Genomic DNA, 288,358 nt, shown 5'->3' on the forward strand with positions numbered 1-288,358 from the left:
TCCACAGGGGCTGTACTATGTTATTATATTCCTATCAGTACTGTATGAGGTTTCTGCTTTCTCATCATCTTCTCCAGCACTTTGTGTTGTCTTTCTCTTTGATTATAGCAATTCTCTGGGATGTGAAGTGGTATCTCATAGTGGTTAAACCAATGTGGGTTTTTTGGTGGTGTTTTTTTTTTTTTTTTTAATAGCATTTTCTCCCTAAAGGAAATGGCTGCTCTCTAGTGGTGCGTTCCTCACATTACACTTGGGAAAAGGGCATTTATAACAAGCCTAAAGCATGTTAAAATTTACATTCATTCATGTTGTGCCTATATTGTTTAGCACGCTGAGTGCAATTTGAGGACCAGGTTCAAAATGTTTTCCTGGGCTTCCCTGGTGGTGCAGTGGTTGAGAGTCTGCCTGCCTATGCAGGGGACACGGGTTCGTGCCCCGGTCCGGGAAGATCCTACATGCCGCGGAGCAGCTGGGCCTGTGAGCCATGGCCGCTGAGCCTGCGCGTCTGGAGCCTGTGCTCCGCAACGGGAGAGGCCACAACAGTGAGAAGCCCACGTACCACCAAAAAAAAAAAAAAAAAAAGTCTTCCTAATTACCCCTATTAATAACCCTCAGGACCTGGTTGGTCTGCTGTGGCTTTTACTTAATCCTGGAGGTGCAAAAACACCAAGTTTTTGTGCTTCAGATCTCATCCACTTTATATACTCACATCTTTTGGCATAAAGGTTGACACCTGTGGAGTGGCTAATGCCTATGAAGATAGGGAGAAAAAGGCCAGAAACAGTTTTTTTGACTCAAACTTACCACATCCTTTCAAACCAGAGCCAGAGGAGTAAATAATTCTTACTAGTGGAATGAATGTAAATTCCTTTTAATGAATTGCACACAAATGGACTGTCTGGTGGCTCCTTCGTATTTTAAGGTAACACTTTGTAAATATGCCTGTAGAGAGTTGTAAAATTTTAGAAGAATGGGTCTCAGGTGCCCCTAGGCTCCTGGGGCTCTGCTGAAATGAGAGCACCATGCACATTAAAAGCAGTGAAGAAATTGAGCTTAAGGAAGGAAACTAGCCAGGGACTAACTTAAGGGATGGTAAGTAAACAAAGATGTGGCTTCAGGAAATTAGGGTAGTAGAACTAAACATTTAATGGTTTAAAGTAAGAACTTACAAGTTTTGCTTTAATGCAACAGGATATCATTCTTTTAAAAGTGGAGAGAATGTACGTATGTGAAATTTCCCTAACCTCTTATGCCTTAGCACAATGCATTTACCTAACAATGCATTTTGCTCTCCTGACATGGCTGTAAAATGATCATACATATGTGTATACATACATAGCACACACACAGATGCCTGAATACAAAACAGTAGCATGATGGATGGGCCTGCTCATGGTTGATTTACTGCTTCAGTCAAATGGAGACAAGAGGAGAGGCCAGACTATGCATCTGTGAGTGACATTTTGGTACACAGTAATTGTACTCTATAGTAAATGGAATTATATTATCAATTGGGGTGGCTAAAGGGGTGTAAGATATAGGATAGGAGATACATAGTTTATTCAATTTCATGATAAACACTGGATAGGAGGGAAATTGATATATTGGGGGATTAAAATTTAAACATGCATCAGAACTTTTAAAATGTTGCTATATGTTGCTATAACAAATATTGTTTTTCAAAGGATTACTATGTGGAGATTTTGATTAATCTGATGTTATCATTGTCAAAACAAAATGACTTACAGAGATACTGTTATTTAACAAATTTTTATCCTCAGCCTTTGTGTTTTGGAACCAAGTCTGGTGATGTATATGAACTGAATTGTTTAACTCTTCCCAGAAAAACTATCGTAAAGTAAGTAGGGTGTGTGTATGCTTGCCCATCCAGTTCTGCAAAGCATGATAATGACTAATTTGAAAGGTGATTTTAAAAATACAAACTATGGAAAGTACACAGCACATGTAGCTTAACACACATTCCTCTCCACTTCATATTTTCACTTTCTAGGTCTGTTGTGCTAAAGGGATGGGAATGTATCATGAAACAAGAGGAGTGTTGTCCTCTAACATAAGCTGGCTTATGCCATGCTGTCAAGCTTGAAATAACTCAGTCTGAACAGTATAGCCACAATGATGGCTTTAGAATAGCATCTAGGTTAGAGAGGGCCACTGAAGGCAGGGACAGTGGCTGTTTGAATGGGAAAATACCAGAACTGAAGTCACCTGTCACTTGCATGGAGAAGAGACATGCAGTTCAGAAGCTGGGCACCCTGACTTATGCTTTATGCAAACATACATTCTGAAGCATGTCACTTTGCACAGAGCAGTCAAACTATTGAACGGATGGAGTGACTCTCACAAGGATGAAAAGTCAGCCTTCCCTTGCTTTTTTATTTTTAATTATTTGTGGCTGCGTTGGGTCTTTGTTGCTGCGCGTGGGCTTTCTCTAGTTGCGGCGAGTGGGGTCTAAGTTGCAATGTGCGGGCTTCTCATCGCGGTGCCTTCTCTTGTTGCGGAGCACAGGCTCTAGGCGCACAGGCTTCAGTAGTTGTGGCTCACGGGCTCTAGAGCGCAGGCTAAGTAGTTGTGGCGCACGGGCTTAGTTGCTCCGTGGGATGTGGGCTCTTCCCGGACCAGGGCTCGAACCCGTGTCCCTTGCATTGGCAGGCGGATTCTTAACCACTTAACCACCCGTGCCTTGTCTTCCCTTGCTTTTTACCATCATTTAAAATAAGCAGGAGAGGAGGGGAAGATGGCGGAAGAGTAAGACGTGGAGATCACCTTCCTCTCCACAGATACGTCAGAAATACATCTACACGTGGAACAACTCCTACAGAACACCTAATGAACACGGGCAGAAGACCTCAGACCTCCAAAAGGCAAGGAAGTCCCCACGTACCTGGGTAGGGCAAAAGAAAAAAGAATAAACAGAGAGAAAAGGATAGGGATGGGACCTGCACCAGGGGGAGGGAGCTGTGGAGGAAAGGTTTCCACACACCAGGAAGCCCCTTTGCAGGCGGAGACTGCGGGTGGCAGAGGGGGAAGCTTCGGAGCCACGGAGGAGAGCACAGCAACAGGGGTGAGGAGGGCAAAGTGGAGAGATTCCCACACAGAGTATCGGTGCCGACCGGCACTCACCAGCCCGAGAGGCTTGTCTGCTCAAACGCCGGGGTGGGCGGGGCTGGGAGCTGAGGCTCGGACTTCGGTCGGAGGGCAGAGAGAGGACTGGGGTTGGTGGCATGAACACAGACTGCAGGGGGTTAGCCGTGCGCCATGGCTAGCCTGGAGGGAGTCCGGGGAAAAGTCTGGATCTGCTGAAGAGGCAAGAGACTTTTTCTTCCCTCTTTTTTCCTGGTACATGAGGAGAGGGGATTAAGACCGCTGCTTAAAGGAGCTCCAGAGACGGGCGCGAGCCGCGGCTATCAGCGCGGACCACAGAGACAGGCATGAGACGCTAAGGCTGCTGCTGCCGCCAACAAGAAGCCTGTGTACGAGCACAGGTCACTATCCACACAACCCCTTCCTGAGAGCCTGTGCAGCCCGCCACTGCCAGGGTCCCAGGATCCAGGGACAACTTCCCCGGGAGAGCACACGGCGCGCCTCAGGCTGGAGCAATGTCACGCTGGCCGCACGCTCGCCCCGCATTCCGTGCCCCTCCCTTCCCCGCGGCCTGAGTGAGCCAAAGCCCCCGAATCAGCGGCTCCTTTAACCCCGTCCTGTCTGAGGAAGAACAGATGCCCTCTGGTGACCTACACACAGAGGCAGGGCAAAATCCAAAGCTGAGCCCCAGGAGCTGTGAGAACAAGGAAGAGAAAAGGAAATCTCTCCCTGCAGCCTCAGAAGCAGCGGATTAAAGCTCCACAATCAACTTGATGTACCCTGCATCTGTGGAATACCTGAATAGACAACGAATCATCCCAAATTGAGGAGGTGGACTTTGAGAGCAAGATTTATGATTTTTTTCCCCTTTTCTTCTTTTTGTGAGTGTGTAGGTGTATGCTTCTGTGTGAGATTTTGTCTGTATAGCTTTGCTTCCACCATTTGTCCTAGGGTTCTATCTGTCCGTTTTTTTGTTTTCATTTTTTTTCTTAAAAAACTTTTTTTGCTTAATTTTATTTTAATAACTTTATTTTATCTTTTCTTTCTTTCTTTCCTCCCTCCCTCCTTTCTTTCTTTCTTTCTTTCTTTTCTTTCCTTCCTTCCTTCCTTCCTTCCTTCCTTCCTTCCTCCCTCCCTCTCTCTCTCTCTCTCTCTCTCTCTCCCCTTCTCTCTCTCTCTCTCACTCTCTCTTTCTTTCTACTTTTTCTCCCTTTTATCCTGAGCCGTGTGGATGAAACGCTCTTGGTGCTTCAGCCAAGAGTCAGTGCTGTGCCTCTGAGGTAGGAGAGCCAACTTCAGGACACTGGTCCACAAGACACCTCCCAGCTCCACATAATATCAAACAGCAAAAATCTCCCAGAGACCTCCATCTTAACACCAGCACCCAGCTTCACTCAACGACCAGCAAGCTACAGTGCTGGACACCCTATGCCAAACAACTAGCAAGACAGGAACACAACCCCACCCATTACCAGAGAGGCTGCCTAAAATCATAATAAGTCCACAGACACCCCAAAACACACCACCAGATGTGCACCTGCCCACCAGAAAGAAAAGGTCCAGCCTCATCCACCACAACACAGGCACTAGTCCCCTCCACCAGGAAGCCTACACACAACCCACTGAACCAACTTTAGCCACTGCGGACAGACACCAAAAACAATGGGAACTACGAACCTGCAGCCTGCAAAAAGGAGACCCCAAACACAGTAAGATAAGCAAAATGAGAAGACAGAAAAACACACAGCAGATGAAGAAGCAAGATAAAAACCCACCAGACCTAACAAATGAAGAGGAAATAGGCAGTATACCTGAAAAAGAATTCAGAATAATGATAGTAAAGATGATCCAAAATCTTGGAAATAGAATAGACAAAATGCAAGGAACATTTAACAAGGACCTAGAAGAACTAAAGATGAAACAAGCAACAATGAACAACACGATAAATGAAATTAAAACTACTCTAGAAGGGATCGATAGCAGAATAACTGAGGCAGAAGAACAGATAAGTGACCTGGAAGATAAAATAGTGAAAATCACTACTGAAGAGCAGAATAAAGAAAAAAGAATGAAAAGAACTGAGGACAGTCTCAGAGACCTCTGGGACAACATTAAACCCACCAACATTTGAATTATAGGGGTTCCAGAAGAAGAAGAGAAAAAGAAAGGGACTGAGAAAATATTTGAAGAGATTATAGTTGAAAACTTCCCTAATATGGGAAAGGAAATAGTTAATCAAGTCCAGGAAGCACAGAGAGTCCCATACAGGATAGATCCAAGGAGAAATACGCCGACACATATTAATCAAACTGTCAAAAATTAAATACAAAGAAAACATATTAAAAGCAGCAAGGGAAAAACAATAACACACAAGAGAATCCCCGTAAGGTTAACAGCTGATCTTTCAGCAGAAACTCTGCAAGCCAGAAGGGACTGGCAGGACATATTCAAAGTGATGAAGGAGAAAAACCTGCAACCAAGATTACTCTACCCAGCAAGGATCTCATTTAGATTCGATGAAGAAATTAAAACCTTTACAGACAAGCAAAGACTGAGAGACTTCAGCAGCACCAAACCAGCTTTACAACAAATGCTAAAGGAACTTCTCTAGGGAAGAAACACAAGAGAAGGAAAAGACCTACAATAATGAACCCACAACTATTAAGAAAATGGGAATAGGAACATACATATCAATTACCTTAAATGTAAATGGACTACATGCTCCCACCAAAAGACACAGATTGGCTGAATGGATACAAAAACAAGACCCATATATATGCTGTCTACAAGAGACCCACTTCAGACCTAGAGACACATACAGACTGAAAGTAAGGGGATGGAAAAAGATAATCCATGCAAGTGGAAACCAAAAGAAAGCTGGAGAAGCAATTCTCATGTCAGACAAAATAGACTTTAAAATAAAGACTGTTAGAAGAGACAAAGAAGGACACTACATAATGATCAAGGATCATTAGATCAATGATCCAAGAAGAAGATATAACAATTGTAAATATTTATGCACCCAACATAGGAGCACCTCAATACATGAGGCAAATACTAACAGCCATAAAAGGGGAAATCGACAGTAACACATTCATAGTAGGGGACTTTAACACCCCACTTTCACCAATGGACAGACCATCCAAAATGAAAATAAATAAGGAAACACAAACTTTAAATGATACATTAAACAAGATGGACTTAATTGATATTTATAGGACATTCCATCCAAAAACAACAGAATACACATTTTTCGCAAGTGTTCATGGAACATTCTCCAGGATCATATCCTGGGTCACAAATCAAGCCTTGGTAAATTGAAGAAAATTGAAATTGTATCAAGTATCTTTTCCGACCACAACGCTATGAGACTAGATATCAATTACAGGAAAAGATCTGTAAAAAATACAAACACATGGAGGCTAAACAAAACACTACTTAATAACGAAGTGATCACTGAAGAAATCAAAGAGGAAATCAAAAAATACCTAGAAACATGAAAATGGAGACTCGACGACCTAAAACCTATGGGATGCAGCAAAAACAATTCTAAGAGGGAAGTTTATAGCAATACAATTCTACCTTAAGAAACAGGAAACATCTCGAATAAACAACCTAACCTTGCACCTAAAACAATTAGAGAAAGAAGAACAAAAAACCCCCAACGTTAGCAGAAGGAAAGAAATCATAAAAATCAGATCAGAAATAAATGAAAAAGAAATAAGGAAACAATAGCAAAGATCAATAAAACTAAAAGCTGGTTCTTTGAAAAGATAAACAAAATTGATAAACCATTAGCCAGATTCATCGAGAAAAAAAGGGAGAAGACTCAAATCAATAGAATTAGAAATGAAAAAGGAGACGTAATAACTGACACTGCAGAAATAAAAAAGATCATGAGAGATTATTACAAGCAACTCTATGCCAATAAAATGGACAACCTGGAAGAAATGGACAAATTCTTAGAAATGCACAACCTGCCAAGACTGAATCAGGAAGAAATAGAAAATATGAACAGACCAATCACAAGCACTGAAATTGAAACTGTGATTAAAAATCTTCCAACAAACAAAAGCCCAGGACCAGATGGCTTCACAGGCAAATTCTATCAAACATTTAGAGAAGAGCTAACACCTATCCTTCTCAAACTCTTCCAAAATATCGCAGAGAGAGGAACACTCCGAAACTCATTCTAGGAGGCCACCATCACCCTGATACCAAAACCAGACAAGGATGTCACAAAGAAAGAAAACTACAGGCCATTATCACTGATGAACATAGATGCAAAAATCCTCAACAAAATACTAGCAAACAGAATCCAACAGCACATTAAAAGGATCATACACCTTGAGCAAGTGGGGTTTATTCCAGCAAGGAAGGATTCTTCAATATACGCAGATCAATCAATGTGATACACCATATTAACAAATTGAAGGAGAAAAACAATATGGTCATCTCAATAGATGCAGAGAAAGCTTTTGACAAAATTCAACAGCCATTTATGATAAAAACCCTGCAGAAAGTAGGCATAGAGGGAACTTTCCTCAACATAATAAAGGCCATATATGACAAGCCCACAGCCAACATCATCCTCAATGGTGAAAAACTGAAAGCATTTCCACGAAGATCAGGAAGAAGACAAGGTTGCCCACTCTCACCACTCTTATTCAACATAGTTTTGGAAGTTTTAGCCACAGCAATCAGAGAAGAAAAGGAAATAAAAGGAATCCAAATCGGAAAAGAAGAAGTAAAGCTGTCACTGTTTGCAGATGACATGATACTATACATAGAGAATCCTAAAGATGCTACCAGAAAACTACTAGAGCTAATCAATGAATTTGGTAAAGTGGCAGGATACAAAATTAACGCACAGAAATCTCTGGCATTGCTATACACTAATGATGAAAAGTCTGAAAGTGAAATCAAGAAAACACTTCCATTTACCATTGCAATGAAAAGAATAAAATATCTAGGAATAAACCTACCTAAGGAGACAAAAGACCTGTATGCAGAAAATTATAAGACACTGATGAAAGAAATTAAAGATGATACAAACAGATGGAGAGATATACCATGTTCTTGGATTGGAAGAATCAACAGTGTGAAAATGACTCTACTACTCAAAGTAATCTACAGATTCAATGCAATCTCTATCAAACTACCACTAGCATTTTTCACAGAACTAAAACAAAAAATTTCACAATTTGTATGGAAACACAAAAGACCCCGAATAGCCAAAGCAATCTAGAGAATGAAAAAAGGAGCTGGAGGAATCAGGCTCCCTGACTTCAGACTATACTACAAAGCCACAGTAATCAAGACAGTATGGTACTGGCACAAAAACAGAAAGATAGATCAATGGAACAGGATAGAAAGCCCAGAGATAAACCCATGCACATATGGTCACCTTATCTTTGATAAAGGAGGCAAGGATGTACAGTGGAGAAAGGACAGCCTCTTCAATAAGTGGTGCTGGGAAAACTGGACAGGTACATGTAAAAGTATAAGATTAGATCACTCCCTAACACCATACACAAAAATAAGCTCAAAATGGATTAAAGACCTAAATGTAAGGCCAGAAACTATCAAACTCTTAGAGGAAAACATAGGCAGAACACTCTATGACATAAATCACAGCACGATCCTTTTTGACCCACCTCCTAGAGAAATGGAAATAAAAGCAAAAATAAACAAATGAGACCTAATGAAACTTCAATGCTTTTGCACAGCTAAGGAAACCATAAACAAGACCGAAAGACAAACCTCAGAATGGGAGAAAATATTTGCAAATGAAGCAACTGACAAAGGATTAATCTCCAAAATTTATAAGCAGCTCATGCAGCTCAATAACAAAAGAACAACCCAATCCAAAAATGGGCAGAAGACCTAAATAGACATTTCTCCAAAGAGGATATACAGAGTGCCAACAAACACATGAAAGAATGCACAACATCATTAATCATTAGAGAAATGCAAATCAAAACTACAATGAGATATATCTCACACTGGTCAGAATGGCCATCATCAAAAAATCTAGAAACAATAAATGCTGGAGAGGGTGTGGAGAAAAGGGAACACTCTTGCACTGCTGGTGGGAATGTGAATTGGTACAGCCACTATGGAGAACAGTATGGAGGTTCCTTAAAATCTACAAATAGAACTACCATATGACCCAGCAATCCCACTACTGGGCATATACCCTGAGAAAACCATAATTCAAAAAGAGTCATGTACCAAAATGTTCATTGCAGCTCTATTTACAATAGCCAGGAGATGGAAACAACCTAAGTTGTTTTATCCATCATCGGATGAATTGATAAAGAAGATGTGGCTCATATATACAATGGAATATTACTCAGCCATAAAAAGAAACGAAATTGAGGTATTTGTAATGAGGAGGATGCACCTAGAGTCTGCCATACAGAGTCAAGTAAGTCAGAAAGAGAAAGACAAATACCGTATGCTAACACATATATATGGAATCTAAGAAAAAAAAAATGTCATGAAGAACCTAGGGGTAAGACAGTAATAAAGACACAGACCTAGTAGAAAATGGACTTGAGGATATGGGGAGGGGGAAGGGTAAGCTGTGACAAAGTGAGAGAGTGGCATGGACATATATACACTACCAAACGTAAAATAGATAGCTAATGGGAAGCAGCCGCATAGCACAGGGAGATCAGCTCAGTGCTTTGTGACCACCTAGAAGGGGGGGATAGGGAGGGTGGGAGGGAGGGAGACGCAAGAGGGAAGAGATATGGGAACACATGTATGTGTATAACTGATTCACTTTGTTATAAAGCAGAAACACACCATTGTAAAGCAATGATACTCCAATAAAGATGTAAAAACAATAATAATAAGCAAATAGAAAATCAATAGGAGTAGTCAAGTAAGGCTCAGGACTGTACAATCAAATTTTAGAGTAGATCCATGGGCCAGAGAGAAACCTAAGGTGAAATTCATTTTGGACATCCAGTGGGTTTCAAAACTTTCCAATATTTTATAGATTCTACGTTATCCAGGACAAATATCATTTGCTTGGACCAAGCAGTAAGTTTTAAGGATTAATGGAGCTTCAGATCGTGAGGCCCCACGTCAGTGATGTGAATGGAGTTTAACTCAGGGATTGATCATGGCCTGCAACGTTGGAAAAAATGGGAAATGCTGTAAGCAGCTCAAGATGCTTGTTCTCAGCGGAACAAACTTGGGAAGTGTCGTGTGATCATCAACCTAGTCCAAGTTTCTTAATTTACAAATTAGAAGCAAAATATAATCTCACAGAAATGAGCTAAGTATAGGAAAAGGCCTTCTACAGAACCAAATGCCAAGTGGCCAAATAAATCTGGCAAAATGGTTAACTTCAGTTGGCAGAGAAATGCAAATTGAGGTAGTATAAGACTTTTTTCAGGAATTCCCTGGCGGTCCAGTGGTTAGGACTCCACACTTTCACTGCCGAGGGCAAGGGTTCAATCCCTGGTCAGGGAACTAAGATCCCGCAAGCTGCGAGGTGCGGGCAAAAAAAAAAAAAAAAAAAGGACTTTTTCATTTTGCAAGCAAAGCTGGCAAGAATGTTAAGCTCATCCACAGTTGGTATCAGAGCTTTTTTGGGAGAAGTGGTTTGGTGACAAAAAAATTTTTTTAATTGGGTTATTGTTTGACCCAGAAATCCCCCTTCCAGAAATTTTTCCTGTAATGACACTTGTAGGAATGCAAGACAATGTGTGTACCAAGAATCCTCAGTACAGCATTGTTTGCAACAGCAGAATAATTGGGCCAGGGGCAGCTTGCCTGCATAATGGGAGAATGTTTAAATAAATGGTGATACGTCTTTAGTTACACAATATTTTACAGCCAAAATGATTAACATAGAAGACATATAGGGACTTCCCTGGTGACGCAGTGGTTAAGAATCCGCCAACGCAGGGGACACCGGTTCGATCCCTGGTCCGGGAAGATCTTGCATGCCGCAGAGCAACTAAGCCCGTGCGCCACAGCTACTGAGCCTGCACTCTAGAGCCTGCGAGCCCCAACTACTGGGCCCAAGTGCTGTAACTACTGAAACCCACGCACCTAGAGCCCGTGCTCTGCAATAAGAGAAGCCACCACAATGAGAAGCCCACACAACCCAACGAAGAGCAGCCCCAGCTTGCCGCAACTAGAGAAAGCCTGCACACAGCAACGAAGACCCAACGCAGCCAAAAATAATTTTTTTTAAAAAGAAATATAAAGTGGGGAGAAAGTCAGAATATAATACATCCAAATTTATGTTTAAAAATAATGTGTAAGTGAACAAAAGTTATGGAAAGATGCACCAAACTTAATGGTTGTTTACTCTGGGGAGGAAGGGATGAAGTAGACTTGCTCTTACACTTTTTGCTCTATACGCTTTTGTGTCATTTGATTTTTTAAAAACTAGACTATTTGTAAATCAGTTTGAAAAAAAATATTTTAATTCCAAAATGATACTTACATAGATGTAGATGTAGGCTTGGGGACCTCTGTAAAACCACTTTACCAGATCACTTACTCCCTTGAGATGCTTGTAAAGTCCTTGGTTGCAATCTTGTATACCAAGTCCTACCTGCAGGAGGAGGAGTTTCTTCAAAGGCTGCAGAACAAAGATGGGAAAGCAGGGAGTTGAATAGTTAACTGAAGACATTTTCCTAAAGCCCATGCACTTGAGTTCAATTGGTTTTCCAATAATAGTGTGTATATATGTAGAAATGTATGTGTGTGTTGTTTAGATGATAATTTAGCAGGGAAGAGATGCAAACCCGTAATTGTTTCTGACCTCCTACATGTGAAATAAGGTAAATGAGATGTTAGGACTGGGCCCCAGTAATAGAGAAGGGTGATGTAAAGCACTTATCCAGAGCAGGCACATGGTCTTTTCAAGCTAAAATAGAATTGTCTGTTTAGAAAGTATTTCAAGGCCCGCCCTCCAGTCTGCTGGAAGGGCACAGGTCTTTATTACCAGAGCCTTGCTGTCTCACTACAGTCTTGGCTTTCAGCTGAATGTGGTCTGTGGAGAAACCACAAACCCTGAAAGAATCCTGCTCTAAGACAAAACAGGCTAGACGGGTACAGTTATCTAATCACAACCAAGTAACAGCAGATAAACCTCCGATTATATTCTGGTAAAGACCCATTGGACTTCAAAGCTGTTTGGAATGGATTGAAGGGTTTTGAACACCTCCTAGGTGTCCTAATTTAAAGCAGCCTGGATTGTGACAATTTATATTCCCAAGAACCCTGGCAAATAGTAAACAAATATCCCTTTAAATAATTCAGGCGTCAAAAGTGCCTAAATATTTAGAAGACAGACGCACAGAGAAAGGTTTGTATCTTACCTTAGAGGTGCTGCGGTAATCCAGCAGTAGTAAAATTGTCTCCCAGTGTCTGGGAGACAGTTCTTACATACCTTAAGATACCAGAAGCAGAAACTGCAAAGACATTGGTAGAAGTCAGCCTACTTAAAAAACTAAACAAACTTTCTTAAAATGTGTCATAAAAAAACCTGAAAAGCAAAAGATAATTTGGAAATATTTACAACATAATAAGAGGTTAATATCCTGAATATATAAATCAAAAGGGAAAGATGAATAGCCTGGAGGGATAATTTGTTATTTTTTCTTTTACTGCTCAGCATCCTTTTCCTTCATTAACAGAACTCTTCCTAGTGGAGAACTCATTCCATATGATTTAAGTGAAAACTTTCCCCACATCTAGGCTCTTGAATTGGGTCTAGAGTACTGGTCCTGTAACCTATGCACTACAAATGGCAACTTCATATGTAACAAAAAACAGTACCATAAGAATGAAAATGTAAATGAAAACATCAGAAGACAGTCTCCCACCTATCAAATTGGGTGATTTTTTTTCCTTTTTGTGTTTTCCAAACATAATACCCATGATTGGTAAAGGACCGGATTATTAATGCATGCTAAAATCACTAAGTGAAACGTGGTTGCCACAGGGCAAAGCCCATATTTGTAAGAGTTTTGGTGATCATATCCTCACCAAAGACTCAAAGTTAGCATCACTAACAGGATGATTTTAGGTGTCTCCTGATGTGATGTAACATGTAATAATACACAGCACCACCTGTGAAAGTTTCTTGCCAAATACAATCAAGCTTCTACACCTAACCCAGGGACTTCCCTGGCGGTCCAATGGTTAAGACTTAGCCTTCCAATGCAGAGGGTGCAGGTTCGATCCCTGGTTGGGGAGCTAAGATCCCACATGCCTCGCAGCCAAAAACCCAAAACATACAACAGAAGCAATATTGTAACAAATTCAATAAAGACTTTAAAAATCGTCCACATCAAAAAAAATCTTTAAAATAAAATAAACCTAACCCAGTTTATAGGAAATCTATATAGGAGACACAGATATGAATTCACGGACTCTTAGGGAAAAACAGGGCCAACATGTAGGACGTTGTATTACAAAGGTGTGGTTTTTTTTTGTTCTGGATTAACAGAGAGACATGACAACCAAATGTAATGCCTGAAACTTCACTGAGTCCTGGCTCAAAAAAAAAAAAAAAAAAAAAAAAAAAGCTGTAAGACCTCTGGGGGACAATTACAGAAATTCGAATATGAACCGAATATCAGATGTTGAGAAATTTTCTTAGCTGAGATAATGGTATTGTGATCCTGCTGGATAATGTCCTAGGAAATGCTTGCTTAAGTCTTTAGGGGTGAAGCATAAATATACACATGCACACATATACATAAAGAAAATATGGTGAAATACTGTTGAATCTGCCCAACTAGTTTGCTTCAGGGATGGCCATGGGAGCATTCTTTATACTATCCCCAGATTAGAGATAGTCTCATTGTTTAACAAGAGGGTTGGTTAAATAAACTGGTACAACCATGCAGTGGACAACTACTACTGAAAATGTATGAGACAAGATATGACGAAAGTTTTTGTGAAAAAAATGAAAACCCAGGTTTTATTACCCATATTTTAAGGCCTAGTTCAAGTGAGAGCTCTTCCCTCAGTCTTCCCTTTAGTCTTAAGCGGGACTAAAACTTTCCCTTTCCCGCACCTGCCATTGCATGCTCACCAGTTATTGCTGGCTTGTCAACTCTGTGAGCTTGCCAAGGGTGGGTCCCTGTTTGTTCATTAGGACCGATATAAGTAGAGGTCAGCGTAATATAAGGAAGAACAAAAAGAATCAAAGAGGAAGAGGTGGGTAGCAAGATCTTTATCAGTATTCAAAGACTGAAGGGTCACCTGTTGGGATATTGTGGTGCAGTGAGGGGAGGGAGGAAGTCTAAAAAGGCCACCAGTCTTGAGTGTTTATGGCAGAGGCACCATACTAAGCACACCATCTAATGTGATCCTCAGCACCTTACTAGGTAGACACCAAAGCTGTAACTGTTTGTAAGAAACCCAGAGAGGCTAAGTAACTTGCCCATGGTCACATAGCAAACCAGAGAGCCAGGATTCAAAATTAGGAAGTCATCTGTCAGCACCTAGAGTATCATTTCTTTTGGAATGGCAAAGGGAAGAGAAACCAGATGGACTTTAGATTTCTTCCCATACCAACATTCTACAAATATGTCTCCCCATACCCAGCAAACAAATTGAAAACAGGCAAATTTGGTCAGTGTTGCACCTGGCAGTTGATGTTGAGATAAGCAACACTGGTGCTATTAGGCTAATTTGTGATTGAGATCTTTTCTTTTTTTAATTATTTATTTATGGCTGCATTGGGTCTTCGTTGCTACGTGCCAGCTTTCTCTGGTTGCAGAGAGCGGGGGCTACTCTCCGTTGCAGTGCATGGGCTTCTCATTGCAGTGGCTTCTCTCATTGCGGAGCACAGGCTCTAGGCACATGGGCTTCAACAGTTGTGGCTCCGGGCTCTAGAGCACAGGCTCAGCAGTTGTGCCGCACCGGCTTAGTTGCTCGGTGGCATGTGAGATCTCCCTGGACCAGGGCTCGAACCCATGTCCCATTGGCAGGCGGATTCTTAACCACTGCACCACGAGTGCAGTGACTGAGATCTTGAAAATAAACTGAACAGAAAGATGAGCTACCCTCTGCCCGCTCCTTTCCCATTTCAACAATAAATACATACTGTGAATAAGGGCAAATTATTCCATGTGAGACTCTCCTTGGCTCTAAGCGGTAATTACATATAGCAATTTTAGGAATTATTTATTCAAGCAAAGTGAAAGCATGGATTCCACGCCAATGATTTCTCTAAATTTTTATTAATTTTTTTTTTTTTACAGCTCCATCCTCTTGTGAAAAGTAAAGAATTTGAAGACGAACAAGTCAATTACATGGTTTTTTAAACAGCAATTAATCCTTATTACAGAGAACAATAAACAAAAGATCTGTGGCACGGTATCTTTGGAAAGATCTTTTGCAAATTTTTCTTCTAAAAAAAGAAAACTATAATTCTCACAGATCACGTATGTCTCTTTCAAAGGACTGTACAAGGCAGCTAAATTTTATTCACAAAAGCCCCTAGTTTCAGTTCCATTGCTGAAGTAGATAAAACACATGGAGTCCCCCTTGTCTGTGTTGCACATCTTTCCACTGAGCACATCACTGTTTCCCTATCCTACATACAAAACCATTGTGTGGACTAGATAGCTGGCATATTATTACACAATAATTAAAGAAAAGTTCATATTATTTTAGAGACAGACCAGTGATCTTCATTTATCAACTGGACAATTTATTCTTTTTTAAACAATTTTAATAATACCAAGATGTGACTTTCCTCCAAAGTTATAAGAAAGCAAAAAATATATAATATAATATAATATATAATGGTAATAAATAAAAAAAGGCAACCCTGCTCAGGTATCATCCAAAATATGATCACATTCAGGAGAAGAAAGACAAAAAAAAACCAACACAAGATTTGGGACACACGTGTATAAACACACACACCAACATGAACAGTGTATACTTGGTATCTGAGGAGGGGATGTGCAGTAATTTTAACAATACATGTTGATGGCCTGAACAAAAGGCGAGTACTGCCTTTTGTTCTTAAACAAAAGTTAATTAACAAAAGTTAATACTGCCTGTATTCAGCATCACTTAAACATCTACTTGTAAGCAAAGCAAGTTATCTTCCTTAGGTTAGCCACTGCCTGGTCTGACCAGTGCAGCTCGGCCAGCCTCGCTGTCAGTGGTCTTATTTCTTTGTCCTTCCAGGTCGATATAGTAATATCTAGGCTCCCAGGGAGCTGTAAGTTTCCTTCCTGCTGTCTTGGGTAGAGAAATACAGGCACTTCTCTACCCAGCACAGTACCTGTTGATATCCAACACACCGCGAACAGAAAGAATAGAGTGGCTTTCCCCGGGACAACAGGAAATTTACAGCTACCTTAAGAGAGGTGGCAGATGGGTGCTTGTCAACACCTCATAAATACGAACTAAAGAGCATGGCCAGTGGTCACAATTTGTTCTCAGATTTTCGGTGACTGACACAACTGGATTGGATATTTGAGGTGTGTATGGTGGAAATACCACTTGCAATGTTTGAAGGAAAATCCCCAACACCATGTTTGTTATTCTGCCACTCCACCTCCCACAAAATGACAAAAATATAGGAAAAAAACCTGCATCCACAAATTCTAAGTAGGACCAAAAACAAAAGAGGCAACCACTAGAGCAAGAAAGAAAGGGACCAAGTACCGCTATAATCCTGACACCCCTCCACAACCACAATGAGGAAATCTCTACATCTGTGTTTCTAAAAGAAGGCCAAATATTCTAGCAAGATTTAAATACTGCTAATCAGTGGTAAAGAGTGTAAGAGATGAGGTGGCAAAGTTTTTCACAGATTTTGTGTAGTGTCTGGGCAAACAAATCCTTAAGAGAAAGTAGAATCTGTGTGGGAGGTAGGGAATCAAGCCTTATTTGATTCATTTACCTAAAGATGCACAAATACACCTCAAACTTCATGAAGCAGAAGAGAAAAAGGTGCAAGACCCACCTAACATCTCTTAAAGCTATGGCAAAATGAATACAGCATTATTCCAAAATTAGGTGTGGTCAACAAAGGCACAATAAATATATCCAATTTAGCCAGCCTCTTAGTCTGTGTGTGTGTGTGTATATGTACACACACATTTCCTTTCATATATCAGAGATAAGAGTTTTATTCATTTTGGAGGGCACAATGGTTTCTTTTTGCTTCTAAAAATTACTGAACAGGAATCATAAAAAAAAAAAGTTAAGCTCCTGATCCTACTAACGTTAATATTTAAGGTACCAATTAAGGCAAGTTTTCAGCCAGAAAGGGGTAGTTTGTTAGCTTCTAAACATCCTGAGATCGGGAATTAAAGGATATAGGACAAGGGAGATAAGTGTGGTCCAATTTGTCTAGGGGAAATAGCTAAACATTTTGGTCAAAACAGATTATAAAATAAAGGTCCTTTTGTTCAAAAAAAAAAAAAATCAAGAGGCTTTTCCCATTCAGTATTGTGATTAAATCATAGCACCAGCTAAGTCATTCTCCTGTTGTAGTTCTGGTCCTGATAATATGCCAGCTGGACCCTCCCACAGCTGGCATATGAAGGACGTTTTCACATTCTTAACCCAGTGTAATTTGGTAAATTTCAGTGAAGTGTTTTATCACTGTTTATCAGGGCCCTTAGTCTAGCTAAAATCTTAAACTCGGTGATTCACATTTTAATTACCTCCAGGAAGGACAGAAACATTCAACGTTTTTTAAAGTAAAACAGTGTTCTTCCATTTCCTAGTAAAGACAGACACACACACACGAAACTGTAGTGCCAAAGGCAAGGTTTTTACACTCCATTTTTACTCAAGATGTTCTGTATTTGTCTCACTGTGAAGTGTGTGCTATTACGGTTGTTATAAGAACTTCACATATTCAAAGGCTTGATTTTATAATCTAGTCCTTTCAATTATCTACCTCAGTACAAATTTTTCCTTTGGGAATTTAAGCATGCAGTGGAAAAGTGCAAATGATTTAAAAATCCTTTAGATTTCTATATACAACTGCAACAGCGAAAAGACCTTATGAACCTTAAGGATTCATCAGCCACTACCCTTTTACATACTCTACTTTAAAAGTAGCCATTAAGAATTCTTTTAGGTAAAATGCATTTTGCAGTAAGAATCAGAAATATTCCATGATCAAAACAGTACAAACTGATCTCTGCAAACTCGTTAGTTTTTTAAGGGACAAATAAAATCTTAATATAAAGGTCAGGGAAACAAACACACACACAAAGAATAAGGCCACTGAAAAAGCAATTACCTCTTTTAGAAATGGCTGAGAAATTGCCTTGGAAATGTCTTCAGTCAAGGGGACACTGTGGCTCCTGACAAGACACACACACTCAGCACGGTCTGCATAGATCAGAACCTGTCCTCAAGAACACACTCTTCCAAACTGACAGGTGGCTTGTACTGGGGAGTGACGGGGTGAAGGGAGCGGGAATGGCCAAGGGAGTAAGGGGGAAAAAAGATGTTAAGTAACCACATAAGCCTGCTTCTGGTGTCCTGTCTCCTACATATAAGAGATGGACACACAATGCCACAAGCAGACAACCTACCAGGCAATTACTGTTCATTTAACAACAGGCTGCTTTTTAAACGAGTAGTTTAAAAAGGACCATGGCTCTGCTTTAGAACATCAGTAAATGAAATCAGTCCATCAAGATCGCACATCAAGTTCTTATGCTCAGATATTACTACTGTTGTAATTCTCTCGCTTTAACCTAAACATGAAGTAACAGACCTCTGTCCTAGCTAGTGATAACCAAAGAACAGGCTGGATACTCTAAGACACTGAAGGAACAGCTTCACACAAACAATTTATATTGTGAAAAATAAGCATCACTCCCATCCGCTACACATCCCTTTTATATAGTTACCAAGAAAGTTCTTACATTCATCATATGGACCTTAGACCTCTTCATTATAAATAAAGATGGTACTCCCTTCTTCACTAATGAACATGACAATGTCAAACATGCTTGGTAGGCAACAGCTCGTAGGGGGCGGAAATGGGATGAAGGCAGAAAAATAAACCAGTTGTAGCGTTAACACTCACTCCTCAACTGTAACAGATGTGCAAATTCTACTTCTAAAAGGGATAAAAAGAATTAGCTTCTAAAAACACTGCACTCAAAATAATGCTTCCAATAACCCTCAAAGTTTCAATGAAAAAAATCTGTGCTTATGGATATGTGGGAATTCTGTTTGTTTGGTTTTTTTCCCCCCACTTTAGGTCATTCAAAATAAACTTGGTTTAATGTATAGAATCTGGCAATAACAACTTATGGGAAGGCCACAGTTCCTCTTCAATCTAATCACATCTAGTTGATTGAGAACACTCTGGACTGAAGGCATGTGGTGACTTTTTTTTTTTTGAAAGTCTAATAAACCACCCCAAATCTCCACAGCCTCTCAGGGAGTTAATTTCCCCTAGACAATCAAGGGCTCTCCAAGTCTAGTTTTGCTATAAATATAAAGTAATTTGTAGCAGAAAAATATAGCCTCTCTAAGAAGTAGATTTCACTTTTCTTTGTTCGCTGACAAAACTCTGAGTTGGTAGACAACGTGAGTTACCACATAACTGGAGACCACAGATCAGCACCTCAAATTCCAGCTCTACTTAAACAAAAATTAAAAAGCACTTCAACCATCTGGTCACGGATAAATGTTGGTTTCCTTCTTCCCCAAAGTAGAAAATGCAGAGTACAGTCGATGTGACTGCCTTTCTCTGGAGCAGGGGGTGGGAACGGCAGCGCCCGGTCCTCCGTGGTACATGGAGATGGGGATGCAGATGGGGGTGGAGACGGCTTCCCTGTGCGCTGAAGCTCCTCTCTCCCCCAGCCCGACGGGGCCACCTTCCAGCACAGTAACGGAGAAATCAGAGCTGGGTTGAACGTGCAGTATCCAGGCAATGGGGGGTCGGGGGGTGGGTTGCCTTCAATTTTATAAATTAGGACAATACCTGGTATTATCAAAGCCACTGTTCAATGGCAGAAAGTGGGGTACAGTGGAGTCCTTCACAACTTATGTTTTATAGATGACCATTAGAATTTATTAAACAAATATTTCCCCCAAAACTTAAAAGAAAAAAAAAATCACCCACAAAACCCTACACCACAATTCACTGTTTTAAAAAAAAAAAATTCCTTCTAGGAATGAACTAATGTGGCTACTGAGATGATGTGAATTTGCTTCCAGAGTTGAAATTGCTCCTCCTCATTTCATTTGCATCCTGCTGGTTAAAAAAAGACGGAAATGTTTCTAGACCATTCATAAGCCCACTCAGGCTACATTGCACTTCTGTCCTTTAGCAAGGAAAGGCAAGATCATCTCTGAGGCCAGCCTCCTCATTTCTGCTTCTACAAAACCATCCTGTCCAACCAATGATTCCATAGTTCTTGAGTTTCAGTGAACAAATATCCTGGCCATCTCATGGTGCTTCTCTTCTCGAGTTTGGTATCCTGATGAGACAAATGTCTGGACTGTTTTGAGGCTTCCAACGTGCAAAAAAGTTCTCAAGGCATCAGATCAACCTGGGCCTCCATTAAGGTGTTTTGGTTACTTGTTTCAGCCGCTGAAAGCCCTGTCTTGTATAGCGCACCAGGTCCATCAGACTGCTGTCAAGGGCCAGGGTGCACACACCTGTGCCGAGCTGAGCAAAGAATTCTGCAAACAAAGCAAGCCCAACATGTAAACACACATGCACACACAAAATAAACGTGAAAACATAAAAAGGCAAGGCTCCAGAAACTACATTCCCACAGTATTCTGTACGTCATCTAGCAGAGCAAAAAAAGAAAAAAAACCTCACCATCTACTGTAATGGTTTGCTAACTCTCCACATCCCTCCACTAGTCTAAAAAGGGAGGAACTAAATTTGTTTCAGAGTTGACTCCCTAATGCCTGGCACAGTGGCTGACAGTGGAAAATACTCCATTTATACTTTTGGATCAATGGACACATGAATGAAAATAAACAAATAAAAATACTCAACATGTTTAAATTAAAAAAAAAAAGCATCATTAGTTTGATAAGAAAGAAAACAAGGTTTGAAGAGGCTGTGAGGAAAATAAGTGGCCACAGCCAGCTGGCCGACTTCTTCCCTATAGCCAGGAAAGAGCACGTCAAGGCTTTAATCTGGTATTTACATATAAGCATTTGCTCAGTGGTCACTAGCACTGACACCAAGCAGTTTCTCTAACAGGTGCTTGACCATCTCCTAAACCTTGGATTTCTCCAAGGGCGTTCTTCACAAACAAGACCCAAGAGTATTTACTAAGCCATATTTCCTATACTGTTGCTAACCATCTTTCTTAACATATACTGAAAACAAGCAATAAACGCAGTATTTTTTTAAGGATTATAAAAGTTATATTTATTCACGATGCTACATTTATTGCATTCCCTTAGAAAAATAGAGACTATTTATGTACCCAATTTGCCCATATAAAACTTTATACAAATTATGTGTAGCACATAAAAGCCTCTGGTACAGCTAAAATCCTGACACTACAATTTGGGTAATCCTGCTTCAGGGTCTCCAGTTTATCAAGTCTGTCCACAGAAAATAAAAACTGAAACTACAGTCAGTCTTGCTGCTCACACTTAGAAATTATTTTAAATATAATAAAATAAAATTTTCAATTACTCTAAAACCCAAAAAAGTAAACTGGAAGGGGATACATTTTGTTACCAATTTCAATTTAACAGTATGACAAATTCACACCTTATTTTGGCTGGGTCTTTTTTTAAAAAAAAAAAAAATCACCTTAGTTTTGACATTATCTTTCTAAGTTGTGGCTGCTTCAGAAGGTAATTTGTCAAAAATATTTACCAAACAATTTTAATAATAATAATATTCCTTTTACAAAATGGTACAATAACACCTTAAGAAACCAGAAAATACTAAATGTCTTTGGCTATATAACTAAAAGGCCATTCTTCCAAACAGAATAGGGCATATTCACCTCAGAACCAACTACAGAAACAGAAAGCATAACAGAAATATGCACAGAATTTAATGAGAATTTGTCTTGCCTCTTCTTCCCATTCTACCCATATAATAAGCAAGGAGAATGCAATTTACATAATCTTCCCAGATGAGACTCAACAGCACTTCAAAGATACCCAAACTTCTGCAAAGGCAAAGTGAATTAAAACAATTACACAACTAAGGGAAGACTAAAGGGACAAACGTTATTTGCAATTTTCTTTTAACTTGTTGGCTTCCTTTTAAGCCTTACAAGTGTAGAAATTATAGCTGATAAACAAAAGTCACAAGCCTCACAAATGGAACTATAATATAAAAATAAATCAAATGAAACATTTATTAATAAATGAAGCCTATTTTATTACTTCAAGTGTTAATGATAAAAAAATTTCCGCACAGCTGTTGCATTTTAAAAAGTGAAACTACATACTATATTTCTAGCTCGGTAAACAGATGAACCTGATGTCTTTGAATGACATAACAATTGACCATTGTACAGTACATCTTTCTGAAGACCCGTAAATTAGAGAACTACTGGCTTAAAGTTAGTGATTATGAAACAAATATGTATTTGTAGTTTCAGCTGCTTTTTTCTTCCTCAGCCATCAGGTGCTCCATCCATTTTACATTTCTGGGTTGAAGAATAAATGCAGTATTTTAGGTTATGCTACTTCCCATCTCAAATGTGTTGTGCCTGGGGACAGCCAATGACTTTCCATCTGCATTTGCTTAGCCCTTTTGCTAGCACTTCAGTTCAGGGTGAAATAACGATACCAAAACTTCCAAAGGGGCAACGTGCTAAAGCCACTTTTGATTTAATTTTGCTAAGATCTAGTCACAGAAATCTATCTCCATGCCACAGAGCTCAAGAAAGAATTGTGACAGCATGGAGAAAATGTGAGAAGAGTAAACAGCTGCACACTTCCTTTTCTTCAAAACACTGAACAGATGGTGGGAATGTGAGTTGGTGCAGCCACTACGGGAAACAGTATGGAGGTTCCTCAGAAAGCTAAAAATAGAACTACCATATGATCCAGCAATCCCACTCCTGGGCACATATCCGGACAAAACTTTAACTCAAAAAGATACATGCACCCCTATGTTCACAGCAGCACTATTCACAACAGCCATGACATGGAAACAACCTAAATGTCCATTGACAGGTGAACGGATAAAGATGTGGAACATATATACAATGGAATACTATTCAGCCACGAAAAAGAATGAAATAATGCCATTTGCAGCAACATGGATGGACTTAGAAATTATCATACTAAGTGAAGTAAGGTCAGACAGAGAAAGACAAACACTATATGATATCACTTATATGTGGAATCTAAAATGTAGAACAAATGGACCTATCTACAAACCAAAACAGACTTGTGGTTGCCAAGGGGTAGGAGGGGAGGCGGGAGAGGGATGGACTGGGAGTTTGGGGTTAGTTGATGCAAACTATTACATATAGAATGGATACACAACAGGGTCCTACTGCATAGCACAGGGAACTATATTCAATATCCTGTGATAAACCATAATGGAAAAGAATATGGAAACGAATGTATTTATGTGTGTAACTGAATCACTTTGCTGTACAGCAGAAATTAACACATTGTAAATCAACTATAATTTTAAAAAAGAAAAAAAAAAGGCCAAAACACTGAACAGAAAATACAATGTTATTCCCCTCCCAATCCCCATGGCCCAGTAATAACCACAACAGAGCCATTTACCTTTATTCTTCCTGGTAAGGACCTCAGCCTGTTCCCAAAGATCAAAGGCGGTAAGGACATGGGAAGTAATGGTGACATAGGAAGATGTCATGTTTTGGATGGTGACTGGGGTGCTGATGGTGGCGGGCATCCCCCCGCTCCCCACACTGCCAGCACTTGACTGGGATCCTATGGAGCTGGCTGGAGAAGGCATTGGAGAGAGGGGGGATGGTGTGCCTGTGCTTCTGGAAGGTGGAAGAAAAGAGAACTGGTTAGTCACCTGAACTCCTAGATCACAGATCTCCTGTTTCTGGAACTGCAGTCCAAGTCACAAGGCTTTAGCGTGTACTTGCCAAAATGACAATCACTTCTAAAATCACTTCTGCAAGGTCAGAGAGGCACCGCACCCTTCACCTTCAGTATTCCAGAAATTTATTTCATAAAACACAGTGGGATGGGGCCCTCCAAATGGAAAAAGTCACTGGAGACACGTAAGGTGTTCTTCACTGGACATAGAATCAGGTGGGCAAATCTGTACTCCAAGTGTATTTCCCAGGCCCTTTACATATTTCACTCCCTTGCCTGGAATCCCTTCTCTCCCCAACCCCTATTCCAACTTCTCCTAGGAAGACAATACTTCCCCTGAGAAATGGTCCTCATCTTCGATATATTCATTCTCTCATCCACTCAATACACATCACTGAGCTCCTACTCTGCACGTAGCTCTCCTCCAGACACTGGGGATACAGCACAGCTTCCTTTCTGTCACCACTTGAACTCGTCTCTTTGCATTTATCACACCTCATTATACTTTTCTGTCTATTCCTTTTCCTGCCTCACAAGCACCTCACAGGCAGGGACCATCTCTTCCTAATCTCTGCATTTCTAGCCCTTAGCACAGGAGGTGCTCTGGATAAACACCTGCTGAGCCCATAACTGACTGAACAGAGGGCAGCCCATGAGGAGACTGGGCATCAGGGGACTCACACTGTGCTGTGTTCTCCCACTGACTGTCTACCTACACCTGCAAGTTCACAAGTGCCTTGATGCGGATCAAACGAGAAACACAAGTGAAGTCACTCAGTCGTTAAAGAAGTGACGGATATGAAATGGAAAGATGGGTCAGCAGCAGTGGCCTCATCACATAGTTACATCTGCCCTTGGGCTTCATGAACTCTAATGGATCCTAAGCAACCCCAGCAGAAAGTTCATTTTGAAAAACTAGAGCAGAAGCTCCCCGAGGGCAGCAATTCCTGTCTGCTTTGTTTACTGCTGCTTCCCCGCGCCTAAAGCAAGGTTTGGTACAAGGAAGGTGCTAGACAAATGGTGAAGGAGTGATCTAAAATCATGTGACTGACAACCTATTAACTTAGAATAATATCTCAGAGGTAGGAGTCATGAAAATTTTCAGAGGTAAAGAAGATGCTCCTCAATCAGGACTTTCTTTTTTTAAGAGAGGCCATATGGGAATCTCTTCTTTTGAATGTGCTGGAAATGGGGCAATCTTCTAGGTGATGTTCTTAAAATAGCAAAACCCGTCAGAACTGGGAGCTTTTCAAGGAATACGACTAAATTAAAAAAAAAAAAAAAATACTAGGCAAGTACCAAAGGGAAGAAAATTCTATCTTCATCTTAAAAACACCCGCACAAGGACTCTGTTTTTCGACAGCTTATGGAACAAATGAGCAAAAAGTGGGGGGAAAAATTTAGCTAGAGATAGCTGTTTTGATTCTTAATATCACTGTTACAGACCCTGGAGAAGGGAGGAGGGAACTGGTTCCGGAAAGTTCTTGTTTACTGAAATGCTAGGACAGCGTGCTGCATAGAAGGAGAAAGGACCTTGGCTCTGGTTCCGCCGGCCCCGCCTGTTTTACATTGTTGGGCATATCCAAATATCCTCAAAGCTCTAAAATCCGGACCCTAGATTCTCTGTAGTTATCTTTTTAATTTATGTTGCCCAAACAGCAAACACCCCGATTTCTAACTATTCCTCAAAAAGGTAGAAATGTGCTAATGATTTCAGCTGAATGTGCAAATCAGCACATAGATGTAAGCCATTTTTGAAACAAAGTCACAGCAAGAGGTAAAGAAAGAAAGAACTTAATTTTGGAAGCTATTTAAATTAGACTGATCATTACCTGGCAATGCACGGAGAAGGTGCCTGGGCAACTTTGGAAGAAGTCTTGAAGAAGTGTTCATTAAGAGTACGGGAATACTTTATTGCTATATCTTTTTTACAACGAAACATAGCCATGTTCAAAATGGACTGGCAACGCATGCTGTGAACATAAACATAAGTTGAAGTGAAGCATTAGCTCCGATTCATGAGTATCACACTACTAGAGAGAGCAAGCCACCTAACCTCTTCCCTAATGTTCACCCTAATGAACATACTGGGCTTTCCTCATCGACGCGAGACAGTATATCGAGAATCTCACTGCACTGTTCACACTAACGTCAGAAGTAAATACTGGTGAAACAACACAAATATACAAGGATATAATTTAAGTCACAAGACCGAAGTCATCAGTAAAATGATGGGGTTGTAAAATGGCAGTAGATGCCATTTCATAATAATTAACCATCAGTGGGATTAACCCCTTGACCACACATCCTACCACTTTCTGGTAGTGATTCGCTTTTCATGATCGTTTTCACTTTAAGCAAACAGATATGCAAAAGCAGGTGTAATTTGCTATTTAGACAAAGAAAAAAATACACACCATAAAACAGCAAATATTTTCTCCTGTGTTGGTGTTGTGGTATCCGAGAAGGATTTTAATGACATTATGAATCTATAGGAAAATACAAATGTACATCAGGTTAAAAAAAGGCAGTCAGAAAATCCCAGACACAAAGATATCTTATTATGTTTGTCTTGGTTTTATATTGATTTTTCCTGAAGATGTGAAGACATGACAGCAACGCAGAAGAAAAATGAGGCTTTGGAGCAACAATTCAGGCCATTCAGAAAATTAGGCGAGGACATGCCTTTTCTCTGACCTGTCCACCTGCTTGAACCCAAGTAGACTTGTATCCTTACTGAGTCCCCTCCTGAAATGCAGGTAATAAACAAAGACGAGAGCTTCAGCTGAGATGAGAGGGCATCTGATAAGAAAGTAAAACTGGAAAAACCAACCCTCTCCCTGAAGGGTTTGGCATTTCACCGTGCGCTTGGCAAAATGATGCAGACCAACCCAGTTGTTCTGCTCTAGCACTTCATCTGGAATACATTTTTAGTTCATGACAAAAAAAAAAAAAAGTTTCTGGATCAGTAACTTTAAGACTCCCCTTTGTTAAGCTGTCTTCAGACCAAAGTTCAAATGGATTAAAGCAATAAAGGTAAGGACAGAGAAGTACTTAAAAGGAAGGCAAAATGAGTCTGCACTTACTTGATGAGGTCTAGGGTTTCTGCATAGATGGAGCAAGCCGACTTGGACGCTGGGCTTTCCAATTCCATGGCAATGCCACACTCAATAAAGGACAAGGCAGCTTCCAGGTACTTAAAAGCCTTCCCAACCTTGTCCGTCTGTGGGCGAAGAACAGGGTCACTGTTAAGCCTAAAACGGACTTTTACTTAGCTTCTCACATACATTCTTTACAGAAACTTCCCTCCACTGTCCTAATTTAACTATGGCTAGAGAGAAGTGTGAGAACAAACAAACTCAATATCATAACCAAAGCCCGTCAGCTCTTACCTACTGAGAATTTTCTTTTACTAAAAGTTCAGTAGGAAAGAAACAACAATCTTGTAATAGGACTATACTCTCAAAACCTTATTAAAGTACATATTCAAACTAAGGCACTCAGTACATGGTCCCCTTGTTACCAGTGTGCAATTACCCATCATATGATTTTCCTGGCAAATAGGTTATTCTACACAACTAGAATAATGCAGACACAGTTTCTTTGTACAAATTGAAGTTTATCTTATAATAAGTAAAAAATGTTATGGTTTACAAGCATCTTAGATTTCATGTCAAACAATAATCTTTTTATGTATTTTAGAGCCCAACAGGTCATCTCCTCTGGGAGTCTGGGTTAAGGGCACAAGGCTACCCCCTGGGCCAACAGGGATAAAATTTCAGAGTCCCTTAACAGGAATGTAGAAATATGAATGCAATCAGATTATTGGTGGTCATCTAACCCCGAATACATATTTTGTCACTTACGCTCGTCTCACTTGGTGGAATTCAGCCAACTTGACTGAGACTGTGCCGAGTCTCACTACATATGAGACGTCATATGCAGCACACATTGTAAGAGCAACTGATCAACACGACATTTGCAAGGTTGTAGTTTCTGCTAATGTCTCTACTTTGATATGTTCAAAAAGAATGAATGAAAACCATAAAGGTGCAAGTGGAGTGTAAGGAGATGGTGACACATCAGCAAAGAAAGAAGGTTTGGCAAAGAAAGATGGCTACTAATTTTAATTTTTAAAAATAACCTGAGGGACTTCCCTGGCAGTCCAGTGGTTAAGACTCCGTGCTCCCAATGCAGGGGGCATAGGTTTGATCCCTGGTCGGGGAACTAAGATCCCATACACCATGCGGCATGGCCAAAACAAAAAAAAACTTGCTTTAAAAATATTTTTTCTAGGGGCTTCCCTGGTGGCGCAGTGGTTGAGAGTCCGCCTGCCGATGCGGGGGACACGGGTTCGTGCCTCGGTCTGGGAAGATTCCACATGCCACGGAGCGGCTGGGCCCATGGGCCATGGCCGCTGAGCCTGTGCGTCTGGAGTCTGTGCTCCGCAACGGGAGAGGACCGCGTACCGCAAAAAAAAAAAAAAAAATTTTCTAGAGAACCCAGGGTCAGAAAATTAGTGACAGAAAGAATAAAAATCAATCAGCATGTCCCAAATAATCAACAGTATAGGGCCTTATTGGTTTGCTTCACTGGTGCGAATTTAACTCTTCAAGTTTACTTATTCAATACCATCTTCTTCATGGGATTTCCAAAATTTATATTGGCCTTAGGGTAGACACAAAAGAAACTATACTAAAGCAATTTGCCAGTATCCACTTCCTTAAGTATTTTGTAAAGTTAATAATGAAAATATTCCTGTGATAACTCCATGTATCTCCTGAGACAGGGTTAAACTAGTAGAGTTCTAATTTCCTTAACAGTAAGTAAAATAAGAATAGAGGTGAAATACACTACTCTATATTCAGTTGTGCACTTCACTATCTGGAATGCAAGACGGTCATCTTTTGAGACATTGTGCAAGTAAAGGAGAATATTGTGAAGAGGCTGGCCATTCAGGCTTCTGTCCAAACTGGCATATTTTGAGAGTGGAATGAGCTAACATTACTTATTAAAATGGGATGCAATAGCCATAGGAAGGGAGAAAGAAGATGTGCATATGCATAGATTAAAAGCAACACAAAAAGTTCCCTGGAGTATTAATCTTGTTTGAATAATGAAGGAATCTAGTGCCCAGTGTCAAGATAAGTTTTTGGTAACTGGCTGACAAAGTACTGAATATTTACTCTTTCTCAAAAATCAAAAGATTCATACAGTTCTAGTAACAGCCTTGGAGAACTGAAAGGAAGAGGTTAGAAAGATACCACTGTTTGGTGCTATCTGAGGCATCTTAATCTGACTCAGGTCATGTTGGTACAGGGTCACTTGAGAGATAGTGTCTAATTTGTGTTTTACTCTCCTACAGCATCCAGCATGGTAAGGACTCAATCAACATTTTACTCCAGTGAATGGGGACCTGATAAAAGGGTCTCAGCCCAGCCCTTCCCAGCCTGACAAGAGATGCCAGGCTACAGACTGGGGTTGAAGAACACTGGGCTAGGATTTTGAGGCCACCATGGACTGATCTGATTCAATCCCCGTGGACCTCCAGAGTTTGTGGTTAGGTTTGCCTGTGGCAGAATCAAGGCAACCTATGCTGTTCTCTTGTGGTACAAAGTTCAACATACAGTATCTGTAGGGGTTTAGGTGTGGGGAATACACCAAGCAAATAAAGGCCCCAGAGTCTTAGATGCTTCAATATGACAAAGGGCAAGTATCATATAACTATACTGCAGCAGAGAAATAAAAGCATTATTTATGTATGCAATTAACAAAACTACCACCTTCCAGAAAGTCCAACAGCCACCAGGTAAAGAGAGTTCATTTCTTTAAGGCATGTTTGCCAACAGTGCAATCATCACCTTCACCTTAAAATTTCATCTGATGGTACTGGTCCACTGTTCACTGTTAGCCTCTAACAGTAAACAGGGCGTTAAGATAATTTTGGAATGCAAACAGGTTACCTCACTTTTTGAAATGTTTTGGGGTGACCACAAATTGACCAGCTTTCAATAAGCCAGAGTTGTTTTTCACATCCAAAGAATTGATTCAGTGGGACAAGGAAGCCCTCATGTATATTAAATAAAACACTACCAGGTAGATCAACTTTCATTCATTTAGATATAAAACGTGAAACTAGTACTTTGTCTCTCTGCCCATGATCAGACGGAATCAGTGAAGTCAAAACAGTGTCACTTCCCTAGGAACTGAACCACTCAGCCCTCGCTCATTCCGACCCTGCTTACACTGCGGCCAATGTCAGGCCCCCCGCAGCCTTACCCCCCCCACCCCGCTCCCAAGTCACAGTTAGTGATTTGGAACCAGATGGCAAGTGTTTGAACGGAAAACATTCCACCAAAGGGAGAAAGAGCCCAGACTGACCACTAATTCTGCTTTGTCCTTCAACCTTCTGGCCTCCTTCATGTGAAAATCTGCTTGTTGTCTGAAAGAGAAGAAAAGACCAGGGGTGGGTCACAGGAACCTAAAAGTATTGGACTGGGGCAAGATGACTTAAGATGACTGGAGGGGGACGACGATGGGAGGAGAGGCAGGGCAAAGAGGAGGCAGGGGGAAGGGGAGGGAGGGGGAGGGGAAGCAGCAGCATCCAGAGCCTTACTTGTCCAACTTCATGTGAGGCTTCCCTGGCTTGGAGTTACCATTTGGCAAAGAAGGCACTGGAAAACGATTTGCAGTATCTCCAGAAGATCCCTTAAAAAAGATCATCATACCGATCACCCTGTAACATTTCAGACCATTGGCCTAACTGTACCGTCTCTCTAAATTAGCCCAAAATAGTTCAAAAGCAAGGAATTCAAATGCTGCACGCTCTAGCTTGGTCAAGCACTTTCTCAGCTAGATTCAACTGAAACTGTAGATTTGGATTGTATCGGGGACACAGAAAAGCCATAAGACAAGAATGCCCAAGAGAACAGATTATTAACAAAGCCAAATTTAACATTTTCTCTTAAGCAATACATACACACACACACTCACCTACCCCAGGTTAACAGGAAGGAAGGAATCTGTATTCAAGAAAGTGGATACTTGTTCCCCCATTATCACTAATAATGAAAGTATTTGAGATCAAACATCCAAACCAAGAACTAACCAGGGTTATCATGTTTTACTGCCAAACACCTGATAGAAAATTAACACAAAAATCTATTCTGGTTTTCTCACCTCTGAACCACTTTAAGAAGAATAAACTGCCGCCTAAATTATCAGGTAATATGAACTATCTTTTACTCTCCCTCTGAAAAGTAGAGCGTTAAGCACAAATAACTCATTACTGCTTTACTAAAAGTGACGAATAGCTCTGAAATACCATCGTAGAAAACTTATCTGATTTGGGCATTTAAAGTAAAGACACACCAACATATTCCCTTTTGTACATTACTGCCTCCCCTCCTTACTTTGTGTTCTGTAGAGCTTCCAGGGCCCTTCCCCTCTACTTTTCTGTGCTTGGAAACAGAAGAGTCTCTGTGGTTGCCCTTGCTACTACTGGCACTTTTGGGAGGGTTCTGGCCACTGGGGTCTGCTTCCTGCCTTGACCTCTTTTGTGCAGGCTTGGCTGGCTTCTGGGAGGACGAGGATGACACAAGTGAAGGGGGAAGCATTTCCTTCTTTGAGGGCTCAGAGGAGGGCCTGGGCGTTCTGGAATGAAACATCATGCAAAACTAAGTTAAGGCAAAACATGAACCGTATAACTTAGTTGTTGAGTTATAAGGACAAAATGGCTGTTGACACAAAAGATAAAGACATCACAGAGCCATGAAATCCATTTTTGTAGAAAGGCCAAATTTCAGAGCCCTTTTTTTCTGATGCCTTTGAAAACTACAGTCCTACCTGTGAGTAATAAATGAAGTTGTATAATTTGTCACTAAGCTTGCGGAGTCTGCCAATGGTCTTACCTTTACCCAAGCAAGTCACTCTGCAGTAGCTGCTGCCCAACCTGCACCTTGTCTCTGACAAACAGGCAGGCCCAGCTGCCACCTCCTCTCTGCCCCCTTCACATCTGACCCCTTCTCTCTCTCTCTTTCAAATCTCTGTTGGTTCCTACATGGTGACACGACTCACTTGTTTTTGCCAAGTCTTTTTGTGCTTTTGATAAATCTAAGTTTGCTGCCAAATGAACCGTTAATTCCTCTAAGGTCCTTGTGAAGGAAAACAAACAGAACTTAGCATATCATGAAAATGAGCCCGACGAGTTCACTATTCTCTCGTTCTACTGCAGAAGAAAAGTGTTTTGCCGTGTTGCCATCCAGGAAGATTCGATCACCTTCGCAGCCTGTTCCTAAACTCTATACTCACTTTGATTTAGAAGATTCTTTGTGGGAGGATAAGGGTGATGACTGCGATTTGACTTCTTTCTCCAGCCTGATTTTCTTGCTATCGTGGTCTCTTTCTGCTTCACCCTATTATTGTAGTATAACAGCAAATTATTACAAACATAATTGTACAGACAAAATAGAAAAAAATATGCAGTAAGGTCAATGAGAGCAATCAGACTTTTGGAAACTTGTAAACACACACAGAAACCTTATAAGTATCTACACTGTGTATGGGAGGGGGTGGTGGTGGTGAGGGCAGCAGACCATCTAGATTTGATGTGATTTGTACTGAGACGGATTTGTACATGAGGAAGGACTAAGGAAAGAACCAGGTTTTTCTCTACTCAAGAAGAAAACAGATTCGTTTTCCCATGACAACATGTATATCAAATTTACAGAAAGTCCAAAATGCAGGCTCCTTCCCCCTGGTCTGTGCTCACGTAATGGCCCTGTGGGAAGGAAGCTTTCTAGCAAGGACAGTGAAGCGATGGGTGGGAGTCCTTCAATCGACTCAGGTGCTTTAGAATTAAACTCCTCAACTGTCAGCTCACGGGGAGAGAAATCTGGGACACCACCAGCCAATCTAGGACAATCCCTAAAAAACCCGAAATCCTCTCTTAGAGCCTTAAAGGGAAAAACAACATTCTTCAAATGATCTCATTGTGGGAGGCCCCGCTTTTCACCACAGTCTCTCCCTCGTTCTCTGAATTTCTCCAAGAAAAATGAACAAATTAAGATGTGTAGGCTCAAGCTCTGCCCAGGCGCTAATCAGCGGCCTGGCCCTGCTCAAAAGGAGGGAAATAGCAAAGACATGCCCTTCCCTCCCCCGGCATTCTGCAAGCAAGCATGCCTGGGTGTGCGCCTCCATCCAGCCTTTCATAACTTCGCAGAAAACATCTCCCTCTTGTTTCAAAATGGACCATTGAAGATGGCTTATAAAGATACTTCCCTTTCATCTCTCGGTGTTTGCACAGGTGAGAACATTAAGAAGAAGGGAAAATATGGGTGGAGAAAAGAAATCCAAGGGAAGGCTGGTACTATGGTACCACTGGAAGCCGATTCCGCTCTGTCCAGCACACTCCATCCCAGAGCTGCACAGCACTTGGACACGGCTAGTCCACAGCGACAAGTGAAGTCAGGGACTTTGTCCAAAAAAGGAGAATGTAATCATTCTTCTACTGATGAAATACTGAAGTGGTAATTTTAGACACATTGGATTAAATTATTTATCACTGTTTTTTTTTCCTTTTTATATTCTTAACGTGGCTACTAGAAAATTTTAAGTTATGTATGTGGGTCACATTATATTTCTACTGGACAGAACTGTTTTACACACTTTTCTAGAGGTGATCTGCAAAATGGACCTTGAACTTCCAATGAGCTGATGCAAAGAAAGAATTATTAAATGTACAGGTTAGGTAAGATAAAAACAAATCAGTTGCTCAGAAACATAACCATTCATTACAGAAGACCGGGGAAAAAGGGTCTTGAGGGACTTAATAAGAAGAGAACACATGATGTGAATAAGCATATCCCACAGGCACGGCTGAAACAGTAAATTTCACACGGCTGTTTCTCACGTGGCAGGCAGTGCAGGCCGGCAGCACAAGCCTGGAGCACAGTTCAGGACAGATGAAAGGTCCTGGCACAGGCCAGGAGAGGCCTGTTGCAGCTCTGCCCAGCATGTAACTCACCCTCCATTCAACAATTCATAATGAACTCAATGTTGGCAGAGAAGAAAGAATAAACCAGAAGTGACTGGTTAAAATAGAACCCTACTACTAAGGGGTATCCCCTCATCACTACACCCACTGTGGCCAAGAGGCTCTGCTACCAATGGCCCCAGTGAATTCTCTCGAGTTTTAGATTAAAAGCCACACAGCTGGCACAGCAAGCATTACAAGAGGGTGGGAAATTTATCTTTTGAAAAAGTCACAGAATTTGCTAAAATACCCAGGCAGATAATTAACTTGCACATGAAGTAGTTAGTAATACATACTTTTTTAAATGGAAGGCATTTCCAGGCAGTTAACGACATGTGGGATAAGTCCCCAAGACAAAGCTAAGCATAAACGGTCCACAAGGTTACTTTCTAAAGAAAATACCAAACCCCAGAGGTGGAATGAGAGTTAATTTTTGTTTGTATATCTTCATGCTGCTTAGGACATGCTAGTTATAACTAGAAACCAAAGTGGCAGGCCTTATAAACCACACATGAAAATAAGATTCATAGTGAGTCAATCCTCATAAACTGGTTTTAACTCGGGCTTGTGCCAATCAGTGACTCAAGAGAACAGCCCAAAACCAACAATCACCAAAGACTAACTTCAATGCTAGCTTTAACAACTATGTTGGCACTTTCTGGAATAATACACTTTATGTTGACATGTAGCAACTTAGAAGCTGGTAATATTCTGTCAGCTGGTAGAATGTAAGCCGTTAAACCAATTAAGCAAAATCCCCTTCTGTTGACTGTGCTTGCTTTGACCCGAATTCACGCCTGTGGGCCGGGGTCAGTATTTTTGTAGTTGGAACCCTCTTGTCTTCTGTAGGAAGAGTCCCGGGGGCATCCCCAGAGCAGGCACTCTGTGAGCATTCGTCAGCTGGCCCAGGAGCAGACCTGCACTACAACCCTAAGTGGGTGGATTTAGCAAAGCGCCATTAGAGAGGGAGTCATCTGATCCTGGGTGGCAGGAAACACACACTTGAATTCCAAGACTGGAAAACAGAAGGCAAGGAGTTCTTGAGATGTTTCTGGGTCAAGAAGCCATTTGAAAGTGAGGTGAGAGTGACGTACTCTCTTCAGAAGGAAAAAGGAGTCTCCTTTGCTCAGTGGCTTATCCACAGATCAACTCCCATTTCAGGGACCCCTGTCTAAGGTCTGGGTCTTGGACACTCCCTTTTTCCAGAAGGACAATGTCTTGACGGTGCCCGCATCTCCAACAGGAGGAGCCTGCTGGCCGATGACTGTTCATGACTGACTTGTTTACTTTTCTTAACCTGCTGGGTCAGGCAGCCTCAGATTATCTGCCAAATGCGGCTCCACCTACAGAGTGGAGCAAAAGGGCAAGAATGAACACCATAAAAGGAAGATCTGGGACTGTGCTAGGCCAAGCCGGTTTCTGAAGAGAAGGCCTCCAGGGCAGCCTGCTGCCTGCCTCAGCACCTGACTCACCAACTAGGTGCCGCGGATAACAGGGGGCAGTGAAAGTGGCTTTTTTAGAACTAACACTTGTTTGGGGCCATAGTTTCTAACAGGCAGAAAGGTAGTCGACTCAGAGCTTAGCCATGATGGGGAGAGATGACGAGCATCTGGAAGGGAAACTGAAGTGTGGCGGGCACTAGGGTGGCAGGAGTGGGGACAATGGAGGGGTTGAGCCAGGGATGATATTGTAACAGCCCGTCAGTACACTGATCTGGAAGTACGACCTCAGGCCTTTCTCCAAGAATGCCACCAACGCCTCCCAACCTGCACCCACCCCCTAACAGGCACTTGCACACACACCCTGCTCCTCCGGCCCCACCCCACTAAAAGCAAGAAAGGTGTGAAAGAGGGACTTCCCTGGTGGTTGAGTGGTAAAGAATCTGCCTTCCAATGCAGGGGATGTGGGTTCAATCCCTGGTCAGGGAACAAAGATTCCACATGCTGCAGAGCAACTAAGCCCGCATGCCACAACTACTGAGCTCGTGGACCTCAAGGACAGAAACTTCGTGCCGCAAACAGCAGAGCCCACGCGCCCTGGAGCTTGCGCACCACAACTAGAGAAGAGAAAACCCGCACGCCACAACTAGAGAGAAGCCCGCACACCACAATGACAGATCCTGCATTCCTCAACGAAGATCCCGCGTGCCACAACTAAGACCCAATGCAGCTAAAAATAAATAAATACATAAATAATAAATATTAAAAAAAAAACAAAAAAGATGCGAAACAGAGCAAAGGAGCCAAGATCCACTAGACTGGGAGGGGTCAGCATACTGAGCTCCAGACCTGCTTTTGCTAAGCAGCCAAGTGATGTGAAGGCCTTTCTGGATCCCATCTAAAGAAGGCAGCAGCTGAACAAGAGACACATGCGGGCTCAGCACTCCAATTCTAAATTCTATCCTCCTCTCCCACAGGGAAGCAAATACGCTTGGTAGCACATGGAGCATAGCAAAAGTGGAGAAGCAGCCTTTGGGGAAGTTCAGGTACTTTTCTGGGATTTGCCTCTGCAGGAGGTTCAATAACACGACGCCACAGCAGGTAAGTCCAAGCTGACCCCATGAATGAGGCAGGTTATATTCACTGGGGAAAGTACCACAGAAAAGCAAAGGGAATCCACTCTTTTCCTTCTTTTTGGTGAGGGAATACACAGGCATTAGACTGGCCCTAAAACAGCTCTTCATATGATGCTTTTAGGGTAACTAACAGGCATGAAGAAATTAGATGTAAGTGGCTTTAGGAAATTATAGGGATGACTTTTCAAACCCTTGATTTTGAAGGATAATAACTGGGAATGTTGATCTGGAGAAACAACCCAAGAGAAAACAGTCAGATCTTGGGAAGGTCTGAACTAACCATCAAGCAATAAAAATGCACATTTTCCCACCAGATCCCATAACTTCCCTCCCCACTCCTCAAAACACACATAAACGATGGCACTGAAATGTTTGTCCAAAAGTGTCCAAGCTTCTTGGTCCATAAAGCAGTTATTTATAAAAAGGGAAAGACCTGAATGAATGTAACCTCCCAGTTCTGTTATTTGTCTAAACGACTGTTGAGACAGTCTAACATTTTATTTGAAAGACATCTATAAGGTGACTGAATGAAATGAGGTTATCTAAGAAAGCACCGAGAGCAATGCTTAGCTCTATGCATGTTTGGTGTGCTTTTAGAATCTTCTCATTTGCACTGCCCTGATTGTATATTATCTTGTGCTTCTCAGCTTCAACTTTTCTTCCAAGTCTGGAAAACATAAAGCTTAAAAATTATATAAAAGAAAATACAAGTTCTATTTTAAATTCTAAACTGTAATCAGGTTGAAGAAATTCTGTAGTTTATGTAAGGAGTACCATGTGAGTTAATGTCTATTTACCCTCACAATTTTCTCTTTTTTCTCATGAATTGTCCCCAACCCACTCCTTTAAAGTAGAAGAAAAAAAAGAAAAAGGGGGAAAAAAAAAATAGGTACATTTCTATAGGTGCCACATTTGATGGCTTCATCACAGCTATCAACAACTATTAACTTTTTTTTTTCAGGCTTAAAAAATATGTTTTTTAATATATAAGGAGAGATTTGGGGGGAATATTTAATCTTCATAATGGAATCCTTTTTTTTTAACATCTTTATTGGAGTATAATTGCTTTACAATGGTGTGTTAGTTTCTGCTTTATAACAAAGTGAATCAGCTATACATATACACATGTCCCCGTATCTCTTCCCTCTTGCATCTCCCTCCCACCCTCCCTATCCCACCCCTCTAGGTGGTCACAAAGCACCAAGCTGATCTCCCTGTGCTATGCGGCTGCTTCCCACTAGCTATCTATTTTACATTTGGTAGTGTATATATGTCCATGCCACTCTGTCACTTCGTCCCAGCTTACCCTTCCCCCTCCCCATGTCCCTGTGTTCTCTAACTCTTTATGATCATTTTCTCACACTTTTGAGTCTAAAATGGCTTTAAGGGTTTGTTAACCCTCTGAAAATATTTGTTAAATTTTGTGCCAAGAGAGGGATGAAACTTTAAATAAATCCCACTAATGCCAAGGAGCAGGAACATTATTCAACGGCTCTCACTATATTCTCGTGGAGATTTTTCTAGTGTTCACACTCAATATGAAGGAAATGAACAAGTCTTCACTATCCAAATTTGGGGGAAAGCACCTAAGCTTAAAGAGAGACCTGGGCTGCCCACAGAGCTGCCCCGCTTGTCCAAGGGTGGTGGCCAAAGGTACCCTGAGCAAGTAGAGTCAGGGTCCTGACAGGAAAGGGGGAGCCTGCCCCTCACAGAGAGAACCTGAGGTTATGATGTTCAGTATTAATATCACCACCTGGAATCCAGCAGGAAGCAAAACCAATGACACACAGTTCTCTGATCATGAAAGAGCTATACTGTTGGCTGATGTTTATATTTATCTGAAAGCTCCTAAGTAATGTTTCTAACCAGTGACATACTTCAGGCCAGGAATTCCTGGTTGTCTAGATCCATGATGTCTAAATGCACCACACTGAAGAGATTTCTTGGTCCAAAACACTAGCTTTATACAATCCTGGCCTGGTAATAAGGTTCTGCTCCAGAGCCTTAGGCATTAGGATCACCCGAGGAGTTAGAAAATAACAATGGGAGTGTGGGGCTGGGGGGTGGCACACATCCTGCCACCAGTACTGAGGGTTCCCCAAGGGACCGGAATGTGCAGCCAGGGTTTGGAACCACTGGTTCAGCCCCTGATGCTGTCAGTCCCACAGCAGGGAGGCAGGCTGTTCCCAGAGCCAGATCTCTCAGCTGCCTGCCAGAGCTTTAAGGCAAGCATGGACTTGCCTAAGATGAGGCAGTCATTATTTCTCCATCCTTTGAACAGAAAGATAAATAAGCTGCCCTAGGAGAGCTCAGCCAAGGGCTGGAAAAATGGCTTTCAGAGGGCACAGTTCATATACTCAACAGGGACAGCTGAATTTCCCTTTCTGGAGTTGCAAGCAGAGCTTCTAGATTTGCATTGGAGGATGGACTGGTCTGACAACTGTCTGGGGAGCCTCCAATTTCCAACATTTACCCCCAGTTAGTAAGTGTTTTAGAAGCTAATACTTCTCCCCTCTCCCCACTCCAGCTGATGCAGAAGGTCAGCAGTGGAGACTAGATAGTATTAGGGTAGCTGGGGGACAGGTGACAAAAGATTTCCCAGGAGGAGGTAAAAGAGTGTATTTTTGCTACTGATTCTACGTATAAAATAGGTAACTAATGAGAACCTACTGTATAGCTCAGGGAACTCTACTCAGTGCTCTGTGGTGACCTAAATGGGAAGGAAATCCAAAACAGAGAGGATATTTGTATACATAGAGCTGATTCACTTTGCTGTACAGTAGAAATTAACACAACATTGTAAAGCAACTAAACTCCAATAAAAATTAATTTTAAAAAGATGATGTGATATACACATATGTACAAAATAAAATAAAATAAAACACACATCATGAAAAAAAAGTATATTTTTGAAGATTTCTCGGGTATATTAGATGCAGGCACCTTTTCCTAGCCTGGCCCATCACAATTTTCTCCATAAAGTTTTACACCTCTTACAGGCACACATTGTTTTAAAAGTTATCAAGGACTTCCCTAGTGGTGCAGTGGTTAAGAATCCGCCTGCCAATGCAGGAGACACGGGTTCAATCCCTGGTCCGGGAAGATCCCACTTGCCGCGGAGCAACTAAGCCCATGCGCCACAACTACTGAAGCCTGCACACTTAGAGCCCATGCTCCACAACAAGAGAAACCACCGCAATGAGAAGCCAGTGCACCGCAACGAAGAGTAGACCCTGCTCGGTGCAACTAGAGAAAACCCACGCGCAGCAATGAAGACCCAATGCAGCCAAAAATAAATAAATAAATAAATAAATAAATAAAACTGGGCTTCCCTGGTGGCGCAGTGGTTGAGAGTCCACCTGCCAATGCAGGGAACACGGGTTCATGCCCCGGTCCGGGAAGATCCCACATGCTGCGGAGCGGCTGTGCCCATGAGCCATGGTCGCTGAGCCTGCGCGTCCAGAGCCTGTGCTCCGCAATGGGAGAGGCCACACAGTGAGAAGCCCGCGTACCGCAAACAAACAAACAAAAAAACTAAACTAAAAGTTATCAGGAACCAGAATACACACTCTTCTAGCTGAAACAGCACTGCCAATTGGCACTTGATCCCACCCCACTGGACTTGCCCACTGCAATTATGGTGGCAATACACACCCTCACGTCTCATTCGACAAGGCGCTCCAGAAACTGTCGCCCTTTACTATTTGGTAGAGTCACATTATATTTTTAACCTAGTGGAGTAATCAGTCAAATCAGACACGACAGCAGTCTTCATGATCTTTTTGTCCTTGTTATTCTTAGCTCAACTTCCACAACTGAGTAAGAGTTTTTTATGTATTTATAAGACTGTTTATATTCCTTCTCAGCAGGCAAGAGTTGGCCCTTCTTGTGCCTTTCACTCTGAATCCTGGGTAGGTTGGCTTGGGAATGCCACTGGGGGGAAAATTCACTAATCTTTCACCATCAAGAAGCAGCAAAAAAATATATATCAAGAGCTCAATAATTCAGAATAAAGATCGAAAGGAGACTGTTCAAAATAGTGTATATGTCCAAGTAACAAGGGTCTTAAATAATGCAGGGATTATTATTATTATTATTATTTTACTATGTTCATTCCTTAAGTGAAGCTTCCAAATACCATAATAAATGACAGATTTTAATACTTCACAATGTACCATAACAGCCTATATCACCCAAAAGGATGCCCTAACCATCTCTATAATAGCTCTAAACCTTTCTTTCATAATGCTCTGCTCATTAGTAAAAGTCATTAACAGGAGTCACAAATTCTAAATCTGGTGGTTTCAAATTAATGAGGTGTTAGGTGGCCATGAGTTAAAACATGGATATAATATCAGTAGCAAAATGATCAAACTACAGGAGTAAAATTTAGTATATAGCACTCCTGTCAGTAATTCAGAATTCACATTTCAGTTCATGTAAGGTTTTAATTTCTAGGGCAAAACCTAATGAGCCAGGTGGTAAATACCAATATTATCACAATAGATAAAAACATACCCTTAATGCTATATTATTCTAAAGCAAGATATCCTTTTCAATGACTGCCTCATCTTTTTTTCAAACTAGCAAGACTTAAAGCAATCTGGCATTTATCAACACTTATCTGCAGTGAAAGACTAACTCTGGTATAGTCGCAAAGGCAACATGGAATCCAAAGATTTCCAGCCTCTTCTAAGACGATTCAGGGTTAAAATCAAGGGCCAAAGACAGCCCCAAGCCCGCAGCAGGTATGTTCCACACCGTACGGGAAGGTCAGCCCCCCACTCACCTTTCTCTTTTTGGCCAACTTGCTTGAGTTTTCTGAGCTTCTCTTCTCAGAATCTGCCTTCTTCGCTGCCAAGGGCTGTTTGTCTTCCGGTTTCTTGGGCCGGCTGCCCTTCCCAGGAGGCTGGGGTATCCGAGAGAGGAGGTCCAGGGTAATCTTCACCATCAAGCTTTGCGGGAGCGGAGTGTCCCTGAGCGGGGAGAGCAGCTTGGTGTCTCTCAAAGGCACCAGGGGTTTGTCCTTGCGGCGGTCCTCCTGGACAACCACTGCCAGTCGGCAGCCACTAGTCCTGGCGCCGCCACTGCGGGCAGGGCCCTGGCTCTGGGTCAGGGGGACGAGGGCAAAGTGCTCGGGGCTCCTGTCCTCCGCCGCGTCCTTCGGAGGTGCCTTCGGGGGGGCCGGGGGGCCGCTCCTGTGCTTCTTCCGTTCGCTGGGGGTGGGCGCCACTGGCTTGGGCTCACGGCTCTCTGCGGCACGGGGCCGCCCTTTCGTCTTCACCTTGGGCTTGTCTTTGGAAGGCTGGTCTTTGGAGGCTTGAGGAAGCAGTCCGGGCTCGCTCTCCACCAGCAGACTGGCGCGCGCATCTGCATGCGCATCCGCATGCCCCGGGGCGGAGGCCTTGACGGGCTTCTTGGGTTGTTTGGATCCCACGGTTTGCCTCTGTGGGGGCTCCTGTTGGGCAGGGGACTTTTGACAGCTCCTCTTGCCCGCATGGGGGCCTTCAGAAGGCACCCGGGGGGCTTTGCTGGAGCTTTTGGGGGGAGGCTCTTTGGACTCCGAGCGCTCGTGACCTCCGGTGGCGCCGTCGCCACCCTTGCCTTTACTGTCCGGGTGCCGGGCCGGGGGCACGGCGCTGCCCGGGGCCTCGGCGGGCGGCGCAGGCTGGCTGACTTTGGTCAGCCAGTTGTCCAGCTGCCATTTGTTTGTTGTCGGAGGTTCGGGCTACAAACAAGGAAAAAGAAGATAGGGTTAACTGACCAATAATGATACTCTTCTGGGTTAGTCACCCAATCCTACAGGACTGGCCGGGAGATGCAATCACTCCAAACCTAAGAATTCAGGTTCTTTTGACCCCCCTCTAATTATAGGTCAAATTCTATAACAATTAACTCTTAAAACAATCTTCCAATTTTTTCATGCTACAGGAATTTTGCTGTGGCTGACACTAATAATAGACCATTACATACTGACCAATGTAGACCATTGGCAACTGCGGAGAAATCTGTGTAATAAATATTTTGTTCCACTGGTAATTACCATATAATTTAAACAGAATTTTCACATTTTGGCTTGTGAACTATTCTGTCAGAAAATGATAGGGAAAAATGAAGACTAAAAAGAATCTTTTCATCAAGGATTTTCAGAAGAAGGTCAATGAATCAGTCTTAGTGATTATGGATGGGTTTCACGCTTTATCCCTTTTTTTGATGTACTTGTCAACTGAAAATGACTTTCTTCAAGACGATTTCATTTCTCTTATTCACTTAAAAATATTAATACATGACACAGCTTTCAGTTTATCATAGATACACTGTCTTCTGATTTTCAAATTTTACAACTGGGTAAAAAGAACCAAGTGAGGTCACATTTGCCAGCCATTAGTCCCACTTGAATTCTTTAAAAATCAAACATGAAGTCTCCTGTTACAGGCAGTCTCTGAAATAGCACCTATTTTTCTAAGAAACACAGGGAGGCTCCAGAGCACACAATTAAGGGCAGTGAGATTATACTGATTATCTGTGAAACTCGCTTGGCAAATAAACAGAAGTCCCTGACTTCTCCTGTTATCTTAAGAGGAGATATCTTGTTAAAATCTTTGTTGCTAACTGACTATTGATGCATTGCACTCTCTCTCTCTCCAAATGGGATATTAGACCTTATTAAAACAATGATGAGGACATCTTTATCTCCAAACTCTACTATTATGTCTTGCACACAGTGGTGTACATGAGATATTTATTTGGGCTTTTTCATGGGTGTATTACTGTACCTATAAATTTTATGCTATTTGGGAAAATATTCATGCCTTAATAAAGTAAGTAATGATTACTTTTTTTTAAAAAAAGGACAGTACGTCACTGGCATGCTTCATGCTTTTAAGATCCTTTCTGACAGGTGGTTTGTATAAATGACTAAATCATTTCCACAGCACAACAGCAAGTTAATCAAAGATATCTCACATGGGATTAACTGATTAGATTATTGAGTAAGGAGCTCGCTCCAGTAAGTGGATGATATAGGGAAGACTGCTAACAATTTTCCCAAGTGGAATATCCCAAACAATTCTATAAAAACACACAAACGTAATACGTTTAAGATATGTGGATATAACGTAAAGGCTTTGGGGCCAGGAAAAGGTTGGGTAATAAAACGATCAGGTAGCTAGACTGGGCTTTGTGTAACTGTAACAAAATAGAACTAAGAGGAACTCTAAGGAACTAGGTAGCATCATACTTTGGCCAGAAAGAGGGCTACAGAATTGTGGGGTTTTTGGGTTTTTTTGTTTTTTCCCTGCTTAAGACAACATACCTTCTTTGTAGCTCCCTCCACTTATAGCAACTCTATCCCCATGCTCTCATTTGAATTTCAGAGGAGGGAGAGAGGGAAGAAGGAAACTACTCTGACAAAGTCCCACATAATCTAAAACTGCATTCAATATTCTAACAAAACAGGATGGTTGTTTAGGGTAGAGAAAAGATTAGCACACCATACCTACCTACTTGTCAGACATTATTTCTTGAAAGACTTGAGGGCGTGGTAGTTCTAATGGTTAAATGATTGGGAACAAGGCATTAAGATATATCATTTATATACTGGGAGACTGGGAGATTGGGATTGACATATAAACACTATTGATACTATGTATAAAATAGATAACTAATGAGAACCTACTATATATATAGCACAGGAAACTCTACTCAATGCTCTGTGGTGACCTAAATGGGAAGGAAATCCAAAAAAAGGGGATATATGTATACATATGGCTGATTCACTTTGCTGTACAGTAGAAACTAACACAAGACTGTAAAGCAATTATACCCCAATAAAAATTAAAAAAAAAAAAAAAGGATGTATCACTTATCAATCACCTCAGGAACCAAATCCTTCAAACCCTTTCTCGGGAAAGGTATAGAGATCTTTCACCAGGGCTACGCTGACAACTGCACTGCAATCAGTGACACTCTTGCTCTATAGAAGAGTACCTACACATTAACCAAAAGGGAAGGTCATTCCTGGTATAAATAACATCCGCTTCTCCCCCCCACACCCCAAAACAGGGCAGTTTAAGATACATTTAGTAGTCCCTAAAGGAATGTCCTGGTTACAGAAATAAAACATATTTTCTTCTACTGCGGTACTGAAAATGTCCAGAAGGGAGGCCTATGGCCCAATTGCAGGGTAAAACTGAGTTGGTGTGCCCAGACGAGAGGAAAGGGTAGGGGTGATCCTTTTTGTATACCTACTACAAAGATGTAAAATGGATAGAATTCCTTTAACGTTAGGTATTATTTAGGTGCTGGGATGGGAGAAAGTTTTACATAAGAGATTGATAAAAAACAGATTTTAAGATGAATTTTAAGAGTGTAAGTGCTGGAGAGGATCAAGGTTTGGACTTTCATTTCTTCCTCAGCCTTTCCCCATGCCCCACCCCCAGCCTCCCAGTGCTGGATCAACCCAGACACTGCACAGAGGAGGTGCAAAAATATATGAGCATCTTAATAAATGTTTGACTGTATGTCTCTTTACTTCTCCTAGCTTCTCGAATTGGCAAAAGTTCGTGTATTCTAGAATGATTTTGAAAAAAAAGTTTTCAGCTATGCACAACATATGTCTTTTGGTGTTTTTGTTTTTGTAAAACATCATAGTTGTTGTGAGGGAGTTCAACTCCAAAACTTGAGAAAAGAAAAAAAAGAAAGAGAGAAGTAGCATGATGTAGTAGGAAAAAAAATGGCTTCTGAGCTAAACGGCTATGGGTTTCAATCTTAGTGCTGCTACTTCCTTACAGGTGAAAAGAAAGCTCCCAACCTTCTAGGGTTGATGGTTACATTATGTAATTTATGAAGAAAGTGCCAAGATCTTAGTAAATAATCGACCACAGTTGTTTACTACCAAAGAATTAGACAATGAATAGATTAGAAAATTAAGCAGATCCCTGAATAACAGAATAGAATCATTTTTCCCTGAACTTTACTTAAGCTGTAAAAGGGCGATACGTCCCATATATTCTGAAAAGCTGAGATTTACATGCTGACTCACTATAAAGAAGAGACTGAAAGTGGTTTTTCCCCAAGTTTACCACCAGCCCATTGGCACACATATAACATTTCAGGTCTCATAAGGTCACTGGACAATTTCGTCAAATGAATTTAAAATGGAGACTTAAGGAGCAAATTCCTCAGCATTAAAAATAGAATAAAGAAAAGGGTGAGAAAGTTAAAGCTAGTAACTATGACCTATTATGGAATTCACGTAACGCTCAACTAACACAGATTTACAATAAAGCAGGTATTTATTTTAAAAGGAAAGAAAGGTTGTTAAATAACTTTGGGAAAAATTAAAGGTTTAAAATCTAGACAAAGACAAAAATATGCCTGAGGAAGTCAAGCCTTGGTACATAACCAACAAAACCATACTCAAGTCTAGATTTGCACATTAACACAAATATACAAATATGAGCCTATTTAGGAAAGTGATTTTAAAAAGTAAAGTACGATGGGAACATCATTTTTCATCTAAGAGTCTCTACATCTATTCTATTCAATAACCTCGTGAGCAACAAGATATAACTGTTTCATTAAAACAAACACCAGGTTAAATTTTTCTTTCAAGTTTTAATTATTCAGCCAAGTCTGTGCCATTTCCATTTTACTTGAATTGAATTTTGATTTAATTGGATTCTCTTGCTTATATCAGTAACCAAACAAGCATGCAGATTTTTCTTAGTGAATAAGGGTGAGACATAAAGCAAAGATCTTATGAACAGTAACATGAACAAGCACACAATTTCTCTGTAGAGCATATTCAGTACCCTTTTCCCTGGGGCATAGAGAAATTACTTCAACAGCAATTAGTATCTCAGGAGAAAACAGAGAGCCCCCAGAAATACACAGAGTAGCTTCTAAAATCTGAAAGGCACTTCAAGTGCAGCTAATGCTGATCTATGTTTATTCACTCCAAAAATAATTACTGAGCACTTACTCTGTGCCAGACATAAACTCATATCTAACAACAACAAAATTATACTCAGGTATTTTCCTCATCCTCCCTTGCCCTCGGACATGGTTCCTCAGTCTCACTACATCATCTCCAGATGGATTTGGTTAATGCTCTAGTGCAGTGGCCTTGCTTTCTCAACAGCAGAGACAAATACTGAAAACTTTAACGCTTTCTTAATCAGAAAATCTCATTTCCTGGGATTCCTAGCTAAATACAGAGAATAGTTTTCTCTATATAAGCTGGTCTAGTTCACTAAAAATGTCTTCCCCAGCAAACATTTTACCCTGCTACTCTAAGTTTTGAAGACATTTGGCAACCTTGTTAGTTGTTACTACATTACTTTTGTTCAACAATCCAGTAAATAGCATAAGTTCTCCAGATACATTTAGTGCTTGACATTTTCAGTCTCATCTGTTTATCTTTACAATATCTCCCAAGGATGGGTGACAGGCAAGCACTATTCCTATTTTACGTGGGACAGTGGAATCAGGAAACACGGCCCTGGCGAAATTACATCGCCATCAATTTAATGCATGGCTTTTAGTGATTCAAAAATAGAACCTCTAACGGCTTATTTCTAGTTCACGTTCCTGCCCTTTGCTAAAGCAGGCTGTCTCCTTTTGATTTAATTCATGCATTCCTAAAATTTCAAAAAGCTTTCTCATTAATATTAAAATGGCAGCCTACTGAAAACGATTTTTGGTTTTTTTTTTTTCTCGAAAGAAGGGAAAAGAAAATGGGGTGTACATATTCTCAGTGCGTTGCTCTTCAAAACAGCTCTGGCAGCAACAGGGAAGAACCTATCATTTTCAACAGGAGAGAAGACATCTCTCCCAAACTTCCACAGCCCAACGCCAAGAAACAAGTAAACACGAATAGCCAGCAGCGTGCATGGCGGCCGGAAAGCGCCGCCCCCAGGACGGAGCCCCTCAGGCAGCCGGGGCCACCGGGGGTCGACGGCGCGCCCGGAGCAGACCAGTACCTCGGGAGCCGGGGCTTCTCGAGGCTCATTCTCCTCGCTGTCACTGGAGCTGCTCTCGCTCTCCGAGTCCGAGGAGCTGTCAGAGTCGCTGGTGCTCTCCGACTCAGCGCTGCTGGAATGTGCTGAGGCCGCGGCTGCCGGCAGCGCCTGCGGAGCGCTGCGGAGCAAGCGAGAGAGTCAAAGACCCACGCGAGGTGGATTCCTTCCCTCCCGACTCCCTTCCTTCTTTGCCCATTTTTCTGCTACTCGAAAGAAGGGGCCTCAAAGATTACCTAGCAGTACTAAATGACCATGGCAGCCAGTTGAGCGCAAGCAAGGCCCATGGTGGCTCAAAACTCAGTGAAAAAGCCTTGCAACAGCTCACCAGGTAACTGCATAAAAGAAGCCTGGGGAATTTTTCTGAAGAACACTGCGAACTATGTAATCAGGCGTGGACAAACCATAGCCTGAGCTGGCTGCCTGCTTTTCCAAATAAAGTTTTGTTGGAACACATTCACACCCAGTATTTTATGCATTGTCTGTGTCTGCTTCTATACTACAAAAGCAGAGTTGAATAGCTGCAACACAGACTTTAGGGCCCACAAAGCCTAAAACCTTGACTTTCTGACCCTTTAACTTTGCTGACACCTGCAATATAAAACCCAAAGGAGTTAATTTATAAAAGAACAGCCAATCCATTAAAGTCTTCCTCTATTCTCCATATGAGAACCAACTGTAGAGAAGTCAGAGACTGCTGAACACAAATGGGGTTCCTTTGGAAAGTGACCCCACAGGCAATCCACTCACACTTCTTGGGCAGAATGATAAAATGGGCCGTTCTTTATGAGTGGCTTAGGATCACGCCCAAATATCAGCTGAAGTAGAGAATAACTACTTCAAGTTTTCAGGATAGGGCAATAACTCTAGGCTTGTGAGAAAACACACAAGTGATCACACTGCTGGACACATAGAGAATTTCAAAGCGTATCTTAAAACCTTGCCCTAGATGGAATTAGCCACAGCAGTAAATCAGTAACTATAATCGTGAAAGCCTCCAAATCTACCCAAAACATTTTCAAGATAATAAATTTATTAAGTAACTATATTAGAATAACAAAAATTTATTAGATAATAAAGTGACTAGTTGAGACAATTTTAAAACAAACACTATACAAAAACAGAACTTTCCCATGTCAAATTTGTGGTAGCTGAAGAGCTTAAACCAAGTGATGGTCAAAAAGAGATATACTTTCAGTATTATTCCTGCCTCTAATTATCACCCCCCCACACCTTTTTTTTTTCCTTTTATTCCCTCCTCCACTTTTCAGTTAGGTTACTTTGTCATATTTTCTAAGTCGTTACAAGCCACCAGGAATTACTGAACAAAATGGGATATAAATAAGCAGAGCTTATGAATCCTTAAGACCTCACATAATTATGTGTGATCTTCCTCCACATTAACTATAACCTCAGCTATATGAGAGCAAGGTTTTTAGTGCTGAGCTTGTCTCAAAATGGATGACCACATCTCAAGGGAGTAAAACAACTACAGGGTAATTTAACTCTTTGTCCACGGAGGACAGGTATTGGTATATTAAATCATTAAATTCAGTACCAGAAGAAATGGTAAATAAAGGTAGTTCACATAGTTTCCATTTCTAAAAACGAAAGCATTACATTTTCTAAAATATGGCTAAGCTGTTTACAAAGTGAAAACAGTGCCATTTTCCATCATACCAAAATGTACTGCAGGTGGTCTTTTTTTTTTTTTTTTTAATATTTATTCATTTGGCTGCTCGGGTCTTAGTTGCGGCATGCAGGATCTTTAGTTGCAGCGTGTGGGGTATTTTAGTTGCAGCATGTGGGATCTAGTTCCCTGACCAGGGATCGAACCCGGGTCCCCTGCATTGGGAGCGTGGAGCCTTAACCACTGGACCACCAGGGAAGTCCCCTGCAGGTCATCTTTTAAAGCAACTGAAACAATTAGAAAATTCATATAACTATGAAGACAGGCACTATGGAAAACAATTACTAGAAATAATTCAGCTTTAATTTTTGAAAACAGAGCAAATCTGTCACTTTCATAAAAACACTGAGCTCTTCAGTGTAACTTTTCAAATACTGGTTACATAATACTGATGAAAGTGATTTAAGCTTATTTTAAATGCTCAAATTTTACACATACAAAACTGACTAAAGATTTAGGTGGACGCAGGGACTCTCTTTCATAGAGTTAACAACCTCTCTAGGGCTGATTTAAGCTTCCAAAATATTAAACAGGTACTTTCTTTTAACTATGATCATCCATCTCCTTCTCCCATGAAGAAGCTATGAAAATACTAAATAAGGCTGTAACTTCCCCATTTGGTAGAAAAAAGCAAACATTTTGTACAGATGGGGAGAAACCCAAACACAGTACCTTGGAGGTGCAGATGCGGACGGAGGCTTCTCTGGGGTCTAGGCATTCACAATAAGGGGAAGAAGGACCAGGAAAAAAACAAAAAAACAGGTTAGGATAAGCGGCTCAGAAATGTTACATGGATTTAAATGAATTCCTGGTACTGTGGGGTGTACAGAACTTACTTGATCGCTGTCACTGTCCTCACTGTCACTGAGCTGAAGGTCATCTTTGAGCATGCTAGAACAGGCAGGGATAGAGACATTGTAGAATTTAAAATAACGTCTAACAACTTCTTTTAGCATGTAAACATAAAAAATATGCTTAATGAAACAAAAGAGGGGTGGGACAGGTATAACTTTTATTTATTCATCAAATGCTTTATTTTCTTGGAAATGTTAAGTTTTACAATTTTAACACAGAAACTAGTTCAGTCCAAACTCCTTATCATTTCAAAACTGAGTCTTTCACACGTTATGAGCATTAAAAGCAGAGCTACAAGTTCTGCAAGTGATTTGTTGCCAGCCCTGAGACTAAGGGTCCCAGGTCCACACAAACAGAAGAAACAACAACAACAAAAATAAATAAAATAGAAAAATATACAATACCCTCAAATTATTTTCTTCTATGGTCTCTAACAACTCGAATAAATGATTAACCATTAAATGAGTTAATACTGGATGAATATCTGTAAAGTACTTAGAACAGTGCCAGGCACTTAAAAAGTGCTATATACGAATTAAATAAATACATAAAAATACAACTGTCACCAAACAGTGCAGTTATGTTACGTTTCTGTCCAAAGACATTATTAATATTGAACTTTTTCACACACACAAATATCTTCTTCTGGGTGCTTGAACACTAATCCGTGAAAAGAGTAGTAATACAAATAATACTGTTGTCTAAAAACTATGTTTAACCTTCCTGCTATCATTCAGGTAAAAATAAAAACTCAGTTCATGTCCACAAAGTTATATTAATACCTCTCTCTAGGCATTCAAGTTTACGATGAACCTAAATATTAAAAGCAAACATTTTCCAATCTGTACTTTGTTTACTCAAATCTTAGCCCCTTCCCTACCCCCTCCCCTTTACTTTTTCATGGAGATATCCAAAATCAAAGGAATGAATCTGTAATTGCTCCCCCCGACATCCCCCAAAATTTACAGGCATGACTCTTTGAGGAAATGTAAGTGAAATTGGAAAAAAAAAAAAAATCTGCTTGAGTATTACTGATGTTCCAAAAACCAAATTATATTAAGAAGTTACAATCCTTCAGTATTTCTAAAAATACCTCTTCAATATTCTGACCAACGATTTTTATTGCAAACCCACTACCTCCCACTAAAGTAAGCAGGCATTATTATTTTGGGAATCCATGGTAAAAATCACTATATTTTCTAATGAAAATAAATGGTAAAACTTGGCTCTTTCAAAAAGACCGCCTACATGCAATGTTGTAATTCTGCCAAGGACTTATTTTCACCAACAAATGCACTAAAAACATCTTGTGATAAGTTTCTTTTAAAAAATAAAAACTGTTAGCTACTTGTAAATGTAGATCTTGCTCAACATGTATCTAGCAGAAGCTAAACTATTTTATCAAGGCTAGAAGACACAGCCTTTGGATGTACAACTTGGCGGCAGCAATCTTAATGGTGTACAAGAAGGAGTCACTCAACAGGTTTACTGCTAAAAATGCCTTGGCTGGGATACACACAAGCAAAAGATATATCTTTGGAATAAATGTTAGGTATAATACAACCAGAAAAAACAAATCTGGCAAAGTATATTCCATGTTAACCACCACCAACAAAACCACAGTAAATGGACCTCTTTATTTCTTAGTAACTGGGTTTGTTTTGTATAAAGCTGATTTGCCTTAATTTCCTGAAACAGCAGTGATCATGTAATTCAAACACACTTCCTGTTGCACGCAGCGGACTACTAAATACCTTGTAAGTTGTTTGCTTAGCTATTGAATGCCCAGTTTCCGTACATATACTCTCCTCAAGTGAGAAAGTATATGAGATATGTTCAGTAAGTCAGAAAGTATATGTTCTGCTTTTAGCTCCACTTGCTCTTAGGGAATAGAAGGGCCCATAAAAATGCTGTCCGAGGGCTTCCCTGGTGGCACAGTGGTTAAGAATCTGCCTGCCAATGCAGGGGACATGGGTTCGAGCCCTGGTCCGGGAAGATCCCACATGCTGCGGAGCACATAAGCCCATGTGCCACAACTACTGAGCCTGCACTCTAAAGCCTGTGAGCCACAACTACTGAACCCATGCACTGCAACTACTGAAGCCCGCACACTCTAGGGCCCGTGTGCCACAACTACTGAGCCCACATGCTGCAACTACTGAAGCCCACACGCCTAGAGCCCGTGCTCCACGAGAAGCCACTGCAACGAGAAGCCCGTGCACTGCAACAAGAAGCCCGTGCCCTGCAACAAAGAGTAACCCCCACTTGCTGCAACTAGAGAAAGGCTGCATGCAGCAATGAAGACCCAATGCAGCCAAAAAAATAAAGAAAAAATAAAGAAAAAGAAACCCCTTATTCTGAACATCAAAAAATGGGGCAATTTATTTTAAAAAAACAACAAAAAAACCTTAACCAAGTTTTGTTAATACAGAAAATTAATCATAATTGCCATCACAATTTTTTTTTTTTAAAAAAGGATCTGTATAGTTGGGAAATTTGTAACCTGATGACAGGTAAAGGTTTTATGTTTAAATGGATCAGTTGCTAAAAACCCCCCTACTGTGCCACAAATAATTATATTTGAAGCCAAGCACATCACTAAATTACTACACTATACTTCATATATTATATTCTATATATAATAGACCGGTCTTTCAATGTCGAGATGACAAATTGCAGCACATCTGGGTGAACCCCTTTGCACCCACTAAAAGAGAAGCAAATCTCTTAGATCTAGTCTCATTTATACCAATAAAACCTAGGTCAAGAAACATAAGACCCAAGGGACATACTCAACTGTAAGCTTTTCTGAAGCAGGATCAAGTCATTTTTGTCTTCATATTTTCTTTATCTAGAACTTGGCAGGTACCCTAAGAAGCTGGCTGAATGAACAGCATCTCTTTTGCTGAATAAGTGACAGTACCACATAGCTGTGCCCTTTATGTAATCTGAACTTAACAGGCATTGCTTTTACTCATAACCCCATGGGCTGACTCTGATCAACCCCTCACATTCTAAGGATGAGGAAACAGCTCAGAACAGCCACCTAACTGGCCTAAGATCATGAAGCTGGTATATGCTAGAGCCTGCATGCAAAAGCCATTCCATCAGATACCATCTCCTTGCTCTGGCCAATATAGGACCAGTGGTTAGAAAACCTAACTGAGGGAATGAAATCTAAGTTCCAGAACCCACTGAGAGAAAGACTCTGGTTTAAAAGAAAACAGGAACTATACTGCTGGAATAAAATGAATACACTATTTTTCTCCTATGAAAGTAAATGAACTTTAAACTTTATATACTGTTTAAACTGGTTAAATAACTAATTTCATTTCCAAACTCCAAGCAAACCAGTTATTTCGAAGCATATGGCACCATATGGCTTAGCTTGGCACTGTTCAAAAGGAGACAAATGCTCAGGTAAAGCAACTCTTTGAACTATCGTGTAGGTTTCACATTTTACATTGTCAGTTAGGTAAACTTCTTACTTAAAGGTTACAAACAATCCTCAAACCCCTTTGTACAAATGCATTCTTCAGACAGCTGTTCTGCAAAGCTGAAAGAGCTGCACACAGGTTCCGGCAGGCACGCTTCAGCAACTCAGAGCCCCGTTGTTACTGTGTGAAGACACACCAGACAAGCCTTTATTGCTCTTCCATTCCTCCTTCGTACTGGGCTTACCCAAAGCTTCAACTGCCAATATTCTGTAACATCTCAATTCAGAACTCCAAAACTATTTCAATACACTGATTTCTTGGCTTAACGTTTCCTATGATCGGGCCATACCTTTTATTTGGAAAAGAGCAAGTGAAGGCAAGCTCACGGTACTTAACTTGCAGTTAATAGTCACAACCCTGGTATTAGATGTGCTCAAAATGGCAAATAAACTGATACCTACTTTTCAGAAACCACTAATGAGCATGTGAGAACATACTTTCCTTTTTTTTTTTTTTTTTTTTTTTTGCGGTACGCGGGCCCCTCACTGCTGTGGCCTCTCCCGTTGTGGAGCACAGGCTCTGGACGTGCAGGCTCAGCGGCCATGGCTCACGGGCCCAGCCGCTCCGCGGCATGCGGGATCTTCCCGGACCGGGGCATGAACCCGTGTCCCCTGCATCGACAGGCGGACTCTCAACCACTGCGCCACCAGGGAAGCCTATACTTTCCTTTTTTGATACAGGGCAGAAATAAGGACTGCAAATGCTTTTTGTAGGAGATGATGGGAGGTGATGAGTTAGAAAGAGGGCTCCGCATACAATAAATTTTTAAAAATGAAAAAGCAGACCTTAATCCCTTATAACACAACATAGAAGGGGGACTCTCCAAATGGCGACAGCAGTTGGCAGAATTCAAATTAATGGAGAGACTGTCTACGGGAGATGGTGGACTAACAGCGCAGAGGGAAAAGTGACTTGGTACGTGATTCACTATAGTAAATGACCTAGCAGTTGATAAGGCAAAAATTGCAGCCAAAGGTATAAAAGATTATTTAAACTCCATGGATGAAGTGAAGATTAGAAAAATCACAAGAGTATAAATGAGGGAAAAGTTAAAGTTAATAAATAAGATTAAATCATTAAGTACAATAAATAAGGTACTAGTATAAGATGACATTCTGGACAACTAGAAAGAAAATCTAGAAAAATTATTGCTGAAAATTATATTTCTATTAAACGTTGTTTATAGGTATTTAACCAAGTTTATGTGCAATGTTTTTCCTTCTACATTTATCCTGAGTACTTACTATATGCCAGGCCCTGCTCTAGACTTTACAGATACAACTCTAAGCAGACAGAAACCCCTGCTGTTGTGCACTCAGAGTCTAGGGAAGGGAGATAAATAACCAAACTATATTCTTTCTCAATGGGTAAGAAGCCTAGGGAGCGGGAAGTAAGCATAAAAGAGAAAGGATGGGTGTGGGTTGTTCTAGTTAGGGTAGTTAGGGAAGACTGTACTGATAAGGGGATGACATACAAGGAGGGACCTGAAAGGAGGAGGGAGCACAATGCAGGAAATGGGGAGGGTGATTAAGGCATAGAAAAGAGCAAAGAGGCCAATGTGGCCAGAGAGTGAGTGAGTGAGTGAGTGAGTGAGTGAGTGAGTGTGTGTGTGTGTGTGTGTGTGTGTGTGTGTGTGTGTGTGTGTGTTGGGGGGGTATAGGAGAGGAGGTGGAGAGGTAGGTTATAGAGGGCCTTGTAGGCCTCTGCAGGGTGGATGAAAGGGGTGGGAATGGACGGGGAGAATATGAATTCTTGTGCAAGTAAACAACACCTTGCTGCTTTAGAAACCCAGCAACCCAGAGTGGGGGGAATGTACCAACTGCTTTTAGGGCTAATAAAAACATCTTGCTCAATTTTTCAATCTATGCTTAAATTAATCTGGGGTCACTTACTGTAGTAAATTAGCAGCATGATTAAAAATGAGACTTAAATAGACTCTTAAGGACACCCTTAAAACCATGTTTTCCAGATGCAAATGAATACTTCAAAGCAGTCACTTCCAATAAGAATTACTCCCTAGCAGTTTTCAAATGTCTTCAGAGCCTGTAGCCCATCAAGGCCCTTTAAAGGTGGCAAGTATTATCTGCCTCCCTCTCGTCATTCAGGCTCCAGATCAAATGTCACCTTCTCCGAGGGACCTTTCCTGAGCCTCCCAGAAGTATCAACACCACCCAAAAAAAAAAACAACCCTGCTTCCTCAAGCCTGTCTCTGTCACATCACCTAGTTTGTATTACATGCCACCCGCATTGAGTTACAAGGCATGGAAGACAAGGACTTTGTCTCACTGGCTACTATTTCCCCAAGTACCTAAACCAGCACTGGGCACACAGCGTGTATTTAATAATTATGTACTGAATGGATGAGTGGAAGCAATTTTTGTAAGTATCTCCAAATAGCCTGGCATCCAGCCCAGAGGCCAATATTTATATAACTGGGGTCAAAGCATGTTAAAGAACGATGAGAATGACTTTTCTTATGTAGAACATAAGCAAACCCATTTACGTAACACTTACCTATTATAAACCAGGCACTTGATAAATTTATTCTTCTTGTCCATTTTATTTGACCTTTGGTCTAAGACCAAGTACGGAAGTATATGTTATCCTAAAGGGGTGCTCCCAGAGTAGTTCAAGCCATCATTTAAGAAATATATATAGCTCCAAGAGGAATACTTTGAAGAAGATGATCTTCCAGCACCTTAGCAGTATTTTTATAATTATTTAAAATATGCTTCATTTCATAGCCTCACCAAAATATCCCTTCAATATTATGCAAGTTTCCGGCATAAATTTGTATACAGTGTTAAGTTAAATATTGTCCTGCAAGGGATCCTAGAATATTGTCTCCTAAAGCCAGAACCTCAAGAATTAAACTGACTATTCCAAAAGACTATAATTCTACCATGAAAGGAGGTGATTCTGCATTTGGGAGTTTCAGCATTTTGTAAATATTGATTTAATGTGTCCTAGTAACTATAATTCTGAAATAAGCAGATTAAACATTGCACATAATGACCATTTGTTTGCTTTTACCTAAGCATGAAAATTTCTTCAATATCCAATATTACAAATTCTCATTTCTCCATAGCATGGCTAATAGTAACTCACTAAAAAAAAAAAAAAAAAAAAGCTATATTCCTTATTCTCTTTCATTTTACACCTCTACTTTTTCTCTTGAAAACAAACAGAACATTTCCTTCTATATTTAGATTAATAAAATAGTTATGAATAACAATAACTTTGGATTCACAATCACTTGTTAAGTTTGGAGTGAAAATAAAGTGTATCTTTTTCCAGCAATGCCAGATATTTGAGAACTGAGAATTATTATTAACAACAAGATCTCCATTTACATTCTGAGAAGCTGAAGGTTTAATGTAGACCTACAAATGTATTACTGACCAGCCCAAATGTTTGTTACTTGTTTTCAGAAGAGCTGAAGAACTGTTAATAAGGGATAGGGGTATAATCTCAAGGACAAATAATTTATAAGTTTTGCCCATTAGGGTGAGCTCTGCTACTTCAACCATACATTTATCAGCAAACAGCACTTTAAGTCAGAGCTGTCAATTGAAATAAAGATCCCAGGTAAGACACCTTCATATAGCACTTTTTAAAAAAAATTATAGTTGATTTATAATTGTTGTGTTAATTTCTGTAGAGCAAAATGATTCAGTTATATATACACACACACACACACACACAGAGTACACATTCTTTTTTATACTCTTTTCCATTATGGTTTATCACAGGATATTGAATATAGTGCCCTGTGCTATACAGTAAGACCTTGTTATTTATCCATTCTATATATACTAGTTCGCATCTCGCACAACTTTTAAAAATAAGACAAAAAGAACTACCTAGAAAAGTAAAAAACTTTTTTCCTTAGGTCAAATATGATTTAAACGAACAAGCAAGGCATTTCTTCAGACTTAATTCTGACACTTGTCCTGATGCGATGATTTTATACTGCAGTAAACTGATAGATTGGGTCTTCCTTAGTTTTTTTAGCAAGATATTTAAAATAATGCTTTGAGCAGAAGTTGAAAACTCAGGCTCATTAGAAAGGTATCAGACTCTTCCCAGCCTTTATTAACTTTGCACCATTCCGTCTCGTCACACTTCCAGGACAATCCCAATCTTCACATCCAAATACTTCCCTCATTTCAAAAGAAACTTCCCAAGTAAGTAATAAAAATTCCAAATTGCTATAACTGCTAATTTCTGTCTCTTAGTCTAAATAGGTAGTGACGATTTCTGAAGCAAAAATAAGAAACATAAAGGAGGGCACCATCTAGTAAGGACTTGGCAGTTTGGGGCTAGGGTAGGGGATGGGAGGGAGAAGGAAGTTAGCCACAATAATGCCCATCAACTGCTCTATAGTTTCTAAAACATTAACACGTTATCCCTTTTGAGAGGTTGGCAAAAGCACTGACATTAGGACACTGTGTTTGACTGTACAGAAAGGGAACTATCCACAATCACGTGAAGGACGTAATAGCTGTACAGAAAAAGGAAATACTTTGGTACTTTGCCCTGAGAACTCAACAGACCCAAGTCGTGGAAAGGAAGAGGATTCCAAAGCTAGGAGCCCTTAAACCAACATTCCCCCCCCACCCACCCACCCCCGCTCAAACTTAGAGGCAAATAGCACTGGATCCCTAGCTTATCACTTCCCTGAGGTACCTGGTAGAAAGAATTCATCATTTGATAATTAACTAGAGCTTCAACTACAGAGATTAAAAGTAACAGATTTAGCACATTTCTTTCACACCTACATCCTCTACGAGCTGGCTAACCGTCCCCTGCCCTCAAGTCTGGACAGATGTGAGAGTTAATACAGACTCTCCACAGTTTATTCTCTAGTGCCAGGCCCCTCTTTTTCCCTTTTATATGTACTGCTCTGCTTCTGTAAGGAGGCCTAAGTACTAGTAACTCTGAAAGAAAAAGCAGTAAGACCTATATGGATTTTTAAAACCGAAGTACAAATGACCCTGTAATTAACATTTTCTTTCCTGACATTCAAAGTGCATTAGACCATCTCCCTGCCACACTATGTGACATTCAAAACAGTTTAACTGCTTGTCAAAGAACCCTAATGCTGACACTAGATCAAATTAACCTTCGAGCACTAAGAGATGTGCCATACTAACTCTGAAACAACGACTGTACTCTACAGATTAATTGGGACACTGCTTTCATCCAAGCTCCATAAAAGTGATTTCTTTTTCCCATAGGTACATTTCATTTTGGCACTTATCAATACCATCAGCCCCACCACACACAACCCTTCGTATCCACCCAGTCTCAGTATTATCTTCTTTTCTCTATCACTCTTGTCCTCTTCACCTGTACTAGGCCCTACTTTCATTCCTTCTCCAAGTTTATTAGGATCAAAACAAATATCCTTTCCTAGGTAATTTTTTTTTTTTAATTTGGTCACACTGCGCAGCCATGCAGGATCTTATTTCCCCAACCAGGGATCGAACCCAGGCCCCAGCAGTGACAGCGCAGAATCCTAACCACTGGACCGCCAGGGAATTCCCTCTAGATAATTTTTTTAAGAGAAATTTTTTTAATTAATTTATTTTATTTTTGGTTGTGTTGATTCTTCGTTGCTACACGCGGGCTTTCTCTAGTTGAGACGAGCGGTGACCACTCTTCGTTGCGGGCTTCTCATTGCGGTGGCGTCTCTTGTTGCGGAGCACGGGCTCTAGGCGCGAGGGCTTCAGTAATTGTGGCTCACTGGCTCTAGAACGCAGGCTCAGTAGTTGTGGTGCACAGGGCTTAGTTGCTCCGTGGCACGTGGGATCTTTCCGGATCAAGGCTCGAACCTGTGTCCCCTGCACTGGCAGGCGGATTCTTAACCACTGCGCCACCAGGGAAGTTCTCCCCTCTAGGTAATTTTATATAGGGTAAACCAATAGTTTTTATCTAGAAAACACTACATATGTCACAATATATGAGCATATAAACTTGCAGGCACCTCTGACTTCAATGGTTTAACTCACTTAAATCAGGAGAACCACCCATTTCTCTGAGTAGCAAAATTGTCACAGAAAATGGTCCGAATCCCTATCAACTACCTCGTAGGAAAGCTGATGAAAGTTGGTGTGGGAGGCTGCAGCTTTGGCCCGCCCGGGCCCAGATCAGACCCAGCTGCCTTTCTTCCTCTACACACACTTCCCAGGGACACAGCCACTTCCTCCCTTTGGTGCCACTGCTTCCACCCGCTCATTCCCCAGGGAGCTCCTCCTTTCTGTTCTTATTGCCAAGTGGGATGCTCTCAGCTCCCCTTTCCTTGCTGCCCCCGCCAAAGACCATCAGCCGGGGCCTCTTATGGTCTAAACAGCTTTACTATCAACCATCACAAACAGCACAAGGTGTAAACCCTTGGGGAAGTCACAGAGAGTCCACACAATTATTGTAAGTGTGGTCCTTGGCACCGTCCTGTCTATTCTCCACCAGGCATCAGATAGATTATATTTAGAGGAGGAGGTCGTTGGTTAAGCTAAGTCGGTGATTCTAGACTTTCAGAACTCAAGGGTAAAAAAATTTTTTTTAACAAAATGAAAGGGGAAAAAAGAAAAGGCCAAAAAAGAAACAGGCAAAGAATAACATAGGGTTAATTTTTTTTTCTAGTAAAGGACAATAAAAATAAGCAAAACCTCACCATCAGCCAGAACCACAAATGAAACAGATTTTTATTACACATACAAAAATCCATCCTTCAAACTATAATAAACTTATCTTTTTAAAAAATTTTTTATTTTTTTGTTTTTGGCCGTGCCGCACAGCTTGCAGGATCTTAGTTCCCTGACCAGCGATCAAACCCGTACCCTCCACAGTGAAAGCGCACTGTCCTAACTAACTACTGGACCTCCAGGGAACTCCCAATAAATTTATCTTGTTAACAACAACAACAAATCGTTATTTTTTCTTACTTTGCTGTGGAGATGTGAAAACAATTGCATCAAGGACTTGGCACTTAGGAATAGTGATTTAACCCCGTTCCGTATTCAGTCATGGTGAGGAGATAAAAGAACCTCTTTGCCTCAACTGTACAGTTTTTAAAATATTCAGTCCACAGCAACACCCCCTCCCAAAATACACGGAACAAATCCTATGCCTCGAAAATAGAAGAAAGCTGGAGCTTGAACCTGAAATCCTCAGAAACTAGCAACTCTGTGTTAGTAACTGATCAAATACTGAGGAGAGAAAGGCCTCCTCACTTAGTCCCTGAACCACTGCTAGTCATGAAAAGAAAGAAATACTAGTTCAATACCACCAAGAAATGACAAATTGGGTCAAAATGCTGGTTTAAAAATCTTTACTATGTAGTTTCAACTGTTCCAAAAACCCAAAATATATCTGGACTTACTTGGCCTTAATAAAGCACAGCTGGGCAGTAAGACTCACTCTTTATTAGTTAAAACTAGGCCAAAAAAGTGGCAGAAAGTCTGAAATTGTGCACATCCCCCGAAATTTGTTTCCACAAGCTAAAACTATTTAAGACTGAAATTTATAAAGCTAAAACCTTCTATTTTCCACAGTTAATATGTAAATAATGGCTCAAATGCCTTTCTTTTTGAGAAAACTCCTTAGCAAAATCTTAAGGTTCCTAAACCTTCAACAGGACAATTTAATCCAAATAGAAATGTTGGTCATTTCCTCCCTTTACACTGCAGCAGTATTTTATGAGTCATTACTTGAAAGCAAGGAGGAAAAAAAATCTAAGCAACAGATTTACATGGGAAATTACAATGTTATATTATAAACTTTTAATAAAAAAAAGAATTTTACTTACGATGTTCCCTGCTGAGAATTACTGTGGGTTTTTGAAGATGTATCATATTGTTCTGTGAGTGAGGGAAAAATGATCAGAGGAGAACAATGACAAATTCATGAGACCGTTAGCTATAAATTCCTTCTTTTTTTGCTGTCCCCCTACTTTAACCTAAACACTCAGTATACTTAAATTATGTCAACCAGAGTGCTATACACTGCTTATAAAATAACATTTATGTTACGTCTAGAGAGAGGGCTTGCGCAGAACTGGAAAGCCCTAAAATGAGCGAACACACTTTGAAAGCGCCAACCGGCATGCCGACCACACTGCCATGGGCAGGAGACTCTCCTTGCTGTCAGCTGGCGGGGCTCCCTTGTGGAAGCACTAGGATGGGGCTGCAGTCACCCTCACCTGGTTTCACGTCACATATCTATCCGTGATTTGCTAGCACTCTCTTTTATAGACTCTGTCCTTGGCCCACTGTGCTCCCACCCATCCCCCCACTATTCAACAGCCCCCATTCGTTTATTCAACTGCTATTTACCAACTGCCTATTAGACACCAACATGTTCAAGGCATCTGACCCCGTCCTCGATGAGTGTACAGCTGACTGAGGGACATCAAACAGGCACGTGTTATCTACAACCCTAGGCAATGCAAAATCAGCACGAAAATCAATCATCTAAATGAACTGTCCCAGGAATCTACAGATTGGTCACTCTGTTGGTCATGACAAAAGGCGGCAAATTAGAAAAGAAACAAAATTAATTGTGTCACAAAGGATAGGTGAGATTTTGACAGAATGACTGCTGGCAAGAGGGAGATGAGGGTGGGGAAGGCCTTCAGGCAGAAGAGACAGTGAGCGAAGGTTGAACATGGGAGGAGTTGAAATGGTACAGATTATGAGAAGGGAAGGCTGGGGTGCAGAATGTGTGGTGGGCAGCACGGGGGGACCAGGGAAGTCAGATTTTAGAGGGCTCTGAGTGCCACAATAGGATGTTAAAACTTCAGTTGTCAGGGAATGAGACATCTCCAAAGCACGATGCAGCTATTCCTCAGAAAGATTAACCTGCGGGTGCTACCTGATGTAACCTAGAAAGGAATGGGAAATGTTAAGTGTGGAGGCTGCAGACCAGCTGGGAGGCTGTGTTTGTCTAGGCCTGAGGTAATACGGACCTGAAGCAGAAGGGGAATGGAAATACGGGTGCCTTTCAGACAGGGGTGAGGAGAGTGACCACTAATGTCATGTGGAGGCCCTTGAATATTTGCAATTAAACGCTTTATCCTCATGGTGGCAGCAGCTCTTATATGATATTTTTAAATTGCTTGCCCTTCTGGCTAGCAAGCTAGGGCTGGCACTACAAATTAGAGGGGCTAAAGTACATTCACATGTACTCCTACACAGTCATCTTGACCCGGTCCTAAGCTCAACGAGGCTCTGGTAATCCTTAGGCAGCCGTGTTTTTTGCACATGCGAACATAAATACTGGGACATACAAGTAAAATCCCTATACTTCATTCTCTACAGACTGTCAGCTGGCGGGGCTCCCTTGTAGAAGCACTAGGATGGGGCTGCAGTCACCCTCACCTGGTTTCACGTCACATATCTATTCGTGATTTGCTAGCACTCTCTTTTATAGACTCTGTCCTTGGCCCACTGTGCTCCCACCCATCCCCCCACTATTCAACAGCCCCCATTCGTTTATTCAAAAAAACCACAATTTTTCGAGAAATTTGAATTATCTTGCTGGGCATACTTTGAGAAATATATGTCACACTCCACTTTTCTGAAAGCTTTATCTGCACACACTCCATTCCTTCTTCATCCAACATACAACAACCAGACCCCTCCAGGATCCAACTAGGCCCCCCAAAGGCCACATTCTCACAGAGGTAAAAAGGGTTTCCAGCAGCAGCATAAAAGACCCCAAGGTAAGCATCTGCTGAGCCAAGACCTACAGGAGACCTGCCAGTGTCTGAAAACTTCTCATCAGGGCAAGGAGGAATCAGCCTACACTATTCCACAGGCCTGGAGGGCCACCACCCCTGGCGAAGAAAGTGCTTACCAGCTCATGTTCAACTACATTTTGCTAAAAGGAGAAATCAGACAGTTTAAAGGATTACAGGGTCTTTCTAAACCAGGAGGTAGCAATCATGCAAGCTGTAAGTAATTCAGTGGAAGGCATATAATCTGCATGACTGGCAGCCCTAGCAAATTTGGGGGTGGGGTGAAGGGCAAGAGGTAAAGGAACGCACAGCAATCCTGCCCACAGCTGAGCTGGTGACCCACCTGCAGACTTATGCCACTTCACCCGTTATCTATCTTTGGATAGGCTGCCAAGATGTTGAGAAAAAAAGATTTCCCAGTCTCCCCAATACTGTGCAAGATGATCAGGCTTATCTCTCTGCATTTGGGGGAAATTTATTTACTTTTATTATTATTATTTATTTTTGGCCACATCACACAGCATACAGGATCTTCATTCCCTGACCAGGGATCGAACATGTGCCTCCTGCAGTGGAAGCACGGAGTCTTAACCATTGGACTGCCAGGGAAGTCTCTGGGGGAAATTAGTTAGGAGTTATTTGCAAAGTCTTATTCAGTACTTCTAGAGCAGGGGGCAGCAAACATTTTCTGTAAAGGTCTGATAGTAAATATTTTAGACTTTGCATGCCATACCTTGTGGCATAATAATAAATGAATGAGCATGGCTGTGTCCTAATAAAACCTTCTTTACAAAAACTAGCTGTACAACAGATTTGACTCTCAGGCTATAGTGTGCCTATCCCTGTTCTAGAGGAAGATTATTTCATTTCTTGTTTTTCTCATCTTTTTTACTCTCCTCATATCCTTGCAATTTAAACAACAGGATAATCAAGGGAAAAACACAAGTGAGGAAAAAGACTAAGGTGGAGATATTTCAAGAAGAGTCACCTCTATGGAATATCTATGAGCAATCTTCTCCCAACACATATATGCACACCACGCACCCTACTTTGGTCTCCCTATCCTTTGAAGACTAACACTTCGTAACTTGGGCACTCACCATATGTTGATGAACTAAATGACTGCAAAGACACGAGTCATTTTTGTAAGGCCTGAAATGCCTTGCATGTAGTTGGAACACAAAGAATTTAATGAACCGAGAGGTTACTGATAAAGAGAAAGGCTGGATCCAGTTAGCTTTCTTCTGTTTCCCACTGAATTCTCAAGTATTTACAATCCATTAAAAGGAACCAAAAAAAGAATTACACGACAAATACATATAGAAGGTCTAGAGAAACTATGTGCTCTCTTCCTTATAAAAATTTCTTGGTTTTGTTTAAAATAAATACAAGAAACACACAAAATACCCCAATCTATTCTTATATACAATTCCTGGGTAACAGTGCATTTAGAGTCACTCTCAAGATATTTATCATATGTGAGGTAATACCAAATTATATTTTATTTGTTAGGTACTTTACTAAAACATCTTCGTTAACTCTTTGCAATAATCTGAAACTCCACCTAAAGAACAGCTTTATGTTTGCCCTTCCTTCCTATTCTTTAACCGTAGGAAGCCTTCATCTCTGCTGGAGCATTTTTCATTAATGTTTTCTACATTAAAACAGTAAAAACATGCTTTGTCCTCCAATGCAATAATCAGTTCCACATATTTACTTACTTTGGTTTAGGGTTGCAGAACTGATATGCTGAGAATCCTAGAAAGAAAAATAAAAATCTCTAGTTAATAAAATATTAAGGTTTATAAATCCAAGGTTGCATCACTGTTAAATCTGATAAATATTGATACATCTAATTTTTAATAAAGTAGGTTGCATTGCTTCTGTTGTTTCCTAAAGTTTATTCTTCCTTTGGTGTCAAGGATTTTCAACACAAAATATAATGTTTTACCTTAAAATCAATAATAATAAATTACATTTTTTGAGAAAAAACTATCATTAGAAAATGTGTAAAGTATCTAACATGGTAAATTCTGGTTTGGGTAGATAAAACCTCAATGACATCATGGAAAAGGAGAGTGATAATATATTAACAATGTGCATGTGTAACAGGCTGGACTGAACACAGATCTGAAGGTGATATTTCTATATTCTGAATGTTATCCAAAAGTAGAAAAGGCGAGGTGACAGTGTTGTTAATATACTGTTCACAAATACTTTAACAGAAATGTGCGAGTAGGCAGTTCACCTTGCTATTAAAACCATCACGAATGCAGCTGATTGCATTAAACTTTAAGAAAATGTAGGAGGTATGACAAGTGTAAATGTGTATCTGTAACGTATCTAAGTCCTGAACTAGGAAGCAGACACCCTACCTCACTTAATTCTCCTGCACCTCCGTGTCCCTCTTCTAAGGTAAAGAACCTCAAAAATGAATTTATTGTAAAGTCCTGAGTACTTTCATAAGCTACAAAACCCTATACAAATGTAAGATGTTCTTACTGACATAATTGGAGAGTGAAGTATTTGAAAGCATTAGGAAGCACTTTAGTAGCTAAATTAATTGCAATATTAACCTAATCTCTACAGAGTTCAACAAATACTACTTGATTAATCTGGCACACAGCGATACTTCACACTTGTCACTGGTGTGGATGCACTGCCTGCTAGACTTGTAAGGAATTACCTTTGCGGGAAAAGGAAATTTGGAGGGCTCAGCTGTACTAGGCGTGTGTATTGCTGTCAAAGGAGGAGGCCATGAATGGGTCATTTCCTGGAAAGAGATTTGCAACGGGAAGAAAAGGTAAATTATAAATAGAACATTTATTGCTATTTAAGTTAACTTTTTAAACTGAATGTAGAGTGGAGTGATGGTAAATGAAAAGTGAAATCTTAAAAGTTATTTCATTTACTTTTTAAAAAAGCTCCTACTTGGTGGGCTATGTTCAAAAGCTGAAGCTCTCCAACAAACAGAACTGAAAAGAAATCAGTTCGAAGAAGAAAAACAAGAGCATAGAACAGGAATGGTCTTAACACTCTGAGCAGCATGAAGCATAAAAACGGTAGTAGGTATTACCAGAGTTTGTGTAACTATGAAAACTCAGTCCTGTCTCAATGCTTTCTTTCTCTCTCAGCTTCTTTATTGCATTTCCTGGAATTATTTAAGTTCAAAGGAAGAAGAACTTTCCTGTTTGACTTAAGCAAACAAGTAATTCAGGTCACTTGTTCCACTTGGGAGAGTTTTAATGGATTTGACCCTTCCCTGATACACATTATTAGTACATAAGAACTTTTGCAGAGAAGGCCTTAAAAAGTGACCGTCCCTTTTCATTAACAGAAGTTTCATTTCTATTCACTGTTTTCGTGGAAGCGAGATTTCTATATCTTCCCAATTAATATATTTATCTTGACATGAGTTCTTTTTTCTAAGCACATTCACTTGCTGGAAAACAAAATGTCATATTAAAGGTGTCTAATCGCAAATATGCACACGCACACACACTTTGTTGAAGAGCTAAAATGGCACTGGGGATTAACGTCAGCCCCTTCCTTTTACAGCTGAGAAAAACAAGGTCTAAAATGACAGGATCAGGTCCCCCAGGAAGCCAATGGCTGAAAGCACAGGGAATGGCCCCTTTGCGCTGGAGTCTGAGAGAAAGAAGTCCATCCCCACGTGTGTCAGACCTGCCAGGCAAACTGGCTTAAGATTGACAAGCAACCCTCCATCAGCACACTGGGGACCCCAGATAACACTATGTTACCTCACCTGTACAACACACTGTGGGTTTTTTTTTTTAACATCTTTATTGGAGTATAATTGCTTTACAATGGTGTGTTAGTTTCTGCTTTATAACAAAGTGAATCAGTTATACATATACATGTATCCCCATATCTCTTCCGTCTTGCATCTCCCTCCCTCCCACCCTCCCTATCCCACCTCTGGAGGTAGTCACAAAGCACCGAGCTGATATCCCTGTGCTATGCAGCTGCTTCCCACTAGCTATCTATTTTACATTACACACTGTGCTTTTTTCCAAGTGCTGACCAACCTCTCCATCACCACAGAAATGCCATCTGATCCTTGCAACAACTGGAGATGGAGCTGGGCAAGCATCCCCATTCCCCACCTCTGCGCACATCTTCCCTGCCCTTCCCCACAGCCGCCCTCCGGGTTGCTAGAACCTCAGAACAGACAGAAATGACCTGGCACAGTGACAAGCAAAGTAACCGATGCTGGCTCGAGTAATTTTTGTTAAAGGTGATATCATGCCCTTGCTCACTTGACTAACCATCTTTTGTTCAGTACAAAAGAGGAATTCTATACTAAAGTATAATGGAAAGAGTAGCAGCTCTGGAGCCAGGGACCCAGATTGGATCTTAACTCTGACCCTGCTGGTCAGGTCCGCCTGAGGAGTTTGAGCTCTCTGAGCCTTAGTTCTCAGGAAGAGGTGGACGAAGACCACTTATTTTTCAGAGCATAAAGTGCTGGAATACACGGTCAGAGAAAGCACTTAAAAAATTAAAAGCCTAGTTTTTAAAGAATTTTAATACTGCACCAAAGAGTTTCCTGTTGTTTTATTTATTTGACTATACTCTAAGGTATGGGACCATGAGAACATTATGATGTAAAAACTTGTAGTAATTGCAAAGGTGTCTGAAAGTATCATCCTTCTGTCTTCCAAGAATTTCTTTATAGAATCCCAATGGTGTCTATGACTTTTAGTCACCAATGATTCCCAGGAAATATCTATTGTACTCTCAATGCCTAACGCTGCCCCGGCTATTAAATTAGGCAGTTGGAAAGTGCATAAACTCTTTCAGGCCTTAAGTGGTTTGCTGATAGTGTGAAAGAATTTATACACTTCCCTAAATGCTCAGCTTACTAGGGGAAGTTAGGCCTTACGAGAATTGGGGCCATAAGGAGAGGAGGGTGCCCAGAATTGCAGGGCCCTGAATTCACTCCCTACTTTAACAATGACTTATCACGTGAATGGGGGTAAATCACTTAGCACCTGCTTCACTCCTGGCCTTCCAGGTGCCACAGCTGCTATCTCCTCCCCACTCTCCACCCTGCTCATTTTGCTCTAGACACTCTGTCTAGTTATCGCTGTTTTTCTAATACACCAACCTGTTCCCACCTCGAGGCTTCTGCACTCTTTCCTCTGCCTTTTCCTCCAATCACTTGCCTGCTATATGACTCATAGTGCTTATCAACAACTGACATTTTATTATATATTTATCTTCCCCACTACCGTCTCCACAAGAGGAAGGACTCTTATTCACACGGCACCCCAGTGCCTAGAAAAGTATATGCATCTTCACGGGTATTTGCTGAATAAATGAACATTCCAGTGACACTGGTACAACGAGTGGTACAATGCTACCACTTGTTGTACCAGTGTCACTGGAATGTTGCACTGAGATAATGTCTACAAGCACTGCATTAACTGCCCCAAAAGGCTGTCCAGGCTGTAGAAAACCTGAGCCGTTTCCATATACCCACTGAGGGCACCATCCCCATCTGGACCCTGTGCATGACCAATTTCCTGGTTGCTGGTAGTGTTGCCTGCTACCTTCTTACCCTGCCAGTCTGCACAAGTCACAGGCCACCAATGCCCCTTCAGTAAAACACTGAGACTCTTAACATTTCCACCAGAGAACCAAACACTATCGTCTATGATTGATTTTCTCCTTTAGGGAACTATTTACTGCTTCTATTGCCCATCAGAAAGATCTGTGTTAGGATTCCTGGCAATCTTCATAAATTACTGGTAGGAGATAAGAACAGGAACCACGAGGCAGAGGGAAGTATCTGGATCTACATCAGAGAGTGAGAGCTGGATTTGACCCTAGAGTCATCTACTATCTACCAGCCCAGGGCCTTCATTTTACCCGTGAGGAAACTGAAGTCCAAGGAGTACATGTGACTTAACTGAGGCCCCAAAAGAGAAGAGAAGGGGACAGATTCTAAGTCTCCACAAAGCAGAGACCCATGCCCCTCTTCAGTCCAGGACATCCTGCGATTTACTCTCTCCCTTTAAGACTTCCAAGTGAAAACACTCACCTGTGGCTCGCATTAACCATCGACTTTCAAGCATTTCCAGGTAAGCAAGAACTCATTAAAGTGATGTTGGCTGAGAGGGGAGGGAGGATGGACGAGTTTATTAAATTAAAAATGCTTGCCTGATGTTCTAATACTATCACCTTACATAAAGGACTCAACAAGTCATATACTAACACATCAAAACGTTAACAGAAGCATTTGACACATGCAGGAGACAACTAATCTACATTGTTGCATTTACTTTTGAAATAACCATGGAACAAATCACACACAATTTCAGAGAAAATGCTAAGGCTATTATTTCATAACTAAGTCGTTTCTTTCTTTTATGACTCATCTTACCAAAGAATTTCAGAAATACCAGAAGGAGAGGATAAAACAAAAGCTTGATCAAGATATCTTGTTATTAATCTTACTTGCTGGTTGGCAAAAATTTCTCATTTTCAGCAATACAAAGTATGTTTCCTTAGAGGTATTTCTTTCTTAGAAAACTCTAACTACAAAAGTAGGATACCGAAGATTGTAAGACAAAAATAATGGAACTGTTTTCCAAACATCTGGCTAGATACCACCTTTGTCAAAAATTGCACAAATGAGAAGGTAACCAATATACTTAATTACTGGTTTCAGCACCACCTCACTTAATACTTTGCAATGAAAACTTAAAGGAAAAAATTGGGTAAGCATATTTTGAGGAAAAAGTATGCAGTGGGGATAAAAATTAATAGGTACATGTGTCATATCTCTCCTACTTCCAAAAAAAAACAGAAAACAAAAATCAGAAACCTTATAGCAAAAGGTAAAGTAAGAGTATCATTAAAAGTGACATGGAAGAAAATTAAGAGCCACAGAGGAGGAATGAGAAATAAACAAAACTCTCAGTCATTACAATTACTGTATTTGAGCATTAAATTTAGCTCTAGATTTCCTGGAAGTTAAAGCCAAAATGGGACACATAACAGTTTACATAATTCTTCTCTGATAAAAAGAAAGCAAGCCGGTTCATCAGGAGAATTTATTTATTTTCCTGGAACTGAATTCTAAAAGGAATCTGTCATCCTCGTGCAAGGAAAACTGAACAAATGGATAATGGATTCAATGATGTATTTGTAGAAGCAGCACAAATGTTCCTGGCATGGTCTCAATCAACAAGAGCAAAAAATAACCCTTTCAAGGTAGGTGTAAAGATGTCCATTTACTTTCTACTATTTTTCTTTTTATCTCTTTAAAAATTCATGGTCTCACTGACGATAAGGCCAAACATATAAAGTGTCACCTATAAAACACCAAGAGGTGAAAACCAAGCACTACTTAACCCCTGGTGCCCCCTGCTGCAGCAACACAGGGCATCTACTCTCTGGGAGGTGAGCAATTCTCCAGGGTCTCTATAGACAGCCAGAAAAGCTTAAGGGAGATGTCGTAAGACTCTGGTCCAAATGCCTCGCAGTTTGTAGACTTCATTTCAATTAAAATCTGTCAGATAGTTCAATAATGTCCTAAGACTCCCTTTGTTATTATTCTGGTTTATTTTGCTTTGGGAGGTATGAGGGGAGAAGCTGTTTAAAGGAGTTCAGAATGGCAACTGTTCATTGAAGTCAAAGAAAATGAATATATGTCTGCCTACTTAAGTATTTCTTTAAGCGAGAAATAATAACAATAAGCTCACCTTCAGAATCTCTTCAACACAATGGACTTCACTGGAGTAGGTCTGCTGAACAGGAAAAGCAAGAAAAAGATTAGCACACAAACAAAAAACAACTAGAATGCTGGTATTAATTAATACAGCAACACTCTTGTAAGTAGAATCACCTCAGGGCCCACCTCTTACGAGCTAAATAGGAGAAACTTCACCTTCTGGATGAAATAAAACCAGAGAGATTAACCTGACCTAATCGTGCAGGAAAGGTTTCTGCTGGAGACAATGACAGACGAATTATGACCCTTAGGTCAAAAGCTTCTGGTAGAAAATATGTATATTAAAGACAATTAGTACATTAGTAAATCTAGGGGAATAACAGATATAACAAAAGTGAAGGTGGTGTTAGTTTGCTGCTTTATAGCAACATCTGTCCAGTGAGCCAAGTTACGTGAACATGAAGGTGGCAATCACTCTGAACATCTTACTGAGCCCACAGGAAGGAGGCCAGCATCCTATCAAGGATAGATTTTATGGTAATATTATGGTAATATTCTAAAATATTAGAAATTTTACCTGCCAAAAATTCATTTTAAATTCTAGCCCTACTTGAAGTCAGCATTTCCATCTTATGCGCGCACGCGCGCGCGCACACACACACACACACACACACACACACACACACACACACACACACACACACACAATAGTTCTCCAGATACAGACCCTAGGGAGAGAGGAGATTACCTAGGGTCTTAAAGGAAAGATCACCTTGCTTATCCCCAGCTAAACAAATGACAGCTGCTGTTGTTGGTATCACAACCATAGTTTCTAGGAAATGTCATTTTACAGTCTTTACATTTTTAAGTACAAAGAAAATGGAAAAGTAAAATCTTTTTTAAAAAAAAATCACTTTTCCTTAACTAGAGATATGGAACAAATCCCCTGACTTCACAATTTTTAATGGAATATCAGCTTTCGCTGTGTGTCAATTCATGAGCCAAGTGCCCTGGGCAACTCCTGTACAACACACCCCTCCCATTACTGCCCCTGCTGTGAAGAAAGCACTGTTCTTCCCAGTCAGTTGGTCCAATACTTGCCTCACAGCCAGAGTGTAGATGGAAAAGGGTTCTTTTCAGGGCTCTCATCTCTAATTTGAGTGTAATTTAATACAGCATTGGTTGTTAATTCCTGATCTAGGGTTTATTAATCCACCATTTCCCTCATTCCAGTTTCTTTAAGGAAAAGGGAAAAGAGCATACAGCATTCACACTCTCCTGGAATTGAATCTAATGGACACGACAAAATTCAGATGCAATTTGACCTGCCTAGGTCTGGTTTTAAAACATGTAAATTTCATGGAGATGATTTTATTGAAATGTTTGCAGTTTGCTATTTTTGAGTTAGGGTCTGGAAGTTAGGAGGTATAACCAAAGAATCAAGGGTATCCCCTTTCTCTGCTGGCCCTACTGGACCTGCCTTTATGCATTATGCATGTCAACAACAGGACCTGCTTACCCAATTTTTGTTTTTCAAGACTATTAAAGAATGCCTAAAAACTGGACCAAATATTATAGCACAAATGTCAGAAACAATGAATGCTGTTTTGACCTGCGGGTAAAATGTAATTATATCCTACGGTTTTAATCTTTCACACGCGTCATTAGGAACAACAACAATTAGGAGTTGAAAGTTAATCAACAGAACAGAGCATATGACTCCTGACTCTGGTTAAATAGTCCCCTCATCCTATCTGCTGCTGGAATGAGAATGAGAATCCAGTTAAAATATCTGGCAGTCATGGGGGGACGGGGTTAGGGGAGGGATGGAGTGGGATGCTGGGATTGGAAGATGTAATAAGCTTTGATATACAGAATGGATAAACAACAAGGTCCTACTGTATAGCACAGAGACCTATATTCAATATCCTATGATAAACCATAAGGGAAAAGAATATTTAAAAAAAGAATGTATATGTATGTACAACTGAATCACTTTGCTGTACAGCAGAATTAACACAACATTGTAAATCAGCTATGCTTCAATTTAAAAAATTTTTGAGGGACTTCCCTGGTGGCGCAGTGGTTAAGAATCCGCCTGCCACTGCAGGGGACATAGGTTCGATCCCTGGTCCAGGAGGATCCCACATGCTGCGGAGCAACTGAGCCTGCAAGCCACAACTACTGAGGCTGCGTGCCACAACTACTGAGGCCTGCGCGCCTAGAGCCTGCGCTCCTCAACGAGAGAGGCCACCGCAATGAGAAGCCCGAGCACCGCAACGAAGAGTAGCCCCCGCTCGCTGCAACTAGAGAAAGCCCGTGCGCAGCAACTAGAGAAAGCCCACGCACAGCAACAAAGACCCAATGCAGCCAAAAACAAAAAAACAATACGGCAATCAACGAAACAGTGAGGCACAGTTGAAATGAGGGCAAAAAACATTTGCCCACTACTTCCAAAAGAATGGAGTCAGGAAGCTACAACTTCAGGACATTCAAAGACTTTTTGATCTTCATTACTACTCAAGCCATCAACCCTTAGCCAAGACGTTTTATGTCACTAAAAGATTCATTTTTTTCCCTAAAATTTTATTACATGAGATGAACCAGGACTGAAGAAATTTTTTCCAAAGATTATTGTTTATTGGTATCAGGGTAAGATAAATATTGCTCAACAGTCACCATTTAACCCGTTTAAATTTCTAACTAAAGTCTAAGGCTCAAGCATTAATTGGTTAATGTACTGTGAATTTTCTTATCAGGTCCATTATGAAAGTGGGAGTATTTCAAAGGGGTGTCAGAATTCCATTCCAAATACATGAGGATATATCATATGTAAAGATCTCCATGCAGCACTGTTTATAATGGCAAATAACTGGAAATGATCATAAAACAACGTAAATGCGTGTACTTGCATGGAAAGATGCTCAAGGTATTTTCAACTTTTTCTTTGGAAAGAACTTCACACTTACAGAAAAATAATAAAAACAGTAAAAGAAATTCCTACAAACCCTTCACTCAGATTCCCCAAATGCTGGCATTCTACCACAGTTTGCTTTCTATTTTTCTCTCCCTGCCCTCCACCCACACATCTACACTGAGCCATTCAAGAGTAAGTTAGAGAGTTAGAGTTAATGCCCTTTTACCTCTAAATACTTCTGTGTGTACCAAGGTATGCCTTACAGCTTTATTTAAAAGGGGGGGGCCCTTCCCTGGTGGCGCAGTGGTTGAGAGTCTGCCTGCCGATGCAGGGGACGAGGGTTCGTGCCCTGGTCTGGGAAGATTCCACGTGCCACGGAGCGGCTGGGCCCGTGAGCCATGGCCGCTGAGCCTGCGCGTCCAGAGCCTGTGCTCCGCAACGGGAGAGGCCACAACCGTGAGAGGCTCGCGTACCAAAAAAAAAAAAAAAAAAAGGGTCGGGGGGGGGGCGTTTACCAGATCGTCTGTATAGTATGAGCCTATTTTATGTTCCATCCACCCAAGATTCATATCCCCACTCTTCCCTGACCCAAATTAGAGACTCAAACTAGAGTACAGTAGGTATCTCAGCTGTTTGCAGAGGAAGATCCATAAGGACCGGCTGCCTCGTTTTAAAAAGTACAACTTGGCACCTCCAAGTCTGCCACTGGAAGGAGACTTTCCAAAAAGGGAGGGGCAGTTCAACAAACCATTATGGCTTAATCCCCTTCCTTAAAACCCACTTTCCTCACAGGGTCCCCAGCTGAGTAATGCCACCCCTACTCAGAGAAGCCAGGCTCTCCCTTCAACACTGTGGCCAAGGAGTAAATAATCAGCCTCTCTGAAGCTCTGCCAAGTTAAGGCTGAAGATCTTTAGGTAAGACTTCTTCAAAGAACAAGGGATGATTAAAAAGCAGCAACAAAAACAATCTGTGCTAACTGCATGAATGCAGAAGCTCTAGTTTGCAGGTCCCTCCCTGTCTAGCGCACCTTCAGGGTCAGAGGCACTGACTTTAGACACTCACAACCACAAATCACACTGTTGTCTCCCATCTTCAACATCTAGGTTCCTAGAGGAGGGCAGCTCGGCTACCTCACACATACGGTATCCTGTATATACACGGAACTCCCAGTGCAGCCCTCACTTCCCCATGGGGTATGGCCTTAACACAGGAACCATAATCCTATTCAATAATAATAAAAAAAATAGTAGCTACTTATTGAATACATATTGTACTTGATACTGCATTAAATTCTCACACATTTCCTCCGTTTGATACCATCTATTGTAAAATGCACCATCATTAACTTGGAAGGGGAAAAGCTATGGCACTAAATGTACGCATCAACTGTAGATACGTCCCTTATTACAGACACTGAAAAATGAAATAAAAATTTGAGGGAATCCTGCGTAATGCTCCATTTCATTCTCACATCAGTCTTTGTGGTATAACCCCCAGTTTTTAAAATGAAGACTGAATTCTAAAGAAATTAAGTTACATGTCCAAGGTCACACAACGCTCTCAAGTGACTGAGCCTGACTTCCGAATGTTGCTACACGACTTTTCCAAAAACCTCAACTTCAGGCAAGAGACAGACAGATTAGTATTTAAGGAGGAGATATGATCCCAGTTGTCGTATGCATGACCAAAACCGTTTTCAAAGAGTACTGTTTTCCCTGTGTTTGTGCAAAGAAGTTGGTATTCAGACTTAACTGCCTCTTATTACTGCGGGTACTTCAGGCCAGAAAGGCAGCGATGCTGGCCTCGGTCTGATTTCTCACTCCTCTTGGAATGATATTGTGTGATCCTAAGGAAATGCACTGATACCAAAATAAAATATGTCAGTAAATGTCTTCTAAGCACGACACAGTTTGTTTTAATAAGCTAAAAAGAGCCGGACGGAAGAAATATACCTCACCGTTAAGACCAGGAGGCTCTGGCAATACTGTGTTTTAAGCCTCTCAAGTTTCAACAGAGCAGCACTTTTTTTAACAATGCTGTTCTCAAAAAGGCTTAGTTATCACTAACCAGAACTGCAGGGAGCACAAAGGCAGACTGCTGACGAGGGAAGTCAAAAGATCTTGGATTCTAGTTCTGGCTCTGCCGAGGACTGGTTCTTGCAATGCTGGCTAAGATTCAACTTCCCTGGGACTATCTCCTCATGGCAATAAAGGGATAATATTACCAATCCTAACCGCTTCACAGGGTTGGTATGAAGGTCAAGTGTGAACCTTTAAAAACTAACAGGAGGGACTTCCCTTGTGGCGCAGTTGTTAAGAATCTGCCTGCCAATTCAGGGGACATGGGTTTGAGCCCTGGTCCGGGAACATTCCCACTGCCAAGGAGCAACTAAGCCCATGCGCCACAACTACTGAGCCCACATGTCACAACTACTGAAGCCCGCACGCCTAAAGCCCGTGCTCAACGAGAAGTCACTGCAGTGAGAGGCCCACGCACCACAATGAAGACTAGCCCCCGCTCGCCACAACTAGAGAAAGCAAGCGCGCAGCAGTGAAGACTCAACGCAGCCATAAATCAATCAATCAATAAATAAACATAAAAACTATCAGGAGGGGCTCCCCTGGTGGCGCAGTGGTTGAGAGTCCGCCTGCCGATGCAGGGGACACGGGTTCGTGCCCCGGTCCGGGAAGATCCCACATGCCGCGGAGCGGCTGGGCCCGTGAGCCGTGGCCGCGGGGCCTGCGCGTCCGGAGCCTGTGCTCCGCAACAGGAGAGGCCACAACAGTGAGAGGCCCGCGTACCGCAAAAAAAAAAACTATCAGGAGGCACTGATATGTGAAATAAATACATGGGGCCAACATTATCAAGGCAGTCTTCACTGGTGTGACAGCTTTTAAAGAAACCCCAATAGGTTCTCCCTCATTTTATGTTTTAAAAGATTAAACAAATTCTCGTGCTATTTTTCTTCTAACATATGTCAACTTTTGGACTATGGTTCAGTCTATAGTATCTACTTGCTGCTCACCTATCCCAAACTAACTAGATAAGGCACACTCTTCTTGCCCCTGCCTGGAGCCCATTTCCCTCTCCCACCTGTGTTGGGAAAACTCCTACTCAGACTCTGAGTGGCAGATTAAAGACCATCTTCTGGAAAATATTCCTTGACTCTCTCACTCCCAAAACTGTGCATGTGCTCCCATGGCTGTCAAACTGCCTCATGTCCCACCATCTCTGCTTCTTCTAGATTACCAGTTCCATGACTGCAGGGGCCAGCTCTGCCTTGCTAAATCACCAATCACATGCTGCCTGCCACACAGAGGCAACCAATCAACATTTGCTGGTACACTTTTCAGCCTCCAAACTCAGAATATGAAAACAAATTCCCAATTTTTAAAGCATTAGAGACTTTCTAAATACAGTAGCTTCTTTGAAATATAAGCCAACATCTTAATTAACAAACTACACAGAAATAAACACACGAGGACAAAAAGGAAATTGTTTTGCATTGTTTTCTCCTTCAAAACATTAAGACTACTCTTAGAAACTATTTTTCACATATCAGATTGGCAAAACAAAAAAAGAAAGACGGACAATTCTGTGTCTATGAGATAGATGTGGGGAAATAGGCACTCAAATACCGTGGTTGGTGGGAGGGTAAAACAGCACAATCGCTGAAGATAGCAATTTGGCAGGAGCCACCAGATTCTATTTTCTCATGCTCTGACCCAGCAATTTTACCTCTAGCACCAGCTCCTACATGTACAAAAAGATATACGCACAAAGTTATTCACTTCAGCCTAGTCTCCAAATAGTAAGGTACTGGAAAAACTCTAAACTCCCATCTAGAGGTAATTGGCTAAGAAAACTGTGTTACATGCCCCTTAGGCAGAAATACTACACAGCCATGACAAAGAATGAGGGCGCTCTTCGTGCAATGATTTGGGTAATCTCCAAGCTATACTGTTAAGGGGGAGGGAAAAAACCAGGTGCAATACATGCCAGGATTTGAAATGAAAAGGTGACATCAGAAGAGAATATATATGTTGAGTTACTTATTATGCATAAAATACCATTGGGAATAACACAAGAAATCTGTAACATTAATTACTCCTAGAAACGAAAACTAAGCGGCTGCAGGGCCAGAGTAATGGAAGATTTTCACTGTATATCTTTTTAAATTCTGCATTATTAAGTATATTATGTAATTATAAAGGAAAATACAAAAATTAGATTGAGATTTTAAAAATTAAGGATAAAAATTTTTACTCAAAGGTCTCTGCCACATTTGTGTTTACTCTCTATTAGCATTCTTCTATGTAACTTTCCTTCTCCCAAACACACGTCTATATGAATCTGTCCACAGCTTCCTCCTCGGAGCTCTGGGCTTGCCTCATGTAACACTCAGCACACTGAATTGTTCCTAGATTTACAGTCAGCCTTCCTGTGAGGTGCTCCTGGGAAAACCTAGGACTTGGTGTCTGGCCCTATTTGCTGGCTAGTTCACTCTTGCTTCCCAAACTAGAATGCTACAAAGCCCTTGGAAGAGATGTATTTGGGGTGGGGGTAGGGGTGGGCTCTCTCTCTTTTTTAATCAGTCATGCTTAAATACTGGGCAAATATCTTTGAAATAGACAAAGCCTCATAGGATTGTTGTGAGGAAGAAATAAGACAATGTACGTTAAAGCTAATGCCTCACAAATAAACTTAAGCACTTATCATGAAGATGCAATAATCAGCACTTCCCAGAGACAGATTAGAGGAGGAAACCAAAAGGCCTGCCTGAGCAAGGTTCTGGCATAAAATCAATTTTATTCTGTGAATACAAAGTAAATTACCTAAATAGCTAGGCCTATTCCAAGAACTCGCTCATACTGCTTGGGTATGCCTACCCGGGCTGAAAAAGGCACAAGGTTCTAACAGTATTACTTCTTCAGAAGTGTCATGCCCTTTGGGCAACTATCTAAACATCTACTTCCACACCCAGTATTTTAGGTAAGAATTTTTTAAATCCCTGGGCAGATTTATGGACACACTTATAGTACAAAAAGAAAAAAAAAAAAGGAAAGCTATAGATTGTTAATATGGAAGGAAGGATAATGGGTCAGAAAACAGAGACTAAGATACTCTTAACAGTTTTCCTAAAGATGAATAGTATTATAATGCAAACCAATTTTAACCGTCAAACTCTCCCTTCAAAAAATTAAACACCTAAACACCCTGAATCTCTACTCAAATATCTTCAAATAATGGCAGGGTTTGGGGTAGTATTATTTTTTTTAAAGGTGATAAGCTTCAATATGTAGCAAGGAATTACGTGTTCCCTGGAAGCCTCTTTTTTAATGCCAAACTGGTCTGCCAGGCATGGAGGCTACCACAATTACTGTTATGCTAACTGCAGAAATCTCTATAGTTCTCCAAGTAAATGTTTCAAGGAGAAGAGGAAAGAGATTGATGAAGGACAAGATTATTTTAAATGATGAGAAATCTACAGGTCACCTACAGCTATCATCCAACAAAAATTTACTGTGGAAAGACCAAGCAATTCTACTCATGTTGGAGGAACTAGAAAAGGGGCAGCAGTCTGGAAACATGGGTGTCACAAACACTGGCTGGGGCTTCCCTGGTGGCGCAGTGGTTAAGAATCCGCCTGCCAATGCAGGGGACACGGGTTCAAGCCCTGGTCTGGGAAGATCCCACATGCTGCGGAGCAGCTAAGCCCATACGCCACAACTACTGAGCCTGTGCTCTAGAGCCTGTGTGCCACAGCTACTGAAGCCCATGTGCCTAGAGCCTGTGCTCCGCAACGAGAAGCCATCGCGATGAGAAGACCGTGCACTGCAACGAAGAGTAGCCCCTGCTCACCACAACTAGAGACAGCCCATGCACAGCAACAAAAGACCCAACACAGCCTAAATAAATAATAAAATAAATAAATTTATTAAAAAAAAAAAACACTGGCTGTCCTTTCCTGCAAGTCTTCCTTCACCTTCACTCTGCACCCATCTTCAACTCCAAATGGTAACCCATGGTGCTCTAATCTGTCTCCCCCGGAACGGTTTCCTGTAGGCAGGGATTGGCTTTATTCATCCCAGTATCTCCCAGGGCCTTAACATAATTCTGGACAAACACAGACATGCAAGTAATATTTGTCAAATGAATGAACCTGATCTTGCCATCTCATGGCATCTCTGACAGAATTCACAAACATGAGCTAGCCAAAAAGTAATTATGGAATATTTATAGTGAATTCTCCATTTTTTCCTGTATATTGGAAGCAATGTGTGTTTGCTCAAATATGCAAAACTCTAGGCAACTTCACAGAACAAGGCTGTTTTGTTTTTGAAGATACAGAAATCCTCAACTGAAAAAAAAAAAAAATGAAATTCTATCACCAACATCAACTCAATGAGATGTTTTTCACCCAAGGAGTAGTTGCCTAAGTACAATTTGAGGATGTGAGTTTCTCAGAGAACGGTTTCTGATGTGACAGTAACGTCAGATCATGATTGTTGGGGGAAGGGTACATTGGGCATGCTTGGGTGGGGTAAAGGAAGGGTGTATCTCCTTGAGACTGAAGATCAAGAAATATTCCAGGATACATGCAGAAGGAGAATGCTGGAAGCTTGGAAGATGTGCTAGCACCCCAATTCACTTATTAAATGAGAGTTAACACACACAAATGCTTATAAAGTTCACCTTTAGGTAAACTCCTCTATAAGCGAACTATGTTATCTCCCTGCCTTTCACCAGCTAGAGCAAAAACAGGCTAAAAAATGAAAAGAAAAAAAAGACCCTAAGTATCATTACTGAAACTTAAACCCTTACAGGAAGAAGTATTTTGAACTATATGTACTTTAAAGATTAATGTGGGTAACTAGAGAGTTTATTGTTGCTTTCCAGTTACTCTGATTTTACCAGTGAAGCAATTTGCTTTAGTGTCATAAAGAATTTATTTTTCTAAAGTATATAAAATGTACAAAAGCTCATAATTTGTATTAACTGAACTACCTAAAATATTCTGGAAATTCTGTTTTGATCTCTATTAAAAGAGGGCATCTTTTAGTCATGAAACCTAGGATCTGGTTCTTAAGATCTGGTTTAAATAAATAAAAATAGAACCATGAGTAGCTGTTCCCCACATATATAACACTTACTTTATATAAATATACAAAGGAATATTAGGGGAGTAATAAAAGTGCTGGTTTCATTTATTGTATTACTATACTTCCTGAGACCACATGAGTATATATAAATTTTAATATATTTGTAAGGCTTCTACAGAGTCACATGAAATAGTTTTTATTTTAAAAAATACTATTTAGGGACTTCCCTGGTGGCACAATGGTTAAGAATCCACCTGCCAATGAAGGGGACACGGGTTCGAGTCCTGGTCCAGGAAGATTCCACATGCTGTGGAGCAACTAAGCCCATGCGCCACAACTACTGAGCCTGTGCTCTAGAGCCGCGAGCCACAACTACTGAAGTCCACGCGCCTGGAGCCCGTGCTCCGCAACAAGCCACCCCAGTGAGAAGACCGTGCACTTTAATGAAGAGTAGCCCCTGCTCGCCGCAACTTAGAGAAAGCCCGTGCGCAGCAACGAAGACCCAACACAAACAAAAAATAAATAAATAAATTTACGGGGTTGGGGGGGAGAAAACTGAAACACTAAAAAAAAAAAAACTATTTATGTTGCTGCATTATATGCAGAAATGTTTTCAGTAAATATTCTTTATGACAATATGTCAAATAGCTTCTTGGTGTAAAAGTGACAAGGGTGGGGTGTACCTGAGATAGGTTTAAACAGACTTAAAAACAAAGTACCTGGATGAAAAACAAATGCAGATAACTTACCACTGTTTGAGAGTAAATATATCTAATCTCAGTTATTCACCAACTTTCTAACGTTTGACTGTGAACTATTACCATTCACAGTGTAATAAAGAATCAGAAATCCCCAGTGTTTTAAGACTTGAAAACACTGTGCCTTTGACAGAAGATCACATGAGACCCCACGAAGCCCATTGTGGGCATAGCAACCATGAATGATTTAGTAAGACTGGCTAAAAAGCACTGCTTTTAAAAAAGAAAAAGACATCACAAAGAACAAGTGTAGACAGTGGTTCCATTCCAGTGATAATAAACTGACAAGTTCTTTCAAATGGTCCAAACTACATGACCTAACTCCCCTTCCGTAACCAATTCTACTCACTAAAACAACTTTTACGGTTTTTTTTTTTAAGAGGAATTAAATTTTGATTTTTGAGTGGGTACATTGATTTGCAAAGCACAAGCAGTCTTTCAATTAAAATATACCACTGCAGGGAGGGTGTTAAACTGAAGTGTTTTGTGACCATGCTTACTCCATTCCCATCCTACTCTGTTCTCTCCCCACCTCACACACACAGATGCACACAAACACACACAACACGCACACACAAGTACTCTCTCACAGATCATATTAAGGGATGATTCTGAGTCTAAAACAACACTACTAAATTACTTTGTCAACCATGACAGAATTTATAGATGCATAAACCTGTATTACTGCTCCTTTTTGAGTGTGTCTATCAAATTTAAGTGGCAAACAATGTTCGGGAACCATGTCTAATTCTGTGTTTCATAGGGTGCCTGGACATTTTTTTTTTTTTTAATAGCTAGGCATAAGTGAAGACTACAGAGGCACCAGGGGGGGAAAAAAAAACTTTCCATCGGTTTCTGGATGAGGTTGAAAGAAACTGAAGTCATATGAATAAGATAAACCATTTAATCCACGCTTTGTCTGAAAGGACATAAAGATTTTTATCCTGGACTTATTCCAGTGGTAATCTCAACAGTTCCTCTGGGCTAGGTGTTGGTTGTCTGTCTCCTGGCATCATGATTTTTAAAAACAAAAAACAGAACCCAGAGGAAAAAAAAGGAAAGAAAATTACTGAAGCAGTAGGCAAGAGGCAATATATACTCTGAGGAAACAATCTGAGCTTCAAACTGCCCTGGGGATTACTGATACTATAATAAACACAGAGGAGAGAAGGCAAATAAAGATGGCCTTGCCCTTTATATCTTAATTCTGAATAAGTAAATTCCTTTTTTTTTTTTTTTTGGTCTTTAATATTGGGTAACAAACAGATTACTTGCCAGGATCTAGAAAAAGGGCCAAAGATCGTTCGAGAAAGTATAATTATTTAATATAACATCATGGTGGTTATAAATCACTTATTTAATCATATCAATGAGCACCTAAATTTAAGAGACTATTTTACTTTTCTATAATTTATTAAAAACCAGATTCTTTACAAAGAAAAGGAAACCTTACTAATGTCACCGAACCTCAAGTAGATTTAATAATCTTTTCTTTTTCCTGCATTATCTTTGTATGTAAGTTTGGTCAAAGTATAAACAAACTGCATAAGACTTCTAGGAAAGCTCATCTCATAAAGTGATTTACTGAACCAGCAAAATGAAAGAAAATATGTTTAATAACAAAGTTTTAAATAAACAGTCACTCAACAAGTGCCAGTATTTTTTAAAAATAAATACAAGGGACAGGCCAGATAAATATACATAAAAGAACTATTCTTGAATTTATTTTAAATAAGTATTTAATCTGTGCCAAGGAGAAAATTCCCTTTGCTTGTAAAATAAATGTGCTCTAATACCTGCTGAATTTAAAAGCATTAAGCATTTCGTAGTACATCTACCACAATTCTATCACATCTTACACAGACCACAATTCTAAAAGTTACAGTAGGAAACAATACGTTTATACTCATTTTGAAAACATGTAGCAGTCAGTGACTCTCCGCCCATCTTTCTCCATCTCAATATACTTCTCTCGAAGTCTTTCTGACTCTCTCTCATCCCCTCACACACACACATGCAATGAAGTTTTAAAAGTACTCTTTTGACTTTAATCCGGAGTCCTTAAACCAAGACTCCAACGTTTTGAGTGTTTTAAGGCACGGTATAACTCAACCACGTTTGTCCTAACTCCCAATATTCTTGCATTTACTGTCGTTCCTATGTTCTCCTTTTCCTTCTACACTTTCTAGAATGCAGAATCTAGGTGCCAGAGAAGAGAGAATACAAAAAATAGGCCATGATTCTGATAGAAACAACAAAAGCAACTCCTCTTGAAAATTGCCTTTAAGGGACAGGAGGGTCAATCCAGCAGAGGTAAATTATATCTCAGTTGTACATCAATCCAACTGTTGCCCTCCTGACTATTCCACACACCTGGCCCATGCCCCGCCAGGGAAAAGGCTCCTGGAACCTACTTTACTTTTTCTCTGACATTATCATAATCACATTGCCAGTTTGGGGAAAGGGGAGGGGCACGGGCCAATTACAAAAATCCTTTGAACAAGTTCTTTAATTGGTATACAGCCAGCCAAATCCTCTTAATAAGTAGTATTATTAATATCGTCACGATAATGCTGTCTACCAAGTAGCATTAAATGAACCTGAAAAGTATTAGATTGGCCTCTGAGCAGGTAAGTCTTAATCTGAATCTGTTTTTCTCTCTTTTAGGCAAAACTTTTAAGAAGCATCTGAATGTCAGAAAATCATCTCCTTAGTAAGATTCTCTCAAAAGCGTTTTGTAGGACAAATAGAAGTTTCTTCTAACTAGAGCACGGTCTTTAAAACCAAAAACAAAAACCTGTGAGGAACATAAATCACTGGAAAACTCTCTTGCTTCCTAAGTCTGAGTGTAACAGATCTCCAACTCATTTTATGACATAGTTCCTACTTTGAAAAGCCAAAAGGCATAACCTAAATTTAAATCAATCAATGAAGAGTTTACGCTATAACAACCTGAGGGTTCTCCCTGCTTTCTCGTTACTTCTGCCCAATTTCTGATCTCTCTTGCTGATGGAAGATACACTACTGCTTAACCTTAAACAAATTCTATTTTTTGAGGGGGGAAAAAAAAATGGAAACACTGTCATGTTCTCTAATTAGCCTTTCATCACATAAATTTACACCCCAGATAGATACGGACTATGTGACCACAAACTATGCTGAATAAATTAGTGAGACCCACAAAGCTACAAGAACATTAAACATTAAAATTTATCTACTACACCTGCTTGCACTTAAGTAAGAACACTTCTAAATATTCCTAGACTGGTAGAAATCAATATGACATGTGCTAAAACTTGGGTAGGCGCTCCACAATCTTTTATATTTGACCTAAATTCTATTTGTCTGCCAAAAAACAAAAACAAAGCAATAAAAGCCAAAAGGGATGGCGGGAGGCGGGGGGGTGGAGAGAGGGAGAGAGAGAGAGAAAAGGGGAGGGGGGAATGCACACCTGTATACAAACATATTTAAGTTTTTATGCTGCCAATATCTTCGATCTGTACCTTTACTTTGGGAAGACAAAAGAAACCATCAATGTTTGCCAGTGATCCAGAAGTTCAAGAAGAGAGTTTGAAAGAGGGACAAAATATCTGACTGGTAAGGAATTGCTTATTTTAAAATGTTTTTAATTTCTTTAAAATGCACTGCCAAAAATGTGCTGTGATTTGCGATAGATAGAAAACTATATTATACTTTCTCTGCTCTTACTCCATTATTTCATTAGAAAGAGACAGAGAGGGAGAGAAAGGAAAATCCATAATCCAAACCAACAACCAGTGCAAATCTCAAGAGATATTCCAAGTCTCTAGGGGCAGCCAAAAGGAAAAAAAAAAAGCCACACCACACCACCTGTCTGTTACCTGTCAAGTGTACACGAAGGGAGGGGACATGGGAGGGCTGAATGCCTGTGGCTAGAAAGCTTATTTACCTTGTTTGTAAGGGCACGCACACAGCAGCACTCAACTAGAGTTTATTCAGATCCTTCCCTTCTTTGATGTTAGCCCCTAACAGAGGAGGCAAAAGAGAAAACAAGGAGGGAAGGAGGGAGAGAGGAAAGAAGGGAAGTGGGGAAGGGAGGAAGCAGAAGGGGGGGAGAGAAAGAGGGGGAGAAAGAGAGGTTTCCCTTTGAGGCCTCGGTCTTCCCCACCTGAACCTCAGGCTTGCACTCACTGGTACTTACTGTGGGGCAGCTGTGCACTGGGGCACTTACCTCCGTGAACATGTCTTACTGCCTTCCTACATGGCAAAAAGGCTTTCCTGCTTCCATACATCCCCTTGCCAGCCCTAATCGGTGCCACTAGGTCACTGTATTTTGTGCTGGCAGCTGCAATGGCGGCCCTGACAGGAAAGAACTTTTAATCTCTTCCCTTGTACTGAACCATAAGCAGCAGCGAGTGCTCCCAGACACAACTCCCCTGGCTCTGCTCCTAAAAACGCTCTCTCAAGTACACCGTTGCTTAGCAATATTTGCCTTCCCCCTGTACATTTGAAATTGGCAACATCTGTCCCTTTGGCAGTTTTGACTTGTGAAAGCACCATGCTCACAGTTTAAAAACACACACGGCTTTATGAAATGGGCAATCCTCCACTCTTCCCATCTCCCCGAAAAGCCAGGGATGTGGAAACCCCCCCAAATGGCTTAATCTTCACTTAGCTTTAAAGGTCGATATAACCATCTACAGGATTCAAAATACTGAAGCCAGCAGGAGATCCTATTAAACCCCACCTAGTAAGTAATGCTATCTGTACAACTACACGTGAGGATGTGTCTGAACTCAAAATCCCATTCAGCTTAACATTTTCTATGTAACATTTTCTATCACAAAGTATTATGTGTAAATATTTGTTAGTAAAATAAGATATAAAGGCAATTTATTCACAGAGTAGGTAGGGTAACTTTCATGCTCACATTATAGCCCAACCTCATAAACAAAAATACAGACACACACACACAGACATGGATCGATGGCAAAGGAACCTAAGAAGTCTAGAGAACAAAAATTCATTTAAGTAATTCCAACATCATGAATTTCAAAACAAATGATCTTAAGTTTCCTAAGTTTTTTATGCATCCCTCAACATAGCCATCTTGGTAATTTACTGAGGTTACTCATTAACACTAAAAGTAGTTCATAATACTGTAATTTTATACATAGGAAAAAACCTAATAAAAATGAAACTTTTATAGGTAGTATATATGTTCTGCGTGTAATTTTACTTTATATATAGCACACTGACAGGAAATAAAAGTCAAAATATTAAAAGGCATAAAAGTCAACTAAGAATTGAACCATGTTCTGTGCATTCAAACTTGGGCATGTAGATATTTTTGTTCCTTTAAACAAATCAGGCTACAATTTTCTTTTTGGCCAAACCAATCTTGACATATTAGAAACACATGTTTTCAAAAACCTTTTATGGGAACCGAGTTCCAGCTACAAAGGGCAAGCTGACCTACTGCTCTCATCAAGTCTCTACCCGGAGCTGACAGAAGCAGAAAAGCCTGGGTGATACCAATGGCCACTAAAAATACATCCAAAAGGTCCTTGACTAGATTTAACAATAGCCCTAAAATTCCATAACATGCTTGGATTCATAATCCTGCTTTAGCTGCAAACATGAACTCAACACCCTGAAACACACTTCTCACCATAGCTCATCACTAGCTACTTGCCCAGTTACATACAATAATTCCTGTGAAGTCAAGCTTTTTATTGCAGCTTATTGGAGAACTCTGTGCAGTCTTTGCAAATTGGGGAATTCTCAAAAACCTCAGATATTCCTCCAAGTCATCCTCAGTGGTTCTGGCCTTGCAGGGTAGTACTTATGAGCAAAGTTCTGAGTTGGACACACCAGCTTCCAGACTTGGCTCTGCCAGGGACCAACTATGAAGCTCACTGCATGAAAACAGCTTAAGCACAGTGCCTGATACACAGTACATTCTCAATAAAATACAAACATCATTTTTATTCAAATATTAATCTTACCATGACACACACGCCTCAGTCTTTTTTTCCTTTCTATCATTCTACTAAACTTCCCCACTTCTCCAACCCATCACACAAACACAACTTTTATTTAATGAACATCTAGGAAAACTTCCACTGGAAAGGGGAAAAGAATGCTAAAGGAATGAATGACAACAAATTTTATATCTTTTGGTAACTATATAGTACAATCCTTGCTTGCACCTCTCTCTGATTTATCTTTTTTGTTGTTTTTTTGATTTACCTTTAAACAGCGGAAGAAGCCATCACCTATTGGACACCTGTATCTGCAATATGTATTTAATAAATTCTGAATTAATGTGGGGAAAACATGATGATTTGTAGAGACTGGACCTTGGGCCCGGGGACTAGGGGATGGTGGGAGCCAGGGCAGGGGCTGTGGTGCTGTCCAACAGGCAAGTGCTGATAAGCCTTGAGGGCTTGAGACTGCGCTCACGTCAAGCCACCTATAGAACATGGAGAAAGTGCAAAAAAGCTTCCCATGAGACGAGTTCCAGGCCCAAGAGGAGAAAGCAAGAACTGGCCATTTAGCACTGCCCTTCTACATGACTGTCCCTTTATGGGGCAATGATGGGCCATTAGAAAGCCAAACCCTGGGGTTTATTTAACCAACTACTAGAGCATTATTGAGAATGTCTCCATTCTGAGGCTTCTGGCATGAGACGCTCTTAAGGATGAATGCCACAATCTATCCCACAGTGCCAATCAATAAATAATTATTAGGTCTGAAAGCAAGGGAAGTAAAACACAGGCTGTAATGCTCTTATAAAAATCAGCTATATCTTCATTACCATGCAGTGATGGTTCTACCCTATTCTGTCTGAAGAAAATCTACGGCCCCTTGTACTGTTTTTACTCCTGAAAATGTTCAGAGCTGAGCCCATTCTCCTTCAAATCCTACATACCTAAGAACTTGCAGGACAATCTGCTGGCATAGTCAGCAACACATGTCACACAGTATTATCATAAAAGCCTTCTAAAATAGATACTCCTCACTCAAAAATGTCTACAATATGGCATTAGCAGCAGGAGTAGCAGTAACAGCTGTCAGTAGTAGAAACATTTATTAAGCACCAGTTGGATGGAGGGGGTGGAGGAAGGGGGCAAGAAAATAATGAACAAAACTCAGTTCTGAACTGAGGAAAGTTTTCCAAGCATGAAAAGCCCCTTCATTGGCAAAGGCAAAGAAAAGTTTTAAGTCACGTCGAGGCATCAGCTTATTTTTCTTCTGTGACATTGCCCCATCTCTAACTGAACTTCCTAATTCTCTCCTCCATGACTCAAAGTCTAGTCTAAAACAGTTTTACCCAAACTTCAGTCAATTCCACACTACCCTGACAGTGATACCATATTGCAATACTACCTGTACTGTTTTCTTTAAATCAAGTTACTCTCAACTCACTTTTTTACTTGGCCTGATCCTAAGTAACAATATTTATGAAATCCTGGGTTTGATATGCTGGTGTATATATGTTTTCTAACTCACATTAAGATACATAAAGATTGGTGCCCATATACTCTCTTGGAAGTTCATGTACTAATCAATGCTATTTAAGCCAAATGCTGAATGGAACGTCTTGGGACATCTTGTTGATGTTTTTTTAGTAAAGCTGTAGTGATTCTCCTACCTTGTAAAATCATCCTACTTTATTGGCTTACACAAGTGTTGCCCATCCTTCACAAATTACATGAGAATACGCCTACTCATGCCTTTCCTTACTGGATCTGTCACCCAGAACACAAAATTAAGATGTGCAATTCAGTACAATAATCTTTTTTCCATATGTTTCATGATGCCCAAATACAACTGAAAGCCCCCTATAGTTCTCACAACAACTAGTACAATTCTGGAATCCTGAAAATGCAGCAGGTACTCAATACATTAATAGTGGCACAAAATATTTATTCAAGTCTCTTATTTTAAAAAGCATCATATTTTTAAACATGAATAAAATTAAACCCATGATACAGAATTTCATTACTTCACCAAAACAGCTTACAGAAACACCATCAAACCAACGCAAACCATTAGGATACTTCTTAAGACCCTGGTGACTACTAAACATAGTTGTAAAGTCAATAAAGATAACCTGAAGATGGGTAATATACACTTTTCCCACAGTGTGAAATTTGCTTTTACTGTCAAGGGAAGGTGGAATATCCCAGTCTACTATATGCTAGGCAAATATATCCCATTTCATTTTCACAACAGCCCTGTGGTTCAGGTAGAAATGTCCCGCTTAATGGTGGAAGAAAATGAGCCCAAGTGTTCTGATTCCAGTTATTCATTAGAAACATTACCTCCCACTTAATATTTCCTTAAAGCCTTAATATTCAAAACTTTTCAGCTACCTAAACTTCAGATTCTAAGCTAAGGCAAAGAAATAAATCCACTACATCTACTCAGACATTCAGTGTTAAAATAACTATAATGATGTGATACAGAATCTGTTTATTAAATATTTACTATATGCCAATCACTGATCTAAGCGTTTCATAAACATTTTCTTATTTAAGCCTGACAACTACTTTAAGATTTTATTATTGTTTCTATTTTAAAGATAACAAACTGAGGCTCAAGCAGTAATTTTTTTTTTTTTTTTTTTTTTTTTGCAGTACGCAGGCCTCTCACTGTTGTGGCCTCTCCCGTTGCGGAGCACAGGCTCCTGACGCGCAGGCTCAGCGGCCATGGCTCATGGGCGCAGCCGCTCTGCGGCATGTGGGATCTTCCCGGACCGGGGCACGAACCCGTGTGCCCTCCATCGGCAGGCAGACTCTCAACCACTGCGCCACCAGGGAAACCCTCAAGCAGTAATTTTTAATAGTTAAATAATTTGCCTGTGGTCTAACAGCTAATTCAAGGTAAAGACAAGATTCAAACCCAAATCTTCCTTAATCCAAAATCCATGCTTTTGGGACTTCCCTGGTGTCCAGTGGCTAACACTCTGTGCTCCCAATGCAGGGGGCCTGGGTTCGATCTCTGGTCAAGGAACTAGATCCCACAAGCCACAGCTAAAAGATCCCACAAGCCTCAACTAAAAGATCCCGCGTAGGGCTTCCCTGGTGGCGCAGTGGTTGAGAGTCCGCCTGCCGATGCAGGGGACACGGGTTCGTGGCCCGGTCCGGGAAGATCCCACATGCCGCGGAGCAGCTAGGCCCGTGAGCCATGGCCGCTGAGCCTGCGCGTCAGGAGCCTGTGCTCCGCAACGGGAGAGGCCCGCGTACCGCCAAAAAAAATAATAATAATAAAGATCCCACGTGCCGCAACGAACATCCAACACAGTCAAATAAATAAATAAATATCAAAACAACAACAACAAAATCCATGCTCTTAACTACTACCTATAATGCCTAAAAGTCCCATCTAATCAGCGCTCCACCCCACCTCCCCAAAATCTTCAAGTATATCTTCCTACCCTCCAACAACATCCAGAGTTTTTAGCATTCTGTGGATTACATGTTCTATTATATACTTATTATTCATCCCTAGTTATAAAATTATTAAGACATCAAAATTCCCAGCAATGATATTGCTAGGAGTAAAAATGACATCTAACAAAAAAAGAACAGTTTGGAAATTCTCCAAAAACAATCACACTCCAGTTCTTAACAGTACCTTATACTAATTAAGTATACTTGTACAAGTATAGAAAATTACACCCTATAGAACCTGTACACTATGGAAACTTAAACATGAGTTGTCTATATAACTACAGGATCCCTATTGCTAAGACCAGTTCCTTGGCAGTGAGGGGGGCGGGGGTTGGGGGGTGAGGGAGTCTCTGGAGTCCCCACAGGAGCCAGAGCCATTGTGTCCACCCTCCCTGTTGCAACCAATAAAAGCCCCTTCACAATATAAAAACAAAAGGATATATATGTTGCTAAGATCAAAGGAAGGAAAGCAGCTCTTGTTTGCTGAATGGGTGTTGAAAACCAACTTCCTATTAGTCACTATAAAAACAAGAAAAGTAATTTAGAATAAAAGGTACTAAAGGATATGCTAATGGACTTGGTATAGGAAACAGCATCACAGTTCAATTGCTAGAATTCAAACTCTTTTTTAAAAAAGAACCATAATATTTTAGAGTAGAAAAGAGCATAGTGACTATCCACTCCCTTGTCACACACAGAAAAAAAAACTAACCGAGCACATTTCTACTTGGTGACAAGGAGGATAAGAATCCATGTTCCACTGTTTCTGGAAGCAGCAAAAACCTTAAAAAAAAAAAAGATGCTAAAAAGGTGGGGCAGTTGTCAAGTAGGCTAATAACCTTGTGGGTTTTTTTCTTTAACTAAAATATGAACAAGTGTCTAAATCACACATTTAAAGGTTTATAGGAAAACATCTTCACATTTGGAAACAAGGGCAAAAAGATAAAGAAACCAAGTAGGACCTACTTTATATAATTTCATTTAAAGTTTGAAAATCAACGCTTTTTAGTTTAATTAGATGCCATTAAACATGCTGCAGTATAAACCTTTCTGAAAAGATATGTCTTTTGCACGTCTGGGTTCTCATCTCTTGGATTTGCCCAGAGCGAGGCATAATCACAAGGACAGAGAATCGATTCTGTACTTCTCACTCACAGGGCCCAGGCAAGTGACAGGAGGGGCGCAGGAGGGCTGGGGCAAGCCAACTGCTGTTCTTCAGGAATACAAGTCCTACGTTGCCAATGCTTCCAGCATTTTAAGAAAAAAAAGAATCAAAATCCAGATTTCAGTGTGAAATCTTACTAATTTTCAGATGTTGCAACTCAATCAACACACCATACAAGACACCTCCACGTGAGCGCCCTCCAGCACTGACTTTAAAGCTTCCTTCTCTCCCAAAGGAGGGAACAAGAGATTGGGAAACACACCCATTTTGAAGAGAAAGGTCTCTTTTTATGTGGAACATAGCCCCACATACAGAATGAACATCTTCAGTTCCCTCCAAGAGATGGTGAAAAGCACGCCTGCCTGAGGGAACAAAGCATGAGGCAGACTCACTGCCGACCTGGGATGGTCTCCTCTTTGCTGCACGGGCTCCTGCCAAAGCCTGGGATTGGCAACAGCGGCCTGACAGATCGCGAGAAACATGAACCAAGGAAGCAAAACAAACCACAGTGTAGTTATTTTATATGACTTGCACGGAATAAATCTGTGAACTATAGGTGAGTCATAACATAATAAAGGACTCAATTAGGTTCAGAACACCACCACCAGTGTTTTCCCTCGTCTTAGCAACTAATTCACTGGAATCTTGAGAGAACATAAGGGACATAAAGGACCCTGGTGTCTCTGTTTTACCCTTTACTGCAAGATAATTAATCTTACCAGAAAATTAAACCCAGGCTGCCAGTTGGGCATTTTCAGGGTCAATAATTCTTAAGTTACTAGGATACCAATTAATGATACCCAAGTGGTCTAGAGGAGCTACTGCCTCTACCCAAAATGGCTGGCTCATTCCCAAAAATGTGAATCACTCAATGGCAAAATATTCAAAATTGAGAATCCTTTGAGACTAACAGCAATTTTAATGTAAGTACCACTTATATATTTCTTTTATTTTTTTTCACATCTTTATTGGAGTATAAATGCTTTACAATGTTGTGTTAGTTTCTGCTGTGCAACAAAGTGAATCAGCTATATGTATACATATATCCCCATACCCACTCTCTCTTGAGACTCCCTCCCACCCTCCCTATCCCACCCGTCTAGGTCATCACAAAGCACCGACCTGATCTTCCTGTGCTATGCAGCAGCTTCCCACTAGCTATCTATTTTACATTTGGTAGGGTATATATGTCAATGCTACTGTCTCACTTCGTCCCATATACTAAAGGAAATCTGGTGTCTTATTTAGTACAGACGAAAACACCTATATACACGACAGATACATAAAAAACCATTACTTTCCAACTCTTATAGTACATAAAACCACCTGATTAATCTCTAAACTCAGTACTGAAAAGCACAGCAATTTAAGGCTGGAACTCTACTGAGAACACCTAGTAATAAGATTATGTTGCTTATTTTCAAATCCACACATAACAATACCTAAAATTACCTGGGAAATAAATAGGCTGAAAATGGTAAGTCAAACAATTCCTCTAAAAAATTATTGAATTTAGTGGCTTCTTCCCATCTAAGTGTCCTAAAATAGAAGATTCAGTCTCACATCAAATAGTTTTCCCCCTCTGCTCCAACATTTATTAGAGGTTATCTTTCAGACTCCAGATCAAAGTGAACAGGGTAAGAACTCTCAAGCTGAGCACAGTGCAAGAAATAGCCCCGTTTTCCGCAGTCCTCACCTGTGCTATACACAAAGGACCAACAAGTGTGAGACAAATGACCCCACCCTCAAAGCATTTCCCACCTGGAGAAACACACAGAGGACAATGCCAAGGAGAAGTGCTGAGACTGGAGGTGTGGGCACCAGGAGCACAGGGGAAAATCCTCGCTAAAGGGCCTGGGTGACAGCAGGGGGGCTGGGAGACATGGGCAGGAGAGTCACAACCCAAGCCTGGAGAGACAAGAAAGCAACTGGAGGGCTTCCCTGGTGGCGCAGTGGTTGAGAGTCCGCCTGCCGATGCAGGGGACACGGGTTCGTGCCCTGGTCCGGGAGGATCCCACATGCCGTGGAGCGGCTGGGCCCGTGAGCCATGGCCGCTGAGCCTGCGCATCCGGAGCCTGTGCTCCGCAACAGGAGAGGCCACAACAGTGAGAGGCCTGCGTACCGCAAAAAAAAAAAAAAGTGTTACTCAAAGGGTTATGACTCCACAGAAAACACACTGTGTGGCAGAAAGACTACTGGAACTAGAAGTTAAGGGTCCTGGTTTCGTGCCCCCAGCTCTACCACTTATGAACTTAAATCATTAAACTTCTTAGAGACTCAGTTCCATGGCATGTAAAATGGTGATTCGTGCCAACTGCCCTGCCTAACTCACGAGGTTGCTGTGACAATCAAGAGGGAATAAGCAAGCGCTTTGGGAATTAAAAGGGGGGGGATGTATTGGGGGGAGGCAGTAAAGTATTTCCGAGAGCATAAGCTTTTATAAAATGAAATATTTACACCAGGGGTTGCCAAACTATGGGAAAGCTGCTCTTCAGGGGTGAGCAGGATGCCCCTGTGCCATCAGGCAGGGATGGGAAGGGCGGTCGGTGGCTCCTCACCTTGGCAAACCAGTTTTTAAAAGTTCAACAACCCCCAAGCAAATGCTTTCTTTCCCTAGGCTCTTCATTTGTCTAACACTTGAAAATCAAATGTTTAGGGCTTTATTCACCTAGAACATCGTAACTGGTCATTCGTGATCCCTTTGATCTGATCCCACCCACATGCTCAAGGGTACTCCAATACACGGGAGCCTGTTTCGGGTCTTCCTGTCTCCTCAGCAACTCTACCTGCTCATTTTGATAGCCCTACCTTGTTCCTTAAAGCGCAGCTCAAATTTTAACTCTAATCACTCCTACCACCACCTACTGAGCTCTTCCTATGTACCCAGTACTGTTTTAAGCACTTCATATGGATGACTCTGCATCCAGCAGCCCCACAGAAGGATAAACTGACAACACAGTGAGGTCAAGTTCCTTTGCCTCTACCAGATCTCCTTGAACCAAAGGCCCAGCTACCCCTACTAAATCTTGCACCGTTTCTTGCCTCTATGTCTTTTCTCTCAATCCTTTAGCCTGGAATGCATTTTCGTCAATACCCAACCAAAGTGCTTCCAAAGTCAACTCTAAAAAAAAATGAAAGGCAATATAATGTAGGTGTCATAGTTAAGGGCATGGATTGGAGCCAAACTACTTGGATATGGATTCCAGATCCAGCACTTAAGGCCTGGGTAAACTTGAACAAATGAATCTTTCTGCACCTCTGTAAATCTCTCAGTAAAACAGTCACAGTAACAGTGCTTACCACCTGGGATGGCTGTGAGGATTAAGTTGATTCACATAAAGCATTTGGAACAGTTCCTATCACAAAGTGCACTAGAGAACAGTGTGAGCATTATATGACTATAATTAGTAGTTCCATATTACCTTTTCATACTGATTATACTTTGTATTTTTTACACTATGTAATAAATGTACTGTCAAGTGTCTTTCTCTCCTATCAGCTCCCCTCTGTATCTAGTGGGTGTTCAAATATTGTTGACCAAAATGGCAGAAACCTAGAATGCAAAAAGTGAATCCTTCTATGACTAAATTTTTCCTGACAGGAAAGTTTTTTTTAACATTTTGTAAGAATGTCCAGATTATTTGGTAATAGGAAAAAAATTTTTTTTTCCCCAAATTAACATGTTCTCAGGCATGAGGAGAAAAAAATGTTGGAAGTAACATACACTCTAATTATAGCATGAAATTCTATTAAAAATTTCTTCTCTAAAATGCAATAGCAAACGTTTGCTTTGGGGTAGAATATTTAAAAAATTGAGCTGCAAGGAAAAGAATCCATAAAGCCTGAGCTGGTAAGAATGAGTACGGGGACTCTGAATAGCACAGAATATTTACTTTCCTTTCTTAATTCATACAGTGCAGTTCAAAGCTTCGATCTTGCCCAATATGAATTTTCGGAGTTCTATTTTTTGTAAATTGGAACAAAAAAACCCTAAGGTGATCTATCTGAGGGACAGAGCTAGAAATAGGACCTCTAATTACTTAAATACTAAGGCCCCTAGATTAAAACATTAAACCTCAAAACCTTTCAGCCAAAGGGATTAAGGAGATTAGAATGGGCTTGACAAATTACCACAGGGTTAGGGGGATGGAAAAAAGCAGAGAAAAAGTAGGCCAAGCTTAAATAGGGAATAAAATGAAGTTCAAGAGAAATCTAATGGTGTGTGTGGACCCTGAACATCTGGCAGGGGGGAAAAATGGTCGACCTAGGGCTTTCAACAATTAAAAAAGGAACAATATCAATGTAAAACTAACTGCTTAGAAAGTTCTTAGAAAATGTGAACACGCCGCAGAGTTAACCTTGGAAAATGATTTTCAAATAGATCTTGGCAAATGGAGAGGAGAAATGCATGGCCAAAAACAAACAAACAAAAAAACAAACTTGTTATGATAACATGAACCAGAATCCTCTCTTAAAAAGAATTCAGCTGAAATATCTCATGCATATTGGCCACCCCCACCAAAACAGCCCAAATCAAAACCACTAACTCAGTCGCCAGCAGGACTCCCCTCGGAATATCTGGTTTTCTGTCCCTGAAGATTATCAGTTGGCTGAGAATAAAACACAATTAATCTAGAGAGGAGCTAAAATGACTCGGGTGGCACATGAGAGCCTGGGAGAGCGCACAGCCTGGAAAGATTCTGAAGCGGTGAATGTCTCCATTCTGGCAGAGGCACAGCATGAGGGACCCAGGGGGGATCCAATAACCCTCCACAAACATCTCAAGTGTGAAAACAACAAGGAGGAACAGGAATTTCTTATCCTGGTACCAAATGTACTTCTGGCGTTTTGAGAAGGAATGGAAAGTAAAACGTACAAGGAAAACAACTCCAATTAATACCACCCAAAAAGATGTTCCAGGTTCCATCGCAGGCTTTCTTCTTGCTTCTATAAACAATTCTGTTCTCTGCACTAACCCATTTCCAGCAATTTCTGGAGCTCTTCCAAAAATATTTTGCCTATATTACTTAAAATGTTTCCTTCAGAGTTTAAAGTGTTTCTTCAAACTCAAAAAAAACTCGCCAGGATCAGGAAATTAAAGGTGTCAGCATCTACTCTGCTCTAGCTGGTGAAACTGAAAATCTGATTTTTCACCAGAATTCTCCAGTTTGTAAATATTGGCTCAGAGGGAGGACAAAAAAAAAAAGAAAGAAAGAAAGAAAGAAAAAGAAAAAAGAAAAACACATTATACAGGCAAAACAAAATAGTCTGCAGGTCCAGTCTAGCCCTCAGGCTGCCTGCAACTTCTGCTCTAAAACTTCTGTCAGTCATTTGCCACTATTTTTAAACTTCTATATTTAGATATTTTGGGGTCTAAAATTTAGCCATCCTCCAAGCAGATACAGGTTATTGCTATTCATTATTTCTTGTAGATAGGACGTATTCTGCCCAGACACTCAACATCGTTAGGGAACTGTGCACACAGAAAACCTTGCTATCATTTTCCCAACAAACATTTAAGTCACATAGGTCTGCCCAAGTTACCTGAGCTCTAGCTCATGGAATCTAACTTAAATTTCCAATAAAGAACTACTGCAATAAAAACATTTTTAGAAAACTGAGTGAAGAAGCTAGATAAGGCTGTATCAGAATCTTACTTTCCCCATGAGCTTGAAAATGTTGGGGACCCAAAGAAGAAAAAAAAAAAACATGAGCTGTAGAGGAAGAGTGTATGTAGTTCCGGGGGCCCTATTCTCTTATTTCTTCCCTGAGGCTTCTCTCACGTCCTGCTCAGGACAAGTAGTCCCATCAATTCAGGTGATCATTTTGTCTGAGGGCCCACAAGGGAGACTCCAGAACCAGTGGGAAGGGAGCCCTTCTCTAACTCCTTGTGGCCTGTTATCAGCTCTTCTGGAACAGTTTCATTTCCAGGCTCTAGAAGAAACCTCATGAGAATCAGCTACAGGTACTTGAGCCCACCTGTATACTTGCTGAATCAATCTCCTACGATGGGACCTGGGAATTTTTATTTTTAACCATTTGTATTTTTAACAGGCTTCCCCCAGGTGATTCAGACTTGCCACCAAGTTTCAGAATGAATGCACAGAATGAATGCACAAATTCCATTTGACCTACAGTACTGGGTTTAGAACCCAAGAAAACTTATAATGGTCTCTGTATATCATGTGGCATAAACCACTGGCATATACTTTCCCTCTGCTTGGAATACTGATGCTGTTTAACTTCTAACACACCTACTGTAGTTTGAATATTTATGTGTCCCCAAAATTCAGACCGAAAACCTAACCCAAAGGTGATGATAGTAAGAGGTGGGGGCCTTTGGGAGATGTTTAAGTCATGAGGGTAGAGTACTCACTAATGGGATTAATGCCTTATAAAAGAAGTTCCAGAGAGAAAGTCCTAGCCCCTCCCACCATGTAAGGACACAGCAGGAAGGCACCGGCTGGGAACTCTGAAGACAGTCCTCACGAGAACATGACCATACTGGTGCCTTGATCTTGGACATCCAGCCTCCAGAACTGTGAGAAATAAATTTCTGTTGCTTACAAGCTACGCAGTCTGTGGTACTTTGTTATAGCAGTCCGAATGGACTCAGACAACCCCTCACATTTTTCACTTCTACTCACCATTCAGGTCTCACTCAATACTTCCCCAGAGAATTCTTCCCTAAGCTCCTACATTCTAAGCCACAACACCCCTTTATTAATCTTATAATAGTTTATAGATTCCTTTATAGAACTTGCCAAAGTTCTTACACATTGATCTGAGTGGTTACTTAAACAGAGTCAGTTTCTAACTAGATAATTAAGGTCCAAGAGGACTGGAATCATCTGGGGTTTCCCCGCCATTGTAACCACCCCCCATCCCCAGCATTAGGCCTGCCATACAGTAGGTACTCTAAAAATTTTAGTTAAAAGTTGCTGAACTGATGATATATATGGGAGAGAGGGAGCTTAACTATATTTTGAGTGACTCATCAGCAGGATATACACCACCGACACACCGAAAGTGCACCTCTTGAAGGGTTAGATCATTTCATAATGGGGAAGTTCCTCGTTTCAGGATTTAAGATAAGAAAGCTAAATAAGAAAGTAGGAAAGATTGTTTGCATACATGAATGCAAAGTGAATCACTATCACAGTTTTCCACTGTGGATTACTTCACTCTATTAGGCTGGCAGTTTATTGAAAACGGAAGGCATAATTTAAGAGTTGCCGTGAGTCAAAGTAGTCCAACAATGAATTCACAGCTGCAGGTGACACCTGAGTCTTGGAAATTAGGTGGAAGGATTTGGTATCAGAAAATGTTCCCAAATCATGTCATGAGAGGCCACAAGGAAAAGAGCAATTGCTCTGCAGAAATCAGAAACCATCAGGACTGAAAGCCAGATTTTTCTGGAGGGCAATGGAGTAGGGCCATATAAGGAAGTAGAAGCAGTAGCAAATTTAAATTGACGGTAAATTCTGCTAGGATCCAGTGACTTATTTGCTTAAATTAAGGTAATTGTATTATTTACACATACACTTCAAACCCTAAGTGAAAAAACAGAAACCTGTAACTTCCCCTAATTTATAAGCAGATTCTCAAGTTTTCAAGATGATCTTCAATTTCTGCTTCTGAAGACCCAGCAGGACCCCATTTCTTCCCGCTCCTGCCCTTGCCACAGGTAAAGCTAAGCCAGGGAGGGCCTGGTTTAGGGCCTTCTCAGCTACACCTGCCTGGTCCCAAAGCTTTAAATACCCACCACAGGCAAACACAGCCCAAATTTATTATTCCCAGTATTAAGATGAGATTTCTTTTGTGTTATGATTTCTACTCATCTTGTGTGAAACTTACAGGATTCAAGCTATGTTAAGTAGTTCAAAATGGAGTCCCAGTGGCCAATGTGAACTTCTGTATTAGTTGTTTTGAAAAGTCTACCATAGGACTATGAATGTCTTAGAGTAAGACCATTACACCCACTGATAAACTCCTTAAAATGAGCCCACTGAGCTGAGCAACTGAAGGTTCTTCCCTGGAGGACCCAATTTCCCCCTGCTGAGAGCTGTTCCACGTGGGCACTGCTGGAGGCTCTGTCCAAGCAGAGGGCTACTTCGCACTCAAGCTTGTCCCGAGACCACTGCTGGACCGAGACGGTTCCTAGACAGACCGCTGCTTGTGCTGAGACACCCCCTTCCCGGACTTCTCCTTGGAGTGGTTTGTTACTCTCTTGCCTATTTTCCTGACTTGACTAACTTGTGCTGTGTGCTAACTGAATGCTGGCTCCATTTCGTTTATCTCCACTCCTGTGATTCTTACCCCGCCACAAACATCCAAACATCATTTTCCCTGGGCTGATCTACTACTGATGACTGCCAACTTGTCATGTCTACCTGGATATATAACAGCATCTCAAACTTAGTATGTGATCCATCCAGAGCATCCTGGTTTTCCCTCTAAACCTGTTCCACCCAGGTCAGCTCCATCTCAGGAGCAGGTATCATCCCACCATCCACACCTTTCCAGTAGGACCTTCCTTAATGCCTCACTTTCCCTCGCACCTCAGGCCCACTCCCACCTCCAGTCAATCACAAAGCCCTATTACTCCCCTGCCCAATATATTTGGAATCTATCCACTTCTCACCATGTCCACTGCTATTATCCTACGCCAAGCCATCGTCATTTCCCACCCCCTAGCTGGCCTCCCTACTTCTGCCACCCTTGCCCCTCCAAGCCATTCTCCACCCAGGAGCCAGAATGATCTTTTTCAGAAAGAGAAAGTAGATATATCACTCCCATGCTCAAGATCCTCCTATGGTCTCCATACATACTTAACAAGCAGAGGTAGAAAGATCACAGAACTGAGAATTCTAACTCTGGCTCTGCTACTAACTAAACTGTAGCAAAATTAAGTGACCTCACCTTTCTAGGCTTTATTTACAACATGAAAGGGCTCTAGGTTTACCCTTAAAATTCTAATATTCTAAATCCAGTATACAATTTAATATGCCCACCTCAACTTAATCCATTTCTCCCTTTCAGTAAAATGCCTATCTGCCTCTAAGCACATCCACTCCAGTCCAGGGTCCACACTCAGGAACGCTCACACAGAGATGCCTTGGTTTTCCTCTCACTCCCATTTGTTAACTTCCGGTAGAAAGAGCTACAAGGAATCTCAGCCTTCCGTTTGGGCAATTTGGTCTCTGATGTGGCAACTCTACAGCTGGAAGGCATCCATGTGAGATCGTGGAGTCCTGGTTATATCCTCAGATGGGTCATTTCAAGATGCTATACATCTTCCAGTTGACACAAAACTAAAACCAACATGCCCAGAGAAAAATCCAGTGCACACTGTGTGCTCTAGCCTCTATTTAGTCAGAATGTTGACCTTTTGATAATTTTTTTCCTGTAGGATTTTAGGAAAGACTACGTGTTAACAGTGAGCATCACTTATCCCAGAAAGGAATACCATTATTTAGGAGAACCAACTAAAATACACAAACCAAGTGTTTCCCATGAAGTGAAAGGACAGAAAATAGCAAGGAACTCATACGTATGTGGCTTGAGAATAAAGGAGTGCCAGACAGACAAGATGACTTTCCCATCTTGGTCCATTTTTTTAAAATACTGTTTGATGGAAGCAGTGGGGGAGGGGAGCAATGAAACAAACCACAAAACCCACACACTCAGAATGCCAGGAAAGAAAACCTCCTCCGACTTGCCTTAGGACAAATTCAGCAAATAAAGGAAAACCACTTAGCTATCCCCATGCCCCTTCCCATGGCTCTACCAACAGCCAACCTCCCCTTCCACCCTGGCATTCTCTATCCTTCTGCCCCAATGCCACAAGCAGCCCAAGATATTGCTACTATTCCGGTTCTATATTCAGAATTTACCTGCTCTGGGGTTAATTCCCCACTTTTGCTGTCCCCCACCTCTATGCTTTCCTTTGACTCACCAGAATATTAAAATCTGACAACTAATAAAGAGCCCGCATGCCACAACTAAAGATCCCACGTGCTACAACTAAGACCCGACACAGCCAAAAAAATATATATACTTTTTTTAATTTGAGATTTTTAAAATCCAATCTACATGGTTTTTTAAAAATGCTTTTTTAAAAATATATTTATTTATTTTATTTATTTATTTTTGGCTGCACTGGGTCTTCGTTGCTGTGCACGGGCTTCTCATTGCGGTGGCTTCTCCTGTTGCGGAGCACGGGCTCTAGAGCGCAGGCTCAGTAGTTGTGGCGCACGGGCTTAGTTGCTCCGTGGCATGTGGGATCTTCCCGGACGAGGGCTTGAACCCATGTTCCCTGCATTGGCAGGCAGATTCTTAACCACTGAGCCACCAGGTAAGCCCCTACATGTTTTTAAAACCTTAAAAAAATAGCCATTTTATTGGGTCTACAAACAGAAAATTAATGGTAAGTCTGTGAAGCATGAGATCTTACTAAACCAAATCTAAACGCTTGCCGGAAAGCACCAATATCCCTGTTTCCCAGACTTACTCCCCCTTCATTACAAGTTCTTTGCCCAGAGCCCTCCATCTGCCTGACCCCTCAGCTCCATCCTCCCATGCCACCAACACCACCCAGGGGCTCCAAGGCAGTTAGCACCACAGCTGCCACTGGCCTCAGAACACTGATTAGAGGCCAGAGGGAGCCATCATGTTAAAATGAAGGTTGACTGCAAACACAGGCCGAAGATGAAATGTTTACATCTACTCAATTGTTGACAGCAGGTCAAGAAAAGCCAAGAAAATCCCATTCTCTTACCACATCTATGAATGATTTTGTTCAACTGTCCACTCAGAAAATATGCAAGGACCATCTAATGTGGTCCTATGTTTGAAATATGTATTAAATCTGAGGAGCTGTAAAACCCTGGAGAAATCTCAACTCACCTTATCTTTTTTTCACCAGGAAAGCAAAAGGTTAACCGGGATCCTCTAACCTAAAAGGTCTACCAGAAAACCTGTTGGCTGAATTTACATGGGTTCACTGTCTTAAGGCTGATGTTTGAAACTTTCTCTATGCACCTAGTAGCAGACAGTTCTCTGATTGTTTCACATGTGTAGGCTGATCTCCACGCTAGACTGTCATCTCTCTGGGGCAGGGACCAGTACTTCCCTGGCATCCCACTCTGTGCTTATACATATGGTTGGGTATTTGGTAGGCAATGCAAATATTTGCTAATTGGTCTTAGAATTGTTTTAAAGCAATTTTTAGTTGCTTAGTTTTCTTTTTAAAGAAAACATGTTAAATTGTCCCCTTACCTTTTTTTTCTTTTTAAGCTAGGAAAATATAACAGACCTTATTCGATAAATAAAGAAAATTCCATTAAGTTCTTTCTGAATTATAAGGTAGGCTGACTGACCATAGGAGGTGGGAAGATCTCACTTTATTCTTCTCCACCTTCATTCTGTTCCCTACCCCTACCACCCAACAGAGCACAAAATGTTCAATAAATGGCTCATTGCAGTGAATCTGCATAGCTTACGGGGTTATAGGGATTGTTCTGCCATCTTGGTCATTTCTACCACGTGCTTTACTCCTTTCCAATTTTTCCTCAGCCTCCAAACCAGTCACATTCTGAAGACATCCAGAGACACTCCAGCTCAACAGCTGACTATGGACAGAACCCTAACCTCTTCTAAACCAAAAGCTGACACCACAAAGGAACAGATTTTCCTCCTTCAAGATAAGGGTTATCTTTCCAGCTATGGATCCTGGAATTTTTTTTTTCTTTCTTTTTTTAAACCTTAAGGAATTTTGCCTTCTAGCACTATGTAAAACTGATGTAAAGCTGGTATCTGGGTGCACATACAAGTCTTTGAGGACTGGATATTCAAATTAGAATGTTTATACAATTGATGTAACTCAACCACAGACTTTACCTTAACAGATAAGCGCTAAAATAAATTCACTTCAAACATTTCACTTTGCACTACAAATCTGAATTTGAGTAACCGGTGTTAATTTAGAATTTCAGTGATAGAATGTGTGCTCTGATTCTTCTCATTCAAACACCACGTTGCCATTTGTCAAAGGAGCAGAAAAAGGAATTTTTCCTTTGTTTAAAAAGATAAAGTATGTTGTTTACTTGAAAAAGCCACAGTTGAATAACATTCTATATTTGTGACTCTCTCAAATGAGATGTCATCACATCTCCACTCTTCTTTTGTAGGTGGTAAATAAAATATATTAGAACAGAAATTCAGTTTCACAGTTTCTTATAATTTATAGGGGACAAATCTTTAAAAATTAATACTCCTCCAACATTTTGACCTATTGTTTTCACTTTTTTATGGTTTGGATCTCAGGAAAAACTAACTGGGGCTGAGGAAGTATTAACCAAAAAAAATTTTTTTCTTTACAGTGTCTTTAAAGAAGTCAGTGTTCCCCAAAGCCCCCAAAAATCAAAGACAGCTCAAAACCTTCCTGAAACTCTCATGCTAGAAATGTCCTCTGCCTCAATTGGGTTGTGGGTTGTATAGGTGTATCCATTTTTCAGGTGTATCCATTTTTCAAAACAGAGCAAACTATCCTCTTCCCGTCTCTATATTTTACTGTATGTAAATCATGGCTCAATAAAAAGATTTTTTAACTTTCTACAAATCACATTTCAATATCTGTCATCAGTAATTCACTTCAGACCTGAGTTTCTTGTGGGTCAACAAGATCCTAAAGCCAGAAAGGAATCTTCCTGAACAAAGGCTACTGACACCCCTGCCCCTAAACCTCCAGAAACTTCCACCTCAAATCTTTCTTCACACTGGAATTGCCTCAGATACGAACGTCCACTCACCTCGACTGACTGAGAAGGCATTTTCAGCTTAGTGAGCTTGGCTTTGGCAGGCACTTTTAAGTCTGTTTTTTCGAAACTCTGTTGTCGGTAGTCCTCCGGCAGTGGTTTCAGTTCAGGAGACTCACTAGGAGCCTGATCTTGACCATCCATGGGCCGGACATAAGCTGTGGGCTTCTGCTGCATTGCAAGGCTTTTTGAGGGGAGGGGGGGTGGGGGGAAAGTCTGAGAAGGTGGCTGGGGAGGGGCTACCCCAAGGCTGGCAACTGCTACTGAACTGTCTTGAAGGGTCTCTTTATCATGGACCTTTACCGGTAGGTCCTTGGGAGACTTGGCCGGACAGTAGCCTTTATTGTTACTGTTACTGCTGTGAACCTTGTTGCTTCCTTGCGTCCTGGGAAGAGTCTGCTGGTTGGAATGTACAGGTGACAAAGGGGGGACTGGGGAAGGCAAAGAGAACAAAGGAGAAAGCTCCCTCTCTGGAGCTGAGTCTGTCATTGAAGCACAGTGGTCTCCATCAGCCCTGCGGTCACCCTTTTTGTGATGACTAGAGCTGTACCCCTCCTGACCAAGGCGATCTTGGGTCATGTGCTGGGTGTCCGGTGGGCCATAGCTTTTGACATGGAGACCTGGCATTGGTTCCATTCTTGGCTGCGCCATCTTTGGGTTGTGGCTAATGGTACCAATAGGAAGTGGTCCAGAGGCAGGAGTATTAATAGGCTGGTGGTGGACACTAGTGTGGAAGGAGTGAGATGGAATGCTGCTCCCCTTCTCAGGAAATGAGGGGTATCTTGGCTTTCCCAACCTATTTTCAGAAGCATCCAAGCGTTGAGGGTGGGACTTGGTACTAAGGAACTCCTTCACCTCTTCATAGTTTCCCAGCATGTTCTGTATTCGACTGGATAGCTCATCACCTTTTTCTGTCTAAAAAAAGAAAAGACAGCAGAGTTAGATATTGAGGAGGAAAAAGAGGGGGAAGAAAACCATTGTTTAGTAAACCATGTTACATAATGCCATTAGAAAAGAAACACCTCAATTTAACGTGTAACACCGAATTTAACATGCAATTTCGACTCAATTCCCCTGCTGAGAAGCCTGCCACGGACAAATATTACTAAATACAGGAGACGAACATTACAAAAGAAAACCACAAACTTTGGTAATTTTGACTTACCGAGGTCCAGAAGATTTTCATATTTTGTTTTCAAAAACGATCTCTAGGATAAGTTGTCTTATTTTCACAAGTGTGACCCTTGTTCAAACTCACTTTCATCATGAAGTCAAATATGGTGATAAATCAGACTTTCTCATATTCAAGAAATTACCTTGTAGGACTTCCCTGGTGGTGCTGTGGTTAAGAATCCACCTGCCAATGCAGGGGACACGGGTTCCAGCCATGGTCAGGGAAGATCCCACATGCTGCGGAAGCAACTAAGCCCGTGCGCTACAACTACTGAGCCTGTGCTCTAGAGCCCACACGCCACAACTACTGAGCCCGCGTGCTGCAACTACTGAAGCCCACGCGCCTAGAGCCCATGCTCCGCAACATGACAAGCCACTGCAATGAGAAGCCCGCACACCGCAACAAAGAGTAGCCCCTGCTCACCCCAACTAGAGAAAGCCCGCGCAGCAACGAAGAACCCAATGTAGCCAAAAATAAATAAAATAAATAAATTAAAAAAAAGAAAAGAAAGAAAGAAATTACCTTGTAGGGCTCTCCAAAAAGGGGAATCTTTTCAGAAAATGCCTCTTTCTCTTGGTGAGCTTCCTGGTTGCGTCTTTCCTTCTCTCTAATTCGAAGCAGGTTTCTGTCTTCATTGTACAAGCTGCTTCAGATGCCACAAAAGAACAAAAACAAAGTTTATCAGTATCCAAGCTTTGCTGTGCATACGTACACGTGTGAGGGAGGCAAGGACAGCTCAGGAAGCCTCTATGACAAGGGAGCTGGTTTAAAGAAAACCCAAGTCCCTCGTCCCACTCCTAGATTAAGGCCTCAGTCAGCTGGCCGCGACCCTCCAGCTTCGGGTCCTGGTTCTGGAAAACTAAGCGTTCACTCTGGGCTACTGGCTTCATGGCTCAGGACTGACTCCAAATGGAAGAGTCTTTTATAGTCAGTGGTGGGACTGAGACAAGATTAATGATATTTTTACTTTCGCCTTGCGAAATACAGGGTAGAGGTGGACGCTTTTCATCTGACGGAGTCAGCAGGATGTGAACTTTAAAAAGGCTGTTTTCCTGGATCAGTATTTTATATTTTGCAAGATTAAAATCCAAAGGCTTATTTCATAATTAAAAGATTACCAGGCACCCAAAACAGCATTTACTTTATTCTCAGCCTACTCTACTGGAAGAGTCTTGACATGTAAACCTGAAAAGATAACTTTTATTTCTCATTTCAAATGTCAAGGATGGGAAAATCCAATTTTAGACGTCAGCTCTGCCTACTGAGAAACTATAATCTGATTGCACTACTTAAACCACATAAAAATGTATCCTAACTCATCAGCCCCGGCACCAAAGGGGTTAAAAATGCATCTACTGGCAAACAAATCACGAAGCTGGAAACCCAAAAGAGTGCAGTTTTAGCATGCAAACCAAAAGTGGGCTTGCCTTAGGTCAGCAACTCGGGCCACGCCCTCCCAACCCCGACATGTGATATGTAACAATAATGAAAATAAGAACTATTAAGATTTTTGTCCTCATAGACTTGCTTTAGAGTATCTATTGAATCTTTCCCCCCAACATTATGTGAATAAATTGGAAAATATTCAACTGTTTCTCCAAGGCTCTATGTACCTTAGAAATTCTAGCCCTGATGTCAGACACGCTCCCCCACCCCTTTCCCGGCACCTAGGCCCTCTCAATTTCTCTGACTTCCTCTGACAAGAGCCTACTTACTGGTCTCCCTGCCTCCACATCTTGTCCCTCTAATTTAGCCTTCTCAAGGAGAGAAATCCGATCTAAGGCTCTGGTTCTCATGTCACCATCCGTATTTTAAAATAATCAGCATTCAATGGCTCTTTGCTACTGCAGAATAAACTCTCAACCCTTGCTTTGGCATTAAAATTCCCCCATAATCTAGCACAGACCTACCCTAGAAATTACCTTCCTGTCTCCCTGCAGGCCTACCATATGCATTCTACCTAACAGTCATGTCCATTCCCCAAACACACCCGGTAAAGGGCAGCCTCTTGCTCTAACCCACCCCCACCCCAGACCCCCCTTTTACTGAAAGATAACCATTCTTCCAGGACCAGTTTACCTACAAAACTCCCTCAAACCACCTCTGTATTTCAGTCATGCCAGACCACTCCCTGCTTCTCGGTGATATCCTGGACTTCGATGCTTTCAGTCTAATCACACGGAATTTCCTCTCCGTCTCTCTCAACCACATACTCCTATCCCCGATTTTCAGCTACCAGCGAAGATCGGGAGTGATTCCAATTTCACCCACTCTAAAGACTTTCTCAAATCCACCTGACTTAATATACTGATTGGTTCTCTCCCCTTCTCCCCTTTCACCTTAAATGTCAAGCCCATCATAATAGAACCTCTCATATTTTTCTGCCTCCTGGTGCTAAAGCATGGTACTTTGCATAGAAGCTAAACAGTAAATGTTTTTTAATTTAAAAACAGCCACTATGCTTACAGTATATCACCTGTAATTTTTTAATTTAACTCTGAAAGACATGGTGTGCAAAAACAGTTTTTTAAAAATTATAATCATCTAAAAAATGAATGTCTGCTATTTCCATAGCCCTTCAATCCACAGGTTGTGGGAAGCGGGGAGGTGTGTGTGTGTGTGTGTGTGTGCAGGAGGCTAAGCTACCCTGTTGAATTCACTGGGATGTAGTAAAGAATTACCTGTTTAGATCACCATAGCAAAAACTTTTCCTAGATGACGGGTATCTTGATATCAGATTTTAAGAGAACAGCAAAGTGAACATTTATGTTAGTCAACATACTAAAAACACTTAGGAAAAACTAAAACAGAAACTGGCTTATGAAGTCTTCTTTAAGAAGTCTGAATCTCACACATTTCACACAGACTTATTTCTAGTTGACAGCAGCACAATGGACCTGTTGATCACTCAAGAATTCCTTTCAATTGTTTTATGATTTTGGTAATTCTTTTTGTTTTTTAATTTATTTATTTTTGGCTGCGTTGGGTCTTCGTTCTGCACGTGGGCTTTCTCTAGTTGTGGCGAGTGGGGGCTACTCTTCATTGCGGTACAAGAGCTTCTCATTGCACTGGCTTCTCTTGTTGCGGAGCACAGGCTCTAGGCACGTGGGCTTCAGTAGTTGTGGCTCACAGGCTCAGTAGTTGTCGCTCGCAGGCTCCAGAGCGCAGGCTCAGTAGTTGTGGCACACAGGCTTAGTTGCTCCACGGCACGTCTGATCTTCATGGACCAGGTCTAGAACACGCATGCCCTGCATTGGCAGGTGGATTCTTAACTACTGCACCACCAGGGAAGCCCCAATTTTGGTAATTCTTGTTGACTCAAAACACACACACACACAATGTGTAACATTAACATCCAACCATGGGAGTCAAAAAAGAGGGTTGATCAGGAAATAATTTTTTCCCTTCAAACTTGCTTCACAGCCACTTTGTTTGCAGGGAGGGGTAGGGCACGCAACCGTCCTCTAAGCAACTTGAACTCCCAAGCTTCTCTTTTGCAAAGCTACCTGGTACAGACAGCCCACACAGGATGCACATAGAAGGGGAAGCTGCTTTGCAAGGGTGTCTGCTCTGCTAGTCTCACCACAAAGGGAGTTCTCCCTTGTCTGTTCCTGCTGGTTATGTCAATGGAGTTTCTATAGCTTGACTGCTTGCTGAATGTTCCTGGCCTATGGCTCTGCTTTAAGAGGCAGAGTTCTGCCCACTTCCAAGTAATCGCTACCTTTCCCTCAGAAAGGGCACCCCAAATGGCAAAATTCTCAGTCTCAGACTGAAAAGCGAGAGTGTGTAACAGTAGCATCTCAACTATCAGGCTGCTCGGGGTCCTTGCTTAACTTTCCTGTCAACTGCACACACATTTAAGAAAAGCTACAGTGGTTTTAAAATTACTAAAGTATTTCTAAATCGATCAGCTCGGCCTTGTCTCAGCATCAGTTAGGCTTTAGCACACTTCTAGATTTTTATTCCAAAATAATCAAAGCTGCTACAAAAATAATGAGAAGAAGCCAATTTTACGAAATTCCCAACACTGGCTTACTGCTTTGGGATTCAAAACTTGAGGCACAGGCCTCCTACCGGGCAGGAATTCTACTAAATTAAGGATTCTGCTTAATTAAAGATCTGACTTCATTAGTTTAAAAAAAAAAAAAAAAGTTTAAAAGCCACACCCAGATTTCACTGGCAGACATATGTAATATTATACCAATTCTGAAATGAGCTTTGAGTGTATTTTTTTTTCTTATTCACCATCACCCTTCAATTGAGAAACCCAAAAATAGTGAGGTGAGGAAAAGATATCACAAGTGTCACTGGTAGGATGAGTTTTATGAGGCCTAAACTTGGTGAGAGAAACTCACTTTCACCCACACTGTCTGCTGGGCAACTCCCTCTTGGGTCTCACTCACCAAGGCCCCTGGGCAGGGCAGAAGGCGGCAGAAGAAACAGGAAGTGACCAGTCCAAGCCCCAGGATGATGACATAGGATAAGCTGTGAGCCCTCATTCTTCTAGGCTGTCTACCTTCTCCTTGCAACTAACAGGGTTTTGCCGGTCATACTGGGCAGCTTTCTGGTTTATTTGGCTTTTACTTATTATTAAGTTTACAATGGCTTAAGGAATGGTTTGTTAAAGTATCAGGCAAATTTTTTCATGATCTTTTTCTTGGTTCCATTTTGAAATCAGGAAAAACATTTTAAAAACATTAACACAATTAGTAGCATGAGTAAACCATTGTTCAGCCTCTTACACACCACTGTTGTTTTTAAACCAAGGTATAAGCAAGGAGGGGGTGGATGGAAGAATTTTAAATGAGGGGACTTTAGGAAGCAGTAAATGTCCTACTGATTCGTAAACTCTGTAATTACCTTTGAATAATTACAAGTTGACAACCACTTCTCTTAATTAAAGGTGGCAGTTTTTCCTCTGGTATGAAGGAAAAAAAGCATTCCTGCTCTCACAGGATAACCTCACCCCAACATCAGGCTTGTCAGACTTTGTCACTGTTCACAGAGAGTGAGTTACAGTTGACCCTCCATGTCTGGAGATGTGGAACTCACAGACTTGGAAGGACCATACTAGGCCATTTCATATGAGGGATTTGAACATCCACGGATTTTGATGTCAGCAGCAGTCCTGGAACCAGTCCCCTGCAGGTACCAAGGGACGGCTGTACAAGTTCTCCTTCACTGATTTCTACATGGCTCTTTGCATTAGATAAGAGGTTCTCAAACTTCAGTGAGCATCGAAGCACCTGGAGGACTTGTTCAAACACAGATCATAGAGACCTGCCCCCAGGGTTTCTGATTCAATCAGATGTGGCACCTGATATTTGAATGTTAAACAAGTTTCTAGGTGGTTCTGAAGAGTACAAGAGAGCACAGTCTTTGGGGGCTGTATGGATCGCTTTAGGCTTACCAAGAAACAATAGCAATTATGAGAGCAGCAGAGCCAAGGACAGCCCCCACTTGGCACCTGCAAATCAGTGGGGACAGCTTTAGGCAAATCACATCAGCCTCCTATTTAATATTCACAACTACTCTGTGAGAGGGAGATGATTAATCCCGTTTCCCGGGTGAAAAAAAATAAGGCTCAGTGATCAACTTGCTATTAAATGGTAGACCTGAAAATTCAAGTGCAAGCCGCCTGACACCAAAGCTTCCGTTCTGAGTCACAGTTCGGTGGCTAGTAAAGCTTTCAGGCTATATTAAATAGAACAAACAAAGAAGGCATGCTAAAATGTGCTAATTTACAATCACTCATAATTGCTTATAATCCCTTAGTCTTAAAGAGGTACACATCGACAATTCAGGTATTATCCCTGCCAGCAGAGCATCTCAGAGTCATAAAACACATGTTCCCTTAAATGTATCCATACAGGTCTGTCCCTGCCCATGGACCCAACAGAAGGCCCTCTTAACTGGGGGTGGGAGTGGGGGGTGGGAGGGGAGGGGCATGACAGCATGAAGTTGCTCTTCAAATTATAAAAGCTATGCTACAATTCTTATGTTAGAGCCTTTTTTAAGTTTACAGATTTAAGGTCACTGACCCCAAAATACCCTCTAGATTCACAAGTCATCTCTAATGTGCTAAGGGGCTCTTCATGTTAATTTCTTTCAAGAACAGGCTATAAATAAACTTGCACTAAAGTAGCCATTATATGCCCATACTGGGCTCCACTCCCATTAACTTCTGGCTGGCTGACCTAGGCTATGTTCCTAGGGCCTCAGTGCCAGCTTTCTGGTCAGCCCAGGAGTCCCCACCTGGGGGAGGGGGGGTGGTGGACAAGTCACATGGTGATGTGAAGCAGCTGGCTGCATTCAAAAACAAGTCCACGTGCTGACGTGCCCCCCCCAGGGAGGGGGGGCGGGTGCAAACTCGGACCACCCAGCAGACATCCATACGTTCCACCAAAAGTGTGCAAAAATACTTTTAGATAGGGAATAACTTTACTTTGCAGTAGGCAGGTTCTTGCTTTTGGATCATATACTACTGTCCACCATCTGCAAGTTTCAACACCGATGGCTCGGAAAGATTTCTGCAAAATACATCAAACCACCTCCTCTACCACATTTTTTTTTTTAATTATTATTAAGTGAACTAGAAAGACCCATGGGGGAAACCACAGGCTTCAATTTCCAGTGCCTGATGAGAGAGAGCAGTGACATATGAGACTCACAAGCCATTACTAAGGTGGGCTGCGCCACAGATGTTTTCACTGACGGAATTCCACCACTCTCCATCAGCATCACGGGAGCCTGAACAAAGCTTGGAAAGCTAAAACCTGCCCGGGTGCGCTCGCTTTCAGAGAGGTGGTGAAACTCCTGAGGAATTCAGAACTGCCCAGTCAGCCCCTGAATGCAGTCGTCTGGTCAACCCCATGCTGGGGCCTGTCAGGCCACATTTACTCCCACTTTTCAAATGCTTCTCCTTGGGCCCATGCATTAGAGCATTGAGATAAAATGAAGAAATCACAGCTCTGTAAGGATTAGTGAGAGTGATCCCCCTTTTTCTCCTTCCCCTGCACCAGAAAAGGAAAGAGCCTATGTGGAAGGAGGGGAAGGAAGGCCCAAGTTGGGCTTGGGATGTGGGGGGGCGTGCTGGCTCTGCTATCATCTGGCTGTAAGCACCTTCCCCAGGCTGAGCCCAAGGGCCCTGCTGCTAATCTAGGTTAGTCATGCAGGATCCCCGAATGCCACCAGGCGCTTCCATGGCAACTCAGCCCACAGGGCAGGCTGTGCACAGCTGACTACCCATTTATCACCCTTGACTGGTCACTTTGCACAGACCTTCCTCTGATGGATGTGACCGACTCAAGTTTAAAAGTTAAATTCTCTCTCGGAGGACAGAGTGCAATTTCTCCTGTGTAGTTATTTTCATGGGCATGCAAGAGACATTTGGCGGGAAGGACAGGGTAAATCCTGAAATCGACAGGGTGCATTAATTCTCGAAAAGAACGAGTCTTTCCACTGTTTTAGCAGCACTATGCCATTCTGGTTTGAATGTACAAAGGATAGAGCAAAACATAAAACTCATAAGTCTGTTCACAAAAGATAGGCAACTCTGGATTAGAGAGTGGAGACATACGTCACAAAGTGACAGAGGCAAAAGGACAGCAGGCTTGGGTGATTATTCGTCACGCAAGTGACTTTTTTAGTTTGGAAGCCACCCCTGTTGACTTTTTAAGTCCATCTTCTGGCCTTTGTTTCTATGTCCTCTACTCCTACAATCCGGGGATCAGAGAACATTTTGCACATTGGCTTTATGAAAAAATGTCCAACTTTTTTTTGTCATTAAACCGTATCACTCATAAATGCATTTTAAAATGAGAAACCAAAGTGGCTCCATGTTTGAAGGCAGAAGAAATGTTGCTTCAAAGAATGGAAAATGTTTTCAGCTCCCGCTCTGTGCACGTGAAAGAATTCACAACCGGCTTTCTCATGATAAAAATCACTCAGCTAAATCTTTCAAGGGTATCACCTTCATTACCTGCCCCACCACTTAACACACACAATAAATATACAGAAAACATCACTTAATCCTAAAACAAAATCTAATATGATATAAAAAATAAATACCAGCCAAAGCGAAATGACAAAATAGCAGTATGTCACAGGTGTTTTCGTGGAGGAGCTCCTAAAGGATCATCTCTAACAGCTCTCTCTGCTACTCACTTCTGCTTGCCACAAAATGCTCAGCCTCATTAAAATACCAGAAGAGTTGTGACTCCATTTTGCAAAATTCAATCAACCTTTAAGATATTTCATATACCTTAAAGGCATACTATGAGTTTTAAATTGAAACAGCCTCTACCTGGGCAAGCTTGGGGGGAAAAAAGTGAGTCACTTCACTTTTAACGAGAGACATGCTAATTTACTTTTCAAAATGAATCTGCCAGGTCCTCTGCAGGCATATTAATGTGGAGCAAAGGTCTGAAAGGATATACTTTACAAAAATCTATCAAGAAGGAGCACCAGATCAGGGTGGAGGGAGTAGGTGGTAGTTTGGTGGTTTAGGGAGTTTCTTGCTTTAAAATTCTGTTTTAATGTGCTTTTCACAAGGAAGTATTCATTCATTATTTGTGTAGTTAAATGTTCTAATTAAAACCAAAAGAAATAGCCTCATATCCATATAACAGTATCAAGATCAGGGGTAAAGAAATATTGGGGTGTTGCTCATTTTGGCAATAACTCTCATTAGAACCTCTGAAAATTGATTTTGGACCCTGAACTCAAGTCTTAGATCGTTGCTAAATAATAATTATAGACCCACCTTCATAAAACTGCATTGAAGACTATGTTCCAAAGTTCAAACACCAGCAGCTGCTGTTTTTTAATTGGAGTAGTCTCACTATAACCCATTTTGTTCTTCTTAATAAATCACATAGGGAATTCTCTGGCAGTCCAGTGGTTAGGACTCCCCGCTTTCACTGCTGATAGCCTGGGTTCAATCCCTGGTCGGGGAACTAAGATCCATCCCTCAAGCCTCGTGGCAAGGCCAAAAAATAAAAAAACAAAAATAATTTTTCTAATCATATAAATATATTTTGAGGGGCATTTTTTTTGCCCTATAGATGGAAAAGCACAAGAACTTGTCCTCTCACTACTTGGTCTTAGAGGGGACATGGGGGAAACGGTGTGGGTGGGGATACACAGCCCCAACAAAAGTGGGATGAGGGGGAAGGAGACGAATGAGCTAATGCATTCCCATGTGCAGTACCCCAAGTCCTGTGCCTTCCAAACACATTTTAAAAAACAGAAAACTAGTACTGACGGAAGAAGGCCATCACGCCAATGACAATTACACAAACCACACCAGGGAGAAGAAATCACTCCCACTCTCAAAGATTTTGATGATGCACATAGCTGGCAGTTAGTAAAGTATTTGTTTTTAATGTTATTTGAAATGAGAACGTCTTATTGTTACTGCCAAATTCCAGAAAACTTAGTCTCTGAGAAGGGTTCCCTAAAATGCTGACAGTACTCACCTGCAGTTAACTGAAAGGACAAAGAAGTTACTCACCGCAGTGGAAACAGGATCACTAGAGATAAATCTACCCCCTGACTAGTTATTTACATCTCCCCCTTTAGTTATACAGACCCCTGATGATCACAGCCACCTTGCCTCTGACGGCCTGCTGGTTGGCAGTACCCATTTGGCACCCATCAGAAACACAGGTAGGAGATGTTGGCTCTTCCTGCAAGTCTGGTCTGTACTAGGATCAACCAGAGCTCTGGCCTCATTCCCAGGCCATTCTTCTTGCACACTCAACTGACCATGAAGGACCACATCACATACCTATAAAATAATGAGGCTGGTGAAAGTCTGTATCATTACAGGCACAAATTAAAAGAATGCTGCGGTCACAAACTAGGAAAGAATGTAGACAAGCAAGCTTAAAGTTTTGTTTGCTTGTTTTTAATGCTTGCCTCATTTAATTCATACTCAACTTTAAAAAAATGTTTGGGGCATTAAATCAATTAAGCATCCAAAATTCAAATGTTGTGTGGACTTCCTCACTTCTCCTCATCCTGGGCTATGCGCTCCACAAAGCTGCCTCTTTCTAAAAATCATGAATCTGATCTTGTCATTCACCCATTTGATAAGGCTTCCAAGTTCCCTGCTGCCTACAGGATTAAAGCTGAGGGGTAGGTGTGCCAAGCAACCCTTCACCACCTGGCTTCCACTTACCCCTCAACCCTCATGGACACAAACCCTTTTCCGCCCACTCCCTCACCTCTCAACCCTCTGAACACAAGGAACTGGGAGAAAGCACAACCCTCCTCTCTCTGCTAGTTCCCTGATGAACTCCTAAATTGACTTTCAAAGCCATCCAAAACATCACTGCCTCTAGCCTCGACCTCCACTCTCACCTTCCATCTCCTGCTGTGAATGATTTCTTTCTCTGGGATACCTCTGTTCTTGCCAATCTGCCCATGTTTACATTTACAAAAACAAGATGAACTGTATACGTGCCTACAGATTTCCCTGGTTAGACTGTGAGCTCCTTAAGGACAAGGACTATTCCTGAGAGCTTAGCAAATAGTGATGCTTACTTAATACACGTCTTTGACTAAAACGATTATATTCTGGCATTACTCAATTGCAAACAATCCAGAATTCTGCAGAATTCTGCCAGCCTTATTTATTATTTGATGACAAAATATGATTCACTGTCTGATACCTAAAACCGTTTTTACCAGACTGTTGTACCCATCAAATGACTCAAACCTAGAAGGAAGCTGACATCATTTTTCCTAGGTCAGCCATGAAAGCTGCCTCAGCTAACGCCGCATGTTTATCAGTTAATGTTACAGGTTTTATTCTTCAACTAATCATGAAAGCATACTACACCAAAGGAAAAAAAAAAAGTTTGGGTAACATTTATAGCAAATACACATTTAATTTCAAATCAACAAGATTCAGAACAATATTAATAAGCTGTCTCTAGGAGTAAAACTTCAGCAACAAAACTCCCACAATGAAAAATCTCTCTGTGCTGCTGTAAATGCATCGTGGGAAAAACAAAGAAAATACAAGATCTAGAGAAATAATTTTAAAATGCAAATCAGATTATGTGGCTCCTTCCACTGCTGAAAGCCCCCTCTATAGGTTGCCCTTAGCATTCAAGACTAAAATCCAGAAGCCTGGCCTGGAAGGCTCCATCCCCACTTCCTTTCAACTGCTACCTCCCAGATCTATTCCCCTCCCCATGCCCTTCCTCAACTACTAGCCACACTGGCCTTTCCATGCCTGGAATAGGTCGAGCTGTGTGTTGCTGATCCCCGTCTGGATGCTCGGTCCTAAAGCTAAGGACAATGTTGTCACTAATATCTCCGGTAATTATCAGCTCCTCATACAGGTCCCACACCTAAATGGCCACTCTCCCCGTCCAGCAGGAGCTCTCTAGCACTTCACCCTACTTTGTCTTTTTATCAGTAAAATTGTCTTGTCTGTTCATTTATCTGTTTAACTATGTCTGGCGCCACCGCCCACCTCCATGAAGAATGTGCAGAAGGTCAGTCACCTTTTCTCGCCTGTGCCTCACTATGCACCCAGCTCTATCCCATTAAGCTAAATGAATATTGGCTGAATGGATGGAATTCTGCATACAGATGCAAATACAGTAATGGTTTCTTTTTTTTTTTTTTTAAAGAAAATCATACAACTTGAAGTTAACAGAAGCATTTTCAAAAGACAGTCATTATTTAAAAACTAGGCAGTTATGGACAGAATCCTCTAAATGACTAATACATCAAATTTTCAAGTACCATATAGAAAGCAAGAGAAAAACAAATCATTTCCAAATTCATCTTGTGTCTCATGAGACTGCTAAAATGTCCCTAAAGGGATTTAAAAAAGCAACTCTTCTCTCAAATTATTCGGGAGCAAGTTTTTTGTTGTTTTTGTTTGTTTTTTGTTCTTTTAAAGAAGAGACTAATTCTACAGTCATAAGAGATCAAACATACTAAGTGGATATTTTTTGTCACTTAGCAGCTTAAGCACCAGATAATTCCCAACACACAGCAAATTAAACAAATTACATTCTATAGAACAGCTTGGAAAACTGTACAGGATTTACCATTCCAAAGGAAGAGTCCCTCCCAATGACTGAACTTCTAACACACATTCCAGAAAACCAATTGCACCACATACGATAAGAAGAACTGTTTGAAACTGGGCCAAAGTACCGAATACAGCTTCAGCCAGAACAAATGCTCAGCCTTTAGACTTGCTAACCAACAGCAAAAAGCAACAGGAAAAGGCTTACACTTGGAAAATGAAAGGAAAAGCAATGTCTGTGTATTGATAAGAACAGTGGGGAACAATGGGATAATAAGGAAACTGGCAAGATGCAATTTATTGCTCTAAAGAAGAAAATATTAAGAAACACTTATTTTTTAAATGGGTACACAGAGATCCAATACAGTTTTCGGTTACTGAACAAACCCATCAAAATTGTAGGGCTCTTCCTCCGTCCCTTTAAGGAAGCTCATTCCATAAAAGGAGAGGATATCTAAAAACTAAATTTAACGATTCTCCATTCCCCAATCAACACACGACTGTTAGTAGTAGAAATCACTGCCAATTATATTTTAAATCTAGTTAAACAGACTGCTGTGGACACACATATGAAGAGAGAAACCTTCTAAGACTGAAAAAGTTTCCAGGCTCTAACAATCACATGGAATAAAGCCACATGGATATTTAATCTTACTTGCATATTACACAAAACAGACGATGAAAATGTCCTGTAAGTGTTTTTACAGAACCATCGGCACTTTTTTTTCCCTTTACCTCTTGACTTACAGTTCTCTCTTCTTTTGGTTAACTGCACATGACACACTTGTTTTCACAGAAAGAAAGCTTAATGTCATAAAAACTAGAGGCAGTCTCATTATCTATTCCATTTCATTCCACAGACATTTCAAGTAGGAAGAACAGGGAGATTATTATAGGAGAAGAAAGCTGGAAACATGTATTGGTATTTTATATGGCAACAAGCAACAATGACATGTTTCTAAATATTCTCATTTTCATCCTAACCCCAGCTCACCTCCTACCACCCACTATAATTGGCATCGGCTTAAAGCTAAACAGTAAGTCATTGTTTTTCTGGAGAAGTCTCCCTTCATTTCGACCTCTGCTAAGCAGTGTTATGAGCCTTCCAAAGCTTGTCAGGATTCTCTCGGCTGGATTTTGGCCCAGCCAGGAACATTTATATGCAGACTAGATCATCTTTTCCCCATCACTGCCAACAGGCAGCTCACTTGCATAAAACAAGGGGTACTTATCAAACTTAATAAAGCATCCCTCCACCTTCTTCAATGCTAGTAAATGAGAATCTGAGAGCTCAATTATTTAAAAAAGAAAAGAAGTACACTTCAGGATTTTGAGAGATTATGACCTTTATAATGCTTTAACATTTTCATTTTTAACTCTCTCTTTGAAAAGCTGAGGCTAATATATCCATTGTAAGGAAATGATAAGCAAACATTCAAAATTACCAATACACTGATAACGTATTAAACAAGGCCTCTGATTATAAAATATTTCCTCCAAACAAAATTGCATTTAAAATATTATTTATGCCACTTAAAGTTATTTAAGAGCACTAATGCACTTATCTATCTATGGTTTTCGGTAGCCCGACTCAAGATCTTAATCCTCACAGAACGGTAACAGAAGACCTATTTGTTTCCAGTAAATATTGATTTTTATGTGCTAGACCTAGGGACAAAAGAATTAAGGAGGCCACAATCTAGCGGGAGAAATACAAAAGCCGGGAACCACTAAGAGTGATTGTAGAAGTTGGTTACAAGCGCTAAAGAATAGGGGAGAAAAACACCAAGTCTAAATGGAGGGGCCTTAGATGATTTAATTAAGAGCAGAGTGACATCTGAGCTTGAAGGATGAGCAGAAGTCTGGAAGAGAAGATGGGACCCCCATATCCCTGCTGAGAAAGGGATCACTGGCCATGGGGTGTTTGCACACATCTCACCTCGTTCCCCAACGCCAAATTTCTCATAGAAAGGGTCCAAAGAACTCTGGGTTATTTGTGGGGATGACAGCTTTTTGCAGTCATCCTCTCCGCTGGGCTGGCCTAGGCCTCAATGACCTTTCTTCTGGCAACAATGCCCTCATACGGCCTGTGGACTTTCCTCAGCCTGAAACAATGATCTCAAATAGGGTGCACCCCCAAAACTGTCAATTTTAGGCAATGAACAGAGCGGGGATGTCAAAGTTTAGAAAGCAAATGGACTTAACTGTGGCCACAGATGATCACAAAAGCAAAACTCATCACTCCTCCCACACCCTCTTTCCCCCTCGCCGCCCCAAAAAGCGCAGTCCCAGCACCCACAAGGTACCAGCCCCCATTACAAAGCCTTGCTGCGCAGAGTCTGGCCTGACTTCTTAATTCAAATGATTATACACTCTTTTCAAGACCTCCAATGTATCATTCTGTTTACTGAGCCAGTCACAATTCCAGGACTGAAAAAGTTCAGTAGTAAATTTAAATGAAACATTTAATTGAACATCCCCACCCCAAACTCTTCCTTAGTTTCCTGACATGATTAGCCCAGAAATTTCAGAGAGGCGAGTAAATTAAAGGAGAACAAGGCTACCAGTGGCAAATGCGGGGCGAGGCGGGGGGGGGGGGGGGGGGTTAACATTCCTGTTTGACATAACATTAACCAATGCTTTAATCCCAACTTATAAACGTACACTGAACAAAGTTAGCAGAAACCAAAAAAATGGACTAGACTAGGGGTCGGCAAAGTATGGCCTGTGGGCCAAATCTGGCCCAGCTGCCTGTTTTCGTAAACATTTACTGGAACGCTGCCCACTGGTGTACATATTGTCTATAGCTGCTGCAGTCCTGGAACAGCAGAGGTGAGGGAGGAGCTGCAAAGTTGAGTAGTGGCAGCAAAGAATGCATGAGCAGTAAAGCCTAAAATGTTTGCCATCTGCCCCTTCACAGACAAGGTTTGTCAATCCCTGAATTATTAAACAAGAAAAACAAAGGACGAATTTTAAAGTTCATTTCGGAGTGTTTCATTTAAAGGATTACTTCTGAAATAATTTCTTCTGGAATATACAAGTCTTTCAGTAACACCAAATTTCTCTCTCACCAGCTTACTTGCCTTGAGGGGAAAGATGGAAAATCTCCACTTTTATCTCTTAATTATCTAATTTTAATGCCTGTCTCCCTTATTCCAAAAGATTAGCATAATGCAGTGTGTGGTGAGAAGCGTCCCAAGGGGGCAGCCTGCAGATTCCAGTGCTGCGCATTCTACCATGTTACCCACTGTCTCCAGGGCTCAGCTTCCCCATCTCCAATACCTTGCCTGGACTAACAGTCAACAGCCTCAAAAGGGTGGCAAAACAGAACGTGTTGGTGGAAGTTCGGGAGCTGTACGAGGCATAAAAACCATGCCAGTCACTGGTTCCAGCTGCATCTTCAATGGAATAATGGCCTTCACACTACAATTCTTTAATTTTAGGATGAAATAAATGGAAAAGGACAGGATGTGAGAGAGATGGCAGAGCAGAAGAAAACATTAGGAGAAGCTCTGGGATTAAAAACTCCCAAGGCACAGTGAGTCCAGCCAACTTCCCTGAGCTATCTACTCCAGCAGGCGGGTGTGGTTTTTGGAAAATATGAAGAATTAAGCCAGTGGCTGCTATTAAAGGTCAGAACTTACTGTTCCTCAAATGTCCTGGTTCTTTAGAAGTCGGGTGGGAGACTGCACGACTAGATTTGAGTACCTTTATTTAAATAAAAGGACATCTGTTAGGTTGACAGCCTTGATGAAATTAAACTGAGATCTTCAAATGAAGGTAGAGTGAACATCTTGTCTGATGTCTTATTCCTTTGAATTTAAAACCTCTTAGGGGATCTCCCACTAATTAAGGCTGCTGCACCCACTCTGCCCTCAGGCGGATGTTGCTTCCTGCACAACTCTGGGCCAATCATAGATTCAACTATTCTCTTACAATGAAATAGCTGAAAAATGACAGGAACACTCACATTAGACTTTACCAAAATCTGGAGGATAACAGAACAGAAATAAGCAGGTAATACGCAACCAGATCATTTGATTGACAAATTACAACTTGTCTCACTTCAGCTTGGGGTCCCTGGTTATCTGCAGATCCGCTGCCAGGGAAGATATGCCATCACCCCAAGACTTCTCTCATCCTGCCCAAGAGGGAGGCTCTGAGAGCCCAGGGCCCATCCATGAAGCATGAGGGACATCAAGTCCACCTCTTTCAGGAGAGCCCCTGCCTCACTACCGGTGACTTCCACAGCATAACCCTGGAAGAACACAACCCAATCATCCTAGCATTCCTCTAACAAATGCATGGTTTTTTTTGTTTGTTTGTTTTTATGGCCGCACTGCACAGCTCACAGGATCTCAGTTCCCCGACCAAGGACTGAACCCGGGCCGTTGACAGGGAAAGCACGGACCACTGGACCACCAGGAAATTCCCAAACACACTCTTAAAGTAGCAGGGGGTAGTTTAGTTATACTCTTTCACAGGCATTTTACTGTTACCCAAAAATAGGGATGTCTAAAAGAATGGACAGGGTCTTTACTCCTCACAAAGTGTCTTCACTTGGGGGGAGGGCTAATACCACAAAAAAAAGTTTTTTTAATAATTTTGGAGTCAGACTAAGTGTTCAAAGCACTCTGTAAAGAAGGATTTGCTTATTTTTAGGAAAGCAGTCACCATATCCCTAGTCACAGACACAGAAGAAATTTTAGTTTGTAACAATCATGGGAAAAGTCATTTTTAAAACAATACTCAATATATCTTGGAAGGGTCAAAAATCCCAGAAACTCAATAAAGCAATCCAAGAGAATTCTTAGTAAGAGAAACCTAGGCAAAGAAAAACGTACCTTATCCAAAGAAAGGTTTTGGTCTGAGACCTCAAGAAACTACCTAAATAATCTACAAAATGAGATATTATCAAGGACATACAACTCATGTATAATTAAAAAATAAAACCAGGAATGACACCCTGAAAGAAGGAAAAAATAAAACAAAAATGTGTCTATTTACTCATCTTCTAATCATCTTCCCACATTCACACCAAAAAATAACCCTAAAACTAGTTCTGTAACTTAACAGGGGTTTGGGTTACACAGATGTATGCATTGTCAAAACACAGCAGTCCACTTAAGATTTGTACATTTTGTGGCAAGTAAATTTTATGGCAGAAGGGAAAAAAGAAAACCCTGTATATAAATACTTAACTTTAGTTAATGACATACAAGCTGAAGTATTTAGGAGAAAGTACACTGATATCTGCAACTGACATAAAAAGCACAAAAGACAAATTACTGGATGGATACAGCAAGGAAGAGATGAACAGACATATGGTAACGCAAGTAAAGTGTTAATAATATAATCTGGCGATGAGGCTTTTTCCTGTGGAATTCTTTCAACTTTTCTGTTTGAAAATGTTCCTATTACAATATTAAGGAAAACCACCACAAGAATAAATTAGTAAATATGGTAGGATCTGAAAGGCTGCCACATGCTGGGAGCTCCCACATCTTTCATCAGACACATTCAGAGAATTCTGGTGCAATCTGAAGTTTTATCAGAAAGGGGTACCTGGGAAGCATATGGTCCTCTATCAAATAGCACGGTGGACTTTGCAAGGAAAGGAACTAAAGAGAGGTCCTGAACTTGTGAGACACAGATTGCATTTGCTGAGAGCAGAATTGAAACAGCTTGAGTGTCTGTGTGCATGCTGCATGAGTGCTATCTGTGCAAGCACGCTGAGCAAAACCTTACCTCACTGCTTCAAAATCGTTCTCTGGCTTCTGCTTTTTGCTCTACTGAGAAACTACAAGTGATCCAGCAGAGATACACAGACACATTTGTAGGAGTGAGTTTCAGGCTCCCATCTGCAAAGCTTTCAGGTCAATCTCCCTAGCAACCACCGAGAAGACAATTCACCTTTCCCACCTCCCTCCTCCAATCTTCAACTTTTAAAAAAATTGTTGCTGTTCCCTATTTGCGAACTAGGTTGTTTGTGAGGTTTTGGAAAATTAATCTTCTTTGGTTCCTGTCCTATTTCTTCATGTACTGATTTAGTGCCTATAAAGGAACGACCAGAATCACATTTCCTTCTTTATATTTCAGAGTGTTTTTCTTGCAAGTCCTTCCCTACAAAATTACCAGGCCAGAAAGCTTTGGGCTTTAAGGAGGGCCTGATTCTATGGTTTTATTTTCCCTAGTTTGAGTTACATCTGATATCTAAACTACAAAAGGCCCAGATTTTAGAAACGCATTTGACACAAGTAAATCTGTAATACAATAGGTGGTTACCTTATACCTACCAATCTCCCTTTCTGTATATTTTTTCCCTCGAACTAGTTCAAAATGCTACTGCAATCAGCCTCGTCCCTGCCAGATATATTGAGGCTCAAGTCACTCAGAATTCTTTCCTTGCTCCTTTAAAAGGCTCACCTTAGTTCTCCATTAACTCACCCTAGGCACCTCTGACCCCTCTACCACCTTCCGCTACAGCAACCAGACTCAAGGTCTCCAAATGGAGACTGCTGTTTGTCAGTCTCCTACCATGGTTTCGTTGAATTTGGGGGAAGGCAAGAGAGGATGCTGAGCAATACAGGACAGGACAGGACACTCTGGTTACTGGCATAGTAAGCTGGTTAAAAGCATGGTCTCTAGAGTTAGTGAGGGTTCAAACTGGGCTCTGCCACTTCCTGGCTGTGATCATTTGGGCAAGTCATTTAATCTCTGAGTTTCAGATACATCAGCCGTTAAAAGGGGTGGTGCTAATGATAGTACCAATTCCCTAAGATTAACATGAGGATTAAGTGAGCTAATGACTGCTGAAGTGCACAGTAAACAGAGAGCACTCAACTGGGTAAGAAAGAAGCCTGAAAATGTCCCCCAGATGTACCTCCAGCCCTAAAAAGAATACTGTGCTCTTTATCTACCCACTCGGGATCGATACTTCCCTAATTCACAACTTGTATCCATCCAAGCCCTTGCCTGTGCCATGGCCCCTCTGCTTCAACAAATCTTTTCCTCACCACACTCAGAAGTGTTTCTTCCATTTTCTGAATTTCTATGAGAAGTCTGACCACTTCTCCCTTTTCTACAGGGCAGTGTAATCCACACGGTACCTAGCAGTGTCTTGTGCACTATGTCCCAAACATGGCCGAATAACTCACATTTGGGGCCAGCACCGACTGAGCTGGAGTCTGATGACAATGCACAGGTGCTCGCTGAAGCACAAATATCCCCAGGCCTATGAACTAGGGGGGCCCTGCAGAGAAGGGGTCCTCAACCATGGCACCACTGACACTCTAAGCCAAATCATTCTTCATTGTGGGGACTGTCCTGTGCCCTGTAGGAAATGTAACAGGACCACCTGCCTCTATCTTAGAGGACAGTAGCACATCCTCCTCCCTGCTGTGACAATCAAATATACCAGAAATGCCAAATATCCCTGGGGGCGGGGGTGGGAAAATACCCTAGATACCCTCCTCCTCCTTCCTTTCCCTTCCTCCCCCGAGTTGAGAGCCACTACAGTAGAGAATGAGAAATATTCTCAAGTCACTGTTATTTTCTACTGAGAAAGCAGACTGAAAACAAACATGGAGATCTTTCTTAATAGCTACATTTGTGAAAGGGACCTTTGGGACTCTGTTGTGACTAGCTATGGTCAACCGCATAAGTCACAAACTCTAAGCTCTAGTTTCCTCTTCTTTAAGATGGAGATAATTGTACCAAAGGTTTAGGGCTGTTGTAAGAATTCAATTACCTAATGCATACAATTACCTTAGCCCAGTGCCTGGCACATAGTTAAGTATTTAATAACTGCAAGCTATTATTAATAAATACATACAGCTGGAGTCCAACAACTGGGCAAAGCAACACAGGCATTGGTCTCCCTACCCCCGTGCTTTCTATGCTCCTCCCACTCTTCTCCTACCCAAGGAGAAAGCAAAACAATTCAATATTAAACACAATACGATGGTTTCTAGAGCTGGCAGCATATAGAGCAGGTAAGAGAACAGCAGAAAACAAGGAGAATCCAAGGATGGTATGAGAAGTGTGGTGTCCTGCAGCAGAGGCAAAGGGGTGCATGCATTTCATACTGAAAAGAGGTAGAAGGATGTCTGCTTTGTCCCACAATGAGTTTCTTATATGCAAGCAGCATCCTGGAGGAGGATACGGGGTAAAAAGGATTTCACATCTTTATCCACAAAGGTTCATACATATCTCCCCTTCCAAATACTACAGGATTTGCCTGAATTACAAATACCCCACAACTTCAAATAGTTGCATTCTCTCCCTCATTCTCCATGTGGCAACCAAGTTGCGGGGAAAAGGTACTTCCCAGTGCTGGGTATTAGTAAAGACTGACCTCACATTTCTTCTGCACATTTCTTCACCCTGAGAGGAATGTTACACATACCGTGTTTCCCTACTCTCCCTCCCTTTTTCTGTTTCACAGTCACAGTTGAGTTAAAAGACAGACGGACATACACATACAATCATATTCCACTTTCTCCATCCTTCCTTTGTTTATTAGTAAACCAAGGAACATTGGCCATATGGATAAGTGTATGAGGAAGACAATTAAATGAAAAGTCTGGAGTAGATTAGTAGATGCTGTGTGTCAAGCTGTCACTTGCTGTGTAACCTGGGTCAGTCAGTTAATCTCCACAAGCCTCAGTTTCTTCATCCGTGCAATAGGAGTGATAATCTCTTGTCATACAGATTCAGGGATATCAAATACGCAAAGTTCCTGGCTCCGAATATAATGGAATGCTCAATAAATGACTGTTATTATCACATACTGAAACTATACATAAAGTCTCTGTCCTTCAAAGTGTCCAAGTTTACCAACAGAAATACTCCCAAAATAATTCATTTTTTTCCACATTCTCCTCCTATTAAACCTAAAGATGCCCTACACCACTCCTCCCTCCTGCCAAAACAAAAAACTAACTTGAGTATAGGATAAACCATCTTATTCAAGCATGGTTTGTATGCTTTGTTTCATCAATTGCACTGTTTTCCATTATTGTTCCAAATTTTTGACATTTTGGTACTGTAAGTGAAGAAACATTCTGGGTGCAGCCTGGGGGTTTAACCTTCATCACATGATTTTCATTACTGCTTCTGCTGCTTTCTGTGTTCCAAACCCATTTTGGGGAGAAAATCAGTAATTAGGAAACTAACTATGCTTTTTAAACTTCCCAACACCTACTGAAATAACCACCCACTCTTACCAGCTCAACTATGAAAATACAATGGGGAAAAATAATCATTTTTGAATTAAATCAGAAATGTTTTCCTCAAGTAAATAAGTAATTTCAGTGACTCTTGCTGTCCTACAGTTTGGGCACAATTTTTAAAGGAATTCTATAAAAATATAAGTATCTGAATTTTCTATTCCTGATAATTTAAACAAATTTAATTGAGATTTACAAAGTTAAGACAATTGTCAAAAATCTGTTTTCTTGTTGATTTTATTTTTTTTTATTTTTGGGGGGAGGGGCCACGCCACATGGCATGCAGGATCTTAGTTCCCCCGATCTCGATCGAACCCATGCCCCCTGCAGTGGAAGGGCAGAGTCCTAACCACTGAACTGCCAGGGAACTCCTAATTTTCTTGCTGATTTTAAAATGATACTAATAGGAAAAAAGCAAAAAAGCAATTTTTCAAACTAATATTTAAAAGCATGACTAGAAATAATGATTTCAGTCTGCATATATGATTTCAACTTCTACTGAGGCAATGTTTGGGTTCTGTGTGAACATGCATGAACACTATCTGCAAGTGTGAATAGAAAAGAAAAAATCCTACAAGGGGTCTTCAATTATTATGAATTTGTGAGCTACACTAGCTCTTCAACTATGACAGTCTTATAAGTAAATATGAACGAGTGAAGTTCATAACTATGGTGTTCAGTGTGGTCTCCATAACCAGAACCATGAACAGGCTGCAATATCTATTAAACCCAAGTGGCAGTGTGTTAATATCTCCATTACTACCCTGGCTTCTATAGCACAATGTATAAAATAACACCTTGCTTTAGTCAATATGAACTGGGCTATTTTCAGCTTTTAAAAAATGTATTCTTAGCATCGTGTTTCTAAGCATAAAAGATCTGAAAGTCTTATCTGTTCCTTTTCAAATTTAAGAGATAATGACAATTTAAAAAAATCACAACAGCCTAAAGTAATCCCAACCTCATCTTCTTTTCCCTGTTCATTGACTAAATCACTTATCAAATGTATACAAAGAATAGTTCAACTATGTGAAAATATTTAATGTATAAAGAAAAAAGCTGAAAAGGAACAAAAAGAACATCTTTAGTTAAGTTGTTGAGATTTAAGGAAGATATTTCTCTTTCATCTTAATTACAATTAACTTTAATAAACTGCTGCTTTTATTTTACCGAACTACAAAAAGATTTTTAAAGAGCCTAAATTATATCTTTTATGGTCAAGGAAAAGCAAATGACCAAAAAGTCTGCTAGAAAGTGAGATACTATGCACAGCAATACAGAGACTGCAAAATGTTGTTTCTGCCCAAAGCCAGATGTGAATCACCTACAAAAATACGATTCCAGTTAGAGTTATATTAATAATACATTCATCCATGACAAGAGCAAATGTACATTTTCACTTCTTTCTGGAGAAACTGAGGCAAACAGGATTTCCCAAATGTCTCCAACATAAATGAGTGGTGTCTGTCTGGTGATTCAGGAGGCCCTGGCACTGGGACTTACCCTTTTCCATTCCACGAAAATCTAAAAAAAACAGAGATCCTGTTTAAAACTTTAATACTTCTGAAAAACAGGATGAGGTTTCATAAGTTTGTTAGGAAGTCACCCTATTAAAAGCCACCAGTTTTTGACAAAATACTCAGGCTGATCTTGAAAAATATCCATGAAAAAAATATCCATGAAAATTCTGAAAGCATGAAGGGTAAAGAAGGGAGATTAGCTCTTTCACATATTAAGACGTATTAGAAAGTTACAATCATTGAGTTTGATGGTGGTTCTTGAACAGAGATCAAAATGTTTTGTTTGGGGGCAGGCTGGGAGGGGGGCTGCACCACCCCTCCCACTCCTTAAACCAAAACAGTATCCATGTGGATGAAAGATGTAAAGATGTATCTTTTATTTTTTTAAAAAATGTCACCAATACTCAAAGAAAACTGGAAGTATAAATAAGAAACTAATACCTTCAAGGGGAGCGATCTAAAATGAAGATGTAACAATTTTGAATATCTACACACCAAAAGCATTGCAACCACATTTGTAAAGCAAAAGCTTCAGAAGATACTAGGAGAAACAGAAATTCTCTAATTGTATTAGATCTTTATTCATCTCCCAATCTACAGCAGAATAAATGGACAAAGAATATAGAAATAATGTAAAATAGGTCTAATGTACAAACCCATGTTTAACTCTAGACCCTGAAAATAAAGAATACACCTTCTTTTCACATGTTCACAATACAGTCACAAAATTACCATATACCATGCCACAAAAGGTATAGAACTAAATACATCTATTTGAAAATAACTATAAAACAGAGGTACAAAAGAGATAAGGTGACAATGAGCACAGGATCCTTGAAGCAACTCTATATAATCAAATAAAGCCGTGATGCATGCAGAGGATAAGAACTTTCAGTTCCTCTAGTAGTTTGCTGTGATCACATTTTTTTTTTAAGAAGCCACAGAATCCCTTGAGAAAAAGGTACTTAAAACCATCTGCTACTTCCTAAAATATCCAAAGTAGAACATTATTTTCTATTTCTATACATACTAAAAGAACACCACCTTCTACTATATTTTCATGTTTACTTATCTTCAATGAGAAGCTCATTCCCGGGCTTTGCTTAAACCTCTTAACATATATAAATTATTTCTTCAAGATCAGAGATGGAGGCCATCTTTCACCCCACTCCCCATAACAGCCTTTCACATGTATAAAAAGATGCTTTGTAGATTAACCTTTTAAAATAGCCAGGCTTAAAAACCCTCCGCAACAGTCTAAATCTTCATTCCTTTATGACTGTCTTCACTGAGCTAGGACTTCTCTAATTCTATCACATCCTTTATTTGATGGCTTCCAAACTAAGGAAAATGTCCTCTCAAATTTCTTTCCCACATGTTTAACTTGTTTATATTTATGCACCAATTAAAGCAAACTTTTAGAAAACATAGTCTCTATTTTTAAAGTTCAAGTTACGTTGTTATGGAAGTCATTTTGCCTTCATGAAAATTTAAAAAAAAATTTTTTTAAATAGGGCTGAGTTTTGGTAGAATTCACAAAGACAATTAAAATTTTATTTTGAGAAACTGCCACATGATGGCTATTTCCTAAAACCATATTTACCCTGTTTAAAAATGCCATCCTTCCCACCAATATCACTTATTACATTCTGAAAGGACAATTAAATCTAACTTGTCATGATTTGCGTTTTCTCCATTTCAGGTTAACTTCCTCGAACGTCCTCATGGCCCACGTGAAAACAAGTTCCCCACACTCCCTTATTCTCCGCCCCGGCCCGGCTGGATTTTTGTCATAGTACCTAACACAGTCTGCCGTTGTGTTGCTGCCAGCTTGTTTGCTGGTTTTCTGTCTCCCTGTGGGGAGGGAGACCCCGGATCTGTCTGAAGAAGCTCAGAGCCCTGCACATGCTGCGGCTGGCTCTGAGCGAGCAGTGAGGCTCCATCGATACAGGATACAGAGAACCAATATTAAAAGCACTGTCCACGCATGTGAATTGGCCACAGGCATAAAGCTATTAATACTGATACGTAATCTTTAAGTAGGTAAAAATTAATACTCAGAAGCAGTGAATTCTGATAACATGTCATCCAAAGCAGAAGACACACTGGGCAGACTCATTCAAGGCAGCTGTGCAGTGGACAGTGAACCAGGGCCTCACAGCCTTTTTTTAAAAAACAGAATGGCAGTGGAGTGCTGAAAAGATGATCCGCTATCACTACCATCACACATGCACATACAGATAACTTCACAGCATTTCATGATGTTTGTAAAATAGATGTATCTTTTCCTGAAGGTTGGAGCACACCACCGACTGAGGGCACGTGGTCACCACCTTCCCCTGGCAGGACCCAAGTTTCAATGATAATTTCCAGAAGCTTCATTTAGATAACATATCTTTGCATGTGAGGTTGTAGTGAATGAAAACAGCTAATTTCTGCCTGAATGTTTTTATTATAAAGTGTATTGAAGTTAACAATTTCTAGGGCCATTTTGCAGTTATGAAATAAAGGAGTTATATTTAATAATATATTTGTGATATTTGAGTTGTGGGTTGGAAGTTTCTTTTGCGATTTTGACAACAGCATGCACTGATACTTTAAATTTGGTATTCTTTAAACATTCCTTGATAAGTTTCTTCATCAAAAAGCCCAATCAATTTTAAAAATACCAAAAGGGATTTTCTTTATAGGAAAAAAGAGTTGTGTTTTTAAGACATATATAAATTTAAAACATTTTCTAATAATCAAATGCAAAATTGATCACATCTCAGAACCACTACTTTCACAGCCCAGCTGACTGTGAGAATAGTACATAAGTCACAAGAAATTGAATGAATTATATCGGTTTAAACATGGGCTATGGGTGAGCATATATTTTAGAAAACAGTTTGGTGGTTTCTCAAAAGGTTAATACGTACAAAACTGTCATAAGACCTAGCAATTCCACTCATAGTGTACCTAACCAAGAAAAAGAAAAACATAGTCTACACAAAGACCTGCATGCAAATGTTCATAGCAGCATTATTCAAATACCCCCCCAAAAGGCAAAACACTGGGAAAAAACAGTCTATCTATCCAGACAACAGAATTAATTACTCAGCAATTAAAAGGACAGAGCTGGGCTTCCCTGGTGGTGCAGTGGTTGAGAGTCTGCCTGCCGATGCAGGGGACGCGGGTTCGTGCCACATGCTGCGGAGCAGCTGGGCCCGTGAGCCATGGCTGCTGAGCCTGCGCGTCCGGAGGCTGTGCTCCGCAACGGGAGAGGCCACAACAGTGAGAGGCCCGCGTACCGCAAAAAAAAAAAAAGAGCTACTGACACATGCTATGCCACAGATGAACTTCAAAAAATTATGTGAGTGAAAAAAGCCAGATGCAAGAAACTACAAGATTCCGTGTACGTGAGACACCCACAAAAGGCAAATTTACACCCAAAATGTAGATTAATGGTTGGATGGGGCAATGAGGGATCTTACTGGGAGGATAAAATGTTCTAAAATTGATTAATGGTGATGTTTGCATCAGTAAAGTAACTAAAAATCACTGAACTGTATACCTGAAATGGTCAACTTTTAAAATATGTAAAATATACCTCAAAGTTGTAAAGAAAACGAAAAAAGAAAACAAAACAAACAAAAACAGCTGGGCTGGGAAGAAGCGTAAAGTGACAACATGGGAGAGAAAAGATCTGGTGAACGTGCCCCACCCCCTTTGCAAAAAGAAAAAAAAAAAAGTAATTTACCAAGCTACCAAAAGACCAAAAGTGGTGAAGCTTCTACTTTGCTCTTTAAAATAATGGATAATACTAATACCTTAGGGGTTTCACCACAGAATTACGGGTGAAGTCAGATAGAAACCAAGTTTTATTCTAGGCTTATCATGAGAACTGTCAAGATTTTTAAAGCCTACAAATTAAACTCACATGAAGTAAATCTAATGATTTTCACTTTATCCTTAGAAAAATATGACTGTTAAAATGAGAAAAATACAAAGATGTTTGTAAGAAAAGGCCCCTGTCATGAGGGTTAAAACAAAACCCCTACACAATCAGCAATATGGTAGAAATGATCATATTCAATCTTTTATAACTTCCCATCTAGGGCTTTTTGCCTTCTGGGCATAGTTCCAATTTAAAAACAAAAACTAAGTTTAATTGGTTTACTCTGAATTTTACTAAAACCAAGTGACACAGACCACTGTTTATTCTTCCCAACATCTTCAGGTAGCAGAACTCCATTTTGAAACAAATGTAACATACTGGGTTTCATTCTACCCTTTTACTATCCTAATGTTAGTAAATGTTGCTGCCTGATTTTCTCCATCTGGTACAAAGTTTATATTTACACAGATTTTCTTTTTTTCTTAATGGAGAGCTAGCATAAGTATGGTTGAACTCTAAGAGGGAACTGAGTGGGAAAGGGAGATACACAGCTTATAAAAGATTAACAAAAAAACATAATTCCTAGAAGTGTAAATGCTAGGTCAAAGTTACTTGAAAAAAACATAAAACAAGAGCTTTAGCTATTGTTTTACTGTCTAGAACTTTGAACCAATAAATATGTTTTTAACCAAAAAAAAAAAAACTTACATAAAACATCCTATTAACTCAGTAAGAGGTTATTTTCCTTTAAAGAAAAAAATTAAAATCATGGACTCAAATTTTTATTAGCATTTTGGCAGCTTAAGTTACCAACTGACTAGGTAGACCACCTTACTTAGAAATGTAAATGTCTAAGGTAAAATATTAGTTTGTCAATCATGAGACAAAAATATGTAATTTCTGTAAAGCTGGAAAAGAAACAAGTTTCATACTTTTATACAAAATAATGGGAACTGGTTAATTTTTAAAATACCACTTTCCATAAATTTTAAAAATACCACTTTCCATAAATTCACATCCAGAGCAAATCAGGTACACCTGTATTTTTAAAGCAAAGAGAATGGGGAGAGGGAGAGAAGCCATTTAACAAGTTATCCAGATGCACCTTACCCACGATGAAAGTCTCATGACAGTCTCAGCTCTATCACCACCACAAAAACATATGCCCCAAATCAAAATTTAATTACACTGCACAACAGAGTTTGTGAATTGTGCTTCATATTTTATCAACTGCTCTGCTTTTGACAGGACAGTTTCCTGAAGGAAAGTTCCAAGAATTGAAAAGTTACAACACCCACATACCAGAAAGTGTTTCCTGAATTTTGTTACAGGAACTGACTTCTGCTATAATTTTAACATTTACTTCCCATAGGAGCCCCATTTTAAAATTTTTGTTGCATATTATTTGTTCAATGACAGTACACCTAGACAATGCTCTTCTTTAAAAGAAAGGAAAAAAACCCCAAACTTTCATTTCAGTTTCAAAAGTTTGGATATAATTGACCAATTCACAGTTATAACTTTTCTCTAGGAACAAAAACAACTGCCACCTGGGACTTCCCTGGTGGCGCAGTGGTTGGCAGTCCTCCTGCCAGTGCAGGGGACACGGGTTCAAGCCCTAGTCTGGGAAGATCCCACATGCCACAGAGCAACTGAGCCAGCGTGCTGCAACTGCTGGGCCTGCATGCCACAGCTACTGAGGCCCAGGAGCCTAAGAGCTCGTGCTCCGAAACAAGAGAAGCCACCGCAACGAGAAGCCCAACGGCCCCCGCTTGCAGCAACTTAGAGAAGGCCTGTGCGCAGCAACGAAGACCCAATGCAGCCAAAATTAAATAAATAAAAATTAAAAAAACAAAACAAAACAACTGCCACCTGATGAATGGGGGATAGGGGCGGGGGGGGATGTTGAAGAGTGAGTTAGTAGTTTTGGGAGGGAGACCAGAGCGGATAGAAAAGGGTAAATTAAGTATCCAGGTCCTTAAGAAACAATTTTTAGGAAAGTGCTGCTGGATCAAACATTGCACATTACTTCTTGGTACCTTCCTTTTCCTTTTATTTTTTAAATATAGGTGCATTTGGACATTTCAACTAATAGAGTTTATAATAAGTACATAAATTTATAGAGGTAGATATCTACCTTCTGTACCAACCTCTTGTCTATTTCAATGGGGGGGGTGTGTATATATGAATATATATTAAATCAAAATGTAACTGCATTACACGACATAGTTTATATGATACTGTATCTCCCTCACACACACCCCATTTCACAAAGTGTGGTAGGTGGGCCTCTGGCCTCAGACCCAGCAGGGCTCCACCCAAGCTCCACCCTGGACCTGCCTAAAAGGAATCTCTGGGGGGAGGGGAGAGCAGAATCTGCATGTTAAGAAGCACTCATGTTGTTTCTTGTGTCTAATCCAGTTTGAGAACTTTGAGCTTAATATAACCACACTGCCCCTAAAATATTCCTTCACTTTTATTTGTTTAATTGCCAATCGAGCTGTAAGCAATACTGAAAAGAAAGGCAAGATCCTTTTGGGTAAAATAAAGGCGAACCAGTGACTCAGGAGTCACATCCTTAACTCTCCCCAGCCCACCCAAACAAAGGATCATGTGGCCCGCAGGTCTCCAAGCATTCATCATCACATGAGCCACTGTGGAGGAAGAACAATCCTTGGTACTTTTAGAATGTGGTCGATCTATGGGTGCCCTCTGGAAATACAATACCTAATACCAAAATAAAGACAATTTAGCTGTCAATAGAAATACAATATATTTCTCCCTTCTGTTTGCTTCAGCTCCTTTTGACAAGACGTGACTATTGGGATTTCCTCTTAATATATTAAATCTGACATCAAATTACTGCTTTAAGAATCTGATAGGAGTCCAATCTGGTTAAATTAAAAACGAAGCCAATAAACCAATGCAAGAAAACAACAGACGTTCACCATTGAAAAAGGCTTTCAGGATATTAAGTCTGCTGGCTTTGTGGCCATCAGGTTAAGCTTTAACTCACTGCGGATAGATAGGAAAAGGGAAAAGTTTGCACAGGAGCAGGATTCTCAACACTGATCACTGCCAAGACACAAAAAGTCAGCACTGGGATGTTTATTAAAGTTAATTTTTACTTTTGGGTCTCCAAGGGCATTAACACTAAAAGTTATAAATCTTATTCTCCCCCCCCCCCTCCACCAGAGGCCTAAAGCTGAACTTCATCTGGTACATATATATTTGAGCAAGACATTACTTTGCATTCTAGTTGCTGTATTATTTTGAGCAAATGAATACAGGTTATGTTCATATTAAAATGCATGAAGAACAATCAGAAGCAGAGCTAAAATACTACAACTTTAGCTTTCAATTTTTTTCTAACTTAAGTAAAAAGGACAGGTAATCATTTAAGCTGTAAAAGTTATGCACCCACCCCATATCAATAAAATGTAACTGAACCACAACAAAGAGATTATGATACCCAAGTTTGCTATGTTTGTACTTCTGAGCCAAGAAACATTGTCCTAAAGGTGCAGGCTGTATTTCCAAGTAGTACAGAAGTAAAGTCAGAATACACTGTCGCCTGTAGTCCTTCTCACCACATCTCACATACAGGACTTGCCCTTTCAGAAGACAGATTTTGGAAATGTTTATTTTCCTATCTTGGAAAGCAAACAAAATAGAGAAATTTGCTAACAGAAAACTAAGTTTATATATTAGAAGCAATCAAGTTGTATGTTATACCTCAAAGCTGTAATGAAGCAAACCAGCTTTATAATTCCTCCATTTTACAGCTATTAAGTAATACATAGATTTGGATGCTCAAAACAAATAAGTGACAGTGCCCAGATGAGAGAGATTTCTCTCTTATCCATGATTAAGATAATTAGCATATTTGACATTTAAGTTGCTTAGGTGCAGCATTCACTAAATTCCATTTTCAAAACAGTATAGAACCAGCTATTGAATACTTTTTCATGGTATAGTATAGAATCCCCTAACTCTCTTGAGAGACCACTTGTGTTAATTTTTTTTTTTTTTTTTTTGGCCAAAGAATATCCCCATAAACCAGCTGAATGAAAAAAATGACTCAATCCTCCTTCCATCTTCATCATGGAAGAACCTCTAGTCTGAGTCAGGAAGCTCAGCGGGGCTCTCAGGATGAACTAGAAGGAAATCATTTAAGAAACCTCTTCTGTCAAGGACACAGTTTACAATGGTGTCTTAAGGGAAAAAATGAAGACATTCACTGGGTCAAAATACTGCATAAATTATTTCCCTCTTGAAATCACTTCCTTGAACTGCACTTTCCAAAACATCAAGCATTCTTCTTTGATATTTGCTCATATTAAATCAGAGCTTCTTTGCTTTCATGAATTTTCTTCCAAGGTAATCTTTACAAAGCTCATAAACTGGGGGTGGGGACAGAGGACGGAGCAAAACTGGTTCCATACCAGTTTAAGAGCATTGCTTTTTGCCGTGGAAAATTTCCCCCACCAGAGTAAGAGATCCACCAAAAACCGGCTTCATAATAATCTTGGGAACAATCTAACTTTCCTCTATTATTTTTTTTAAACATCATTAACTTTAGTCAAATTCAAACAAACAAACAAAAACCTGTGGGAGAGTTACCTAAACTTAATTTCCTTCTGCAGTTTGTGTGAAAGAGCTTTTGAGACGTGCTCAGCCACCAGAAGCTACTCTTCTAAAGAAGCAAGTTCAACTCCCCCAACTCTCATTCATGCATCCTCCCCCTGCTACACACACACACCCTGGGGGGAGGTGGGCCAGGGCTTCTCCAGTAGCACAAGGTGCATTTAAAACCGGTTAATCCCTGACGGTAGTTGGAAGAGATGTACGTATTCCTTTCTAAAATTCAGGGATTGCTTCAATGAAGGGGTTAGCAGAGATGGAGAGCCAAAGCCCTCCTTTCTCTTTTATCCATCCACACTCCTCAATATAAGGCAAGCTAATCCTCATAGAAAAGGATAGATCTACAAACTGATGGGATTCCATGCCCACCCCTACCCATCATAGGTTTACCAGTCCTCAAAAGAGGGTGTGCCAGGCTGTATACTCCTATAAAAGCACCGTCTCCAAGTGCTTTAGATCCGAATTTGGAAACTAAAGCCATGATCTGTAACTATTTCACTTTAAAGCAAGGAAGCCTAGTCAATGTATCTGTTGTGCTTATAGATTCCAAAGGAAGCACACACTGATCTGAGAGGGGAGGCATAGAATATGCCCTGCTTTAACTGATGTTGCACTTCTAAATGACGGCCTTTCTCCACAATTCTGAAAAGGCAAAGCAGATATTTAATGTTCTCAAAATACTGACCCAAAATCTAATTTTTATAACTTAGGGAATTGACCTTTCATTCAATAAATGTCTTCCATATCTAGCAGAAGAAATCAACCACAAAGCAAAACAAAATAATCAATTTCCTACTTTTGGGTTTTAAAATGGAGAGGAATATGCAACCTCAATTTATGGAAATTCACAAGCCTAGAGATTTAAGCAGTCCCTCCCTCATTCAAAGTACTTCTAGCCTATGCAAGGAATACTAAAAATGTGAGACAATGTCTTAAGGAGCTGACTAGAGAGAAGAAATACACATGAAAAATTAGTCATGCACCATCCATCAACATCAAGTGAAGACTATTACCTTATAACAATAACAAATAATAAGAGAATAGTGCCATGGTCAGCTCATTTATTCACTATCAGTGCTACAAAATTCAGTTTCGTCTAAGTTTCCATCTATCTCTTCTACTCAAAAACAAACAAAAAAATCCCACCACCTAATTATTTAAACAGTGCACAATGGTTAGAACTGAGCTATAAATGCTATGAATATTCAGATCCAATGAGTCCAAGAATCTAAATTAATTGTTTCAAAAGCAAACAGATGCTGACACACGGGCAAGATTTTACTACCCCAGATTATACATCACAGATGATGGCTGCGTTTCTCTTAGCACTACTCAGGCAGAGTGGCCCAGCTTTGGGGTTTCCTGAAATCCAAAAATACCTGCAATTTTCTCCATATATTCTCTCTGGGGATCTCAAAGATTACCTATTCTCCCACAAACACAATGTCTAAGTGAGTTTGGACCACATTCCAGCTATAAATGAAAAAATGCACATTTACCACTTGAGAGATATACTCCCATGATGCAGACTAAGAAAATAGCAAGACAGCATGGCCTTGGGGACTTCCCTGGCAGTTCACTCATTAAGACTCTGCACTTCCAATGCAGGAGGCGCAGGTTCAATCCCTGGTCGGGGAGCTAAGTTCCCAGGTGCCATGCAGTGAGGCCAAAAAATTAAAAAAAAAAAAAAAAAGACATCGTGGCTTTGTTCCTAGTTCAAGGGCACATCTGAAGGCCAGGCAGAAAAGCAGAATATGTATGTACAGTCCTCCTATTTCAATTACTAGCAAATTGAACTACCATACTGATAACTCGGATTTTTACATCTTGTAGCAAAGTACTTTTAGCAGAAATTGCTTTTTGCGCATTTAGACTGAGGCGTTGCAGCTCCCTTTCAACACCTCATCTCAGCATTAAAGAGGCAGCCTGGAAGTAAGGAAATGCTGCAGGGCAGCTCAGAAGTCAGGCAGGCACTGCTCTACCTGTGTGACCTCAAGCAAGAAACAGAATGGCTGAGCCTCAGTTTCCTGAACAAATGTGAAAAAATACAAGTACTTACCTATTTAAGCAACTGAGAAGAGTCAAAGAGGTAATCCAATTACAGTTGCTGTGCCTGGCACACAGCAGTGTCCAATTTAGCTATTACCTCATTTTATTCTTAATTAATTTAAGGGTTCAGACACTGAAATCACTCACATCTGAGTTCAAATCCCAGCTTTCTATTATTGAGCTCTGTTAGATACCATTTAATTTCTTAGATCACAGTGTCTTAATCTAAGGTTTTGATGCCATGGACCCTTTTGGCAGTTAAATTTCAGTCAAGGTTAGCATAAATAAAGATGCAACTTTTGTTTCTCATCCAAGTTTTCCTACTACATGGCCTCAAGTTAAGAACCTCTCTCTTAGAACAGCCAATAAAATGGGGGCAGGGGATAAACCACTGAGTCTAGAGGATTAAATATACAAAGCACATAGAGGCACTCTATATAGTGAAGTTCTTTTTCTTCCTAGAAAGTTCTATCTCTTAGGAAAAAAATTCAAAGTCTCATCAAGCCCAAACTTTAAGCTTAAAGCATCTATTTCTTTGAGTGACCTATCTGGGTCTTCAGACCTGAAATGTGTTTACCCTTGTAAGATTTCCCCCAAATCACTATATTACATCAAAAAGCAACTTGAGGAGCTCTCATTAATTTAAATGCGACACCAAAGTACTTTCCAGTAAAACTGAAAGTTTAAAAAGAATGTATATCTAAATTGTAGGCTTCCTTTAGCACCAACTGCTGTCACAACTAAAATGAAATCATACACAACAGTTTGAATTTCATAAAAATCACTAATGCCTTGTCATCACTCTTAAAGCCTCATTACAAAAAAAGTAACAAACCATGGAAAGTCAGGGCTGGAGGTTCTTACAATAGCGTTCCTCTGACAGCAACTGCAGTTCATTATCCTCTCCCCTTCACCAACCCCGATACATTCCTGGTCTTTGCCTACTCAGCAGATTCACGCAAGCTGTGCCGTTTTATGTGCAATCGTACATTCTGGCAGTAAAATTTCCAGTCACTTACCAGGCAAATTCTCAACCACCTCCCCCAAGGCGAACTGTTTCACATTAATCGATTTCTAAAATTCTGCTCAAGGCATTAGCGGAGAGGGGAAAAAAAAATCAGGAGAACCAGAAGGAGGTGCACAAAGAAACTAAAGGACAATTTGGGCAAAGGCAGACAAGTTAAATCAACTTTATTTTTCTGAAAATAATTATTTTTGGAAGAGAAGAGAAATTTAACTTTAATCTTAACTTTAACTCAACCCCCTCCTCTCTGCAGAAATTGTCTAGTATGTTCTCCAAACTGTTTTTTATCTGACATAAATAAAGAACCACAGCATCAGGAATGATGAGAAAGCAATGACAAAGCTGCTTCCTGCTCGTCCTCTTCGCAGCACCCCGACCCTTCCCTTGCAACCTTCAATTCTCCTAGCCACTAACATATTTTAAAAGTTTCTCTCGGTGCCTGCCTTACCTTGACTGGGCTGCCATAATTCAGTTTATAGAGCTCAAGGTCTCCTGTCCATCAGAGCCTTCAACCGGCGGCCCTTCTGCCAGCGCCGCGCTCACCATTTGCCGGGGCCGGGCGGGGACGATTCCCCAGCGCGACTACCCGATTTTACCGGACTACCTGCTCCCAAGCCCGGGCGTCCTCAGCGCAGCCTCGGGCTCCGAGCGTATTGGCTCGCGCTAATCCTGATGGACATCCGGGCACTGGGGCCTCTGCAGGCAAACTACACTCTGGACCGGCCCGGGGAGCTTCGCGTCTGAATTCAGACCGAGTGAGATCCCTCCGGGCGATTCCGGTGAAGGGAAACCGAAGGGCTCCCTTCGCGCAAAGCCCACCAACGCACAGCTTTCGCCAAGCAGCACTAGAACTCCGGCCCGCGTCAGAAGGTAAAGGAAATCGTCCTTCGGCTCTGTTAAAGTTGTCCGAGTTCGCCTGGACACCCCCTTCAACAAAGTTCTGGTGGTACGGTCCGCCTCCTTAAAAGGGCACGGCGCTCCACTGGCCCAGCCCGAGGCTGCGCCGGGCGGGGGCGCAGAGCCCGAGCGCCGACGCAGCCCAGCTGGCTCGACCGCGGCGCAGCCCCGCCTGCAGGCTCCTGGCTACCGCTCTCTTGTCAGGTTTTAACAATGTACAAACACACACTGCCGGAACACGCAGTACCCGGGCGGTCAGAACTCCAGCCCCAATTTGAATATTTGTTGAATATTGGGTCCCAAGAGGCTGAAGTGAACAAGGAATAAAACCACAGCAATAAAACACGTTCGCTACGTTTGATCGTGCCAATGCTTGCAGTCAGGAAATGTGCAACTAACGCACACTTGTTTGACTTTGTTAGCTTTCAGTTTTGATTTCGTTACATTGAAACAAATATGTACAAAGCGCCGTCTCTTTTTTAAAAAAAAAACAACGCCCTTTCTTTTATTGGACAACATTCAGATTAAAAGGAAACAGCAACTCAGATGGTACTTGAAGAAGTAATTAAGGAACTGACAAATTTTTAGAAAATGACTGAGGATGCAAGCCAACAATATATTAAACACTGTAAGTACAAACGAAACCGTGTCCTACTAAGGGGGCCAGGGAAGGCATTTAAATTTAAACTGTGCCTAAAGCTAAGCAGGGAAAAACGTCGTTGAGCAGGAGAGAGGTTGGGCTTCAGCGTCTCATGCGGACCAGCAGCACACTGTAGGAGCTGCAAACTCTAAATGGAGTGAATGCCGGCCCCGTGGACTCCCCATTCTACCTAGAATCATGACAGTGACACCATCTCACAAAGAGATACTCCACACTGTACTGCTAAGGAGCCATGGATAGACATGTTGACATCTGCACAAAAACTGCAAAGCTGGGAGGTGGGGGCTGGCGGGTGGAAGGCCCAAAGCACCTCTATGGTGGGTCTCAAAGTGTGATTCGTGGTCTCCTGGGAGTCCCCAGGACCTTCTCAGAGGTCAAGCTATTTTTAGAATAACACAAAGACATTATTTGTCTTTTTCACTGTGCTGACATTTGCACTGATGGTGCAAAAGCAATTGTGGGGAAACTGCTGGCACCTTAGCACTAATCAAGGCAGTGGCTCTTCACTCATTAGCAGTTTAAAAAAGAAAAAAAGGTCAGTTTTCTTTACACATGTCCTTAATGAAGCGAGCAGTAAGAATTACTACTTTTCTTAAATCTTGACCCTTGAGTACAGGTCATTTTAATGTTCTTTGTGACAAAATGGGAAGTCCACATGAAGCACTCTGCTGCTGCAGAGTGAAGTACAGTGGTTGTCTAGAAGAAAAGCACTTGTATAATTGAGTTGCAAGCTGAAATAGCTGTTTTTTTCATGGACTACCATTTCTTTAGAAATGAAAAAAATTGGAAGAACAAGTGAGAAACAATTGAAAGAACAATTGACGAACTGTGGTTATTCTGACTTGGGTATTTGGTAATAATTTTCTCAAAAATGAACAAAGTGAGTCTGTTTCTTCAAGGAAAACAACTGACAGTATTTATTGCCAATGATAAAATTTGAGTTTTCAAGCATTTTGGAAAATGACATCTGCCACTGCGAGCCTGTCAGCTTCCCAATACTTAAAGACTTTCCCGATGAGGTAAGGACAGTAATGAATGTGGTTTTAGAAGACCTGTGTACGGACTTCCCTGGTGGCACCGTGGTTAAGAATCTACCTGCCAAGGCAGGGATCACGGGTTCGAGCCCTGGTCCACAAAGATCAGACATGCCACGGAGCAACTAAGCCTGTGCGCCGCAACTACTGAGCCTGCACTCTAAAGCCCACGAGCAACAACTACTTAGCCCACGCTCTAGAGCCCGTGAGCCACAACTACTGATTAAGCCTGTGAGCCACAACTACTGAAGCCCACACGCCTAGACCCCGTGCTCCGCAACAAGAGACGCCACCACAGTGAGAAGCCAGCACACCACAACAGAGTAGCCCCTGCTCGCCACAACTAGAAAAAGCCCATGCACAGCAACGAAGACCCAATGCAACCAAAACTAAATTAATTAATTAAATTTTTAAAAAAGAAGACCTGCGTAACTCAGTGACCAAAATTTTCTAAATAGTACAAAATTGTGGGGCTTCCCTGGTGGCGCAGTGGTTAAGAATCTACCTGCCAGTGCAGGGGACACGTGATTGAGCTGTGGTCTGAGAAGATCCCACATGCCGCAGAGCAACTAGGCCCGTGCGCCACAACTACCAAGCCTGCGCTCCAGAGCCCATGAGCCACAACTACTGAGCCCACATGCCACAACTACTGAAGCCCGCACACCTAGAGCCCGTGCTCCACAACGAGAAGCCACCACAATGAGAAGCCTGTGCGCCACAATGAAAGAGTAGCCCCTGCGCACCACAACTACAGAAAGCCCACGCACAGCAACAAAGACCCACCACAGCCATAAATAAATTAATTAAATAAATTTTTTTAAAATCGTGCACGGGTAAAAGATCCATTGAAAGTGCAGGACAGACCAATGGATTTTAATATATCAAAAAAAAAGTTCAGGGCTTCCCTGTTGGCGCAGTGGTTGAGAGTCCACCTGCCGATGCAGGGGACACGGGTTTGTGCCCCGGTCTGGGAAGATCCCACATGCCGCGGAGCGGCTGGGCCCATGAGCCATGGCCGCTGAGCCTGCAGGTCCAGAGCCTGTGCTCCGCAACGGGAGAGGCCACAACAGTGAGAGGCCCGCGTACCGCAAAAAAAAAAAAAAAGTTCAATGATATGATTTCAAATTCCACATTGCAACTAACCTTTAAGAAACTATGACTTGTAGAGTTTTGATATAATATCAAAAAAGGTATTAAAATACTCCTCCATTTTCTGTGAGGCTGCATCTTCTTCATATATTTCAACCAAAATAACATTGCAACAGATTGAACACAGAAGCAGATGAGAATCTGGCTGTCTTCTATTAGTTTGGACAGTAAAGAGATTTGCATAAATGTAAAATAATGCCACTCCTCTTACTAAATTTTTTATTTTGGAAATAGTTTTCTTTTCCAAATAAAAATATTATTTAAGTTAACAGGTAATGGGTTTATTATTTTAAAGAATTTAATATTTTAAATATCTCAATTTTAATTTTTAATACAGCAAGTGTCAATAGATAAAACACACACATACAAAAACTCTTTGGGGTTTTTAATAATTTGAGGGTGCAAACTTATTCCATGTCATTTGTTGATACTTGTTGATACTTCCATGTCTCCTCCAGCTCTCCACAATCATCATGGCTTCTCTTATATTAAAAGTAATATTATTATATTATAGCTATTCCTGTGTAGAATCTTAGCACCCAGATCAGCTTTGGTAAAATATCAAATCACCTGTGTCATGTGTTAAAACCACAGACTCCAGAACTCGTGAATCAAAATCTTTGTAGGGAGAGGTCTCAGGGATATGCACTTCAACAAATTCTCCAGCTAATACTTGTCTGCTTACATGTGAGAACGACTTGCTTAGATCACGCATACTTAAAAGATAAAAGTGAGCTCTTTGATTCAGTATTGGTTTATAATCCCTCAGTCATTTTAAGTGTCATGGTTGGACAGCATTTATTTTCATTCATAAGAAATCTCTATCAGACAATAAAATACCACTGCACACGTGTATTCTTTTGCAATAGAAGAATGATAAACCTTGAAGGAAACAAAGCATAAATTTAGGCAAAAGTCTACTCTCCAAAATTTTTTTTTTTTTTTTTGCGGTACGCGGGCCTCTCACTGTTGTGGCCTCTCCCGTTGAGGAGCACAGGCTACGGATGCGCAGGCTCAGCGGCCATGGCTCACGGGCCCAGCCGCTCTGCGGCATGTGGGATCTTCCCGGACCAGGGCACGAACCCGTGTCCCCTGCATCGGCAGGAGGACTCTCAACCACTGCGCCACCAGGGAAGCCCCCCAAAAATTTTTTGCTTGCCATTTTCCCCCATCTTTCTTTTGTTCTAAATACCAACTATGATATTTATCCTTTAAATTGATATCAGACATATAAGTAAGCAGAAACAATATTGCATAATAGCATTTACTCACAAAATTTCCATTTATCACTGGCTAGAAATATAACATCACTTATATTAAAATTACATTTTTCCCCTGTGAACTGTGTTAATTGTGCTGTTCCACTAAAGATGAGGAAATGAAAGAATACAGCAAATATTTACACACACAGAAATATGAAATCAACAGCAGATTGGGATTACACCTAAGATTCCCAGGGCTCTCAAGATCATTTGTAACATAAATTAGTGAGAGTAATTTGAAACAGATGTGGGATTACACTCGATTTGTAATAGATCTAACAATACTAGAGGAAAGTGCAGGAGAAATTATTCTGGAATTGGATACTCCATGTGGCTGAAGAAGTTCAGCAATACACAAGTGGGTGTTATTATCTCCAAGTGTTTTGAAAACACCATTGTATCCAACACATAGTCTTGTTCAGCAGTGAAACTGAACAAAAGACATTCTTAACCTTTTGGGGGCACAGAATTCTTTGCCTTACTGATGAGATTCGAGGATACAGACCTATGCACATGACATCTGCTATACTTTGATGTTCATGATCCCCCTGCAGCTCACCTAAGGAGGACCTGAGGCTCTGTAGACTTCAGGTGATAAATCCCTGGGCCCTAAGGTGCACTCAAACTGGACCAGCTAATGGACCCAATTTACCTTACAAATAATGGGTACGATCACCTGTCAATCTTCACTGCCCCTTTAAAATGTTAGGACTGTCTTAGTAATTGCCCAGTACAGTGAAGTTTTGTGGGGTTTTTTTTTGGCCCTGCCACACAGCTTGTGGGATCTTAAGACCAAGGACTGAACCTAGCGAAAGCACAGAGTCCTAACCCCTGGACTGCCAGGGAATTCCCTACAGTGAAGAATTTCTAATGAAAATAATGGAAAGAGGGAATACCCTTCTAGTTGCTAGATGGGATTCTGCCCTATTCATGAATTGCCTAATAAAGCCAATTCAAAATAAGTCTTAAAAAATAAAAATAGGGCTTCCCTGGTGGCGCAGTGGTTGAGAGTCTGCCTGCCAATGCAGGGGACACGGGTTCGAGCCCTGGTCTGGGAAGATCCCACATGCCGCGGAGCGACTAGGCCCGTGAGCCACAACTACTGAGCCTGCGCGTCTGGAGCTTGTGCTCCGCAACAAGAGAGGCCGCGACAGTGAGAGGCCCGCGCACCGCGATGAAGAGTGGCCCCCGCTCGCCGCAACTAGAGAACGCCCACACACAGAAAAGACCCAGCACAGCCAAAAATAAATAAATAAATGAAATTTAAAAAATAAAAATAAAAATAAATGAATGGAAAGATGTTACATGACAGCAAAATATCATCTATATATCAAAATAACAAGTTTCTCAGTATGGTGAGAATATGCTAATCAGTTCTACATTTCCAGAATTCACCAAGCCTACAGTGACCAAGTATGCTAACAACAAAGAAGTAAGGTACACAATTTAATAAACAGGGCAGAATTTATAAGTGAGTGGGACAGACTGTTTTACTACCTGAAATGGGTTCTTGAATCACAAGAGTGCCTTTTTATTAGCTCTTTAAATTAATGAGCTTTATAAATGACACTTGCACACATGTAGTGGCAACAACAGATGGCATATATAACAATATCTTAAGTACAATCACAAATGTGCCCTACATATTGTTATCCAAGAGTGAAAACAGAATCATCTTTCAAGTGTTCCATCATTTATTTGGCAAAATATAAACAGGCATATGTTTTAAAATGTATGTTTATATATATATTTTTTAATTTAGGAGATAGAAGGCAAAATCTAACATACTTTAAATTTAATAAAAAAAATTTTTTAAAACAAGTTGCCTTAATCAGAACTGTTAAATATTCATTCAATGCATGCATTTGGTCCACAATAGTCATTCAATGATACTACTCTTTAATGGCATTTTTGATCTAAAAGTTACGTCGGTCAAATCTAAGAATTTTTACTTCATTTCAGTGGGATGCTGTTTAATGAGGACACTGCAAAAATCACTTCACCAAAAGAAGAGTGCTCAAGGTGCCACTGGACAGTCACAAATAAATCAGACACAGGAAAAGGGAGGGGAGACAAAGGAGGAGAAAAAAGATGAGCCATCTCCGGTGGGCAGAGATAGCAGGGAAAACTGGATAAGCATCGCTGGAAATTAACTAGCTCCCCCTTCAGCTATGACCTCAACACAAAACAGTCCTCCCCTTGCTGGTCCTGAGAAAGTCCTCTTCTTCCCCAGCTTTACGCCACACTTTTCAGGTCCTCTACCATGATCTTCAAATCAGGGGTATGTGGAAGTCCTCAAGAGGGATGAGGGCAGAGGTTTGAAGCAAATCTATTTCCTGGTTCTTCATTCCCAAATGCTCTCTTTCCTGAAACAAGGGTTCAGGCTTTCCTCCCACTTCCGCTTGCCTTTCCCTACTTGATCAAGAAAAGTAGGCCTCTCACCCATTCCAAATCACTCTTGTAAGTGTACATTGCTCCAGGGTGCAAATATATCTGAAGCCCCAGAGGAACAGTTCTATGTAGGACAGTCCCTGAGCTCAAATCAGGAAAAACTCATGGGTGGCTCCTCATCTGACATATCCAGGTAACCAACCTGGAGCAAGGCCCTGCCTTACCAATCCAGCTATATATCAGAATTATGAAATGAGATGGAAATTTTCTCTGATACGATTCAGCTGATAGGTTTGAGACTAAAGACTTCCAGTTTTTCAACATTCTTTTGGAGGGGACACAAGCAAAAATGTTTAAAGACTACTGCCCAATATCACCTCTTCCTTCACTGAAATGTCTTTTTCTCTACTCCTGGTCTACACTTTTCCTATCTTTTTCTGTTTGTACATAGATAAAACATTCTTCCTTCCCCGCCCCAATACCCCTGCCCATCCATACCAATTGACTTATTTATTCTCAGCCTACAAACAAGCTCAAGTTTCCCCAACCCCCAACCCCACCCCAACATGTAACTGAGCAGGACCCTATGGGGTCTTCCTGGGACAGACCCCTCCCCCATATCTTCTGCTTTAGCTCCTCTCTGAATTACCTAAATAACAGTATCTGATGCACATTTCCTGAGTTGTTTTTCAGATGCTAAAACCACCACCAAACAAAGAAATTAACTACTTGATGATCCCGAGCACATACCCGCAAGACCTACTGGTGCCTAAGGATTGATAATGTTAACTCCTATGACACCACCTTGTCACCTCACCATAAACAAATCAGAGAACAGTGCACAAGCTGATCACTTACCCTGGGACGCCCCGCCCTCACCTGGCATTTAAAAATGCTTTGCCAAAACCCTTTGGGGAGTGTGGGTTTTGTTTCTTTGTTTGTTTGAGCATGAGCCACCTATTCTCCTTGCTTGGCCCTGCAATAAACCTTTCTCTGCCCCAAACTCCCACATTTTGGTTTGTTTGGCCTCACTGTGAATTGGGCATATGAACTTTCGTTTGGTAACACACACTTTAAAAAAAAAAAGGTCTTTTTACTTTGGAATAATTTTAGATTTACAGAAAAGTTGCAAAGAATTCTCATATACCTCCCCGGCCAGTTTCCCCATTTTCACGTCTTATAGTATCATCTGTCATTTGTCAAAACTGAGAAATCCACATTGGTATACTACTATGAACTAAACTCTAGACTTATTTTGATTTCCATTAATATCCTCTTTCTGCTCCAAGAGCCAATCCAGGATATCACACATTGCACTGTGTGACAGTTTCTCAGTCTTTCCTGGTTTTTTATGACTTTGACAGTTTTGAGGAGTTCAGGCCAGGTGTCCCCATCTGGCTTTGTCTAATGGTTTTTCCCTTCAAGGGAGGGAGGGACTTATGCTCCACTCATGTGGGGTGGTAGTACCCACACATTACTTGGAATTCTTTTGTAAGAAAGATTTACTTCTCCATTTATTAATTTATTCAATCATTTATTTATAGCAGTATGGCATATACTCACAGATACTTACTTTATCCTTTGGGCTATAATCCAATGCTCTACGATTTACTTTATTGATCAAATTGTTCTGGCTCTGGCCACTGGGAGCTCTTCCAGTTAGCCCCTCATCCCTCTGACTTGCTCCCATCCTTTTGTCTTTTAAGCACTTCCTTACTTTCTGGTACTACAAGGGGCTCCAGGCTCATTTTCTATTTTCTCTACCACAGCTTTCTCTAGAATCAGCCATTTCTCCCACATATCAGTCTTCTCCCCCTAAAAGCTATGCCCAATCTCCTTCTGCCATCACAGCCAAACTTCCTAAACAAAGAGTGGTCTGCTTCCTTTGTGACCCCAGTGGCCACCTTCCTCAAAACTCTCCTCTGTGGACTTTCATGATACCTCTCTATTTGGAGGGACCTCATTGTGCTTCATAATTCTTTCTGCTCACACATCTGGGATCCAATATGAGATCCAATATGAGAAAACGTCCCTTATCTCTCAGTCTACATGCTGTCTTGGACAAAATTATCAGTGACCCTCCAGAAGTGTGACTCTAGCCCAAGCCTCTCCCCACAACTCCAAGTCCCTTCTTTCCAGCTGCCCAAAACCACTTTCCTGGGTATAAAAAGGCACTTGGGAGGCTGTCCCAAATGGATCATTCACTTAGTGAAAAGTGTCACCTTAGAGATGCCAAGAGCCACCTATCATTCAATCTGAGCTGCTTCTTGGGTCTGCAAGGGTGGCTTCTCTACAGAGGGAGGGGACAATGCCTCCTTCACCAAAGAAGGGACTGGTGCGGGGCTGTGGCGGGGGGGGGGGGGGGGGGAGTGTTGCTGGTTCCATTCTTAGGAATAAAAGCAGAGGGCAGACTTCAAAGAGGACTTCCAATTAGCAGATCAGGAGGGATGTGGGTCACATAAAACTAAAAAATTCCATTATCTTTATAATGTATTTAACTGTAATGATCAGCAATTAACTTCTTAAAGTAAGATCTGCCTCCTTAAGTTTTTTACTAGTAAAAACCAGGGAGTACGCACAATAACGAGTATGCAGGGAGTGTGCAGGGTAGAGCGGTGATGCCTTTAAAAAGGAAAGGCAAACAGGTTAAAGGAAAGAGACAAAATTAGCCTGAGAAATGGTCCCAGGCCAGGCAGTGAGCCCCGGGCAACTCAAACTCAACAGGGCCAGAATTAACATGACTCTAACCCATTCCTCTCCCCTGGTCCTAGTCACCAATCACCCAAAGTAAAGATCAGTCACTCTCTCCTTTTCCTGGCTCTTCCTGCACATGTAATCACCACCCAAATCCCAAAGGTCTCTTGAGATAGTAAAAGTGCAGTGGTGTCATTGCAGGGAGATCTTACTTGAAATACTTCTCTGTTTTCTTGAATTTATACAACTAGTCTCGAAATGCTTTTTCTCCCCCTGGGTTGAATATGTTTTCACTCTCCTGTTTTACAAAAATATTTTATGACATAGAAAGATATAGTATAAACTTAAAAAAAAAAACAGCAGTTGCTATACAGTGCAGCTGTTATGAACCCACTTCACCAAAATTGAAATAAATCTGTGTATTAAAAAGATTGACTGAGCCTCTGTACCAAATGTTAGCCATAGATATTCCTGGCTGGAAGGATCAAATGACTTGTCTTATTCTGGGCATTTAAAAATATTCTAAGTATTATAAAATGAACACTTACCTGCAATTTACGTTTTTTACAATTGTAATAATTTACAATTATTGTAGAAAATAAACTATGATGAAATCTTAGCTCCAGAAAGGAGACCAAAGGAGATCATCTAATCCAATTCTCCATACAAGAATGCTCTTTCGCTTCCTAGACTGGCCTGTTTGCATATTTCCAGGGACACGTGTTGTAATTACAAGGCAGCCCCTTCCACTGCTGGCCAGTGATAGCGGTGGAAACCTCTGTGCTCCATAGAGCTAAAACTGGCTTCCCTGTAGCCATCATCCACTGGTTCTACTTCTGCCCTCTTGATTCTAATATAGCCATCCAGCTTTCCTATGCTTATTGTTGGATGATGTATCTTGCTCTATCCTTTGCCTTTATACCTATGCATGTTCTTATTTTTAAATACATCTATTGGAAGTAGATGACTGTGTTCGGTAAAACCCAGTCTGCTGGATCTCTGCCTTGTAACTGATATGTTTAGTCATTATTTTAATTATTGATATGGTTGGGTTTAAGTTCTATCAACTTGCTACTTGTCTTCCAGTTGTTTCTTTGGGTTCCTCTGTTGCTCCATTCTTGCATTCTTTTGCAAACTTTCAGGCCCCACCCAAACCTACAGAAGCAGAAACTCTGTTGGTGTGGTCCAACAATTAGAGTTTCAACAAGCCCTCCAGGTGATTCGGTTTCACACTAAAGTTCAGTAATCACTAGAGTCAATATGTACCAATTCGCTAACTCTTCCATCATCTAATTCCTACTGGAAATTAAAAATAATCATAAGATTTTCCATTTTTTCTAGAATACCTAACATTCTCTTAGTTCAGGTTCTTCTTCATACATCATCATACTTTTTCAATAGCTTAATGAGGATTATTTCCCTTGCCAAATCTCTCCCCCACCCCCCGCACTTAGCCTTCAACCTCACTGCCAGAGTATGGAATATATTGTTCCTAAAATATACATCAGATGGTACTCTTAAAGAAGAAAGAGAGAAAGACAGAGAGAAAAAGAGAGAGAGAGAGAGGGGGGAGGGGGAGGGGAGGGGGAGGGAGAAGGAGAGGGAGAGGGAGAGGGAGAGGGAGAGGGGGAGGGAGGGAGGGAGGGAGAGAGAGAGAGAAAGAAAGAAAGAAAGAGAAAGAAAGAAAGAAAGAAAGAAAGAAAGAAAGAAAGAAAGAAAGAAAGAAAGAAAGAAAGAAAGAAAGGAGAAAAAGAAAGGGAGAGAGAGCAAAGAAAGAAAGAGAGATAGAAAGGAAGGAAGGAAGGAAGGAAGGACGGACTTCCCTGACTCCAGGCTGAAGATTACAGGGGCATCCAATACCCTTCCCAATTTTGCACATCAGTAGCTTTCTTTCTCTCTCTCTCTTGTTTTTTTCTTTCTAGATCTGAAAATGAAGAATGTATTTATTTAAAGCAGAATTTTATATTATACGTAGCATTCGGCAAACATATAAAAGAAATTCTCATCTTCTTAGAAAAATGGAAGGTAACATTGATAAAGATAAGATCCTATATTTCATGGTATTTCTCCAAAGCAGCATTTTTTTTTTTTTTTTTTTTTTTTTTGGTGGTACGCGGGCCTCTCACTGTTGTGGCCTCTCCCGTTGTGGAGCAGAGGCTCCGGACGTGCAAGCTCAGCGGCCATGGCTCACGGGCCTAGCTGCTCCACAGCATGTGGGATCTTCCCGGACCGGGTCAAGAACCCATGTCCCCTGCATTGGCAGGCGGACTCTCAACCACTGTGCCACCAGGGAAGCCCCAAAGCAGCATTTTTGACCGAAAGTTATCTCAAGTGAAATCAGAGACATAGATGCCACAGACAAGAGATTCTTTCTCCAGGTTCATAAAAAGCTCAAAGCAGTGGGGTTTACTACACAATACTATGATGTTAGTTGTCACTTTGAGTTGCAAACAATATTTAAACTGAAGCAAATGAAAATATTACATCCTCTATGTTATTTCTTTTTTTAATTGAATTTAATTTTTTATACAGCAGGTTCTTATTAGTTACCCATTTTATACATATTGGTGTATATATGTCAATCGCCGTCTCCCAATTCATCCACCACCACCACCTCCCACAAACCTCCCTCCATCACCATCCCACTCCATCATCACAAAAGCCCTCCAGCCAGCCAGTTCTCTTGTACCAGCAGTTTTTGCACAGAGTATTTTCTCTTTGTTGGAATGCTGCTTCCCCTCTTCTCCAGCTGGAGACTTGCTACCATTATTCAAATCCCAACCAAGGCAGCTCTTCTCAGAAGTTTTCTCTGAGATCTTAACCTTCACACTCTTTACCTATCACAAACTCTTACCTCTCATGTCTATCAAGTCATGAGCCTAGATGGGATTAAGGGGAATGTTTGCTTGTTCATGGGAAAGGCAGCCAACAGATACTGCAGTTAATGGATAATTACTGAAACAGAGAACTGTGAAGAACTCTGCTGGAGGGGCAGTTGGCAAGATTTCCTCCTACACATGAATGCCCCCAAACCAGCACAATCTGAGGAGTTCTCCGATCATGTAATCACTGGACCCTGACCTGGGCCCACAAATGAAGCAACTGGAGACCAGTGAACTATTTTCAACATTTCAAAAAGTCCACAGGAAATCACATACCTGCCCATGGAAAGCATGTGAGGGATGCTGCTTTGGGCCTTTCTGGAGCTTATGCCAACTGAGTGTGGCAACACCAGTTAGCTCATGCTGATCAGGAAGTCGAATTGACAGCTGTATGTGGTTTGATTTGATTTAAAAATAGAAAAACAAACAAAATTGTTTAAACATATTTTGTTTGGTAGACGACTCTTTCAAAACGTGAGATACAAAGAAAAAGAGAAAACAGTAATAATTAAAAACACACACAGAGGACGTCACTTTGAAGATAGGTACTTCCCTCTTGGATGTGAACTAATGAAAACAATTCAGATCCTTCAGACTGAGCAGTGGTTCACAACCTTGGCTACACCTGAGAATCACCTGGGGAGATGTATAAATTCCTGACACCCAGGACACACCCCAGACCAATTAAACTCTGGAGGTGGGACCCATGCATCGGTATTTTTTAAATGTCCTCAGGTGATTTAACGTGCAGCCAAGTTTGACAATCTCTGCTTTTGAGCCTTGCTCCTCCAAGCGTGAGCCACAGAGCCAGAGCAGCAGTGTCCTGCACGGGATACTTGTTAGAAATGCAAAATCTTGGCTTGCATGCCAGGTCAACGAAATCAGAATCTGCAGTTTAACAAAATACCTAGGTGATTCGTATGTCCATTGAAGTCTGAGAAACACGGAGAGGAACCCAGACGGCAGAGTAGAAGGACGTGCTCTCACTCCCTCTTGCAAGAGCACCAGAATCACAACTACCTGCTGGACAATCATCGACAGGAAAACATTGGAACTCACCAAACAAGATACCCCACATCCAAAGACAAAGGAGAAGCCGCAGTGAGACGGTAGGAGGGGCGCAATCACAGTAAAATCAAATCCCATAACTGCTGGGTGGGTGACTCACAGACAGGAGAACACTTATACCACAGAAGTCCACCCACTGGAGTGAAGGTTCTGAGCCCCACGTCAGGCTTCCCAACCTGGGGGTCCAGCAGTGGGAGGAGGAATTCCTAGAGAATCAGACCTTGAAGCCTAGTGGGATTTGATTGCAGGACATAGACAGGACTGGTGGAAACAGAGACTACACTCTTGGAGGGCACACACAAAGCAGTGTGTGCATCAGGACCCACGGGAAGTAGCGGAGCAGTGACCACAGGGGAGACTGAACCAGACCTACCTGCTAGTGTTGGAGGGTCTCCTGCAGAGGTGGGGGGCAGGGTGGGAGGGAAGGCTGTGGCTCACTGTGGGAACAAGGACACTGACAGCAGAATTTCTGGGAAGTGAGCCCTCCCAGAGTCTGTCATTAGCCCCACAAAAGAGCCCAGGTAGGCTCCAGTGTTAGGTTGCCTCAGGCCAAACAAACAACAGGGAGAGAACCCAGCCCCACCATCAACAGTCAAGTGGATTAAAGTTTTACCGAGCTCTGCCCACCAGAGCAACCGGCAGCTCTACCCACCACCAGTCCCACCCATCAAGCCCCTTAGATAGCCTCATCCACCAGAGGGCAGAGGGCAGGAGCAAGAAGACTACAACCCTACAGACTGTGGAACAAAAACCACATTCACAGCAAGACAAACAAGATGAAAAGGTAGAGGGTTATGTACCAGATGAAAGAACAAGATAAAACCCCAGAAAAACAACTAAATGAAGTGGAGATAGGCAACCTTCCAGAAAAAGAATTCAGAATAATGATAGTGAAGATGATCCAGGATCTCGGAAAAACAATGGAGGCAAAGATCAAAAAGGTAAAAGAAATGTTGAACAAAGACCTAGAAGAATTAAAGAACAAACAAACAGAGATGAACAATACAATAATTGAAATGAAAATTACACTAGAAGGAATCAATAGCAGAATAACTAAGGCAGAAGAACAGATAAGTGACCTGGAAGACAGAATGGTGGAATTCACTGATGCGGAACAGAAAAAAGAATGAAAAGAAATGAAGACAGCCTAAAAGACCTCTGGAACAACATTAAACGCAACAACATTCCCATTATACAGGTCCCAGAAGGAGAAGAGAGAGAGAAAGGGTCTGAGAAAATATTTGAAGAGATTATAGTTGAAAACTTCCCTAACATGGGAAAGTAAATAGCCACCCAAGTCCAGGAAGCACAGTGAGTCCCACACAGGATAAACCCAAGGAGAAACACACCAAGACACATAGTAATCAAATTGGCAAAAATTAAAGACAAAGATAAATTATTGAAAGCAGCAAGGGAAAAACGAAATATAACGTACAAGGGAACTCCCATAAGGTTAACAGATGATTTCTCAGCAGAAGCTCTTCAAGCCACAAGGGAGTGGCATGCTATACTTAAAGTGATAAAAGGGAAGAACTACAACCAAGATTACTCTACCCAGCAAGGATCTCATTCAGATTCGATGGAGAAATCAAAAGCTTTACAGACAAGTAAAAGCTAAGGGAATTCAGCACTCCCAAACCAGCTCTACAACAAATATTAAAGGAACTTCTCTAAGTGGGAAATGCAATAGAGGAAAAGGATCTACAAAAACCAACCCAAAACAATTAAGAAAATGGTCACAGGAACATACATATCGATAATTACCTTAAACATGAATGGATTAAATGCTCCAACCAAAAGACACAGGCTTGCTGAATGGATACAAAAACAAGACCTGTATATATGCCATCTAAAAGAGACCCACTTCAGACCTAGGGACGCATACAGACTGAAAGTGACGAGATGGAAAAAGATATTCCATGCAAATAGAAATCAAAAGAAAGCTGGAGTACCTATACTTATATCAGATAAAATAGACTTTAAAATAAAGAATGTTACAAGAGACACGGAAGGACACTACATAATGATCAAGAGATCAATCCAAGAAGAAGATATAACAATTATAAATATATATGCACCCAACATAGGAGCACCTCAATACATAAGGCAACTGCTAACAGCTATAAAAGAGGAAATCGACAGCAACCCAATAATAGTGGGGGACTTTAACACCTCACTTACACCAATGGACAGATCATCCAAAATGAAAATTAATAAGGAAACACAAGCTTTAAAAGACACAATAGACCAGAGAGATTTAATTGATATTTATAGGACAATCCATCCAAAAACAGCAGATTACACTTTCTTCTCAAGTGTGCATGGAACATTCTCCAGGACAGATCACATCTTGGACCACAAATCAAGTAAATTTAAGAAAACTGAAATCTTATCAAGCATCTTTTCTGACCACAACGCTATAATATTAGAAATGAATTACAGGGAAAAAAACATAAAAAACACAAACATGTGGAGGCTAAACAATACGTTACTAAATAACCAACAGATCACTGAAAAAATCGAAGAGGAAATCAAAAAATACCTAGAGACAAATGACGATGAAAACATGACGATCCAAAACCTATGGGATGCAGCAAAAGCAGTTCTAACAGAGAAGTTTATAGCTATACAAACCTACCTCAAGAAACAAGAAAACTATCAAGTAAACAATCTAACCTTACACCTGAAGGAACTAGAGAAAGAACAACAAACAAAACCCAAAGTTAGCAAAAGGAAAGAAATCATAAAGATCAGAGAGGAAATAAATGAAATAGAAACAAAGAAAACAATAGCAAAGATCAATAAAACTAAAAGCTGGTTCTTTGAGAACATAAACAAAATTGATAAACCATTAGCCAGACTCATCAAGAAAAAGAGGGAGAGGACTCAAATCAATAAAATTACAAACAAAAAGGAGAAGTTACAACAGACACCGCAGAAATACAAAGCATCCTAAGAGACTACTATAAGCAACTCTATGCCAATAAAATGGACAACTTGGAAGAAATGGACAAATTCTTAGAAAGGTATAACCTTCCAAGACTGAACCAGGAAGAAATAGAAAATATGAACAGACCAATCACAAGTGATGAAATTGAAACTGTGATTAAAAAGCTTCCAACAAGAGCTTGCCTGGTGGCCCAGTGGTTGAGAGTCTGCCTGCTGATGCAGGGGACGCAGGTTCGTGCCCTGGTCTGGGAAGATCCCACAAGCCACAGAGCGGCTGGGCCCGTGAGCCACGGCCGCTGAGCCTGCACATCTGGAGCCTGTGCTCTACAGCGGAAGAGGCCACAACAGTGAGAGGCACGCGTACCGCAAAAAAAAAAAAAAAGAAAAAAAAATATCTTCCAACAAAAGTCCAGGACCAGATGGCTTCACAGGCAAATTCTATCAAACATTTAGAGAAGAGCTAACACCCACGCTTCTCAAACTCTTCCAAAAAATTGCAGAGGAAGGAACACTCCCAAACTCATTCTATGAGGCCACTAACACCCTGATACCAAAACCAGACAAAGATACTACCAAAAAAAAAAAATTACAGACCAATATCACCGATGAATATAGATGCAAAAATCCTCAACAGAATACTAGCAAACAGAATTCAACAACACATTAAAAGGATCATACACCATGATCAAGTGGGATTTATCCCAGGGATGCAAGGATTCCTCAATATACGCAAATCAATCAATGTGATACACCATTATTAACAAACTGAAGAATAAAAACTATATGATCATCTCAATAGATGCAGAAAAGGCTTTTGACAAAATTCAAGACCCATTTATGATATAAAAAAAACTCTCCAGAAGGTGGGCATAGAGGGAACCTACCTCAACATAATAAAGGCCATATACGACAAACCCACAGCAAACATCATTCTCAATGGTGAAAAACTGAAAGCATTTCCTCTAAGATCAGGAACAAGACAAGGATGGCCACTCTCACCACTATTATTCAACATAGTTTTGGAAGTCCTAGCCACGGCAATCAGAGAAGAAAAAGAAATAAAAGGAATACAAATTGGAAAAGAAGAAATAAAACTGTCACTGTTTGCAGATGACATGATACTATACATACAGAATCCTAAAGATGCTACCAGAAAACTACTAGAGCTAATCAATGAATTTGGTAAATTGCAGGATATGAAATTAATGCACAGAAATCTCTTGCATTCCTATACACTAGTGATGAAACATCTTAAAGAGAAATTAACAAAACACTCCCATTTACCATTGCAACAAAAAGAATAAAATACCTAGGAATAAACCTACCTAGGGAAACAAAAGACCTGTATGCAGAAAACTATAAGACACTGATGTAAGAAATTAAAGATGATACCAACAGATGGAGAGATATACCATGTTCTTGGATTGGAAGAATCAATACTGTGAAAATGACTCTACTACCGAAAGCAATCTACAGATTCAATGCAATCCCTATCAAATTACCAATGACATTTTTTATGGAACTAGAACAAATCATCTTAAAATCTGTATGGAGACACAAAAGACTCCGAATAGCCAAAGCAGTCTTGAGGGAAAGAAACCGAGCTGGAGGAATCAGACTCCATGACTTTGGACTATACCTACAAAGCTACAGTAATCAAGACAATACGGTACTGGCACAAAAACAGAAACATAGATCAATGGAACAAGATAGAAAGCCCAGAGATAAACCCACACAGCTATGGTCAACTAATCTATGACAAAGGAGGGAAAGATATACAATGGAGAAAAGACAGTCTCTTCAATAAGTGGTGCTGGGAAAACTGGACAGCTACATGTAAAAGAATGAAATTAGAACACTCCCTAACACCATATACAAAAATAAACTCAAAATGGATTTGAAACCTAAATGTAAGACCGGCCACTATAAAACTCTTACAGGAAAACACAGTAAGAACCCTCTTTGACATAAGTCACAGCAAGATCTTTTTTGATCCACCTCCTACAGTAATGGAAATAAAAACAAAAATAAACAAATGAGACCTAATGAAACTTAAAAGCTTTTCCACAGCAAAGGAAACCATAAACAAGACAAAAAGACAACCCTCAGAATGTGAGAAAATATTCGCAAACGAATCAATGGACAAAGGACTAATCTCCAAAATATATAAACAGCTGATGCAGCTCAATATTAAAGAAACAAACAATCCAATCCAAAAATGGGCAGAAGACCTAAATAGACATTTCTCCAAAGAAGACATACAGATGGCCAAGAAGCACATGAAAAGCTGCTCAACATCACTAATTATTAGAGAAATGCAAACCAAAACTACAATGAGGTATCACCTCACACCAGTTAGAATGGGCATCATCAGAAAATCTACAAACAACAAATGCGGGAGAGGGTGTGGAGAAAAGGGAACCCTCTTGCACTGTTGGTGGGAATGTAAATTGATACAGCCACTATGGAGAACAGTATGGAGGCTCCTTAAAAAACTAAAAAGAGAATTACCATATGATCCAGCAATCTCACTACTGGGCATATACCCTGAGAAAACCATAATCCAAAAAGACACATGCACCCCAATGTTCATTGCAGCACTATTTACAACAGCCAGGTCATGGAAGCAATCTAAATGCCCATCGACAGATGAATGGATAAAGAAGTTTCGGTACATATATACAGTGGAATATTACTCAGACATAAAAAGGAACAGAAAAAAAAAAGGAACGAAATTGGGTCATTTGTTGAGACGTGGATGGATCTAGAGACTGTCATACAGAATGAAGTAAGTCAGAAAGAGAAAAACAAATATCGTATATTAGCATGTATGTGGAACCTAGAAAAATGGTACAGATGAACCAGTTTGCAGGGCAGAAGTTGAGACAGAGATGTAGAGAATAAATGTATGGACACCAAGGGGGGAAAACCATGGTGGGGTGGGGATGGTGGTGTGCTGAATTGGGCTATTGGGATTGACATGCATATACTGACGTGTATAAAACTAAAAAAAAGCAACTAATACTAAACTTTCTTTGGGTTATTTGTGTGGAAATATGTTAATATAAATGTTTCAGACATTACATGAAATTTCTAAAAATCTTATATGTTCTGGTATAATGTTATAAGTCATAATTCTAGTTATTACTTTAAAATGTATATCTCAAAAATAACTAAATTTCCTTGTCAATTGCATTATTATGAACTTTCATCAAATCTTTAACCGTGGTCATTTTTAAGTCTTTTGTCATTTACAGGCAGTTCTGGGTGTACTCTGATGCTTTTGCAAAACTGTTCCTATAAAAGGGTTTCATCTTCAAGGAATTCATGGAAAAGACTCTGACAAGTACAGGTTTCTGGTAACTTGACTATACTGCTGAACTGAATGAATAAGCATTTTCAGAACTCTAATGGAAAACTGATAAATTCATAAAAGTGCTAACAAAAGATCAAGATAAAAAAAATTAATTACATGGGACTGAGTGAACTGATGAGGACGATTATAATTTTTGTGACTTTCTGTTTAAATAAAAAAAAAAATCCAACAAGGACTCAGAGGCAAAAAATATACAAATCAATTTTCACTGCAAAGTAAAGGAGCTGTTGCAGTGGAGGATTACTGGACTGAATGTCAATATTATGACATAGTATGAGTGTGTTTCATGTATGGCAATTGCAATCATTGTTGCTTTTGTTGTGGTCATCCATTTACAATGCTTGGTGTCAGTTTATTTCTCTCTTGTAAAAATAAAATAGTGTGTGTGTGTGTGTGTGAAAAAAAAAAGTCTGAGAAACATTGCCTTATAAAATACAGAACATTTAAGAATTGCTTAACCCAGCATTATTTACAATTGCCAAGATATGGCAGCAACCTAAGTATCCATCAACAGATGAATGGATAAAGAAGATGTAGTATATATATACACAATGGAATACTACTCAGCCATTTAAAAAAAATGAAATTTTGCCATCTGCAGCAACACGGGTGGACTTGGAGGGCATTAAGCTAAGGGAAGTTAAGTCAGACAGAGAAAGACAAATACTGTATGATATCACTTATATACAGAATCTAAAAAATACAACAAACTAGTGAATAGAACAAAAAAGAAGCAGACTCATAGATGTAGAGAACAAACTAGTGGTTACCAATGGGGAGAAGGAAGAGCGGAGGGGCAATTTAAGAGTAGGGGAGGGCTTCCCTGGTGGCGCAGTGGTTGGAAGTCTGCCTGCCAATGCAGGGGACATGGTTCGTGCCCCGGTCCGGGAGGATCTCACATGCTGCAGAGCGGCTGGGCCCATGAGCCATGGCCGCTGAGCCTGCGCGTCCAGAGCCTGTGCTCTGCAACGGGAGAGGCCACAACAGTGAGAGGCCTGCGTGTCGCAAAAAAGAGTAGGGGATTAAGAAGTACAGACTATTATGTATAAAATAAGGATATACTGTAAAATACAGCGAGTATAGCCAATGTTTTAATAACTATAAACTCAAAGTTTGGGTATAACCCTTAAAAATTGTGAATCATTTTATTGTATACCCATAACATATAATATTGTACATCAACTACACTTAAAAATTATTAAATTAGTATTCATTTAAACTATTATTTTATTAAGGCATTTATTAAGATATTATCAAATTATAAAATCTTCCTTAAAGTAATTGTTACAATTAATTAGATTTACAAATAAGATCATAAATGGAAAACTCAGCAACAACCAAAAGAATTGCTTAACCTCTCAGAGACAAGTGACCAATATTCCCTCAATATTGAGTCTAAAACATTAATCTCTAAACAATGTTTTTGGGACAGCTTTCTCTGTTGTAGGAGCCTTTTCCATCCTTTCAAACTACTCTCAAATTTTCCTGATTACACATAAGAAAAGGGAAAGATTTAAGAACTGGAAGAAAGAGGATATTTCCCAGTCTTTCTTTGCAGGGTTGTTTTTTTCTTTTTGTGAGGGGGGAAAAGAAATTACATACACAGACAAGCCACAATGATCAGTAAATTGCAGCTTATAAATTACACTAAGATCTGATCTCCCCATACATAAAAGAGGTTATGTCAACTACTGACATTTTTTTGTGATACCCAGGCCTGTCCTAAATGTGCAGTTTTTATTCCCAGCAAATGTTTAAATCCCACCAATTTAAAATCTAATTAGGGGTACCAATTTTACTTTCCATTTGAGGACTGAGGATTTCCTCCCAAAAGTCAGGGAAGCTTTATTTGAGGTTTATTTGTCATGAGCTCTGTCTCCTACTAGGTTGCATGCAAAACAGGAAAATTAAGATGAAATCAAATCATTTATTAAGCACATATAACGTCCATAGCCCTGTGTAACTCTATAGAAGAGGTTTTGGGGTTTTTTTTGTTTGTTTGTTTGTTTAATCCTCATCTTCTAAGCACTTACTGTAACTAAGAGAAAGGACTGTTCTATTTTCTAAGTCCTAAATATCTTGAAAAATACAGTTGACTCTTGAACAGCTCGGGGGTTAGAGGCAGCCACCCTCTTTGCAGAAATACCATGTACCACTTATGGTCCCCCCTCCATACCTGAGGTTCCTCCGTATTTGGGGTTCTGCATCTGCAGATTCAACCAACTTGGGATTTTACAGTGCTATAGTACATATTTACCATAAAAGTGGACCGGTAAAAGTGGACCTGAGCAATCCAAACCCATGTTGTTCAAGGGTCAACTGTAAAGCAAGTCTAAAGAACAAAAAGTTGATTAATAATCAATTAAACCTTTTGCTAATCAAGGATCTATAAGTTATTGAGCAAATTAAATAGTTTTAAGCATTACATTTAAGGATTCATTTAGGAATATTACAGCAGTTTTAGTTTACAGTATTGCCTATGTCTCAGAAAGGAGGGGTCGAGGTGAGAATTCTCAGCTGGGAAGTTGTGAGTGCCCTGAACACCTCAAAGCCGCTGGCTTCATGCCTTAAAATGCTTAACAACTTAACAGGCCCTACATTTCCATTTGGAAATTCACAGAAAGATAACTCTCCCCCAAATATGATAGTATTTCCTTGGTGTGTGTTATTTGAGACACTTAGTAACAGGGTCTTAGATACTAAAGCCTGGACACAATGCAAAGCAAGGTAATAGGAATAATTCTGTTCGTGATATGAATTGCCAGTGTTTGCTGATTGCCCACAGTATGTCTGGCCCTGTTCTAAGTGCTTTGATGGTATTAAATTAATTAATTAATTTAATTAATTTATTAAATTAATTCCCACCACAAGCTGTTAAAACAAGTACAGTATTACCATTCTGCCTTAGGATAAGGAAAATGAGACCCAAGAAGTTGGGTAGTTTTCTTGAAGTCATACAGCTGTAAGTGGTTGGGACTGAGCTGTGACCCTAACACCCTGGGCTCCAGGGTCCCTACTCTTAATCACTATGCCATGCAGCCTCTCTGGAGAACCTACTGTTACACTCTCGAGGAAACAGTCATAGGATTATTTTAACAGTCTTTTAGAAAAACCATTCTTCCTGCTATCTAGCTATGCTTCATTACAACACTCCCAAATTTGACATGACTTTTGAGCCCAGCTAGATGGCTTCTGCAAAAGGCAAATGGTGATTTATTATCATGGTTGGTTTCGTTTTCTTTAGGTATATCTGGGTTTGAAATTCAATATCCGGGACCAGAGCATCTACCATTTTTCAATGACTAAAGACAAAGATATTAAAAAAAAAAAAAAGCAATTTGAAGTAAACATGGAACTCCAGTCCTGTTTTTTTACCTGATAGTTCAGATACCATGAACACTAAAGTCTCCCAACCATGACTCACAAGTCACAGTGAATATGTCGTTTTCATCTTTCAGAAAAGACGGTGGTAGAAAGTCTGCAACTGCAAGTTAATAATGTTACTGAGTCTGAGGGGTAAGAGTAATAGTTACTGATGTCATCTAGGACAATCATTTTATGAATAGAAAGGATTTTAGAATAAGAACTAAATTGGCCGAAACAATTTCAACAACAGCATTTCTCTCCCTCCCTTTAACAAATGTATAGTTGCAAGGGGCCATATATGTAGGCTGTAGATTTCCAACAACCTCAAATAAGGTTCACAGCTGAGAGACCAAGATAAAATAACAAACAAAAAATATTTTCTACCCAAACAATTTTCCTAACACTCATACATTTATTCTCAGAGTTGAATCAAGTTCCTGGGATACAACATTTTTGGACAGCCTCCTAATGCCTACATGCAATACTTAAGCCCGCGAGTATTTCAACAAACTTTGATGACGTCTATAGCATGTTACCCAAGACATCTTTGGCAAGCACCTCCCTGTACACTCCCTACTCACCACTGATGGCTAGTTGCTCCTGGAGGGCACCCTCTCTGTGGGCAGTCTGAAACTGCTCTTGGGGAGCCTGGGGTTTCGAGAACTCGTGTTGTACAAAAGCTCTGGTGTAGAGCTCTCTGGAGGTGGATCCCATGGCCTACTGTTTTCATCATACCTCTTTAATGTCAACAGCTAATCAAGGCTCTTTGGATACTGCCAAAGCAGGGGTACCAGTGTCTCCCCACCCTGAAGGGGTCCTACTGTCTTCCACAACTTATGCAGTCTTGAAGAAGTGCTAAATCATTACTAGTCTACCATGGTTATTGCCTCTGGTTCCCACATGAGCATTAGTTAGTTATCACCTCTTAAGGAATGAGGACTTTCACGTGCAGGGCTGGCTCTCAGCCAAATCTGACTCAGCCCAGTCTATAAATTGTTGTCAAGCCCCTAGCAGACCCCTGACTCAAGATGCAGAACTGTTGTGTTCAGACCCTACTAGGGAGGAGGGAAATGACCAGGAGGAAAGCATAGAGCAGCTTCCTAGGGTCCATTAGATAATTCGGCGCAAGCCCTGGAGTTCCTGCCCCCCAGAGGTGCACTGATTAAGTAAAGCCTTGTCCACAAGCAACACCAATGCTTGCACATAACAGTATAAGATTCCGAGAAGGAAAGCAAGTGGGAGTGGCTATTACATAAGGAGCAGAGAGAAAATAGAAAAGACATCTAATCCCCTTGCTTAATTTCACAGGTAAGAAATTCAAGCAGCAGGGTTTTCCAGGTTTAAATAGACTTTATGATGAAGATTTTAAAAAAACATAACCACAATTACCCCACCTAAATGTTTCCTTTAATATTAATTAATATTTATAAAATTGTCCTTTAATAACCTCAAATATCCAGTTAGTCTTCAAATTTAATTGGTGTGCCCAGACCCAAACGGGATCCTTTCATTACAGGTTGATATGTCTCTTAGGTCTTTTAATAATCTATTTTTTTTTCCTTGAGTTTTATTTGTTGGAAGAAAAAAAGATTATTCTCTGTAGCGTTCTCACATTATGGATTTTGATGATAGCATGCAGGAAGTGTCCTGTAACATGTTCCTCTGTCTAGCATATTTCCTATAACCTGGCTTGTTCAGTTTCCTGTCCAAACTTCTAGAAAGACTGTTTCATGGGTGCTTTGTCTACATCCCATTGAATCTCACCAGGATGCACAACAATTAACTCTTAAAAAAAAAAACTTAACATTAAATAGTAATGGATTCAGGTATTAAAAGCCACCCCAAACCATCCCATTAAAAAGTTTCTCGGGACTTCCCTGGTGGCACAGTGGTTAAGAATCCGCCTGCCAATGCAGGGGACACGGGTTCAATCCCTGGTCCAGGAAGAGCCCACATGTCGCGGAGCAACTAAGCCTGTGCGCCACAACTACTGAGCCTGCGCTCTAGAGCCCACAAGCCACAACCACTGAGCCCACACACCTAAAGCATATGCTCCGCAACAAGAGAAGCCACTGCAATGAGAAGCCCAAGCATTGCAACGAAGAGTAGCCCCTGCTCGCTGCAACTAGAGAAAGCCCACACGCAGCAATAAAGACCCAATGCAGCCAAAAATAAAAATAAATAAATAAATTTATTTTTTAAAAAGTTTCTCACCACCTCTTAACCTAATGATATTATCAGCTATTGGTAACTAGTGCCTATCCAGTTTGAAAATGCAAATATTGTAATGATAATATCCCAACGCCATCAGTCTTTATTTGCCATTTTTTTTCCTGTAAATAACTTTTCCTCATTAATTATTTGGTTACCCAATCTGTTCAGGGAACTAGGATTAACACTTGATTCTTTCTTTCACATTCTTTTTTTTTTTTTTTTTTTAACGGTGTGCGGGCCTCTCACTGCTGTGGCCTCTCCCGTTGCGGAGCACAGGCTCCGGACGCTCAGCCCCAGCAGCCATGGTGCACAGGCCAAGCCGCTCCGCGGCATGTGGGATCTTCCTGGACCGGGGCACGAACCCTTGTCCCCTGCATCGGCAGGCGGACTCTCAACCACTGCGCCACCAGGGAAGCCCTCACATTCATTTTTTAAAGTTTAAGTTGGTTCCCTGCCCTTTTCCAAAGGTGACTAATGAATTTTGTTGTTTCAGTATTATTTTAAATCCATGGGTTTAAACATGTTTGATGTATTTTAATCCACTGTAGTTTTTATTCTTTTATATTCCCATTGACTGACCTTTGGCCGCTGGGAAACCCTTCAAGTTGTTTCTGGAGTCTTTCTGCTATCACCCCAATACTCTTTTGTAGTGCTTTGTTTTCTGGTAATGATGAGAAATTCTAGGCTCATCTTTACATTTCCAGACCCAGACCTAGAATCAGTCTTTACTCCAAAGAGCCCTGGTTCCTTTTAGTGAGAAATGGTGTATAAAATCCACACTGTGGGGTCTGGGAGAGTGCCCTGCTTCTGGCTTGGCCATTTTTATGCTTTTTTCCAAGGGCCAGAAGAAGAAAATGCAATTTTTTAAAACATAATAGGCATCATTAGTTTCATCATTATATTTAGAATTACAGTGTTTTTACTTAACCTCTTTGGTTTTGTTTGTATCATCTCTTTTCTCTTACAATGAAAATTTTGTTTCCTAACAAATACAATAATGATAGCTATGTCACTACTAAACGTTTGCTGAGAACAGCTTAAGGTTTCTTTGCCATTAAAGTCACTTGAAATACAGATAATCCTCATTTGCAGAGTAGTGCAGGTCCATAAAAAGGATTATGCAGGCTGAAACTTTGCAAAAACAATCTTAATAATGAATGGGGGCAACTACAATTGTTCCATGTCCTTTACAGATTTTTGTCAAAACACTAAAAAGTCTATACATTTATAGTGAAAAAACTTACATAACATATATATCTTATACATATATAATATATATGTAACATAAGTTACATGTAAATAACATATATAAGTAACTTACATGGTTATCGGTTTATAGAGAAATGAACAAAATAGTAAAACTAATATTTACTTAGCATGCTGTGATTTAAAACAGACATATTTGAGAATTGAATGATTTTATTTGTTTAAAAAAAACTTCCTAAGAGTTCTTTGAAGGGTGATTGCCTTCCTCTTGCCACATAACTTATGACACAAAGCGAACATCTTTTCTATGCTTTGGCAAACTGTCATACTCCTTTCTAAATATGGATCAACTTCCAGCATTGCATCCTTTGCTCTTTCAGTGTAGTGAAATATCTCCAGGACTTCTTTTAATGTGAGTGCTTTTGAGGCACCACTTCCCCGGGACATCTTCATCCTTTCCATATCAACCACTTTCCTTATTTATGTCAATAAGTTACTTTCACTGCACTCTTCTGGCTGCACATGCCCACAGTCAGATATTTCTTCTATAACCTCATTATACTCTATTAGAATTTCACTTCCAGCATTGTCACTTTTTGTTTCTTTCCTGCACTTTCATCTTTGTTGGCCAATTCTCTTTCGATTATCCATTTATGTGAAATGTCACGTGGGTTTGTCACTGGGAGACAAGAAGGCTTTGTGACATGCTTTGCTATCTCTGCATGAACTAAATGAGCAACTCAGTGACCAATCACCAAAACGCTTTAAAAGAAGTAATATGATTGGTCACTGATCATGAGGCCATCTGTTATTTATATAGTGATTTGTGGAGTAATGAGCTAGCAGCAAAGTTTGCACTTTATGAAATTGCTGTGCTAACTGAAATTTGAACCATTGTGTTGGGGGACTGGTGTTATTTAAACCATGTAACTGAAGTTTGTACGTATTAGAACTGTGCAAAGTAAGGACTGACTGATTCCTCTCGGAAAATATAAACCACCAATTTGAGAAACTATTAAATTCATTTGTTCATTGTTGCTTTTCTTTTTTTTTCTTTTTTTTTTTTTTTTGCAGAGCAAATGTCTTTAATCAACATAAATGCCAAAACAAAACATCAACAAATTAAGTCCAGCAATGTATAAAAAAAGATAATACATGGTGTCCAACCGGGGTCTACTGCAGGAATGAAAAGTTGTGTTAACATTTGGAATCAGTCAGTGAAACTCACTACACTAACAGAATAAAGAAGAAAAACTATATAATCATCTCAATGGGAAAAAAAGCATTCGGCAAAATTTAATATCCACTGATTATTTTTTTTAAAGTCTCAGCACGGCTTCCCTGGTGGCGCAGTGGTTTGGGGTCCGCCTGCCGATGCAGGGGACACGGGTTCGTGTCCCGGTACAGGAAGATCCCACATGCCGTGGAGCGGCTAGGCCCGTGAGCCATAGCCGCTGAGCCTGCGCGTCTGGAGCCTGTGCTCTGCAACGGGAGAGGCCACAACAGTGAGAGGCCCGCGTATCGCAAAAAAAAAAAAAAAAAAAAAAAAAAGTCTCAGCAAATTAGGATTACGTCTGCAATATAATAAAGGGTATCTGTGAAAAGCATATTGCTAACGTAATGTGTAATGGAAAAATATTGATTATTTTCCTTCTACAATAGAGAATGGAGCGTTGATATCTGATCTCACTTCTTTCATTCAATATTAGGTTGATGGCCCTATCTATGCAACTAGGTAACAAAAAATAAAATGAAAAGTATAAAGATTGGAAAGAAAGAAATAAAACTACCTATGATGAATAATTTTATGTATCAATTTGGCTGGGCCATGGTGCCCAGATATTTAGTCAAATATTATTTGGGATATTTCTGTGAAGGTGTTTGTTCGTTTTTTTTTGCTTTGTTTTATTTTTGGATGACAGTAACATTAAATTGGGGGACTCTGATAAAGCATATTGTCCTTTATAATGTGAGTGGGCCTCATTCAATCAGTTGAAGGCCTTAATAGAACAAAGACTGACCTCTCCTGAGCAGGAAGGAATTCTACCAGCAAACTGATTTTGAATTTGAACTGCAACTCCTCCTTGAGTCTCTGGCCTCCTGGCCTACCTCATCAGATTTTGAGTGTGCCATGTTGCTTTCAATTTTTAAGAGATCATTCTCCCCCTCTCCAATTTTGATTTAATTTTGTTTTATAATTATGTGTAACATTTAATAGTTCTAAAGTGAGCCACAAAACGAGGTACCTTCAGGAGAGTCTAGCTTCTATTTTTGTCCCCCCATAAGTTTTTGGTTTATCCTTCCATTATTCTTTAATATAAGCAAATACATATACATTTTCATATTCTTCCTCCCTTACTTTACCTTACTAGGTAAAAGATAGCATAATTATACATGGTATTCTGCATCTTACTTTTTAAAATAATATATCTTAGAGACCACACAACAGTAAAAAAAAACAGTCCTCATTTCTTTTTATAGTTGTATAATGCTCCATTGTGTTGAAGGACGAGATTTTTTTAAAAATCAACTCCCTGTTGACATTTGGATTATTTCCAGTCTTTTGCTGTCATATATAGTCTGTAATGAATAAACTGGTAGATACCTTTTTCTTATTTTTGCCAGTGTATCTTGGGGATAAATTCCTAGAAGTGAGCTGGCTGGATCAGAGGGTAAATGTAAACATAATTTTGCTACCTACTGCCACATTCTCCTTGTAGGGTTATTCTGTTTTGCATTCCCACCAGCTATGAGTGAGAGCACAGTACTTTCCCCCCTACAGTCTTTTCCAGGGCATGGCATGTGGGAACTTAGTTCCCCGACCAGGGATCGAACCTGAGCCCCCTGCAGTGGAAGTGCAGAGTCTTAACCACTGGACCTCCAGGGAAGTCCCACACATACACCCACAGTCTTATCAACAAAACATGCTGTCAAAAATTTTGCTTTTTACCACCCTGACAGACAAGATATGATGAAGCAGTGTAGTTTTCATTTGCATCTCCCTTATCATGCATGAGTGAGCATCTTTTCATATTAAAGGGACATTTTAAAAATGTAAGTGCTTTGACAGGTTTAATATTTTATTTTTAAATTTATTTATTTATTTATTTATTTTTGGCTGCGTTGGGTCTTCGTTGCTGCACGCAGGCTTTCTCTAGTTGCAGTGAGCGGGGGCTACTCTTCGTTGCTGTGTGTGGGCTTCTCATTGCAGTGGCTTCTCTTGTTGCGGAGCACGGGCTCTAGGTGCGCAGGCTCTAGAGCGCAGGCTCAGTAGTTGCAGCACATGGGCTTATTTGCTCTGTGGCATGTGGGATCTGCCCGGACCAGGGATAGAACTTGTGTCCCCTGCATTGGCAGGCGGATTCTGAACCACTGCGTCACCAGGGAAGTCCCAGGTTTGATATTGTAGAATAAAGTTTTCAAATAAACTTTTCACAAAGATAAAGGAAAACTGTTAAACACCCTCCTTAATTCTGAGTAATTTAAATACTCAGAATGCCCCACATACTCATAGGCTTCATTCATAATACCAGTTCATCTAATCAACACACATTTGAGGGGTTTGGTGCACCAGGACCTGCTCCTGGTGTGCTAACACAGGCAGGGCAGAGGGTATGGGAAGGTCAATGGTGAAGTGTTCAGCGGGCATCCCAGTGGTGTGCGCATCACTAGAGTTGAGAGTATCTGAAGCAAATTTCAATAAGGAGTAGTTCATTGGGTCAAAAGAGAAAGGGTTTTCTGGGCTTTAGAGGTGGTCTAAGCAAAGAATAATAAATGGTCACAGCAGAAGAACCCTGCCTATTTTTTTTTTTTTTTTTGCAGTACGCGGGCCTCTCACCGCCGCAGCCTCTCCTGTCGCGGAGTCCAGGCTCCGGACTCGCAGGCTCAGCGGCCATGGCTCACGGGTCCAGGCGCTCCGCGGCACACGGGATCCTCCCGAACCGGGGCACGAACCCGTGTCCCCTGCATCGGCAGGAAGACTCTCAACCACTGTGCCACCAGGGAAGCCCTGCCTTTTCTATTTAAAAAAAAAAAAAAAGGTGGTGTAATAGGCTACAGGTGCCAGAGAATAATGGTGAGAAAAGCAGAGACAGAAGCAAAAGCCTAATACTACTGTAATAAAAACCTGTAGCTAGGTACCTCTAATCTAACGTAACACCCAACTCTGATTAAGGAGTATAAGAAAAAAATCGCTCAAGAACAAAGAGTCCAGTAAGGTATTTTGTCCAAGGACAAGTATATATCCCCTGTCCCACATAGGTGGGAATCCTTTCTATTTAGAATTAAAATCTGAGAAACTGAGCAGGCTTACTATGAAACTTTACACTGTGCAATTCACTAGACAGAGTCTGCCATGACATAAACATGAAATGCAACAACGAGAATGTACCACCACCAAGGAGACAGCATTAAAAAATAATTCGAAGATTCTTTGATCAAAGTAATTACACATCTAAACAAAAACCCCAATACAACTAAACTACTTCATAGCTTTTCTTATTAAACCTATCAGCAACCATTTACCTTTTCCCTCAACCCCACAATTAAGACTGTAAGAGTCAACAGAACCCAGGGCAGAGCACACAGCTGATTCATCGATGTATCACCCACAGCACCATGTGCAGCAGGCACTCAAATATTTGGTGTATGAAAGAATGAAAACACCTTCCCATAACAACATGCTCAGACTTTTCCATGGGAGGACCTTCGTCCTGAACTATAAGTTGAGACAACTCCCTAATAAACCTTTCAAATAAATGCAACAAACACTTATGGAGCACCCAGTAGTGTTAGGCACTATTCTTGGCACTGGCACGTAAAGATGAGTAACCCATAGCCCTTAACACCCCGAGGGAACTCAGTCTTCTGTGAGAAACTCGAACTATAAATAAAACACAAAGGAAAATGCCACCGCGGAGAGAAAATGATGTGGGAATACACGTGAAGGAACAAGTAATTATGCTGGGAATGAGCATAAAGAATGAGCATAAAGAAAGGTGAGCTCAAAGAATCTACAAAAATTCAATTCCAGCCCCCTCCTCCCCAACACACATGCTCACACACGCTCACACTGGCTCTCAAATCGTACTTGAAAAACAGACGCAAGACCAAGTCATTGAACTGCAAATAACCTTTCAAGGGTCTACAATAGGTCAAAATTTATCTCCACGCAATACAAAGTCCACCACCACCCTGTATGCTAGACACATTTCTGAGCATTTTATAAGTATTTAATCATTACAATGACCTGACGAGGTTGCTTCTACCATCATCTCAGTTTTACAGACAAGGAAACTGAGGCACAGAATGATTTTAAAAAACAAAACGAAACAACCTTGTCCTACATACTGGGCATGGGAACGTCAGATGCTGAGCTATGAGCCCAGTTCTGGCACCAGGGCCCTTTTCATAACCACCCACTTCTCTGCCTCATGTCCTGCCTCTGGGCTCCTTGCACTATAAAACTTCGGTGATATCAAACTACTTTAAATTCTGTGAACACCTCAAATTGTTTCAAACCTCTGCACTTCTGCATGGAAAGCCCTCACCAAACCCTTCCACTGCATGGCAATAAAAACTCTGTGTGCCCCTTCCATGATCAAAGTATCTTTTGTTATATCCCTCCATCACTGAGTTTATCACAATGTATCGTAACTATTCATCTGCATTTACATTCCTACACATAGGTCTCCTATACTTACCCTATGATAATTAACCTTTACTACGCTTTACTGTAATTACTTGTTTAAATGTCTTTTTAAAAATGTCACCTCCTTAGAGAGGCCAATCCTGACTCTTTATTTTGTCTAAAACTGATTTTCCTCCACACCCAAGTTACTTGCTTTTTCAGATCAAAGATTTCCCCCTGCTTATAGTATTTCTCACAGATCAATTTTTTAAATTTGATTTGTCTCCCCCACTAGAACATATGCTTCATGGGGGCAGGAAGTATAACTGTTTCTGTCAGTATATTTTCAACACCTAACCCTAGGACATAGGAATAAATATTTGTATATCTGCCTCCTTACACTATTAAATCCTTAAAAAAAAAAGACTGTCTTAATGAGTTTTGTATCCCCAGCACACAGAACATAGGAAGTCCTCAATAAATGTTTGTTGAACTGAAACCAAATAAAGGTTAAGGCAGGATAAATAGAATTTCCCCAGGAAAAAAAAGGATCGCTGGAAGACCATTTCAGGCCTGGGAACAATACGGTTAGAAACACAGCGGTGGGGGCAGGGGGCGGGGGGCGGGGGGTTGGAAGGGGGAGGAGATTCCCCGGCGGTCCAGTGGTTAGGACTTGGCGCATTCACTGCGGAAGGCCTGGGTACAATCCCTGGTTGGGGAACTAAGATCCCACAAGTTGCACAGTGCAGCCAAATAAATAAATAAAAATAAAGTCATATTGGCTAGAAAGATGATGCTACAGTTAACGTAGTTTAAAAAAAGAAAGAAAGAAACACAGGGGGCACAGGAAGATGTGGCTTTTGGAGGAAAACAGTGAAAACTAGAAGGAGCCCAAGAGAAGTAGGGAAAGAACTAAAGAGGTGGGTGCCCAGCAGGCTGCAGATGCCTGCAATATTTTTCCTTAGGCAGCAGTGATCTAGCAGAGTTTTTAAAGCAGTCGTGGTTTTAGAAAGCTTCTTCCAGTAGACAGGGAATGGCAAAGGCAGCAGTTAGCTGGAGGCGCAGGAACTGCAGCCGATTGGGAAAATCCAGGCAGCATAGTCAAAAGCATTCACAAGACGACAGGCAAAGAAAGAGGGCCTGGAATCTGAGACCAGAAAGGATGGCAGAATCTCCCACACCACAACCTGATAGCTTATTCTTTGTGTCATGACCCCCATCTTTAGCTAGTGAACAAAGTTATTTTCTGAATTTAACCCATGTGACCAAAACATTACATCCAGCTTTTTCTTTTAAGTGTATACGAAATGCCTTCCTGTGGTTTCACATTGTTAGCGTTCAGGATACTCGATACGAACACTGTTAATTAGAAGAAATACCACCCTTTCAGGAAATCACAAGTTAGCAATTCTTGATGCCATTTCCTGTCTAATCCCTTCATCTTTACTTCAAATCTTAGAAGGAAAGCAACTTCATACTAACCAAAATGACAATGGTGGAAGAGCCAGAAGAAGGAGACTGTATTTAATATAAATCCCTGCATTTATAAAAACTCTAAAGTTTAAGTAGGACTAAGTTGAATTTTGCCACTGCAGTGCTTCAAGCAAAACGGTATGACTCCAAAGCCCCCAAAAGAAAGTAAATATGAATCAGGATAATCGTGGTTCTCAGCAGAAAGACCTTACACAGGACATGTCACCTCCTTCTATGATCCTGTAACACTTTATTGCCACTTCCATTAGAGCATTTATCACACAGTTTCATAATTTATCTGTATGCCTATCTCCCTGGCTAAAGAGACAGGGATCCCTTATATCTTGATCATCTTTGAGACACCAGATTTTAACATACCATCTGAGATAAGAAATGTTCAATAAATACTTGCTCAATGAATGAATGAATGAGTAAAAAAAACTAAAAAGGGACTTCCCTGGCAGTGCAGTGGTTAAGACTCCGCACTTCCACTGCAAGGGGTGCAGATTCGATTCCTGGTCTGGGAACTAAGATCCCACATGCCTCATGGTATGGCCAAAATATTTTTAAAAGAAGGGGGGGGGGGCAAGGCTTTCATATGAAAAACTTTCTTAGTCATCATTCTGATTCTAGGAAATAAAGCTAAGCAAATCTGTTATTTGGATACTTCCTATTTCTTTACCAAATCAAACTCCTTCCAGAAATAATAAGGGAAAAGGTAAACTGCTATACTAGTCTAAATATCTGCATTAAAATTTGGGGGCCACACAATAATTTGCACACTTCTTTCTTTTACCTGCTATGAAGGATGTGGCAATTTAAGAAAAAAAAATAGAGATTTTTGGAGGCAGAATTGGGAAGCCCTATGTAAAATTCAGCGTAATCTACTAAGGAACTGTGCAGATTATTTCTACATGCATCACGCTCTCACCCTGCCCCCCTCCAAGCAGCTGCAGCAGCCAGGTGTGATGGGCATAGGACCCAACCTAACTGGTCTCCCGGCCTCCAGCCTATGCCAGCTCCACATTTTACTGCCAAACGAACCTCCCTACAGGGCAGCCCGGGATTAACAGAACCAGACTGAGATGTGTCCCCCGCCCTCCAACACTTCCATGCAGCAGCACACTCCTTCAAGTCGATTGCAACATCAAGGCCAGAAGCCTCAGGGGTGTTTCTGACCTCCCAAACCAACTGGTATAAATCCTAGAGCTTCACCGTTTCCGGTTTTCGTCTATCCCTTCCCTTCTTTCCATTCACCCTGCTTTCACTCCCTCTTCTAGGGCTACCAGGCCTAGCCTAGATCAGCTACGACCAAGAGAAATATAACAGGGGCTACAAATAGTAATTTTAAATTTGCCAGTAGCCACATTAAAACGGTAAAAGAAATCAGTGCAGTAAATTTTAACGTTTTATTTAAAACCAATATATCCAAAAAGCGTTTTCATTGTTTAACTTGTAATCAATATAAAGTTATTGGTGAGATCTTTTACATTTTTCTCCAGAGCAAGTCTTTGAAATCTGGGTGTACTGTATGTTTCCCAGGACATGAGGACTGGTCTCAACTCAGACCAGTCACATTTCAGGGGCTCAACATCTACATGTGGCCAGTGGCTGTGGTATTGAACTGTAACAGTGCAGGCTTAGATGGAATGACCCCACTGCACCACCGCCTCTGGCTTTTCACCTCTCGAAAATACTTTAATCTAGCTGTAACAGACCATTCCCCCTAAACTTCTTTCCTTCCATGTCACTCCTCTGGCTGTCCCTTAAGCATGTCTTTTCTGCTTCTCTCCAAACTTTAATACCGCGTTCAAGTGCTACCTCATTCATACCCTCCCCTCATAATCCATCTCTATCTCCTTTGCACTTCCATGTCATCCTTGCAAGTCTATAACAATATCGGTGTTTTTGCCTGTGGTACCCAACAGATCGTAAACTCCTTAAAGACACAGTATTGCTATTTATATTACAGCTCTTGAAGAACACAACACAGTGCTTTGCACACCGAAGACCCCTGATAAACTTCTAATGAAGTGACTTCTTTAAGTTACCAATCTTATACAAGAGAAGTGTACTCTTATCATGAATGTATGCCCGAGGTACAGGTAGTTTCAAGGTAAACTAAACTACTGCTCAGTACCCGTTGGCAAGACAAAAGCTGAATGTTGGGTACATCCCAACTTAATGTCAGAAAAAGTGACACTAACTCACACTCTGATCCAGAATTTTAGCAAATGTCAGAGATCAGAAGCATCATCTTCATGGAGAAGAGGACTGAGGCCAGAACCCCTGGACATTCTACACAGCATCATAGGCCACATTCACAATAATTAATTACAGATCTAACTATTAAAAATAACATGCTCTAGGGCTTCCCTGGTGGCACAGTGGTTGAGAGTCCGCCTGCCGATGCAGGGGACACGGGTTCGTGCCCCGGTCCGGGAAGATCCCACATGCCGCAGAGCGGCTGGGCCCGTGAGCCATGGCCGCTGAGCCTGCGCGTCCGGAGCCTGTGCTCCGCAACGGGAGAGACCACAACAGTGAGAGGCCCACGTACCACAAAAAATAAAAAAATAACATGCTCTAAAAACATGCTAGAAAATGGAAACTCCCAGATTGGATACCTTATCTGTATAACAGAGTGCTGAAGTAACAACTAGGAAAAGTCAGAACCTGGTACCTACTCTGTAGTGTTTTATGTTCCTGTACCAAACCTTTGACTTTCTCTATGTGTGAAATGAGAGGAAAGAATACTCCCCATCCAAGGCAGGGATAGTTTCCCCTAAACTGCTTTTGCTCACGCCTACCACGTCGTAGACGTTTAGTGCTACTCCTCTGGTCAAAACCCTCAAGCAAGGGCTTCCCTGGTGACGCAGTGGTCAAGAATCCGCCTGCCAATGCAAGGGACACGGGTTCGAGCCCTGGTCCGGGAAGATCCCACATGCTGCAAAGCAGCTAAGCCCATGCACCACAACTACTGAGCCTGCACTCTAGAGCCCGCAAGCCACAACTACTGAGCCCGCGTGTCACAACTACCAAAGCCCATGCACCTAGAGCCCGTGCTCCACAAGAGAAGCCACCACAATGAGAAGCCTGTGCACCACAAGGAAGAGTAGCCCCCACTTGCCGCAACTAGAGAAAGCCCACACACAGCAACGAAAACCCAATGCAGCCAAACATAAAAATAAATTAATTAAAAAAAAAAAAACCTCAAGCGGCTTTTCATCTCACTCCAACAACTTTCCAACAGCTACAAGGCTCTCTACAGTCTGGCCTCCTGCTAGCTTTTTCAGACCTCATCCAACTACTCTCCCCCCTCACTGGCTGCCTTGCTGAGTACACACTGCCTGAGGGCCTTTGCACATGCTCCTCTGCCTGAAAAGTTTCCCCCACTCCCAGATTCAGTCATCTGTCTGGCTTATACTCCTTCAGGTTTTTGCTCAAATATTACCTTATCAGAGAGGACTTTCCTGATGACTTGACAGAAAACAGCACAACTTTCCTCATACACCTGACACTACTTATACCCACCAATCCTGCTTTATAACCCTAACCTGTTACATGTTTACTCTTTGTCTACATTGGACATAAACTCCAGAAAAGTAGAATCACATTGGTTTTATTTGCTGCTATAGCCTCACTGCATAGACCAATGCCTGGAATGCAATAGGGACACAAATATTTATTGGCTGAACAAGTGAATGTGCAATGTTCTAATTTTCTAAAGGAAGTGGCAGAATGAGGAACCATTTCCTTCACCTTTTCAAATAATATTTCAGAAACCATTCATTTTAATATCTTAAACCTAACTACAAAATTAAGACATGCACATCATGAAAAAAATTACCCTTAAGTGTATAAGTTTTTTTTTTTAAGTTATGTCCCTCAGCAACCTGAATAATTCTATTCCCAAGAAAATTAACATTGCAAGGGTTGGGGCATGTCCTTTCAGAACCATTTTAATGCATGTATGTCTAGATAGATAGGACTCTATATTCCTATCCATAAAAATAGACCATATCTTTGATTCTATTCCATAATTTTTATATATTTCATCATGCTATGTCCATACACACAGAATTATCCTTTTTAATAGCTACTTAATTTTCTATTTTGTAGGTGTATCTAATGTAGAATCTAATCTATTAATGAACAGATTCGAGCGTCTTTCATTTGAAAGGGACCCTCCTCCCTCTCAAAAAAAAAAAAAAAAAATCTCAAACCAAATAATTCACGCTCTGGCCAAGACATTAGGATCTCACCTACACATCTGGAGCCAGAGCAGAAACTGATGCACATTAACGAAGGAACAGGGAGGCACTCCATGCAGAGGGTATCGCATGAGACCTGAGACCAATGAACACAATCTTCTGCTCTCTACCAAATGGCCCCTTCACTCTGTTTTTCTTCACAATTCAGCAAGCACTTATAAAACATAGATGATCTGGGCCCACTGTGCCATCTCTCTGTCTTCTGCTCCTTTTTCCCCCTTCTGAAAGATGGATTATGTCAACCCAGACTAACCCCCACATAGATTTACACCTATCGATTCTCCGTCACCCATGTGTTATGCAAAAGGGATCTGTAGAGGGTCCCCTGAGACGCTCCAGCGCAGACTTTATTTCGTAAGCTGCCTTCGTGATTTATACAGCAGTTTCTCCCCCTCTTCTGTCCCCAGCAGTGATCCCAGAACAGGATGTTGCTCATAAATCTTTTCCCTCAGCTAACCTACCACCCACTGACTAGCTTATTTTTACAAGAGTTGCCATTTCCCATACTCCCCTAGTGTAAGCCCCCTGTGTAAGGTCTCAAAAGTGTGGTTCCTAAGACAAATACTCTATGTTATCACTCATATGTGGAATCTAAAAAATAAAACAAACAAATGTATATAACAAAACAGTAACAGACTCACAGATATAGAAAACTAGTGGTCACCACTGGGGAGAGAGAAGGTTGGGGGCAAGATAGGGGTAAGGAATTAAGAGATACAAACTACTATATATAAAATAGATGAGGGACTTCCCTGGTGGCACAATGGTTGGGAATCTGCGTGCCAATGCAGGGGACACGGGTTCAAGCCCTGGTCCAGCAAGATCATACATGCTGCGGAGCAACTAAGCCCATGTGCCACAACTACTGAGCCTGTGCCCTAGAGCCCGTGAGCCACAACTACTGAAGCCCGCGCACCTAGAGCCTGTGTTTCGCAACAAGAGAAGCCACCATGATGGGAAGCCAGCACACCACAATGAAGAGCAGCCCCCACTCACTGCAAGTAGAGAAAGCCTGTGTGCAGCAACGAAGACCCAATTCAGCCAAAATAAATAAATAAATAAAAATTTTTAAAAAAGAATGTTGGCATGGCAACATTAATTATAAAAAAAAATACATGAGCAACAAGGATATAGTGTACATCATAGGGAAATATAGCTATTGTTTTTTAATAACTTTAAATGGACTATAATCTATAAAAATATTGAATCACTATGTTGTACACCTGAAACTAATATTGTAAATCAACTAAACTTCAATTTTTAAAAAAAAAAAGTATGGTTCTTGGGATGGGCAAAGACCTCAGGAAAATGTCATACTTCTGCCACTGTGAGTGCAAAAATTTCTACAAGGGGCTATGAAGGAATGTTGATATATTTAAAAGCACATCCTAAATCCAGGGAGACAAAAATAAGGCAAATCACTAAGAGGGCATTACAGGCTTCCCTGGTGGCACAGTGGTTAAGAATCTGCCTGCAAATGCAGGGGACACGGGTTCAAGCCCTGGTCCAGAAAGACCCCACATGCTGTGGAGCATCTAAGACCATGCGCCACAACTACTGAGCCCACATGCCACAACTACTGAAGCCCGCGTGCCTAGAGCCCATGCTCTGCAACAAGAGAAGCCACCACAATGAGAAGCCTGTGCACCGCAACGAAGAGTACCTCCCAATCGCCACAACTAGAGAAAGCCCACACACAACAACAAAGACCCAAAGCAGCAAAAAATACATAAATAAAATAAATAAAATTATATTTTAAAAAAAGAGGGCATTACCATTTCTTGATGGGTAGAGGCCAATTCTTACTCATCTTTAAATTATTTAATTACTTTATTGAATATCTTCTGAGTCTAGATACAATGCCAGCCCTTGGAGACACAAAGATGACAGCTCTTAATCAGCTGTCCAATGACAGAAGTTTGTAAGGAAGATAAACATAAAAGCAATTTAAGAAATAAATGCCATAATAAAAGATTTTATCTTTCAGAGGCAGTGGTCCTTTCCTGCTGGAAAGTGAGAGGAAGAGGTAACTGAACCAGCAGTTGAACAGCATCAGATGCTCTGAACCACTACAGTCTCTTCTCTTGGCCCCCAAGATAACACTCTCCTGGTTTTCCTCCCACTTCTCTGGCAGTGTCTTCTCAGTCTCCTTGAGTCTTCTTGCTACTTAGTTTCCTGTTCCTAGGCATTTTCATCCTGTTTCTCTCCTTGGGAATCTCATGTACAACTCTGATTCAATTTCTACAGAATAATTGTGTATCTTGAGCCCAGACCTTCCCCAATGAGCTCCATTCATGGATGACCAATTGCCCACTTGACACCTCTACATGCAAGGATTTTCACAGGCATCTCAAACTATAAACTCTCCCCCAAAGAACATGTACCACCTTCAGTGTTCCTCATCTTAATCACAGCATCTCCCAGTAACAAAGCCAAGTGGTTGGGAATTGTTCTTGATCCTTCTCTTTTACTCATCCTTTACATCCAACCTACCTACATATCCTTCTGTTGTTCTTGTTGTTGTCATTGTTGTTATTTCTCCTCAATTATCCAGAATCTATTCTGTTCTCTCCAGCTCTCCTGTGGACTACTTAATAGGCCCCCAATTGGTTTCTGTGCTTCCACTTCTGCCCCACTTGACAAGTGACCTTTTAAAAGCAAACCTACCGATTGGTTCAAGATGGCAGAGTAGAAGGACATGTGCTCACTCCCTCTTGCAAGAGCACCACAATCACAACTAACTGCTGAACAATCATCGACAGGAAGAAACTGGAACTCACCAAACAAGATACCCCACATCCAAAGACAAAGGAGAAGTCACAATGAGATGGGAGGAGGGGCGCAATCACAATAAAATCAAATCCCATAACTGCTGGGTGGGTGACTCACAAACTGGACAACATTTATACCACAGAATTCCGCCCACAGGAGTGAAGGTTCTGAGCCCCACGTCAGGTTTCCCAACCTGGGGATCCGGCATGGGAGGAGGAATTCCTAGAGAATCAAACTTTGAAGGCTAGCAGGATTTGATGGCAGGACTTTGACAGGACTGGAGGAAACAGAGACTCTACTCTTGGAGGGCACAAACAAAGTACTCTTTGCATCAGGACCCAGGGGAAGGAGCAGTGACCCCATAGGAGACTGAACCAGACCTACCTGCTACTGTTAGAGGGGCTCCTGCAGAGGCGGGGGGTGGCTGTGTCTCACCATGAGGACAAGGACACTGGCAACAGAAGTTCTGAGAAATACTCCTTGGCGTGAGCCCTCCCAGAGTCCATCATTAGCCCCACCAAAGAGCCTGGATAGGCTGCAGTGTTCGGTTGCCTCAGGACAAACAACCAACGGGGAGGGAACCCAGGCCCACCCATCTGCAGACAAGCGGATTAAAGTTTTATTGAGCTCCGCCCACCGGAGCAACAGGCAGCTCTACCCACCACCAGTCCCTCCCATCAGGAAACTTGGACAAGCCTCTTAGATAGCCTCATCCACCAGAGGGAAGACAGCAGAAGCAAAAAGAACCACAATCCTGCAGCCTGTGGAACAAAAACCACATTTACAGAAAGACAGACAAGATGAAAAGGGAGAGGGCTATGCACCAGATGAAGGAACAAGATAAAACCGCAGAAAAACAACTAAATGAAGTGGAGATAGGCAACCTTCCAGAAAAAGAATAATGATAGTCAAGATGATCCAGGACCTCGGAAAAAGAATGGAGGGAAAGATTGAGAAGGTGCAAGAAATGTTTAACAAAGACCTAGAAGAATTAAAGAACAAACAAACAGAGATGAACAACACAATAACTGAAATGAAAACTACACTAGAAGGAATCAATAGCAGAATAACTGAGGCAGAAAAACGGATAAGTGATCTGGAAGACAGAATGGTGGAATTCACTGCTGCGGAAAAGAATAAAGAAAACAGAATGAAAAGAAATGAAGACACCCTAAGAGACCTCTGGGACAACATTAAATGCAACAACATTCACATTATAGGGATCCCTGAAGGAGAAGAGAGAGAAAAAGGGTCTGAGAAAATATTTGAAGAGATTATAGTTGAAAACTTCCTAACAAGGGAATGGAAATAGCCCCCCAAATCCAGGAAGCTCAGAGAGTCCCATACAGGATAAACCCAAGGAGAAACACACTGAGACACATAGTAATCAAATTGGAAAAAATTAAAAACAAAGAAACATTATTGAAAGCAGCAAGGGAAAAACAAAAAATAACATACAAGGGAACTCCCATTAGGTTAGCAGCTGATTTCTCAGCAGAAACTCTTCAAGCCAGAAGGCAGTGGCATGACATATTTAAAGTGATGAAAGGGAAGAACCTACAACCAAGATTACTCTACCTGGCAAGGATCTCATTCAGATTCGACGGAGAAATCAAAAGTTTTACAGACAAGCAAAAGCTAAGAGAATTCAGCACCACCAAACCAGCTCTACAACAAATGCTAAAGGAACTTCTCTAAGTGGGAAACACGAGAGAAGAAAAGGACCTACAAAAACAAACTCATAACAATTAAGAAAATGGTCATAGGAATATACATATCGATAATTACCTTAAACATGAATGGATTAAATGCTCCAACAAAAAGACACAGGCTCGCTAAATGGATACAAAAACAAGACCCATATATATGCTGTCTACAAGAGACCCACTTCAGACCTAAGGAAACATACAGACTGAAAGTGAGGGGATGGAAAAAGATATTCCATGCAAATGGAAATCAAAAGAAAGCTGGAGTAGCAATACTCATAGCAGATAAAATAGACTTTAAAAAAAAGACTGTTACAAGAGACAAGGAAGGGCACTACATAATGATCAAGGGATAAATCCAAGAAGATATAACAATAATAAATATATATGAACCCAACAGAGGAGCACCTCAATACATAAGGCAACTGCTAACAGCTCTAAAAGAGGAAATTGACACTAACCCAATAATAGTGGGGGACTTTAACACCTCCCTTACACCAATGGACAGATCATTCAAACAGAAAATTAATAACGAAACACAAGCTTTAAATGACACAATAGACCAGATAGATTTATTCAACATTTATAGGACATTCCCCCCAAAAACAGCAGATTACACTTTCCTCTCAAGTGCACATTGAACATTCTCCAGGATACATCACATATTGGGCCACAAAGCAGGCCTCAGTAATTTTAAGAAAAGTGAAATCATATCAAGCATCTTTTCTGACCATAACGCTATGAGATTAGAAATCAATTACAAGGGGCCTCCCTGGCGGTGCAGTGGTTGAGAGTCTGCCTGCCGAAGCAGGGGACACGGGTTTGAGCCCTGGTCTGGGAGGATCCCACATGCCGCAGAGCAACTGGGCCTGTGAGCCACAACGACTGAGCCTGCGCAACTGGAGCCGTGCTCCACAACGAGAGGCCGCAACAGTGAGGTCCGCGCACCACGATGAAGAGTGGACCCGCTTGCCGCAACGGGAGAACGCCCTCGCGCAGAAACGAAGACCCAACATAGCCAAAAATAAATTTATTTAAAAAAAAAAGAAATCAATTACAGGGAATAAAAGTAAAAAACTCAAACATATGGAGGCTAAACAATACGTTACTAAATGACCAAGAGATCACAGAAGAAATCAAAGAGGAAATCAAAAAATACTTAGAGACAAGTGACAATGAAAACATGACGATCCAAAACCTATGGGACGCAGCAAAAACAGTTCTAAGAGGGAAGTTTATAGCAATACAACCCTACTTCAAGAAATAACAAACATCTCAAATAAACAATCTAAACTTACACCTAAAGAAACGAGAGAAAGAACAACAAATAAAACCCAACGTTAGTAGAAGGAAAGAAATCATACAGATCAGAGCAGAAATAAATGAAATAGAAACAAAGAAAACAACAGCAAAAATCAATAAAACTAAAAGCGGTTCTCTGACAAGATAAACAAAACTGATAAACCATTAGCCAGACTCATCAAGAAAAAGAGGGAGAGGACTCAAATCAATAAAATTAGAAATGAAAAATGAGAAGTTGCAACAGAAACTGCAGAAATACAAAGTATCCTAGGAGACTACTACAAGCAACTCTATGCCAATAAAATGGACAACCTGGAAGAAATGGACAAATTCTTAGAAAGGTATAACCTTCCAAGATGGAACTGGGAAGAAATAGAAAATATGAACAGACAAATCACAAGCAATGAAATTGAAACTGTGATTTAAAATCTTCCAAAAAACAGAGGTCCAGGACCAGATGGCTTCACAGGTGAATTCTATCAAACATTTAGAGAAGAGCTAACATTCATCCTTCTCAAACTCTTCCAAAAAAACTGCAGAGGAAGGAACACTCTCAAATTCATTCTATGAGGCCACCAATACCCTGATACCAAAAGCAGACAAAGATACTACCAAAAAAGTAAATTACAGACCAATATCACAGATGAATAGAGATGCAAGAATCTTCAACAAGATACTAGCAAACAGAATCCAATAACACATTAAAAGGATCATAAACCATGATCAAGTGGGATTTATCCCAGGGATGCAAGGATTCTTCAATATATGCTAATCAATCAATTTGATACACCATATTAACAAACTGAAGAATGAAAACTATATGATCATCTCAATAGATGCAGAAAAAGCTTTTGGCAAAATTCAAGACCCATTTATGATAAAAACTCTCCAGAAAGTGGGCATAGAGGGAACCTACCTCAACATAATAAAGGCTATATAAAACAAACCCACAGCAAACATCATTCTCAATGGTGAAAACCTGAAAGCATTTCCTCTAAGATCAGGAACAAGACAAGGATGGCCACTCTCACCACTATTATTCAACATAGTTTTGGAAGTCTTAGCCATGGCAATCAGAGAAGAAAAAGAAATAAAAGGAATACAAATTGGAAAAGAAGAAATAAAACTGTCACTGTTTGCAGATGACATGATACTATACACAGAGAATCCTAAAGATGCCACCAGAAAACTACTAGAGCTAATGAACGAATTTGGTAAAGGTGCAGGACACAAAATTAATGCACAGAAATCTCTTGCATTCCTATACACTAGTGATGAAACATCTTAAAGAGAAATTAACAAAACACTCCCATTTACCCTTGCAACAAAAAGAATAAAATACCTAGGAATAAACCTACCTAGGGAGACAAAAGATCTGTATGCAGAAAACTGTAAGACACTGTTGAAAGAAATTAAAGATGATACCAACAGATGGAGAGATATACCATGTTCTTGGATTGGAAGAATCAATATTGTGAAAATGACTAGTCTACCCAAAGCAATCTACAGATTCAATGCAATCCCTATCAAATTACCAATGGCATTTTTTACAGAACTAGAACAAAAAATCTTAAAATCTGTATGGAGACATAAAAGATGCCAAATAGCAAAAGCAGTCTTGAGGGAAAAAAGCGGAACTGGAGGAATCAGACTCCCTGACTTCAGACTATACTGCAAAGCTACAGTAATCAAGACAATATGGTACTGGCACAAAAACAGAAATATAGATCAGTGGAACAGGATAGAAAACCCAGAGATTAAACCCACACACCTATGGTCAACTAATCTATGACAAAGGAGTCAAGGATATACATTGGAGAAAAGACAGTCTCTTCAATACGTGGTGCTGGGAAAACTGGACAGCTACATGTAAAAGAATAAAATTAGAACACTCCCTAACACCATGCACAAAAATAAACTCAAAATGGATTTGAGACCTAAATATAAGACTGGACACTATAAAACTCTTCGAGGAAAACATAGGAAGAATAGTTTTTGACATGAATCACAGCAGGATCTTTTTTGATCCACCTCCTAGAGTAATGGAAATAAAAACAATAATAAACAGATGGGACCTAATAAAACTTCAAAGCTTTTGCACAGCAAAAGAAACTACAAACAAGACAAAAAGACAATCCTCAGAATAGGAGAAAATATTCGCAAACGAATCAACGGACAAAGGATTAATCTCCAAAATATATAAACAGCTCATGTAGCTCATATTAAAAAAACAAACAACCCAATCCAAAAATGGGCAGAAGACCTAAATAGCCTCTTCCTCAAAGACATACAGATGGCCAAGAAGCCCATGAAAAGCTGCTCAACACCACTAATTATTACAGAAATGCAAATCAAAACTACAATGAGGTATCACCTCACACCAGTTACAATGGGCATCATCAGAAAATCTACAAACAACAAATGCTGGAGAGGGTGTGGAGAAAAGGTAACCCTCTTACACTGTTGGTGGGAATGTAAATTGATACAGCCACTGTGGAGAACAGTATGGAGGTTCCTTAAAAAACTAAAAATAGAATTACCATATGACCCAGCAATCCCACTACTGGGCATATATCCAGAGAAAACCATAATTCAAAAAGACACATGCACCCCAATGTTCATTGCAGGACTAGTTACAATAGCCAGGACATGGAAGCAACCTAAATGCCCATTGACAGATGAACGGATAAAGAAGTTGTGGTACATATATACAATAGAATATTACTCAGCCATAAAAAGGAACGAAATTGAGTCATTTGTAGAGACGCAGATGGATCTAGAGACTGTCATACAGAGTGAAATAAGTCAGAAGGAGAAAAACAAATATCATATATTAACACATATATGTGGAACCTAGAAAACTGGTACAGATGAACCAGTCTGTAGGACAGAAATTGAGACACAGATGTAGAGAACAAACGTATAGAGACCAAGAGGGGAAAGCGGTGGGGTGGTGGGGGTGGGGGTGTGATGAATTGAGAGATTGGGATTGACATGTATACACTGATGTGTATAAAATGGACGACTAATAAGAACCTACTGTAGAAAAAAATAAATAAAATAAAATTTAAAAAAAAAGAGGAATAAAAATAAAAGCAAACCTACCATTAATCTACTTAAAATTCTTTTATGGCTTTCGATTCCGCTAAATAGAAAGTCTAATTTTTTAGCATGGTCTACAGATCGTTTCCTGGCCTGGTGTTCTATGCTCCAGCTCTACTGAAATTCACTAAGTTCCTGAAAAGGACCCTTTTTTTTTCACCCAAATCTTCTGAAGTATATTTTCTTTTACCCAGAATACATTTCTGTTCTCATTCCACCACCCAACTTTTTCAATTGGTTAACTCTTCAACATACATTAATTTTCTGCCTAACCACCACTTCCTCCAAGAAGTCTTCCCTGATTATTCCCTAAATCTACATTTAGGTGCCCTTCCTGTATGTTGCTGTAAAGGTCGTACTTTCCTGACGGCACTTACGGATGAATGCATGAATGAATGAATGAATGGAGCAAGGACGGGAGGAAGGCATAGCATATGCCAAGGCACGGTATTTCTTTTTTTTTTTTTTTTTTTTTAACATCTTTATTGGGGTATAATTACTTTACAATGGTGTGTTAGTTTCTGCTTTATAACAAAGTGAATCAGTTATACATATACATATGTTCCCATATCTCTTCCCTCTTGCGTCTCCCTCCCTCCCACCCTCCCTATCCCACCCCTCCAGGCTGTCACAAAGCACCGAGCCGATATCCCTGTGCCATGCGGCTGCTTCCCACTAGCTATCTACCTTACTACGTTTGTTAGTGTGTATATGTCCATGACTCTCTCTCGCTCCGTCACAGCTCACCCTTCCCCCTCCCCATAACCTCAAGTCCGTTCTCTAGGAGGTCTGCGTCTTTATTCCTGCCTTACCCCTAGGTTCTTCATGACATTTTTTTTTCTTAAATTCCATATATATGTGTTAGCATACTGTATTTGTCTTTTTCTTTCTGACTTACTTCACTGTGTATGACAGACTCTAGGTCTATCCACCTCATTACAAATAGCTCAATTTCGTTTCTTTTTATGGCTGAGTAATATTCCATTGTATATATGTGCCACATCTTCTTTATCCATTCATCCGATGATGGGCACTTAGGTTGTTTCCATCTCTGGGCTATTGTAAATAGAGCTGCAATGAACATTTTGGTACATGACTCTTTTTGAATTTCGGTTTTCTCAGGGTATATGCCCAGTAGTGGGATTGCTGGGTCATATGGTAGTTCTATTTGTAGTTTTTTAAGGAACCTCCATACTGTTCTCCATAGTGGCTGAACCAATTCACATTCCCACCAGCAGTGCAAGAGGGTTCCCTTTTCTCCACACCCTCTCCAGCATTTATTGTTTCTAGATTTTTTGATGATGCCAAGGCACGGTATTTCAAACACAAAGGCCTATATATGGAATTGTGAGAACTTCTGTACAGCTAGGCAGCAAGGCTGGGGGAAGGACAGGAGTGATGGGAGATGAGACTTGTAGACAAGGTTGAGGCCCACGGGACGCAGGGTTTGAATGCCACATTAAAGGAATCAATCTCTAAATTGTAGGTGATAGGGAGCCGTGGAGGTTTCTCAAGTAGAGGAGCAGTGAACTTAGGGGAAACCTCCTAACATAATAAAGTTTCTCCCACTGAGGAGCAATCAAGTTAGGCTAGGAGATAATGACTACCACTTAGAGGCATAAAGGAATATCCTCAGGGAAGTGACAGCACTCTGGAAGCAGTTCTGGCTCAGAAAATCAGTTGGGGGAGTCACCTGCGCTGGGGGTGAGGTGGTGGTAAAGCTATGATGAGTATTATGCAGGAGAAAATTTGTGGTATAAGAAGGAAGCAAGGCAGAGATAGAGGTCTAAGAAGTGACTTGCTTTTATCAGGTGGGAAAAAAGGAAGTTTCATGTGAAAGTGAAAGGGGCTAATCAGAATGGTAAGGAGCTTATGAGCCAGGATGAATGTCCAAGAGGGGATCAGGGAGGGAGGAAGGAATGTCCACATCGTGTGTCCAATTTACTGTGCTGTGCTCTGCACACAGTAGGTGCTGAGCATTTGCTGAAGTGTAAAATAATACACTGCGGCACCTCTGTTCAAGCTACATATACTCTAAAGAAGCTGCATATATTTCCCAGATTATCAAGTCCCTCTCTTATTACAGAAATTGTTACCTCAGGGAGTTGGGGAAGATAAAAAGCACACCCACCCAAAATATAGTTTTTTTGACTACATTTCAAAAAACACCACACCCACTCCCCAATTCTAAGGATGCCAGGTGTGAAACCTTTTGAAAAGAAACAAGATCTTCTTCATACAAATTATTACTCTCTACTTTTTCAAATCGGGGGTTTTAATGTATCCTCTGTCTTCATAAAGGAGAGAAATGTTGCTTTAGTGTGAAAAGGTCATCTGCGTGGGTGTGAGGGGTGGGGGGGAGATGGTGCAAAGAATCGGGCAATGACAGACAAATGCTGATGAAGAAGATTGGGCCTGGGCAAGGGAAGGCAGATGCAAATACCCAGGAACTGAAGTCCGCACATCAACTAGCAGACTGAGCCAAGTAACTCTTTAGGGATCCACAAATGCCCATTAGCCTCATACTGATTCCACATATCAATATTTCCTTTCTATGAGCCATCACGCAGCACCTATCTTCAAAATGCAGGCAATATTTCTGGTCTTCTGGCTACGCTGCTTTCCTGGATGTAGGCTTACGATGCCAAAGGAAGAGAGAAAACATTCCCCCTATGGGCTGCCGGCTTCACTCCTCCTCCCTCGCTTGTGGGTTGGAGAGAACAGGCTCAGCAAGTGCCTGTGTAGAGCCTGAACATTAACTCGAGCCTCATACCCCCTGCCCCGAAACAGACGAAAACGCCAATGCAAGATGACTTTGACAGATTAGCCTGAAAAGTGAAATACAGGTGACTTTTAAGCACCATTGGTTATAAGGCTTGCTGTGCTTTGAAGCAATTTGTTTTTAAAAGGTCAATGAAGACAAATAGGTAGCAGTAAATTATTGTTTACACAATTCTGAAGACTTTATACACGGGGCCTTAACATGTAGTTTTCAACAGTTGGGTCAACAAGCAATTGCCTCAACAGCTACAGGATTTCACAGAAACACCAAGTTAACCCATTAGTAATAGGGCAAGAACTTTGGGCTGTTTTTCCAAGAAAGGGCAAATAAATACCCATCATAACCATCATCCATCCTCCATCTCTATGACAGCAACAACTACAACAGCCGCAAACTCAATCATTCATTAATGGCTGGTTATTTGCAAAGCACAGAGATAATGCTCAAAGATTAAACAGACCTCCAGTGTGAAAGAAATATACAATTTACACAGATGTGTGATGTAACACTGAGACTGAGGGAAATGAGCACTAGAGGTCATATTAGCCTAGGTCTAATCAGGAGAGAGAAACCACACGATAACGTGAACAGAAGTGTAATATAAAAAATGTTAAACTATGATGGGAGAAAACTATCAAGAAATAAAGAGAGACTCTAAGAGGTACCCTGGGCTGAGAGACGGTACCCAAGGACAGACAAACTTTGAGTGGGGAGGGTCACTCCCCAAAACTGAAGTTGAGATCTCGTCGTTGGCGAAGTTATGGCTGCAGCCCACTGGATGGCAGGGTTGTTCACTGGAACTGGTTCATACTAGCTGAGCAGCAGGAAACAATTCTCTGGGGTAGAGGCAAGCTGAGGCTGATGGGCATACAGAGAGAGAGGGGCGTCTCTGTGGGCATGAGGTCTGGAGTGTGCCAGTGTCTGCACTGAGAGGACCTAGGCAAGTAGCCAAGAGACTGCAAGCTCTGAGGCGCTGGGCTGGAACAGAGCATCACTGGGTGTCTGCACACGCGGCACAGTGTGCATTCTCTCAATGACAGTGTACAGCAAGAGTAAGAAAGAGCAGCAACCACAACCCTGAAGTGAATCTCTCTAACTGCAGCAATGTCCTTCCAGCACCCTCCACTGACCAAGTGTAACACTGTGCTGGCTGTAAAGGAGAAAGGCCTAGAGTCCATTATAGCAGAGCAGGTACTAAAGGGTGAATTTGGAGAAGAGAGGCATTAATTGAAATGTGGCACGGAGGTAAAGGAAAGGACAGGAGTACACAAAAAGAGTAATGAATTTCTTGGGTGATTAGAGTTTAAAAGAGGTGATATTTCAGCTAAACATTAAAGGATGGGTAAGATTTGGGTGGGGGAGGAATGAGTAAGAGAAAACTCATTCTCTTGAAAGGAGTTTTACTATTGAAAGGAGTTTTACTATTAACTCTGGGATCTTCAGCAAACCACTTAACCTCTTCAAGCCCACCTACCTTATAAGATCTGTATGAGATTAAAATGCAACAGTGAATTGTGAATAAACTTTGAAAAAAGTTTAAAGCATTAGATGAAAACCACTTGATGGTAATACTTTCACAAAGTAACTAGAATGCAAGTGCTAGTGTGAGTTCCTATCAGGTTAATCTATCCCCTCCCCAGTTCCCTCCCTCCCCATCCTTTCCCCCTGGTTCCTAGCAGACACTTGTGACATCAAGGCTCCACAAGTCTTTGCTGAATGGATGAGTGAGTCTTGAATTATCTTAACAGAGAAGACCTTCCATTTAAAGTCAAACAAACTGGACTTCCCTGGTGGTGCAGTGGTTAATAATCCACCTGCCAATGCAGGGGACATGGGTTCAAGCCCTGGTCCAGGAAGATCCTGCATGCCGTGGAGCAACTAAGCCCGTGCGCCACAACCACTGAGCCTGCGCTCTAGAGCCTGTGAGCCACAACTACTGAGCCCGAGTGCCACAACTACTGAAGCCCGCACACCTAGAGCCCGTGCTCCACAACAAGAAGCCACCGCAATGAGAAGCCCGCGCACCGCAACGAAGAGTAGCCACCACTCCCCGAATCTAGAGAAAGCCAGTGCACAGCCACAGAGACCCAACGCAGCCAAAAATAAGTAAATAAATAAGTTTAAATAAATAAAACTGCAAAAAAATTTTTTAAAAAGTCAAACTAAGGGAAATGTATGATTTCTTATTTACTTAACACAAAAGGATAAAAGTACTACTAATTAAATATCTACTTTCTCTACACACTTAGGCACACTTATCTTGATGTATACCCTAAACTTAATGTAATATTATAATAGGAAACATGAAATGAGGGTTTTACTGAGAAATGAATTCAGAGTGTCATCAACTATTTTAAATTGCCCAAATTCTTAATTATATAAATTCCAAAATAATAACAACAACAAAAAAAAACAGTCTTATAATCACCTGAGCCCACAGGAACATTTTATTAAGCAGTTCACACACTGCCAGACCTTGGTCACAGACCAGGATCTCTGAGCTGGGTCTCAGAACAGGGGTAGGGAATTGGGGAGGCAGGCTGCTTCCCAATACTGCCCAATGGAGCCCAAACTTTAAACCTCCTAGGAACTTTAAGAACATCATTAAGGTCAAATTCTCTGTACCCTGAACACTAAAATTATCAAAGCCAGGTCCATAGAAAGGGGAGAAAATTAGTATTTATTAAATACTGACTCAGTGCAGGCACTGGGTTTTAAAAAATGCATTATCTCATGCAGTCCTCATTATTATTCTTATTTTACAGGTGAAGGAAGTAGAGTTTGGAGAGGTCAGGAAAATTGCCCAGCATTACACATTTAGTTGGGACTAGAATTCAAGCCCAAGTCTCACCGATTTCAAAGCAAAATCACTTTCCCTTGAACTCAGACTGCCTCTCCACGTGGAAATTTAACAGCAGAGTCTCAGTGAGCCTGTAAAAATTGTTCTCCTAAAAAAAAAAAAAAAAATTGTTCTCCTTACCTCAGTCACTTCCGTAGGTTGGAAACACGAGGACAGAAAGGAAAAGTAACAATGATATTAAGAACTATTCCAGGGACTTCCCTGGTGGTGCAGTGCTTAATAATCCGCCTACCAATGCAGGGGACACGGGTTGGAGCCCTGGTCTGGGAGGATCCCACATGCCGCAGAGCAACTCAGCCCATGCGCCACAACTACTGAGCCTGTGCTCTAGAGCCCACGAGCCACAACTACTGAAGCCCGCACACCTAGAGCCCATGCTCCGCAACAAGAGAAGCCACCGCAATCAGAAGCCCGCACACCGCAATCAAGAGTAGCCCCCGCTAGCCACAACTAGAGAAAGCCTGTGCACAGCAATGAAGACCCAACACAGCCAAAAATAAATAAATAAATAAATAACAAGAACTGTTCCAAATATCTTCCCATCTCACTCCAATCATTGACTGTGCTCTCAATTCTTTGTCCTTTACAAGGAACACATACTTTAAGATATATTTTCTAGACAAGTAAGGTATATTCCCTGCTCTCATTTATTAAATACACTGTCTCTTTGAAAATCAACACCTCCACCCTTAAATTAAGGATGATTTCATATCTCAGTTATCAAGTGCTCACTGAGGGAAAGTAAATTTCTGCCGGATGGTGAAAGATAATCTAAAATGAAACCTGCTACAGCTTCTAACCGTTGAAAGCTTGAGTTATTCACAGGGTCACCACCTGACATCTGTGCAATGCTCTACAGACAGCAAATTGCTCTCAGGGAGAGAGCACACATCACCTCACCGCAAGCATGAAAACAGCTCTAACTCATCTGAGTATGGGCACCACCTCCACCCCTCAATTTTAAACTTTTATTTATTTGGCTGAGCCAGGTCTTAGCTGTGGCATGTGGGATCTTTGTTGCAGTGTACGGTATTTTTAGTTATGGCATGCAAACTCGTAATTGCAGCACACAGGATATAGTTCAGGGATCAAACCCAGGCCCCCTGCATTGGGAGCACAGAGTCTTACCCACTGGACCACCAAGGAAGTCCCCATCCCTCAATTTTAAAATTAACTCACCCTTTTCCAGCCAGCAGCTCATTAGTCACCCCTATCCCCCCCCAACCTTTTTTGTCCACACCCCACCTTCCACACCCCAATGTACAGATATCGGCTTTGTTCCTGCATTACAAAAAGATGAATCAGACTTTGAAGGCTAGCGGGATTTGACTGCATGACTCCGACAGGACTGGGGGAAACAGAGACTCCACTCTTGGAGGGCACACACAAAGTAGTGCGTGCATCGGGACCCAGGGGAAGGAGCAGTGACCCCACTGGAGACTGAACCAGACCTACCAGCTAGTGTTAGAGGGTCTCCGACAGAGGGGAGGGGTGACTGTGTCTCACCGTGAGGACAAGGACACCAGCAGCAGAAGTTCTCGGAAGTACTCCTTGGCGTGAGCCCTCCCGGAGTCCGCCATTAGCCCCACCAAAGAGTCCAGGTAGGCTCCAGTGTTGGGTCGCCTCAGGCCAAACAACCAAGAGGGAGGGAACCAGGCCTCACCCATCAGCAGACAAGCCGATTAAAGTTTTACTGAGCTCTGCCCACCAGAGAAACAGGTAGCTCTACCCACCACCAGTCCCTCCCATCAGGAAACTTGTGCAAGCCTCTTAGATAGCCTTATCCACCAGAGGGCAGACAGCAGACGCAAGAATAACTACAATCCTGCAGCCTGTGGAACAAAAACCACATTCACAGAAAGATAGACAAGATGAAAAGGCAGAGGGCTATGCACCAGATGAAGGACCAAGATAAAACCCCAGAAAAACAACTAAATAAAGTGGATGTAGGCAACCTTCCAGAAAAAGAATTCAGAATAATGATAGTCAACATGATCCAGGACCTCGGAAAAACAACGGAGGCAAAGATCGAGAAGATACAAGAAATGTTTAACAAAGACCTAGAAGAATTAAAGAACAAACAAACAGAGACGAACAATACAATAACTGAAATGAAAAATACACTGGAAGGAATCAATTGCACAATAACTGAGGCAGAGGAACGGATAAGTCACCTGAAAGTGAGAATGGTAGAATTTACTGCTGCAGGACAGAATGAAGAAAAAAGAATGAAAAGAAATGAAGACACCCTAAGAGACCTCTGGAACAACATTAAATGCAACAACATTCACGTTACAGGGGTCCCAGAAGGAGAAGAGAGAGAGAAAGGACCCATGAAAATACTTGAAGAGATTATAGTTGAAAACTTCCCTAATATGGTAAATGAGATAGCCCCCCAAGTCCAGGAAGCTCAGAGAGTACCATACAGGATAAACCCAATGAGAAACACGCCAAGACACACAGTAATCAAATTGACAAAAATTAAAGACAAAGAAAAAATTTGAAAGCAGCAAGGGAAACACAACAAATAACATACAAGGAAACTCCCATAGGTTAACAGCTGATTTCTCAGCAGAAAGGCTACAAGCCAGAAGGGAGTAGCATGACATATTTAAAGTGATGAAGGGAAGAACCTACAACCAAGATTAGTATACATGGCAAAGATTTAATTCAGATTTGATGGAGAAATCAAAAGTTTTACAGACAAGCAAAAGCTAAGAGAATTCAACACCACCAAACCAACTCTAAAACAAAAGCTAGAGGAACTTCTCTAAGTGGGAAACACGAGAGAAGAAAAGGACCTACAAAAACAAACTCATAACAATTAAGAAAATGGTCATAGGAACATACATATCGATAATTACCTTAAACGTGAATGGATTAAATGCTCCAACAAAAAGACACAGGCTCGCAGAATGGATACCAAAACAAGACCCATATATATGCTGTCTACAAGAGACCCACTTCAGACCTAGGGACACATACAGACTGAAAGGGAGCGGATGGAAAAAGATATTCCATGCAAATGGAAATCAGAAGAAAGCTGGAGTAGCAATACTCATATCAGATAAAAAAGATTTTAAAATAATGTTACAAGAGACAAGGAAGGGCACTACATAATGATCAAGGGATCAATCCAAGAAGATATAACAATTATAAATATATATGCACCCAACATAGGAGCACCTCAATACATAAGGCAACTGCTAACAGCTATGAAAGAGGAAATCGACAGTAACCCAATAATAGTGGGGGACTTTAACACCTCACTTACACCAATGGACAGATCATTCAAACAGAAAATTAATAACGAAACACAAGCTTTAAATGACACAATAGACCGGATAGATTTTTTCAACATTTATAGGACAATCCATCCAAAAACAGCAGATTATACTTTCCTCTCAAGTGCCCATGGAACATTCTCCACAATACATCACGTCTTGGGCCACAAATCAGACCTCAGTAAATTTAAGAAAATTGAAATCATATAAAGCATCTTTTCTGACCATAACGCTATGAGATTAGAAATCAATTCCAGGGGAAAAAAAAGTAAAAAACACAAACACACGGAGGCTAAACAATACGTTACTAAATGACCAAGAGATCACAGAAGAAATCAAAGAGGACATCAAAAAATACCTAGAGACAAATGACAGTGAAAACACGACAATCCAAAACCTATGGGATGCAGCAATAGAGGTTCTAAGACAGAAGTTTATAGCAATACAACCCTACTTCAAGAAACAACAAACATCTCAAATAAACAATCTAAACTTACACCTAAAGAAACGAGAGAAAGAACAACAAACAAAACCCAAGATTAGTAGAAGGAAGGAAATCATACAGATCAGAGCAGAAATAAATGAAATAGAAACAAAGAAAACAATAACAAAGATCAATAAAACTAAAAGCTGGTTCTCTGACAAGATAAACAAAACTGATAAACCATTAGCCAGACTCATCAAATCAATAAAATTAGAAAAGAAAAAGGAGAAGTTGCAACAGACACTGCAGAAATACAAAGTATCCTAAGAGACTACTATAAGCAACTCTATGCCAATAAAATGGACAACCTGGAAGAAATGGACAAATTCTTAGAAAGGTATAACCTTCCAAGACTGAACCGGGAAGAAATAGAAAATATGAACAGACCAATCACAAGTAATGAAATTGAAACTGTAATTTAAAATCTTCCAACAAACAGAGGTCCAGGACCAGATGGCTTCACAAGTGAATTCTATCAAACATTTAGAGAAGATCTAACACCCACCCTTCTCAAACTCTTCCAAAATATTGTAGAGGAAGGAACACTCCCAAACTCATTCTATGAGGCCACCATCACCCTGATACCAAAAGCAGACAAAGATACTACAAGAAAAGAAAATTACAGACCAATATCACTGATGAATATAGATGCAAGAATCCTCAACAAAATACAAGCAAACAGAATCCAACAGCACATTAAAAGGATCATACACCATGATCAAGTGGGATTTATCCCAGGGATGCAAGGATTCTTCAATATACACTAATCAATCAATTTGATACACCATATTAACAAACTGAAGAATGAAAACTATATGATCATCTCAATGGATACAGAAAAAGCTTTTGACAAAATTCAAGACCTATTTATGATAAAAACTCTCCAGAAAGTGGGCATAGAGGGAACCTACCTCGACATAATAAAGGCCATATACAACAAACCCACAGCAAACATCATGCTCAATGGTGAGAAATTGAAAGCATTTCCTCTAAGATCAGGAACAAGACAAGGATGGCCACCCTCACCACTATTATTCAACATAGTTTTGGAAGTCCTAGCCATGGCAATCAGAGAAGAAAAAGAAATAAAAGGAATACAAATTGGAAAAGAAGAAGTAAAACTGTCACTGTTTGCAGATGACATGATACTATACACAGAGAATCCTAAAGATGCCATCAGAAAACTACTAGAGCTAATCAGTGAATTTGGTAAAGGTGCAGGAAACAAAATTAATGCACAGAAATCTCTTGCATTTCTATACACTAATGATGAAACATCTGAAAGAGAAATTAATGAAACACTCCCATTTACCACTGCAACAAAAAGAATAAAATACCTAGGAAAAAACCTACCTAGGGAAACAAAAGACCTGTATGCAGAAAACTGTAAGACACTGTTGAAAGAAATTAAAGATGATACCAACAGATGGAGAGATATGCCATGTTCTTGGATTGGAAGAATCAATACTGTGAAAATGACTATTATACCCAAATCAATCTACAGATTCAATGCAATCCCTATCAAATTACCAATGGCATTTTTTACAGAACTAGAACAAAACATCTTAAAATTTGTATGGAGACACAAAAGACGCCAATAGCGAAAGCAGTCTTGAAGGAAAAAAGCGGAGCTGGAGGAATCAGGCGCCCTGACTTCAGATGATACTACAAAGCTACAGTAATCAAGACAATATGGTACTGGCACAAAAACAGAAATATAGATCAATGGAACAAGATAGAAAGCCCAGAGATAAACCCATGCACCTATGGTCAACTAGTCTATGACAAAGGAGTCAAGGATATACAATGGAGAAAAGACAGTCTCTTCAATAAGTGGTGCTGGGAAAACTGGACAGCTACATGTAAAAGAATGAAATTAGAACACTCCCTAACACCAAACACAAAAATAAACTCAAAATGGATTTGAGACCTAAATGTAAGACTGGCCACTGTAAAACTCTTAGAGGAAAACATAGGAAGAACGCTCTCTGACATAAATCACAGCAAGATCTTTTTGATCCACCTCCTAGAGTAATGGAAATAAAAATAAACAAATGGGACCTAATGAAACTTCAAAGCTTTTGCACAGCAAAGGAAACTACAAACAAGACGAAAAGACAACCCTCAGAATAGGAGAAAATATTTGCAAACGAATCAACAGACAAGGAACTAATATCCTAAATATACAAACAGCTCATGCAGCTCAATATTCAAAAAACAAACCACCCAATCCAAAAACTGGCAGAAGACCTAAATAGACATTTCTCCAAAGAAGACATACAGATGGACAAGAAGCACATGAAAAGCTGCTCAACATCACTAATTTTTACAGAAATGCAAATCAAAACTACAATGAGGTGTCACCTCACACCAGTTAGAATGGGCATCATCAGAAAATCTACAAACAACAAATACTGGAGAGGGTGTGGAGAAAAGGGAACCCTCTTGCACTGTTGGTGGGAATGTAAATTGATACATCCACTGTGGAGAACAGTATAGAGGGTCCTTAAAAAACTAAAAATAGAATTACCATATGACCCAGCAATCCCACTACTGGGCATATACCCAGAGAAAACCATAATTCAAAAGGACACATGTACCCTAATGTTCATTGCAGCACTATTTACAACAGCCAGGTCATGGAAGCAATCTAAATGCCCATCGACAGACAAATGGATAAAGAAGATGTGGTACATATATACAATTGAATATTACTCAGCCATAAAAAGGAACGAAATTGGGTCATTTGTAGAGACGTGGATGAATCTAGAGACTGTCATAGAGAGTGAAGTAAGTCAGAAAGAGAAAAACAAATATCGTATATTAACGCATATATGTGGAATCTAGAAAAATGGTACCGATGAACCGGCTTGCAGGGCAGAAATAGAGACACAGATGTAGAGAACAAACGTATGGACACCAAGGGGGGAAAGCAGCGGGGGGTGGGGGTGGGGGTGTGATGAATTGGGAGATTGGGATTGACATGTATACACTGATGTGTATAAAATGGATGACTAATAAGAACCTACTGTAGAAATAAATAAATAAAATAAAATTCAAAGATAAAATACTAATTCATGTGAAAATTTTTTTTAAAAGATGCACATTTCTCTAACTACTGGTGCCACAATGAAGCCATCTCCCAGGATCAGTGTTTTATCTACTACTCCTTTACAACGTCAGAAAGAAAGTCAACCAAGAGGATTTCTGGTCCAAGCTTCAGTTTCAAACCAGAGCTCAGAAAGTATTTCCCTGCCATCGGCTTCTCCCAAGATAATGTGGAACGGACTTGGGGCCCAGTGACAGAAGGAAGGTAGCTTGAGTATCTGCCACTGATGAATCAGTTAAACTTTTCTTCCCCTTTTCCATCTGTAAAATATAGCCTCATAGACAGCTGTGAGACTGAAATGAAATCACACCTATCAAATACTTATTAGTATTTGATAGCACAAAATCTGGTCACCATGTTCATTAAATATTAGCTGCTGCTGGCATCTGAAGTCATAAAAGCCATGTCAGCCAGGAGTGTCCCCACATTCGCACCATTCCAGTATCTTGGGGAATGGAGGCCTTGAACACTCTCTTATCTCTAGCTGAAAACGCGTTGGCTGGAGGACAGCTCCTCTCTACCCTCCATCCAGGGACGTGCTCCTCTCCAGCTGTGACCTCTGTTCCTTTCTCAAATCTTATAACTTGTTTGGAAGATACACTCAGAAGGTGATTACCAAACACTTGGGAAGTCAGTAAACACATTAGAATTTTTGGATGCCCAGCGCCTTACTGATTTCACTAGGGTTACAAGGGGCAGTCTCTGACCCCCCAGCTGTTTAAAATCTGGCTAAGCCTTGGACTGACTGCAACAAAGGAGCCAAGTGAAAAAACAGCAAAAGAGAGATAAGCTTGATGGGGAGTTGGGGACACAAGGAAGGGAGTTTAATTGAAGGTGGACCTTCAGCTGCAGGGTTGCATTTAAAGAGCAGTTTCCAAGTCTTGGTTCCATAAATTGCCAGGTTATTAGTGCTAATAATAGTATTTTAATAGTGTTGCTTTCAACATAAACATTGATCATAAAATGTTCAAATACTATAATTTTGGTTAAGGGTTTTGATCCAATGCAAAGCCTTCTACTACATAAATAAAAGGAATACTAACTTTAAATGTAAGCCTGAAAGCAATAACCTTTGGACTTCTGTGCAAAGTTCTAAGAATTTCCTTAAAAACTGACCTCTTTCTGCATTGCATGGGAGTAAGGGAGTTTTTCTCTTGATGCTGGGTGGGAAAAGGAACAGAGGAGGGGTCTAAGCCCTCAGTCTCCCCAGAGAAACAGGACTTAAAAATTCTGCCCTGTTCCCCCCTCTTGCAACAAAAATGTAGCTGAAGCCAGGGTACTTCAATTCTCAACCTAGCAGCAGTATCTGCAGGGCCACCCCAGGCAGAGCCATTTCTCCAGGATTTGCGAGTCAGGGCAAACCCGAGGTAACAGAGACTGCCTCCCCGTAACCTTAACAAAGATCTTCTCCAGTGGGAGCAGTCAAAATTCAAATGAAGAGCAGCCCCACGCTCTCCACTAGGAAACCCTGTTTTCTTTTAATTAAAAAAAATGTAGAGGTCATCCCTCAGCTCTGCTTACAAGTAATGAGTCCAACAGCCCCCATTTATCACCCCTGGAGATTCTTTTACACTTTGATGTGAAAAGAGTCAGGGCCCATTGTGATGTCAACTACTCCAACAGCAGTCCTTTCACTTGCAAACGAAGCTTGGGCCCCCAGTAAGAACTGACTGTCAGAAAAAATTCATTGCCTTTCCTTCCAGTGATTTATCAGAGATGGGGGAAGAAGCTGGCTTTAAGACAACTTTGCAGAAAGGGTTCCCAGCACACCCCTACTGCATTCCCAGCCTCCACTGGTTCTTTCTGCCCCAAATGCCCCTTTCTCAGTGCTCGAGAAAGGCAACCTTCTCTCTTGAAGCCATCTCATCTGGGAGGACTTTCCTTCTCTCTCCTTCAAGCTTTCTTGGGGCCTAACATTACTTACTGTTCCCGTGTTCCCTCCCTTAGGGCAACTCTCCAGAGCAAGGACGACACCAGCACCCTGGCTTGGCCATTAACAGACCCATAACCATCCCAATAATTAGGTCACAAGGCACCCATTTCCCCATCTTTACCAGTCTCTTACATTAAAAGGAACTGAGAATTAAGGAAGTTTAAAAGGAAAGAGGATTTAAAGATTTCTTGACTCATCCAAGAATCTGAGGTGGTAGTCAAAAAGAGGAAGGTTCACAGCAGAACTAGGAAGATCCTTTTCAAGTAAACTTTAAAAATTAGAATATAACATGCACTCACACATGCATTTTCAAACAGTGACATACCCCTGTAAGCAGCACCCAGATCAAATCACAGAACGATACCGGCACTCTTGGACTATTAACTATTCTTAGCAAAAAGACTTATCTCAAATGTAACTGAGCTTTAGAGCTAACGTCCATTCTACAGGAAATACCTGGGATAGAACCACATGATTCTCAAGCTCAGCACTAGTGACATTTGGAGCCAGAAAAGTGTTTGTGGTGGGGGCCATCCTGAGCACTGTAGGATGTTTAGCAGCATCCCTGGCCTCTACCCATGAGATTATGACAACTAAAAGTCTCTCAAGACATTGTCAAATGTACCCACCCCCCACCTCCAGGAGGTAAAAGTATTCCAGGTTGAGAACCACTGGTATATAAGAACAAAAACACATTAAGAGGAGCAGTCAGACAAATCCACAAAGTAGGACAGACATTCAAACTTAGCTTCCTCAACCAGTCAATCCCCGCCCGCCCCCCATCCCTGCCAAATAAGCAAGGCAAATGCTCTAGGTTAAGACTTAATTGATAAAACCTAACACAGTATACGCACTTTGATTTGGCTGAATTAGGATGTAAACAACTTGAATAGACATTTTAAAACAATCTGGATAGTTTGGAGGTGGGTTAATTAATAGATGACTCTAAAATGTTAATATTATTAGGTATGAGATTGGTATGCAATTATGTAGGAAAATGTCTCTTTTTTTAAGGAGATGCACATAAAGTATGCCGGAGTGAAAAAACAGATGTCTGGGATTTGCTTTAAAGCACTTCAGCAAAGAACAAAAGAAAAAGGATAGATTTTTTTTTTTTTTTAAGTGTGGCAAAATATTGAGAAATGTTAAATCTGGGGAATTCTCTCTACTTCTACTAATGTCTGAATATTTCTGTGATAAAATTCTTTCTTCTAAAGCGAAGAAAAAAGAGAGTGGGCAAGAAGTATGATAAAGTCTATACTAAATTCGGTTTACATGCCCAGTCAGGGCCAATGTTAATTCTTTATTGCTGCTACAATGCACAAGATTTCTTTCTTTCTGTCTGTCTTTCCCTTGTGTCCCACCCTCCACTCCTGCCTTTCCTGCTTCCCAACCTCCCTCTCTCTCTCCCTTTAGACTGTCTTCCCCTTCACAAGAAGTCTTGGACCACCTCATGCTTTCAGTAGCTTTAATAAGATCTGTTCACTTAACAATATCTATTAACATCTTACCTATGTAAACACATATAATCCAACGTCTACCATTTAAAAATCATTTTAAAGCAACAAAAATGGGGGCATTCTGCATAACAGGTTAAGAAGAAGGCATCATCTGATGAAACAATCAGAACTTGCTGGTCAAAGGCAGAAATGAAATTGCACAGTGCCTTACATGTTAAATGTTATTTAGTAATTTAACAATTTCTCTCCAAAACAAACTAGTTGCCCCAGCATTCCCTTTAGTCTGATTCACACATTCAACTATTAATTTCTCCAGGCTTTTTCTTTCTGCAGTTCAATGAGGCAGATTACTATCTAATCTGACCACATTACAGGGTTATCATGAGGTACAGAAAACAAGATTCAGATTCTGAAATAATGTCCTCCAGGCTTCTGAAAAAGAGGAAACTGGAACTGAAATGCTCTTCTTTCTAAACCTGTTCCACAGATTCCAGAGGAGGCTGACTGCTACAGCTTCAGAAGAAAAGGATTGTTATAACCGAAGCCCTCCAAAAAGAAAAAAGATTCTTCCCCAAATCAGGATAATATAAAATCAGTATTCCTGTAAAGACGGTATAATCCTAAACAATTCAACACAATGTCCATCTTATCCACCACCATGGACCAAAGTGTCACCTAAAATGATATAATGCCAACTGCTTGGACTAGTAGCCATTCTATTGAAGGCACTGAAAAAATATTAATTCATTCTCCTCCAACTCACAGCATTAGTAGAATTCAGGGCTAAAGACAAAGAGAAAAAACGTACACAAATGAACTTGAAACCGACCTTGGGCACACTGACTTATGAATTTAGAATAATCTTTTTTTTTTTTAATTAATTTTATTTATTTATTTTTGGCTGCATTGGGTCTTTGTTACTGTGAGCGGGCTTTCTCTAGCTGTGGTGAGTGGGGGCTATTCTTCATTGTGGTGTGCAGGCTTCTCATTGCGGTGCGCAGGCTTCTCATTGCGGTGGCCTCTCTTGTTGCAGAGCATGGGCTCCAGGCGCCCGGGCTTCAGGAGTTGTGGCTCACGGGCTCCGGAGCGCAGGCTCAGTAGTTGTGGCGCACAGGCTTAGTTGCTCTGCGGCATGTGGGATCTTCCCAGACCAGGGCTCGAACCCACGTCCCCTGCATTGGCAGGCGGATTCTTAACCACTGCGCCACCAGGGAAGCCCATGAACTTAGCACAATCTTAAGATGACCTAAACGTTAATCAACCTTACAAGAAAGCAATTCCACCCCTAAGTAGCTACCCAAAAGAATGAAAACATAGGTGCTTGAATGACCTCTACAATCCCTGTGTATGATTTAAGACAATCCCATAGCCAATATTAAATGTAAAATAGACCAGAGAAAAACTTGTAAGTGTATCCACATGCCCCACAAATAAATACACTCTTGTGTTTTGTTTTTCTTAAAGGTCTATTTCCTCTATCACTCTCCTTCCTATGTATACTATTCCTGGAATAGCTCACAAAGGAATCCCTTCCATCCAGGGAGTTGCCTCTAAACAAAGCCTTTCTCCTTTGAGGTAGAATTGAGGAAGGTACCGACTCTCCTGAAACCCAGCACTATACCACCCTCACCAGAGCGATAGAATTAATAATGTATCAAGGACTTATGATTTACCAGGAACTGTGATAAGCACTTTACATACATTATTCTCTGTATCCCCATTTTAATGAGGCTTTAAAAGTTGAGCAATTTGTCCAAGTAACCAACGTATCAGAGATCGAAACACAAGTTGTGGCTCTGGAGTTCCACACTCAAGCCCAATATATCACCCATGCAGTAACAGGTCAATTGGATTTTACTGGTAAACTTACTCAATACTTCTACAGTTGAGTCTTTCCCCCCTACCCCCCACCCCAAAATTTAACTATCCATTTGGGAAATAACTAATTCTGAAAAAGATTTCCTCAGGTCTGGGATGAGTCTGAAATCAAACTCTTCTAAAGCCATCAAACTGAATGACTCATCTTAAAACTACATATGACAATGACACATACTTCACACTTAGGAACCATTTTCTAAAATAAAGGGAAACAATGCATTCTACATAAGAAACATCATTGCACTTGTAAATCAGGCCTAAAACAACTTGCTTGGGAAATACAGGAAATTTCACAATTCCAGGTGTGGATTATTTACAATGCCCAGGCCAATCACTGTTCCAGGAAAACACGGCCTACAGCCATTAATCTCTCTCCTGAGAGTCTGGAAGTCAGGCCCCTGATTTACTTACACAAAGAAAATCTGTCTATATAATAGGTGTTAATCAGCTTAACACCTTGTAGCCTCCTCACTAATTGAGGACTCTCCTCAATTAGGAGAGTTAAACATTATTTCAGACTCTCCTGGGGAAGTAGAGCATCCACGACTACAGCATTATGATTCAGGGTTCACAGAATGCAATCCTTCAAATCTTCACCCAAACTGAAAAGCATATCAGCAAATCTCCTAATGCATACAGAAGGGTAAGAAGGGGAACATGGTAGTGACATCAAAAAAAGGCATGTTCTCTCTTTCAAGACGGAAAAAGAAAAGTAATTACAAACTCCAGGAAAAATAAAAATACCATCCAAAGATGAAGGAATTTAAAATGTGGCATGAATTTGAACAATTTACTCAGCTAAAGAATTCATCTGTCCTGATCAATATGATATTTCTCAAGTGGTACTTGGGTTGACTTTGAACCCATAGAGGAGAAATGAAACCCTAAACACTATTTTGCTTCCCAATCAAAATAATGTAAATAATGCTTATTGGTTTTTCAGCTTTTATTATCAATTCAAAGACAAAGCTTGCAAGGGCACAGAAGCTTATAAAATAAAATGTACTATCAATCTGGACAATTTAAAACAAAAAGCAGAGCTAACAGTTGGAGGGTAGAGGAGAGAGAAGTGGAAAAATAGTAAGGATAATTATACTATCGTATTAGACTATGAAAAGTTGATGGAAATTTTTTAAATTTAATATTGATTATATAATATAATTAATATGGTACATTAATTTAAAATACCTTATTATAAAGACATATAAATGTTAAAGATATTCAAGTTTATAAAATAAAATAACATAAACATCAGAACTAAATAGACAACGTAAAAGAATATACTATATGATTATTTTTAAATAAAAATCAAAAGCAGGCAAAACAAATCCATGGTGTTAGAAGTCAGAATAGTGGCAGGCTTTGAGGGAGACAGCAGCTGAAAGGGGACAGGAGGGGCTTCTGGAGAGCTGGTATTGTTGTTGCTTGATCGGTTACACAAGTGTGTTCACTTTGTGAAAATGCACCGAACTGTACTAATAATGTCTGCCCTTTTCAGTTTGTTATACTCCAATGACAATTTTTAGAAAGAACAAAACGGGGAGGGGAAGGAAGATGAGGGGAAATTTAAGTAAATCAGATTCAATAATGTCTAATGCTGATAAATTTGGAAGCCAGGGAATAAGCCTATTATTTACAAGAACTAAAACAAATATTGTCTTTACACATGACATTAATATTCTGTCCATGCTTATGACTTCTGATAGCCCTAAGCAAACTAAGGATTCACACTCAGACTTCTACTTAGTTTGAGCAATTAGAGCTGCCTGCTCAATACACATCTGTTTCCTTTAAAATATATTCTAGTCCTGGACCAGTTCCATACAAATTTGATTTTTTTTTTTTTTGACTACTAAAAGATTAAACTGCCATGACTAAACATTTAAATAAGTGAGCTATTTGGTATATATTAAAAATAGAGCTCCAGGGGCTTCCCTGGTGGCGCAGTGGTTGAGAATCTGCCTGCCAATGCAGGGGACACAGGTTCGAGCCCTGGTCTGGGAAGATCCCACATGCCGCGGAGCAACTAGGCCCGTGAGCCACAATTACTGAGCCTGCGCATCTGGAGCCTGTGCTCTGCAACAAGAGAGGCCGCGACAGTGAGAGGCCCACGCATCGCGATGAAGAGTGGCCCCCACTAGCCACAACTAGAGAAAGCCCTCGCACAGAAACGAAGACCCAACACAGCCAAAAATAAATAAATAAGTAAACTTATTAAAAAAAAATAGAGCTCCATTTAGGATTTCCCCTAGCTTATCACTTGTACTGGGTGTTAAAATTAAAAAGGACCACATCAGGGAGGTAAGGAGCTGAAAAGGTAAATGTAACAAATAATAAAAACAGCTCTGTAATTGCTAGAATGTTACTACAAAGGGCAGTTACCTATCCTAACTTAATAATTAGCAACAATAGAAAACATATGTAAATAATAAGACTACAAAATATCTTTTTTAAATTGTCACTGATGATGTTGTTAACTATAATTGATTCTCCTACCAGAAATTACCCTGGGTGCAGTGTCAATAACCAGAATAGTTGAAAAATCATACCTCCAAAAAATCTTAGAATTGAATTTTAAAATTGCTTCACTCCGTAAATTTTCATTAATCTGATATTTAGATACCTTTGTAAAAAGACCCAGTTTTAATGTTTTATCAAATTCAAATCTAATTGATTAATGCAAAGGGACCCCAATCAAAATGCCAACAATTTTTCTAGAAAATGACTAATGACTCCAGAGTACACGTGGAAATGTAATCAGATGTGAATAGCTATAAAAATTCTAAAAATGAAAAGTAATGACAAAGAATCTGCCTGAATATTAAGACCTATAAAAATACACTGAAATAGTATAGCACCATTGCCAGAAGAGGCAATCAATGGAAAAAAAGAATCTAATAATAGACTCAACAATCTGATGGAATTTGGAAACAGCACTCAAATCAGTAAAGATAGATGATTTAATAAATTATGTTGTAACAACTGGCTAGTCTTTTGCTTAAAAAAAAAAAAAAAAGGCTCCCTAACATCCCCAGACTTTTTTCATTTCTTATTAAAATGGAAATTTACAACACACACTTTACACTAACTTTAATTACAGATGGATCAAAATGCTAAAAAGTCAAAGATCTAAAATGGGTTGCAAGTTAAGAAGGTGAAGCAGCTAACTCAGTGTGTAAATCCAGCTGTGTGGGAATTGTAGTGAACTAGAAAGCATCGTACTTCCCCAACATTTTTTTTTTTTTTTTTTTTTTAACATCAAGTCTCTCTGGGGCAAGCTGACAAAGCAGATATCTGCAGGAGGAAATCAGGTGGGAGTTCTGGAGTTCTGGAGTTCTGGAGTTCTGGTTGGGGAGAGCAACATCTTGGCACACCTGAAAAGTACTTAGGAAGTTTTGAATTAGAAAACTCATGACTTCTCAAAAAGAGGAAGTAGCTATTCAATTCCATCTGAATGTTGCTATATTGCAATGCAAACCCAATGTTGTTAAGTTTTTTAAGAGACGATGGAAGTCTAGATCATTATGTAAAAATCATTGGTAGATATATATTTTTTAGAACACTGTGAGAGGCCAAAGAAAACCCATCTGTTGACCAGATCTGCCCCATAGGCCACCAGCTTACAAGTTCTGATTAAATGCAAAAAATGAAACCTTTCAAGTGCCAGCAGAGAACACATGACATTATTTTCTCAATCTTGGAGTAGGAAAGACCTTTCTAAGCACAATCAAAACCAGAATCCATAAAGAAGACATTTAACTACATAAAAATTTAAAACTTATGTGTAACCAAACATTATGAATAAGCCTAAAAAAACGGATGATAACAGCTTCCCCTCTGGCTCTAGCAGAATGTGGACTGTTGCAGCCTGGGTCACATGGTTTCCTCTGTGGGGGAGGAGAGTGTACCAAGTTTAACAACAGGACCAACAGGACCACCTGGAGTACAGGAAGAATTTCCTAAATGAACCAGAAAGGAGGAGGAAGTAGGAAAGCATCAGAATGTTCCAGAATTACAGTCACCATCATCTATTACTCAAGAAATATTAATTAAGTTTGAGTCTACATGTCTCATACCTTCATATATATGTATCTGAGCATCTAATAGTATAAATAAAAACTGATCAGTGATATTAAGAATTCCTTCTGGATAGCAAATGGGTTATTCTTTATAACTGCTTCAGAATATAAATATGCTCCCCTCAACCAACCCTGGACATGTACTATATGCAAGAACTATATATACAGAGTTGTAGGGAGAGATGTGAAAGTCATAAAATGTAACTGACAGAATTCCCTCTTTCAAGGCTCTCATAAGGCGGATTTCATCATGATATCTGTTTCAGTACAAGCTGAATAGGTGTACATTTTCCCAGATCAGTGTAATCTGGACCAGTACCTTGAACTGAGAATTAAGACGCTGATCTAACATCACAACCACATGTTAAAGAAATGAGTTGAGAGTACTAGATTTAAAGAAAATATGTAGCCAGTCTAATAGGTTTGACTTTATGTAGAGAAAACAGAAATTTTCACACATTTTCCTGCACCAGAGAGTCATAAGTCACAAAAATAAAAAGGACCAAACTTATTCTTTGAACAATAGATTATAAAATTAAATATCACATCCTTGCATCATGGATTTCATGGTTACCTGTTGCCACTGCTGTTGACTCTTTCGGTAAATGCCATTGCTGCCAGTCAGTGGAAAGCGACGAGTCTATTCATCTGAAAGAGACACAGCAGCCTGTGAACATTAGCCCGTAAGTAACCTCATAGGTACACCTGACCTGTAAGAAATCTTATTGGACACAGAATTCAAAGTTCCCATTCGAATAAGAGAATGGCTCTTCACCAAATCTCAAATTGCGTGAACAAACCAGCCAGCATATATCAAAGGCCAAATGCACTTTTGGCCAAATGTACTTTTAATTTTAAGGCTGCTACTCAAAGCAATTTCAGCCAGGAAAAAATGTGCACAAGTTTATCATGAGAAGGAAGAAAGGAAATAACATTTCCCCAGTGTCTACTTTGTGCCAAGCATTGTGTTAAGCCCTCTAAAAATGACATTTCATGTAAACATTACAATACACTTGCAAGGTGTAAGTGTACTGTAATGTTTACATGGAATGTAACATTAGTATTGCATACTAATTAGTATTGCATAATAATACACCATATACCAAATACCCCATTTTATATATAAGAAAACTGAAACTCAGTTTTAAGTAAGTTGCCTAAGGTAATAGGTTGTGTCAACAACCTCACTAGAGTCAAAAGGGAAAATGGTGAAAGAGTATGGACAAGAAAAAATTAATAGTTGATCTTCACATAAGAATTCCACACTAAATAAAAAAGTGGGCCCAGTTTAAGAGCCAATCCTGAGATTTTACTTCCACTCATAAAAGGTACTTAACCACCAAAGCAATTCTGGAGCATTCTCTCAAAACAGTACTAGTTTTAAAAAGTTGTTATCCAACCTGGGCAGATGGCCTTGGTACTATCTTGTGTATCTCTAGAAACAACCTCTCTCTCTATGGTTAACACTATCAACAGCTGTTTCCTTTTCCCTTTCTTGTATGTATTTGTAAATTTACTGCTCTTATCCTAACTTGCTTTAAATAGTTTCTATTTTTTCAAACATCCTTAAGGCAGAGGGTATGTTACCAAATTATCTTAGTACCAATTTAACGAACTATTTGATACAAATGGAAACATGATGTTAAATTTGTAACAATTTTAGCTTGTCTGCTACTTTAAGAGGCTTTTTGCCTAAGGCTGAAGAAACGCTGAATAGAGTCCTTCAGCTCTACTCTGCCTCTTGATAAGGTCTTTTATCTCCCCCTCCATGAAATTAAAATTGCTGACTTGCTGACTACAATGTTTCATATTAGTAGATACCACTTGCCACTCTATCTCCTCCCCCAAAAGAATGTAACACAGATGCTACAAATATTCTAATTAAACTCACACTAGTAGAGCTCAAATTTTCAGGGTCAAACATGCTTTGGAGTAGGCCACTCCTTCAACTGGCTATAGTGGCCCTAGGCAAGTTTCCTAAATTCTCCAACTCAAATCCCAACCACCTCCCTCACTCTCCCCCCTTACTCTCTCACTTTCCCTCTCTCAAACACATGATTTTTTAAATTATTATTAATTTATTTTATTTTTGGCTGCATTGGGTCTTTGTTGCTGCTGGCGGGCTTTTCTCTAGTTGTGGCAAGCAGGGGCTGCTCTTCATTATGATCCGCAGGCTTCTCATTGCGGTGGCTTCTCTTGTCAGGGAGCATGGGCTCTAGGGGCTCGGGCTTCAGCAGTTGTGGCGCACAGGCTCTAGAGCGCAGGCTCAGTAGTTGTGGCTCACGGGCTAGTTGCTCTACGGGCTAGTTGCTCCACGGCATGTGAGATCTTCCCGGACCAGGGCTCAAACCTGTGTCCCCTGCATTCGCAGGCGGATTAACCACTGTGCCATGAGGGAAGCCCATCAAACACACACTTTTTTCTTGTTGGGGGGTGTGCACACTGTGCAGCTTGCAGGATGCTAGTTCCCTGACCAGGGACTGAACCTGCATCCTCAGCAATGAAAGTGCAGAGTCCTAACCACTGGACCACCGGGGAAGTCCCTCAAACACATACTTCTGTTTCTCCTTCTTCCTCTGTCTTTCTCTACCCTCCTTTCCCTCCCCCTTACCCCACCTCCCCTCTCTCTCTCTTTCTCTCTCAACATGCAGGGCTGGCCCACAGCAAATTATCAATAAAATAGTAGGCATTTGCTTTGGCATTAATCTTCTTAACACTGTAAAGCCTTCTCAAGAGTCCATGATGGCAGTCCCCAACACAGCCCTCCCAGTGAGGAGGGTCCACCTGCTTGCGGCCCAACAGCACCCATCCCAGGGCGGATTGGTGGAGAAAGGAGGGCAGCAAGGGAGGGGGCAGAGGGGCTGTTGAGGGATGTCAACCTGACAGCGTGGTCCTGAGTTCCCTTGTTTGTTCATTTACTCACTGAGCCAACAAATATTTCCTGGGTATCTACTGTAAGAATAAGAGAGTGAAGGAAATAGGCACTTGCCATGCTGAGTTGACAAACTACAGGAGGTAAGCAAAGATGAAACATAATATATAGATGTTAGACTTTAAAAGGAGAAAAACAAAGTGAACAGTGTAGCGCGCCAGAGAGGAAAGGAGGTAAGGTGTTACAATTTTATATAGAGTGGTCAGAGAAGGAAACATTTGAGCAAAGGCTTAAAGGAAGTGAGGAGCAAACCAGGCAGAGCTGTAGTTAAAAGATGGTCTAGCACTCTGGCTGATAATGATGTGTCAATGCTCATGTTCCTCAATTGTAACAAATGTACCACCCTAGTAGGAGACAGTTGATTATGGGGGAAGCTAGGGGTGGGGATGGGGACAGGGAAGTCTACGGGAAATCTCTATACCTTCCACTCAATTTTGCTGTGAACTTAACTGCTATAAATAAATAAATAGATAAATAAATAAAGCAAGCAAGCCAGCCAGCCTGTTTTTTAAAAAATGGTCCTAGGGGAGCTCCCCTGGTGGCGCAGTGGTTGAGAGTCCGCCTGCCGATGCAGGGGACACGGGTTCGTGCCCCGGTCCGGGAAGATCCCACATGCCGCAGAGCGGCTGGGCCCGTGAGCCATGGCCGCTGCGCCTGCGCGTCCGGAGCCTGTGCTCCGCAACGGGAGAGGCCACAACAGTGAGAGGCCAGTGTACCACACAAAAAAAAAAAAATTAATTTTTTTAAAAAAATTAAAAATGGGCCTAGGAACTGACAAGTCCAAGACTGAAGGAGTCAGCAGAATCCCTGGCTCTCACTACTGGCTTCTTGGGTGGGTGAGTGAAGTACAAAGTGCAAGAGACATATTCTCTGAGGCATCTGGCCCCTGGGCACAGCCAGGGACTTGTGTGTACAATTCAAATTCATAACCTTGTATGGTGGCTCAATCCGTTCCACAGAGGCAAGGGTAAGGAGGCTATATCACCAGATTATTGACTCTTACGACTCACAGGAAAGACCACATTCAGCCTGTGGAAGTCTACTTAGATGCTGATGTATGTATGATTTGCACAGCTGTACAGAGTAACCACACAACTCAGATATAAGGTTAGTTAGGTTAGAATGGAGGCCTACTGTAGTCAGGAAGTTATAACCCTAAACTACTGCTAAGAAAGGCAATTAGTATATGCTTCAGTTAATGTCTCCTTTGAAAATCTTTCTTAAAAAGTCACATTTGTACAAGAAGGTTTGTGCAATAAAATGTTGTTTATAATAGCAAAAAAAAAAAAGTGGTAACAACCTAATACATATAAACACAGAAATGGTAAATAAATTATGGCACATGAGACACAATGAAACATCAAAAAGAATAGGTTTATCCAAACAAGATGCTGAACAAAATGTACAATGTGAGCCAATTTGTTTGAAAAGAAAATGCTTTCCTTTTATATTTATGCATAACACACACCCATAACATACACACACACAAACACACACACAGAACCAAACTGTTAATAGTGGCTTCTCTGGAAAGGGGCACTTTCATCTTTTATTCTATGTGCTATGAATCCTTTATTATCTGTGTAAACGGTTTTTTTTCCTAAATATAAGGGTTGGGGGGGGATGTACTGGCCCATAAATATTGAAATCAGAAGGTCTTCTTGAAGTTTTCATACATTTTTATATTATTCTCACCAGATTATAAAGACAAAGCAGAATAAAAAATGGGGAAGGGGGGCAGTTTAAAATCCTCCTGTTAAAAAAAAGCAGTTAAGATTCCAACTTGGCTCTACATTAAAAACAGAGTAGGGACTTCCCTGGTGGTCCAGTGGTTAAGACTCCACACTCCCAATGCAGGGGGCCTGGGTTCAATCCCTGGTCAGTGAACTAGATCCCGCATGTCACAGTGAAGATCCCATGTGCTGCCACTAAAACCCGGCGCAGTCAAATAAATAAATAACATAACATAACATAGTGCTATACAGCAAAAAGAGAATAAGTTCAAGTGAGACAGGTGATCACTTTGGGCAAATTAAGCCCTACCAGCCTCAGTGCTCCCATCTGTAAAATGGAAAACAGCCTATTTTACAGAGTTACTGAGAAGAGTGTTTTATAGATCTAGCTAAAATGCCCAGCACACTGACACATCATGGGCATTCAATACATAGCAGTTCTTATTTAAGTCAGCAATGTCTATCTCACTTTTTATGTAAGTGAAACAGACTATGCTGCATGTAGGACTGTACCTTGCCAGATCTATTTAAGTGACCCTTCATAGGCCTTCCAGCCTCTTGCAATGCAAATTTATTCAGAAATAAAAATGTCATGTACATCAAACTACTTTTCTCCCCAAAATAGGTAAAACATTTCAAGTAAAAAAAAAATTTTTTTTTAAGTTTTATAGACATTTACGCCATATACATATATAATTACAAGGAAACCAAGAGAGAGGAGGAATACAGAAAAATTATTCAGGATATTTTCAAATATTCTGTTCTAGGTCATTAAGTGCTCCCAAACTTAGCACATTCTGGGGAACCTACTCTCAGCAGTCTTTGTGACATGCTTGTTTAAAGGCCTGCTTTGCAACCTGCTAGGTATATAACCTCAAGAAAATCACTGTTCTCCCCCAAGGTCTCAGCCTTCTCATCAGTAATATGGGGCTTCCTGGGGTTGTTGTAGGGTTAAATAAAATGGGTGTAATGTTTTTAGCACAATGCCAAGCTCATGGTGAGCACTCAATAAATGGTTGTAGTAGTTGTTCCGGTTATCTTTCTGCCAACCAAAGCACATGCTAGGGACAATCCATACATTAGAGAAGCTTTTCAACTGGACAAACAGCGCTAAGCAGGTCTCAAAGCCCCATGACCATGACCCAGTTTCCAAAGGAGAATATTAGGAAAATAACTGTCCAGAGACCAGAGGATGTCTGGACTGATCAGTAGTCCCTGGTCAGATCTCCTTCCCCTTTTCCACACATACCCTCCAGGAATAACAGTCTCTTGGTAATTGGCAACGTGTCATGGGTGAGTCATGGGTCATATACTGTTTTCATCTGAATTCTCCAGAACTCTACCCCAAGTACCCCACAATCTCCCAGGGCCCCAAACTGACCTGAGCACCTACAATTCCTTTAGCTCTCCAGTGCCACATGAAGCCCACATGCCTAGAAATTCATACTGGAACATGATTTCCCCAACTATCTCTTCTCCACTTCAAATCCTTGTTCTAGGGGGCTCTGGTGCTGCCCCCAGACTCAAGTACACATCCCACACCTTGTCAGCTCCCTCCCATCATTCAGGTCTCAGCTCAAATGATAAATTCTCAAAGAGGTCTCCCCTGAATACAGTAGCTAATGTAGCGCTGCTGTGCCCTCCTGCCAACCCATGTTCTATTCCATTATACTCTATACGGATTCAGAATGTGCCTAGCTGCAAGTAACAAGTGCTTAATTAATAGCAAGTCTAGAGGAGGGTGGCTACTGGTATAATTTTAGCTGTTCAGTGAGGCCATCAGGAATTCTGGCTCTGCCACATTTAGCATGCTGTCTTTATGTTTGTCCTTTCATGGTACAAAAAGGTTGCTGCCATAACCAGACGGCTTTTCAACATGCAAGGCAGGTAGAAGATGAGAGGAGGAAGGTGTGGCTGTGTCAGCCACATCTCTCCCCTTTTGTCAGGAGAGGAATCCTTCCCCAAACCTATCTAAAAACCAGAACTAGGTCACGTGGCCTCCTCCAGCTGCAGGTAAATCAGGATACAAATTGTTGTCAGTGGTTGAGAACAAACATGATCTACTGCCTAAGGCTGGGCACAATGTAATCCCACACACAATCAAGGTTCTCTTAGCAACAAAAAAATGGGAATGAGCACTGGGGAAGAAAAGAACAGTGTTGGCCACACTTATCTTTTCATAGTACTTACCACTATCTGAAATTAACTTATGCTAAGTAAATAAATATGTTAATGTTTATATCTCCTCCACAGAATGCAAGCTCTTTGCCCAGCTTTACATATATATACTCAGAGCCTATATTTTAAAATAATTGACTGTCAACTTTCTCACAGTAGGCAGGTATTATAGATACTGGAATATAGTAAGAGTAGTCTAGGTTATGCTATAGTGGCAAATTAACCCCCAAATTTCAGTAGCTTGATAGCACAAAAACTTATTTCCTGATTATTCTTTATGTCCATTGCATATTGCGGGGGGGGGGGGAAGGGGAGGGGTGTAAGAAGGAGGCAGGGAATTTTCTCCACACTGAGAAACCTAAGCTGGAAAAAAGCCAAGTTGGAAGCTCCAATATCTCAAAATGTGGCTGCAGGGTTTACTATAGTAAAAAAATAGAGGTGGAGGGTCTCATAAGAGCCACTTAAATGCTTCAGTCCAGGAATATATGTTACTCCCATAGACAGCCCACTGGACAGAATTAGTCACATGATTCTGTATAGCTTAAGGAGGCGGAGACACATGGGAGAGCACATGAATGTTGGTAGTAAATATTTAAGCCTCATTCCCCATGGAATGGTAAGATTATCATACAATGCATCATCGCCATTTTAGAACTTAGACCCATTAAAGAAGTTTCTTGGAATGAACTCAAAGTTAGGGATACTCAGTAAAGCAATTATTTCATCTTATAAGGCAATACTTACCATTAAAAAAAATGTTTTTCCTTCAGGAGTAATAATAGGAAATATTTATGTAGCACTTATTATGTTCTGCTTCAAGCACTTGCCAAGTCTTATTACCTTTAATCTACCCAACTACCCAGTAAGGGAGATACTACAGTATTGTTAACTCCATTGTATAAGGGAATGGAAAAGTATTGGGAGCCAACTCTCCATGGGTCATTTCTGCATATTGTACAAGCAGAGGCACCAACTGCTTTTGTTCCATACAATCTTTAAAGATACTTGTATAGAGAACAGCTTTGAAAAATATAACGTCTCCTTCTAGAGCAAAGGGTGGCAGGTTTACTACTATCCAGTATAATCAAGATAATGTCTCCCTCTGGAACAAAGGGCAGTCATGCTTACTGCCCATTAGGATTCCCTAAGATCAGGATTTCTCTCCTTAATATAATCCACTGTGTTTGCAGGTAACGTCTGACTCTCTCCACATCTCCCTTCTTTGGAAACTGGGGCTTAGGGAACCAGTATAAGAAAATGGTGATACTCTGGCCACAGCTATTATTATGAATAATAAACCCATTCCCAAGAGTCCATGAAACTGTGGCAGGTTAGCTTGTTACCTTGAAAGCAGGGTAAAATCTCAGAGCCTTAACAGTTCTTGACAAGAAGTTAAGTAATTTGCCTAAGGTCTGACAGCTAGTAGGTGGCATATCCAAGATTCAAGCCCAAGCTGTCTGGCTTAGAAACCATGCTTTTAAATTCTCTGCTATACTGCAGTAGTCCTCAAAGTGTAATTCCAGAACTAGAAGCATCAATATCACCTGCAAACATGTTACAAGTGTAAATTCTTGGGCATTTCCCCAGACCTACTGAATCAGAAACTTGGGGAGTGGGGGAGGAAGAGACACATCTGTGTCTTAAAAGCCTTCCAGGAGATTCTGATGCTTACTATAAGTTTGAAAAACACTGCCATATGCATATATTCTGCATATATTCACTGTATCTATAAGATAGAACAAAATGGTATGAGTATATCCTGATTTACATAGGGATGGGAACTGACCTTTCATAACTTGAATAATAGATTTGAAGCACTAAGGGAGATGGCTCCTAAGCCCTTGCATTTAATTTTTAGGAAGGTAGGGATCTTTATTTGGTGCAAATAAATACCACATGTCTGTTTAATACATCTGCATATTCTCCTTTGGAGTCACAGATATATGTCCATAATGCTAAATGAAAATACCTGCTTTTTTATTCCCATAATGATTAGAAAGAATTACTTAGCCAAGGAGAAACACTATTTATATTTGAGAGTCAAGCTGTAATTCTTGAAAAACAGGAAACCACATATCAACACAGCCAACACAGTGTACCACAGTAGAAAGGGCAGCAGGCTTTGAGTCACAGAGTCAAGTCACTTAACTCTTCAACTCAATTTCCTGATTTTAAAATGTAGAATGAACTCCAACTTCAGAGTTGCAATTAGGCCTAAATGATATGTCATGTGAAAGCCGTTGGTAAACAGCTTTTGTGCTATGTGGATGTAAACTCCACCTGCATGGGCTCTTTCTCTGTCTTGATCTGGTGTTATCAGTTTCTCCAAAGCTTAGAGTACTGTCTGGCACTAGAAGATGCTCGATACTTATGAGGTATTGGGAATGAACATGAGGTATTATATTAATGATGTAATTGATTCCTCTGGGCTCCACTTGTCACAATAATCTCAGTCTTTTAATAGGAAAAAGTCACTTGAACAAGAAATCCTTAGTCATGTTTTAAATGGGACAGATAATTTAAGAAAATCAGCTGATTTTCGTCCCCTGGAGAACACTACTGAAGGAGTTCTGTCCTAAGGCATAAGACAGAAACTCCTATTAGCAACCCTCACGGCCTTAGGAGCCTCGTGGTTTCCCATCTACGACAATCTCTTGTGCTCTTGTAAACAGTCAGGAATAAAGGATGTGCACCTACAAAGAACTAAATATTCCACATTTACTTCTTCACTGTGGTAGAATTTTAATAAATAGATTATAGGGTTTATGTAATCTCTTTTAATGAAATCTAATATTAAATCAGCAAATATTAAATAAGCTACTATTGTGTATAAAAAGAGACTGCTACAAAATCACTGTCAAATATCATTTGAGAACAGAAATCATTGTTGAATTTATAATTTAATGAAAAAATATAATTTATTTACAAAACTTTATGTATGGTAAATGCAGTTCCTTAATTTGTACTCTCTCCAACATACTTTCTCGATCTCCTGAAAAATTAGTTAACGGTCTAGTCTTAAAATAGGGGAACTTTGGGCTTTTAGCTTCAACAGACAAATCTAAGATAGCAAATGAATTCAAGTTGAAGGACAGCTTTCAGTGTAGAGCTGCAATAGTAAGGAGAATATCCCAGCTATGTTGCTATACCTTAAGGGACATCTGCAGAGTGTACTGTCCCCTGTGTATGTCTTATAATAATTCAGATATTTATATATAAATTAGTTCTACCTTTTAACAAGAAGCACAGTCTATCTCAAGATTTGGAATTTTAACAGTCAACTAACTTCATAAAGGATTATGCAAATTTGTTTGATGAAAGAGCACAAATTACAGAGTTGAACGTGAAACTCCTTTCGTTTGCTTCTTTAAAAATATGGGGCTTCCCTGGTGGTGCAGTGGTTAAGAATCCACCTGCCAATGCAGGGGACAAAGGTTCAATCCCTGGTCCGGGAAGATCCCACATGCTGCAGAGCAACCAAGCCCGTGCACCACTACTACTGAGCCTGCGCTCTAGAGCCCACGAGCCACAACTACTGAGACTACTGAAGTCTGTGCGCCTAGAGACTGTGCTCTGCAACAAGAGAAGCCACCGCAATGAGAAGCCCGTGCACCCCAATAAAGAGTAGCCCCTGTTCGCCACAACTAGAGAAAGCCCGCATGCAGCAATGAAGACCCAATGCAGCCAAAAATAAATAAATATTTTTTTAAATATGGAAAACAAGTTTGCCTTTCCTAAGCTTTTTTTTTTTACCCATCTTTTCAACTCCCAAGGCAATATAACTTCAACTAAACAATCACATGGCTACAGTGATTTATAGAGGTACCTAATAAAGATGCAACTCATATATTTACATATATATACCTTAATCGAACAATACTCTTCCAATGTAATCCAAAACCAAATTAAGCAAGTATCTTAGTCAATAAAAAAGTTACTTTTAGCTCCACCAAGTCCTTTCAAAATTCAGTGAAACCAAAAGGAAACAGAAGAGAAAGCCAGTTTTGACATAGTCTAACTACTTACCTACTTACCATGTCATAACCCCACAATGAAACAGTGACTTCTGGTAGCAAAAAATGCATGCATATTCTGCATCTTGTAGGAGCAAGCAATGTTGAAAATCACCTGGGCTTTACTCTTGCCATAAATTCTCAGCCTCTTGATGATTTTTGTATTCTAAATTAATACACTTGAGCCTTAACACATTTTGAGTCTTCAAAATTGTATCTTTATTAAATTGAAGAGTTAAGCAAATGCCAAAGACACTACAGAAATTCAATTGCTACAGTGAATGAATAAGACGTATTAACTCTGATATGTAACAGTTCATTTTCTTCCTGCAAGTGGGAAGCAAAGAGTCCACAGTAACACACCTTTAAGTTCCACATCCCTAGCCTCATCATCGCTGTCAGTTCTATTTAGAAAAAGAAAAGAAGGGGGGGTGGGAGGAGGAAGTCCCCAATATCTAAATTCATTTTTTTTCCAAAGCCTTGAATCCCACTCTTCAATACCTCTTTGTCTTAAAGTGACCAAATCTGTCCCAAATCATTTCCTTGGTTCCCTTTCCTAAACTAGCTGAATTCAAATTAGCTTTTTATCTATTCTACTTTCTCTCCTAGTTTCCTTTCATTCTCGTGGGTCGTTATCCTTTAGTTCTCTCCATTCCTCTTCTACATATTTATCTTCAAATAAAATACTTTCAGACACTGGCAAGAGACACCACCTTTAAATGAAAGCAGGCAAACCATCCAGAATTTTCAACTCTCCTGTGAATTTATATCCACTCAAGGAACCCTCGCCACTAAAGATGAAAGGCAAGCTAAGGAAATACATTAGACAGAGGAAGTAAACATCGAAACAGGGCATGCCTAGGTATTCTTAAGCCTCTAAGCAGAACTAGACTCCCGAGTCCAAAGGTCTTTCTTTTTCGTGACTTCTATGCCCCCGCGGAGTCTGACAACACGTTGGTCCGGGAGGGGTGTCCCACCACCGCCCGTTCCTTCTACCACCTCTGCATGACCTTGCTCTGAAATAATCTTGCACAAGCAAAATCCCCCAAATTCTCAGGCCGGTCCCTTGCCTGAGGTTTCTGTGCCTCAATTACTGAGCTCTTCTCACCTTCCAACCGTCTCAGGGAACACTGGGTCTTCGCCTTAATGTACAGTTTCGCCTTTAAAGTTTTATATCTGTCTGGTTTCTTGATGGTGTGTCATCCCTCATCTCCCATCCCCATCCCCGCCTCCAACAGGCACCAAGAGGGTTAAGATTACCCCATCCCACCCTTAAAAAAACAAAACTTCGTCTGTAAGGCCTTCCCCACCCCCACTTCAGCTCCCAACAGAGATGAGCTCCCGAAAGATTCGGACACACCTCCACCTCCACCTCCAAAGCCAAGGGTCTTCCTGGGACAATTTGCACAACAATACGGGGTCTGTGTGTGTAAACTCCTATAAGACTAACCTACGAGGAAAATATCAAGCCCCTTGAAGGTCCCTCGCAGCTTCATTAACGATACTCCCAACACATTATAGGAAAGTATGATTCCTATAACCCTCCAATTCCTCTCCTAATTCGCCGACCCCGGCGCTCGCACAGTCGGAGGGCTAGCGTGCGGCAGTCGGAGGATCAAACACCAAGAAAAAATTACCGTCAAGGGAAATTAACCAGTTCCATGTTCTGCAGACGCCGTCTCCCTGTGTGCCAGGAGCAAGCCTCAGAAGGTGCCTCCAACTTTTCTCCTCCCTCTCTAGAGTGCGGACCACCGACGCACGCTTCCACCTCAATCACAATTTGATGAGATTGGAACCACCAATCTGTCTCTACTAGACGTAGGGGGGAGGGGTGACTATGACGGGAGGGATGGGAACTCGTAATAGAGGAGAGAAAAGCCCCGCTTTTACCCCCCCTGAGAAACTTCTGGGACTCTTCTATTACGCAACCTCGGGACCAGGTTCCAAAATCCGAACATCTATCGGCAAGACGCGGGGCTCACGGGCCAACGTTTGATTTTGGGGAGGAGGATGGGTCCCTTCCTGTGTTCCCCTCCCCAGTTTTTCTAGACGCTACCTGCCGGGATTTGTAAGGACGGTGCGAGCTCTGCGTCTCCTTCGCCCGTTCTACCCTAAGGTTCCCACTGGAAAAGCGGGAACACCAGCGACTTGAGCCAGCGTGCTGGGAAGCCGGCAGCGAGGCGGCAGAGCCTGGGCTTCCCAGAAGTCAGCTACCGCGGCGTTCTGGCCAGGATGACCCCCAGCCCGAGGGGCGCAGGGTTCCGCTTACCTTCCAGACCTTTAGTCCTCCAGTCTCGGGTCGTGCGCCCTCGCCGCCTCGGCCCGCCCCTGACCTGTTGCCGTCGGGAAGGCGCGCAGGTGTGGGGAGCACAGGGCGCTCAGCGTCGGCTAGCGCTGGACCCGGCTCCCAGCCGCGGAGGCGAGAACGCAGCTGTACCAGCGACGCGCGCAGGCGGCGGCCGAGTGCGCAGAAGCTGCGCGCTCGCCCGCTCGCTCGCTCGCTCGCTCGCTGGCTGGCAACCTCTGTGCGCCGTCGGCCCAGGAACGCCCAGGAAGCGAAGCCACGCCCCCAGGAGGTCACGCCCCCCCCCCCCGCGCTCCCCGGCCCCGCCCGGCCCACGCCCTCTAGCTGGCGCCACCCAGATGGAGAGGAACTGCTCGGCCCTCCCCTCGGGACCAGTGGGAGGATCTAGGGCGAGCAGCCTCTCAGGATGGAATACTGCAGTGACCGCACCGGCAGCATGGGTGACCCTCCCCCCGGCTGGTGTGGGACACAAGTACCCTTTCGCTTTACAGCGGGATTAAGCTTAGGGTCAAGTTCTGACTAAAGTGTCAAGGAGTCTTTTTGCAGTCTCTTACACAATTGAAACATTCTGTATCCTTTAAAGGAGATAATAACTAACATCTGGAGAGCGTTTTACGGTTTATAAAGGGCTTTTCACACACAGGCCCGTCTCATCTTCGTAACAGCCTTATAGAACAGACACATTATTGCTGCCGTTTCCCAAATAATGAAACCGAAGAGCTGAAAATAAGTATTGTGCCCAATGTCACAAGCTCAAAAGTGGCACGAGAAACCAGGTCTCCAGAATCCAGCCTCCCGGTTCTTGCCCTTCAGCAGCCCAACCCCAAGAAATTCTACTGGGTATTGGGGCTTTGTCAAATAGATCCAAAAGCTTATGTCTCGTTGCTACCCGATCCCTTCTTTGAACATACCAAGGAAAGCATCACGCTGAGTTCTTTGCATCATCTCACCTTCCTCCCTGAAAGAGATGCAGGAAGATTGTATCAAATGGCCCAGACAGGCTTCTTTCCAATATCTTAATGGTTTAAATGACTGAAATTATTTGGATGAAGAAAATCATCTTATTCATATGCAATATAATGTAAATGTAAATTAATATAATGTATGAAAATATCCCCCTTCCGTGCCCTCTCTGTTCTCCCCTCCTTTGTTGTTGTTGTTGCTTTGTCCCTCGTGTCCCTCATTGTCAACATGAACAGTATTTGAAAACCTAAGTGATAGATACTTGCATTTCCAAATTAAACTCTGGGCTGCTTGACTTAATTTCCCATGGACTGCCTTCCAAAATATAACTCTTCTCCCTACTCCCTATGCTCCCATGATGATATTGATTTGATTTACCTTAACAGCTAAAATAATTACGTTACCCCTGATGAGATCTAGTGTGCCTCTAGATGAAAGTTTTGGAGGTCTTCCCTGGGCAGGGTGGGACGGCAGTCACTCCTGACAGATGCAAGTTTGTGCACTTCTTAAATGTTTCTAACAGAGATTGGTATCTATTTTAATCATAACAAATATTTTAACCTTTTTGTTATGGAATTAATATATTTCATTGTAAAATATATATAAGCCTGGTCATAATTTATTATCTGAAGGTTTTTACCAATCTAAAACTTTTTCCTTTGTTGTGTTCCTAATCCCATAACACCTCCTAATACCTTCAAACTGTAGTCAATTTAGTAAATGATGTTGACAGTGCAAGTTTGATAATATTATTTTACTGCTTTTGGAGCTGAGGGATGTAATTTTGCAAAAATTTTTTGTTGAAGATGATGTAGCTTTGGTTCAGGGAATAGTTCATTTCATTTATAGGAATGTTTTTAAGGCAATGTGCTAGGTGATGGGCCATATCAGTGACAAAGACAGTGCACCTGTTTTCATGAGATTCCAGTGCCTTGCAGATACAAGCAAGTAAATAAACAATTCCAATGCATGCTTCTATTGATTAATTTCTGGAAATGGAAATAGGTTATTTTAAAACACTTAAATAAAAACTAATTTTCTCATAATAAATAAAGAAAAAGCGGTTAGTCATTCTAGTGAGTTTTTTTTTAAAGTTGCTTTTCTGCCTTTTCTCCAGGTCACATTGTATAACCAGTTAATAAGCAGGCTATTTTAAATAGTGATTATACCATATCCACATTTTTTAAAAATTTATGACATAAAAGAAAGTAATTACGCAAGAGAGATGCAGATACTTCACTTTATTAGCTACACTTTCCTTTATCTTCTTCATTATAGGAATTCTTTAGTTACATTTTTTAGCTCACTCAATGAAATTCTAGCACTTTCTTCATCTTGACAACCTAGTCACTTTTATTTCTGATTATGTTTCTGCTAAGGTGAAGCATTTCTCTGACATCAGTGATCTTTTTTACAACAGAACTGAAAATTTTTTTTCCCTTTTTAATACAATTATGGTACTTTATCAGCTACCTCTTCATGTAAGGACTCCTGAGATGTTACCTGACAATTTTCAGTCATGATTCTACTTAAATTTTGAAGACAAACAAGTGAACCCCCAGGGACTCACAGAAGCTCATAGGTGGTATTCTCAGAGCTCCTGAACTGTACAAGGGGGCAGGAACACATGTTAAGGTTGAGACTGGGGGGAAGTGTGTCTGCATCCCAACCCCTAGGCTGCTTGCTTGGGCAGACTGGAGTATTCTTAAACTCTGCAGTCAGCAAAACCTGAGCGTTTTAAACCAGCAGTTTAAATTATGTTACTCCAAAATTACTGCATGTATATATCAAAGGGAATGAATTTCTTCAAAGTGTAAAAAAATCCTAACCGAACTGGCAAATAAATCCTAACCAAGTCCTAACCTGAGCATACACCTGTTGTTGATAACAACAACAACCAACCAACCAGCCCAGAGCTGGGGACAAGGTGGTATAGATGAGGAGTGGTGACAGTGAGGAGGAAGGAGGAAGGGTTGGCCTAAGCCAGGTAAAGGGCAGTAGAGATACAGCCAGTTTCCCAAAAAGAACACAAAGGAGGAGGGGGAGTAGGACCTCCGGGCAAAGATTTTGAGGGGCAGTGATGAGAAATATAGGAAAGGTCAATGGCAGACTGACGGTGAAAGGCCCTACATGCCAACCTAGGGAGTCTTCTTTTCATCCTAAGCACAATGGGTAGGAGATTGATTTGATCAGGTTGCATTCTAGAAGGACTACTGTGGTTGCCATACGAAAATGAAAATGAATAGGAGACAGTAAGGCTATAGTTATAATCCCCGAGGTCATGGAAGAAAGTGTACTGAGAGCTGGGCATAGATTGTAGGCAGATATAGAAATTCCCAGCTTTACATCTCTACCTGGGAGGCAGGTATGCAGATGTAAACCTGCTGTCTTTTGCTTCAAGAAGAATTAAGTGTACAATTATTGTAATTAAAATAACTGTATTTTATCTTGAACACGTTGTATAAAACATGGTTCCTAGTGACCAGACCTCACTTTTTTTTTCTTACCTCATTTTTTCTAACAAGTACATATGAGTTTTATATTTGTGTGTGTGTGTTTTTAATAAATTTATTTATTTATTTTTGGCTGCCTTGGGTCTACACTGCTGCTCGCAGGCTTTCTTTAGTTGTAGTGAGTGGTGGCTACTCTTCGTTGTGGTGCGCCGGCTTCTCATTGCGGTGGCTTCTCGTTGCAGAGCACGGGCTCTAGGTGCGTAGGCTTCAGTAGTTGTGGCTCGCGGGCTCTAGAGCGCAGGCTCAGTAGTTGTGGTGGACGGGCTTAGTTGCTCCACTGCACATGGGATCTTCCCGGACCAGGGCTCAAACCCGTGTCCCCTGCATTGGCAGGCGGATTCTTAACCACTGCGCTGGGCCACCAGGGAAGCCCCAGTGTGTGAGTTTTTACCTATTGCTACTACACAATACTTCCCAATCCCGGGGGGTTATGAACATTTTTGAGTCACGTGATAGTATTGTTAAATTAATTTAGCATTTAAAATTGTAATTTGGAAAACGCCAATGAATCTGGAGAAAAAGAATATGAGCACAGATCCATATTTTTCTCTGAAAAAATTAATGTAGGGATTTAACTAAATTTCTACAATTTACCAGACATTTCACACACATAGCTTTTTTAATCCCCTTGAAAACATGTGTATAGTTCTAGTTCATGTCTAAAGAAGAAATAAACTCAGAGAGGTTATTCATCTCTATCATGATTATACAGCAAATAAATAGCAGAAACAGTATTTGAACTCAGCTTTTCTATGGCTCAAGGTCATGTTCTTACCACTATCAGAATTAGATTAGTATAAATATCCCAACTAATGTCTGTTACAGTTAAATTTACATCAGCAAGCCTGAGGGAGTTCGCAATGGGTTTTCAATCTGGCGGTTACATCCGGAGGGTTAAATAGGAAGCGGATAAGTAAGCTGAGAGATTATGGGAAAACCAAATATTTGGAAAATGAAAAAGGGAAAGAAATAACAGACAGAGCCAGAATACAAGAGCCAAGTTATGGTTCCCCAGTGGGGCACCACTGGGTGGTGAGCTCCCAGTGGGAGCGAGATGGGGGGGGTAAAAGCACCCTAAAGACTATGGCACAAATTTAAGAACGCAATACTCAATACTATGGTTCACCTCAATCTATATCTCTCTTCTAAGTTCCAAACTATCACCCTCATTTGTTTGCAGGAAATTTCCACAGGGTTGTCCCATCAGCAAAACATACTCAGCACATCTAGTATGAAGCTCATGGTTTTTCACTCTGTCCACCCATTCTTTTACAACCCACCCAACCCAATTCCTCCTGTTTGGTCTCCAACTTTTGTTGCTGGTACCGTTATAGACCCAGGATTCAGGTTCAAATGTCCATTACCAAGGGAACCCTCCTGCACTATTGGTGGGAATGTAAATTGGTGCGGCCACTATGGAGAACAGTATAGAGGTTCCTTAAATAACTAAAGATAGAGTTGCCATATGATCCAGCAATTCCACTCCTGGGCACATATCTGGAAAAGATGAAAGCTCTAACTCAAAAAGATACATGCACCCCAGTGTTCATAGCAGCACTCACAATAGCCAGGACATGGAAACAACCTAAATGTCCATTGACAGAGGAATGGATAAAGAGGATGTGGTACACACACACACACACACACACACACACACACATGCACACACAAACACACACACTGGAATATTACTCAGCCATTAAAAAGAATGAAATAATGCCACTTGCAGCAACATGGATGGACTTAGAGATTATCATACTAAGTGAAGTCAGACAGAGAAAGACAAATATCGTATGATATCACTTATATGTAGAATCTGAAAAACTGATACAAATGAACTTATTTACAAAACAGAAAGACTCACAGACATAGAAAATAAACTTATGGTTACCAAAGGGGAAAGGGGAGGACGGAGGAATAAATTAGGAGTTTGGGATTAACAGATACACACGACTATATATAAAATAGATAAACAATAAGGAATAGCACAGGGAACCATATTCAATATCTTGTAATAACCTATACTGGAAAAGAAACTGAAAAAGAAACATATATAACTGAATCACTTTGCCGTATACCTGAAACGAATACAACATTGTAATACAACTATATTTGAATTAAAAAAATAAAAATAAATGGGCTTCCCTGGTGGCGCAGTGGTTGAGAATCTGCCTGCCGATGCAGGGGACACGGGTTTGAGCCCTGGTCTGGGAAGATCCCACATGCCGCGGAGCGACTAGGCCCATGAGCCACAACTACTGAGCCTGCGCGTCTGGAGCCTGTGCTCTGCAACGAGAGAGGCCACGACAGTGAGAGGCCCGTGCACTGTGATGAAGAGTGGCCCCCGCTTGCCACAATTAGAGAAAGCCCTTGCACAGAAACGAAGACCCAGCACAGCCAAAAATAAAAATAAATAAATTAAAAGAAGAAAAAAGAATAAAAATAAATAAACAAATACAAACTATAGAAAACTGACATTATTAAAGTTTATTAATTACAAAAAAATAGTCCATTACCTACCAAGTCATACTTAACTTTCCTTTTATATATCTCCCTGCCCTACAAGTTCCCTTCTTATTTTTGTTTCATTTCTCCATTTCACTGAATAGCTACTAAGTGTCAGGTACTAATTCTGATCAATTACAGGGATATAAAGACAAATATGAGACTCTCCTTGTCCTTGGAAGGTTCACATCTCGAAGGAGAGTGTCGAAGGCAGAATTCTAAGATGGCCCTGAAGATTCCCACTCCTGGTGTGTATTTGCTGTTTAATTTCTTCTCTTTGAGTGTGGGTGAGTCTGATCTAACCAGGTGAGCTCTTTTTTAAAAAGAAGATGTAGGGGTCAAAGAAGGAGGAAGTCAGAGAGATTCAAAGCTACAGCAGATGCTCACCTTTGGCCTTGAAGGAACAAATTACTATCTTGTGTAGAGGGCCATATAACAAGGACCTGAGAGAGGCCTCTGGGAACTGGGAGTGGTCTTTGGCCTCCAGTTGGCAAAAAAATAGGAACCTCAGTCAGACAACTGCAAGGAAATGAATTCTGCCAAGGAACTTGGAAATAGATCTTTCCCTAGTTAAGACTCCAAATGAAGATACACCTGGACAGCACCTTGACTTCAGCCTGGTAAGATCCCGAGCAGTGACCCCGGTAAAACATGCCGGCCTTCTGACTTACAGAAGCTGTGAGGTAATAACTGGGTGTTGTTTTAGACTGCTCAGTTTGTGGTAATTCGTTATGCAGCAATAGAAAACTAATACAGAGAGATCAAAGAATAAATAGATCATTGTCACACAGCCTGCTTAGTGCTATGGTACAGGCATGCACAAGGATGCTCTCAGAGCCTAGACAGAGGCATCTAACAAACACTAATGAACTCAGGGAAGGCATCCTGCCAGAGTTAGAACCTAGGATGAATCACAAAGGGAAAGACAGAGCTGGGGGATGTATGACTGGGGAGGGCAGAGTGCTGTGTGTGCAGAGGGAGTTAATATGCACAAGTCCCAGAGTATAGAGCAAGGATAGAGATGTAAGATAGGGTAATAAAAGAATAACACTTACTATTTACTAATTGTATACTATGTAGTAGTTCAGTGTGTAACCTCATCTGAGGTGTTCACAGTAACCCTGTGTGTGCTGGTGAGTCGCCCATTTGCCTCAAATCCAGTCCCTGCTCTTCCTCTACTGTGCTGTGAATCACAAGGGGCTGATTCTTGAAACTACCTTTTCGAGACTCCTTGCTGGGCAACACGATTTTGCCTGGGTTGAGCCAATGGATGGCACGGGGAGGAGACTGGAGGCAGGAAGAGAGGAGACTCCAGGGTGCTTCTCTTCTCTCTCTGCTCTGGGCAATGGCTCTGGCCCAGCGGCTGCACCTCCTCCCTAGGCTAGCTCCCACAGACCCTGAGTGGCTCTGCCTCCTGGGCTCCAGGAATACTATGTCTTCCCCTTAGTCCCAGCCTTGGGTGTGGCTGTTAGTTGCTTCCTGCAGTTGCTTAATCCCTGGGTAGTCTCACCTTCCCCTGTTTGCTCTAACAGCTCTTCAGCCTGTACCTTTTAACTAGTTCCCTTATTAAATTCTCTCTATTGAATTACCACCTGGCAGGAGGGTTATTTTCCTAAATGCATCTTACTGAATCACCATAGGACAAGTCTGTGACTCTGAAGTATATCACTTTCTAACAAGCTGCCTTGTGTCTCCGAATTTACCATCATCACCATATTGAGTCAGCTCCTTTTCATTTCACTGTTACAGTAGCCTCTGAACCGTTCTCCATCTCTCCTCCCTCTTCTCTCTCTAATGTGTTCTCCACAGTGCTGCCACATGAGTCCTCTTTAAGCATATCTCTGGTCATGTGACATATCTGGCAATTGCAAAGAGAAGTAAGCACCAACTCCCCATTCTAGACTCAAGACTCCCTAGAATAGTTCTTAAATCAGTCTTTTTGGCCTCACTTTTGTTAAATATTTTGCTCTACTGAAAATCTACCCCTGATTTTCACTTCTTTATCTTTCCTTATACTGTTTCTGTTCCCTTTAGCTAGAATGCTCTATTTCTACCTTTTGAAATAATCTCTCTCTGTTCTATCTTTTGAAATATCTGCCCTTCAAGGGTTATTCATCTATTCATTCATTCAACAAACCTGGGGAAGTTACATTCTAGGTCTTCAGGATAGAAAGAAGAACAAAATTATTCCTACCCTCTAGAATAGGTGCTGGCAAATGTTTTCTGCAAGGGGCCAGATGGTAATATATATTTTTTAATTAATTAATTAATTAACTTATATTTGTCTGCGTTGGGTCTTTGTTGCTGCACGTGGGCTTTCTCTAGTTGTGGAGAGCAGGGACTACTCTTCATGGCGGTGCACAGGCTTCTCATTGCGGTGGCTTCTCTTGTTGTGCAGCCCGGGCTCTAGGCACGCGGGCTTCAGTAGTTGTGGCATGCGGGCTCAGTAGTTGCGGCTTGCGGGCTCTAGAGCACAGGCTCAGTAGTTGCAGTGCACAGGCTTAGTTGCTCTGCGGCGTGTGGGATCTTCCCGGACCACAGCTCAAACCTGTGTCCCCTGCACTGGCAGGTGGATTCTTAACCACTTAGCCACCAGGGAAGCCCCCAGATGGTAAATATTTTAAGCTTTGTGGGTCACATGATCTCCTTTGCAACTACTGAACTCTGCCTCTGCCATTGTAGCACAAAGGATAGTACATAAATGAGTATGGCTATACCAATAAAACTTTATTTACAAAAACAGGTGGCAAGCTGGATTTGGTCTATGGGTTGTAGTTTGCTGACCTCTCCTCTAGAAACTCACATCAAAGCAAATGGGAAAGCTAGCAGGAAATGATAATGAATAAAAAATAGGGAAGGGATGTGGAGAAAAGAAGTACAAGTGCCAGCATCTATGTAAGAGGAGTTTCAAATGACAAAATTAAAAAGAATACGGAAGAGGGTGATATATTTGAAGAAAAAATAAAATTTCTCATAACTAATGAAAGATGAATGCTTTCAGATCATAAAGTGCCAAAGAGAAGAGATAAGGAAAAACCAGACCAAGACATAAAGAGAAAGCTTTGAAACTTTCTAGAAAGAGAGGGCATATGATCTACAAAGGAACAAGAATCATATTGATATTAGACCTCTCAACAGCACCCTGGCTGCCGGAAGACAAAGGAGTAATATATACTAAATACTGAAAAAAACTTGAGCTTAGAATGTTGTATTCAGCCAAAGTGTCATTCAGAAATAAAAGCATAGGAAAAGTGATACTCAGCCCCAGGTATACAAGTTCTCAGAAAATATACCACACAAAGACCCACATTGAAAATATATTTGAGGAAGTACAGAAATAAGAAGAAGAAAAAAATCCTTTCTGAACTCCCTGGGCGGGGGCGGGGGGGGGGTGGGGTGGATCTTGATGTGTTTTACAAGGTATCAGAAGTAAGAATATTATATACTTAAGTAAACTTTTTATAAACTTAAAAAAGAAAAAGCAACTAGGGCCAAAGGAAAGAGAAAGAGAAAATATATCCACTACAACACAAAACTAAAATTCTGGATATTATTGATATGATGGACACTTTGGGAGAAAGTGAAAGGGACAGGAGACCATGCTAATATATATTTCTTTTGTTATGGTAATAATTTGGTTGTGACATGTTTAAGAAATAAATAAGGAGAAAATAACTAAGGTTATGGTTATATCGGTCAGGACACAGAAACCACATCAGTAATTTATCAGGGAACATCTAATGTAATAGTTATGATCTAACAGAGAAGGTGGTTCAACTTTTAACAAAGTTAATAAAACTATTGAGAGAGGTAGCAGACAACTATAGAATAGCAAATGTAAGCAGCACTACTACCACTAAAGTTAAGGAAGAATACCCAAGGGAGGAACAAACTTGGAAGAGGCCCCATCCCCAAGGCTGAGATTCAGACCTCCTTGGAGAGGGCAAGGAGCTCACTAGATGACAGAATTTCACCGGAGAGCTGCAGCTCCCAGCTGGGGTGCAGCCTGCAGGCCAGAGGTGGCCAGCTGGAAGGCGTCCACTAGGGTGGCGATGAAATTTGCTGGAGAGTGAGTGCCACTGGGTCTCCACAGGAGACGTCACAGAAACCGGAAGATCCAGGAAGGGAAGCCACCTTCTCTGCTCTGCCTTGCAGTGTCCCTCCAGTGCCCTCTGCTGATAAGGCCTAACGTTGTACCAGCTGGCAAATGAGAATGTTCACAGGGTCCAGTTCTAGGTGGCACTGGAGCCGACAAACAAGACATTGATACCTGGCACAGTCCTCCCCCATTTTTTCCCCGCTCAGTGCTATATTGTCAATATTCATCTACGTTCTATGTGTATAGTATGCCTTGAGCACGCTTCCTGGTTATCTTTTTCTTCCATTGTTTTTGGACTGTTTTACAGTTCTGTAAGCTGTAGAAAATGAATAATAATGCAAACAATTTTAGCCTGTAGAAATGGAAATGAATTGTGTCCAGTGAAATACAATTGATTATTTTCCTATGGTTAGACCATTTTGTATCTTTTTGTAAATTCATTCTAGCATTCCTAGTTGCCTATATATGTGTGACTGAGTTCTCCTTTGATCTAGTTGTAACATTTTACTGGTTTCCTCATTAATTAATGAAGGAAGTAAAACCTCTGACACATATTCATTTTGTATTTGTATGCGAGTTATGATCTTAACTTTCAAAAAAATTATATCTTAAATAAGCCAGTCCTAGAGTAGTCAAGTTCATCAAGATAGAAAGTAGAATAGTGTTTGCCACACCTGGGGGAAGGAGGGCATGGGGAGTTATTATTTAACTGGTACCAAGTATCAGTTGGAGAAGATGAAAAAGTTCTGCAGATGGATAGTGGTGATGGTTGCACAAAAAATGTGCATGCTTCATGCCACTGAACTGTATGTTTTTAAATGGTTAAAATGGTAAATTTTGTGTTATGTATATTTTACCACAATTTTTAAAATTAAAAATTATACTTTAACATCAGCTATATTAATTGCTTCTCAAATTCACTCACAGTTCTGCTAAATATTCTATTACCTAAAGACTAAATTGTAAAGTTAGCCACCAACAACTTGTATGTGAAATAATGGGAAAAAGAAGAAAATATTTAATATTTACAAATAAACACATACATACAAGCAAAGAGAAAGCTACTATAGTCCTTGTTTCTGCAATGGGTCATGAGCTATAGTTGATATTTATGACCCCCTTCTTTCATTACCTATTTCATATTTCCTTTGCTCTCAGCTAGAAGCTTAGCTGGTCAGTTTCCTAGTAGAGTGACCTAACCTTCATTCTTGAAGCATATCAGTCTTTGAAATTCCTGCCTCTTTTTGGTTACATTTCCTTAATTAATGCTTACTATTGGACATAGAAGTATTAAGAGATACCCCAGGAAATGCCCTGGGTTCCAGATATAGTCCTGTTTGTACTCAGTGGTTAGCAGCAATCTAAGTTTCCCCTTGGTAGTTGGGATCAATAACTGCAGCAGTACAGAGACCCCTTTTACTGCCTGTTACTTTGCGACATAATAAATTCAAGATGGCCAGCTGGCAGCCTCATCTTCCAATCCAGTGCATGCACTGTTGTGTTCCCTGGTGGAAGCATTTCTCCTTTGGGAACAAAGACCTTTAAAGCAGCAAATCTCAGAGTTGCCAGGATGGGAAGCAAAAATTTGTGAGTGGGTTGTTTGATACAACAGTGAGAGAAGCCACTCCTACTTACACCCCTTGATTCCTGAACCCATGTGTTCTGGGATGTGGAGGTGATACTACTACATATTCATCTCTGATTCAAAGCATATACAGCATCTTGCAGGACAGAACCCTGTCTTTAAAGTTGTCTCATAACTGGCACCATAACTTAGTTTTCAGTAAGCAATTCTACCTTTAAGCTAGAGCAGCCACTTCTAGATGACGAAGTATATGGTAAGACCAGTTAATTCCATAGGTATAAGTTCACTGCTGCATTTCTATTGCTGTGAGATGAGTTTCTTGATCAGAAGCAATGCTGTGGGGAATACCACAATGGTGGATAAGGCATTCTGTGAACCTGTTGATAAGAGGTCCTGGCATAATTATTACGAGTAGAGAAGGCATCTGTACTCAGAATACGTGTCTATTCTAATGAGGAAGATTTTTCCACTCTCTCAACAATGGAAAAGTTCCAATGTAATCAGCCTGCTACTAGATGGCTGCTCATCACCCTGAGAAATGGTACCTTATCAGGGAGGGCCAGTGCTGGTCTCTGCTGTTGGCAGATAAGGTACTCAGCAACAGCATTAGCCAGGTCAGCCTTGGTAAGGAGAAGTCTGTGTTGTAGAGTCCATGGCTAGCCTCCATCTCTGACATGACCATTTTGTTCACGGGCCCATCACTGGGTATCTGGAGAAACAGGTTGTTTGACATCCACAGAGCCTATCGTTTCCACTTGATTATTAAGAGCCTCCTCTGCAGTGAATTCCCTTTGGGGAGCATTCAAATATCTTTACAGTCTGTCCTTTCCAAGATCATCGACATTCCTCTTCTCTGTATGTCTTTGTTGCCCACCTTTCAATCTGCTCCCTTCCCTAACCATCCAACCAAACTGTTAACAACCACACACGAATTAGTGTACGTACATCTGTCTTCTCACATCAGACAAAGCAGATATATTAGTTTCCTAGGGCTTCCAAAACAAATTACCACAAATCAGGTGCCTTAGAACAACAGAAGTTCATTGTCTCATAGTTCTGGAGGCTAGGAGTCTGAAATCAGAGTGTCAGCAGGGCCGTGCTCTGTCTCTGAAGGCTCTAGGGGAGGATTATTTCTCGCCTCTTCCTAGCTTCTGGTGGTTGCTGGCAATCCTTAGCGTTCCTTGACTTGTAGATGCATCACTCCAATCTCTGCCTCTGTTGTCTCATGGCGTTTTCCCTGTGTATTGTGTCCAAATTTCCTTCTTATAAGGACACCAGTCACTGGCTTAGGGCCCACCTTAATCCAATATGACCTTATCTTAACTTGACGACATCTGCAAAGATGCCACTTCCAAATAAAGTCACATTCACAGATTCTGGGTGGACATGCATTTTGGGGGAGAACACTACTGAAGCCAGTACAGTGGATAATCCTGCTGGGAAGATTTCCCTTTGCCACTGCCCATTAGGGTCATTTCTGGCCCTAAGCACGTTGCAGTGAAGTTAAAATTTAATTACAGGGCTTCCCCGGTGGCGCAGTGGTTGAGAGTCTGCCTGCCGATGCAGGGGACACGGGTTCGTGCCCTGGTCTGGGAAGATCCCACATGCAGCAGAGCGGCTGGGCCCGTGAGCCGTGGCCGCTGAGCCTGCGCATCTGAAGCCTGTGCTCCGCAACGGGAGAGGCCACAACAGTGAGAGGCCTGCGTACCTCAAAAAAAAAAAAAAAAAAATTAATTACAAAAGGATAGATAAAATTTCACATATTTGAAAATTAAGTTATGTAATACTGAATAACCTTTATGTTAAAAAAGAAAGTGCAAGAAAAAAAGAAAAGAAAAAAAGTGCAAAGTAAGTTGATACTTAGAAATAAATAGCAATGAAAACAATACATGTGAATACATATATTTATTAAGAAACAAGATAGTTTTAAAACAAAGCAGCTAAGCATTTAACTATGGTATTTGAATAAAAGTAATATCCAAAGAAACAAGAAGGAAGCAAAAAATAAAAATAAGCACTAAAAATAAAGGGAAGAAATAAAAGCAACAACATTTTTTAAAAGACAGAAAATAATAATGAAATAATAGATAAGAAGGGCAGATCTATGGCAAGATTGATGAAAAGAGAGAGAGACAGAGAGAAAATGCAAATAAATAACAATGTGAAAAAAGGGAAATTAACCACAGTCTCAACAGAAATTAAAACTTAGCAAACAGTATTATGAATAATTGTGTGTAAATAAATATGAAAACCTAAATTAAATGGACAAAACTCAAGAAGAAATACAAAACTGCAAAAATATTTCAAGGAGAAATAACTTGAATAGATCAATAAAGATTAAACAAAACAAGATAAAACCTCAAGGCCTAGATGGTTATACAGACAATTTCTACCCAAGTTTTAATGTATAATTAATGTGTAGTATATTCTCAGCAGCAAACATGAAAACAAATAGAGAAATCTTAAATGTATATCTTTGAGATCAGGAAAAGGAAAAATGTGTCCAATACTACTGGTGATATTTAGTATAGAATAACTGGTCTTGGCCAATGGTATTAGGAAATTTTTTTTAAGTTGAAGGGCTAGGGACTTCCCTGGTGGCGCAGTGGTTAAGAATCTGCCTGCCAATGCAGGGGACACGGGTTTGAGCCCTAGTCCGGGAAGATCCCACATGTCGTGGAGCACCTAAGCCCATGTGCCACAACTACTTAGCCTGTGCTCTAGAGCCGGTGAGCCACAACTACTGAGCCCGTGTGCCACAACTACTGAAGCCCACGTGCCTAGAGCCCCTCCTCCGCAACAAGAGAAGCCACTGCAATGAGAAGCCCAAGCCCTGCAATGTAGAGTAGCCCCCGCTCACTGCAACTAGACAAAGCCCGCACGCAGAAACAAAGACCCAATGCAGCCATAAATAGATAAATAAGTAAATAAATAAATTTATATAAAAAAAAGAAAAGACACCATTTAAAATAGCAACAATACATCTGTGAAGAAAAATGTAAAACTGCAATAGAGAGCATAGAGGATGATCTGAACAAATGAGAGGACATTCCTTGTTTTGGGGTGAGATAATATTACTAAGATATTAATTTTCCCAAATTAGTCTATAAATTCAATATAAGCCCAATCAAGATTTTAGTTGAAAAATTTAAGGAACTTGAGTAACTCACAGAGAGGAGTAAGTCTATAAATAGCTAAGTCAACCTTGGAAAAGTAGAATAAAAAGTAGGTCTTGCCCCATCAGATATTAGGGCATATTACGAAAATATAGTCATAAATACTGGATGTTGTTGGCACAGGAATAGACAAATAGATAAATGGGGGAATTCCCTGGCAGTCCAGTGGTTAGGACTCTGCACTTTCACTGACAAGGGCCAGGGTTTGATCCCTGGTCGGGGAACTAAGATCCCACAAGCCACACAGCCACATAAATAAATAAATAAATGGAAAACTGGATCGCCATATGGAGACAATAAAACTGGATCCCTTCCTAATATTATGTACAAAGGTAAACTATAGATGATCTAAGAGCATAAATGTGAATGACAAAACTCTATATTAATAGAAGAAAATGTAGGAGAATTTTTTTTTTTGAGCAAGGAACTTGGAAGGTGAAAGCTAAACACACACAGTGACAGTAAGGATGAAGGAAGATATTTCCTAAATATCTTCAGATGGAAGATATTTAGGAGGTTAACACTGACAGACTCCTTAACTTTCCCTTGTACTGCTGTCTCAAAGTTTAGAGGAGATAGGTGAAATGGGTATAAAACGCACATATATTGCTTTATATAATGTAGTTACTTATGATAATTTTGTGGCACAGTGTTATAAAGGGGATAAAATAAGGGGATAAAATTTGGAGTCAGAAGACCTGAGTTTAAGTCATGGCTCTTTCACTTACTAAGTGTGGCCATGAGCCTTAGTGTTCTTATTTCCATAGATCGCATGGTTAAAAAAGATAAAACTTGCAATGTACAGTACTAAATATAGAGCTCAACCCTACCAATACCTGTTTTTCCCACTTGCACAGCCTTCTTCCTGTTATAGTTTGTCTGTATCTGGGAGTATTCTTTCATTCACACATTATAGATAGGCCAATTCAAACAGGATTAAACCAAACAGCAAAACAAAAAGAGGAGGGGGAGTTATTAGCTCTTGTAGATGTAAAGTCCATGGGTAGATAGATCTAACTTCTAGCATGGCTGAATTCAGGTGCTCAAAACGTGTTTCAGAAAGCTATTTCTCAGGGCTTCCCTGGTGGTGCAGTGGTTAAGAATCTGCCTGCAAATGCAGGGGACACGGGTTCCAGCCCTGGTCCGGGAAGATTCCCACATGCTGTTGAGCAGCTAAGCCCACGCGTCACAACTACTGAGCCTGCACTCTAGAGCCCGCAAACCACAACTATTGAAGCCCACGTGCCTAGAGCACGTGCTCCGCAACAAGAGAAGCCACTGCAATGAAAAGCCCATGCACTGCAATGAGAAGTCCATGCACTGCAACGAGGAGTAGCCCCCGCTTGCTGCAACTAGAGAAACTCACTCACAGCAATGAAAAACCAATGCAGTCCAAAAAAAAAAAAAAGGCTATAAAAAAGAAAGCTGTCTCTCTCCACCTCCTGGCTCGATTCATCATGGATCAGGTGTGCCCTGGCCTGTGTTCCCAGTGGTTTCATACTTATACCTTCACAGTTTCAAGAAGAGCTTCTTTTGCTGTAAACTCTCACAGAAGTTCTGGATATACATATGCTGGTTGGGTTAAATTTATTCCTTTTTTCATCCTTGAGCCAATCACTGTAGCCAGACAAGTGGCACTTGTTTTGATTAGCTTAAGCCAGTGTCACATGATCATTCTTGGAGTCAGGTGCACCCAAACTATAAGTACTAAAGGTGGGTTGGGGTAGTTTGCCAAGGAAAATGGAATTCTGTAATAAAAAGGGAGAGAAGGAGGTGCTTGGCAGAGAAAAACAATAGATATTTATTATATCTCTTCCCTTTCCTTTGTCTTTATTGTTCGTTCTGAAAAGAGAACACATATATGAAACCATTGCAGGAACCAGAGACCTGGTGATTAGTCCTTAGGGAAGACCTTGACTTGAATTCAAGGATGGCTGGGTATATAAGACACTGGGCTGTGTAGGAAGAGTAACCTGGAAATTGGAAGAGTCACTTCCTCGCCTCCTTATCACACAATCAGAGGGCTTTTTTACTTTTATTTTTTTTATTTTAAATTAATTAATTTATTTTTGGCTGTGTTGGGTCTTCGTTTCTGTGTGAAGGCTTTCTCTAGTTGCGGTGAGCAGGGGCCACTCTTCATCGCGGTGTGCGGGCCTCTCACTATCGCGGCCTCTCTTGTTGCGGAGCACAGGCTCCAGACGCACAGGCTCAGTAGTTGTGGCTCACAGGCCTAGTTGCTCCGTGGCATGTGGAATCCTCCCAGACCAGGGCTCGAACCTGTGTCCTCTGCATTGGCAGACAGATTCTCAACCACTGCGCCACCAGGGAAGCCCTACTTTTATTTTTATTAAAAAAATTTTTTTTAAATGTGGACCAGTTTTAAAGTCTTTATTGAATTTGTTACAATATTACTTCTGTCGTATGTTTTGGTTTTTTGGCTGCAAGGCATGTGGGATCTTAGTTCCCCTACCAGGGATCGAATCCACACCCCCTGCATTGGAAGGCGAAGTCTTAACCACTAGACCACCAGGGAAGTCCCCAGAGGGCTTTTAAATTTTATTTATAAAATTTATTTATTTATTTTTGGCTGTGTTGGGTCTTTGTTGCTGAGGGCGGGCTTTCTCTAGTTGAGGTGAGCATGGGCTCTAGGCATGTGGGCTTCAGTAGCTGTGGTTTCCGGGCTCTAGAGCGCAGGCTCAGTAGTTGTGGTGCTCGGGCTCAGTTGCTCAGCGGCATGTAGGATCTTCCCAGGCCAGGGCTTGAACCCATGTCTCCTATATTCACAGGTGGATTCTTAACCACTGTGCCACCAGGGAAGTCCCCAGAGGGCTTTTTTTAAAAAAGAACTTTATTGAGATATAGTTCACGCCATACAATTCGTCCATTTACAATGCACAATTCAATAGCTTTTTGTAATTCATAGAGTTGTGCAAATATCATCACAATCAATTTTAGAACATTTCATCATCTATGTACCCTTTAACTATCATTTCTCCTCCCTTAATTTCCTCATCCCCACCAGCCTTAGCAACCATTAATCTACTTTTTGTCTCTATAGATTCTTCTATTCTGGATATTTAATATAAATGGAATAATATAATATGTGATCTTTTATAACTAGATCTTTCACTCAGTATAATATTTTCAAGGTTCAGCTGTATTGTAGCATATATCAGTACTTCATTCTTTTTTATGGCTGACTATTCCATTATGTAGATATAACATGCTTTTAAAAATCCCATTCTTTAGTTTATGAACATATGGGTTGTTTCCACATTTGGGTATGTTTTTGGGTGGCAATGTGTTTTCATTTCTCTTTGGTATATACCTAAGGGTGGAATTTCTGGGTCAAATGGTAACACTATGTATAACTTTTTGAGGAACTGCTAGACTGTTTTCCAAAGTGGCTGTACCAGACTTCCTTGGTGGTCCAGTGGCTAAGACTCCGCGCTCCCAATGCAGGGGGCCCGGGTTCGATCCCTGGTCAGGGAACTAGGTCTCACATGCCACAACTGAGTTCACATGCCACAACTAAAGATCCTGCATGCTGCAACTGAAGATCCCGCGTGCCGCAACTAAGGCCCGACACAGCCAAATTAAAAAAAAATTGGCTTGAAAGCAGATTTCAATAATACATATTATGTTTAAAAAAAAAAAAAGAAAAAGAAGACCAGGACATCCCTGGTGACACAGTGGTTAAGAATCTGCCTGCCAATGCAGGGGACACGGGTTTGAGCCCTGGTCCAGGAAGATCCCACATGCCATGGAGCAACTAAGCCGGTGCACCACAACTACTGAGCCTATGCTCTAGAGCCCACGGGCCACAACTTCTGAGCCTGAGAGCCACAACTACTGAAGCCTGAATGCCTAGAGCCTGTGCTCCACAAGAGAAGCCATCACAATGAGAAGCCTGTGCACCAAAACGAAGTGTAGCCCCCACTCGCAGCAACTAGAAAAAGCCCACGCGCAGCAACGAAGACCCAAAGCAGCCAAAAATAAATAAATAAATAAATACATTTATTAGGGAAAAACCCCCCACCAAAAACAAAAAACAAGTGGCTGTACCACTTTACACTCACAATAAGGGTATATGAAGGTTCCAGTTTCTCCACATCCTAGCTGGATCTTTTTATTATCTGTCTTTTTAAAAATTACAGCCATCCTAGTAAATGTTAGGTAGTGCATCTCATGGTTCTGATTTGTATTTCCCTAATGGCTAATGATGTTGAGCATCTTTTTATGTACTTATTGGCCATTCATAAATCTCCATTGGAAGAAGGTGCTATCAGATGATATATTATTTGCAAATTTTTTTCCCATTCTGTGGGTTGTCTTTTTACTTTCTTGATAGTGTCCTTTGAAGCACAAATTTAAAAATTTCGATGAAGTCCAATTTATCCATTTTTTCTTTCATTGTTTGATTTTTTAAAATGTCACCCTTGCTGCTTCTAAACCTGGTACTTTATACAAAACTTATCTCTGTTTTATCTTATACATAAAAACCTCAGAAGCACTTTAGGCGAATCCTAGGAATGTTTTTTAAAAAATGTGACTCACCAGCATGGGACATCAGAGCCTGAATAAGGTGAGGAGGACATCCACATGGGGGTGATGTGATGTGAAGGATCAGAGCCCACATGGGGCTAGGAGGACATCCATGCATGACGATGGCCCAGCTCTGGGTATTGGAGCCCAAAAAAGGGAGGAAGGGCATCCACCTATGGGAGCAGCCTTGGCTAGGGAGTCAGACTCTGAATGAGCTGTGAGTTCACGCAGGGGACAGCTCTGGGCAAGTGAGAGACCAAATGGAGTGAGAGGGCTTTCATACAGGGGGTGGGGTGGTCAGGCCTAGAGTACTGGGATATAGGTGAGATGAGGAGGGTTTCTGCATGCGGAAGAGGACAGCAGAGGTGACGGGAGATTGATTATATTAGGAGGAATGATCAAATATTAAGGATAATGAGGGCCAGGTTTCTCACTATTGGAGAAAGGATTAAAAGTATAGAAAGGAAGAAAACTAGACTGAACCTTATGGTTGTGAATTAGAATTGGAGGTATTGGTGTAAACTCATGGTTTTTAATATAGAGAGATATAGAAATACAGATGTAACGTATACAGGTATACACACATTTACATATATGTATGCATACACGTGTCCATATAGACATAAATACACATATACACATATGTATTGATTAGATCTGTCCTCTTAAAGAACCTAGGAGTAGTGACATCTCAGAAGCAATGAGCAAAACTGGTACCCAGATATTGATTTCTAAATACCGTTTTGAGGGCTTCCCTGGTGGTGCAGTGGTTGATAGTCTACCTGCCGATGTAGGGGACACGGGTTCGTGCCCTGGTCCGGGAAGATCCCACATGCCGCGGAGCGGCTGGGCCCGTAAGCCATGGCCGCTGAGCCTGCGCGTCCGGAGCCTGTGCTCCGCGGCGGCAGAGGCCGCGGCAGTGAGAGGCCCGCGTACCGCAAAAAAATAAATAAACAAATAAATAAATAAATAAATAAATACCGTTTTGCGAGCAGGCAAAGAATTTGGCTCATAAATGAAGGTAGGCATGGATTATTGGGAGACCTGTCAATTCCAGGAAGGCAGAGAGTGGAGCCACATACAGTGAGAGTACAGGGGCCTGCAGTAGTTTCAGGACCAAGCTTTGGGTCTACACCAAGAGTGAGTAGGATCTCGGCCCTGGATTTGCTAGCTAAGCGATGTATCAGCATCAGGTTCCTTAACATTTCTGAGCCTCAGCTCTTCATTTGTAAACAGGATAGTACAATGGTAGAAAGGGACAATTAAGTCAAATGCCTGGCATGTTCTGAGCACTCAGAATTCTTGGGAACACCAGGAAGGCATGCTGCAGCAGCAAAAATCAAAGAAATAAAAAGTCTGTGAAAACTTTCCAAAATCTTCATCTTAGCTCAGAAGGCCAGGAACTTGGTGGCATTCCAGGGGCTCTCCAGTCCCATATACCAGCCTTGAAATTAATATGTAACATTTTCATGTTAATTAAGCCTATTAATAAAATTTGTGGTAAGAGATCTGACCTGTGTGTTGGATATTCCCAAGAGTGGGGTGTTGGATGGGGGTGGGATGAGAGGAATTATGCCACTTTGATTTTGTTCCACAAAACTAATGAGCTGGGGAAATTCCTATGAAAATAGACAGCCACTGGGATCTCACTACTGCTCAAACCAGAGTATTCTAAGTTTCCTCCCTCTCCCAGCAGTGCTTACATCCGATGAGTCACCAAGACATCCTTCCCAATTTCCCACAGTTGTTCTGTTTCTCTTCACTTCCCCTCTTTGGTTCCAGCCCTCAGTTCTGACTTGATTAATTTGTGCAAAAGTTTCTAACTGGCCTTCCTGCCCCTAGTTTTGATGTTCTCCAAACCATTCTCCATCCTGCCATGTAGTGATTTCCCTTTTTCCAAGCATTAATCTGATCATGTCACGCCCACAAAACTCCCTGAATCCTTTCTTCCAGGATAAAATTGTGCACTTCTTAGATGTCATTCAAGGACCTCCTGCCATACAGTCAGCTAAAACCAATAGAGACCATTTATTCCCTGTCCTTTGGGATGGTGTTCTCACATTTCTACCTAAACTTTTTACCTAAGCCTTCCTTTTCCTTTTTGCAATGATAGTTTCTTTTTATATCCTGCTGTTAAAATATTTTTAATCACATTTTAAAATGCCTATAGAAAAGCAAAGAGTCTACACAGACTTAGAGAATGAACTTATGGTTACCAGGAGGGAAGGAAGGGGGAAGGATAGTTAGGGAGTTTGGGATTGACATGTACACACTGCTATATTTAAAATGGATAACCAGCAAGGACCTACTATATAGTCCCGGGAACTCTGCTCAATATTTTGTAACAACCTAAATGGGAAAAAATTTTGCAAAAGAACTAGATACATGTAAATGTATAACTGAATCACTTTGTTGCACACCTGAGACTAACACAATATTGCTAATCAACTATACTCTAATATAAAAGTAAAACAAACAAACAAACAAAAAAAAACAAAGAGTCTAAAAGATTCCTGTGTAAAAGTCAGTCCCCTGCCCCTGTGCATCACAACTTCCCTCTCCTCAGAGGTTACAACTTTCACTCGTGTTGATTATTTTCGTATCTTCCTCCATATGGTTGCTACTCAATTTTAAAATTTAAACTTTCTACTGCTGAAGATTTTGCTCTTTTATACACACACACACACCCTTGCTGTGCACACATCTTGCCAGTAAAATTATATAATAATTTTGCACAAATACATGTTCATGCAAATGCTAATCCAATTTGAGATGTAGTATATTATGACAACTTTTCCTTTTCTGCTTAATTCCCCCATTTCCTTAATTTCCTGTCAGTTTTATAAAATTCCTCCCACCATATTCAGAAGCATCAATTAAAAAAAAATCATTTCACTTCCTTCTGCTTTATCTCTTGTAGAAGTACCCTTGAAGTTTGTCTACAGTTGTTGTTATGGGACCTCTCTTCACTTCTCATGACGTAGGTCATGTCTACTGAATCCCATGTCATCTTCTTTTTTGTTTTACTTCCTCATTTTGGAGAAGCACATTCTTTCTAGTTTCCTAGAGAGAATTCAGTGTACGTATATTTTTTGAGACCTTGTGTGTACTAAAATATTCTTATTCTATTTCATACTTGAATGATAATTTGGCTGAGCAGAAAATTTTATACTGAAAAAATATTTTCCTTCACAATCTCATCATCTAGCTTTCAGGGTTGTTGCTGAGAAGTCTGATTCCATTCTGACTCTTGATTCTGTACGTATGATCAATTTACTTGCCTTTAAGGGCTTAATTCCCACCATATCCTCTGCTTTAGTTAGGATGCCTTCAGCAGCAAGTGAATGGAAATCAACTCCAGGTGGCTTAAAAAATAAGAAAATTTATCTCATATAAGAAGTCCAAAGTAGGATGGCTCCCAGGATACTTAACTCAGTGATAAATGGCTTTATCATTAACCTTAATCTTTCCATTTTCCAGCTTTTCCCCTCGTCTTTTTTCCTTACATTAGCTCTCATTATAGTCACGAGATGGCTGCAGCAATTCTAAGTGTATCAAATATCCAGACACAAGAGGGTGTAAGGGAGAACAAGATAATTCCTTCATAATGTGTCTTCTCTAGGAGTGAAGAAACCTTTTCTAGAAACTCCTAGTCAATTTTACTTCATGTTTCTTTGGTGAGCATGTATCACCTGCCCAAGCCTAAAAATATCGGTAATAAAGGGAATGGTATTACCTTGACTGTTTTAGATTAATCAGGATTCACCCTCAGGAGCAAGCACATGACCAAGTGGAGGAAGTAGATGCCTGAACAAAACCGGAGCTGTAACAGCAAGGAAGAAGGGGAAATTGTTTTGGAAGGCAAACAACAACGTCTACTGCACTCCTGGACATACTTTAATTGATGCTGACTTTATTACAGTTCCTTCAATGCTCATATTTTTAGGCTCTGACTTTGGATTGACTCCTGCTGTTTCTGCCACTGTCTATAGAAAGCTGAAGAGTAGGCTTGATTTTTGGAGTCTTCCTAGGAAATCATTTACCTCTGTGCACTTGACTGTCATTAGATTAACCTTGTATCCTCTATAACTAAAGTTACAGTGTTGATATTGGGTGCTCCCCTATTCCCTGAGATGGGGCCCTGGCTGCATGTTTGTACTGAAGCTCCCCACTACTCCCATCACCACCAAGGCTAATTGGTCCAAGGAGAGGACACTGAACCCAAGTTTAACCAATCAGATTCTCTCTGTATTTGATATCAGAATGGAAAGAAAGTCAGTCTCCATTTGCTTCAAACTATAACTTCAAACTCAAGAGAGGCAGCTGTATTTCAACTTGTGCTTTGAGGACTAGAAAAATCAGCTTGCAAAAAATCAGCAAATGCACAGAGAGAAGCAGAAATGAGATGGAGTGGAGTGCTCCGGGCTTCCCACTTCTTGATTTCAGTCCCTGCCTGAGGGCTGGCTGCATTCCTACCCTTGGGTCTCATGATATAAGTCAGTATCCGCGTCCCCCTTTCCATTTAAACTAGTTCCCTGGAAGTTCTGCTATTTTTAACCAAATTACAACTAAGGGGATTAACCGCGTCCCCCTTTCCATTTAAACTAGTTCCCTGGAAGTTCTGCTATTTTTAACCAAATTACAACTAAGGGGATTATGACCAGTCCTTCTGGACTAAGGCAATAAAACTTCAGAGCTTGTGACTTTATCATGTGGCTCAGGGCCTCTTTCTCTCTGCCTTATCACCAGGTTTTATTTATTGGTGTACCTTGTGGGGAATCTGGTATGGTTGGGAAGGGGATCTGAGGTGTTGTAAACAAGAACTGGTAGAGAGGGTGTGTGTCTGTTTCATGCAGAGACTGGTAGGATATTTCACTTTTCTTTTTTAAAATATTTATTTATTTATTTATTTATTATTTGGCTGAGTCAGGTCTTAGTTGCAGCATGTGGGCTCTTCGTTGTGGTGCAAGGTCTTCTCTCTAGTTGTGGCACACAGGCTCCAGAGCACATGGGCTCAGTAATTGTGGCACATGGGCTCTCTAGTTGTGGCACGCAGGCTTAGTTGCCCTGCAGCATGTGGGATCTTAGTTCCCCAACAAGGGATCAAGCCCAGGTTCCCTGCAATGGAAGGCGGATTCTTTTTTTAAAATAATTAATTAATTAATTAATTAATCAATCACTCTTTGGCTGCGTTGGGTCTTCGTTGCTGCGCGTGGGCTTTCTCTAGTTGCGGCGAGCGGGGGTTACTCTTCATTGTGGTGCACGGGCTTCTCATTGAGGTGGCTTCTCTTTGTTGCAGAGCACGGGCTCTAGGCATGCGGGCTCAGTAGTTGTGGCTCGTAGGCTCTAGAGTACAGGCTCAGCAGTTGTGGCGCACGGGCTTAGTTGCTCCACAGCATGTGGGATCTTCCTGGACCAGGGCTGGAACCTGTCTCCTCTGCACTGGTAGGCAGATTCTTAACCACTGCGGGAAGGTGGATTCTTAACCACTGGACCACCAGGGAAGTCCCTCACTTTTCTTTCATGTGGCAGGCATACAGTAAACATTAATAAATATTTGAACAGATGAGCATTCGACACCTCCTAAATCTGAATTTGATAAAAGATTAAATTTTAAACTGATTGTTAATAGCTGTTGCTATTAGACACCATATAAAAACTCAGCAACCATCCTTAATTGTTGCACCTGTGGTCGCTGTGTTGGGGTGTCAGCCTTGCATTTACCAGCTGTCTTCCATCTACATGTTATGCAGCCAGTTTGCTGTGGCTAGGACAATTTTAGGGCTGACATAGGAGACCACTGAGAGAAGTCCTGAGGAGTTACCAACAGCTTAGGACCCACTTGAACAAGCACTTTTGCTCAGAATCTTGGCATTGATTGTGTCACCTTGGATATGTGTTTGCCTTCTGGCCAACTTCCATCACTTCTTGACCCAAATCTTCCTATACATGGTGTTTTGGACAAGTTGGAACTACGGTTCCCAGAGTCCCTTTCCTTGTGTGAATTGTGTTAGAGTTGGAGAAAAAGAAGCTGGTATGAGATTTGGTAGGTAGAAGTGAAACAGCAGCCATGTGCTGGGAGAAGCATGCAGAGAGGTTGGCATGTCCCAGCTGGCCCCCACTCTCCACCGTACTGGTGCAGGTTCCATAGGTCCTTGCTCTCCCCTGCTCCACACCCAGCTCTTCTCTCAAGTTCAGGCCCTGCTGACCACCAGTAACTCCAGGTTGGGTGGTTCCACTCTGATGACTGAAGTGCCTGGCTTTCCAGACGAGTTGACCAGCTCCATCTTGCCCACCTGTGCCAGCACTAAAGGAGGGCTGTTTAGTGACTTTTCTCTGATCCTTCAGCTTCTGCTTTCATACCCTTAATTTCTCAGCTTCTCCAACAATAGTGGGTAGTAACTATGTCTTGTTTGCTATCCCAGAAGTCATCATACCTTCTGGCATATAATGAATCCTCAGTAGACATTTACTAAATGAATGATCTTTAGTTTACAGAAAGAAGGAAAGAAAGAAAAAATTTCTTTTCTTTAAAATTAATTGATTATTTATTTATTTTTGGCGGCATTGGGTCTTCATTGCTGTGCACAGGCTTTGAGCAGGGGCTACTCTTCATTGTGGTGCGTGGGCTTCTTATTGCAGTGGCTTCTCTTATTGCAGAGCATGGGCTTTAGGTGCACAGACTCAGTAGTTGTGGCTCATGGGCTCTACAGTTCAGGCTCAGTAGTTGTGGCGCATGGGCTTAGTTGCTCCATGGCATGTGGGATCTTAATTCCCTGACCAGGGCTCAAACCCACATCCTCTGCATTGGCAGGCAGATTCTTAACCACTGCGCCACAAGGGAAGCCCAGAAAGAAACTATTTCTGACATTGAACTGGTCCAATTCTCGTCTGCATAATTTTGGCTATGAGGAAAAGGTGCTTTCCAATCTCTTCTTACTTCTTAAAATAATTCCACAGTCATATTCCTTTAAAAAAAATTAAAAAGGCACGGTTGATATAGAGAAATGAGGGACTCCCCTGGTGGTCCAGTGGTAGAGAACCTGCCTTCCAATGCAAGGAACGTGGGTTCAATCCCTGGTCAGGGAACTAATATCCCACATGCAGTGGGGCAACTAAGACTGCGCCCCACAACTACTGAGCTCGCACGCCTCAACAAGAGAGCCCACATGCCACAACCGACAGAGCCCATGTGCCCTGGAGCCCGCACACCACAACTAGAGAGAGAAAACCCACACGCCTCAACTAGAGAGAAACCCAACCAGACCGCATACTGTAATGAAAAAGATCCTGCATGCCTCAACAAAGATCCCGTGTGCTGCAACTAAGACCCGACGCAGCCAAAATAAATAAATAAGGAAAATAAATAAAATATTTTTAAAAATCTTAAAAAAAAAAGAAATAGAGAAATGAAAGTAGCTTGCTTAAGATCCCAGGGCAAGAGAGGAAATAAACCAAAATTAGAACTTGTATTGATACTTATGTTCTCCCTAACTACAACTTAAGCCTACTTAGCAACCCACTGAATTTTATCTTCCTTCCTTTGTCCAGTCCACTTTTGTGCACCACCACCTCTTCTGCCCCTTGCCCATATACACATGTATACTTGTCCAAACGCCAGCACTAAAAAATAAACAAAAGTACTTGTTGAAAGTATGGTTCTCCAAAGGGGAATACATTCAAGTCAATTTAATGGGTATTTATTGAGCATCCTGATGTAAGAAAACTTGCTCTACAGGCAAAGTAATGATGAATAAGAGGGCAAATGTGGTGTGCTGTTCCTGCTGGGAAACTTGACCAAAAAATCTTTGATGTGGAACCATTGTTGGTTATTACTTAATTCCTATTCTCAGTACTGTGTCTTTTTCTCATTCATCATTTGAGTCTTGGGGTTGTGGTTTCCTCATGAACATACACCCAAAGTAGCTTAATAACATTCAGCAGAAATAGGTCTTCCAGCCCATGGACCATCTAAGAGAACATTTTGTTATTCCCTAGGCCAGTGGTTCTTAAAACTTACCAGTAAAACTTCACCTGGGTAGCCTCTTTAAAATGCAGATGGCTGGGCTTCCTTGGTGGCGCAGGGGTTGAGTGTCCGCCTGCCGATGCAGGGGACATGGGTTTGTGCCCCGGTCCGGGAAGATCCCACATACCGCGGAGCAGCTAGGCCCGTGAGCCATGGCCGCTGAGCCTGCACGTCCGGAGCCTGTGCTCCGCAACGGGAGAGGCCACAACAGTGAGAGGCCCGCGTACCGCAAAAAAAAAAAAAAAATGCAGATGGCTGGGCTTCCTTCCTCACTCTCCCCCTCCAGCCCTGCCCCTGCAGATTGAAAATTCAGGATATCCATGAAATTTGTATTTTTCACAAGACACCAGGTGCTCATCTGACACAGTGGTCTTCAGGCCACTTTTGGAGAAATGTGCAAAAACACCTGAAAGAGAATCACCTGGGAACTTATTTTTGAAAAGCTAATTCTTGATCCCTACCCCCCATACCATCTGAATTAGAATTTTGGCAGCAAGGACTGGGTTATGCATATTAAATTAATTCTCCACTTGATTCTTATGACTCCACAGATTCCCCCTTTGAGAAGTATTGTTAGATCTCCCAGTCTACATTTAAAGGCCAATTTAGACACAGAATCCTCTGGAGGGAGAAACAGAAAAAAAAGGGAAGGCCTTCCTCTCTAATAAACATTGATTTTAGATTCATCCTTTCTTAACTCTTAGAATCTGTTCCCAGCTTATTGCTGATCTGAGCATTTCCTGGGAAATGGCTGGGTTCCCGAGGTCGGGCAGCACTCACACCCTCCGGGGTGGTCAGGACTGCTGAGGGGACCATCCCAGCTAGCCCTGATTTGCAGACGAAATATTATCTGCAGGCCCATCAAACAGTAATGGGAACCTCAGAAGCCTAGGGGGTGTTGGGAACTGCCTTCCTGGATAATGGGGGCCGTGATCTTTCTGGGGCCAACCTCTGGTCACCAGTCTGTTTCCCACCCCACCCCCTGGCATCCCCCATTCCCAAAGCCGTGTCTAACCCGTCATACCACATGCCAGTTTTGTAAAAAAATAACTCTTATTCAGATCATTTGCAAAGGGCACGATGTGGCTGTGTGGAACAGAACAAGGATCCCGAGGTGGCTGTGGGTTTGAATCTTGACCTCATCCAGTACTAGCCTAAGTTTGGACAAGCTACGGACCCCCAAGGCTAAGTGCAGAGTGCTAACTGCTGGCAGGGGCTGTGTGAATCACGAGAGAGCACTGAGAGCCGCAGGGTGATTGCCTCTCTTCCTGACTCCACACTTCCTTTCGACCTTGTGCTTATCTCTTCAGTCCACTCTTCACTCTCCCGGCTCCCGGACTCATTTGCAAATTTGAGAACGCTTCCTTGCGCCCCCTCCGCCCCCCTCCCCGCTTTGTGGAGGACTCTGCCCCATAAGGCACTACTTTTTCTCACCAACCTCTCATAACCGGGGCCGCCACTTCGTCATCTTTACCGCTGGAATACCTCCTAGGACTGGAAGGGAACATTTACTGAGCACTGCGCATGGGCCAAAAGCCAAGGATTAAAGATACTGCAGGAAAAGTGCTTAGGGAAGGGCTTGGCGGCTTTAGTAATTATAGCTATTATTCACCACTGTTTTGCCATTTATTTCTTACAGTGACCCTGGAGAATGGGTCCTGACTGCTGATCTGCTCCTCTTTGCCGGTGAAAAAACTGGGGCTCAGAGAAAGTTAAGTAATTTGCTCCTGATCACATAGCTAGGAAGTGGTGAAACTGGGATTAAAAAAACCCAGTCTAGAGATGGCTCCAAATCCATACTTTTCAACTGCAATTATTAAGACCTCAGTCTGAGTTACATTCAGAATAAATATAGGAAAACTTTTAAAAAATGCTAGTTTTGGAGATATATACACATATTTAATTATTCTGGTGAAATTACAGTGACTTATCAGTGACTTCAAAAAAATTACCCAGTATTTATTGGGAAAGTGATAGGTTAAAGCAGCTTTGCAGATGTGTTGATAGCTGCTGACACTGGGTAATGGAGATTCAGTATTTGAGTCTCTTTGCTTTTGTATCTGTTTGAAATTTTTTTCACTTAAGGGTTAAGAACTAAATTCATTCTACATCTGCCCAAGATCTACTAATTACAGCAGCAGATTACCTGTAGGCCCTAAATTGGTAGTTGATAGGCTTCACAGTTCGTGAGGATTCTCTTGTTTTTCAAGATTTTGAATACGAAGTTTTTACTTTTTAAACTCTCAAAATAATGAGAATTTGTATTTATTATATAATATGGGCAAGGCAGTCTTTTAAGTAATGTGTGTTCTCGGTTAATGACCCTGACAGTCCTGTGATGGAAGCATAATTGTCTCCACCTTATGGATGGAAAACGGAGGCACTGACAAGGTACCTTCCTAACTTCAGGGCTCCTTGCTGCTGTGGAAGGAGATTTTGAACACAGTTCATCTCATGCCCACACATATTATGTTGACCCGCTGGAGGGCACCACCTTTAAGCAAATATTCATCTTAGTATCAGTTAGGAATGGTTTTACCACAAGTAACAGAAAACCATACTAGTCGTAGCTTGTGTGGTCAGTCACGGCTCCAGGGTTCCAGCCACTTTTTGTCCTGATGCTCAGCCACCCTCTGCGTGATACCTTTCCACCTTTAGGCTTGTCTTCTTGGCACAAGATGGAGGCCTCTTACAACCTTTCAAGACATCTAAGACAGGAAGAAAAGTCAGGAGCAGTGCTAGCAAATTCTTAAGTATGTTTCTCTCCTCAGCAGAAAACAAAATATTTCCCAGAAACTCCCAGCAGACTTCCTCCCACGTCTCATTGGCCAGAGCTTTGACTGTGGCCACCCGAGTTATAAGGAAAACTGGGATGTTGAGGATGTAGGATAAAATTATGAGGGTTGACTTAAATAACTGGTTCATGAGCCTGGGGACACTAAATCACTGGTCAGTGTTAGATTAGTATTATTTATTATTATTATTTAAAATATATAGATCTTTACTTAAAGTTTTTCAGGAACACAGGGGAGAGATTTATACCACATAGCCAAGCAAAATTTCCTAAATATACTTTTTTTTTTTTTTTTTTTTTTTTTTTTGCAGTACGCGGGCCTCTCACTGTTGTGGCCTCTCCCGTTGCGGAGCATAGGCTCCGGATGCGCAGGCTCAGCGGCCATGGCTCACGGGCCCAGCCGCTTCGCGGCATGTGGGATCTTCCCGGACCGGGGCACGAACCCGTGTCCCCTGCATCGGCAGGCAGACTCCCAACCACTGCGCCACCAGGGAAGCCCCCCTCTTTTTTTTTTTTTAATAAATAAATAAATTTATTTATTTTTGGCTGCATTGGGTCTTTATTGCCATGCACGGGCTTTCTCTAGTTGTGGTGAGCGGGAGCTACTCTTCGTTGTACTGCATAGGCTTCTCATTGAAGTGGTTTCTCTTGTTGTGGAGCATGGAATCTAGATGTACAGACTTCAGTAGTTGTGGCTCGTGGGCTCTAGAGTGCAGGCTCAGTAGTTGTGGCGCATGGGCTTAGTTGCTCCGTGGCACATGGGATCTTCCCAGACCAGGTCTCAAACCCATGTCCCCTGCATTGCCAGGTGGATTCTTAACCACTGCTCCACCAGGGAAGTCCCTTCTTTCTCCTCTTAACTCCTCCTCATTTCCAGCTCTTTCCTTCTGTGTTTATTTCTTTTTCATGTAAGAGTAATCTAGTCTATTGTGTTAGTTATCTACTGGAGTAACAAATTACTCCAAATTTAAAAAAATAAATAAATAAATTTATTTATTTATTTATATTTTTGGCTGCATTGGGTCTTTGTTGCTGCACATGTGCATTCTCTAGTTGCTGCAAGTGGGGGCTACTCTTCATTGTGGTGCATGGGCTTCTCATTGCAGTGGCTTCTCTTGTTGCGGAGCATGGGCTCTAGGCACGTGGGCTTCAGTAGTTGTGGCACACAGGCTCAGTAGTTGTGGCTCGTGGGCTCTAGAGCACAGGCTCAGTAGTTGCGGCACATGGGCTTAGTTGCTCTGCGGCATGTGGGATCTTCCCAGACCAGGACTCAGACCCACATCCCCTGTATTGCCAGGTGGATTCTTAACCACTGTGCCACCACGGAAGTCCCTACTCCAAATTTAGTGGCTTAAAATTGACATGTTATCTCACAGTTGCTGTGGGTTAGGAATTTGAGAGCAGCTTAGTTGGATGTTTCTGGCCCAGGGTCTCTGATGCGATGGCAGTCAAGATGTTGGCAAGGGCTGTAGTCATCTGAAAGCTTAACTGGGGCCGGAGGATCCACTTCTTAAGATGGCTCACTCATATGGCTGTTGACCTGAGGCCTCAGTTTTTCATTCCATGGTATCTCCATAGGACTGCTCAACAGGGTGGCTGGCTTCCCCCAAAGCAAGTGATCTGAGAAGGACATGCAGGCAGCCACATGTGCCTTTTATGATGGAGTCTCTGAGTCATACACAGTCACTTCTACTGTCTTCTATTTGTTAGAAGAGAGTCACTAAGTCCAGCCCACAGTCAAGGGGATGGAAATTAAGCTCCACATCTATACATATTACCTACTTTAGATTCCAAAATCCAGGAGGGAGCCAAGAACAGGGTAGAGGTTGTGTCCTGACCAATGGGGCCAGAGAGGGAGGAGTTTGGTCTTTTTGTAGTGCAAGGTAAGCCCTATTTCCCCTCAAAACTCATACAGGAACATTCTTCAATAAAGGAAGTAGAGCAGATCTTGGGCAGCCAAAAAATGAAAACTATCCACTACTAATTCTGAACGAACATTGTAGTACTTGAAACGGGAAGGGGAAATGTCAACTTAGAATTCTAATAAAAAAAATATCAGGGACTTATTAAGACACCATGGGAAAAAGAGAGATCCTCCTGGGCGCCTTGTCTTCTCTGAGGTGTTATAAATTAAGTGACCTTGAATCACACACAGTGATGACCCAACTCTTGGGTTTGCAGTTGCATTCATACTGTGTTGGTTTTCTGTGCTGCAAATCAGTACTACAAAACTTTAGCAGTCTAAAAGACCACCCAATTATTAACTCACAGATCAGAAGCTTGGGCTTGGCACAGCTGGTTCTCTGCTTAGAACTTCACAAGGCTGAAATGAAGGTGTCAGCTAGGCCACATTCTCATCTGATAGACCCTTTCTATCACAGGCTCTTCAGAGCCTCTTCCAAGCTCACAGAGGCTGTTGGCAGAATTGAGTTCCTTGTAGTTTAAGATTGGGGTCCCCGTTATCTTGCTGGCTGTCAGCAGTGGTTACTCTTGACTCTTAGAGGCCAGCCTTATGTTCTAGCCACAACATGGCAGCTCACTTCCATGGCAGCTTATACAAAGTGTGTACATAGGTAGGTGGGAATTTTGGGAGCTATATTAGTTTGCTAGATCTGCCATAATGAAGTACCGCAGCCTATGTGGCTTAAACAACATAAATTTACTTCCTTGTCATTTCTAGAGGCTAGAATTCTGAGATCAAGCTGTCAGCAGGGCTGGTTTTCATTCTGAGACTATTCTCCTTTGCTTTTATACGGTCATCTTCTCCTCCCTGTGTCCACACATTGTTTTCCCTCTGTCCATGTCTGAGTTCTAATATTCTTTTCTTATAAGGACACTGGTCACATTGGATTAAGGCTGACTCATATAACCTCAATTTACCTTAATTACCTTTTTTAAAGGCCCTATCTCTAAATACAGTCATTCTAAGCTACTAGGTGTTAGAACTTCAACATATATAGTATTGTGTATATGTCAATCCCTAACTCCCAATCTAGCCCTCCCCCACCTTCCCCCTCCCCCGGTAACCATGTTTGTTTTCTATACCTGTGATTCTATTTCTGTTTTGTAAATAAGTTCATTTGTACCATTTTTTTAGATTCCACATAGAAGAGCTGTCATGATATTTGTCTTTCTCTGACTTGTTTTACTTAGTATGATAATCTCTAGGCCCATCCATGTTGCTGCAAATGGTATTATTTTGTTCTTTTTTATGGCTGAGTAATATTCCATTGTATATATGTGCCACATCTTCTTTATCCATTCATCTGTCGATGGACACTTAGGTTGCTTTCATGTCCTGGCTATTGTAAATAGTGCTGCAATGAACACTGGGGTGCATGTATCTTTTTGAACTACGGTTTTGCCTGGATATATGCCCAGGAGAGGGATTGCTGGGTCATATGGTAGCTCTATTTTTAGTTTTTAGGGAACCTCCATACTGCTCCCCATAGTGGCTGCACCATTTACATTCCCACCAGCAGTGCAGGAGGGCTCCCTTCTCTCCACACCCAGGGATCATTTTAGAATTCTGCCTCCCATATGTACATTTTGGCTAAAGGTGTAAGGCCAATGTTGGCTCTTATAAATATTACTAGAAAATCATTAATTGTCACTCTGCTGTGGGGTTTCAAGTCTTCTTTGAAAGACTCACAACTTGCAAAATATAAAGCACCCCCTGGAATATGAAGTATTATTCTGAACATTTCCAATTCCTGAGATTTAGAATAGAATACTTGTTTTAGATATTCAAGGAAACTATAAAGCTACTTAGATACATTTGAGAGAATTTGCTTAACTTTGGCATAGAAATGAGTTTGTCCTAACATTGTTTTGTCTCTGTTATTTCCTTTCTCAAATATACAGTATATATGAAATAAACCTTAAAAATTAAAAGCATTTTTTAATGTTTTTATTGGAGTATAATTGCTTTACAATGGTGTGTTAGTTTCTGCTTTATAACAAAGTGAATCAGTTTCAATTTCATTTCTTTTTTATGGCTGAGTAATATTCCATTGTATATATGTGCCACATCTTCTTTATCCATTCAACTGTCGATGGACACTTAGGTTGCTTCCATGTCCTGGCTATTGTAAATAGAGCTGCAATGAACATTGTGGTACATGACGGTTTTGGATTATGGTTTTCTCAGGGTATATGTCCAGTAGTGGGACGGCTGGGTCGTATGGTAGTTCTGTTTTTAGTTTTTTAATGAAATTGAGTTATTTGTAGTGAGGTGGATGGACCTAGAGTCTGTCATACAGAGTGAAGTAAGTCAGAAAGAGAAAAACAAATACCGTATGCTAACGCATATATATGGAAACTAAAGAAAAAAAATGCTTATGAAGAACCTAGGGGCAGGACAGGAATAAAGACACAGATGTAGAGAATGGACTTGACGTGGGGAGGGGGAAGGGCAAGCTGAGACAAAGTGAGAGAGTGGCATGGACTTATATATATTACCAAATGTAAAATAGATAGCTAGTGGGAAGCAGTCGCATAGCACAGGGAGATCAGCTCTGTGCTTTGTGACCACCTAGAGGGGTGGGATAGGAAGGGTGGGAGGGAGACGCAAGAGGGAGGAGATATGGGGATATATGTATATGTATAGCTGATTCATTTTGTTATAAAGCAGAAACTAACACACCATTGTAAAGCAATTATACTCCAATAAAGATTTTTTTTTAAAAAAAGCATCACGTTAGGGTGCAGTGCCTACTAATAAGCTGCAGGGGGTGTCCTTTAACTTATTGTTAGTACATTGAAAGTAGAAATGGAAGCTGAGAAACAATTAAGGATCGGTGACTACAGACATAGAGATCAGACTGGTGGTTGCCAAGTGGGAGGGGGTTGGGGGAAGGATAGAAAGGGAGGTTGGGGTTAGCAGATGTAAGCTTTTGTACACAGAATGGATAAACAGCAAGGTCCTACTGTTATAGCACAGAGAGCTATATTCAATATTCTATGATAAACCATAATGGAAAAGAACATTAAAAAAGTGTATATATATGTATAACTGAATTGCTTTCCTGTACAGCAGTAATTAATACATCATTGTAAATCAACTATACTTCAATAAAAAAATAAATATAAGAATTTGTGACTATAGGGGCTTCCCTGGTGGAGCAGTGGCTGACAGTCCACCTGCCAATGCAGGGGACATGGGTTCGAGCCCTGGTCCAGGAAGATCCCACATGTCATGGAGCAACTAAGCCCATGTGCCACAACTACTGAGCCTGTGCTCTAGAGCCTGTGAGCCACAACTACTGAGCCCATGTGCCATAACTACTGAAGCATGTGCGCCTAGAGTCCATGCTCTGTAACAAGAGAACCCACCGCAATGAGAAGCCCGTGCACCATGGCAAGGAGTAGCCCCCGCTCACTGCAACTAGAGAAAAGCCTGTGCACAGCAACGAAGACCCAACGCAGCCAAAAATTTAAAAAATAAAGTAAAAAAAAAAAAAAAAAGATAGGATAATCTGAGCACGTAAAAGCTATTGCAGTGGACTGAAACAGTGATTGTAGGTAAAGCTTCCAAATTCAAAGTGAAAAAATGAATAAACGAGAATTGGTGATTATAGTTAGTAATACAGTATTGTATACTTGAAAGTTGCTGAAAGTAGATCTTAAGCATTCTAAACAAACACACACACACAGAGTTAATGTGTTCACTATGTGGGGTGATGGATGTGTTAATTTTCTTGACCTTGGCAATCATTTTATAATGTATATGTGTAACAAAATCATCACTTTGTACACCTTAAATACATACAATTATATTTGTCAATTATCCCATGATAAAGTTTAAAAAAAGAGAATTTGTCTTAGAGGTTCAAGCAGATGACAAAAAATTAAGGAGTAAAATTCACAGATAGGTTTAACATTAGGAAGTCAGTGTTTGAGCAAGTATAAGAAATTCTATGCTTTGAAATAATTCCTTTTTTTAAAATCCAGAATTTTAGTAGATTGTTATTTATTGCCTATGGGAGCTTATATGCATTCTAATTTTAGATTTTGTCTTAAAAAAGGAATCTTAATTATTTCAAGACAACTTTCACAAATGACAGAAAGAGAGGCAATGATTTCTTTTTTCCATATTTCTCCAAGCTGAGAATGTATCTTTTTCATAACTGACTTAAATCTTCAAGGGAAAAGAGCTTTTCTTCCACGTGGAGGGAGGGAGGAAAGGGAGGACAAAGTTGAAACTGTAGGGGCCAATCACAGAACCCTGCATACAGAAAGTGCTCAATAGATATGTGTTAAATTGCCTTAAGTTTAACTGAATTAAAGCTTAAGATGAAATATGAATCACTGAAATGAATAAAGTTAAAAAGTTTATGGATACGGTAAACCTGGAATATTAATCTTCAAAAGAAAAAGTTTTAGGACAAACAAAATTTATAACTTTTTATATACTAACTTTAATGAATTCTTTACACAAATATGCCAAAATATAAAATAGGTAAAATTATTGTCCTTTACTAACTTATTAATGACTTAGCACTGAAATATTTATGTGAAGGATTTAGACAAATTCATGGACTCAATCATAAAACTATTTCTGAGAGCTACATATTAGGTTTCATAAATTATACAAAGGCTTAGAAACCATTCATATTTATGAACAGAGTCTACAGTCCAGGTGTTTTGGATTCCTAGTTAGACCCTTTCTATCAGAGCATACCACCTCTTCAGATGGTCTCTACCTCCTCAGGAAAGGAGTTCAATTGATGTGATTTATAATATATTTGAAAAATCAACAAACTGTGAATCATTTTAACTAATATTTAATGAATAATGAGAGATCTCATCTATTGTTTTCTGATTGCTCCTAATTTCCTACTTACTCTTAAAGTAACATTATGAATTAGCATGAAATTGAAATGTCAATTGGACTGAAGCAGATAAATTCTTTGTTTTAATTTGAACCTTATAGGGTGATGCTGTAACATCCCAAAGGCCTCATATATTAAGCTGTGCAAAGAAAGACCTTTCTTCCCATTCTTACAACAAATGTTTTATGCTTGTGCAATGGAGGAATTCAAGTTTTGCTGTCAGGGGCTGAGCTCTTCTGGTGTAAACAGCTCCATGGTAGATGCAGTTTGTGGTGCCCTCCTGAGAGCCAGCCAGGGATCCCCACTGCTCCAGATTTTGTCCTGGGGAGAATCCTGGGCTGTAAATCACATGTCATAGTCTTGGATCAGGATAACGGATTCTGATCTGCTTTGACTGCCAAAGAACAGGAGAATTCGGTACCTAGAAAATTGTAACTTCTGCCTCTAAGCAGAGCAAAGAAGACACTAGCTGAGGCTATTATTCTTTGTTCTGGTCAGAAAATCATGTGTTTACTCCATTGACCTCAAATAAAATGGGTGGGTAGTGAATGTTGTAAGGATACAATGATGGACAAAAGGACATAGAGTCCAGTCATAAGATCCGGAGAACTCAAGGAGGTAGGTCAGGAGTGAAACAGACCTGGGTTAAATTTGACTCTGCAACTTACTAGTTGTGTTATTGTAAGCAAGTCACCTTGTAACCCTATAAACTCTTTCCCCCTTTACTGTATAGGGAAACTATTTTCTTCTTCCCTCCTAAGCTGTGAGGATCAGATGTCACGTAAGATGGCCAAGAATGATGGCTGGCATGGACTAGCTACCCAACAATATGCTTTATAATGGCTTGATGCTCTAAGTGTGGCTCATGGGAGACTCCTGGGGCATCCCCAGAAATAGAAACAGAAGAGATGGTTTAGGGAGTAGGTGATGAATTACATTTTGGATATGCTGAAATTTTCAGCTGAACAGGATATTCAGGTAGGAAGTTCCCACAAACCAGTGGAAATGCAGGATGTGAATTCAGAAAGAAGGCAAGGCTGGCTAGAGATCAGATTTGGGGTTCATCCAAAGAGAAGTGATAATTACATTACTGAGAGTAGAGCCACTGAGAGTACTGCGGTAGAACAAATAGAGGAAGAAGGGCATCACAACTACGGGCATAAGCCAATTTAAGTGGAGGAACAAAGAGGGAAACATGGGAGGGAGTAGCTAGAGAAGTGAGAGAATTAGGAAGGTGATAGTACAGAAGGGTTGAGAACATTTAGGGTTTTCAGTGCTGTTAAGTTCTTTGGTGATTGTAAAGTTTTTGCAGATGAATTACTTTATCACTGTCTTTGAGTTGGTATCATTCCTAGAGAAGTTTTGGGTGTAGCCATGAAAAAAGTGTAGGTTGCACCTGTGATTTACATAATAAGTTAAAAGAAATAAAACATTCCTCTTTGAAAGTAGAACGGATACATATATACTGTATATATGATGAGAAATTAACAGAATGTTCGAAAAGGGCAGTTTCAAAAATATTTACAAGTATATACTCTAACACTTTGCCCTAATTACAATCCTGGGAGGATGTATAGTGTGGTAGAGAGAGCAGAAAATCAGAATCATAATCTTGGGTCAAATCCTGTGACCTGCTTGAAAGGTCTGTTTTTTCCTTCTCTAATAACCGGAAGATTACATCACTAAATAATAGCATCTATTGTTGTGATAATTAAATGAGACAATGTATATGAAGTACCTAGAACAGTGCCCAAAGTACAGTAAATGTTATCACACTAGTATTGTTTTTGTGTTATGATTATTGTCTCCTTTACAGTCCTCCTTGTACTTTAATTTTATCACTAGGTGGCAGCAATGTTCTCTTAACCAGTTTAAATGAAAAGTGGCAACTTTCTGGAATAGATGAGATCAGTGAAGGCTTATCCAACAGGAGGATGTGTGTAGGGCACCAGAAAAACAGGGGGAGAGAGGTCGTAGATAGAGATAGAGACAGAGTGAGAAAAGGAGGGAGGGGAGGAGGGAGGTAGAGGGAAAGACAGAGAGGGAGAGAGAGACAGTGAGAGAGATGTTTAGAAATAATTTGATATTTCAAAAGAAAATACTGAAATAGTGATAATGGGGTGCGGGTAGAACTAGATCTATATTGGATATCCTTCCACATTCTATAGGATTTAGTGTTATTTTTGTTTATAAATTCATGTGGGGGAGTGGTGGTTACCATACACTGTTGACCCCTGAACAATGCAGGGCTCAGGGGCACTGACCCCTGCACAGTCAAAAACCTGAGTATAACTTATAGTCGGCCCTCCATATCTGTGGTTCCTCTGTATCCAAAGATTTATCCATCCTTGGATCATGTAGTACTGTAGTATTTACTACTGAAAAAATCCACATATAAGTGGACCTGCACATTTCAAACCCCTGTTGTTCAAGGGTCAAGTGTATTTTCTCTGCTGATGGTTTTTAAGGATCTATACTGGTCCTAGATGAGATTTAGTAAAATCAGCTGCCCAGTAAATGTCAGTAAAGCATAATGTGTTTTACTGTTCATTTGAATCAAACCATTAATCTCAATTATAAAAATATGGCTATTTTCTTCTATGTAAAATATTCCTTTTACAATAAGATACTTAATGGTACATTAGTTAGGTATTGCTCTGTAACAAATATCCCTAAGGTTGGTGGCTTAAAATGATGAACATTTGTTATCTTGTTTTTTCTCAGGGCCAGGAATCCTAAAGTGGCTTAGTTAAGTGATTCTGGCTTAGGATCTCCCATGAAGTTTCAGTGAGGACATCAGCTGGGACTAGTCATCTGAAAGCTTGCCTGAGCCTTCGAGGACCTGCTTCCAAGATGTTTCACTCACATGGTTGGTCGCAAGAGGCCTCAGCTCCTCACCAGTTGTTGGTTAGAGGCCTTGATTCCTTTGCATGTCAATAAGCTGACTTGAGTGTTCTCCCAACACGGCAGTCGACCTCTTCCAGGGTTAGTGATCTAAGAGAGAGGGCAAGAAGGAAGCCACAATACCTTTTATGAGCTAGTTTGAGAAGTCATGCTCTAACTTCCACCACATTTATTCAAAGTGAGTCATATTTAGAAATAACTAAACACGATTTTCAGGAATAATATATGTACACAGGAAATGGAGTTCCCAAATGAAGAAATCACAGACTGATCTCTCTCAGCGTGACCCTGGACCCACCACATTCTCTCCCTGAGTCTTCGTTTCTTCATCTATAAAAAGAAAACAGGCCAGGAAACCATGGCCACTTCAGCTGTAAGGTGGCCTATCTCTGCCCTATCTGGGTGTGACCTCAGTTAACAACTTGGTCTCTGTTTCGTCTCTAAAATGAAATGATCCTAGATGGTGGATTTGAAACTTTTTAGATCCACTGAGAGAACTGTATTTTACACTGAAACTTCACATACACACAGGTATGTGTATGAGTACATATGTATAACAGAAATGAAAGTTCCACAAAATGATACTTAAAAACACTTATTTGCATGTTGTATTCTCATTACTCCTTCCTGCCATTCTACGTTAATCCATTAAAAATATTCGGGTAAAAATCTACTGCTTTGATTTCACAATCCATTAATGGCTTCACCATTCCTTGCGTTAAAATACTAACACCTCCTTTCACTCCTGGCTGCTCCTTTTCCATTGCTACTAAGAACAGAAATGTTAAAGAGCAAGGGAGTCCTCATCTTGTTTCTGGGAGGCACAAAAGTATCCTCTACAGGTGGGTCAACACTACCAGCCAGCTCTAATTAGGCAGGAGCTAGTATCGGAAGTAGCTTGTCAGGGTGGAAAGGCTACTGCGTTTAGCTTCAAAAGTTGGCCCTGTAACTCACTAGCTATCTGACCTTGGGCAGTCCTTTAACCTCTCTAGTTCATTCCCCCTCTCTACAATTGGAATTAGTAATCCCTCGCCTATTCCATAAAGTTGGTACTAGGCTCAAAATTATATAATTGGGCACTTACCCCTGTGGCAGAGAATTTACAGACCCGATCTTTGAACCTCACAACAACCCCGTAAGATATAGAATATTACACTTGTTTTATAGGTGAAGAAATTAAGGCTTAGAGAACTTACGTAGGCAAGATCTAAAGTCAGCAAGTGGCAGAACTAGAATTCCAAACCAGTTCTGACTCCAAAACCGTCACACAAGAGGTAAACTATTAATATTTTCATTTGATGTTAAGTGGTGACCACCTGACGTACTAAAATATAGGTTCATTCCGAATCACCACAGTGTAGTGACTTCAGAAACTAGTCCATCAGGCCACGTTTTCAGATCCTATTTTGCCCTTAACACACATGAGGTGTTTCGAGCTTTAGGGTTTAAAGCGGCCCTGACGCACCGGGGCCCGCGGGCACTAACAGCTCTTCCGCTCTTGCAGGGCACCCGTGAGACTCACGCACTGTCAGCACGTCAGAACCGAGCGCGTTTCTGCAAGTGCTGCCCCCAAACCAACACCTCAGGTCGCTTCACACAATCCCCTCACACTCAGAAGCGTCGTTTTTAGGGAAAGGCCTCGCTTACAGCCCTTTCTGTCGCTGTGGGCTTTGTCCCGTCAAGCGTGAGCCAGCCCTCGGCTGTGGGACGTGGAGCCTCCGCCCCGAGGGGACCCCGCGGGGCGCGTGTCCCGGACCCGGCGCCCAGGCCTCCTCGCGGTCGGGGCCGGCGCCACAAAGCCCTTTATTGAGGCTGGGGCTTGACGCAGGGCCGCCCGCAGCTCCCGGCGCGAGCAGGAAGGAGAGGCGGAACCGCGGCGTGTGCGCGGCCATGGGCGACTAGATGGGCGCGCGCTCTGCCCTCGATCCCCAGGGGACCGCGACCCTCCCGGACCCCAGAGCGTCGGTAACCGGGCGTCGGCGGACTCTCCCAAGGACCCGTCTCGCGAGGCCCGGGCGGAGTGGACGCGCCCGCCGCATGTGTGGTGCGGCTGGGAGGGCGGTGGTTTGAGGCGCGGGCGGCGAGGGCCTGCCCTTACCTTCTTTTCTCTCTCCCCTCACCTCTCCTCCCCTTCCCCCTCCTTTCCCCATCCCCTTAATTCCCCCGCTCCCGGCTCCGGGCCCTGCAGGCCGCGGGTTCCTGCTTGAAGTGGGCCACGTTTTAAGTTCAGAGGTTTTTTTTTGTTTTAAGTTCAGATTTATTTATTTATTTTATTTTATTTTGCGGTACGCGGGCCTCTCACTGCTGTGGCCTCTGCCGTTGCGGAGCACAGGCTCCGGACGCGCAGGCTCAGCGGCCATGGCTCACAGGCCCAGCCGCTCCGCGGCACGTGGGATCTTCCCGGACGGGGGCACTGAACCCGTGTCCCCTGAATCGGCAGGCAGATTCTCAACCACTGCGCCACCGGGGAAGCCCCTAAGGTTCACGTTTTTGAAAAAGGAAAAACCTGGGAAGGTTTGTATCCTTTAAAGGGCTCGGGCGGAGGACGGGAAGTTCCTGTGTCCGCAGAGCTATTTGTCGCTTACCATTGCCACAGTCAGACACCTTTTGGTGATGAGGTATTTGAGCCAGTTTGGTAGACTTAGGCAATGACAGTATACCGGGCCTGAATGCCGATGCTGTTCACCTGGCATCTTCTCCTTACATGGGAAGACATGATAAAGTGAGTTCGTGGAAAATAAAAGAGAACACAGTTCTACATTAGGAATTCAGTTCAGTGAACGTTGATTAGGGACGTTCTTACATTCAGAAAATATTTTTCTGAATCTTTTTTATTATTTGGATATTAAAAATATTCAAGTGAATATTTTATTTTAATATTAATTAGTTGCATTGCAATCATTTCAGACAAAGTGAACAGAATATCTGAGTCATTACATCAGACAATTAGGAAATTGGACTGTAATAATTCACCATGGCTTATGGCTTGCCAAGAAAGAACGCAGTGGAAACCATTTTGAGGTGCAATTGTTATAAAGTGTAAGTATATTTATCCTGGTAAGCGTTGATTTGGGCTGGGGAGTGTCCTTGTTAAAATAAAAGTATTGGACACCCTTACGTTCCCCATGAGATACCGGACTATATGAGGCATTCTCAGGTGTCTGGGTACTGATATTTTTAAAAGGAAAATGCTTTTGTAAGGATTTATAAATTTTCTTACTTGGTATTTACAACAAAACAACACTGTGAAATGAGGAAACTGAGGTTTGAAGAAGTGGTATGATCCAGGTCCCACAGTCATGTAGTAAGGAAGTGACAGGGTTAGAAGTCTGAGTCTTCTTTACTCCAAAGCAACATTTTCCAATGCAGACAACCACTTTAAAATCCCTCTTTAGATAGTGTAAATCTACCTAAAAACGCCTTGGTGTCAGATATATCTTAACAGAACACTTAATTAGCTGGTACAGAGAGTCAGTTTTGCATCCTGTACATTTTGTCAGGTGATGTGTGGACATCAAGAAGACCTGGGCTCAAAGCCTGGTCCTGCCACTGGCTCCCCATGCTGCCTTGAACAAATTACTTAACTTCTCTGTACCTTGGCTTCCCCATCTGTGAAATGGACATATCAATACCTACCTATATGGTGTGGAATACAAATGAGGTAATGTATGTAAGGTACTTGCATGTTGCCTGACATAATAGTAAACCCATAATAAACATGTGTTGCTACTCTGCTACTCTGTTACCTTTTTTTAAATTTTTGGACTTGTTTTTTTAAACCTCTCTGCCACAATGTACGACATATTAGCGTGGTGAGTCAATTGAATTTTACTTTTTGACAGTGTTCTAAGAAGTAAATGGAGACACCCCACGGGGTTGTAAGACCAGAGATATGGGAAAACCAGAGAGAACTCATCATTGCATTCTATTTAGATTTGTTAGTTCAGTATGTATTTAGACATTGAACTATAGACAAATACCACTGTAGTCATTATTGTAAACATAATTTTTATAACGAAGATATTCCTGTATCTGGAGAATGATTTAAAGCACTGATTCTGTGGTTTTGGCTATATAGCATTTTATGTCACGAATAATATCTGCAAAACCAGTGTCTTCTCTATCACTCTCACAAGAAAGTATTTGATATTCTATTTATAAGAGCAGCTAAATTAAGAGGAATAGAATGGTAGTAGCAGTCTTTGGAGTTCACTAGCTCAGGTAGCTCCTCACCTTGGGCTTTTTTTGGTTAAGTATTTTTAGAAGATTATAAAAAAATACACTAAAAAACATTCAAACAGTATAGAAGCATTTGAAAGGAAGATAAAAATGTTACCTCTCAAAAAAAAAAAAATGTTACCTCTCACATCCGCATTGCCATCCCTGCCCTACCCACCCAATCCTGCTCAGGTAAAATGTTTTATGTATTTTTTAGAATTTCTGTCTGTTACATAAGATACACACACACATATGTATATACACACACATGTTTTTACACATGGGATTATATTGCTCCCTCCCCACCTATATGTTGTGTAGCCTAGTGGTTAAGAGCACAGATTCTACAGTCTGACTTTCTGGGTTGAAATTTCAAACCCAAGCCTTGTGACCTTGAGCAAGTTGGTCTCTGTTCTTGTTTCCTAATCTGTAAAATGAGCATAACAATAACATCTGCCTACTTCATAGGGTTACTCTGGTAATTAAATGTGTTTATATATGTATACTGATTAAAACAGTGTCTTGCATGTAGTAGGTGCTAGGTAAGCATTAGCTGTTTTTTTTTCCTTTCTTTTTTTTTATGGCCACGCCATGTGGGTTGTGGGATCTTAGTTCCCTGACCAGGGATTGAATCCCGGCCCTTGGCAGTGAGAGAGTGGAGTCCTAACCAATGGACCGCCAGGGAATTCCCAGCATTAGCTGTTTTATTGCTCATCTTTCCAAATCAATATATAAGGATAAATCTCATTCTTTCATTACATGTATGTACTATAGTTTGTTTAACCAGGCTGCTCTTTGTTTTTTTTTTGGGAGGGGGGAGTATAATTGCTTTACAGTGCTGTGTTAGTTTCATCCACACAGGGAAGTGAATCAGCCATATGCATACACACATCCCCTCCCTCTTCTATCCCCTCTCATCTCACCCAGCTAGGCCATCACAGAGCACCAAGCTGTGCTATACAGCAGGTTCCCACTAGCTATCTATTTTACACACGGTAGTGTATTTATGTCAAACCTGATCTCCCAATTCATCCCACCCTCCCCTTCCCCCACTGTGTCCACAATTCCGTTCTCTACGTCTGCCTTTCTATACCTGCCCTGCAAATAGGTTCATCTTTACCATTTTTCTAGATTCCACATATATGCATTAATATACGATATTTGTTTTTCTCTTTCTGACTTAATTCACTCTGTATGCAGACTCTAGGTCCGTCCACATCTCTACAAATGACTCAATTTCATTTCTTTTTATGGCTGAGTAATATTCCATTATATATACCTACCACCTCTTCTTTATCCATTCATCTGTCAATGGACATTTAGGTTGTTTCCATGTCCTGGCTATTGTAAATAGTGCTACAATGAACATTGGAGTACATGTGTCTTTTTGAATTATGGTTTTCTCAGGATATATGCCCAGTAGTGGGATTGCTGGGCCATATGTTAGTTCTATTTTTAGTTTTTTAAGGAATCTCCATACTGTTATCACAGTGGCTTTTATCAATTTACATTCCCACCAACAGTGCAAGAGGGTTCCCTTTCCTCCACACCCTCTCCAGCATTTGTTGTTTCTAGATTTTTTGATGTTGCCCATTCTGACCGGTGTGAGGTGATACCTCATTGTAGTTTTGATTTTCGTTTCTCTAATAATTAGTGCTGTTGAGCATCTTTTCATGTGACTCTTGGCCAGCTGTATGTCGTCTTTGGAGAAATGTCTATTTAGGTCTTCCACCCATTTTTTGATTGGGTTGTTTTTTTGATATTGAACTGCATGAGCTGTTTGTATATTTTGGAGATTAATATTTTGTCTGTTGCTTCATTTGCAAATATTTTCTCCCATTCTGTGGGTTGTCTTTTCATCTTGTTTATGGTTTCCTTTGCTGTGCAAAAGCTTTTAAGTTTAATTAGGTCCCATTCGCTTATTTTTCTTTTTATTTTCATTACTAGGAGGTGGGTCATAAAAGATCTTGCTGTGATTTATGTCAGAGTGTTTTTCCTGTATTTTCCTCTAAGAGTTTTATAGTGTTTGGTGTTACATTGAGGTCTTTAATCCATTTTGAGTTTATTTTTGTGTATGGGGTTAGGTAGTGTTCTAATTTCATTCTTTTACATGTAGTTGTCCAGTTTTCCCAGCACCACTTATTGAAGAGGCTGTCTTGTCTCCGTTGTATATTCTTGAACCAGGCTCTTCTTGATAGATATTAAGGTTATTTTGTGGAGTTTTTTTGGGGACAAACAATGCTTCAATGAGCATTCTTGTAAATACATCTTTGTGTATTTGTTCAAGTGCATTTATAATAATTATAGACTTCAAGTCACTCCTTAAAGTTAGATGATAAAGTAAGAATTAAGCTGGAGGAGGAAAACAGATGGCGTGTGTGTTATACACTCACTTCCCCTACTTGTACCAAAGCAGGTCTTTCATCTTTCCTCATGCATATGAACTCACGTTGACTGTAGATGAGAAACATAGCTGATATTTTAAAGTTCCAAATTAGGATACATAAAACAATCCATTAAAATTTCATTGTGATTATTTTTAAATATTGTAGTTTGGGGTTTCATTCCCTTTTCCAGTTTTCTAAGGATTCTCTTGGTACTAGTGCTTCTATATACACCTAGGTTACATCCCAGCTCTGGTTCTCTGTTAACTTCTGAGTCTTTGTTTTCCTTTTCTACCTCCATGGTAGTTGTAAAGATTAAAGTCAGATCACACACTCAAAGCCTTAGTGTGTGCCAAGCTCTCTGCTCAACGTGTGAGTATTCCCTTTGTTCCTTCCCTGATGTAATCATATTTTTGATCAGCCAAAAAAGACTTGGAGCTTAGTTTTCTTTTTTCTTTTTTTAAAAAATTAATTAATTTTTGGCTGTGTTGGGTCTTCGTTGCTGCGCACAGGCTTTCACTAGTTGCGGCAAGCAGGGGCTACTTTTTGCTGCGGTGCACGGGCTTCTCATTGCAGTGGCTTCTCTTTGTTGTGGAACATGGGCTCTAGGAACATGGGCTTCAGTAGTTGTGGCTTGCGGGCTCTAGAGCGCAGACTCAGTAGTTGTGGCACTCGGGCTTAGTTGCTCCGCAGCATGTGGGTTCTTCCCGGATGAGGGCTCGAACCCATGTCCCCTACATTGGCAGGCGGATTCTTAACCACTGTGCCACCAGGGAAGTCCCAAGCTTACAGTTTTTAACTACATCCTCTTTAAGGACATGTAAAGATTGGATTGACTCCAAAGAGGCTCTTTTTTGAGCAAAAATGTCTGTCATCATAATTTATGGTCATTTTCAGTATATCTCTACATTAGTTAATATAAGCCTCCTTTTCCTGGCTAGGTTTGTAACTCTGTAAAATCCTGAATACTCTCCTGTAAACCAAAATGTCTAGTGGAAAATAGAACTGAGAATTCAAATGTCTTCTCTATATCCTGCAGTAGATGTCTATAAATATTTATTGAATGAATTTTTCCCCTAGACAGGAACCGTGGGAACTTGCATTATTCACAAAGACCTGGTACACAAACCTAGCCAACATCAAGTTGCCTTTCTTGGAAGAAATTGCATTTGGTAGTTCTATACACCTCAAAAAATGTAAAACCATTAAGGATGGTGTGCTCCCTTCAGCAGAATGTAAGTTCTGAAGGAACTACTTTATTATATTTTTTTATTTGAATTTTATTTACTTAATTATTTTTATACAGCAGGTTCTTATTAGTTATCTATTTTATACATATTAGTGTGTATATATCAATCCCAATCTCCCAGTTCATCCCATCACCACCTGCCCCCTCCCTCCGGGCTTTCCCCCCTTGGTGTCCCTATGTTTCTGTAGGAAGTATTTCAATAAATTGCAAACTCTGTGTGTTATTTTAATTATTAGACAAATGTTTAAATCTGATCATTCACACCCATACTCCCTATCTATGTAGCCCTGTCTTGTTTAGTATTCAAGAATGTGAATTTTTCTGTGTGCTAAATATTCAGTTTTGACTAAATTATGCCTGGTGAAAAATGTCAGTTGGATTGCATCATGTATTTTATTTTTCAGCCATCCAACTTGAAAGGGAGTATGAAATGAAGCGCTTGAATAACCTGAAATGTGAGGAAAAGGTAGCGAAGGAAATTCAGTTTTCCCTAAGGGAAAGGCCAGTTGGTTTGAGAAGACCTCTCCCACCTAAGTGACAGTCATCTCACAGTTGAATCTGTACTCTGTGCTTTCTGCATCCAAAGAGGATGAAGGACTCTGACCTACCACTGTGTGAAGTTTGGTGCAGTCATCTGAATGCCCCCTGGTGGATGAGCCAGCTCCCGTGGGTTAGTTGACAGCTCTGAACAGATCTTCTGGGTCCCAGTCACATATTTGTACCTTTGTATCACAAGCAACAGTACTGTAAGTAAATGAAAATGTAGCTGGCATCGAGTCATTTGTGCTATTCATTTTGATTTTTGTAAAGTTGCACTAAGGAAAGAAGAAACTCCTTGTCAGAGGCGTCCCCCCACCAAGAGACATTATTTTGAAGAATATTTTGAATTTTCATCTTTGAGACTCCAAGGAGGTACCAAGGAAGGAGAGAGGGAAATTATTTATAAAATGATGAACTTTGAAAAATTTTGTTTAAGAAAAATTGTAGGTTTCATTTTAGTAACTCTCTAGTTTCCAGTTTTCAATGAAACATCATTTACTATTCTCATGTGGTACTTTATTTTTTTAAAACATCTTTATTGGAGTATAATTGCTTTACAACGTTGTGTTAGTTTCTGCTGTACAACAAAGTGAATCAGCTATATGTATACATATATCCCCATATCCCCTCCCTCTTGAGCCTCCCTCCCACCCTCCCTATCCCACCCCTCTAGGTGGTCACAAAGCACTGAGCTGATCTCCCTGTGTTATGCAGCAGCTTCCCACTAGCTGTGTATATATGTCAATGCTACTCTCTCATTATGTCCTAGCCTCCCCTCCGCCCTCTGTGTCCTCAAGTCTGTTTTCAACTCATGTGATACTTTAAAGTGGCAAGTAGAACTTACTTCATTTTTGTTCTTCTAAAAAACCGTCTTTTTTCCTTTTGCCTAATTTCATATTGTCTTTCTGGGATACCCTCTGGAGCATGTGGAACACACATACATGTGTGAAAATGATATGAAAATACAAAGACAGCATCTGTGAGGAAAACTCTTATTTGTACAGAGTGGCTGGAGAATGGGGAATTAACTGGAAAGAACTGGATTTGCATGAACAAATTTTCCTAGAATTAGAATCCAGTAAAGCACACTTGGATGTGAAAGTTATATTTAAGCACAATTTAGTGTTAGATGATCCAGTAGGCATTTTATGATCTTCTGGTATTTTAGCCTCATTATGAAAGGCATTATGGCATAGTATTTAAGAGTACATACTTTAGACCTGGCTGCCTTCTTCAGATCCCAGCTTGGCTGCTGCTAGTGGTGTGACCTGGGGTGAGTTACCTTATATCCTGAGCTTCAGTTATCTTACATCATATAAGATAAGGGTAATACTGGTACTACTTCATAGAATTGTCATGATTAAATGAAAACTGCCTGGTACACAGTGAGAATTACTCTAGTGTTAGCTATTAGTGTGATCAACATTTCCTTTGTACTGCTGTAATTTTAGTATCGAAGATGTATGACATTGGGCTGACTCTGTTGACCTTTGTGGAGACCAGAAATCTTGAATTTTCAAAAATTTGGTTTTATGCTTGTCAATGTATATGTACTTGCCAGACCGTATGACCTGATTTTTTAAAATTTAATTTTTATTTTATATTGGAGTATAGTTGATTTACAATGTTGTGTTAGTTTCAGGTGTACAGCAAAGTGATTCAGTTATACATCTACATAGATCCATTTTTTTTCGGATTCCTTTCCCATGTAGGTTATTACAGAGTACTGAATAGAGTTTCCTGTGCTATACAGTAGGTTCTTATTAGTTATATATTTTATATATAGTAGTGTATATATGTCAATCCCAAACTCCCAATTTATCTCTCCCTCCCTTTCCCCTTGGTAACCATAAGTTTGTTTCTACATCTGTGACTCCATTTCTGTTTTGTAAATAGGTTCATTTGTACCATTTTTTTAGATTCCGCATATAAGCGACATCATATGATAATTGTCTTTCTCTGTCTGACTTCACTTAGTGTGATAATCTCTAGGTCCATCCATGTTGTTGCAAGTGGCATTATTTCATTCCAGCCTGACATTTTAGTTCAAAATCTGGCCACTGTACCTGTGGCATATCCTGATCTTTCTGTTTATAAACGACAATCTATGATAATCAGCTTGTCACTTATGATAATCAGCTTGTCTTTCTCTTAAAAGAAGCATGGAAAATTTGTGTGAAAAAAGCCACTGTGTAACTCAGAAACATATGTATTGGTTTATGTCTGCTCTTAGGAGCCACCAGGGAACCTTAAGCATCTTACTTCTCACCTCAGAGCCTTACACCCCTAGTTAGAAACATTAATTGGGGGTATGAGTTACATGCTTCCATCCTTCTTCAGAGCCATTGTGAAAATGGATAAAATATGTATCTGTTTGCAAAAAGCTTTCCAGAATTAAACATTTTAATATTCCTTAGGAAAAGGTGGGATTTGAGAAAACTTTAGTTTCCCATCATTCTCTTGGGAGAAAAATCTCTGCTTGCAGCTTTAAGATTCTTCTAATTGTGTTTTTAGGTATATATTTCTGAGCCTGCTTTAAACTGTACATATTTAAGTAAAATTACATCACAAAATATATGTAATATGTGTATGTACATCTCTCTCCTGAAATGACATAAGAAGAGGAACAGTTTCTTACTTATGTTTGTACTCTGGTGCCTTATCTTGATGCCTAACTCATGTAGCCCCTTAATAAACATTTATTGATCGTTGATTGAAAATTTCCATATGGTCAAAGTTTCATAATAGAAGGTACTTCATAGTTGTATTTACTTTGTGCAGTAGGGTAATTTTTATGGAGAGGTAGCCATAGTGTCATTGAATATAGGCTCAAACAGTTCAAGACAAAGATACGAATGAACAGATATACAATTTTACATAAAATGTGTTAAAGTTATAAAAATTTGTTTTAAACTGTAACAATTTTATTTGCCTACTAAAATTTTGCTCCTTTACATCTCTGACCCCTTCCACTTTGTTATTGATGTCACAAGTTACATATTTTTATATTGTATACCCATTAGTATAGATTTATAGTTACTTTTTATGCTTTGTCTTTTAAATTCTTTACCAGCATTCAAAGAGCACCACCATTACAGTATCACAGTATTTTGTGTTTGTCTATATATTTACTTTCACCAGTGACATTTATACTTTCAGATGCTTTCACGTTACTATCTAGTGTCATTTTGTTTCAACTTGAAGGACTCCCTCTAGCATTTCTTGTAGGGCAGGTCTAGTGGTGATGGACTCCCTTAGTTCTGTTTATCTGGGAAAGTCTTAATTTCTCCTTAATTTTTTTTTTTTTTTTTTGTGGTACGCGGGCCTCTCACTGTTGTGGCCTCTCCCGTTGCGGAGCATAGGCTCCGGACACGCAGGCTCAGTGGCCGTGGCTCATGGGCCTAGCCGCTCCACGGCATGTGGTATCTTCCTGGACCAGGGCACGAACCGATGTTCCCTGCATCGGCAGGCGGACTCTCAACCACTGCGCCACCAGGGAAGCCCTGTCCTTAATTTTTTTAAATTTTTTTTTTTGCGGTACACGGGCCTCTCACTGTTGTGGTCTCTCCCATTTTGGAGCACAGGCTCCGGACGCGCAGGCTCAGCGGCTATGGCTCACGGGCCCAGCTGCTCTGCGGCATGTGGGATCTTCCCGGACTGGGGCACGAACCTGTGTCCCCTGCATCGGCAGGCAGACTTTCAACCACTGCGCCACCAGAGCAGCCCCCCCACCCCTCTCCTTAATTTTTTTTTTTTTTTGCGGTATGCGGGCCTCTCACTGTTGTGGCCTCTCCCGTTGCGGAGCACAGGCTCCGGACGCGCAGGCCCAGCGGCCATGGCTCACGGGCCCAGCCGCTCCACAGCATGTGGGATCTTCCTGGACCGGGGCATGAACCCGCGTCCCCTGCATTGGCAGGCGGACTCTCAACCGCTGCACCAGCAGGGAAGCCCCCTCTCCTTAATTTTTGAAGGTCAGTTTTGCCAGATATAGAATTCCCAGCTGGTAGTTTTTTTCTTTTCAGCACTTTGAATATATTATCCCATTCCCTTCTGGCCTGCAAGGTTTCTGCTGAGAAATCTGCTAATAATTTAATAGGAGCTCCTTTATACATGATGAGTTGCTTTTCTTTCACTACTTTCAAGATACTCTCTTTGTGACTTTTAACAGTTTTTTTTATAATGCATCTCAATGAAAATCTCTTTGGTTGAGCCTAGATGGAGTTTTTTGAGCTTTTTGAAGTTGAATATCCATTTTCTTTCTCAAAGTTGGGAAGTTTTTGGTCATTATTTCTTCAAGTAGGCTTTCTTCTTCTGGGACTCCCACAATGTATATCAAGTTGGTCTTCCTGGTACCCCACAAAGTCTCTTAGACTCTCTTCACTTTTCTTCATTCTTTTTCTTTTTACTCCTCTGACTCAGTAATTTCAAATGATGTTTCTTCAAATCCAGTGATTCTTTCTTATGCTTGATCAACTCTGTTGTTGAACCTCTCTAGTGAATTTTTCAGCTCAGTTATTGTATTCTTCAGCTCCAGCATTTGTTTTCTTTCTTTTTGTGTAGTTTTTCTTTGTTGATATTCTCATTTTGTTCATGCATCACTTTCCTGATTTGGTTTAGTTGTCTATCTGTGTTCTCTTTTTAGCTCACTGAACATCTTTTTTTTTTTTGTGGTACACGGGCCTCTCACTGCTGTGGCCCCTCCCGCCACGGAGCACAGGCTCCAGACGCGCAGGCTCAGCAGCCATGGCTCATGGGCCCAGCCACTCCGTGGCATGTGGGATCTTCCCGGACCGGGGAACGAACCCGTGTCCCCTGCATCAGCAGGCGGACTCTCAACCACTGCACCACCAGGGAAGCCCCAGATCTGCAGTTTTTTTAGGAGCAGTTTAAGGAGATTTATTTTGTTTATTTGAATGGGCCATATTTACTTGTTTCTTTGTAGGTTTTGCGATCTTTGGTGAGATTTTGGCATTTGAAAAGCCAGTCTTTACGGACTGACTTTGTGTGGGGGAAGAACTTCAACATATGGGGGAAGAACTTTAACAATCAGCCTGGCCAGAGATTTTGTGGACCTCTCAAACCTTTCTGGAGATACATCTTCTCTGGGTTTGTGTGTATAATTTCCAGGTAAAAGAGGTTTGTCCACTTCCTAACTGGAGCCTGTAATCTCTTGCTCCCACTGTTGTCTGTCTGTGATAGTACACTGTCTCTGGTGCTGTAGCAAACTGCAGTGCTTGTGTTCATTCTCTATGGCCCCCAACATGGTATCCAAACTACTGGTCTCATCAGTGTTCTGAGTCAGGTGAGACAGAATCCCTTGAGGAGCCCCTGAAAAGAACACTGGATACACAGTTTACTCTTCTCTTTCCTTCCTGAGGGAGAAGCTGGGAGTTGGGATTTTTCTTTTGATCATCCTATACTGTGCCAGGGAGAGGGAGTGGCTAGGGTGGGTAAATGTCGTGAGTTCTCCTACTTGCTTTGATGCATCTCTTCTTGGCTTTGTGTTCACCTGAGGTGGTACAACATCTTAACTGGTTTCTGGAGTTCCCACGAGGGCAGTTTGGTCTGTCTATTGTTAAGTCAGTGTCTTCTGAGAGATCAAGAGCCTAGGGCTTCCTATTCTATGATTTTGCTGACATCACTCTACAAATATGCGATTTTTGTTATGTTGATAGTACACCGGGATTTTAGGGTTATGTATAAGGATGAGGTTGCAAACCCATGCATCCCAATATCAAGTAGGTAACATAAATGAACAAAATGGGCCAGTGAAGCCATAAAGGGAATCCAGAGACAGGAGAAGTGGAGAGCATGCATCTCCTTCAAAGGGGCAGCAGCTTCTTAGCTCTTGCCTATTGATGCCATTCTAGAATGGCACCAGGGGGAAAACCTTCCAATTCAATTTTCCCCAGAGGGTAAATCTTCCAATTTTTCAAGAGAAAATGGAAATAAAGATGAAGAAGAGCACAACTTGTTATTGTGGAAAATTTCAAACATACCTAAGTAGTAAGAGTAAGAAAATGAACTTCCATGTTTCCATCATCCAGCAGCACTTATCAGCTCATGGCCAATTTTATTTCACTTATGCTCTCTCACTTTCCACACCATCCCAAGCCCCCATAACTGGGTTATTTTGAAGTAATTTCTAGATATCATACCAGTTCATCTGTAATTACAGAAATGCAGATTTTATAAATGTGAACATTTCCAATTTTATAAAGGATAGACCAATCAAAGCATACATAGGGGGCCATAATCCACCTGTAGGTCCAGTTTGGTTTCTCATTAGGGAGTTGTTATCTGGTGGTTGGTGCTTTAAAATATTTAGAAGCTATTGTCTGAATTAAAATATTTAGAAGCTATTGTCTGAATTATCTTGAGATACTTTCTTCTATCTGTGACATGATGGCTCAAATGGAGATTGTTGCTCTTAAGAGTTTTTATGTGGGTGACCCATTTGACTTGGTGATCCTCAGACCTGGGAAAAGTTGTCAGAAACTTAGGGTCTGTATGCAGCCTTGGTTGTATAACTTTGAGGAGGTGGAACTTCCACATTCCTAGTTCAAGTTTACCTTTATAAAATTCAGATGTGCTTTGTGTAAGATGTTTATCTGCTGAGACTTCCCTGGCAGTCCAGCCGTTAAGACTCTGTGCTTCCACTGCCGGGGGTGTGGGTTTGATCCCTGGTTGGGGAACTAAGATCCCACAAGCTGTGAGGTACACGGCCAAAAAAGTAAAAAAAAAAAAAGATGCTTATCTGCCAACCAGAACCACTCCCAAAGTTTCTTGGCTGAAAGTCTGGGAGTTGGGACTTTCACTCTGTTACACAATTCTACCTCTTCTTTCCACATCTGTCCCCTTCAATTGTTCTTTCTCCCATTTGACTAGTTTTGTTTTTTCTTCCACCTAGGTTATAATCATTAATATGGCAGCCAGGTTGTTAACTGCTTAAAATGTGGAAAATACCATTTTATGATTGTACAACCAAAGATCAGTCTTTAGCAAAAATTCAGTGTGTTTCTATTTCTTTAGAAATCAAAACCAATTTGCTGTTTTCTTTAAAAAAAATTTAATCACATCCAGCTGTATCAACATATATTTTGGACAGTAGTGGTATTAATTTTGTGTTTATTTTTGTAGTTCACATCCCACCAAGTAGCTTATACTCTTCCCTTTTAGGGTCATTGTCACTAATCCTCCAACAGTTTCCTTGAGAACTGTAAATATCTTCTTATTTAAAGTCCAGAAATATATTGTACAATGTATCTAACGCTGTTGTATTAGTAAGTTTTAATTTCTTAAAAATCAGATATGTAAGACAGTGGTAGAAACAAAACTCTAGGTTTTAGTTAACAGGTCTGAGTTCTAGTCCCCTCCCTCCTTTCCCTGATTCATTATGTATCCTTGAGAAAATTTCTTAATTTCAATGGAACTCAGTTCATTTCTCTTTAAAAAAAATTATCAGTTTTAAATGTATTTTAAAGGGTAAAATAAAGATTTGTTTTCAAAAGCAGTAGTTCTGTGTATCCCCAACACTCATTTCCACTTCTCAGAGGCAACTAATTTTACCTGTTTCACCTATTTTGTTTTTTACCTCCATGTCTCTAAATAACACTTTTATTTTGCTACTTCTTGGTTTTTCCTTTTTAGGCATAATTATGACTTTTTAGGCATAATCTATTGACTTCCCAATGTTGAAGATAGCATTTTGTTTCTTTTCTTTCCTCCATCCTCACCACACATACATAACATTTCCATCTCCCTCTAAATAGAGATTATAATTTTGCTTAGATCTATCTATCTATATATAAAGATATATATATATATAGATCAAAGCAAAATTATTTTATATATATATATATATATATATAGCCATGGCATGCAGCATGTGGGATCTTAGTTCCCCAACCAGGGATAAAACCTGTGCCCCCTGCATTGGGGGCACGGAGTCTTAAACACTGGACCGCCAGGGAAGTCCCCTAGCTCAATATTAAGTGTTGACATTATTATGTGTAAACTCTTCACAGCTGAACCATGTAGTAAACTATGATTATTTTTCCATTCCTGCCACTTATATATGTGTATGTGTGCAGTATTTAGTAATCAAATTAGTAATTGCTTAGTTTTCAATGTATTTATTGCTAAATCAACCCCAAGCTCTTTGCCAGTTGTCAGTGTTCTCAAAACATTTCTATATATTCTATCATTTCATCTTCCTAGGAAGTCCTCTGAGAAGACGTGCTCTAACCTGAACTGTTTATTTCTTCACTCAGAACTAGCTGTCCTGTGATTTCTACATTACCATCTTGGGAATCCACCTCATACTCTTTAGTGTAGGTACTTCTGTTTCTCGTATGTCTAATCACCCTCTTTCTTGCTTTATTCCTTTATCATAGTAGAGCATATCCTCCAATAGTTACCTGAGAAAGGGTATATGTGAGGAAAAATTTTTGAGGTCTTATTGTCCAAAGTCTTTATTTTACTCTCAGACTTCATTGATAGATTGGCTGGGTATGGAATTCTAGGTTGAACATATGTTCCTCTAACATTTTGAAGGCCTTGTTTATTCTTTTTAGTTTTTTGTATTGTTAGTGAACATTCCTAAAGCCATTTTTACTCTGGATCCTTTCCTTGAGACCTGCTTTTTTTTTTTTTTCCCCTCTCTGGAAACTATGGCATACTCTGAGAGTAAAATAAATGTGGTAGCTGAAATGAGAACCCTAAAATTTGTTAGAAGATAAAACAGAGTTTCTCTCAGAAATTCATGTACCTCAGTTCTGGGAAATTACTTTAAATTATTTCATGGATCTTTCCATCTTTTCATTTTCTATATACTTTTTAGATTACTGTTATTCATATACTATACCTTCTGTACTGGCCTTCTAATTTTTAAATCTTTTTTCTCCTGTTTTTCATCCCTTTGTCTTTTGCTCCAATTTCTGAGAGAAACTCTGGTTTATCTTCTAACCATTATAAGGTTCTCATTTCTGCTATCATATTTTTTTCCGTCTGAAGGCTTGCCTCTCTCCTTTTAAAAAAGTAACCTGGGGCCTTCCCTGGTGGCGCAGTGGTTGGGAGTCCGCCTGCCTATGCAGGGAACGCGGGTTTGTGCCCCGGTCCGGGAAGATCCCACATGCCGCGGAGCGGCTGGGCCTGTGAGCCATGGCCGCTGAGCCTGCGCGTCCGGAACCTGTGCTCCGCAGCGGGAGAGGCCACAACAGTGAGAGGCCCACGTACCGCAAAAATAAATAAATAAGTAACGTGTTTTATTCATAATGGCTTATCTTCTCTTATCTCTCTGAGAACACAAAATAGATTTTTTCTCCCAGCATTCTACGCATTTCCTCAACACTGTTTTTGTTTGTTTACTTTTATTTCTATCTTTTTATGTTAAAGGCTCTCACAATAGTCCAGGCGTGATGAACAGCGTAACTTAAGGAAATAATGGTGGGATAGATAATACAGGTCTGGCTCAGGAGTCATGGAAGAAGTAGAAACCATAGGATGATGTCATTGATTGGATGTGTCTGAGTGAAAGAATATGAGAATTTAGGATGACTTCCAGATTGTGAGCTTGGGAAAGGAAGAATTGTCTTGGGTGTGTAGGAGATACATTTAGTCTTAGATATGTTGGTGTCTGAAGTTCTTGGGAGACATTTGAGTGGAGATTGCCAGTAGTAGTGGGCTTTACAGGTGTGCTGCTCAGGAAGGAGATTGTGTAGAGGTGAAAGGGGAAACCGTAGATATCTTTAAGCTCATCCATGGGGCGTACGTAGAACAAAAGGGGAGGGGTAGTGAACATTCTGAAACTTTGGTTGGCAGTGCAGAAGAGGCAGAACTTCAGGGGAAAAAATGGACTAGATACCTAAATCCTAAGTGAATTGCATACTACGTTTTATTTTTAATGAAAAATATTCTGGCATAGAAATTTTTTTTTTTTTTTTTTTTTGCGGTATGCGGGCCTCTCACTGCTGTGGCCTCTCCGATTGCGGAGCACAGGCTCCGGACGCGCAGGCTCAGCGGCCATGGCTCACGGGCCCAGCTGCTCCGCCGCATGTGGGATCTTCCCAGACCGGGGCACGAACCCATGTCCCCCGCATCGGCAGGCGGACTCTCAACCACTGCGCCACCAGGGAAGCCCTGGCATAGAAATTTCATAGTAAATAATTGAAATTTTTGGAGAGAATCTTTATTTTCTATCAGTTGACGAAGGTTCCTCAATGAAATTTCTTCAGTGAAAACATTTAATCAGGGTCAGAGGAGGAAGACAGAAGGCAGGAGAGGAAAGAGAAAAAAAAATTTAATAAGAACTTAGATGCAAAAATTATTTTAGGTGTTCTATTCATACCCTGTAGTCCTCACAACAGCCCTGCAAGGAAGAAAGGGCAAGAACAGAGCAGAGCAGAGTTCTAGCATCAGGGGAAGAAAGTCTAGGGACAGAACTGGGTCAGGGCTTTGATGTAGCAGAACTTATGCCGACAGTTGACAGGGCAGCAAATATGGAGGAGGAAACAAAGGCTTCTCCTTTTTCTCACAATCTCTAAGTACTTAGTCTCTAAGTACGTCTTGTTTTCACTCAGTTTCTCTAACGTCTTTTCATCAGAGTCTTAAGAACAATTATCTTCTTTTCTGTTCCAGTAAATGGCACCATTTCCATTCCTTTGTGTAGTTCAGAAGCCTAGGAATCATCTGTGACTCCTCTGTGTTCCTCATCTCCTCTTCCCTCCCAGTCCAATGCATCAGTAACTCTTGTTAGCTCTACCTTCAGAATATGTTCCAAATGTACTACTTCTTTCTCCACCTCTATCACCCTTGTCTGAAACTCCATTGTCTCTTGTTTGGAATATGGAGAAAGCTGCTTAACTGACCTCGTTGCTTCCATTCTTGCCTTCCTACTGTAGTCTATGCTCAGCTGCCATAGCAATCTTTAAAAAATGGCAACCGTATCGGGCTTCCCTGGTGGTGCAGTGGTTGAGAGTCCGCCTGCCGATGCAGGGGACACGGGTTCGTGCCCTGGTCCGGGAAGATCCCACATGCCACGGAGCGGCTGGGCCCGTGAGCCATGGCCGCTGAGCCTGTGCGTCCGGAGCCTGTGCTCCGCAATGGGAGAGGCCACAATAGTGAGAGGCCCAAGTACCGAAAAAAAAAGGCAACCGTGTCATTGCCAAAAAGATCATGTCCCTCCCCTGAGTAATATCCTTTCCCATGGCCCATGAGGCTCTATATTATCTGACACTTGCCTTCCTCTTTGACCTCATTTCTCCCACTCATCATCCAGCCCTACTGGGTGCAAGCACATTAACCTACTTCTTGTTCTCTGACATATCAGACTTGTTTCTGCCTTGGAACTTTTGACCTTACTGTTTACTTTTCCCCAAATTCTCTTCCCTCAGATTTTCATAGTGATGTCTCCTAGTTATTTAGGACTTAGCTCAAATGACGTCTCCTGAGGGAGGCCTCCTGTGACCACCCTAGATAAATTGGCCTTTCCTTTTACTCACTTACAATGATAGCGTTCTGCTTTAATTCCTTTATAGCACTCAGTATCTGCAATTATTTATTTGCTTACTTATTTATTTGCCTATATTATTTCTCTGTGGTGGCTGTACTGTCTATAATAGTATCTACCCATAGTAGCTACTCTATCAGTATTTGTTGAGTGAATGAATGTATTACCTTAAAAATTGTTGAGAAGGTACCATTTCTTTTTTTTTTTTGCCACGCCCCAAATGTGGGATCCTAGTTCCCTGACCAGGGATAGAACCCGTGCGCCCTGCATTTGAAGCGTGTACTCTTAACCACTGGACTCAGGGAAGTCCCAAGGTACCACTTTTTAAAATCAGTGTATCTAACGCTTTAAACAAAATTTTTTAAATTAAAAATTTAAATCGAAGTATAACGTACATGAAGTGCACAAATCTTAAGTGATAGATTTTTTAAAAATAAATTTATTTATTTATTATTTATTTATTATTTTTGGCTGTGTTGGGTCTTCATTGCTGTGTGTGGGCTTTCTCTAGTTGCAGCGAGCTGATGCTACTCTGTTGCAGTGCGCGGGTTTCTCATTGCGGTGGCTTCTCGTGTTGTGGAGCGCAGACTCTAGGTGCGTGGGCTTCAGTAGTTGTGGCACGCGGGCTCACTAGTTGTGGTGCATGGGCTTAGTTGCTCCAGGGCATGTGGGATCTTCCCGGACCAGGGCTGGAACCTGTGTCCCCTGCGTTGGCAGGCATATTCTTAACCACTGTGCCACCAGGGAAGCCCTAGATTTTTACATATGTGTACACTCATGTAACCACCATCCAGATCAAGATATAGAACATTCCCAGCACCTAGCAGTCTCCCTCATGCCCCCTCCCAGTTAATACTTTTTTCCTTCTGAAACTTTCATTTTTTTGTTTTGTGAAAGACTTCAGTGCTGTTGTGTTTTCTAATGTGGTTTTGATATTTTGCGGCAGCTTGAAGTAGGATCTCTTTCCTGACTGGGAGTCAAATCCAGGCCTCGGTGGTGAGAGTGCTGAATCCTAGCCACTAGACCACCAGGGACCAGTGTAGTTTAACCTGTTTTTGAACTTTATATAAGTGGAGTCATACAGTATGTACTCTTTAGTGTCTCTTTAATTTTGCTCAACAATCGTGTCTGTGAGATGGTTCCACATTGTTGCATGCAGCTGCAATTTGTTCATTTTCACTGCTGTGTAGTATTCCATTGTACATCTAGTACAATTTCTTTTTTTAATTGAAGTATAGTTGACTTACAATGTTGTGTTAGTTTCAGGTGTACAGCAAAGTGACTCAGTTATATATACATATATATTTTTTTCAGATTATTTTCCATTATAGGTTATTACAAGATATTGAATATAGTTCCCTCTGCTATACCGTAGGTCTTCGTTGTTTATCTGCTTTATATACAGTAGTGTGTATCTGTTAATCCCAAACCCTAATTTATCCCTCCCCTCCTTTCCCCTTTGGTAACCATAAATTTGTTTTCTATGTCTGTGAGTCTGTTTCTGCTTTGTAAATAAGGTCATTTGTAATATTATTTAGATTCCACATATATGTGATATCATATGATATTTGTCTTTGACTTACTTCACTTAATATCATAATCCCTAGGTCCATCCATGTTGCTGCAAATGGCAGTATTTCATTCTTTTTTATGGCTGAGTAATAGTCAATGTATATATATACCACATGTTCTTTATCCATTCATCTGTTGATAGACACTTAGGTTGCTTTCATTTCTTGGCTATTGTAAATAGTGCTGCTATGAACATTGAGGTGCATGTATCTTTTCAAATTAGTGTTTTCATCTTTTCTGGATATATGGCCAGGAGTGGGATTGCTGGATCATATGGTAACTCTATTTCTAGTTTTTAAAGGAACCTCCATACTGTTTTCCATAGTGGCTGTACCAATTTACATTCCTACCAACAGTGTAGGAGTGTTCCCTCTTCTCCACACCCTCTCCAGCATCTGTTATTTGTTGACTTTTTAATGATGGCCTTTGTGACTACAATGATGGTGATACCTCACTGTAGTTTTTTTTTTTTTTTTTTTTTTTTTTTTTTGCGGTACGCGGGCCTCTCACTGTTGTGGCTTCTCCCATCACGGAGCACAGGCTCTGGACACGCAGGTTCAGCGGCCATGGCTCACGGGCCCAGGCGCTCCGTGGCATGTGGGATCTTCCTGCACCGGGGCACGAACCCGTGACCCCTGCATCGGCAGGCGGACTCTCAACCACTGTGCCACCAGGGAAGCCCCTCACTGTAGTTTTGATTTGCATTTCTTTAATAATTAATGATGTTGAGCATCTTTTCATGTGCCTGTTGGCCATCTGTATGTCTTCTTTGGAGAAATGTCTGTTTTGGTCTTCTGCCCATTTTTTTGATTGGGTTGTTTGGGGTTTTTTTGTTGTTGTTGTTTTGTTTTTGATATTCAGCTGTATGAGTTGTTTGTATATTTTGGAAGTTAATCCATTGTTGGTCACACTTTTGCAAATTTTTTCTCCCAATCCATAGGTTGTCTTTTTGTTTTGTTTATGGTTTCCTTTGCTGTGCAAAAGCTTATACGTTTAATTAGGTCCCATTTGTTTACTTTTTCTTTTATTTCTTTTGCTTTGGGAGACTGATCTAAGAAAATATTGCTATGATTTATGTCAGAGAATGTTTTGCCTATGTTCTCTTCTAGGAGTTTTATAGAGTCATGTCTTATATTTAAGTCTTTAAGCCATTTCAATTTTATTTTTGGGTATGGTGTGAGGGAGTGTTCTCTCATTGATTTCATGTGGCTATCCAGCTTTCCAAACACCACTTGCTGAAGAGACTGTCTTTTTTCCATTGTATATTCTTGCCTCCTTTGTCAAAGATTAGTTAACCATAGGTGTGTGGGTTTATTTCTGGGCTCTCTATTCTGTTCCATTGATCTATATGTTTGTCATTGTGCCAATACCATGCTTTTTTGATTACTTTAGCTTTGTAGTATTGTCTGAAGTCTGGGAGGGTTATGCCTCCAGTGCTTTTTCTTTTTCCTCAGGATTGCTTTGGCAATTCTGGGTCTTTTGTTGTTCCATATAAATTTTACGATTATTTGTTCTAGTTGTGAAAAATGTCATGGGTAATTTGATAGGGATCGCATTAAATCTGTATCTTGCTTTGGATAGTATGGCCATTTAATTCTTCCAATCCAAGAACATGGGATATCTTTCCATTTCTTTGAATCATCTTTAGTTTCACTTATCAGTGTTTTATAATTCTCAGCATATAAATCTTTCAACTCCTTGGTTACATTTATTCTTAGGTATTTTATTTTTTTTGATGTGATTTTTAAATAGGATTTTTAAAACTTTCTGATATTTCATTGTTAGTGTAAAGAAATGCAACAGATTTTTGTATATTAATTTTGTATCTTGCTACCTTTCTGAATTCATTTATCAGTTCTAATAATTTTAAAACCAATAATTTTGGTTTTCTAAATAGAGTATCATGTCATCTGCATATAATGACAGTTCTACCTCTTCTCTTCCAACTCAGATACGTTTTATTTCTTTTTCTTATCTGATAACTGTGACTAGGACTTCCAGTGTTATGTTGAATAGAAGTGGTGAGAGTGGGCATCCTTGTCTTGTTCCAGAATTTAGTGGGAAGGCTTTCAGCTTTTCACCATTGAGTATTACGTTGGCTGTGGGTTTGTCATAAATGATTTTTATTTTGTTGAAATATGTTCCTGCTGTACCCACTTTTGTGAGAGTTTTTATCATGAATGGATTTTGAATTTTTTCAAAAGTTTTTTGTACATCTATTGAGATGATCATGTAGTTTTTGTCTTTTCTTTTGTTGATGTGGTGTATCACATTGATTGATTTGCATATTTTGAACCATCCTTGTGACCCTGGAATGAATCCAACTTGATCATGGCATATGATCCTTTTTATGTGTGGTTGGATTCTATTTGCTAATTTTTTTTATTTTTTAACATCTTTATTGGAATATAATTGCTTTACAATGGTGTGTTAGTTTCTGCTTTATAACAAAGTGAATCAGCTATACATATACATATATCCCCATTCTCTTCCCTCTTGTGTCTCCCTCCATCCCACCCTCCCTATCCCGCCCCTCTAGGTGGTCACAAGGCACTGAGCTGATCTCCCTGTGCTATGCGGCTGCTTCCCACTAGCTATCGGTTTTACGTTTGGTAGTGTATATATGTCCATGCCACTCTCTCACTTTGTACCAGCTTCCCCTTCCCCTTCCCCATGTCCTCATGTTTACTAATATTTTGTTGAGGATTTTTGCATTGATATTCGTCAAAGATATTGGCGTGTACTTTTCTTTTTTGGTAGTGTCTTTGTCTGGTTTTAGTATTAGGGTGATGATAGCTTCATAGAATGACTTAGAGAGTGCTCCCTCCTCTTCAATCTTTTGGAAGAGTTTGAGAAGGCTAGGTGTAAGTTCTTCTCTGTATGTTTGGTAGAATTTGCCTGTGAAGCCATCTGGTCCTGGGCTTTTGTTTGTAGGGAGTTTTTAAATTACAGATTCTATATCACTTCTAGTGATTGGTGTGTTCAGATTATCTATTTCTTCTTGATTCAGTTTTGGTGGGCTGTATGTTTCTAGAAACCTGTCCATTTCTTCTTGGTTGTCCATTTTGTTGGCATATAACTGTTCATAGTATTTTCTTATGATTTTTTATATTTCTGTGGTATTGATTGTTATTTCTCACCTTTTATTTCTTATTTTATTTGTTTGGATCCTCTCTCTTTTCTTCTTGGTGAGCCTGGCCAGAAGTTTTTTGATAAAAAAAAAAATTTTGTTTTACTGAAGTATAGCTGATTGAAAACGTGCCACTTTTGAAGAGTGATTAGGGGATTTGATTCCTGCTGTTTCTTCCCTATATATGCTTTGACACACATTTTTCCCCCAGTTTTATTGGGGTGTCATTGGCTATACCATAAACTGCACATATTTAAAGTACAATTTGATGAGCTTTGACACCTGTAGGATCATCATAACAATTAAGATAATGAACATATCCATCCCCTCAAGAGTTTTCTTGTACCCTTCTTAATTCATCCTTTCTCATTGCTCTTC

General features: G+C 40.8%; 2 protein-coding genes across 6 annotated transcripts; one reads left to right on the forward strand and one right to left on the reverse strand.

The window, feature by feature from the left end:
* Nucleotides 1-15,313: 15,313 nt before the first annotated feature.
* On the reverse strand, nt 15,314-223,522 carry AFF1 (ALF transcription elongation factor 1). Of its 5 annotated transcripts, none has more exons than XM_082653067.1 (21): nt 223,400-223,522; nt 210,849-210,922; nt 107,125-107,245; nt 105,423-106,343; nt 71,258-71,302; nt 66,214-66,300; nt 65,249-65,285; nt 61,599-61,650; nt 50,273-50,327; nt 50,109-50,146; nt 47,711-47,867; nt 41,515-42,453; nt 32,428-32,531; nt 31,530-31,770; nt 30,734-30,825; nt 30,499-30,559; nt 27,204-27,340; nt 26,535-26,606; nt 25,950-26,090; nt 23,833-24,053; nt 15,314-20,778 (listed from the first exon to the last, which is right to left on the reverse strand). In XM_082653067.1, the coding sequence occupies exons 2-21, from the start codon at nt 210,884-210,886 to the stop codon at nt 20,657-20,659; spliced, it is 3,681 nt and encodes a 1,226-aa protein (XP_082509193.1). In that variant the 5' UTR covers nt 210,887-210,922; nt 223,400-223,522; the 3' UTR covers nt 15,314-20,656. The 5 variants fall into 5 exon arrangements, with proteins under 5 accessions (XP_082509193.1, XP_082509192.1, XP_082509195.1 ...); XM_082653066.1 differs by having other exon boundaries at nt 23,833-24,056; XM_082653069.1 differs by lacking the exons at nt 210,849-210,922; nt 223,400-223,522 and adding an exon at nt 141,450-141,667 and having other exon boundaries at nt 23,833-24,056.
* Nucleotides 223,523-266,352: 42,830 nt separating this feature from the next.
* LOC309821665 (uncharacterized protein C4orf36) lies at nt 266,353-271,767 on the forward strand (the record flags this gene model as incomplete). Its single annotated transcript, XM_082653154.1, has 3 exons — nt 266,353-266,417; nt 271,061-271,215; nt 271,634-271,767. 3 exons carry the CDS (start codon nt 266,353-266,355, stop codon nt 271,765-271,767), a joined length of 354 nt encoding a protein of 117 aa, XP_082509280.1.
* Between the last annotated feature and the right edge of the window lie 16,591 nt (nt 271,768-288,358).

Source organism: Grampus griseus (assembly GCF_964374135.1).
Source record: "Grampus griseus genome assembly, chromosome: 4".
Lineage (NCBI taxonomy): Eukaryota > Metazoa > Chordata > Mammalia > Artiodactyla > Delphinidae > Grampus > Grampus griseus.

Bases quoted from the DNA above. Each gene is read 5' to 3' on its own strand.
- AFF1 (XM_082653066.1), bottom strand. From the start codon at position 210,886: ATGGCATTTACCGAAAGAGTCAACAGCAGTGGCAACAG. The intron at 106,344-107,124 runs GTAATTTCTTTC...TTCTTTTTTTAG, and splicing joins TTTTTGGAGAGCCCTACAAG to ACAGAAAAAGGTGATGAGCT. The intron at 71,303-105,422 runs GTGAGTGGACGT...TTTCCTGTTCAG, and splicing joins TGCCTTCTCAGTCAGTCGAG to CAGACCTACTCCAGTGAAGT.